The sequence below is a fragment of the Echeneis naucrates genome, chromosome 4 (assembly GCF_900963305.1).
Source record: "Echeneis naucrates chromosome 4, fEcheNa1.1, whole genome shotgun sequence".
Taxonomy (NCBI): Eukaryota; Metazoa; Chordata; class Actinopteri; order Carangiformes; family Echeneidae; genus Echeneis; species Echeneis naucrates.
The window spans coordinates 14,342,544-14,597,284 of record NC_042514.1 but is presented as its reverse complement, the minus strand read 5'-3'; the positions used below and the strand labels follow the sequence as shown (position 1 = coordinate 14,597,284).

At 41.1% G+C, this 254,741-nt stretch overlaps 10 protein-coding genes across 19 annotated transcripts in view; 2 read left to right on the top strand and 8 right to left on the bottom strand.

Moving 5' to 3' along the window:
• Nucleotides 1-10,313, top strand: part of LOC115042570 (sex comb on midleg-like protein 2) — a 10,940-nt gene extending 627 nt beyond the window's left edge. Inside the window, exons 2-15 of one of the 2 annotated variants that reach the window (XM_029500871.1) lie at nt 1,074-1,204; nt 1,634-1,708; nt 1,991-2,061; nt 2,461-2,695; nt 3,212-3,300; nt 3,410-3,653; nt 5,756-6,021; nt 6,136-6,226; nt 6,313-6,516; nt 6,602-6,763; nt 6,994-7,122; nt 8,094-8,315; nt 8,402-8,562; nt 8,663-10,313. In XM_029500871.1, coding sequence (XP_029356731.1) covers nt 1,183-1,204; nt 1,634-1,708; nt 1,991-2,061; nt 2,461-2,695; nt 3,212-3,300; nt 3,410-3,653; nt 5,756-6,021; nt 6,136-6,226; nt 6,313-6,516; nt 6,602-6,763; nt 6,994-7,122; nt 8,094-8,315; nt 8,402-8,562; nt 8,663-8,788 — 2,097 coding nt within the window. In that variant the 5' untranslated portion in view covers nt 1,074-1,182 and the 3' untranslated portion in view covers nt 8,789-10,313. Of the gene's footprint in view, nt 1-1,073; nt 1,205-1,633; nt 1,709-1,990; nt 2,062-2,460; nt 2,696-3,211; nt 3,301-3,409; nt 3,654-5,755; nt 6,022-6,135; nt 6,227-6,312; nt 6,517-6,601; nt 6,764-6,993; nt 7,123-8,093; nt 8,316-8,398; nt 8,563-8,662 lie in introns of both variants that reach the window. The other variant, XM_029500870.1, reaches the window with a different exon arrangement.
• Nucleotides 10,314-11,129: 816 nt separating this feature from the next.
• Nucleotides 11,130-14,469, bottom strand: rai2 (retinoic acid induced 2). Its single transcript, XM_029500644.1, has one exon. It carries the CDS (start codon nt 14,467-14,469, stop codon nt 12,802-12,804), a length of 1,668 nt encoding a protein of 555 aa, XP_029356504.1. The 3' UTR covers nt 11,130-12,801.
• A 9,035-nt stretch (nt 14,470-23,504) lies between these two features.
• On the bottom strand, nt 23,505-76,633 carry nhsa (Nance-Horan syndrome a (congenital cataracts and dental anomalies)). Of its 3 annotated transcripts, none has more exons than XM_029499862.1 (9): nt 76,161-76,633; nt 35,445-35,576; nt 34,501-34,634; nt 33,917-33,979; nt 32,017-32,209; nt 30,412-30,543; nt 27,102-29,888; nt 26,705-26,822; nt 23,505-26,619 (listed from the first exon to the last, which is right to left on the bottom strand). In XM_029499862.1, the coding sequence occupies exons 1-9, from the start codon at nt 76,438-76,440 to the stop codon at nt 25,974-25,976; spliced, it is 4,485 nt and encodes a 1,494-aa protein (XP_029355722.1). In that variant the 5' UTR covers nt 76,441-76,633; the 3' UTR covers nt 23,505-25,973. The 3 variants fall into 3 exon arrangements, with proteins under 3 accessions (XP_029355722.1, XP_029355724.1, XP_029355723.1); XM_029499864.1 differs by lacking the exon at nt 76,161-76,633 and adding an exon at nt 74,930-75,633; XM_029499863.1 differs by lacking the exon at nt 76,161-76,633 and adding an exon at nt 37,109-37,220.
• A 3,679-nt stretch (nt 76,634-80,312) lies between these two features.
• On the bottom strand, nt 80,313-96,426 carry reps2 (RALBP1 associated Eps domain containing 2). 4 transcript variants are annotated; one of them, XM_029500974.1, is made up of 19 exons: nt 96,124-96,426; nt 91,238-91,361; nt 90,605-90,780; nt 89,669-89,777; nt 89,141-89,247; nt 88,918-89,059; nt 88,742-88,805; nt 87,767-87,935; nt 87,615-87,668; nt 87,374-87,452; nt 86,818-86,892; nt 86,381-86,429; nt 86,131-86,267; nt 85,753-85,814; nt 85,547-85,636; nt 83,833-83,916; nt 83,599-83,732; nt 82,790-82,895; nt 80,313-81,109 (listed from the first exon to the last, which is right to left on the bottom strand). In XM_029500974.1, exons 1-19 carry the CDS (start codon nt 96,301-96,303, stop codon nt 81,041-81,043), a joined length of 2,010 nt encoding a protein of 669 aa, XP_029356834.1. In that variant the 5' UTR covers nt 96,304-96,426; the 3' UTR covers nt 80,313-81,040. The 4 variants fall into 4 exon arrangements, with proteins under 4 accessions (XP_029356834.1, XP_029356832.1, XP_029356836.1 ...); XM_029500972.1 differs by lacking the exon at nt 80,313-81,109 and having other exon boundaries at nt 82,660-82,895; XM_029500976.1 differs by lacking the exons at nt 80,313-81,109; nt 96,124-96,426 and adding an exon at nt 94,273-94,393 and having other exon boundaries at nt 82,660-82,895.
• Nucleotides 96,427-98,376: 1,950 nt separating this feature from the next.
• Nucleotides 98,377-100,897, top strand: cltrn (collectrin, amino acid transport regulator). The gene is made up of 6 exons (XM_029500771.1): nt 98,377-98,455; nt 98,908-98,966; nt 99,161-99,243; nt 99,384-99,500; nt 100,235-100,429; nt 100,518-100,897. The coding sequence occupies exons 1-6, from the start codon at nt 98,389-98,391 to the stop codon at nt 100,636-100,638; spliced, it is 642 nt and encodes a 213-aa protein (XP_029356631.1). The 5' UTR covers nt 98,377-98,388; the 3' UTR covers nt 100,639-100,897.
• A 2,873-nt stretch (nt 100,898-103,770) lies between these two features.
• Nucleotides 103,771-118,056, bottom strand: LOC115042107 (cadherin-11-like). The gene is made up of 16 exons (XM_029500144.1): nt 118,051-118,056; nt 117,107-117,186; nt 116,360-116,576; nt 113,331-113,625; nt 112,496-112,615; nt 112,014-112,181; nt 109,234-109,415; nt 108,336-108,592; nt 108,085-108,221; nt 107,821-107,942; nt 106,693-106,810; nt 106,389-106,571; nt 106,263-106,331; nt 105,939-106,128; nt 105,423-105,822; nt 103,771-104,640 (listed from the first exon to the last, which is right to left on the bottom strand). Exons 1-16 carry the CDS (start codon nt 118,054-118,056, stop codon nt 103,771-103,773), a joined length of 3,414 nt encoding a protein of 1,137 aa, XP_029356004.1.
• A 5,349-nt stretch (nt 118,057-123,405) lies between these two features.
• psmb11b (proteasome 20S subunit beta 11b) lies at nt 123,406-124,440 on the bottom strand. The gene has a single exon (XM_029500141.1). It carries the CDS (start codon nt 124,438-124,440, stop codon nt 123,406-123,408), a length of 1,035 nt encoding a protein of 344 aa, XP_029356001.1.
• A 21,923-nt stretch (nt 124,441-146,363) lies between these two features.
• LOC115041879 (sodium-dependent phosphate transport protein 2B-like) lies at nt 146,364-151,933 on the bottom strand. The gene is made up of 13 exons (XM_029499738.1): nt 151,846-151,933; nt 151,366-151,413; nt 151,152-151,274; nt 150,940-151,068; nt 150,647-150,790; nt 149,988-150,099; nt 149,674-149,869; nt 149,493-149,588; nt 149,085-149,196; nt 148,375-148,542; nt 147,964-148,080; nt 147,739-147,863; nt 146,364-147,340 (listed from the first exon to the last, which is right to left on the bottom strand). Exons 2-13 carry the CDS (start codon nt 151,409-151,411, stop codon nt 146,804-146,806), a joined length of 1,905 nt encoding a protein of 634 aa, XP_029355598.1. The 5' UTR covers nt 151,412-151,413; nt 151,846-151,933; the 3' UTR covers nt 146,364-146,803.
• Nucleotides 151,934-159,329: 7,396 nt separating this feature from the next.
• LOC115041802 (proproteinase E-like) lies at nt 159,330-162,662 on the bottom strand. The gene is made up of 8 exons (XM_029499581.1): nt 162,424-162,662; nt 162,207-162,295; nt 162,034-162,131; nt 161,724-161,852; nt 161,290-161,426; nt 160,648-160,790; nt 160,398-160,550; nt 159,330-160,247 (listed from the first exon to the last, which is right to left on the bottom strand). Exons 1-8 carry the CDS (start codon nt 162,512-162,514, stop codon nt 160,230-160,232), a joined length of 858 nt encoding a protein of 285 aa, XP_029355441.1. The 5' UTR covers nt 162,515-162,662; the 3' UTR covers nt 159,330-160,229.
• A 58,777-nt stretch (nt 162,663-221,439) lies between these two features.
• prdm5 (PR domain containing 5) lies at nt 221,440-253,983 on the bottom strand. 4 transcript variants are annotated; one of them, XM_029500968.1, is made up of 16 exons: nt 253,915-253,983; nt 250,796-250,879; nt 250,079-250,201; nt 248,766-248,934; nt 248,436-248,613; nt 248,030-248,122; nt 247,760-247,881; nt 247,207-247,286; nt 243,738-243,822; nt 243,483-243,640; nt 242,910-243,003; nt 240,568-240,728; nt 237,965-238,058; nt 229,754-229,839; nt 225,952-226,056; nt 221,440-223,279 (listed from the first exon to the last, which is right to left on the bottom strand). In XM_029500968.1, the coding sequence occupies exons 2-16, from the start codon at nt 250,802-250,804 to the stop codon at nt 223,115-223,117; spliced, it is 1,722 nt and encodes a 573-aa protein (XP_029356828.1). In that variant the 5' UTR covers nt 250,805-250,879; nt 253,915-253,983; the 3' UTR covers nt 221,440-223,114. The 4 variants fall into 4 exon arrangements, with proteins under 4 accessions (XP_029356828.1, XP_029356826.1, XP_029356827.1 ...); XM_029500966.1 differs by lacking the exon at nt 253,915-253,983 and adding an exon at nt 251,608-251,816; XM_029500967.1 differs by lacking the exon at nt 253,915-253,983 and adding an exon at nt 251,694-251,794.
• Between the last annotated feature and the right edge of the window lie 758 nt (nt 253,984-254,741).

Sequence of the window (254,741 nt, the reverse complement as noted above, 5' to 3'; positions counted from 1 at the left end):
AAACGGTACATATACCTAACAAACAAGTACTGAAGTCTTAACAGTATTGTTAATTTGCCTCGTAGAGTGGCAATGTTAGCTTCATCACAATAACGTAACACATCCAAAGTGGCTAATTTCACCTTTCAACTCTAATAAATTAGTCAGTGTTTGTTCTTAAAGTGTCATTTTGAGGAGACACCGCTCATTTTCGTTGTCTCCTTTTAGACTCTCAAAAAATGTATGGCTATTTTTTCCCCCCCTTTAAAAAAAAAAAAAAAAAATTACCTATATCCTCACTTGTGTCTCTCATCTGGAGTCCGGAGAGACACATTAGCATTTAGGTGAAATCTAGAAATGAGGATGGAATGCACGCTGAGTGAGAATATTTTGTCAGATGGGCAGTCCCACAACACCACTCTGTCTGCATTCATTAAATGATCTCCAGTCTACTGAGTAAGACACAGAGTCTGATAATCTTTTACGTGCCATAAAAGTGTATTTTCTCTTTGCAACACTATGTAACCTGCCTGCTGCTTATCTCAAGCGATCGTTGTTTGCTCCCCCCGACGGATACCAGACATAACTTGATTTAACATCACTCTGGAAAGTCCATCGACATAGTACAGTACTACTGTTTTGTTAATAGCATCAAATAAGTAGCATGGGTAATTACAAGTGATATCTATAATACTTAATAAAAGCGTATGTTAAATGTTTGTGATTTGATAGATACATAGATAGGTTATTTATCCTGAGGTAAATTGAGAAAATCTCTCATCTCAGTTGCTGTCCTAGTATATATTGCATATTCTCTGAATATACATTTCACTGTTTGTTCCCAACATACAAGGTAAAGGAGAAAGGGGAAATGGTATCCTGAATATTTCAGAAAGCAATAAGATTGCCTTTTACTACAGGTAGCTATTCTTCCATACTAACATCTCCCACGTGTTTTAAATTGAAGCGAATAAACAGCATTGTAATTTTGATTGTATCTCACATGAACGAACAAATGATTCCTTTGAACAATTTTGTGTGTATTTGTGTGTGCAACATTCCTAATCAAATTAATTTGACCTTTGATATTTTAGGACAAAACTCCAGAGGCACACTGGATGAACTTCCTGCACTTTCATTAACTTATAAAAGGGTCACCATTGCTCATCATTGTGAAAATATCACCATTGGTCAACAGGCACCATGGGTAAAACTCCGCTAAAAGGCAAGCGTCATTTGATTTTACTTTTATTTATGCCTTTGTGGTATAAAGATAAAATAGTAGAATAATGTATTAATTAATGAAATGACAATATCAGAGATTTTATACATTTGTTGTTGAATAATTTGGGAATTTTGGATCCTTTTAGTCATTCAATTTGCAACCAACAGATAGAGTTGTACAGGAAAAGTTTCTAATACCATTCAAATATATGTGAATTGATAAAGACATATATTTTAAAATGCCTGGTCAGGCACAGTAAGAGAAAATAGCTGTATAACTATAAAATGTGCATACGCTTAATATGGTACAACTCAGTTTCATTTGTGTCATTGTGTTTTTGAATGGTAACTGAAGATATTTTAGCCATTTTGTAATAGTGTTTTCAAACATGTATGGCAGAGTTTTTACTATCTGTTGTATCATTTTTAGATCAGAAAGATGGGAAAAAAGAGAAACCAGGCAGAACAGTTCAACCAACAGGTACAACCCCTGCAACAACTAAAGGTGAACTCTTTATTTTAGATTTTGTGATGGTATCTTTATTAGTGAGTCTAGGTCCCTGAGGTAACATGTACATTATCAAAAGTGCAGCATAGTGATTTCATGGAGTCATTGCATACTACACAAGCAATGAATCCACAACAGAGTTTCATATAGTTTTGTGTGTGTCATCTGGCCAACACTAGTGGACCGAAGAGGGTATTTGAAATGACAACTTATTGATGAAAGTAGGAAGTTAAAATTAAGGTTTTTAGAGTCTAAACATTAAACCTTTTCTTTATCTAGATGCATTCAGCTGGGAAGAATATCTAAAGGAAACATCATCCATACCGGCTCCACCAAACTGCTTTCGTCAGGTATATCCTTCTCTATTTAATTAATATTTGACTGTGTCCATTTGCATGAAAATAAGCACTCTCCAGAATGTCCATGTTGACGTTAAGTATCAAATAAAAGCTTTGTGTTGACATTGAAGTTAAAGCTCTGTTTTAAGCCTGTAATGTAAATGCAGTTGTTTAGCACCTGGACTTAACTTATCACACTAATTTATCTATCTATGACTCCATGTGCAACAAAAAAACTGTACAACCACTCAGGTGCATACTGTCTCTTGTTCTGTCTAGCTAACAGCTAATGCAGTAAGGTGGCATAATATTGACCTGGCCCGAACTATGAACTGATTTAAAAAAAAACAAAAAAACAAAAAAAAAACAAAACTAACAAAGATGTGTATGGACTTGTCCTGTTGTCTGCAGGCTAGAGTCCCACCCTCCAATGACTTCAAAGTAGGAATGAAGCTTGAAGCCCATGATCCACGCAATTCCACTTCAGTTTGTATTGCCACAGTGATGGGTTTAACTGGGGTTCGTCTGCGTCTCCGTTTGGATGGAAGTGACAACAGCAATGACTTCTGGAGACTGGTAGACTCATCTGACATCCAGCCTATTGGGACATGTGAGAAGAATGGAGACATGCTGCAGCCGCCACTGGGTAAGAATGTTGGAGGGTGGGATGGAAACATATTGTTGGTGTCACATATAACCAAGAAAGAACTTAGAATTTTAATGACTAATGTCCTTCTTCCAGTTAAAATATATAGTTGAAAACAAAACAATGAAGGGGTATCTTCATGTGTAATGTATAATGTGACTTAAAACAAGATTAAAGTCTATTTTGAACTTATGGTCGACATTCACAAGACTGACATGCATGCAGAGGATAGGATATCATTTACAGGCAACTAAATGAATCGACTGTTATGAAGATTAAAATCACAAATTTTCTTGGTTTGAGTATTGATGGAATGGAAATGTGTATGTAAATACACAGCTACATACATAAAAGAGGTATTTGTCTGAGGTTTGTCTTTCAGTGTTGAAGAGTTATCTACAGAAATACATACCATACAACATTAAAAATCACATTTCAGTGCAAAAAATTACCCGACTGCTCAGATGGTGTGTTCATAACGGTAAATGTTGTCTTCATTTTACTCTCTTCCCCCAGGATTTCGGATGAATGCGTCCTCATGGCCCATGTTTCTGTTGAGAACATTAAATGGAGCTGAGATGGCACCAGCCACGGCCTTTAAAAAGGTGTGTACTGCTTTAAAAAGCTGTGTTGTACCAACACAGTAGCACCATCTTATTAAAAGTTTGCACATTAAGAATTTGTTGCATTGAGGAAATGGCCTTTCCTTTTTAGGAGCCTCCCAGGCCTCCACAGAACAACTTTAAGGCAGGCATGAAGCTGGAAGCTGTGGACAAGAAGAACCCACACCTCATCTGCCCTGCCACCATTGGGGAGGTAAAGGGCGATGAGGTCTTTATCATGTTCGATGGATGGCGGGGTGCCTTTGATTACTGGTGCAAGTGTGACTCCCGGGACATCTTCCCTGTAGGCTGGTGCTCCCTGACCAAGCATAGCCTCCAGCCACCAGGCAACAGTGGTGAGTGTTATCCTGTAGGTGGCAGCAGAGCCCCGTACATATATGGAGGTTTGAGGAAATGCTGTTATTTATATTGAATGCTTGACACTAATTTAATTGAAGCACCCCTAAAGCCAGACCAGGAAATTGAAATCAAAGCTAAAAAAATATAAATAAAACAGGATTATCAATATTCATTTGATCTTGCTTATAAATCTACACAATCACGTAAAGATTAAAAATAGTGTAAAGTCGTCCTCTTTTCTTCCTAATCTTTGTGTCACTATCTGAATGGAAATGTTTTTGTGTTTGAAAGATTAGACTGACAATAATGATAACTGGAGCTAAATTTGTTTTGTTGATTTTGATGCAATAAATAGTGTGGAAGCCTTTAGAGTTTGACTTTAGAGACTGCAAATGTGTGGGTACTACAAATGTAAAGGTGGGGGTGAATTTGTAAATGGACAGCACATATTTACAAATTTGTTTATTTCTAAAGCCCCCATAGTTTTTGCAGTACTAAAGAAAGTTATTTTGGTTAGTTAAATTTTTACACCATGTTTTCAACATGGTTGTCTTGATAAAACTGCAGTCAGCCAATAACTGTAGGGAGTCACATTGCATATAGTGTGTAAAACAGCCGATCCTGTTGATACTCTTTAGAATCACTGTTTGGGTAAGATGGAGCAGAAAGAATAACCGGAATGTTGGGAGAGATAAAGGAAAGAGGATTTATATTCCTCATATCATACCTGTTTATAGGAAGAGACATAATTACATAAAAAATATTTATGAAGAGTTCAAGGTAATCAACTGCAAAAAACGTGACACACAGCTGCTGCTACACCCCCATTGTAATGTTATTTTTAAGTTTACTCCTCCAAAAGGTTGAGAGGGGATATGAAACCACACACATCCCCTTTTCCTTTGCACCTTTTTCTCTCCTCTCCTCCCGTCTGCATACTGCAGCTCCCTCCTCTGTCACTGTGGGCTTTGTTTTGAGGTTGCGTTGCTTTTTGGCAGAAGATTTATATGGCGTTCTACTTTATGCTTGGGGACTCTGAGTACATACAGAAACAAAATATTTACTAGCTGAGTAAATAAGCTTTTACAATGTATCTGTTTAGGTTCTCTTTATTTCTTTCAGCATGATGAGCGCCACTTTTTTTTTTTTTTTTTATGATTTGGATTTGTGTTCTGCAGTGGTAAGTTCTCTTGTTACTGAAAAGAGTTGTGACGACGTGTATGCTCACGCAAAACACAGGGGTGGGGTGGGGGCAGTAATGTTTTGACAGTCCGTTGGCAGCCAGTGCAGCCAGTAGCCCGGTCTGTTACAATAAACAGTCTGTGTGTGTGTATGTGTGTGTGAAATGTGTCTATACTAACTGGAGAGAAAAAAGAGCAGAGGGCACTGCTTGAAAGATACTTTTATTATTATTACTATTATTATTATGAAATGTCAAAACTCCACTTACATTAGACTGTGGCAGATCAAAGTGTGGATTGAGTGACCAGTGGGAGCATTTTCACTATGTTATATTATGGGATTGTGTGTGTCTTTTGTCACTTAACGGTTAAGCCATAAAAGGTATAAATCAACAGTCTTAAGTTCTGTTGAATTACAGTTTTCTGCAGATCTTTTTATGTAGTTAATAGGCTTTAGTTCTCTTATCTAGCATTGTTAATATGTGTTTTAACAAGAATATTACAAAGGGATTTTTGCAACGAATCTGTTGAATAAGATGCCTAATATGCCTCACTGCTAATATGTTACTGTTGGGCTAAAACTGTAACAATACTGATATTGTTTTCAACAGTGAAAGGCATCTTTAGACAGAATGTAAAATCAAGAACCATGTAATTGGAACTGTGTGATAGAAATTAGAGCACTCCCCTGACATTTGCTCTTATGTCCTGCCCCAGTGTAAACACAGAGATTATACAGTAAAGGAAACAAAACCCATCTTCTATTTTATTTATCCTTTCATTGGACAGATGTACTGCAATTGCTAATCTAAAGAGACTTAAACCTATGGAGCCAAACGCTCACTGCTAAGTCTTTGTTTCATGTCTTAACATGTCCTTATAGTCTTGACTGAAATATTGAAATGTAATTTACACAGTTAACCTCCCAAAGAATCTGCAGACTCTCCCAGCATCACCCTCCAAGCCCAGCAGGCGTTCCATGCAGTCCCCCTACAGACTCCCCAACCCTCTTCCCCCTTTGCCTGTCAGGAAGGGGGTACGGGGCCGTCGGTCCAAGAGTGAGACCATTGCTCTACTTAAAGCTGTGGCAGAAGCAGCAGCTGCCCAAAATGGAAATGTACCTGAAAACACACAGCTTGTACCCCGGCCCCACAAGAAGAGAGGACCTAAGCCTGGAAGCAAGGTAAGACCCCTGAAAAGATTTTTGGAAGTTAAAAAAACAACAACAACAAAAAAAAACCAACCCTTAATATTCAGTTTATGCTAAGATTAATCTTCAAATGGACTCATCTTTCAGAAAAAGTCCAAGATTCTCCAGAGTCCAACTCTGCCCAGCATTCAGGTCCCACAAGAAAGTCCTCCTAGTCACAACTCAGTAGTTTCAACAGGTAATGGTTGTCTCTTTCCATAATCAACTATCACATATTGTGATGTTTTTGTCCCTAATGTGGTCTGTCTTTATGTGTTGCTCTAGTGTGTGTCTATGTGAATAAGCATGGAAACTGTGGTCCCCACCTGGACAGGAAGCAAATGCAGCATCTTCCTGACCACTTTGGCCCGGGGCCAGTGAATACAGTGCTCCAGCAGGTGGTCCAGTCATGTATAGAATGTGCATACCAACCTAAAGTCCTGCTCATTGCTCTGCAGACTCATTCAGGAGGAGGAGAGGTTGTCAGAGGTAGACACACACACATTCACACAAAAGCTGATCAGATGGCTGTACCAGGACCTTCTTTGTGACGGATGAGCTTTGTCCATTTCAGTGAGAACAGATGGTGGAGTTCGTATGGTCAAACTACCTTCAGCCTCCAGTGCTTCGTTTGTGCTGCGGTTCCTGGAGACCATGTGTCGTCACTTGCAATGTGACAACCTGTTCAGCAGTCAGCCGTTCAGCCACTACACTGTTTATGACAGGAACAAGTCAGGTAATGACTGGATGCACTTTTACAATACATTCCATATGGTTCTTTTAATAAATTAAAAAAACTGACCAAATTTGTCAGTAAAAGATACTTTCATGGTCCTATTAAAATGTTCCAGCTTAACAACATATTTTCTTGACTGTGTCTAATCTGAATAGTTAAAGGACATATCTTCCTCTTTAAATTACTACACTGATCTGAAAATGGTGTCTCCCCTGTTTGTGTGTTCCTAGTGAAAGAGGAAGCGTTGGATTCTCCTTCCCTTGCTCGGAGTAGTAAGCGTAGTCTGTCTGGAGTCTCTCCGCCATACGCAGCCCCTCTTTCTCCTAAACATTTACGCACTGAGGCCCACCCTTCAGAAGGTACAGCACAGTAACTGTTTGGAGATGCTTTCAAACATGCAATGTTCTGAAACAAACAGAGCTTATTCAGTTCTTCTGCAAAAAAGTAAGCATGTTCTTTAGACCAGCTACACAGCAAGAAAAGCTTAACATTTTTACAGTGACACAATGTAATAGAAACATGAACATAAGAATCATTTAAAATGTGGAACAATCAGGTGAGGAGCAGAACATTTTTAACAGAGTAGATGTCATTTCCTGTATTCTGGTGTCTGGTGCCTCCTAATTGGTGTGTTGGCACTTTGATCTGATTAGAATGGGAGAAAAATGATGGGTACATTTTGTAATTGCAGAAATTGATTTGATGACTAATCTAATAATAGTAACACAGTTAGAGGAAGTTAACCGACTGCTACTAGTGATGAAAGGCTGTCCTTTTCTTTTAAAATAACTTCCTTAGTGGCGTATTCTCAACTGGTTTATCCCTTTCCAGCATATTTTAATGCTGTGGCTGCTTACATATGCCCATGCTTTCTTTATGCTGGCATGGGTGTTAAAACAATACATCCACCAAGAAGCAGCTCCTTCTCTACTGTTCAATTCCTGTTTCATTCCCATCAAATGTCCAAGCTGCCTTTGTGTAACAACAGTTTGAGCCTGTGATTGGACAAAGTAACATCAAATAGATATAAAAAAAAATCTTACTGAATCACATAACTATGTATTTGAACTGATATTTAAAGGGAATACTATTCACTTGGACAAGTCGATCGTTGTCAACACACTTGAACATGCTGCCAAAAATGAAGTTGTTGTGTGGCCTCTACGGGACAAATTACACGACGACAGCATTCAGAACTTGTTTTAATTGTCATGTAATTGCACATTATAAACGCTGACGCTGATTAATCAGCAAATAGCTTATATCAGCCGATAACATTGGTATGCTGATAAATCGGCTCCAGATGACATTTATGTCTTCCTCTCTCTAGCAGAGACTCTGCCACATGAGGAGAACGGGCTGATAAAGGAGCAGCGCTACATGGACTCAGCATCCAACTCCATGACTCCTCGTGCCCAAACAGTGCGGAGTTCATCAGAGTACCACCCTCAGGCCAGCAGCCTCTACCATCCAGGTAACAGCACACCCATGCGCCGCCTCTCCTCCAACCCTGCTGACATGGCCTCCACACAACCTCTCAGACGAGTGGAAGGTACAGTAATGACTTCTGTAAGAAGGTGTATATGTTTCCTCTCCTGTGGTCGCTGTGCTGAGTATGTCTCTCTTGTTTGGCAGCAGCCAGCTCCACCACAGATCCTGAGGCTCTTGTGTTTCATCGTGAAGGTCAGCAGCTTTCCAGCAGAAACCCCTCTTCCTGGTCCATTGAAGAAGTGATGCAGTTTGTTAGGGATGCTGACCCCACAGCGTTAGCGCCACATGCTGAACTATTCAGAAAACACGTGAGTGAACTCAGACCTCATTATGTTATTAGCAGTGGCCCCTGCTGGTCATTGGCTTTGCAGCATGTTTTTCTTAACACGACTCTCACTGTTTCCACAGGAGATAGATGGAAAAGCCTTGATGTTACTACGGAGCGATATGATCATGAAATACATGGGTCTGAAGCTGGGGCCTGCACTTAAGTTATGCCACCACATAGAGAGGCTGAAACAAGGCAAACTGTAACAGAAGCCAGGGCACTAATGTCCCTGCCATACCTGTGGGCAATAGGCCCCAAAAGAGCCAGCACTTGGACACTGACTCATGGGGCACACAGGGACTTCATGTCACTTCAGACTCACGTCCAGAGACTGAACACATTTTACGACTTTATCCAGACGTCCTGAGTGGAGAAAGTGCGCTGTGCAGTGCTGACACATTACCTCACTTCCTCTTCATTGAACAAATAGCTGTTCAAGTCTACCAGACACCACTGACTTAACGAAATCCCAAAGGAAAATAATCCCTGTAGTGTTTACATGGCATAGCGTATGTGCACGTGTGGACATTTTTTTATGAGATGAAATCTTTAGATCCTGGATTTGGATCCCCAAAGATGGAGAATGTTTCTTTTTATATAATGTTTTTACTATTGTTGGATTTCCAGTTCATAAAGAACTTGGTGTAATGAAACGAAATCCATCAGATGATCTTCCCTTGCTCTTTTAAGAGAATTCAGTGGTTTTCACTGTTCACATGTATGCCTAAAGTGTGGGAATATCTGCCTGCCCAAAAAATGTTAACAGTGCATTCCACTACTTTCTTGTAGTGCTAGACAGACGTTTTCAATTACCTTAACTATGTCGTCAGCATTGTCATGGAATCGTGCTGTTCTGATGTTTTTATTTAATTTTTTTTTTTTTTTTTTTTATTAAGCCTCCCCTTTTCCATGAACATCCTGCAGGACTATCACCTGCTGTGCTGCATCGTGTGTTATTGTATTTTAGTGAGCCTGATGTCACTTCCCATCGACCTCCATGCAGTTCGTTAAAAAGTTAATCCATTTGTTTCCAGAGCCCGAACAAGTTAAAGGTATTCAGATTTCAAAAGACAGATTGTTAAAGAACTGCAAACAGGACATTTCTAAGGGCTTACTGTGTTCATTTTTAAGTGACATTTCTATCAGTCATAAACCTTTTAAGCTCATTGGTCTGCCTGCGACCTAGGCGTTGTCACTTTTGACCGTCACAATCACTGTTAGCAATGAACAGATGTGTACAGTTTTATGGGTTTAACCATGAATATAAGCGACAGAATGTACATTTTGTAGAAACTTAATATTTTAAGGATATCATATACATAAGTTAGAAATGTGAAGATAAAGGGGATGGGGGTATTTCAGTTAATTCCATTCTGCTTTTTAATAATTATAGCAGTGCTTTTAGTTCGAATACTCAGTACTAGACTGCCTTGCTTTACCTATGACATTTCTCAGGTTTATGTGGTCTTTATTAGTACAAGCTTTTGTAGCACACTGTTTATAATATACATAACAGAATTTTCCTGTTACTCCCTTTCTCTGATTTTGAAGGACTTGTGCCATATGATATTCAAACACAGGATCTAAGTGCTGTTGATTTCCTTGTTTTGCATTTTCTTTAAAGTACTTGAAAATATGTTGCAAAAAGTCACTTGTCCATTATGTCAACCCAGATAAACAATATGTGTTTATTATCTGTATTTTCTCCTTTCTTTTTTAATAAACCTACCAAAAAAAAAGGCTGTGCACATTTTAGTCATGTTAGGGGAGCTTTTTAAAGAGTTGCTCAATTCTTGTATTTGTTCACCTGAAAGCCCGACATTACTATAGCTAAACAAATCAGGCCTCCTTGTGTTCATGAAAAATAAGACAGTAACTGTCAAGCTGTTTGAAAAAGCTTTTTTTCATTTTGAAAGAAATTATTTTGATTGATCACAAATGTGCTTTTATATTGTATATCATGAATAATGCAGTTTCAAACATCACCAGCAACTTGAAATGAAAGTGTTTGAAGTTTAATTACCCACCATCTATGCAGAAGCCAACATATGCTACATTTTAGACCAGACTTCATAAAAATGATAAAAAACAAAAACCACTGATAATAATGTAGAGAAATTTTAAATGATTACATTTCTCATTGCAAATCAATGAGAAGACAAATGGCTGATGTGTCAAGTGCACATCCTGAAAGATCCCATGTACATCACTGGCACTTCATGTGTGTTCTTTAGTTACTGCAATTGTCCTTTGTCATAACACGGCATTCACATGGTTTTACATCCTCACTCTGGAAGTCACTGACCAGGAGAAATTGAAAAAGGCTTTTCAGGCTGGACTGATTGAAATACAAACGTTGTAAACAACCTATAAAAAAAATACATTTCTTTTTCTTTAGAATGGGTTACCTTCACACCTCTTGGTGAATTCTAAAAAAAAAAAAAAAAAAAAACAAAAAAAAAACATTCTGACGTGAAACCTGCTAAAAAAAAAAAAAAAGTAATATGAAAACTGAGACAAGCAAATGAAGTGCTTGGACTCTTTAGTTCACTTCCATATAAAAAGCACACATACTGTACAGTAAGCAAACATTTACCTGCCAGCATTTCAACAGTTCAACATCTTAATAAAAACTTTTCATAAGAGAAAGGTGCTTCAAGAGACTGACAGGTACAAAGGAAGATGTTTTTATATGCAGTCACCTTTTGTCTCCTAACTGACCATCCAGTATATACACAGACTTTATAAATAAGGGTTGTGAAGAGAATAAATTACAGTGAAATCCTCTACAACATTTCAAACTACTTCATGTTTGGAAAAAGAGCTTTCTGTTGAATGGACTGTAGACATAAGTTAAAGAAAAATGGGAATCCATATAAATAAGATTCGGGTTTCATGTATTTTCCATCCGTCATTTGTTCATCCAGTCTGCATATTGCTGTTACTAGTTCTTGGCCTGTTCTCTGTAATCACAAAGGGGCAACAGTCTTAGTAGAATAGGTAGGACACTTTTTAAACTAAACTATGACAAAGTGCACTCAGTAGGAAAAAAATAAACTCACACAAACAATCCCCACATTCAGAACTCCGATAATAATAATAATAATGGAATAGAGTAAAATTCCATTGGTCCACAAACAGTACAGATGACACCAAACCACTTGGAACAAATGTTTTACACTGACATGTTTGATAAAGTGGGGGTGGAATCATACCAGCACTGGTTCTAATAACAGACTAACAAACACTTCAACAAACATATGAACAGTATTATCTCTCAGTCGAGTCAAGGAAATGGTCACTATTCAATCTTGGCTCTTCCCATCTCCTTTAAATTATCCCCTGCATTTTCAGTTGACGTAAATTTCCTAGATTCACTCAATAGGTCTGTTACTGGAAAGAGCAGAAGGATTGTACCGTTGTATATACTTATTGTGAGGCAAATTTGTCCAGAAACCAAGTGAGATCTTTCCAGAAGTGTCTTTAAATTTAGACAGGCCTGTAGAAAGTTGTTTACATATGAAAACAATTAAGACATCTGTTTTTTTCTCCCTGCTGTTTAACAAAGTAGCAATGTATAATGTGACAGGCTGCTGTTGCCAATAATGATTTTAATGAAATTGCAGATGCCAAGTTATCCTCTAATGTTAAAGCCCTGCCGATTAGAAAGGAGCGCATCGCTCAAATGAGCTGCTGATAAACTTGGGAATTTCCAGTGATGATGATGATGATGGGACATGGTTTAACAGTCTCCGTCACGTCCTGCCTATGGACGCTGCTCTGCTCAAAACAGAGAGCTATCAGCTCTTTAGGGATCTTCAGTGCACTTTTAGAAAAATCACACATGGAAACAAACAACAAACCCAAATGGAAAAATGGAACTCACGTGTCTTTCCTGTAATTATAAAGTCAGATCTCCAGCTGCCAGCTCCAGCTCAAGCTGCCATACAGATAAAAGCATTTATGTATAACACGGTATAACACTGCAGAGTAGTGCATTATATAACAACACAACAGTTCAGATTTCTGGAACCTCTGTGTCACACTGTCAGACATTCATGAGCCTCAATTTCAGAAACATTTGGAACTCTGAGATTTGATTGGACTTGTAAGTGTATGAGTTTGATTACAATATGTCTCCACTCGCGCTTTATGGTACTCGCTTTGGAGGGATTACGAGAGAACAGTTCAATGATTCATTCCCCTCGGCTGAGTGCCCTCACTTCCTGGGGAGTAGCGCTGCCAGTCTCTGCTTCTTAATGGGAAGGAAGTGGATCTCCTGTGAGCTGACCTTCTTCAGTTTGATGGCTCTGTTTTTAGGGACCTTTTTAAGTGGGTCACTGAGATCCTGCTGCTCCCCCTGGGACACTGATGGCACACTGTAGAGCTGCTGCAGTGATGCTGCCTGGCTGCCGTCACGTTTAATGGAGAAGTTCTTTGTGGAGACCCCAGAGAGACCTTTTATCTTCCCGCACAGGATAGCGGGGATCGCATCCTTCACAGAGACGATGACCTTTGCCGTCTGGGAAGAGCTGACTATTTCCAGATTCCCAGGCCCGCTGAGAGATGCCTCCTGACCAAGAGAGCTCGACCCGTCAGTGTTGCTGTCCACCACCCACTTGTGGTGCCGACTGAACTCCAGTGAAGCCAGACTTCCCAGGAATTTGGAATCTAAACTCTGAGTGCATTCAACACCCAGAGACAATGAAGTACCACTTGCATCCTGACTGGACTGGAAAGCTAATTCTCTGTCTTGTCCTGCTGAGCTGCTGGAGCTACATGATTGAACACACTTTTTCTTCACACCAGGCACTGACAAGTCAAGCACACTGTCCTGCTGTAGACTGGGGTATTCCTGTTTTGGTTCAACTGGACATGCCCTGACAGAGAGATCTAACACCTGTCCTTCATCTAGAGGAAGTGAGGATGGGGACATATTGTGTGACTGGAACAATGGCAGGCATCTACTTGAGGACAGTGAAGGAGAGGTAGTATCTTTTGAAGAAGTCTGAGTGCTTTTACTCACAGTGCAAACTGGATTTGGCATGCTCCCCTTTAAGTCATCAACTTGACGGACAGGGATGAGGATGGGGAGAGGGACGGGCAGAGGCACTGGCAAAGGGATGATGACAGGGTATGGGACTAAAAGTGTGGCAGGAGGAACTAATGGAGCCAGAGGGGAGTTGTAAGGTGGTGTGAGGGGAGGAAGGGGGAGGAAGGTAGAGCCTGGTGACTGACAATTTGATGAACCAGCCTGGGAAGGGAAGAGGTCCTGCAAGATGGCTGCAAAAGCGGGATTCTGGAGAAGTGAGAGCAAGTTAGCATCCTGTGTTTGTCCAATGGACTTCTGGTCGACAGGTGGAGGTAAACCAAATGTCAAAGGATTCTGACACAGGATGTTGTTCTGGAGCGGCAACTGAGGGCAGGTAGTGGCCTGAGGAATTACAGAAGGACTCATGTGCTGGATAACTTGCTGGTCCAAGACCAGGGGAAGTGAAACAGGGCTTTGGCTTGTTATCAAGTACGGTGCTGCCCCCATTTGGCCAAGCTGAGCACCGCCTGCTCCGGCCATCTGTAAGTGAATTGGCAGCATTAGTGGGCTCTCTCCCAGGCACACCGGGTGCAGCACAGTTGTGGCAACTTTAAGTGAGACACCCCCTGAGGACTCAGCAGTCGGAGGCACCACTGACGTCGCAGGAGGCTCCATTTGGTTCGAGAGCCCTCCTTTGCTCAGTCCTGTCATGATGCCATCACACGAGTCAGCAGGGATGAGCGGAGTAGCTTCATCTTCCACTTTGCTTGTGGGATCCCGTGATCCTACCTCAGCGCTGCACACATCAGTCTGCAGCTGCGTCATGGCTTCAGACATATCCTCAGCACCCTCCATAATTCAGCCTGAAGAGTCAATCAAAAAAAAAAAAAAAAAATCAAGTGCTAGTGGCAGGCCTCATCCATTATTCTTCTGGGCAGCCCTGCAACACAGAGAGGAGAATATTTGCTGTAGTGTCAACAATTTATTACACATACAAGGACTTTACACAGCACTGAAGAATTTGTCCTTGGAGCGATGCCAAGGGACACCTGCCTCATGTTGTGTCTGGGACAGTTCAGGAGGTGTAGTGAAAACCTAAATATAAAATACACTGCAAACAAAGAATGCTTGGATTGTGATATGTATAGAACTACAGTACAAAGGCCTCTGTAAATTGATTTAACCTACAGGTATTAATTAAATGGAACCCATTTCACTGCTAAATAAATAAGCTGCCATTTGTTTTTAATGGAGCAAACTAGCCCCTTAAATGTCCATCATCTAGGCTCAAACACTGGCATTTTGAAGCTTTTTGAAATTCTACAGCTAGAACACATTGGATTTCTAAAAGAGTTTCATAATGTTTGAAGTACTGAAAATATTTCGCTACATGAAAGGAAAGATGAACCAGATACAGCTTTACATTCATCACAAAAAGGTGTCTGATAGTCCTGAATGGGCTTTTTATTTGCAATACTAAACTGTGAGAGTTTTTCAATGGAGTCCTTTGTCAGTATTCCACAGCTGAGGACCCGTGTGCAATTAATTTGTGCATAGCACATTAAACACTTAATTTGTTGTTAATTCTTTTTTCTCTTTGTTTTATATCCTTCCATTCTAGTCACCTCAAGGAATCAGCAAATCCTTCTACACGTGTGTCTGCTTCCTGCTGTTAAGGAAGACCACAAGAGAAATTAGTTATTATTGTGCTATGCATAAGATAACCTACACTCTGAACAGGAAGTGAAACCCTTGAAATAGTTTTGGGCCCTTCGTGTAGCTAGTAAGAAATGCTTTTCTGCTGAATGTGATACATATTCAGTGATGATAATGACAAGAAATGATCAATTGACTCTTTGCACTCCCTCATGCGTATTCATGGTTCACCTAAGTACCTCTAACAGACATGACTTATTATCCCTATTCGGATATTGTTGCTGCTGACAAATGAGGAGGAGAGTCACATAAGAAATATGATTGCTTGATTAATCTACACCCATCGTTGTGCCTGCTTCCCTGTCTCTCTCTCTATCTGTCTATCTATCCATCAATCAATCCACCTATCCATCAATCCATGGACAGCATGACAGTCATTGTGTTTCGATAAGGCCACCGTGTGTTTGCTTTCCTCATCACAACATGACACCTTCACATGCTTCATCCACCTACTGTGGCAAAACATCCCTCGGGCGCCTACAGACAATGCATCCGACGTCACTGAGGTCAATTATTCATACTGTTGGGAAGACAACGGATAATGTTCAGGTCTTGGGAAGGGGTAAACTTTAAATAACCTGAAACATGAGAGTAGGTCCTTACTTTTGAGTGGAAAAACTCAATTAAATGAACGCATGCAGTTCCAATTTACAAGCAAATAAGTGTCAGTTTTGCTTCCATTTCAGCAACCTACATGCAGTGTTGGGTTGCCTCAGTGAGCAGCAAGAAGGAGCCCTGTATCTCCCCAGGCTGGTGTTATATTGTTGTTCAGTATAGATGAGATATTGTAATTGGGCTCTGATGTATTACACACAAGATTCAACAACCAGAAAGACAATCAATGACCTTATCGCCATTTGGCCCAGGGGAGAGGTATGGGAACACAAAAACAAGAATCCAATAAAATACTCAGTCAATTTCTGTGGCTAAATTTGAGTGTTGACTAACATTTAAGGTTTCAAAGAAGAAGTCAGTTCAAAGTCAGTTCTTCTAGTGATAGGCAGTCATGTTTGTCTATATGCACGACATGAACCGCACATTCTCCTTTGTCCTCATAAGGAAGACTGCATGTGTCTGCAACCTGTGTTAACTCATGACAGACAAAGGACCTAGACAAATTGTTGATACAAGCATCCAAGCGAAGACATGAACATGAATGAGTCTCACAAGCATGCATTGGCCGCCGAGCAGCAAAAGACTGGTGTCTTGCTGGGAGTGCGACGTCTCACTTTTTATTGTTATTCCATCTCTTAGAAAAGTAAAATTGGAGCTAAAGTCCTAAAATTTACACTCAATGTAGCAAATTCAGATGAATTTCACTTTTCCACCATTTTGATGTGATGGTCTCACTTGCATTCCAGGAAGTTTGAGGCAAGACATTTCCTGCTTGATAACATGGTCACGAGGTCTGTGACACGATCAAGCCTCACTGATGAAAATGAATGGAGTCTTTCTTGGCTAAGATTCCCTTACTGCCACAGACTGTAATAGTTTCTTGTTCACAAAGAGAGGAAAATAACCTCAGCGATGCAGACTGTCTAATAGTTCTTGTCAGGGTGAAATTAACTTTTGTACTCCAACTCAATGTTTTATGAGAGGAAATTAAAATAATTATAGTGGGCCTTACTCTGCGCCTTTGGATTAGTTGAACTGATGATAGACAGTGATCACCGCATGGGTGACATGCTTTTTGTGTAATCTGCCTCTAGCAAACACAGCAGTTCACAGCTGCCAGCTCCACCTACTCTGCACTTTAATCATGCAAGTACAATGTAAAACTCTGCAGACAAAGACAAAAGTTTCACCAGCAGATATGACAGAGACAAAGCACAGAGAGGCCATTTTTTCAGATATTTTTTTCCTGTTAAAATTATTCAACAAAGAAACAGTTTTGTCTTGTTGACAAAAGAAAGATGACATACGCATCTATAAATAACTGATTCTTGGTGCTGTCTCAGCGGTCAGCTAAACTATTGTCTTTGGTTGTTGCTTCTTTTTTTTTGTTTGTTTCATTTTTAGTCAACTTACACAGCCCATATCAGTGATGTATGCTGCCAGGTGCTCCAGTGACCTCCTGAACACACCAACCACACCAGTGCCGCACTCACACACACACACACACACACACATTTACAATATAGGAAATGAGAAGTCTCAATAAATCCAACCTTACCTCCTTGATTTAAATCTTCCTAATCTTCCCAGGTCTAACTTGTACTTGCACTTTTCACATGATGATCGAGGTTGTTAATTGGGTTGGCCAGCACCAGTGTAACTCAGGTTTCATTATATATGAGCTATTGTAAGAAAAATGCAACACAAACAAACCAGCAATTCTCTCAAGAATGACTCAGTCTGATATCACCAGCTACATATCTCAAGCCATACCTCACACATCATCTGTTCAAGGTTTATGTGGACTAACCAGCAACTGCTAATTGACTAAATGGCCAGGAAGACACTAAACCAAGAGCCCAATAAGAGCCCTCCTCTGTATCTGATCAGCATCAGATGAGCGTGACCTTTTAAAAGGAGGGGAAAAAACAACAACACTAAATAGTACTTCAGTCCAAATACATTAGAGGGAGTAGTCTCTGTCTTCTTTCCTTCTTGTGCTTTGCTAATGAGTTTACACCAGAAGGAACAAAGCACTAGGGGATGGATGAGGGATGGCTGATGATGTAAAGGTCATCATTCTCAACACTCCTCTGCCCTATGGAGGACCGACACGACCAAAATTAAAAATAAATGAAGGAATAAGTAAATTAAGCTGTCATTCAATTAAATACGAGTCAATAAGGATTCCCAACATGATATTAAGTCCTCTTCCTCCAAATGAGGGTCAATATATGCGTCTGTCTCTGATGCTAATGGAAACGCCATATCAGACAGAGCTTCCACACAAATAGATGAATATCGCTGAATGGAAAAAGAATTCAGGAAGAAATGTTAATGTGTAACACATACGGAGGAATACAAATGCACAAAGAATGAATTAAGTGAAAAGAAATGACAATTTATCAGTTAATTAATGCCTTTTCTTTTGTAAGCATTTTTGGCACAATTTGATGGAACATGAATTCATTTATTGACTCATTTCATTTAATTCCATTGGATTTTTTTTTTTTTGGACTCATTTATTTATGTATTTATTTTGTAGTTTTGGCAGGGTCAGCCCTCCATACTGCTCCAGCAGCCAATTACATCTCATTAGAGAGACTCCCAGAACGTCATCACGTCCTTGGATTTAGACATGCCGCTCTCACATCAAGGCAGATTATCTTTTATTCACTCAGCTATCCCTCCAGCTGATCTCCCACATGCCACAGGAATAGGCAAATTCGATGAATAATTTAACAGTTCTAATACAATTGCAATCAACATCACTGTCTGATCACTGTGTAACCACGTTGTAAAATTCAGCTGGCCATTAAGGATGATTACCATTTTATCATGTTAGAATGTTTCACTTAACATATTTAAAAAATATATTTAGACTGGGAGAGACTATAAAACATGGCAAAGTATTATTATATTGCAGTCACTCCAAATAAGTGGCTGCATCCAGGGAAAATGTTGGAAAGTAACAGGAAGAAATCAACAATCTCTCCCAATACAAAGAGGGGGTCCCACATGTGGAACTTAATTAGAACCATTTTAAAGAAGAAACCATACAATGTTTTGGGCTCTGCTCTGTGAATAAACCCAGCATTCAGACACAGATGTGGGTGTGTCCGCTTCAGCTTCAGGGTCTTTACAAAAAAAAAAAAAAAAAAAAATCTCACACACACAAAAACGATTTTTTTTTGTACCAGATCTGTCACCGCACATGTGACAGAACATCAAGGGGGGCACATTCCCGCGGCCGGTGCTGACACCAGGCCGAGGCCGAGGCCGAAGCACAGCCGGCTTCATCGGTGAGCGGTTTTCTCTCGTTCTTCGCGGATGACATGTTCGTTTGTGTCCAGACGCCGCCACAGCGCTCCCAGACAGATATGTGTCTGGTCCTCGGAGCGAGCCGACGGTACGCCATTAGGAGCAGAGCAGGGAGGGCTGCGCGCGAGCGCGTCCACGCATCACACGGCAATAACACGCGAGGCTGAGGGGCGCGTGCGGCACCGCTGCCGTTAAAAGTAATATAAGACGGAGAGGAACGTGCAGGCGCCAGATAAAACGCAGTCATTTCCGAAGTTCCCGTTATTTTGGCCCGCTAAAAAAAAAGAAAAAGAAAAAGAGAGGACTTTGCGCTGACAGACAGCTCACGTTATTGCCGTTCCAGGCTAGCTGCGCACATCGTTTCTGACACGGGAAAAAAAAAAAAAAACGCTTCGGTACGCTGTAAACCGAGGCCGTGCAACCGGACGGATAATCCTCATCTCATCCACGTGGAAATGATGAGGAACGAATTCACGTTTCCGAGCGTCAACGACGCGAAAAGCCAAGGAAACACCGTGCTCACCCTGCCTCATATCCTTCCCTTTTAATGCAATCCCCCCCCCATCATATTCCTGCTGTCCGACAAATACTCACACACACTCACCTCCGCCGCGGACGTGCGCGTGAGCGACTTTCCGAGCCGGCCGCCGTCCCTCAAGTTGTGAATGAATGGGAGCCGTAATTCCTGAAAAGAAATAGATTCAGCTGCTATTTATCTGCTCATTGCGGTTCCGTCGTAGCGACTCCAGCCTGAAGCTGCGCACGCAGCAGCGTCAGAGGGTCGTCCTCCTCTTCCCCCCCTCCCCCTCCCCTCCATCAGGGCCAGATGAAGAAAAGGTACAGGAATAAAGGCAATTGTTTAGTATTGCTGGGATAAATAGTTCTCCGCCTCTACTATCATACAAGAAACATAGATGAGACAGCATCTTGCATGACCAAGTTATAGGAAAAAGAAAAAGAAAAAGTAAGTTGTCTCCTGAAATATATAGTCCTATAGGGGGGAAATGAATTTGTCAGTTGGTAGCTTCCTTCAAGACTACACCTGACTGACTATCCAAATTATTACTCGGTTAGGAAAACAACAATTTCGTATGCCATAAAATTCATTAATTTTCTTTTTCATATTTCTTGGATGCCTTATTTGTTGGAAATTAATAATTCATTAATATTTGTGATATGTTGTGGCATAATAGTCATTTTTAAGGCTTTTCCAACCACGTTAGTGTCAAATTGCCGACTAGACTTCACTTTGGTGCTAAAAACCCCTCAGCTCTAACCAACTATCTCTCTATAACAACCAAAACCTGAACCAAATGAAAACTGAACCTCCGTGTTACTATTGTACCAGCTACTGTCCTGTACCTAGTCATGATAATTAGTTTGGGGGAATGCACACAGATAAAGTGCTGTGTGAGAAGTAGCATTATTTTTTCATTTAAACGCTAATCTATAATATCATCGTGGTCATGGGCTGATGACAGAAGCAGAGGAAAATGGGGTTTGGCAGCTGAGGATGGGAGTCTGGTAGTGACAGGCCTGGGTGAGCAGGATCCCCTGGGTCTCTATATCAGTCCCAACCAGCCTCAGGCTCTGCCTCGGGGGCCCCGGGGCCTCTCATTGTTCCACAGGGAGAATGTTTAATGCACTATAATGAGCCTCAGGATATGTCCTGATGGCATGGTGGTGATTTTGGTCTCGTTGCATCTTTGGTGTCCCTTCCCCCACCTTCCTACAGTCTGTATTACTCAAATGTGAAAATACAGCTTGCATAAGGACTAAATGTGCTGCTCTCATATTGTACAATACTCATGCACCAGCCATGATAAACCGTAATATTGCTGTCATCTCAATTTTCATTCTATGTGCAGTTCATCCTACGTGGATCAGTTTTTGTTTTTTCTTTTTTTTGTATATCCAGGAAAAATGTGTCACCAAAGGTTACAAACCTACTTATGATGACTGAATAGCCCTAAATTTTACCCACTTGTCTCTATGAATTGGAAGCAAGCCCCCACCCCCACCCCCAGTCCTTTAGCTACCTCTTATCTCTATGCATGAAGAGAGAAATTATGGAGGTGTAACATGGTGCTCAAGCTCCTATTACATTTTACAAAAAAGTAAAATTGTAGAAAAATAGTGCTGTGACAAAGGGTTAGGGTTAGCTTTTGATACTGAAACATTTGTTCAGCAAGATAATCTGCTATCTACATCTGAGTCACATTACTTCAATGTCATCAATAGTATACTTCTGATTTGAGGTTTGCTTTAGCTGTGTGTTGGTAGTTTGAGTGTCACCATCGCAGGGTTGTCTCATCTAGATACTTAAGGACAAGGAGAGGTAATAAACTCATCTTTACAAACTTCCACTCCTTTATGTATTGCTTGTTTCCCCTGGCACTTGTTTTTACTTCAAATTAACAGTATAGCTATCCCAGTATGTTCAACAAATGCACTGAGAGGAAAAGTTAAAAGAAAGTTTGAGATGACAGACACCTATCTGATAATTTTCGTACAGTCTCTCACAGCTATGAATGAATGACATCGGAGGGACTGGATGTTCTACTTGCCTTTGTGTATGCTCTTCATAATCAGTCAATGATAAAAAATCATGCCAGGCTGACATTTGCTTTTAAGACCTGTACAATATCTACTGTGCAGTCTTAAGGCCGCAGGGCACACAAAAACACAAAGCCTCCCATACAACTCAAAGACAAATACTGCAAGGAAGACATCTGTCTTGTCAACCACTATCAAAGGTTGTGGGACTTTTTCGCGTGGCTAATTACTATAAAGTGAAACATAAATCCCTGTATTTCAATTTTATTCCTTATTTGGGCACATTGCTATTGTGATCCATTCATGCCACATTTTCACCTAAAAATAAATTAAATAAAAGATACATACATATATATTTCACACTACCAGACACTCAGGTCATGCCAAGTCACCCTGTCTCCAATGTTAATTAAGGTCAAAGGTCATGGTCAGTGTGCCCTTTGGTAGGTACCCACTTGAGATGCCAAACAGTCCAAGGCTTTGTTTACCTCTTCACATAGAATCTGAGCTCTGTTGACACGTACTGACAGAGAACAAGGCGTTTTTGTCCTTCACAGGCTCGTTTGACATTAGCCAGAGCAACAAAGGGAATTCACAGTGACTGTGGTGTTGGAGCATGATCATGAAACTGACATAACACAGGCTGAAAGGACATATGTTTTACTACAGCTAAGAGTTGAGTCTGTCATGTTGGAGGAACGCTTTGAGATATTGGGGGAAAAAAAAAGATTAGATCTGTATAATTTCACTGTTCTGAACAGAAAGAGAGCTAATTCAAATTAACACAAAATTTGCATCAAATTACCCAGAGACATTCTTTTGTGTGTTCAGTTGAAGAACACCCTCTGCTGTTAGTACTGAATCAGAGCCACTGTGCTATTTAGTGTGGTGGGACCCCTCAGCACTGTGCCACAGGACTGATCTTGAGGATTAGCATTACAACAAGACTTGTGTAATCGGAAAATAAAATGTAACAGGAGACAGCGGAAACGGATGAATGAAGATAGTCATTCAGAACAGTGCTCAAATCTAGGTGGCTTGTGGTCATTATATCTATCGCTTATTAGAAAGAGCAAAAAATAGAAAGTGCATGCTTTAAATCCTGACTGTCACAAAAAGCTTACATTAATTTGGTTTGCAATGCACGAGAAAATTTTGATTTAGATGTGAATCTATGCTTTAGTGGCCACATGCTTTTCAAACATCAAATCTATCACTCATTTTTAATACACTTGTGACAAATGATGCCACCTAAAGGTTTGGACATAGTACTGTTTCTGTGACTGAATAATACATTTTCATAAGCGAAATTTAGAATCTGTGATGACGTTTCAATGGAAGTACTCCAGTGTTTATTTAAAAGTAATCCAAAAATGGCTCAGACAAGTGTATATCAATCACTATATATTACATTTTAGGTGTATTATTGTAAATCCAGAACGTCTCCTATTTGCTCAATCAATGATGTGTCATGGTGACACAGACGTGCAACAATTGGGAGAGCTGTGCACATTTATTTCAACTCATGAAAAAGGGTTGCATCTATATATTTTTTTTATGTACTAACTACAGATGTCAAGGGATAAAACAGGGAAATTAAGTAGAAATAGTTCAATTAAGTCCAAAAGGTAAAAACAAAAACAAAAATTGAGGACAATAACCAACTGACCAAAAAGTAATTTTAAAATCAATCACATTTATTTGTCCTTTTAAACACATTTGCTAAGCAGCCTGTTGTGGTAACAGTTGACTTTGATAGGATTTACTATGGGATTTCCACAATGCTTACTAAAAAATAAATACAAGACAATGTGTTCCAACGCTCAACAATATACAAAGGTTTGAACTTCATGTAAACTTTTTTTTACAAACATTCTTTCACATAGGAAACAACTAAACAATTCCAAGTTACTGTATTTACAAGTTTGTACAAGAAAAATACAAAGCAGATATCTACAGTACACTATATTGATCTGAAATGAAATGTATGTAGTACCATAAATTACCATAAGCTGTAATGGTTTTTAGTATTGGTTTGTGTTTTCAATGGCATTTAAGTCAAGTAAAATGAAAAGAGAAAAACAATTCAATATAGCAAACACGTACACCTTCCAGCCTTTGGCAGGAGCATCTACTCCGCTCCTACAGGGAAGTCAGTGTGACTGTTACTTTAAGAAGAGTCAAATTCATAATCTATAAATATGTCTATGTGAAGCAAGAGACTAAAGAAACTTCACAAACATCACTTTTTCAGTGCCAAAAAAAAAAAAAAAAATATATATATATATATATACACACGCACGCCCGCACGCACGCACACACACGCACACACACACACACACACATATATATAAATATATAAAATGCTGGAATGAAGGTTCACAGACATAACCCACTGTGTACCCTGTTAGAAATGCAGTTGCATCAGCATGGAGTATCATTAAGGCCAAAATTAAGTTAATATTTACAGTGTACTAATAGTGGAGCGCAGTCTTTCATATGGCTATATAGACTTGGTCAACGTTGCATAATGGTTGAGTTCCACCTTTGCAATAAACACACCTGTAAAATTATTGGCTATATGCCGGACCCATTAAAAAAAAAAAAAAAAAAAAAAGAAAAAGGTTCAGAGCACCAGGGTCACAACTGTAACCTCCCCTCTAGCTTATGACTGTTCATGCCATCTGTTAAAGGCATTTAATGAGTTGCTTTCCTTTTCGTCTCTGCAACCAGTGTGTCAAATAAGATTTAATATGTGTCTCTTATAAACAAAATAAGTATTTCAATAAAATATACTTTCATTAAAAGATTTCAACGTGTAAACCAAATCAAGGCGTTTATGGAGATTTTCTGTCAGTTATAAAAATAAATATTATTTATTAAAGTTCTATCTTCAATGGGCTATAAAACAGATGCATCACTGGGCACAAAATAACAGCAAATGCCACATACCCAAATCCAGAACTACTTCTTTTCATCACAGACGATAACCTGGCTCCAAATTTAACCCTACACCCTCTGCCAAAACAGGAAATCATAAAAACACTCAACTTGCTGAAGCCCCAGCTGCTTTGTTGCTCTCTGTCTCCTGCTGAGCTAAATAAAGTTTATTTGATCCTCCTAAACACTTTCCACTTACCTCTTTCAGCAATTCATAAATACACCAAGTCAGCAAACCAGAAATGACCATTGTTATATTTTCTTCTTGACTATATGACCTCCTTATGTGCTTCCACTTCTCCTATTTTGTCACTTTTCGATCACTTTTTCACCTTCCAAGTTAACACCTGCTTCCAACTTGTCTCTTGAGATTGTCAAGTTAGTGCTTGGCTCTGACATTTCCTGACTCACCCCTAATTACTCATATTATTGCATGAAAATGTTAAAAACATTGCAATAACACACCTACACTTTATATGATTCCCTTTTGCAAAAGACTGAGGGAAATGCACACAGAACATCACATCAGACGGCTTCTCCTAGCAACCTGAACAGCCGTACCGAGGCGTCACGTTGTCTTCTTCTGCTGTTTGCCACGCAGTATTTGTGCTGATGTTCAGTTAGTGGTATCAAAATAAAATTTGGTGCAAGTGGCTTGAAAAAAAAAAAAGAAAACTGCACAAACTGTATGTATGATTGCATAGATATTCACAGAATACGTACAGCTTGTACAAAGCATATAAATGCGTGTATTAAAAAATGTGATGTACGCTATAAGGGCTGGAGGAAGGGAATCCGCTGGATGCTACCCATGGCCCACTAGGTTTAAGCCTGTGTGCTTGCTGTGGTACTCAACCCTTCATTTTTGCTAAAAGTCTTACGTTTTTTTTACCCAACATGGATGCTTAGTAATTAATGGTTTCCTGACTCTTATTCTAACAATTCATTTTTTGAAGTGATGTTTCAGAAACACTATATATAAAATATCTTTCTACACAGGTTAACGTATCCACAGAAAAAACAACTAGAAAACAGCTAGAAACTCAATCACAATTCACTTAAGTTAGTTTTGTGTGTTCGACCTAGTGTTCTGTTAACCAAAGAAACATCCTCAATGCCCCACCTGTCACAACCTCTCATTTATATCAGAACCCGCTCTGGTCCTTTTGTTTTGTTTGTAAACTAACCAGGTAACTTCCCACCTGTGTTTTCTATGTGGAGCCCTGTGATGAGCGGTCATCATGAGGACTTCCATCGGAGTTCTCGGTCTCACCCTCAGAAATGGCTTGCATGGGGGCCGAGTACAGTCTGCTGCGCATGCTGTAGCGGCTGCTACTGGCAGGTGGGGGGATCCTGGAGCGGCCCTGCCTGGAAGCAGCAGATGTGGGGAAGGGTTTTACCAGGAAACCCTCAGTGTTGGCTTTGGGACTAGAGAGCTGATCTGATCCTGAATTCTGCTGTAGCTGCTGCAGGAGGGAGGTGAGCTCCTCGGGCTGTTTCTGTGATTCCGACAGAGAATCACACGGAGATTTAGGAGTGACGGGGCTCTTGAGGATCTCTGTAGCTGACATGCGGTAACTGGAATCAGAGCGGCTGCCCTTTTTCAGCAGCAGCTGTTTGAATTCCTCATTGGAGGTGCTGGACTTCTTTGCATTTCTGTAGATGGGCCCAGGCACTCTCTGCAAGCCTGGTGAGGTCTGAGCAGAGGAGGGAGACGCTGCTGAGATTGGGGAGCTTATTGGACTGCTGTTGGTGCTGACAGCGCTGCTGGGCGGTGTGTTCCCTGATGCAGCACAAAGGCGGCTCCTCACACCCAACTCAGTGGAATCCTTCCTGCCCAACACTTTCCTTTTAGACCTGAAGGAGAAAAAAATGGAGTTAAGAATTAATGTAAACATACAAGACACACACAGAGATGGACTTTCGCTCAGAAATATTATACCTGTGTATCATTGCAAACAGATCTTCTGTTGTGCGAATTTTGGTGGGTGAAAGAAAGACACTGTCATCCTCTGGCCTTGGCTCAGCACTCAGTGAAGAGGATGCACTGGATGTAGAGTCTGTGGACACATTCAATCAACATGTGAATATACTGTATGCACAGTATGCTCCACACACACCTTTATCAGCATGTAACAAGACTGCGTCTGCGTTCATAGGCATCTTAATGTTAATGTTTTTAACTTGATTACTTTTAAAAGGTACCATTATTTGCACTCTTTTTTTCCCTTCCGCAACACATTCTCATCTGCAGTAATCTCACAACCCCTGAAGAGGTCTCACTCGGCAGCAGGGAAAAATTCTTACACACTTACACACCTCCATCTGATAAAAAATACCTTTAGTGAATGACTCTTCGGCCTCTGTTGTGGACTCCTTGCTGTCCTGAGAGGCGCCGTCAGCCCAAACACCCGATGACTGATACTCCTCTTCTTTGCAGCTTTCATTACTGATTGGACTCACTTGCAACAACGCCGACTGACTGTCAGTAGCAGGAACTTTACCAAGTAAACTGGGTAAACTGTGCAGAAGAGAAGGAGTCGAGCATGATTGTTCTTCAGTAAGCTCAGTTCTTTGCTGCAGACCACAGTCCCCAGGGCAGGCAGGTATTTCTACTGACTCTCTGCATGTTTCTCCCTCTTGGCTAGCAGTCCCCTCATGGATGTCCTCTGACGGCTCTGACTGCAGTCTGTATGCCATCACACTCTCTGGAGTCTCACTGTTCTGCTTGTTCTCTGTCGGACATGCTGCTTCTTCACGTGCAAGGTCTTCTTCATTTGAGGTAAACACTGTTTCACACAGCTCCTTTGAGGGTGGTGATGTGTGGAGGTGCTGTGAGTTGTGTAACTGTGGACTCTGAAGCTCAAATGATTTACTACTTGAAATTTTACTTTTTAAAATCACTGTGGGAGATTTAAGTTTGGAAGTTCTGTTATCCTCAGTATTTCCTCCGGTTTCTTTGTTGATGGGTCGCAGATGTACTGAGTGCAACACTGTGGGTGTTATGGACATAGTGTGGGCATTTAACATCTCTGAGTTACTGGGTGCCGCAGCTTTAGCTGACACTGCAGCCTGCTGTTTGTTTTGAATCTGGGTCCTGCAAGGTGAGTCCGTATTGACACTGTGCAGGGCACTTAAATCAAGTTGGGAGGGAGGGATTACCGGCAGTTTATGTTCTTTGTTCAAACTGGCTTCATCCCTGCAGGGCAGTGATTGCAGTGACAGTGATGAAAGAGACGACTTCCTCTCGGGGACTTTGGGCTTCCTCTTGCCACTGGAAGGTGACAACGGCCCAGGAAAAAAGGCGGTGGGGAACGAGGAAGTGGGGGTTTCTGACTGACTTGAGTAGCCACTGGATGGGCTGGCAAGGCTTGCAAGCTTCTCGGGAGAGGTTAGTTTAAAATCACCCTCCACCGATGGAAGTGAAGGAGAGGTAGCTCTAGAGCCAGACTGGGATGTCTGGGACTCTGAACCCTCCTGTGACTTGATGCATTCAATAACGGTTGTACCTGTAGCTGTACTGGAGTTTGACAAAGATCGGTAAGGATCGCTTGATTTTAAATCGTTCAGTAACCACAGATCTGCGTAGTCTGACTGTACAACCCCCTCATCTTTAAACGAATGTGCATCAGTGGAGCTAAAAACACCTAGATCAGGTAAATCAGCTGAGCCCTCCACCCCCCAGACCTCAAGGGGTTCTCTGTTGTGTATATGACCTGGGGAGCCAGACAAAACCAGCTGCTTTTTCCTGTCCTTGGAAGATAGTGGAAGTTTCTGCCCACATGTAATCTTTGGTTCTTTCTTTTCAGGGATGTTTCCCTCACTGCATATTTTTCTCAGGGATGAACTCCTCTTCGGAGGACATGGCTTCACCTTTGGTTTTCTTAAAGACAGGCAGCGTCTCCCCAGAGTCATGTGCTCACTTAGGTCAGACAGACCAAAATCAGAGCCAGAGGCTGCATAGTTACAAGTGAAGCTTTTGCTACCTTTGAGACCACAGTCAAAGTGCATGGAGGTGTAGTACCCTTCAGTGTCTACAGAGTAGTGTGAGACGGTGTCTGCTTTCTCTGACGGTGGTTTGTCAGAGTAGCTGCTCTCACAGGTGGCCATACTGGTGAAGCTTGGGCAGCCCAAGCTGCTCTCAGCCTCTCTGCTTGGCTCGGGACTGAAGTCCTGTGAGTGCGGAGGCTCAGGCTGAGAAAAACTCCACTCCTGCTCAGTAAGAGTGCTGACCCCTACTTCCTCTAATATGTCCATAGCTGTGGAGGAGAAGGAGCCTGCCCGCTGCGTCCTGAGACCCTGATAGTGGTCCAGCATGAAGCCGGTCTGTTCATCGTGGCTGTGAGTAATGGCATTTAGGGAGAGCTCAGAGTCACAGTGTGAAGAGCCAGTCAGCGGTGGCGAGGCTGCGGGGGGGATAGTTTCTGAGGTCTGTGAGGGGCACGTGGAGCTGCTACCACTCCAGTTCCCACTAGAAGACTGGTGGTCATCCTTGTGATCCATCTGGCCTCCCAGCACCCCTGCAGCAGAGACGGAGTGGACAGGGCTGCTAAAGGTGTCTGAACTGGATGAGATCTCACAGCTGCCCATGTCAGCCTTTCTGGGAAGCTGAGATCTGGTCCTCTGCAACCAGCTCCGCTCTGGGCTCAGTGAGAGATGCTTATAATTCAGCCCGAGCTGGTGTTCAGACATGGGCTGGCCATCTGTGCTCTCCTCTTCATCCTTCAGAATCAATTCCCCAGGTCCTGGCAGGAAGTCCTCAGTGTCAAAGGGGGAAAGCTCCTCCTCGTCATCACTGTCTTGATGCCCGTTGCCCATTATGTGGCTCCCATCTCGTGGCAGACTCCTGGAGCGCAGGCGTGCACCCAGTGAGGCACTGAACATGGCGTCGGTGCTGTCTAACAAGGAGGAGATGTTGCCTGCGGAGTGAGAGAGGGAGACTCCCTGGATTCTCTGAGCCCTGATCCTTCTCCTTGATGGTGCCCCCAAGATCAGAAACTCCTCTGTCTGGCAACCTGAGTCTCTGGTACTCAGATGGCTGGCAAATTCCTCATTGGAGGGTGTAATGTCTGGACTGGCATGAATGATTACTGTCCTCTCTCTGGAACCTGGAGAATCATCAGAGTCTAGCAGAAGAAAAGGCACACAGATGAAAAGCATTAGAACTCAAGCTATAACTATAGATAAATACAGAGATGAGCATGCAGTATGATTTTTATTCTATTCTGAAAATCCTTATTCTTAACAGCACTGATGCATTGGGCATGAATCGAAACATTTTAGTGCATGACATTCCTGTTTAATAAGAGCATAAAATTTCCAGAAATATCTTAAAAACAATCCAAAGGAAAACTAAAAATATACCTCAAGTTCCCCACAGATGTCTTTCCTATTCATGCTGAAATATTCTACTATGACATTTCGTTTGAATTTTGTGATACATTGACTCATATTGCAAGTTAATTACTATTTTTGTCTTTGCAATGTATGAATGCCATACAAAGGAATCGAGAGCCCTCCGGATTTCAAGTGAAACAATGTCACAGTAAATTATGTAAACATAGACAAGCTGAATCCAATTTCAGATATTATGCGCATTTTTGGCCGATAAGTCACACAGGAAGTATGAAGTCACATAAAGTATCATACCTAAATCCTGATGCACTTGCCGGGGAACACCAGCAACGGTCCTCCGTCTCCTCAGCTTCCTCCTCCTCTGAAGCACAGACTGCGAGTGAACGAGCGAGCAGCGCACACTAGCATCTCTGTCGAAGCCAACTCCTGCAATGGAGACAAGACATCTGAGGAATCTTTGTTTAGCAGCAACTGCACGAAACCCCTTGTGTAACTCTTGTCCTATTTTGCATTTAAAAAAAAAAAGGGATTGCACTGTAAAAAGACCAGCCAGGGGTTGAGAACAGCTACCTGACAGGGCTCAGCCATAGTAACATAAAATGGGTGTCAGGAAAAGGAATTTGCACATATTTATGTCTGGGATCTCATGAATGTGTAGAAATAATAAGACATATCTGATCCTCACCCGAAAACATGAAAAAGTCATATTAGACAAAGGGTTTGCATGTTGATGGGCACACTAACCAAACGAAAGACACTGCTCTGAAAGTTTTTGTGTCTGCGGATTGTTTCCTTGGTTCTCTGCACCCCTCTGAGTACATTAAGAGTGTGATTGCAGGTTAGGCTTTTCAGCACCATAACAATTGCTGGACTTTGCTTACAATGTGCATTTTTTTTTATCCTTAACTGTCTCTAACAGCCAGTGCTGGTGTATAACTCTCCCTTTGAGTCAATGAGAGCACAAGTAAATAACTCGGGGCTGGCCTTTTCAACTGTTGGGACAGAACTAATTGGCATTCATGTCACAGCAGCTCGCCTCTTTGCAGTTGCAGGCACAGAGCGTAAAAGCACAAGAAAGAAAGTTAATGGGCCCAAAAGCATGACTTGCACATTGAGAGTGATTCTCTGTTGCAAAATTTAAATTCTAACTAGTTGAAAATATGATTTTTCAAAGTGGGAAAACTAAACTTGACATTACAGTTGTTACTGAGATGTGCTATTAGCACATTGCTAACAACGGGAGAGCGTGTGCAGGAATCTTAGATTTCCACATGCAATAACACTGACTGCACTGCATGTTGCGTACGAAACAAAAATGCTCTCTAATAAACATGTCATGTCGTGATTCTTTTGATAAAAACGTGTGTGGGATTTTGTGCGACCAGACATTTAGCTGTGCACTAAGCGTGAAATCAGTAACACTATTTCAATGGAAGAGTCACTGTCACGGCTGTCTCACTATTTAACTCGTCAGGAGAAGATCATTGTAACTCATCTTTGCATTAAGACGGGAAGCAGGCGCAAACATCTAGCCTGGTTCTGTATCTGGAAAGATTATCCACCCGTCAGCACCTTTAAAGCTCATCTGAGAGTTGAGTTTTTTGTATTTCTTTCTTGTAGTCTTGAGAACCACAATGTGCTGTTCATCCATCTGATTAATCTAGTGAACATCTTAGGGACAGGTGGTCAGGGGTATAAGTATTTATATTGACAAAAACCAAGGGTATCTGCTTCCTCTGTTATCATTCCTAATGCAGAGCTATCTGCTTCTGGCTGGATCTGTGTATGTAATGAAATAATGAAATAGAAAAGCATTGCAACATTAGTAGGCTACATTGAGGGAGTGCTGACAAATAGTCATCGCACAATAACATAAAACATGAAGTGCTTTGAATTTACCAGTCACATTAATTGGGATAACACATGAGGTGATGACTTGGGAATTGCTTTTCATTCTCTCCTCTGGGGTAGGCAGTGGCAGGGCTTTAGACCAGTTAGTCTGCTTGTCCAAGGTGGAGGGGATGTTAGGGATGGGAAACTTAGACCGGTGACCTAGGGCCACCCCGTCAGTGTCGGGGTCAGAGGGCGCAGCCTGCAACAGATGGATATTTGCATGGTTAAGGTGGTATGGTTAGGTGGTATTAACATGAGAAATGGTACAGCAGTTAAAAAATATGATAAAACTCAGCCTCAGAGAGGGAAAAGTGTGCTGTGGTGATTAAAATCAGGGGTTGCTCTGGTGCTGCCAAAGAAGTGTTTATCTGGGAAAGAGCTGAAGGCGGGATTTAGAGATTATTGTCATTAATCTGCAGCGAGGACTGGGGTAAATCAATAAACATGCTCTTCCAGCAGCCAAGTTTCATATGGGAGTTAGGAGAACTTTCAAAGTAACGGAAGTAGAAGACATGCTTTTAACAGAGAGAATGGAAAGCACAACGGCTATTCAGTTCAGCGGCTTTCATGCAGATTTACACAAAGGAGAAATTATTTTGAACCTAAAACATGTTAAAATCTGATGCTACATGTTAATTCTCCTTCACTCAAAAGCCAAAGCACAGAGTGTAAATTCCAAAGTCACCATAAACAGTCATTTCCAGGCACAATGCGCTGCTTTGAAAACTGTTAGTTTACACTCGGATTATCAGTGGCACCTATGTAAGTCTCCTGCATAATAATAAGTTTCCGGGAAACATTTGGGAGGAAATGCCTCACGGCAGCATTCCTCAAAGCTTCGGTGTCAGTCACTGCACAGTTCTCCTCCACTCCACAGAGCCTTCCACACATCCTTTTTTTCACGGCCCTCCTCAGACGCTCAAGCGTAAATACATAAAATTCCTTATAACTTCTTCCTCCACGCTAGATAAATGAAGTCTATTGAATCCTTACCTTGATATTCCTACGGAGAGCCACATGCGAAACTGGGAATGATTCTCAGGCTCAACTGGTTTCAACCTCCACAACCCGACAGCTTCCCACCCCCATTTAAAGCCAACTCTCAAGCCTTTGTGCTCTCAGTTCCCAGCAGACCAATGAGACCCTGACAAAACCCCAGCCACAAAAGAAACCTGTTTCCCTGGAAACTTCTTTCAACTAGTAGAAAAAAGGAAATCAAAGGCAGACCATTTACAACTGATTTGTTTTGAGAACAGAAGCGATTTTAGCAGATTTCAAGGATGAGCGAGATGAAAGAGTGAAAGAAGAGGATGGTTAGGGACGGGGAATGGACACTTAGAGGATGAGAGGGGAAGAAAAGGAGTGGCAGTGTTTGGTGTGTGTTCCTGTCTATGGGCTCATTTCTCACTCACGGTGGACATCAGATACGATATATTTGGTGAGCACGGAGAGAAAAAAAACACAAGGCTGTTAGCTCTTTCGGGGATTGGTGAACCAAGGGAAACCACAGCACAGAGGAATCATGGGTAATCACAGGCAGAAACTTGGAGAAGTCAGGCCTATCATTAGAGAAACCCAGGCTGCTGGGCGGCTATGACTGTGGCCCTCACGCACACATTCCTCACATACTGCAAGCCTAAAGCCCAGCCCCTCAGATGGACCCTAACAACTGTCTCAAATGCATCCACGTGATGTGACACCACGCATGAAAATGAAACTTTCAAGTGGTAACTATTAACACACCTCTCTAATCTCGGTGAAGCAGGTTGAAAAGCCGCATGCAGAACGCATGCATTGGAAAGAAAAAGAATTGTTATGTAAAATAACATAAAACACAGATCAGAAGTGGTGAAATACAGTGTTAGAAGGAGCAGAGAGGAGCGTGGAGGGAGGGAGGGTCTAGTACCTTTCTGCTCCAGGGGGAGAAGTGGCAACATTCGGTGGGAGAGGAGGAGCGGGTGGATTCAAACTGGACAAAACACAGGGTAAAAACGAAACGAACAAACAAAACAACAACAACAACAAAAAATAAAACAAGGACACATGAGAAATAAACATGAAGATAATCCACATGAACAAATATATTGACCAAACAGACAAACAAATGCAGATAATTTATGTGTAGAAGCATCTGGACTGAGAAATTATTGCGAGCAGGATTTTCAGGATTTTGTCGACTGAAGCCACATTTGAATTTAAATTCAGGTTTGGCATGACATAGAAACAACCACTCGCTCAGCAGATCACATAAAGACTTCAACAAAAGTGTAGATGCAACTCTAAAATATTTCACTGACTGCTTTTGAGGGAAAAAAAAAAATACATGTTTCCTTTAAAAAAAAAAAAAAACATCATCCAACATCAGTACGGTATAACAAGTGTGTAATTTATCTGAATTAAAAGAAGAGACTGAATGAAAGGAGAAACTGGAAAGCACTCAGGTAATGTATTGCTGTATTGACTGCAGTATTTCCCTCCTTCTCATCTCACCGTTGTCAGTCTGATGCCACTCTTCTCTTGCCTCTGGATGATGTGAGGGGAAGGGAGCATGGGCTTCGGGGGCACAGCGGAGATGGTGATGGTTACTTGGCGCTCCCTGCTGCCTGATTGTCTCCTCTGCTGATCTGCAACAAGGAATCAGACACAACACTGAAGACAGGCCGTCTTACTTTCTGATACACTCATGTGCATGCATAAAAAGAGCTTTTTTTCCTAAACAGACTATTTTTCGATATGTTCCCTTCAAGATTAGACCCAGGAAAAAAAAAAAAAAAAAAAAAATACTAATTTATTTATATTAATTCATTTAGCTTCTACAACTTGTCCGTTTCTGGGTCGTGAGGGGCGCTGGAGTCAATCCCAGCTCACATCGGGCTCGGGCAGGATACACCCAGGACAGGTCGCCAGTCCATCACAACATCACAGCATAAAGAGACAGACAGCACTAACCACTATACTGCATCTTTTATTACATCATTTAATAATTCAATATTTAAATAATTTAATAATAAGCAATGTACAAGCAGGCTTTGATGTTCAGTCATTAAGTTAGAGGACCAATTGTTAATGTTATCATGGTTTCCATAAAGTAAAGTACCAAAACCATTTGACTATTTACGATCAACAACAACAGCACAAACTGCATTAGAACAACTACAGCCCCCTGCAAAAACACCGACTGACTCATTACACTCCTCTCTCTTGCATCTAGCATGTGATTGCAAAGTATGCCCAACAGAGGGCAGAGCTGGAATATGCACGGCCTGACGGAGGGAACCAGGAGTGACTTTTAGGAAGTCAAGTGACAGAAAGAAACCTGAGAAAAAGTACAGGTGCATTTACTGGGAGTGGCAGAGAGTAAATGACAACAAAGGCATGCACTGCTGCTGCTCTGTGCCGCTGTCAGGGGGACAGAGGGGCAGAGGGGACCTCACCTTGGTTGGCCTGCCTGTGGAGCTCTTCCACACATGCTGGCCGTGTGGATGGGTGGAAAATGTTCCTCTGTTGATGCCAGGGGGCTTGGTAATGTTTCGTCAGCTTGCTCTCCAAATCCAGGTTGGACACCGCTGCCACAAAGAGACGGAACAGGTTGGATGACAAAGACATTCAGGTGACATAAGACAGAACAAAAGGCCCGTGTTAAGCAGAAGTCACCATCATGACCTCAGCTCATGTTACCGCTCCAAGAGCTCCTCAATATTTTCTTAATAGGTGAGGGATGGTGCATGTCATTGGATCAACTACAAACATTGTAAACTGACGCTTCTGATACGAAAGCGCCGCAGGCACTGGGGAGGAAAAAAAATCTTTAAAAATTCCATTATGGTATATTTGTGGTATTGCACTGGTTAACATAATTAAGTTGAACTCCACAGATACCACAGAAAAATGAAACCAATTAGCTTCCCGTTGTGGTAACAGCATGTAGCCATGATAGATTCAATGAGAATAATATTGGAAGATGAAATGATGATGTAAATATTTGAGATATCTGAGTGGAGCCCCGAGAAAGATAAACCAGATTATCAGATCCAGTGTTAGCAGATCAATAGTATGCTCTCTGTGTGGTGTTTGGATATTACCAGCAGCTTGACAATGGGTGTCAATGCAACCTGATACTGTGATGTTTTTTTTTTTTTTAGGCTTTCTATTCTTATATTTCAATAGCAAGTGGCAGAGAGGCTGACAGACAACAGGAAGAGAGCGAGAGGGGGGAATGGCTTGGAGCTTGGGCCTCAGAACCAGATATATATATGGAGCACCTAGCACACTGCCATAGACTTTCTCGGTGAGGCTCAGGAGTGTATAGTTGGAAAACACTCTCTGCTCCCCCTTGGGGGAGCCACCACCCTTATCTGACGCCCTGGTCTGCTATTTCGGAGGTACTGTCCCTGATGTTGACTCAATGTAAGACAGCCATACAACACCCAGAAGTTTGAGAAACTGAGGGAGGAGCTCATCCTCGACCCGGCTGCCCACTGCAGAGCTGTGACAGCCCAGGCAACCTCAGCCCCAATGATGAGTGCCCCCACCTCCAAGGCACCGCGCTCTGCTTCCTCAGAATATGTGCTGATGGAATTGAGGAATTACTCAAAGTTTTCTTCCCACCGCCTGACTACTTTCTCAGTCAACATCAGCAGCAGCTCCCCATCCGCCCCCATCTGGGTGCTGCTGTATTTATGTGGTGTGTTGTGGTGAAATACTGCTAATGTGTTAGGAGGTATGACCCCCCCTCCACAAACACACACACACACAGACACTGTTAATTAGCTATTCTCCTGCCTGCTTCCCTGCTGAGATATGAACTGTTGGCCCTTCAGTGACACCCTCCATATCTCCAACACAATCATCTGCCACAGCAAACACGACTATGGGGACAGAGACTGTGCTCTCAATGCCTGCTTGTTTCTGTTATCTCCCTCTGGCTAAAATGCATTTTATTATTTCCTTTTACCCTGCGCAGTGAAATCTCTGGGTCATTGTCAAGCGTGCCTTCTTACACAGTAAGAATTAGTGCATTAAGGCCATTTTCATGGAAACAGATGCCCATATGGGGAACCCTTTAACGGGAGAGTCAGCCCTCTGCCATCTCACTGACCTCTGCTTGTTTTGATGTCTCACAGCCGGGCTGTCACAATCCCGTTTGTGAATCTGATATCAATTGAAATGGCATCACAATTTTGATCTTCGAATTTTAAGCTGGAGTCGAGGATGTAGCCAGGCCCCCAACGTCACATCCTGCAAGTGTGAAAAACACACACGTGTTGAAGTGCGGCGAGTCTACATGACCTCCTCCAACTTTAACTGCAGCCACTTAAGACACCACAATGACTGCTGATACAGAAAACACATTAACCAAATTCTAACCCCCTCCTGGAGTCACTGATGTGGAAAAAATTGACTTTCACCTGAGTTGTAGACAATAGTTGACAATCATTGACAAGAAAACTACAGTTTGTATGCTTTGGTATGTGCGAGTAGCATACTACACAGGCAACACATCAAAGATGGCAGGACATCTACACAGGTAGACGTAACCTGAAAAAAAAAAAAAAAAAAAAAAGCAAGCACAACCACAGTTAACACAGTCAACTCCTCCTCTTCCTTAATTAGAGTTAAACTCACAAAAAAAAAAAAAAAAAAGATATTTCAAAATTGAAAATTAAATCGAATTGCAGTTTTGGAGAAAGGCGACAGCCCGGATCACAGAACGGCTGACAGATCTTCAGTGAATCATTCCATGAATTTTCCTGTTGAGGTGAAATCCCACTCGTCTACTGTCTGCACACAACCTATCAATCTGTCCTCTTCTTCCTCATCTGCAGCAGGATCATCCCCCGATAACTACACCGCCGTAAGCCCTGCCTGCAGGCCTGCAGAAGGTGGATGAAAGCCTCCATTCTCACACTGCTGTTGCCTTGTAATTTACTTCGTGCTGGCCCAGACAGGAGTCACGCCAAACCCCTCATCCCTTATACCCGCACGCTGACACACCTACAATTTGCCCACAGCCTGGGAAAACACAGCCACAGTTGTCAGTCATTAGGTCACACTTACATAATAAAATGTCTTGGCTTGGAAACTTAGTGCAGCAGGAAGACAGGTGAGCCGATATCATGTGGAACCATCAGATACGTAAACTTTGCGTTTGTGTGTTGGATTAGCAACATATAGAAAACTACATAAACTTGGCAGGAACTTTTGTACCAAAAAAAAAAAAAAAAAAAAAAGCAAAAAAGGAAAAAAGAATCTATTCATGTAGAGGGAACAAATGCTTTGCATTTTAGTGAGCACAGAACTTTCATACTAAACAACTGGGTGTTACAGCACAGTTGGGTGTCGTTCACACTTGGAAGTAACCAAATGTGTGCCCATCAGGGCAGCGCCTCCAACATCACAGAGCAGCACTTTCTCATCATCATCTCACGCATCTTGCAACAACCAACGTGGTGCCGTGTTTGTCTAACCACCAAAGAGGGAAAATGAGCATGCACAGCAAAATGAAACGCAGTTCAATGAAAGCCCCAGTAAATGATACAGTACCTTGGGAGGTGAATATGACACAGCATCCTAGAGCCATGCTGTCTCTTCCTCAGTCGCCCTGCTTGTCTGTCTGTCCCTCTGGTCTCTACTGTGACATCCCACGGCTCGACTGCCACTCAGCCGGGACATCTGTTCAACCCCCCCCCAACCTCCTTTCCTCTCACATTTTCCCCTTCTTCACCCAGTGTTGGGTACAGATGGCCCAGCCGGCCCCTGACTTAGGCTAAATTAATCTGTTTATGGCCTGCTACAGGAGAGTGTTAATCCAAATATCTGAAACAACACTGAATGCTAAACCCACAATGGAGGATCATGGAGAGTGTAGAGAGATGCCAAAGGATGGACAGGAAGGTGGTTATCTATTCAAGTATCGACATGAGTCGACGTCTATACTCCGAACAAGACAAATCCAATGTTGTGGTGTATGTTAACTAGGATGAGGAATAAAATCACAAGCCTCCAAATTCAAACCATTCAAATTTGAAGTTGAATCTGGAGTATAATCCTCAGACGAAGAGGTTGTGGGGTCAGATTTATGTGTAAAGTCCTGAGCACGACAAAACAAGCTCATGGGGAAGTTATATTATTTCACGTGCGCAGATGTTAACTGCAACTCACAAGATTTAAATGCATGCACACAAAGTCAGCAAGCACGAGAGCTGAACTACAAGTGAGAAACCAAACACGAGTTTCTGCTTGCTGAGGAGGGCAAACCTGGTTTCACAGGTGAGGTGAGGCGGGAGTCAACTCTTTCTTATATTGAAGACATTTTATGATCATTCAAAGTAAAAGCAGGGGAATTGCATGCTAACTGAAATGTGATCAGAACATTTCTTATACGTGTAGTTCTTCAGGTGTTTGTTCCATCCACTGTGTTTTTCAGCTCCCAGCGTCTTGTTTGAAATAACAAGCTGTCAACCAAGGTAAGCCGTGTGTGTGAGAGCGCATTGAAACGGCTGAAACAGCAACCCAAGTAATTCAAATAATTTGGTTACAAAAAAAAAAAAAAAAAAAAAAAAAAAGCAAGGCATTTTTTTCTTGAATTGAAGCTTTGTTCAATTAATTTCATTCTCATATAACACGCCCAGCTTGTGTTTCAGAGAGATGGTTTGTGACGCACAATGGTTCCTCATTCAGCAGACGGAGTAAAGCCAGGAAACGAGAGGAAAGAAAAAAAAGACAGAAAATGTCAAAGGTGTGGGACCAAAACCAGCCTGTGCAGTCCATCCACTGTCAAATGGAACTTGCCGGCCCGTATCAGCTCCTCAGTGATGCAGCTACAGAGTAGGGGAGTGGGGCTTAGGCAACATGACATAATGTAAACACGTTCAGCTCATTTTTTTTTTCCAATCTCTTTTACCATTGCTATTTAATGAAGTACAATAAAGAGTCTGATTATTTCATGAAATAACCGTTACAACACTTGACTACAAAAATTATCGATCGCAGGAGCACTGCATGTCAGTATGCATTACTGGGCGACAACAAATAAACGAATGAATGCTACTCACCTGACTCACGCAGGAGACAACATAAAAACAGAGATTTAGCCACCTCTTTCCTGTTGCCACTCAAAAGTGAAATCCACTGAGTTGCCCTAAAAAACAGCGATGCTGCTCCAGTTTGAGTGCGGGCTGCTGGAGAAAGTCCCTCTGAGGTTTGATGAGTAAAACACAAAGAGTCAAGCCGCAGTGCCAGTAGGCACACAATAATACCCATCTCCCTGGTAATCCGCTCTAAACCCTCAGCCTCAGCAACTGATCAACACAAGATTGTTTAGCATGGGTGAGGAGACGGGGCTGCAAAGGCGACTGACCGATGGAAGAACACGGAAAGCAGCCAATGCGATGAGCAGGAACCAGCAGCGTGGATGTCATACGTTTTGTGCACTGTGATTAAATAAAGACGACTGCATTCCCCTGCAGACGATTTGTGGAAATCTTTACGTTCGGCAGGACAACCTTCACTCTGCAGCTCACAAATATCGCCATACACATTAAAGAGGCAGTCGATGCTTCATTTATCCAACAGGAGGAGTCCTACGCAGGCTGTGAAAACTGTTTTACACATTTCTCATGGATAGCATACTGTATGAAGGTTTGTGTAGTGTGACCAGTATCTGGTCTATGATCTTTTTGCTGTTCTTTTTTGAAATTTACATTTGATTTTCTTTTTATACATCCCACTTTTTATAGTAATGTAGTATTAAATTACTGTCGTACTGTACTGACGGCCCCTTGATTAGCATCTGCTTTATTATGACTCCTGAAAGCTCGTTCAGTCACAAGCACCTAAAGCTTGGCCCATCTGAGTTTAGCCCATTCCAGCTGAGCATGGGTGGGTGCCAGCAGTCTGCATCATGATGCACCAACGAAGCCTGTTGTGTTTTGCTCTTTTTGCTTGGCTTGATTACAGTGACGTGACAGCAGCACCCAGATGAACGTCAGTCAGTGGCAGGCGCTGTAAATAATGTAAATTGAAATATCAGATATGTGGTTATCAAAACCTTTCAACCTTATTGAAACATTTTCTATCACAGTATATTTCAGCTGTATTCAGTTACTTTCCAGCTTTCACGCTGGGCTTTCCCACACCTCACCTGGAGCTTTGATGGGAGATGGTAGGTGGGCCCTGTGACCTCTGCTGGGAATGTGACACTGGGAAGCAGGAGGCTTCCTGAGAGGATGGGGGTGCTGCCTGCAGGTACCGCAGCTAAACTGTAATCACACCACTTGTTTCGCTTCCTGACATGCTTTAAGTGCCCTTCAGCACCACTCGGGTCATCAGCTGGCTGAAGAACGACAAACAGGCTCATCAGGACGGCTGGTTCTGTTTATAGCCTTGTGTTTTAATTCTTTGGTTCAAAACAGTCAGAAAATAAATCCCTGGCGATGTCTTCACATTCTGCACACTCCCTTCGTTCTCTGGGCTCCAATAAACCTCTAAAATAAAGAAGGTAATTGAATTTTAAACCCCCAATATTTTTTTTTTTGCCTTAAGAAACCACCTGTCATTCATCACACGTCTGGGATTTCCTTTTTCCACGGTGCAAAAAGACTGAATTTCTTCAGCGGATACTACTCGTTTTTATACAGCACCTCCTTGCGTTCGGGCCATTTTTGACCTTGAGGAAATCACAGGGTTCAACTTATGCAGAGTGAAGTTTTTCAACTAAACTGAACTAAAACCTGCCTGAATTCCCGACTTTAGGTTAGTATGTCAGCACACACTGGAAGTGCCACAAGTCCACACATGAAAATCTCGCCTGGTGGGGAAATGAAATCACAGTTGTGCTTCAGAAGATGTTGCTTTAGTCTACGCTCCAGTTTTGGGTCTGACTGCTTTTGTGCCAGGGGTTTGCGGTGAAGGTGGAAATAAAGACGGAGTTGGGGAAATCCCACAAGATATCACAGTTTCCATTGCAAAAGGTGCGTGATGACATAACAAACAGCACAACACAGCATTCTGAAGACAGCAAATACTGAGACAGAAGAGCTGTGTGTTACAGAACAGTCAGTCAGTGTGCGATCTAAACCTCAACCCTGGAGTCTTCCCAAGTACATTCGATCTGCAAGAAATATTTTTAACATGAGAAACACATCTGAAATCCAAACTTTCTCTTTTATCACACACACTCCCAAACAGAGCTATAACATTTTTTATATAATCATGCTTATTCAGTTCCCAAATAGACACACGCTGGATAATATCTGAAGCCAAAAGGACATTTCCTGTCACTGAAATCCTCCTAAAGATTACCCGGTGCTCAGAGCTGTAGTGGAGCAGTGTTGAATGACTGAGGCCTGTTTTCTCAGCTGCTTCATATTACCACTACAAAGTCCAACAGCAGGCTGCGGCAACTTTTAAATACTTTCCATTTTGAAACCTCCAGAGTGCTATATGTTGCAGGGCAGGCACGATGCCAATGAGAAAATCTCTCAATCTAAAGACAGAGCTGATTTTATTTTTGAATGTGTTACAATTCCTGATATCCTCAGAAACATTTCCTTTGAAAAGATTTCACAGCATAGAGTATGTTCACCAAAGTCCAAGTTTTGTTTTATTTCACAGTAATGGCCTGGCAATTACGTTACATTCACATTGAAGGAAAGGACAGTATTTTATGGTTTCCCATTACCTTTTCTTTAAGTATGTTTTTAATCAGAAGTTTTAAGTCTCCAGACATGTTTAATAGTCCAGTAAAAAAATTCACAGCTGTGATCACTATTTTATTTCACATGGTTTCCTCACATGAAACGTGCTATAAGAAAGTGTGTGGAAGCCCATCCACTCCACTTATTGGAAAATATGTATCAGGCCATGCTCTCCGCCCATCACCAGGTGACCTCAAGCAGGCGACTCTAAAGTCAGCCATAAAACGCACACAAGGTGCATCTGGGAAACATTTATGTTTCTTAGATAGCAGCTGGACGAAACTAACAGAAATGTCATATTTCCGTCACTATTTCCACCTCATTTGACTGGCGCTCTATCTATTTTCTCGATGGAGAATTTCCACCAAAAAACTGTTTATCTCGAGGTGCTTTACTTTTTAATATCCGATGGCCGCATTTCGATGAGCATCTTTTGACATTAGTATCATGGATTTGATAAAATGATCAAAATTTTTTATTAAATTGTTAATCACAATTATTTGTATGGCAATTAATCGTCAACTGAAACTTCCTGATTGTGAAGTTTTCTGATGTAAAGTATTGCCCAGGAAAGGCAGCAGTCTGTTCACTGTGTCAAACGGGGAGTTTCTTCAGTAGTTCCCAGTTAACTGGAATCATTTACACTTTATTATGAAATCATCTGTTCATTGATTTTACACAGATCTGTTCTACAGTCATCCTGCTGTCACTGTCACTGCACTTCATAAAACCTGCCCTTTTGTTTAGCAGCATACATTTTTTCACTAACAGTTGCTGAGCAATGGAAAAACTCTGTGTTAGTTTATTTTCCAGTTTTCCGTGCACGCCCGACGAGGCCAGTGGAGGTCACAGGATGAATACAGCAAACTTTTACCTCTTGACCCCTGGACAGCTCATTATTCGGTCTGCACACAGACTGGGAGGTCAGCTCGGATCAGTAAACACTCAAATAAATCATCAGCTCATTGGCTGCAATAGGCCTTTTCTTTTCAGCCAAAACACACACACACACACACAGCCAACATGTGAATGGCCAACAAAACACTTCATCCTCTAATTTTTTAAGTTCATTTATCTTAGTAGTATTTATAGTAAAGCGCTGTAGAATTTTACAATTATTTGTCAGAGAAAATGTCTTGAGACAACAAAGGAGCAGTTTTTAGGGTTGTTAATGCACCACGTGTCAGAATAACAGAGCAGGAATTTACAGCCCACTCTCCAAAATCCTTAAAAATTTCTTTACTCCGTAATTTTTCAGTTTTGGCCTCCTAATCCAGCGAGGCTGCAGCACACCCTCCCATATCATACCATTTTACGGTCTTTGAGGTCACAGCTGACTCCTATTGGGCTGTAATGGTTCTCCTGCTGAGCTTGGCCCAGGTCCCTGCTTTCACTAGACCTTTGAAGTGCTCAGCCACATTAACGCCTGACCTCTGCAGAGCTCCAGAGGAAGGGGTGTGTCTGGGCTGGTTCCTCCTTTAAAAAAAAAAACAAAAACTCTCTGGGTCTTTCATACCCTCCAGGTACACCTGGCCTATTAGTCTCACAAATGAAAATGTGTGTCCTTTGACCTTCTGCTTTTGTTCAGCCTGCGCTCCCGTCTCACTGGCACCTCGGGAAAGGCGGGAAGTCTTGGTAGGAGCATAAAAAGGGAGAACGAGTTCCTGGTTTTACTGGAAATAAGGGTAGTGTTAACCACAAGGTAGAGGATAATGAAAAACCTTGAAGTCAGAACAATGAGAGAAGTAATGTGAGCGGTCTCCGCGTGGTCAGCTCTGTCAACATGAGCCCAAGTGCTTACGGGAACACGACTGCGTTTGAAAAAAGGTGAAACATAAGTTGGGTTTTTTTTTTCTCAGTGGTTATACAAGAAGAGTGGTGCAGGGCTGAATTTACCTTTCCATTAGTGCAAAGCCAAGGTAAACAAGAGAATAAAAGCAACGGGGATGAATCTTTCATCAGACTGTTTCTCCATCAGACCAACACGCTTCACTGAGCTGTTTGTTCCTGCGTGCCAGTGGAACAAAAAAAGTTTGTGTCATGCTGTACACTTCAACATAATAATGTAATAATGATGTCATTTCACAACAACACCATGTCATGTGCACAGAGTACACTGCAACACGACACAGACATGAGTGGATTTCATTCATGTCTATTTTTTGAATTTCATCGCATTTGAATGCACTTTGTGTAGACTTAACACTGAAAAATCCATAACTTGGTTGTGATCACAAACGCTCTAAACATGTTATCAAATTAACATCATTCCATGTGCTCAGATCTAAAACAGCAGCCCGAGCAGTCAGTCTTACGACTAATCAATACCAGACCCAATGACACGCTGCTCTGTTAAATTACTGCAATTATGAGGTGCTTGCTCAATCAATCACCCGCTCTATTAGACAGACACACAAGACACTTCACATCCTCCGACAAACGACACTTCAAACCCTCATGTCACTAATTAAACACAGTCTCTACTATTTGATGTAGCATTACTGCTCATTGTTAAACTTAATGGAGTCATTTGACAGTTTGTCTCTGCCACTGTAGTCAATATCAAAGGTGGGAGCGAAGTCACAAACATGCAAGCTCCAAGTTACTGTGATCAGAATCGAGTTGAGACTTTGTTCAGATTTAGTAAATCACAAATCAAGTTATATGAGTGACCAGCTGCGATTTCCTAATTTAAATCAATTTAAGACAGAGGCCATTACTAGTTTTACTTTAAACATGAATGAAACCTGCTGCAGCTGTTACACCTTATAAATCTCACTGATATTGGATATCTTGGGCCAATGTAGTATCTGGCTGTGTGACATACCGCAGACTTCAATTACAAGTCTGGGTGTTGCCACATCCAGAAATACTTAGAGGATACCGCTATTGTGGTGTGTATCAGGGATGGACAGGAATCTAAATACATGTATCTGGGGAAAAAAAAAAAAAAAACCTTCAGTGACTGAATTCACAAAAACTGCCTCCTACGCAACACCTCAAAGACAAAGGAAATATAATATATTTCAAAGTCCCAAGCTCCCTCTTTAGCCAGTGAACATCGAGTTGGTGCCATCCTACAAATATCTGAAAGTACACCATAACAACAAGTTGGACTGGTCGCCTAACATAGATGCGCTCTGCAGAAGGGGGCAGAGCCACCTCCTTGTCTTAAGGAGGCTCAGATATTTTACCGTCTGCTGGAGAGGCAGCAGAAAACCAAAGGATGCAAAGTGTCTGGACAAACTGGTGGAAAGATCTGGCTTCGCGATTGGACTCACTGGGGTGTTGTAGTGGAGCGACACACACAAAGGAAGGCAGAAACCACCTTAAAAAACCCGGACCATCCACTTTAAAAGCTCTTATTGGATCAGAAAAACCCCAACAGTGGATGGTGGTCCATCTAAGATGCGGAAAATCATTTGTTCCCTCTGATGTCAGACTTAACAACTCCTTAACTATTTGAAGTTTAACTACCAGACAGCAGGATTTCCCTCCGGGGATTAATAAAGTATTTCTGCTTCTGATTTGTCCAAACATCATATGTTTATTTAAAAACATTTTTTTTTTACTTTAAGCGCAGAACAGAGGACATCGACAAAAGGTACGTCGTGCGTAAGCTTTGCGAGGCAGTATTGACGTGTTGCAACAACACAACAAACCGAAGCAACATTTCAGCAGACCCCACACAGAGGTAAAACTAAACCTGCAGATTGTCATCAGATGTGATTTAACTGTAGCACAGTTATGTCTATTACTTTTGTGGCACAAGTTAGGCTCAGGCACTTTACTGTTCATGTTTTATTCTCTGTCCATTAAACAAAGATTAAATGGTAAAATTGATTTTGGGCTCTTTCTGTTGCTGCAACATAAAAATAAACATGTTATCATTAACAAATATCAGAAGGTATTCCAATGAATTATTTGGGTTTTTTTGTTATCTACATGTATGAATGAATAGATAGCAAAACAATTTGGATCAATAATGAATCAAATCGAATCATGACCTAAAGAATCAAAATTTATTTGAACTGTGGTGAGAATACCCAGGCCTACACAATAAGTTGTTTTTATTTGCATAAAATGCAGCCCTATTTCCACGACTACATTAAGACAAACACACGAATAAAAGATGGCTGTTATTCAAAGCAGCGTTGACAGGCGGATCTGATGTGTGAAGTGTGACTGACGGCAAACAAGAATCTAAGCATTACAACAGTGTTGGCCTAACAACACTCCCTGCATGATGCTTGCCATCATCAATCATTTACACACCACACTCGACAACAGAAGCACATCCGGTGTATTGTGCGGCTGTTCGTTCGCTCGTTTGTTATTCACTGAATGACAGACTTCGGAGTCAGACAGTACACGACTGCACGCCACTCCTGTCTCGGGTCACTGACAGAGCTGCAGAGGTTATAGAAACTGTGGAGTGATTGATTTACAAGTAAACATACGTGCACACATACCCCGTGTGTAGACGGTGGCTTTGTAACCTGGCTCTTGGTACACCAGCATATGCAGACTGTTGTGTAAGTGTCTGAGCAGCTTAATCGCATGAGATTTTCTCCACAGCTTCCCATGTAAACACTGGGCTGTGTTAGCTCCAGAGTCTGGCTGCTCACATTTACTGGCATCATTCAGCACTCACATGGAGCACAATAAGCAGAGCAGACAGACTGTGAAGAGAGGGAAAAAACGAGAGGGAAAAGGAAACGCAGAGCACAGACACAGGGGAAGGTGTGGTTTGGAGAAGAGACAACAGAGGCAGACTTTTTGTCGGACGATTGTGATGGATACCTCGGTTTCACTGACACATATGGTCAGACGAGTGACCTGTGTGTGTCTGTGGGAAAGTCATTAGGGAGGAGTGGCAACAGGCTGAGCTGGCAGGAATGAGCTGAGGTGAGCTGAACCATGCCTCAAACATCTTTGCCTGGTGGGATTCTGCTTGGAGAGAGAATAAACTCTGGGCCTGGCTGGTTCAACACAAACCAGCTGCTGGCGGGAAGGATGGATATGCAGGGAGTGAACCCCGAAGCCCTTTCAGGGGAAACAATGGAGAGGATCAGGCCATACCGGTTTGTGTTGGATTCTAACTCCACGCCCAGATAGCCCCCAAGCACACAAGCTGGCTGTGAGGCGTACAGTTTGGCTTCATTTGGCTTTATTTGTGAGTGAAATCCAACAATATTACCCTTATTACTGGATGCACACCAAAGACGATATAATTGGAGTCACGTTTGACATCAAGGTCCAGAAGCAATTAAGTCACAGTGGGGATATGAACAACAACAACAAAAAACTTTTGAAAACCATTCCTCTTCTCTCCAAGGGGGACGTTCTACTTCTATAGTTAGCCTGTCTGCCTCAGCACATTGAAGATACACAAATATTCCAGTACGCACTGTTGGATATCATTCTGCCAAAGCGGTGACCTACTGTGTAACTGCCAGTTTGTGTCTACTCCTAATCACAACAGTGTAAGACACAACAATAACCTGGCGGGAATACCAGTAGGGCATTAGTGTATCGGCTGATTGCTCATATCAAATCAGGCCAGCAACAAAAAAAAAAAAAATAAATAAAATAATAAATAAAAATAAATAAATAAATAAATAAATAAAAAAAATATATAAATTATTTTGGACATCATTTAATCTGTCTCCATGGAAACTGGCACATATGCACTGATATACACAAGCGATTACGTGCTCTTTCGCAGCTAATTGCACCTCAGCTGTGAATGAAGAGCCTCAGGCTTGTCTCCGGTTATAACTTCTGAAGAGCACCTCTAAGATGCAGGTACGAACTACATTGAGATGGTTTTTGTTTCTTGTAGCCACAATTACATGTTTATGCATAACAACACTTCAAAGAAAACACTGAAAAAGCGCAAAATATGTGGTGCAAATACTTATAATTGACACTTACCTATTGAGCATGAGCAGAGGGGAGCAGGAAGTCATGGGGGACATGAAAAAGAATGACAGAAAACACAGTACACGTTATTATTGCAGCCGGAGCAGTAGTGCTTACAGCAGGTATAATAGTATAATATTAGAACAGGACTTCAGAAACTTCAATTCAGATAGAGTTCTGTGCTGCAGCTGGTTAGTAGCAGGGTTGCTTTTTATTATAGAGAAACAATTTTTTGCCCTTCTGAGAAAAAAAAAAAAAAATCCAGCTTATGTTGTGAGAGTGTCCCCAACAGGAAACAAACATGTTCACCTCATGATTATTTCTTTGTGCGTGTTCCAGCGCGTTTCGCTCTACCATGACTTCAAAGATCCCAGACTCAGACCTTTGATGGGGCACAGCGACGATGCTGACAGCCTTGCTCTGTGCTTCAGGGGGCTTTGCTACAATAAATAAAGAAGTGGTCCAAAAAGTAGGATTGACTCTTGACTGGCCTGCTGCGTCTGGAAGGCTCTCTCATGTAAGTGCTTCACGAATGGCTGGCCTTAGGAGCAAAAGCCAATAAGCACTGAAAGCTTGGTGTTCATTTGCTATTTGACTACAAAGAAAATGCTCCATTAAGCTGAAAGGGCAACTTTTCTTGTGGCTATGAAGCAGCAGATGAAGGTACCGGTATGGTATTTGGCACTTTTGACTATCTTTGTATTTTTTTGTCAAGTGTCATTCACTGAAACTGCTTATGTCTCTTCTGGGGAGCCAAGTCTCTTTTCCCTACCGTGTCCTGACACTCCACTCCTGCACCCACAACTAAATTGCAGTGGCAGCATTTTGGTAATGACAGGTCTGGTGGTTATGTCACAGAGTAAAATTGGCGGGTGCACCCAAAGACATGGCATCCGTGACACACTCTGTTGGCTATGTGGTGGCAGCTTTACGCAGGTCAGAGCCCACGAGAATGCAGGCCACTTTTCTCTTATTTTCCCGTGACACATAAAGACATCTCTTGTAAGAGCGGAGACGTGAGAGAGCAGCATAAAAAAAAGAAAAAAAAAACAGTGTGGACAGGAAGACTGACGGGACTGCTGATACAGGTACTTCTCAAACTCAGTGGTGATTAAGTCATAGTAGATTAAAGAGATAAGGAAAAATCTTCATTCGCCATCTGATCACCCACATCTTGACAGAGCTACCGTGCCTAGTTACAGTTAGTAAAAATTAGCACACAATTGTGTTTGGAGCCAGATGTACTATCTGTTGTCTATCCTCAGAGACCCACATGCACGTGCCAGAGATGTAAGTAGAAATAATTAAACAGAGGACAGACAAGGAAGCAAAATTTCAACTCAGTTTGTAATTTTAAAGCAGAGAAAAAAAAAAAATCAAAAAGACTAATGTGAATGAAAATGAGTACAGATCAAGGCAAAAGTAAAGTTGAGGGACACAAGAAAACGGCGTATACCACAGCAAACATCACCAAAGTGCTTTATAAAAAACGTACAAGTACCTGCACATGCGTCAACCATCTGGCCCTGAGGACAAATGGCAAGTTACTCAGAAGTATTTATTTACCACCGTGCTAACCACTTTAGTAGTGTGGAGAGTTTTTATTAGTATAACCACAGTCCACTATGTTTTAACCAGTCTTTAAAAGGCTGATCTACCCATGAATTCATCCCACTTTTCTGGTTACAAGATGTGGAATGTTGTCCTTTCCTGCACTCTTTTGGGTGTGTGCTGTCCAGACAGTTTGTGCAGTTATGTACATGAGAGGTGATGAAGTTGTTTCTAGTGGTGTCGAAATTTCACCAGATGGCTTTTGTCAAGAGACTGCAGGCAGAAGCAGAGCACAGCACAAGTCAGACTGAGGCTACACTCACCTTTACAAATCTAATAATCAAATTTAAAATTCAGAGTCAGAAAAACCTTATCGTCAACTGTCCAGCAGTGGACATTTTCTTTTGTTTATTTAGGATTTCTTTTAGCCAATGCACAAACAACAGGCTAGTCTTCCTCAGGTCAACATTAAGTGTCCAAGTTACAACTAACAACAATACACAGATCCAGCCACAGGAACATGAAAAGAACCAACAACAACAACAACAACAACATTATTGTACTGATAAACATCAGAACTATATTTCATTGGCAAAAGCTCTTAGGGTACTGGGTGTAGATAATATCTCATGAATAACAGTAAACTGATGGATGAGCTTTTGATAAACTCAGGCCATTAAGGCAAAAATGCAGAAAGGTCAAAAAGGTGAGAAAGGTCCAGAAGCCCAAATGACGGAACAATAATGAATGCTTGTACTACCTGTCTGCATACAGCAGGTGATAGAGAGGAGGCACGTCGTTTATTAGCTGTAATACTTCTATCCTAACACTTACTTCATTAACATGATTAGAAACTTTACAAACTTGAAAGAAAAGCACGCTTAGTTAGACTATACCATGGACCAAAACTATACTGTACTTTAGTTTTTGAAGTATTTAAAACCAGTCTGTATGGCACCCATTCAAACACAGTATCCATGTCCTTTGAGAGGACAGGACAGGAAGTTCACTAATTGTAGATGCAGAATAATATCATGTGGAATCTTTAGCATACAATATCAAATTGGATTTTTGACAAAAGGAAGATTGTTGTCCCAGTGGTCCCAGACAACTGCCTTGTGGCACTCCACAGGTTAAACTTCTGCTGTGAGACTGAGTACTGTTTAAATATACACTTTTGAGTTCTATCAGATAAATAACTCTCTAAGAGACAGCCAGGAAACAATCCATCAGATATATATATATATATAGTATATGGTACATAGTATATATTCCACTTTTAGGGAGCGCCCTCTGGTGGAGAAGATATTAACAATCTGACAACTTACCCATGAAGTTTAAAAATGTTTAGCTACAGGTGAAGTGCACATCATTCATTACAAAATAATATAGGTGAGCAAGCTTGGCCTTAAGCTTACTGAAATAAAATGAAGAAAGAAACAACCACTAACAGCAAACACCAACAAAAAAAAACTTATTTGTCATGATGGCCCTGAAACAAGTGCTACCTGTAAGATACAATAGAGAAAATTTTTTGTTTCCCGTCTTGGTTGTCTCCAACTGCAAACATATTTTGCAAATCAGCCTAGTCTGCTCCTCGTTGCTTGTTACATGACCAAACAAGCTCCACACAATTGAGGTTGTATGACCCTTTTAATCAACAATGCCTTCGCTTTCTGATGACGCCTGTTCGCTCCGATGGCCATCATCATTTTCATTAAATTCAATTCCGACTTGTTGATCATGTTGTTGGAAAATTCTACGAATGATTTCTGGAGGATGTTTGTCCTGACTGGAGGGATTTCCAGTCTTTTAAGAGAGCTCATGCCTACAACAGATCCATTCACAGATCTGCAAAGCCAGCATGAATCCTGAGCTGTACAATTACAGCAACTACACATAAACAAGAAACAAGCAGTGTGTTGTAAAGAGAATAAAGGACCCTGAGCCACTATCACTGATTCTGCACTCTCACTGGGGCCACGATGGAAAGCATATTTCCTGTAATATCCTGCACTTCAGCATCACCAACTAGATTTAGTTAGAGAAATACAAGCAAACTAACACTAACAAAACAAAAGGGAACAAAAGGAACAGGTTACTTTTCAGGACGATGGGGAACATAATCATAACAAGCCAGTTGGACTCTTTCCATTTAAAGCACCTGTGGGAGCTGCAGCCAAGTAATAAAAACACACAAGCCCTTAAATCTCTCTGAGGTCCAGACCCAGAGGAACAAATCAGGGCTGGAAAACATAACATCTGTTTGCTGGATGCCGTTGCCATCAATGCCCCAGACCCCAGAGAAACTTTTTGGGAAACTATGGAATTTAACTTCACTACTGCACTTAAAGAAGAGGAGGATCCTCTGGCCCAGCTGAACAAACAGCTCTTGCAGCATATAGTGGTTTAGGAGGGTGTGTCCACGAGAGAGACAATAGTCTGAATGCAAGTCCTCAACCTGACCTTCTGCACAAAATGTTGCGTGTTGCAGACAGAAAAGCTTTACACTTGAATGAAATACACACTTTCAGGTTGTCATATCAACCAGTATTAATCGAATACATTCAGGGCCAAGACACAGAGGTGATCTACAAAGACTTATGTGAGGCAGGGGCCTATATTTACACACTTATATTTATTTATAATGTATTCGCTTAGCCCTGATTTAGACTGACGACCTTTCAAAGGTGTGCCACACCCTCATCCAAGATGGGATTGGATCTAGCACTCCCAGTGACCCTGACATATAAGCGGCTTCAAGAAAAATATTTATGATTTAGTACACATGCTCCAAAATGCAACTCGGAGTAAATAAAAAGGTTGATCAAACCGTATATTATCTTATTCATATACATCGTTCTTTTTTTTTTGTTTAGATATTTTTTATAGCTGTATATACAGTTTATTTTGTGTGTTTCCTTGTGTATCAATTACCGTTAAATATCCTCTAGAAGTAAAGTGTGACTCAAGCCAACAATGCATTCTGGATACTGTCTGACTTTCCAAGCCTGTGCCACTCACTTTGCTACTTAACGTAAATCTTCTCACAAATCCCCACGATGTATACTTTCATTTTTCAAAAAGGTTGAATAACAGCCTAAAGCACCACAGGCACTGCTGACGATGATGCATTCGCTGACCCTCAAAGGACAGTGTAGAGCCATGAATGCTGCATATCTGAACCAAAGGCATTTCCATAAAGCTACCCTTCCATTAATGCTGCCCCCGCCATTTAAGAAGGCTCCTAGCATCATCACTGCCCAGCTTGCCTAAATACCAAAAGTCCCCCAGAAGCCTGAGATTCAGGTTGTCCTAAGGCAGTGAACTAAATCTGAGCAGCTGTATTGCACTTCACAGGAAGGGCATACGTTTCATTCTGACATTCTGACGTTCCTGTGCCTGTTTCTAACAAACTGAACGGTGCACCATCTATTCAAATGCATGTGTAATAGTCATGTTTACATTTCTCAGAGTTTCATACAGTGTGTGCTGATAAAACTATGGAGAATTTACTGGCAGCATTTATTTCTAAGCCCCTTTGCTGCACTGCTCTTTGTTGAAGGAGTCTGTCCACCATCTTTATGCTCCATTACCCTCAAATACACTCAGAGTGATTGTGGTTAAGGTGGTCTTTAAGAAAAGCCATTAGCAAATTTAAGGAACCATTAACTGGGGGAGCCTGATTAGGTTTGTCTGAGTAGTTTGAATAGAAAATCTAGTACTGACTGAATTTTTTGCTGTTTTAGAGGGTTTCCACTAACTCGCAAGAAAACAATTTGGTTCCTTAACTGTAACATGTTCATCTTTGCTCACCAGCTAGACGCTAACTCTGCCTGTTGTTGGTTTCTTGGCAGGTACTTGACATGACATTTTTTCCAGGGTTTTTCCGGGGCTTTCCCGCTCAGCTGGCTGCTGTACTTCGAGTCTGTGAACTCACTGTGGAGATGACTTATCTGATTCATGCAGCCAAATTTCATTGGGCGTGGAGACGTCAAATGGACACATAAAGGAGAGAAACTTTGTGAATTTTCTTTGTTTGTACATGCAATGTACTGGTTTCACAGTGATTCCTCCCCATGGGGTGGCCTATGCCTGACCCATACACAGAAGAGAGAGCTGGCAGCAGAGAATCTGTGGGTGTGCAGATCAAAGGTGGGCCTCAGTGCCTGGTGTTTATGTTTCATTTTCCGTTTATCTTATGATCAGTAGCTCTCCCTCTCGCTGACCAGAGGATTCTTTTACCTCATATACATAACACTGTGGCCCAATGAGAGCACGCCTTGACATGAACTGAGGTTTGGATGAAGCTCCCAAATATACTGCCTGTCCCTTCCCATAACACGGGCATTAGGATAAACTAGACACATGGGGCCAGTGAGAGGGGAAGGAGGGCATCCACAGAAGGCAGAGAGCTGGAAGGGGATCAGCAGGGCGAGTGGAATTTCTTCATTATTTTCACCACTTTCTTAAGCTCTGCTCAGCACTGTCTGTGTGCTCAAACAAAATCACCAAACTTGTCGGGCCTCTCTGTCTGTCACACTGTGTGCACATTAACCCAAAAGTATAAAGCATCATTTGTTGACAAGCACTGCTTTCCTAGGCTCTGGATTTTACACAGACTGGACAGTCTGAACCACTCAGTCTGCCCGCAGAGCCCTGATATAGAAGTGCAGCCGAGTCTGAAGCAGTGTCACAGTATTGAGCTGTTCTCACTCTCGACATGAAGATGATCAACGCTGAATGGCTTTGGAGACAGGCAAGGCAAATCGTCTCCTTCTAGGGCAGGGGTGAGCAAAGTTTACTCTCCAAGAGGGCTGTGGTTCAGGTTAAACCCTGTTAATGTAAGCAGTTTCTCAGATGGTCTCTGTTTTATCCGTGCTCACCCACATCCTGTGAGGGAAACGAAGTTCTGACCTCTCTCCATTCACTGACTTCTGTCTATGTATGTACAATATTCCAGTTGCTACTGGAACTGGGATACAACACTGCAGGAGTGTGGCAGCCTGGAATCAACACAGTCACACAAAACAGCGTCCTTTAAAGCAGTTCCACATGTCAACATAACTTCCTGCCCACACCCTGTCATTTTACTGGGACTGCTTCCTAGTGATTGAAGGGCAACACTTCATCTGTAGAGACTCACATTTATATACCATCCAACACAATGCTATTAGTAATTAACAATAAAAAATCCACAGTAACTAAATTCAAAAGTGATTTCCCACGGGAATCATTACATATGACATGTTTAACCAAAGCTGAAGATTAGGACACAATAAATGCCGAAGAGCCTATGAGAACCACATTGAAAAAAAAAAAAAAAATTCCCCTCATCGAAGTGTAGGCTGCTTCATGTTCATAAAGGATGAGGGTTGGTATCGGGCTTATAAAAGATACAGGAAGCATTTCAAAAATAGAAAATGGATGGATGGATGAATGTACAGTAAAGAAATGTAATATTTAAAATCTAAAATGTGTGCGCTTGTGTGGGTCTACTTGAGTGTGTGTGTGTGTGTGTGTGTCTATAACATCCATCTTTTTCAAACTACGTTATTGTTGTCAGACTTTTAAATGATATTTCAATCAATTCTTCAACTTTAGGCGTGTTCTCATTACTCATTGCAACCCAATAGCAATAAAGAAAACATACAGCTCAATGGCTGAAGAAGTCTTGCGCGATAAAATTACCTCAGAATGGGGTCGCGATGAAACGTGTGAGGGAAAGATAGCTTTTAAGTTGTACATACAATACATACTTACAATATGAAAGTGTTATGTGAGTACTTTGTCTGTATGAAAACCTTAAAGAAAACATTATGTTCCCAATATTTGGAAAAAAAAAAAATAAAAAAAAAATTATCTTTTTTGTTAATACATTGCATTCTAAAGTTTGTTCTGGTTTCTTCAGGCTTCAGACTGACAGCATCAGCAAAAACGGCATGTCGATAAAAAGAAAAATAAAGCATGATCCCAGTTTTTGCCATATCACCCAGCCTTATGCTGAAGTTTCAGTCTGCTCTGCCTTAAAGCATGCTTCTCTGTTTCTAGGTAATAAAGGATTACACTGAATTCTTCACTGCTATGAGGTTACTAAAGATACAGGTCAGGTTCATGTTCATCAATTACAGGTTATTTTCTTTAGCAGCTCTCATGTTTCAAAAGTACCTGACCCACAACTTCCCAGAAAATAACTCAGAAGTGGACACTGAGGTATGAAGTTAACATGGGGCCCAGTCGTACCTTACACACTCACATTATGTAACCAAAAGCTGATGTAAAACTTACATGACATCATCTCGGGTGTGCAACAGAGTTCAAACCAAATCTAAACAGCCTTCAACTCTTTTCCAGATCAATATATCAGAAGGTTATCAATAACAGCCTGACGGTTCATTATTGCTTGAGCTATCGCTTGCAAGGGACAAAGGGTCAAAGATTCAGTCTCCCACCGCTACGGAGGCCGTTTCACTGAGAAGGAGGTTTGATTGGTTAATTTAACAAGACCGCATTTGTTATATTTGAAACCTGCAGACCAAGAATACGTTACAGCTCCATATGTGTGCATTTTCAGTTGAGGCCACACGAGTGCTTTTTTACACATGTTCAAATAAAATGCACTCTGAATAGGTAATCATGCTCCCTGGGGTTTTAAAAGTTTCATCTAAGCATGCTGCTATTGGCCAGAAGTGCGTGGTCTGTTAGCCAATTGTGTTGCTCTGCATTGTTCCTGTGTGTGTGTGTGTTCAGTCCTCTGTGGGGTGAGCGCATGTGTGAGAGTGAGGGGTGGGTGGGTGGGTGGGTGGGGGGGGGGGGTGGGGGGGGGGCACAAAACAGGGCCGACCTCAATACTGAGGCCAACCAAGCAAGATGATTTCATTGTCTCCTCTCACTGCCCTTTCTCTTTCACGAACATAATTTGTTCAGTAAACAGCCCTTTTAGTAGCACATCACACGAGCACTTTCATTACCAACCTGACTGCTCTGTGTCATTCTAACAAGTCATGATTGTCTTACATTACAGCTTTTCACATCGCATGCTAGACCCAACAAATCTGCATAGACTCGCATTACAGTCCATATTTCAGCAATTACAAAAATGTATTATCCGCCTCCCGAAGCACAAACATGGTGCCAGTATAAATAAAAGCAGGCAGCTTTAAATCAACTTGCCCAGCAACACAGGTCTGAGGATTTACTTGTCCTCTCCTACCCGGTCCAGACAGCACAAGAATCCTGACCGGAGTTTCCCTCCCTCCACTCCCTCATGAAATCTCCTGTAACTTTCTAAAGGAGAGTAGCCTTAAAAACTAAACTACAGAAAGGTCCTGCAAAGTAGCAGCTAAGGCAATCTGGGTACAATTACACCCACCTTCACCTCCAATTTAGTGGGACAACTGTAATTTTGACTGACCTTCAGCTCTGTGTGATTGCTAATGTCTGCCTGGACTCCACTGGGTGTTTATCCAGTGTAAAAACTGAGGTTTAAACCCATCTAGATGTACCACATCACAGTCTTGTTTTTCATTTTCTGCAATGTGCCACATGCCCTTCAAGTCAAATCGGATTTTCTGAGATTTATTGGTCAAAATCTGAATCAAATGCATAAGACACACTGATGTAGATGTCTGAAAAACACATCAATCAAATATACACAGACTATATAGACAGATCGTCTAAAGACTGCTGGAAAGGATTTGCTGTTTTTCTGTGATTTCAAACTGAACATCTTCTAATGCAAATCAAACAAAATTGGTGATTAAGTGAGCTTAAAATTTTGAGATTTTACATAAAAAAAAAACTGCTAATTATTACATAAATTGCATAAGTCATTACATTATTCTGACACACCCATCAAAAGTCTGTGAATGCTAATACACTTAAACCTTCAAATTCTTTACCTGTGCCACAACATGGTTTAATGTAAGGGAAATGTGAGACAATCAAACTGTAACTCTAGTCTAGGTTTGTAGAAGAGGTAGTGTAACCGAATGCCCTCAGGCCATTTAAGAAAGGAGTGACCAAACTAAAAGATTAGGCATCTTTTAGAAGTGCTTCGAGAGATGTGTATGTGTGTGGGGGTGGGGGGAGTAAAATGATGTGCCTTCTCCATATGTGAAAGTCCCCAGACTCAGCGGCCGCCACTCAGTTATGCGTGACCACCATCCCCTCCCATTAAATCAGCTTTTATCTTCTGAAAAGACTCATTGGCTTGTGTGGTTAGTTTTGTCTTCACTGTCTCCTGGCTTCACTGATCAGTCAATGTAAATTCAACTCGTAATTCTTTGGCTTCCGAAAGCAAAGAGATTGTCAGACGTCGTATAATCTGTTTCCCGATGCCTCGGATCTCCGCAGTCTGCCATCACACAAACACAAGAATAACTGTGCAAACAGTAAATATTTGATAACTGGCAGACTCCATCTCTGCTCGGCTTCTGCTCTCTTCAGTCTTCTTGTGTGGTCAAGAGAGCTGCAGGAATGCAAGCGAAGAGGAAAGCCAACAATGCTTTTAGAGCCACCAGAATCTTGTACATAAGCCCCTTGTGCTCCCCTGTGTGTGCAGAATACTCTCCCTTCAAAGAAGAGGCATGACTAGATAAAGGATTTTAATTGGTGCAGTCACTTCGCAAGGATAGGCTGGTGTGAGGAGGTCAAATAGAAAAAGACAAGGTAGACTGCAGAGAGAAATTCTTTTGCGCACTTTGACATTCAGCAAGAAGTACAATAGCTCTTTTTCCCCTTGTTTTGACAAAGTAGGACAGACAGTCTCATGTCTCGGAAATGAATGGAATAAATGTGTGGGAATGATCCCGGGGAGTGACTGTGATTAGTCTGGCTCCACTAGGCATGGTATCACAGCAGGATAACCTGGCTCAACAGGAACACTCACAGAGAGTAAGAAAGAGAAAGAGAGCGGGAGAGGGAGGGAGTGAAAGGCTTGTTCATGAGAGAGAGAAGCCTAGGGAACAAGCATGGTAATTTGGTCTCCGCAGACTGACAGTGATTTCTAAGATGGTAATCACATCAACTTTGTAGCTGAGGCAGAATGACATCACAGCGAGCAGCAAGCTGATCCCACCCCGCTGGTCTCTGATGGAAGTCCAACAGGGCCCAGAGCCCCGCTGCTGCGGCAGAACCACTCTATGGACAAGAGGACTGAGAGATATCAAGTGCTGCACTGAAGCAGGATCACTGCTGACGCCATCCAGGTTATTAAGAATTTAAGTAACTCTTCAGTAAGTCTTCAGTAAGGAATAATCTTCTCAAATATTAAAAGGAATAGGACAACATTTTGGGAAATGTTTCTCGTCTTCCTTGGCAAGGGATTGATAAGAAGAGAGTATATTAAACTTGAAGGCAGGGACACATGATCTCATGAACAGTCCGGTCACCACCCTGTAAAATTGACGACTGCCATTGAAGATCTCTCAGATCTTTGGCCATCAGCACGGCATAGCTTGTTAGCTTAGCTTTGTAAAAAGAGAAAAAGCCAGACTTACTCTGTCTGAATGATATTCAGCCAACCAACACACTTATTAAGTAATTTGTATAAATAAAACTAATGGAAGGTGTCTGCAGAGAACATGTAAGCTTTACAGGTCCTATGAAGTCTGCTTTAGTACCTCTGGAGAGAGCCAGACTTTTCCTCTGTTTCCATTTTGAGTAATAAGCCAAGACGAAGGCTGCTGGATGTTGCTTTATGGGCACTCTACAGAGATACTCTTCATATCTGACCCATGGCATGAAGTGAAAAAGCACATTTCCAAAAATGTTGAACTACTCCCTCAAGCCTGCATATTTGGAAAATAGCTGAGAGCTACTGAACAGCCACTGCTTTTTTCATCTCAGTTAAAACTGGCTTTCTGGGAATTTGTGTATGATTGTCATACTTGAGCCCTAAATAGCCGTGGACTCAAATAAAATACCAAGAAGCCTATGTCAGTGTCAGCACACCTGACACTGACATAGGCTGAATGAAAACGCACACACAATTAAAGCGTCACTTGGGCCTGCAGCACGCCAGATATCACCACTGCGTGTGTGGGCGGAGTTTGTCTTTGGGAGTGAATACTAATGAGGAGAGAGATGGCTGATCCATACGCTTTGTATCTGCCCCAGTAAGGGTCACCATCCAAACTTTGCAGGGACAGAAATGTGTCACCTAGCACATGAGCCCCTCCTTAACCAGCAGATTAGGGGCAACAGATTAAAAAGATCTGTCTTGGCTAAGGGGCACAGCCCATGTGAGGGCACCATATTGCATGTGAAATGCTGCAGTTTAGTAATAATATCCAATTGCTAAAGATCGTGACAGAATGACACAAGCAAGGAGAGAGTCTACATCCTTCATGTTCATCTAAAATCATCCCATATTAAATTAATTCCACAAACATCAGTTTTATTAGACATAGCTGTTGTATATGTATACTAATACATTCATGTAAAATGATTTAGAGCAATGTTTGGAAAGAGCGAGCAAAGCTATTCTACAGATCCTCAATATAAACAGTGCTGAAGTAGGCACCTCCTGTAAACATAGATGCTTCTGGCCCTGAGCTTGAAATCCCTGTGAGGGATAGATGAAGGATCCCAGGCATCAGTAAGGGCTACAGATATTGCTGGGAAGTTGTGTTCCTCAATGCTGCATCCCGCATATATTTCACCAGTTTCCATTTAGAGCTTGCGAGTGAATGCACTTTTATTCAGCGTTGCTGCTGCATAATCACTCTCATCCCCAATAAATCTCAGTTTTAACAAATATTTAAAAGCTGAAGCTTTTGAGTGAATGTGTTCACCATTGAGCATTGGTTAACAAGTGGAGTGGACTGTTCTGAAGTCAGAAAACACGAGCATTTCACAATCTGATATTTATCTGTGCCCTGAAATTAAAGTGTATTTATAATCAGTAATCATGGTCTCCTCTGGAGGCAATCATTAGAGCTTTTTCATGGAGGTAAATGCACTGTTACGAAAATGTTTTCGTCAAATTAGACGTCAGAAAATGATGAAGCGAGATGAAAACTTTTAAAAAACAATGTAATAACGACTAAAACGAAATCAAATGTAACTGACCTTTTCATCAATGATTAAAAACGTGACAATGAGTCTGAAAGAATACAATAAAACAATTTATTTTCGTCAACCAATTAGAGGAAATCTCTTCATTGCAAATGCACTTAAACTAAACCTTTTAGATGTTAGTCAGCTCTCATATCTGTCATAGATTTTGTCTAACTTAGATCATTATGGTATTCATCAACTGAACTTCGCCAATAAATGAAGCATTTAAGACGACTACAATATGACCAAAAAGACAAAAAATAAAAAATATATGAAAATGAACACCGGGTAAACAAAGTCTCAGTGGTTTGGGCTTATTCCAGCAGTTCATTTGTGTTGTAAGAAACGTGGCCCAATCACACCTCTATTCGCCCCCTGTTGGATTGTTAGCTCTGTGGCCTTGGAGAAAGTGAAAAGTCCAGATTAAAAGGTCACATATGTGCCCAGAGGAATGCGTCCTCCATCAACCCTATATTCCTTCACCCTCAGGGCTTCGGGAATGTCACCACTGTGAGGCTAGTCTCCTATTTCCTTCTCATCCCCACGCCACTCTCTTGACATGCCCTGATGACCGTGACCAACAAGAGCCATGTGGTATGGCAATATAAGCCTATGAGATACAACAAAAACAAAAAGAGATTAGGAAAAAAAAGAGGTTGACACAAACTGGGAAAAAAGAAAAACAGGTCTCAAGCTACTTATTTGGACGGCCTTAACAGCCTCATGAAAGACAGATTAAATAAAACATCATAATCCCAGGGCTCAGGGGAATACGCACTTCATTGAGGCAAGTCATTTGTTCTGTACTATGTAAAAAAAAAAAAAAAAAAAAGTCAGTATTCACACCACACATTCATTGTAAAATGTTCACATTTTAATGGTAGAGTGGTTATTAGTGAAGTTGCTCCTTGTGAGCACTGTCCCTCATCTGACATTTTTTCTTTGACGTTCTGTCTCAGCTGATGGTCTAAATAAGGGGTCCTTAGTTTCGGTGATTAAAGCTCCATATCAACATAAAAAACAAAATTACAGTAATAATAAACAATATCACCACTTAAAACTTTAAATTAACTCGGCCTCCATGGAAAATATGAGTCAATAAATGGAAAAACATTACGTTGCAGATGACTCGCTGCATGAATCATATTACAGCTGCAACACAGCAATTTATTGGAGGAAATGAAGGAGTGGATATCATCCTGCTGTACTCCTGTTGCCATCACATATGGCCAAAAAGCTATCAATCTTCAGGGGCTTCACAACAAAACAGGATACCCTCAGAAAACATGCAGCCAATCAGGCTCCGAGTCTCAGAGTCTCCCTCGGATATCTACCTGCTGTTACTCCAGAGAGAAGCCTGAGAGAGGAAAAGTGAAACTACACTGAAATGGTTTGGTTTAAGACAGTGAAGATGTGTGCATCTGCATATGGGCATCAAGGCTTCAGAGGTAAAATATGGGTCCTTATTTCATTCATACCTGTTACTAATGACCTCAATGTTGTTTCCGCTGTCAAAAAGGAACCAACATGATCAAATGTTTTTTGCTCAACCAACTTTGTTTGCCCTGGTGATAAAAGGTCTGCAGGAGACAAAGGCAATTTTTTCCAAAGCAAATAGTTGTAATCTCTCTGGTCTGCACCAACAACTGAGAGGCTGATGTGTATGAGCCTTTACTTGATTACTAACAACACTCTTTTCCCCTTAAGGGGGAAATTTTACTTTCTCTAGTAAAAGACAATGAGCTGATATAAAAACATCTTACGTGACACATCTAACACACTTCTGCTCGCTTTCAACCTACACAGATGGCTTTGTTGATACTACGTCTTCTTTTGAACATTTTCACTTGCACCTCAACCTCAATTTCCCCTTGACTCACGTCTTTCATAGCACCTTATGTCCGGGAAACCATTGGACACCTGATCCAAATTAAATTACTTCAAAATAACATGAATGAATATAGACTTTCACAATGGGCGACCACAGTGGGATTCACACTTCTGACCCGGGGTCGGTGCTTTGCCACTCAGCAACAAAGGCCCGTTTTTAATGTATACATCTCACAGATGGAGAGTGAGCAACCAGCTGCCCAGAGTCTTTCAAAGATGAAGCCCAACATAGTTCTTAGTTATTACACGACTTGCAGCACATGAGGTCATTGGAAAAGCATGTATGACTGCTATCAGAAATGTATTGTTCTCTGTTTAGGAGTGTGATTCCTTAAGTCTGTAACATAATAGAAGCACTGAGATGGGTCAGTGAGAGTAAGAATGAATAAATGACCGAACCCTGAGTCAACTGTAAAACAATAATGGCTCAAAGGGTCTGAATAATATCAGAGCAAAGTTTTATTGTTACAACTGTTCTGCATGAAACCTGACTTGGCATTGCCTGTAGTGCAACATGATCTGATGAAGAGGCATTAAAAGCTTCAGTCAAGCATTTGAACAATTCCACATCTTAAAAAAAAAAAAAAAAAAAAAAAAAAAATATATATATATATATATATATATTATAGTTAAACCTTATAGTCTATTTCTGTAAACATCTTGATTTGCTGATATAAACATTGATCAGGAAATAAGTTAAAAGTGTGTATATATCTAAAATTGTATATCTCATTGAAGCTTTTTTTTTTTTTTTTTTTTTTTTAAATCATTCAGTAACCTCTTTGATTTGGATCCAAAAATCACCCCAAGGACATTCAGACGCTTTCCCTCTCTCGCATGAAGTCATAAATTTGAAGGTGTTTCACAGAGGAGGAGGAGGGCAGCAGAGATAAACCACTCCTTGATACCTTATTCCCAACATATCAGATTTCAAGTATTCTCGTGGCAAAGGTCACCAAAAATGTACTGTGGGAAGACGAACCAGTCTTGGGAGTTGTGCAAAAACAGCAACATTCAAAAAAGGGTGTCAAGCATTATATGATGTTATAGTCCTGCAGCTGAATATTGTATTATTTCAGTGCGTGTGTGTGTGTGACCATCACAGAGTGAAATGACCTTAGTGCGTCAGGGAGGGCAGTGCTACACCTCAGTGAACACAGGGGGGAATAAAGCACTGAGAAGGTGTGGAGGGATGGACAGGGGAAGGGAAGCAGGTGGTGAAGTGAAGGAACCTGTGCTTTTCCTGTCACCTCACTCAGGATTAAGAGAGTCCAGAGGGTTTCTGTGCAGCCCTCTGGAGAGATGGGAGTCCAGGTAGGTTGAAGGCGTCCCGGTACAGGAGCCGGGTCAAAGATGGGGTGCACAGTGATAGAATGAAAGAGCAGCTCAGCCCACTTTAGGCAGGATTCATCAATTCTTCATGATGTGACCCAACACGAGCTGGCAAGTGGCACCACACATGCATGGGGGCATTCCTTAAATATGAGTGAGGCCATCACCAGGGCCCAGAGTCGGGTCCCCATGCCCACCGCCGTGTGTGTGAGAGCGCATGAGACACCAAGCCCAGACAGCGTGTGCTGGAGCAGGGCAGGACGGTCCCATGACCCCCAACACCAAGCCGTCCACACCTGCCACCGGCATCTCACAGCCTCACAGAGATTCATTTCTCAGCCTGTTGTTTTAAACTCAACCTCACCAGCCAACACTTCCTTAACAAGATCTACATCAGTGTTAACTTGTTGACCCCCCCTTCTAACGAAGAGCAGCTGGTCAGGCTGAAACATCGGCTTTCATGTACGCGTGCACATACAATTTAAACAAATATTTGTTGTGAATTGGCAAAAACTGGTAACAAAGAAAATGAGATCCCTCCACTGTCATGAGGCATGTGTGAATTGTACAGCCTACACAGAGACACTGAGGTTGTGTTGTGTTGAGGCAGATGAGAACGTGTAACTAAAAACAGGATTCCACTTAAATAAAAGGTAATTAATTCCTCCTGAGCGTGGACTGTATATGAAGATTCTCCCATCTGCTGCAGTGAAGAGTCGTACTCTGGCAGCCCAGCAGGTTGAGCACACACATCATTCTTTGGCAGACAACCAACATCAACAATAATCAAGGAAACAAGGAACACCAAATAGGGTGTGGGAATGTGTGCTGAATACAGTATGGTGAACTCTTGATGCCATGGCAGAAGGAAAGAAGCAACAGGCCAACCGTCCTGTTCTAGACTGTCAATGATTACCACTGAACCGGATCTTCCTTGGCTTCAAACAAAAAGCCGCCACAAAAAGGCACAACACAACAAAAGGAAGCATGAGCACTGTTGAAAATCAACTCACTTACAAGCCTCCAGCACGACAGCTGAGATTTCACTCACTCACACAATTTATTCCTTATACGCATGTGAGACGACCATACATATGTATCCCTTTCAGCTACAGGGAAACTGAGTGTCCAGGTCCAAAAAGGATGAGTGTTTCATAATTCCTTCATGTGGATAAAATAACAGCAGCACAATTCTAGTGTGCCCCTCCCCACGTCCTGGAGCCCTGTGACTGTGTTTAAACCAAGAGATCAGACACCCATAATCTCCATTGTCCCATCCTGGGTAGACGACAGGGTCCTACCATGGCCCACTTTAACAAGCAGGGCCATCTGCAGCGTCACAGATGGCTCTGGCAGTGTTGCACAGGTTCCCATATTCAGATCGAGGGCTAACATGATAAAACGAACCCCCACCCCACACACACACACACGCACACACACACACACACACACACACACACACACACACACACACACACACAGAGTGAGGGCAAAAGAAAAACCTTGGAATTGTTGCTGCTTGTGTAAACTCATCATAATCTCTCCTGGTATGGATATGGCTATTTATTATGTTCTTAAGCCTAGAATAACACGGTGGCTATTTTTCAGACTGTATCCGTGGCTTTATCACAGGTCTCCGTCTGCAACCTGAATCTCCTCAAACACGCAGCATGTGGTTTTGATTGCAAGGTGTTATTCTCCTCCGTCAGACCTTAAAGATGTCTTTGATCCGGCAGGATTGCTCAATACGGCTTCCTCGCGTCAGAGTCCACACTGTTCAAACTAACAAGAAGGTTCACTGGCAACACAACAACACAACACAACAACGACAAAAAGGGTTAGGGTTAGAAGCAAACAAAAAAAGAAGCATTGTATAAATGTCAGAGATGAATAGGTGATAAGGGTGATAAATGAGGAATGTGTGTCATAAGCTGGTGCCACTGTGGCATGAGTGCACACACGGTCATGCAGTAAAACACGCTTCTAGGACACATGTAGAGAAAGAATTTAAATCAATAGCCACTCGTCTTTTCTGCCAAATGAGTCTGACTCCAACATGTCTTGCTGCCAAGGTAAGAGACGTTACATTAAGTGAATAGAGAGACTTCCCGCTGACAGCCTCATTCAAAAATGTCCCACGGCTGAGAGCTCGGTTTCTCATTGGCTGCTGAAGCTTCTGGGCATCATCCCAGTAAGGGGGCTTTGACCTTCACCTCGTGGCCAGGCAAGCTCCAAGCTCTGATGGGCGAGTGTGCCCCAGCTTTGTGTCCCTCAATGGAGAGGTAATGAGTCACACAAAACTTCCCAACAGCAAGCCAGCTGGCATGCAGCTTGCTCTTACAAAGAGATCTGTGAGGGTAAGCTTTAGCCAGAGCGCCGCTCTGTTTCAGCATGGCAGCCTTTCAAGCCGTGCTTTCCATTTCACATACACAGATGCTTTTATGTCTGTATCTCAGTCAGAGATGCTTCTGTTGTGTGTGTTTCCAGAGGGCTCGTGTAACTTTTGATCTCACTGCTCCTATTCATGCTTAGGCCTCTCTGATCAGATTAGAGGTAGACATTTCCACACACGGGTATGACTGTGCTGAATGGGCACCAGGATGAATAAGTGATACATTTTAGCTGATACGTAGCATTGCTTTGATGCAAATGCTGTTTCAAATGATCAAATACCGAGATTTGTTTTGCGTGAATAACAGATCAAACTTCCCAAAATAGAAGACTATATTTACCTATTCAAAAAGTATCCCAAAGGTCCCACTATACCCTGGAGCTTCCCACAGATAGACTGACAGACATCATGGCCATGGAATATTTGGTGATTTAACTCAAAGCGAGGGTGTAGTCAGCAAGAGTTTGAGTAATAGGTGAAAAGTGGTAAAAGCGGTCCTATTAAAAAAAAAAAAATCCAGGCCTCAGACTGTATTAAGTTATTTATGTGTGTTGTGTTGAGCAATAATGTTAGTCAGTTGGAACGAGAATGTATTTTGGAAAATCTTTCAGTTTCCCACACAGGGTTAAGTAGAGGATGAAGGAAAGAACTACGCACAAGCTGAAACACACAAACAAACAGTGATGTCTGGTTCCAGTTTAGCAGTATTCCTGTAGGAGGAGAAAGTCTCTGCCACTAACCAAAGACACCTTCCACGGTTCTATGAACTCCAATGTGTCAGCCAGCAGGTGGGACCTCGTGGCTCAACGTGGCACAGCAGCACCTTTAAGTGGCTTCCTATTCCGACAAACTCGATGTGAATAGTAGACAGCACGCTGACCTTGCAGTACTCCCCTGACGCAACAGTGAACAACAGCCCTCACATTTCCCATAAATGACTCGTCATAGAATTATATTTCCAGGAACTTCTCCAGGGAATGACAGTGAAAACAAAACCACAACTGTAGTGACTGAAACTACAAATTGTGTTATAACCAAATCTCTATCAGATATTTCCATTAAAATAATAATACGCATGTAAAACAAAACAAAACAAAACAAAACAAAAAAAAAACTGACCGCTGAAGAGAATTTAGCCAATGTCTAAACTTTCAAGGCCATTGCTCCAATGAAAGCAAACACTTTCCCAGCTGTTAATGACTTTATCATTATACACCTTGCCTAATAGCATCAATGAAATATTTTAATGCTGACTCCTGAAGCCATGGTGGTTGCATTTAAATTACCATCGATTCCTGGTTTTTACTGTTTCCCACAGAGTTCATAACTTCACCAAAACCACTGCAGAGACAAAACTTTCCAAGCCCGTCTTCCCATGCCATACTGTAGATCCCAATTACCACTTTGCTTTGAAGTGGAGTCCCTTCAGTAAAACCAAATTGTCCTCCACTTAATATGAAGCATTTTCTTTTAAATGGCAATAGTCTTTGTCTGATTATTTATGTTGGCAAGGGTGGAAAACCAGAAGAAAAAGCTCATTTGATTTATTCAACATTGTACAACCAAGAACGAAGCATAAACTGCAGTAAGTTGTTCTGTAATGGCTTGCTGCATGATGAAGAGCCAAACCAAGGCAGGCTGGGCAAATCATCACAAGAGCCCTACAGCGGCTATGATGGAGGATAGAAATGTTATGAATTGAAAGTAAGATATAGCAGTTCCATGTTTTCTCACAGTTAAATATCTAACGGTAAATGCTGTATAGAGACGCTGTAACATGAGGTCAGTAAGAATGGCTATAACAAAACTGAAAGCATTTACTTGGAAATAAAATAAACCCTGTTAGTCTTTCGGGCTGAGCCAAGGGACATTCAGTCGACTTGTGAACAGATACACAGAGCAGCCAGATCTGTGCCTGCTCTTACAAATCTCCATCATTTGTAATTTATATTAGTACTCATAAACTATATCAAATATGAAACCAAAACCCCACAGTACAAAGCCTGCATTCTGGGTTGATTAGTGGTCAGCAACTGTTTAATGTAGAGAGGCTGAAAAGCAGAACAAAATGGAGGGGAGGCCATCTATTTGCTATAGAAGGATGGCCTCTTCCCACTGGGGCTGCTGAGAGTGGGACTGGCTGCATCCCAAGATAAGAAACTAGGATATAGGGATGAGACCCAGAAGCTCAGAGAAAGCTTGCAGTCAGAAGAGAAGAACAAAGTATATCAAGTGCCTAGGGGAATGGGCAGGCACAGAAATTACTGGCAAGAATAAAAGATGAAACCGGATGGCAAGGAGAAGAAGGGAATAACAAAAGCCAGAACGGGACGATCAACTTGTGTGTGTGTGTGTGCGCGCAATGATCCTGGTGGAAAGGAGCTGTGCTTTTAAGCGGACCTCTCCAGAAAAGCTTCTTTGGAGGCCTCAGGTCATTCTCAGAGCCACAACTAAAGCTATCTGGAGCATTAAAATGATGCACATTTGAAATGAAATCTTCACAATTCAAAAATGAAATACTGGACTGGAGCAAATTTTGTACATCTGCTCACCAATTCTCATTTTAAAAAGCATGATTTAGCATTTCCCCTAATAAAGTCTAGCCTGTCAGGGAGTGCCATCCATTCACTGCCCTTTAAAGTGTAAACAATTGTGACATGTGAGGATCTACAGGACTGTCTCCACACAGCAGGAGGCAGATAAGACCACAAAGAGGGGGTCTGGCCTGGGGTTATAGAAGTCATATGGGGACAGCAGAGGACAGTTTACTAGATCAGAAGATACAGAATAGGTAGGTGAGGGCAATTATTCATTACGTCATTAATATAAGACAAAGGGGACGATAAAGTCATCCATAAAAACTGTAGTTTAGCAGATACATTAGATAGTAGATACAGCAAATGCCAGTCCATGAGGAATTAAATAAAACCCAACAAGGAGAAATCATGGTGGCCATATTGTCATATTGCCCCACCCTCACATCCAGCAGGTGCTTTCTTTCCTTCATTCATGCAATGGCGGAACTCTGTCTATATACAGAGGATAGGTGAGGGGAGTTTACATTCCACTCAAATCCCAGTCTAAACACCTGCATGGCAGACTACCACCACACATATTCCAGTCCTGAACCAAATCAGTGACTTACTTTTCCTACATTATCCAGTCTGTCTAGATATTGCTTTACTGGTGGCTTTTTTTAAATGCCAATTTTAACCGTTCAATTTGCAATGGTCACTTCAGCCTTTCAATAGATTGTGGGGATCAACTAACTATAAGAATATATTTCCGTAGTCACCCCCTCAGATCCTTTAGCCCTCATTTCCTTCTAATCTCACCCTGCAGGCAGCGAACTGACAACTCAGAGTTGAAAAAGTACAGGACAAAAGAATTTTACTTGACTTTTTATCTCATCTTCCTGTAAAGATCCTGAGATGTGTCTTATGTGTCTCTGAGGTGGTCGCGGCCTCTTAGGAGGGCGGGATTGGAGGGAAGCACAAAAGTGGGACAGGAGATGAAATCATTTAAAAATCAGCTTGAGCGAGGAGCCCTAACACAGGTGGCCTGAAATGCTTCTGGAAAGTGGGAGCAAGACAAAGGCCAGCTGACATCAGTTTTATAGTCCTATGGAGAAGAATGTGGTGAAGTGCTATACACTGCATGCTACAGAGAAGTTAGTTTAACTTAAAGGCAGAAGTATATTTACTTAGTCTTTGTGTGAAATAAAAGACGAAGAGAGGTGAACAGATGTTGAAGCCACATCGACAGAACGTCTTTCCTGAGCTGAAGCTCCACTCATCAGCGTTTTTTAAAATACTGTCCGCTATTGGCAGAAAAAGCAGTGCAAGGCAACACAAGCCATGTAAAGCATTACGATGTATGTGATTAAATGCTGTCTGTATCGTTTCGCTGCAGTTCAATGTGCAGCAAGTAAAGGAAAAGAAATATCTTGGAAAGCTCAGTTCAGTTATTGGCCAGTGGACCGGCCAAATGTTAAATCCACTGTAATTGGGCAGTTGAAGCTTCAGAGGCTGAGTGATAGGCAAGATGGAGTTGGGCATGTTTGGTCTTTTGTTTTTTGAAAGGCCTACGTAGTGGGGGTTGAGAAGTCAACAGGCTTTTGAGGTCAGCAGGGAGATGACATTGCCCCCCACCTCTTCAGACTGGAATTGTCCTCCCAGTGTCTCTGCCCCACACTCAGGACTCCATAAAGTGTAATTACTGCAGGGGAATGTTATTACATGGGCGAACGGTTGTGTATGAGAGACACATACACACCTCAGGGCATCGCTCACTGACAACAAACCAAAGCTTAGCTTCTCCTGGAGGAACCTGACATTAAAGAAAAAAAAAAAAAACAACCCATGAATTCAGACGCTAAACACAAATATTGGTCTATATATGTGAAAATATACAGACTAACAAAGAGATCTCAGACAGACGTATAAACCCCCACACTCAGAAGCACTTGCTCTCCTGGAGGGTCCTGCCACAGGAATGTAAAGTGTAATCATTCACACATTTCCCTACAGCACAGCAATCAAAAGCCCTGAACACCTGAACCTTCACTTTAACTAAATATCTCCTTTTCTAAAACAAACAGGCCCCCCATTTTCCCCCATATCTTCTAATCACACTAGCTACCAAGCCTCTTTGGGGAGCATGTGTGAGGTACAAGGTCCCAAAACTGCAAGCAAGCACTGCGGTTTCCTGGTCACTTGCTGTTTGGAATGCTTGACTTGACGGAATGGTTCAGTGCAAAACCACTGAGACAGCAGGCCAGGCAGTCCACCAAGGCCCGAGGTGCTGAGACCTACACATAGTTAATGGAAAAAACCTTCACCTTAACCTGGTGCAGTGACCACTTTGCTGATTCTAGTACCAAATTGCTCTGACAATAACAAACCAAAGAAAGCTGTTGGTTTTATATTTGATACTTGCTCCACACTGTGGGCCCAAAAATGCAAAGTCAGAGTTATGAGTCTATGAGTCTGGAGCTCAGCTGTGAATGTTGACATCGGCTGTAAGACAGATAGGTGATTGAAAAGAACAAGTCACAGCATCAAGGCTGTCTGGGCCTTCTCAGTGTCTGTCTGGGAGGAAATGTTGGGAGGTTGGTACTGGAATCAGTGAGCATGTCTTTGAAATGTGCTCTGTAATTAGAAGGGGTGGTATATCAATGGCAGGTTGTCTGGACCTGCCAAAATATGCTCACAGTTCTGATAATGAAAGCAATGGAGGCTCTTTATCCACTTTACCCAGTCCTTTCTTTGTAAGAACAATTGTAAAAAAAAAAAAAAAAAAAAAAAGAAAGGAACACAAATCGGAACTAAAGTCAAGAATATGTTGGTACATGCAATTCGGCCTCATATGTTGAACTCAAAAAGTAACGAAGACCACTGCTGATATGAATTCCAGCATTGACTGATATTGATCTAGTATGTATCGTGCATTGACTCACTGCCATAGCCTCACTTAGTTAAGTCCCAGTAATGGCTGGACCAGGTCAGTCAAACGCAGAGTGGACGCACTGTCAGTGGGCTAATGTGCCTTCCTGCCCTGGTCTGCTCCCGCAGCAGAGATGATGTGCTACTGTGACTGTCCACACAAACTTTTATCCAGGTCAGCAAAGCTCGCAGCGCTGCACGAATTTCACTTCACTGAAGGGGAAGGCCAGCTCTGGAGTCAAATCAAGAGACAGAGAGGATGGAAGCTGCAGTGCAGAGCGACAAGGAGCTCAGCCTTACTACAAATGTTATTAGAGCAAGTGGAAAAGCAGCACAGTGGAAAGCCTGAAGCATCTTCAACCAAAGTAGTGAGCGGCTATAATGTCCCGTCTTTGCTGAAATGTTATGTAACATTTTAAATTTCAGGCATGTCATTGTGTGCTTTGCACTGACTGCAGCTCGTGCCAAAGTTTGGGTGTTGCTGTAGCAAAGGCCCGATCGCCTCTGAGCTTTAGTCTCGTTCTGGGAACTGCCAAGCGCAGCTGATCAGCCAATCTTAGGGAACCGCCGTGGAAGCTAAGGCTGAAGTAGGTCAGAGAGGTAGGGTGGAGCCAGGTTGTACAATAATAAGTAAATGTACTCTAAATCTGTCTAGATACACTAAGAAAATATTTGCAGAAGCCCCTGGAGCTGCTGGAGAGGAGCCTACTAATGCCACATCCATACCACTCTGCAGCATGCAAAATAACTGTTTGTGGTCTCTGACAGGCTGCTGTGTTTTCATTTTTATTGTTATTGTTATTATGCTGTTATCATTGTTACTGAATGTTACAGTTACACCAACTAAGACCAACGTTAAATATTGGTCGTAGTCAAATATAACACAATTCATTTGCACAGTGCCTACTTTATATGAAGCAGAATGACACAACAGACTTTCAGAAATGTATGTTTGAATACAGCTACAGGTCAGACAACATCAAGCACGCCAACCACCTTCTGTGGAGCTTGGCTGGAAGCAGGTGAGTTCTGTAATCATATTAATTATTATATCTGTAATTATATATCCTGTTAATAATGCCTATATGGACTCTTAGAGAGACACAGTTTTGGTAATCAAATATTCACAATTTTTTTCACTAGAACATTCACATCAGATATGAACTTTATGACTTGTCCCAGTCCGTACATTTACAATTTGTCCATTTGTCCACACGTGGATGCTATGAAAATCTATTTTTGTACTTCGGCCAAACCTCTGAACATAGCATATTAATCTCAGCTAGGACACCAAAATGGCTACAACCAGCCCCGGTTATTAGGGTTAGGGTTAAGGAAAAGTGTGGTGAATTTATAGACTCCTAATCAGGGTGGGCAGGAATGCGGTTGCATTCCTACGTCACAATAATAGCAGCAGCAGTTTATGTTGTTTCTACTCAGCAAAGTTAACTGAGTTGTTACTGTAACCACGCCCTAACTTAGTAGTTCTTGCGTCTAAACTTAAACAAGTTAGCTGTTTTGGTGCTCACTACTGTAACCATGACAATCTGGGTCCGGGTGGGGTCCCCTAACCCCAACCGGACCCTGATGCCATATGACTGCTATTTCAAGAGACAAAAACAACCTGTTTTGCTGTTCATCTTAGAAGATTGGTTGGAAATCCCCGTAAAATTACTTGCAGCACTAAGGGCTTATGATGTAATACTACAATAGACATTGTTTCCTACTCAAAAGTCACAAGATTATTATTATGCAAAATGCACGCATTTTTCAAAACAATTGCACTATTGGCTTAACAAGATGCTGGTCTTGTATCCATAATGAGCAGAGAGAGACTGCTGCTTTGCTCCATTTGGTATTGTGAGGCAGTCACTGGTGCGGTCTGCACAAGGAATGTGGTAAATTTGCCAGCCATGTGCTCGTGGACCAGAAAAGCTAGCAGGCCACTTGCCGCCACAAGTATTACGGCTCACCCTCCGCATTGAGCCAGTGTAACTTGAAACCCATCTGAAAGCTCTGACATGGAAGTGTACTACAGAGCCCAGTCTGGCTGTGGAGCTCTGATGCTAGTCCAACACAGACATTGATGGGGTGTCACAGCAGAGCTGTCAAAATCATGGGCTAGGGGATAAATGCCAGGCGCCAAGCTGTGTTTGAGTGTGTGTGTGTGTGTGTGTGTGTGTGTGTGTGTGTGTGTGCTTGTGTGAGAGAGAGCGTGAGGATAAGAAAGCGAATGGGTGTTTGGCTTTTCATTTAAAACTGAAACATTTTTAGCTGGGATGTTTACTTCAATCCCACATAAATAGACACAAATGAATTTCTAACAGTTGGAGCATAACTTATGATGCGTCTACATATACACGTGAAAGGGCAATAAGTATAGTAAATGTTGTAAATAAAGATTGAAGTGAATATGAGATGGACAAAAAGTAAAAGAGAGCTTACGCTTCCAGAGAAAAACAAAACAAAACAAAACACGTGAGCTGACCTAAACATGCCAGCGTCTCATTGAGCATTACAAAACATTCCTGGATACACTGGTATCACCACCGCTTGTCTCATGCACAGGCAGTCATACACAGCTAAGGGGGTTGGTTCTGTTGGCCCAGCGCTTGTGAAAGCCTCACCTATGGGGCAGGGTCAGCCGATATGGTGAAAGGATCTGCAGCTGTGTCGTCCAGCAGTCATCTTACAGAAAAGATGCAGCCGGGTGATAAAAGCTCATCTGCGCCAACAAAACAATTGGTGCCTTGAACTGCTCCATTTACACGGATTGTTATTCAGATGAGGGAGGGTCCTGTTGTTTAAAGCTGCCCCTGACACCATTAACATGAAAGACACAATTAAGAGTAATTAGGCTTTTCCAGCCCAAAGCGGTTATCTGCTAACTTAGCATGCAACATTCTCTGAATAACATGGTGGAGGAAAGCAGCATTTCTGGAAAACAGCAAAACAATGTCACCAATGCCACTGTGCAGCATGGAATTAACTAAACAATGCCTGAGAGCAGACGCGTCCAAAATTTGCAACTTATTTATGACCACACCAAAGCAGCTGCAAAACTGCTGTGTCAGTCAGGTCTGAGAGGGGCAGGGTCCGTGTTTTAAAAACCTTTAGGCAGTATAATGCACTCACAGACCACAGAGAGCCGGATCTGTGGAACATGCGAGGACTTGCTAAATGTAACAGTAAATCCGCTGGCATATGTCCAAGATGGCGAAAGTGATCCAGAGATGGACACTTTTTTTGGGGGTGGGGAAGCAGCAAGGAGTATGCACGGCCTTCCCCTGTGCTTCTTTAAGAATGGGATGGGTTTACACACACACACTCACTATTATCACATTGAATGGTAGTGGGGGGGGGGGGGGGGGGGGTGTTGCTGACAGAGATTAAAAGGGCCATGGCCTCATGCTGGGTTATCTGGGTAATGAATTCTTCTTGGTGACCAGGCAGAGCTCCCCACATGCTGCAGGACAGCTGTGAGGAGCAGAGCTTCATGGACCTTCTGAGGAGAGTCCAGGCGCTCAGCCCCCTCCAGGCCCGAAGTGCGCCACTAACAGCCAAAACCACCTGTAACTTCACTGTCACACACCCCTCACCAGGAGCACCAGGGCCCCGAGACACCTTAAAAAGACGGATAAACGTGGTGGGACCACTGGAATAAAGCGGTCCACTTAAATAGTGGCTTCTTTTTTTAGTTTATTTTTTGATAACTTCTTTAGTTTTCTAGTTTTAGTTGGATAACTTATTTTTTTTTTATCTGCGTCACTGTAGTAGAAATAAGTTGTTTTTGGTTTTTTTTTTTTAAGAAAAAAGTTAAAGTGATGCCTCCTCGTGTCCTCCTCCAGTCGTACTTACGCACTGGCTCCTGTTTGGGCTCCAGGACGGAGCAGGTCTGCTGGAGCTGCTGGAGTCTGCCCTGCAGCCCCCTGGCCCGCAGGCCGGTGGAGGTGAGCTCGGTCTCCAGCTCCTGGAAGACGGAGCAGGCGTGCTTAGCCAGATCCGACAGCTGGCGCAAGGTCCGGGACAGAGCCACATTACTGATGGAGACCAGATCCTCGAAAAGGAGAGCCTCCTCGCTCGGGACGCGATACCTGCAGAGTAACTGGGGTTCCACGACTCGTTTGGCAAATGGCATGTTGCTGCGGATCGGGGAATAAATCCGACAAAAGTCACCCGAGGGTGAGCAGAAAGTAGTTCTTTCCCCCAGAGCCCTGATCCGGACTGTGTGAACTCAGCTGCTGTTTGTGCCCCCCATCCTTTCTTCTGTTAGACAGGACTGTGGATCTGCTGCCGCTGCGCCGGGTCATCTGCTGTCCCCTGACTGACTGTTTTTCACTGCTCCAAAGTAGAGGTGTTTTTTTGTGAGAAAAAAGTACGGGGGCGGGGGTAAGACCTGGGGTGGAGTCTCAGCTTTTCTCTGGATTCGGATTGGAATGAGTACAACCACCCAGCAACAGTAACTGGGACACCACCAGTCACACTGTGCATCATTGTGATTGTAAAAGTGGCTCTTAAAAAAAAAAAGCAAACTCTGGGTTATTGGCTTTGTGCTCTTCAAACATGCTCTCCTTTCTGCAAGTACAATCCTTCCTTAATACAAGTGCACGACAGATCCAGGGACAGTGGCTGAAAATAACACCCCCTGGGTTTTTGTGGCAAGAATAAGGAGTCTGTGATGTAAGAGGAAGCAAGGCCATTTAGTGCCATAAATCTAAAAGCAGAAATATGAAATCAGTACTCTGAGATCCAGAGAGCCAGCGTCCCACAGGAGGAATATGTTCTCTCCTGTTAGTTTTTGTTAAAATTCCTACTGCAGCATTCTGGATGATCTTTAAGTGTAAGGCTGAAAAAAAAAACAAAACTATTTTACATCCTCCTGGCTCATTAGATGTGTTTTCTTTTCAATATATTGCAAATGATAAAAATCAATTTTAGGGTAAAGAATTTAAATGCTAAATTGAGACACGAATATTAAATGACACGACTCATGACAAAAAGAAAAAGTTTCTTGCGTTGCTTGACAATTCCTTTTTACAGACACAAGAATGTCAAAGGAACATTAAAATCCAAACAACTCCACTTGGGCTCAGCTCCTGGTTCCAGCTTTCCTTCCTTCTGATAGAGAGGTTTCAACTTTTGAGTCGGTTCGCAGACAAAACAGGACATTACAACCTGCCACCTTAATCTCTGGGTAACTGTCTGTGAAGGCCGTCATTCTGACAATGGTTTTCAGAGAAGTTTTATTGTGATGAAAACAATGATCAGTTTCAGCCCCACTTTTAACTTTCACCTTATTTTCAGAGCAGACAACAAAAGAAACAAAAGACTTGCACACCACTACTGTAACATATCCATGACTCTGTCATTCACATTAGTTTGACTTTTGCCTGTTGCACTGTGAGGTGTATGAGGAGTATCTGTTAAAAACAAATGTGCAGAGAAAAAGAACAGATAAAAAAAATATTTGCTCGATGTATTTATGATGTCATGAAACTAGCTCAGAATTAGTCTTTCCAGATCTCTTATTCTTCTGTCTACGTTAGTGCTTGCGCCCATCTCTGTATGCTGACCTAACAGCCCGGGCTCAGCTTCATTCACATTTGCTGAATGAGTGTTTAGTTAAACCCCAGCAGCTGACGGGGCCAGAATCAACAGAGGTGATAGCCTATATGCTCTTCCTGCGGACTAACTAAAGTCCACAGCAGAAGTGCAACCTTTGCAAAGCCCGGTATGGGACAAAGGAGAGATGAGAGAAACGGCGCATGTCGTCACCTTTGAGTAATGGTGCTGCAACAAAAACCTAACTTGATCAGACAAAAGCTGATAATCTTTGTTGTTAGAGGAGACAGCTTTAGCTTTTACCCTCTGGAGAGATATGGCTATGGTTTATATATACTGGACCCGAAAGCAGTGTTCTCTGTCAAATATTGGTTGTTCCATTTGATCAGGGGAGAACGGGGAGAGTTGGAATATGTTTGTATTTTCATATATTCATTTTATTCGATATATTCGTATTTTTTTTAATTTTGAGTGTGTGTGTCTGACAGAAAGAGAGAGAGAGAGTAAACCAAGTATGTTTTGCTGTAAGTCATAAGAATTTAAATGCAATAAGAAAACTCCAAAAAATGTGCACCAGTTAAAAAAAGTGAACATCTGTCTCTACGTTAGAGAGCTACTCTCACACAGGTGGAAAAAGGTATGAAGTGAACATCTGTAGAAACATTCAGCCGATATCTAACGTGTATCTGATTGGGAAAACTTCGAGCGGTTTTCCAAGGAGCATTTGGCCTCTAAACTGTAGTTTATGTGGCATGAATTAAATTCTACCTGAAAGCACTAAACATCATTGTCTCAAGCTAGACGAATCATTAATAGCAATAACCATGTCGGTAATAATAACCCAGCATGAGATAGCTAGATAGCAATTATATCTAACAGGCATATACTTAGAGACAACACATGGCGGACACATATAGTTTCGTCATCTCATGCAGCTGTCATGTTGAAATGCAAAGCAAACACTTTTAAGTGGTATTTATAGTTCAGTGAGAATAGCTCCTTGTTAAGTTGTCTGGTTTAATCCACAAAGACACTCCTCTCCTGATGTATATGATGAACTACATCCTGCAGAATGAGAATAGATACTTTAAATTGAAGAGGCAGGTACCAACATGCAGGACAGTGCCAAATACTGGCTATGGCACTGAGGAGTTTTGAGCACCTTGTTGTCGTCTGTCATCCTGTGTCTGCCTCCTAGACTGAACTCCTTCACCTCAGCTTATTCATTTTCTCAGATGTGGAGCAACATATTATCCAACAGAGCTTGGAACACTCAAACACTGCTCAGGTGTTTCCTGTGAGAAAAAAAAAAAAAAGAAAGAAATCTGTCTCATTTTGCTTCCTTAAAAAAGGGCCTCCAATTTCAAGTCTGCTGAAGGTCTTATTCTGTCATTGAGCTCCCTGCCAAGGCAGAATTTAGTCTACTGGAATATGTCACATTTTCAAAAGCGGTTATGTATTTCCAGAAAAAAATTCGGCATCAACCATTCGAACTGTAAAAAGCATCTACAGCTGTATTCATGACTATATGAGGCTGAACAGCTAAAGTAAGGCTAGTGTATTTGTCTCTGCACCGGTGTGAACATGCTGAGGTTAAGCATATTGTCTTATGCGTGTTAGCTGGCATACATTTGCTAATTAGCATGAAACACAACCATGACTGTTTGCAATGCAATTAGCTTTGCTGGTATTTGTTCATCTAGTAATGTTGGAAAAAATCTCCCTGAGATAAGCCTCCAAAGAACTAATAAAAATCCAAATAGCTTGGAGTTTAGTTGTGAGCTTGAATGCATTTATGAGAAATGGGCCTGTCAGTGTGAGGCGAGCCAAGTGTGTCAGTGGATATTTTTGGATGGCAGCGGTGGAGGGTCTGGGAATTCAGCCATCAGGGGCGATCTGCTTGACCCACTGCCTGTCTGCGCAGGAGAAAGCAAAGCTGGGACAGAGAGATGTGACTGCTGTCATCGTGATGTTGTCTATTAGCAGTATCACAACTCCGACGTCGCAATCTTTCAGCGCGTTAAAAGTGCGAAGAGGTGCATGTTTTTAGGAAGAGGTTTGTTAGGATGATGTGCACGCTTCTCCATACACACTGCAACATCAAGGTTCTATCTGTACACACCAGGTAAAGGGTAAACATTTCTTTCAGTGAATGACAACAATAATGGACTTCTTTCGCAGAATAGTTGTAATGAAATCACAAGAGATAAAAATAGACAACTTTATTGATTTGTTTGATTATTGTTTACAGCCCAGAGCTCAAACGTGCACGATTACACATCCTTTCAGCAAACATGCAGTATCAATCATACCGTTCTGATTCCACCCCCTCATATACCGTCACTAACAATCTAAGTGTGGGCAAAAGTGGTCTAAAGCAAGCACCATTTCTCTGCATAGATAAAATAAAACCATACCAGACTTTAGTTAGTTTGACATTTATCTTGCAAAACACCACAGGGACATTGCAGTCATTTGTCTCTTTTTTTTTTTTTTTTTAAATTCTTACCACTGTTTTATTTTTGGAGATAATTTCACATGATAATCGACAGGTGGATATTTTAAAATTCAGAAGTGCACAACAATGGAGCTCATTTTCAATCAAAATGCTCAACCTTCAGTCAAAGCCTGCGTCCTGATGGTCACACAGGCGGCGCTACAGTCTGAAACAGCGTGGAATTTGCTCACATTTTGTGCAACCTTGTGCATTTTGGAAACATTTGAGTACAAAAATAAATCTCATTAACCAATCGGTACCACCATCATTTGCTTTCGACCATGCGCACATGCGTGAAATTAGCTGTGTGCAAAAAATTAAAACTACCAATACTTGAGTTTCCGTTAACAGACACAGAACATAGTCAAGAGTCATGGCAATATGTGCTTACATCTGTTAAGTTTATTGCATGAGATAGGGTTTATGGAAAAAAAAACAAAACTAGAAAATAAGAAGTTAGAATGTCACAATGAATAAAACGATGTTGTGCGTAAATGTGCACATAATACACGGTTAAATCCTCCAAAAGAGCATTAAAAGTAAAGGAAAATAATTACTGGACATTGGACAACATTCCTACATGTCTACAATCCACTTTTGTTTCCACTCTCAGATTTATTCTGTATTCACAAAACACAATAATTGTATGCAACTTGAGAGAGACACTGATGAGTCTAAGTCATGTTGAGGTCAGAGGTCGCAGGAGTTCCAGCTGGGACTCCAACGTGACCCTCTCTTGGTGAACCACCTGCAGCCAACCAAAAGACAACAGTGCTCTCAGCAGAACATATAGCTCATACAGTAAATGTATTATTTGTATTATTTGTAATAAGGGAATAGAACAAGAAAAATCCCTGCTAATTAAATGTTTTAATATTCATTTTACCTCCAAAAAAAAAAGCAAAAATGAGAGTGTTGGACAACAGCACACTAAAATTGCCCTCCTCTGAGAAATATCAACAGCAGAGCCAACAACGGGCAATCATCCTGAAGATGAAAATTTGTGTGGAATGGTTTGTGTGATTGTACAACATGTACAGATTTGATCTTTTGCCACTGAGATGCTGACATTGCTACTGCCCATAAGAAACACCCTGACCGGGGGGGCAAATGACTTAAAAATAAAATGTTATCAAATACACATTACATACATAGAGTGCTGATACCGGGAGTTTAACCTCTAACCTTGTCACTCCCTGCAATGAAACACCGAGCTCAGCATTTTAAGGAGCGGAGAAAAGCTATAGGAGAGCAGCAGCATAGCAAGCAGCTGTGGCAGAAGCACGCCTTTCGGATGGATGGTGAGCAGATTCCACAATCACAGTCCAGGGAGTGTATTCCAAATATGTCGCAGTGTGTCATCCAGTCGTGCATGTGCAGCGTGAGTGGAGCAGCAAGCTCAATTGACTGCTTATTTGGTTTGTTTGCCATTTTAACTGTGATCGGCAACTAAGCGAGTGACCTGAGGCAGCCCTTCACATTCATTACGCTCAGCAGCTTCATACTTATGATGTTTGATTCGAAATGATCAAGTCACTTTCTTTGATTCCCAGTCAACATACATTGGTGAGAACTGATTTGCATTGTTAATATGAAGACCAAAGGCTCTTCTTTTGGATTTGTCATACATAGAAAAAATGTTTTAAAGACGTACGCCAGCCTTTTTCTGTTCCACCAATATACAGAGAAAATGTGAATTTTTCGGTATTTAATTGTGATTAATCCACAGCTACTCTGTGATTAATCAGATAGTACATTTTAATCGTTTAATCGCTAATGAATATTTAATAACATTGTGTAAAAAGTTAGGCAAAATTAGCATCCCACAAAGATCCCTATGTTAATCTCAACCTTTTTGGCTAATGGCCCATCTGATGTTTTAGAGGCCCGAGGGTGTCAAGGTAATTTATCACTTTAATCATCTTGTGACCCTTTTATTTGGACCCTCGGGTAATCCCATGCATGAAAATATTCAGTTTTTCAGCAACGGTCAGGGAAATTTTGCCCCTGACCAGCCTACCTTCTTTTGTCCCACACTACGCTGTCGCTGGCTGCCTGACCAACCGAGGCTCTATTTAAAAGAGGACAGTTGTGCATGCCAGTGGCTGTTTGGTATTTCAAAAAGGCTCCGGTCTAAATAATGACACATATGCCTTTCTCTTTTGAATTCCACAGACGCTTTGAGGAACAAGCTGTATGGAGGGAATAAATATGACCCAGGGCTAATGGAAAAAGAATTAAAGCTTGGATGTCGACGTTTTGACCATATGTGATGTTTAAGAAATCAGTTGCGTGTTGCACAATTTTCAATCATTTATTTTTCATTCCTTTGCATTCAAGTTGTAACAAATCCTAAGTAGGTGAGTACACCGCTGTGTGTACACATTGCTATGGCTGCATACGCAAAACGCCTTGAAGATAATCTGACCTTGAGTTGTTGTTGGAGCTCGCTGTTGAGGCGTGTCAACACTGCATTGGTTTCCTTGTTTTTACGGATTGCCATCTGGATCTCCCTCCTCTGTCTCGACAGCAGCCTGAAAGAGAATATCATTACTCATTGTGCTAATTCATTTTCTATTTTGATAAAAATACACGTCTTCGCTGCCCTCAGAGAGAGACAAACCCATGGGTTCATTGAAAACACAGGCGCTTTATGTACCACTCAAACAGTCATCACTGTTATTGATGCTTGCCTTCTAGTGCAGCAACTGACAGTTTCAAGTAACCTTCACTGTGTTTATGTGTGTGCGTGTGCAGCATGAGTGCTTTGACCAGCGTTTATACGTCTAAGGGGAGATTTGTCTACGGTCAAAGGGGAGGGTGAATGTGGTGGCATCATTACTGTGTAAGATACAATCATGAAAATTACACATACAGTTAAGAAGAAGTAAAACAAAGACTGAGTTTTAAAAGTGGTAGCGACAGGCCACTGACCCCCCACCTGTTCCCCCTCCTGTAACCCAGTTCCAATCATTCCTGGCCACCCAAAGGCTCCACACTTATTCTGGATCTTTGTCCAGAATTTGTCCAGCATTATATCAGAAATAATATCCAGTCATTCTAACACCTTTGCTAACAAACCTGAAAACTACTACCATTAGTAGTAATTAAATATTTCTTACAATATTACTAGTGGTAACCCTAAACATATCCGAACTACTCATCAAGATATTAGGGGGGCAGAATTATCTAGCACAGTGATTCAGTCAGATGAAAAGAGTTAAAACTTTGACTGACTTTGGGGCAGGTTTGGCAGTGGGAGGGTGCGACACGGCAGGTGGAGGTATGGCATCCTGGTTCTGGCTCTCTGCATGGTATTTCTTGCGAATGGGCTTCTGTGGAGCCTGATTGTGATGAACGCTGATCACATCCTGAAGAGAAGCACCGCTGGTTAGCCACCTTACTGGAACAGAGACCCAGAGGCTCAGACAACAAAATGATCTTCACATATTTAGGTGAGGGGTTTCTCACCTGCTTTGATGTATTTGGCGAGTCTTCAGTGCTTGGACTAAATCGGTGCAGACCACGTTCCTCGGACTTTACATTATTCTCCTCCTTTAAAACAGACAGCGACAAAGACATGACAAATGGACTACACACATACATGGCACAAACAGAACATAAGAGAAACGCTAAAGGGGCAAAAGAGAACCATAGATAAATCAGCAGCTTCTCTACTGGGACCATAAGGTGCTCTCTGGCCGCAGCTTTTCTGAGAAAAATAATGTTGCATTAACTTAACCATGATGCATAATGCATTTATTGCAGAGGACGAAGACTGGGCTGATGCATGCATGCCTCTCTCTTAATTTTATCTCCTAACAAGACTGCAAGATTACAATAGCTGTTTTGAAAGTTGAAGGCATCTCTTCGGTACCTTTTCCCATCTGTTCATGTTGAATGAAGAGAATTTGATCCACTAAGTTTTCTATGGGCTGCTGTCGCCATTGCTGCGGCTGCTGAAGTCCCTGGACTTTCCCAATGGTTTCAACAGGCTAATGCTGGCGCTGTAAATTGCGCCAGAGAAATCTAAAAACACATTTCACTGAGTGATGCCAATGGTTCACAAGAGGGCATTAATAAACCACTAAATATTAAGTGCACCATGAAATGAGGGACACCAAAGTTTTTAGTAGTAGCTGCTACAGACGCAATAAACCGCAGGAGGTCCATTAACAGCACTTGTGGTCATCTCAGATGTAGGTCATGACCGTTTCTCTTCAGCAATGTGAGGGCTGAAAAAGTGCTGTCATTGTCATAGCGCAGCAGCTCTCATTTCAAATATCTAGTAAACATGGAGTTTTCTTCAAGACTGGGTAAAACATCTCGGGGGAAGGCAGAGACGTGGTAATGCTGCTCAAACAACTGCGGCAGGACAGTGCAGGAATTCAAAGTGGAGGGCATTGAGAGGGTACTTTAACAATGATAAAATACAACCAACAGTGGAGGAGAACGGTTACACCTATACAACATCTGAGAGGAGATGGGTAGGATTATGCCACTGAGAGCTATAGCTGCAGTTAGGAGAATTACAAACGTCTTTGCCCTTTGATCATAAAACTATGTCTGCTTAGTTAAATCAAGCCACAAAGGACAGAGGCCCTCAGTAAATTGTTAAATGTCAGTGTTCATTGTGGTATAAAAATTACAGTTGGAAATAAGGACATTTGCCCTCAATATATTAAGGTATATGACAGCATGATTTCAGCTTTGCCCTTACAGCTCATCATTATGTATTAAAACATGCACCGGATTGTTGTATAGCATAACAGGATACAATAAGTATATACTTGCATATAACAATAAAAAGTGTCAGGAATGATGAATGACAAATAGAATCAGACAGAAAATGGTTCACAACAAATGCCTGTAAGCCTGTAACTGGAACCCCAAATATTCTAACGCATTTGCTCACTTGCAGTCCAGATCAGACTTTGTCACAACCGCTGAGTTCATTTGACTCTTGAAATAGAGGCTCGTATACTTGATAAGTATGACCTTGTGGACACATTCATGGTATGACATCTGCGATGGAAACTCGAGGGGTGGAAAACGCTCAAGACCTGTGATGGAATTTTGAGTTTGCCTGCTGATTTTTCTCCCTCACTTTTGCAGAGACAACTTTGCTCTTTGCTTTGACGTTGGAAAAGCACCAATAAAAACCAAATTAAAATGTTATGCTCACCTCTTCCTTAAAGAGACTGAAGTCAGCGAAGTTTGGCTGCTGCACTTTATTCAGGGGGATTTTCTCTGGAGTGTTGATAAAATGAGGAACCTGAGATAGATTATAGGCACTGATTAACCAAAGCTTTCTTTTATCATTCACTTGTGGAATACTTTACCGTCGGAGCACATTCCCTTGGATTGCTTCCATAATCAAACAATACATACCTGTGAGGTTGACGGTCTTGGAGGGAGGGCTGGAGGAGGTGGCAACCACCCACTTTTTACCCCTGAAATCCAGAATATTTTTCTCAAATTAATAAATAACTGTGTTGTTTTTTTTTTTCTCACAACAGTCAGAGTTCACATGTACAGCTATCGTATTACCCTGACTTGAACTTACACTCTCAACTTTCATGGCGAACAAAGTAAACCCACCCATCTCTATTTCCATTTCTTGTTCTCGCATGAAAAGAGAACTGTCACAAACAAAACGCAGTAACTCAGCGGCAATATTCACCGGAGCTCCAGGCAGTTCATGCTATCCGTTTCTGTCATAGTGAGCTAATATAATGAGAAGGGAGAGTCGGCAGGTGTGAAATGTACCAGGAGCACCCTGCTGGAGGAGCTTGTTGAGGTCCAGTGAGGAGGCTCTGGAGTGGGTTTTCTGGGGTCGAGGCGGCGGGGTAGGTGGCTCTTCTGCCTTTTTCATTGCGTCTTCAACAGAAGTGCTAGAGTAGGACCTGTTGATGGGGTCACAAGAAAAAAAAAAGACATCCCATGAGATTTGTGAGAAGTTCAAGAAGTTGTACTGATTTCTGTGCTGTGACTGGGGGTGTGGGGGGGGGGGGTTCACCTCGGTCTTGTTCTTGTCCTCATCTGTGGCTCCAATTCCTGAGGCGGCTCTATGAGGAAGGGCACATTAAATAAACAAAGGCAGCAAGAAGCGTGTGAGCTGTTGGAAATGAGAAGCAGTTACTTCTCTTTGCGTTTATATAATTTACCCACTGCACATATTTACCGTTTCATTTATGTCAAATTGATTTGATTTAATTCGATTCAATTCTAACCCTAACCCTAATCTTTTTTTGGTTGTTTTAGCGCAGATAGGTATGCCATTTTTAGACTAGTATAGACAAATCTGTTGTGGAGTCACTGGTTTTATGCCATTGTGACCTGTTACATTGCTACAACACAGCAAAGCATAATATGGTTTATTTCGGGTATGTGGAAACGCCGAGGAACAAGGTATTCACTTAAATGCTACCATCCCATTAGGAGGGTAAGTATCACCTGGCCTCCGAGGAAAAGCATCAAGTTGTAGAGTCCGTTTCTCCTGAGATGTTGTCACCCTCTTTAAACTTGCATCTGTGGACACAATAATGATCATCGGCACAACACACTATATGACTTGAAGAACAAAATCACTTCAGCATGCACAGACATCTGAGGAAAAGATTCTACAGGATCAGGATCTGAAAATTCTATCAACATATAATATGTTTGCATTTCATTTTCTCAAAAGTATGAATGAACAGTGTCTTATCATTGCTTCCTTTCCTTGAAACGGTTGAGTAGAAAGCGATTCATCTTGTTTTGTACATAATGTGTTGCCGGGACGTAAAGAAGTTAAACACTGAATTTAACACCTTAATCTTTTCCCGATGTGAATGGTTTTGTTGTATTATAATGGAAAAAAAAGTGGTGAAGATTACTATGCTGCTTTCCCAATTACTGTTGTTGGGACTTTAGCAAAGCACGCAGAGAAAGTGAAAACATCTTAAGACTAATTTTGGAATATAATGTTTTTCATCATTATTTTTGGATTTACGACTAAAACAAATGTTACCTTGTCTACAAGATTCCTCTTTCAGATCTTGTTTTGTTGTTGAATAACTTGGCTGGATCCTCTTTATGATGCCTTGATCCTGAAAAAAGAAACTATTTATCTGCTACATAATTTGGAGACCGATAGGATTACTGTAAGGGCTGAATTCATGTGGAGTGTGGCGCACATATTCAGCTTGTTAGTGCCCCCTACAGACACCAAACAAGGACTCACACACATTATAAAAACTGCCCTTGCTTACCATCTGACTGGGCCTCACTTCAGCGTCTTCAAACACTATGAGATGCTCCACGCTCTGAAAAACAGCATGGGTTGAGTTTTACACAAAGCAAAGACATGAAAAAAAATGTATGCATGTTTTAGATTCATGTAAAATTCAGGCATGTTTCTCACCTCAGGAGTTTCTGGTACGCTCTCGTCCTGCTGCATGAACTCTGGCCGCAGGGTTCGAGGAAGGCTCTCTGGGAGAGGGTAACCATTTTTGCGTGCCACAATCAAATGAAAGGCTATGCAGAACTCAAAGAAAGTGAGAGCTCCATCTCTATCCACATCACTCAACTCCCTTAAAAAAATCAGTTGAAAAGATGAAGAATACCTGGAAAACCTGGAATTAGTGCTGCATATTTACAGCTTTTTACATGACAATTCTGATTATTACATTTGCAGTGGGGTAATGAAAATACAGTTTTCTTTCTAGGAAACACTAAAGAAAATTACAGAGAAATCTCATAAATAACTCCCAAAACATTACATATGATTGAAATTTCTTGACTTATAATGATAGCTAAGCGGTGTAATTGATGTTTGGCCTGTTCCATTTGTATATAATCCACTGTAGCCCAAACTGAAGGCTTCCAGACTTTGAACTCAAAGGCTTTTCATATTTCTTTTGATATGAAAAAGTCATGTGAGCGGTATTTTCACTCAGTTACAGAGTGCCTCAGCAGATTTCTCGAACTTTGTCTTCAGGATTGTGGGTTAACAGCTGAACAACCAAATGATATTTTAAAATAAAGGAGCAACATGTTATGTTTTACAATCAGGGTTTATTTTGCTGGTTAGCTCTCAGTGAAGCGTGTACACAGGGGGGGAAATCTCTATCCTGACCCTGATAAATCCGCCTAGCAGCACCTATTAAGCACAGGAAGTAACAAGTCATATCCCCGTCGTTAATTTGGACAAACACCTGAGTATTTAAAGATCATTTTTGTTTGAAAGAACAGACTGTGCTGGTCCACATTAAAAAAAAAAAAAAAAGAAGAAGGCCTCCTGGATGACTCAGTCAGCACAGCGAGGGGTTTGGCCGATAAACACCCAGCTGACCTGAGAACAGGACAAGGACAGACAACACAGTGAGTCAGCACTTACCATATGTGGGAGAGTTCTGGTATCGGGAGCTTTGATTTTGTGAAGAAATTCTTTGCAACACCACCTGAAAAAAAAAAAAAAAAAAAAAAAAGGAAAAATTGACACAGATGGATGATTCAAAAGTGAAAGTGGGTTAATTTTTTGTAAAAAAAAACAAACAAACTGGGGGTCCTGACCCAGGATGAGGGCACCCAGATCTGGCTGCAGGCTTTTAAACTGATTTGTATAATACTCCAGCTGTTCCTCTGTGATCCTCCAGGGGTCATCATCAGAATAGTCCACTACACCCTGCTGCTCGAGCTGCTCTGCTGAAGAAGCCTGGAAAGACAGTATCAAGTATCGTAATGTACACCTCAGGAAATTGTACATGTTTACAAACTATAAAAACCCTGGCTCTACCCCAGCTGCAGTCAGATGCTCCACAGTGGGTTTGGTCCTGTAGTTACTGGGTGAAGAATGCTGCTCCAGCTGAGACATCGGCTGTGAGGACGGTTTGCCTTCATAGGCTGAAGGACAAGAGAGACAACCAGAATTACAGCAATAGAAGAATGATAGTCATGCGCTGACATCTGACTGATTACACCCCTAAAAAGCGTGCTCTGGCAAAATGAGAGCTACAGAAGCAGCAAACAGCAAAGACGGGAGAAAAACTCGAGTCGCCCCATTTGAAGCAGGTGTCACATGGAGTAAAACCTCAGCTTTTCCCTTCCAATTCACCGCTGATTTATAATTCATGACTAGTGTAAGACATCTATTTCCTATACTGATTCTACGCTGAAAAAAAAAAAAAAGAGAAACTGAAATTAATTTATGAAGAAGCAATGCTGATGTCGATGGTTCTCACTTGAAGTCAACTTTTCTGGCCCGTACAGGAAAACTTCAAAGTACCGTAGCAGTGCTTACTGCTACTGTATCACAGGAACGTACTTATTTGTGAGTCTGCTCCATTTCTCTGCTTGCTGTACAAGTAGCTGCAGTAGGTCAGTGGAGAGGGGGGTGGTGAACTGGATGGTGATCGAAGAGGGCACCAAGATTCCTTCATGAAAAGGGGACAGAACGTTTGTCATTTCATACACACCAACACTGATACACATACACGCCAGCATGTGCAACATTCTGGCAGGCAGAGAAACACTTAACGGCAGCCAACGTCTCTCCACTAACTGAGATGAAAATGCGAAAATGCTTAGTAGCTGTTGTGCAGCTTTTCATGATGTTTAAGGAGACAAGAACAAGACACAGTCTGTTTCCATAACAACACTGAAACCATGATTCCTAAATGTCACAGCGTATTCATCTGGAAGGGCTGTTTCCATTTGTGCCAAAGTATGTCTGTGTCTACGTCAGCGCCCTTTGTCAAAGACAACGTTTGCAAAGACAAGCCAAGTTTGCACTGATGTAAACTGAACACAGTCCCTGTTGTCACCACTGGGGACAACACAGTGGGGACCACTGCCATAGGCCAGCGTCCCCCAGAGGAAGCATCAACTCTGCATTCTGTATTTACTCAGGTTATGTTTTACCAGATATTAAAATTGGCTTGATGATCAGGAACATTGACGTGTGACAATAATGCAAAAGAGTAGGAAACCAGGAAGGGGCCAAGCACCTTTTCACAACACTGTACACAGGAATGTTTGCACACTCCTGGCTGCTCCGGTTTGTCATTCACTTCTAATCTCGCATTGACGAGACATTTCTGTTCTGATGATTTTAGCTGACAGGAATGTCTTCGCTCAGTGCACTGAACATTTCCTCAGCATGGCCCCCAAAGAGAAAGTTAACTCTTCACTCTCTTCTGTTTAAATAATACATTTGAGAATAACTTGTAATGAAACACCAGGGGTTTTTTCCCACGCTCACCTTCTTCTCCAGGCTGACCTCCGGGTGTCTGAAGGTGCTCCTGTCAGATGGGGCCCATGAGACAGAACCAGGTGCGGTACCAGACTGACCCCCCTGACTTTCTGTGATGGGAGGGCCTGCCGAGTGCCACATCTCTGGTTCATTCTTCAGCTCAGCAAATCTGGGCAGAGGTAGATCTATAACCACAACATTACATGACTTTTTTTTTTTTTAAACCTTATTTACTATACAAACATTTTAACTAAACACAGTTTTTTTTTTATTAATTTATTTTTTGTTGCATCTGATCAGCAGGACAATGGCCTGTAGAATAACCTCTCCTAGCAGTGATGCCTCTACTACATCTGCTAATGTAAATTACCACTACACACTGTTGGTGTGTGGATTTGAAAATGCTATACTCTAACCCCAACCCTTATTAATCTGTCAAACCATCATGTACAGTGTAGAAAACCCATTTAGCCTTTGGCCTGGGTATAACTGATTTCCCTCTGTTGTAATTAGGACAAACCCACTTAGCCCTTTCCACGCGACTCCCTTTTCATCCAGATTAGACAAAATGCTGCCATGTTAAGATAATCTCTTGATCCCCTTTGCTCTCATAAGACGCCTCCACTCTGGGTGCAGACTTACTGGCCGTGACGCTCTCCAGGCGAATGGGCAGACCGGCCTGTGCGGCTGCGAGCAGCTTCAGGGCCACGTAGAACTGAGGGACACCGAAGTAACCCAGCCGCTTTGCTCCGCACACCTCAGTCACCTGTGAACGACGGACAGAATTAACTTCATACAGCTCATCTCAGTGCTCTTTGCTGCGCAGTAGCTCTTATCTAGTGAGGACCAGAGTAATATTGAATATGTGATTATTTTACACCCTGATCAAGCTCCACTAAGAAAACGTAGATAGAAGGAAGCAGTATGTTCGGGATCAGCAACACAGTACAATCTGTTTATCCAGAACTCTTTTGATTGGAAGTACAATGACTGCTTTGGGGGAGCAAAGGAGATTAGGATTATGTGGGTCAGTTGAGAAGAGATCCACAAGCATTTAGAGAAAAATAAAAATGTTTATAACAATGTTCAAAACCACATTGATGTGAACAGAAGCTTTTCTATAGCTAATCATAAATGTTCAACTGTGAAAGTAACAATAGTTTCTGATATGCCATGTTGAAACACATACTCCCCTCAGTCTACTTCACCCATACAGTAGGAGTCCCTGAAATAAACTGCCATTTATGATGGAATACTAATCTGCCATCAAATAAAACAATAAACTAGATGATTTTTTTTTTTTAGAACCACCAGGAAAAAGCAGGCTTGGGTTTAAACAGAGGTAACAAAGGTCCAAATTGCAGCAACTCTAAAGCTCACATCTTTATCTTTTATATGGATTAAACCAACTACTTCAACATGCTGAATCACTAACCAAGATGTGACATTCATGCTGGTAAAGCTAAGTGTCAGCTTCCAGGTATCTTATCTTAGTTAAAGTACAGATTAATACTTACACATTTTGCATTGCTTTAATTCTCACCAGAAGCAAACTCTCTAATTTCTTGTTTAAGCCTTTGAATGACACTGTGAACAGAACTGAGGGAAAGAAATCTGTCTTACATAGCCAGTGAAATCGCAGTCCTATAAAATTTGAATTCGAGTTCACCCAGCAAATTACGACTCCGATCACTACAAAATCTCAGTGCAAGATGCAAGACATCACCACTCCGCCACACCTGGAGAACAACACATAATGGGATAGTTTTTCATTTTTCATGTCACTTCAACAACACCCTGACCTTCACCGTGACAGCCCATCTTCTTGGGGCAACATTGGAATAGGATTTAAGATTATCTAACACTAACTAGTGTTTTCATAAACATCCAAGATCCAAGAGTCAGGGTTTGATGGAATCAGTGCAGAAAGCCACACGGATAAAACATTTTACTTGACAGATTTTCTCTGACAAAGGAGAATGAGCCCATTTGCTGTTTTGTGTTTCTGACACTCGACCGACCGGGGTGCTCTTACTGTGTGTGTGGAGCACATGTGGCTCACGTTGCCTTATGGCACATTACCTGTGCTTGACCTACACTCTGTGAGTTTTGCATGTCTGTGAACGGCTTTCACAGACATGCAAAACTGAAAACAAGGAGAAGCCAGAGAGTGGCAAGCTGGCGAGCGTGCTTGAAGTCAGAAGAGAAAGTCTGATGTTAAGATTATTTTGGGCACATCAGCGATGGCCTTGAGGAACGAGACGAGCTGGTTCGAGCTCTGCCCTGAAGGACAACTTTGTTAAAGGATGATGGGAAAAATGCCAAAACATGTCAGCGTGTGAAATGTTTAAACTGATGTGGCTCTCCAGCTATTTAATAATGAATCTTATGCCTCAGTGAGTGAGCTCAACGCACACGCCAATGGAGAAAACACAAACAAATTTAAATCTTCATTCATTTGATAATGCTGTGCTGCAAATTCTCATTACACATCCAAGTGCGGTGATGCACCAAAAATCCTCAAAGCACAACCAAACACACACACACACAGCAGAAGTGTTTCCAGGAAAACCAAAAAAATGAATGAAATGCACTTTTTGTTCAACTCTTCTTTTGTGTTGCACTTGTGTTTTCAGTTGTGTTGTGATGAATATTTCGGAAAGTATTCAATGAAACTGGCTAATGTGTCTGTTGTGCCTTTGAACAACAGCTGTGAAGAAAAGAAAAACATTGCCATCAATCCCTAGACTGTAACGCTGTAATAATACTGCAGAATCAAGAGCTCAGGTCAAACGGACAGGTTCCACAGCCACGTCTGTCAACACATGATTACACATACCTGAGCATGCCACTGTGCACAAACACATACCACAGCCTTTAACTACAACCTGCCAAAGTCAGACACAGGAGAATATGGGTTATTCTGTCAGCTACATTATAACAAAGAAATCATCCAAATAAAAACACGGCACGCTGTGCCCGTTATCATGCTCACGGGACAAAACCATATGGGAAACTCGACTTCCTGTCAGAGAAAATAATCTCAGCCAATGACAGCCGGATCAAAAGCCTTTACTCTGAGCCCATGTGATCAGTGTAAGAATTGATTTCACTGCAGTGTGATGTATGGGAGTTTTTGCCTAAATGACCACTGGCTTCACAACCGGCAAACCAGCAAAAGAAGGGCCATGCCTCTACTATTTATCTTCAGTACATACTGAGGAGACATAAAGATGCTTCCTTTGCAAATCTGGCCAGTCTAGGTGTGGGATGAGTCAGCGATCACGCCTCTACTGAGAGTACTTTATGCATGGAAAATTCCCTAGCAGCAGAGTGTAACTACAGTAAAACCAGGGCAAATCACATGACTTCTAGTGATAGTCACAGGTTACTTCTCTCTAAAAGTCTCTAAAACTGTCCCTGGAGTAACACGTTGCCAGGGAAAGTAACTATTACGTTCCAATTTCTTTTCTTTTTTTTTTTTTTGTCCTTGAATGGAAGTTTAAACTCAACAGTTCATTAAATTATTTATAATGAATGGCAATCATCATACACACACACACACACACTAACAAAACAAAATAAAATAAAACAAACAAGCAAAAAAGAAAAAACACCTTGCAGCTCCTCTTAGACTGAGACGTTACAACGTTTCAAACGGTGATTAGTTAGATTACCTGTAAAATGTTATTCCCATCACTGTTTATAATTCTCTGATACTATGTGACATCACGACCTAGAAGCCAAGACCGAGTCCAAGAGTGATCCTGCAGGCATCCTGCAGCAGGGCCAAACCCGTTTTAGAAGGCTGTGTGTCAATCAACTCTATGTAATGGCAGCTCTCCAGCCTGGACAGGAAGGAAGCTTGCTGCCAAACTTCCTGACACCCACACAGACACACAATAGGCTGCAATGGCCTGAAAGCGACCCTTTGGGACAGAGAGCAGCGTGAACGGAGGCGATGACCTGCTGTGCTCATCTGAGCCAGAAAAATATGTTTATGTTACTGTGATGCGTCAGCAAAATCGCTCTGACTTGGTAGTTCCATGTTGCAGGCAGTGGAAAAAAAGCTCCATTACTGATACAATCAATGTCAACAATATATTAAGAGATGGAAATATTTAAGTTACAGTAATAACCAAAATAATGTAATTGTTTACTTTGCATACTTTGCGTGTCTTTCAAATTTGAACAAGATTGGGATCTTTAAAAGATGAGGTTTAGAAAGTGTCACGGACCAAACTACAAGTTTTAAGTTTTGAACTCCTTAACTGCAGATAATGTATACTTTCAAGGAATGTGTCCTTTGGACAATACCAAACATCATGCTCATCTATGCACCTAATGAAAAAAGATATGTCCAGATTATGACTTAATGTGCTGTTGTTGTTATATGCTGAAATGCTTTGTAAAAGCAGCAAAAGGCAAACAGCTGACTCAGTACTACGCTTCATACCCATCTCAGTTCGCCAGTATTAGTTCCCATGAGTTCCTTGTCATATCATACCAAATGAGGATATTGCAGCAAATATCTGAATGCTGTCATGTGAGAAAAGAAGAAGAATTTATTATTCTTCTCACAAAAGTCTGGCTTTCAGGGTGTGCCAGTCGGTTTTTGCACTAAAGACAAATTAATGATGGACAATTACTGCAGCACTGCTTGGAACAGCAAGACAAATACTTTCAGACAGGACTGTTCACTAAATTGTTAATTGTAAACCATAAATGGCTGCATTTAGTAGTTGATTGAGGCAGCAGAACATTTACTAAGAAACTTTGTTGTTGATTGATAAAAGTACAGTTTGTGCCATGTTTTAGCCAAAAAGACCAAACACTTGGCAAGCAAATAGATTTGTTACTGCTTTATGTTTTTAAATCATTGTTCATGAGATTCTGGAAACTGTCGATCAACTTCTCCTCTATTTTTCATTTCTATGGACTAAACAATGAATTGAAACTGTATGAAAAACTGAACTGAATTTAACCAAAAGATTCAGAAAACAATAACTTGTACCTTATCGGTTGTACAAGTTGGGCCTTAAAGAGAGATGCAAACGTAACTTTGCTAACTGGCAGGTGAGCAGTACTCCAAATGTGTGGATTGCAAAATTGAAGAGACAGGAAATACTTGTGTTTACAGTAGAAAACAAAAGAATATTCCCTGATGAGACGCCCTTGAACAAACCCTAAATGGCTATATTACTGAGTGAAAGGACATTTGCTCCTTTTAATCTAAAAATGCTATTATAACAGGCTATATATCAGCATCCCATGATGTCACACAGAGGACACCCTCTACACACACACACACACATTCAAATAATGCAGCATGAAGAGCGTTTGCCTTTCTGCCTGACAGCGCAGCGTGTGTCTGCACTGGAGAATATCCCCTCTCCTTATGATCTGTCTGGGACCTAAACGCATCTTCCTGCAGGCCCCGGTCCTGCAGATGGATCTCTCTGCTGAGGGCAGCAGCCGCAGCTCTCGGTAACACGTGACGACCAAGCGGATTCGGACTACACACTCACTTTGTGCAGGGATCCAGGAGGTAGCTGGGAAGCCTTGAACAGCTCTGCCACTCTGCCGGACGACAGATTCCCTGAAGTGTCAGCCTGACACAGACTGTGAAGACCTGAGTAATACCTCTGCTCATGTTCATTCAAGGAGATGAAACTCCCTCCGGACGCCACACCGGAATCCTGATCCATTCCCGGGACTGGCGCATGGGTGATCCGCTACAAGCGAACAGATCGATACATGGCGCTCCACATCGGCTCCTGTTTCAGGTCGGAGGGCTGCTCCCAGTCAGGACAGACCGCCTGTGAGGCTCGGACTGTCTGTTGTGGCTGGTTGTGGCAGTACCGGCCCGCGCCTTGGGGGGGCGCTGCAGCACAGGAAGGGGGGAGGGAGGGCATGGGTTTATGTTTCCCAACCACACAATGAAAACATCATCACAAAAACTTTATTCAGCAGATCAATAACAGCTTTATGGTGGATCAGGGAAACGCCACCAGGCTGCAGTATCACATACCTGCAGTGGCTCTCTGGTTCGCTGATGTGCATAACTTCTTATAAATTAAGTGGATTTCATAGAATATTGGAAGACAAAAACTACAAGAGTAAATGTGCAAAGACCTGCTTTTATCTGATTGAGAAACTTAGCTGAGCCCTAAGTTGTAAAAAAAAAAAAAATGCAGATTTTGAAGTTGCCAAAACCACCATGTCAATTTGCAAACAATACCAAATCTAAAATTGATAAAAGACTTGTAAACCAAATGCAAACAACTAATTCATGGAATTAAAATCAAAATGAAAACATAAACCATTAGATAATGTCATGAGGCATAAGACACCTGTATCTGTAAAGTGCACTAAAGGTAAAGAGACACTTTAAGACTAAACTTGTTATGTTATGTTGGGTTTTTTTTTTTTTTTGTGTGTGTGTTTTTTTTTATGTTGTTCGCTGTTGCTGTTTTGTTATGCCTGTGTTGTGTAGTTTGAATGGAAATAATAGAATGCCACAATCTGCTGTACAATAAAGTGGAAAAAAGGCTTTCATGGACACGTCCTTGTGCGCTCGCAGGACCTCTACTGCCATCGTCTGTTCAGCAGAAAAATCTGCAGTCAGAAGGATCACAGAAGTGACTACATGCAAGAGAAGTGGCTGGAAGAAATCTCAACACTCCCACTAATACTGTCAGAATAATAACGACACCTATTCCTCCTTCGATGATTTATCCCGTAATAACTGGAGATTTCCTGCTCTCCTAAATAAAAACACTTGCAAACTGGATACTGTTACTGTAACTGATCATAAAGAGTGATGAGCAAGACTTTATAAGGTGGTTTCCTGTATTGTCAACTACAATGTGACGTTGTCATATCGTTTGTCCCTATTTTAGAATACAATTCATGGGATTTTATAGGAGCAAAGCATGTTTTCTCATGAGCCATGCATTTTTTAATTGAATGTGTTGAATGTGATTGCTGCTATAAAGAGTTACATTTACAGTCTGCTATAAAGAGAGGGAGACTGAAAATACAAACTTGGCAACAGACTTTGCCTTGAGTACTGTATACCTAGTACCTAGTTTCTCATTAATGTCTGTGTCAGGCATCACTCACTAGGCATGGTTTAACAATTAACCAAATTGCATGCATCACTGTCAGGCCAGAAAAAATGAATTTGTCTCTTTTGTCCCATTTCTCTTGTCTGTTAAAGTTTTTATTGATTGATTTTATCTTTACCTTTTACCGTTGCTGAGTGAATGTTTGTCCGGTGACGGCTGGTGAAAGTTTTAGAAATAGCTTTTGGCCTTCCAAAGAATGCAGCGAGTGCTGTTTGTGTCAGATATTCTTCTGGTTTCAGGGGGTCATAATTTGATATAACGTGTGTGTTTTTGTTTTCCTACCACATGCTACTGATGTGCCTGGCACCCTCAGTGACTTAGTAATAGGCTGTACTGTGCTGAGTAAACAGACGCATGCTAAGCCATTGTGTTTTTCTCCGTCTGGTCTACTTCCCCTCACATTAGCTACTTGGAGGGTTGAACAAACAGCAGGACTTTCGCTCCAGCAGCACCTACATCACAGTCTCCATTTTCTGAGGTGAGGGCAAGCTGCCCTTCTGACAGCCATTTTTTTTTTTTTCAAGGAGACATGTAATTTTAGGTGTGTCCTGGTTTAACCATTAATCTCATAACTTATCCAGTGAACTCCCTCTGCTGATCTCTTCAAATCACTGGTAGCGTCACTTGCAACATTTTGTCATTTTGTCTTGTTTTTCTGGCAAAATGCTCCAAAAGATAATTGTCTTGCTCTGCTTATCATCCGTTTTGTCAGAACAGCTCTGTACACCAGGTAAGTCACCAGATAGGGGAAACCCTCTCATATTTTTTTTTGTTTCATGTTTTTAACTTTTGCTGGAAGGAATATTGTGGCTTTCCATTTCACCTGACATTGTGTGTTTTCATAGAGCTCATTATCAAACAGCCACTGTAGCTGTGATTTGCTGCTGGTCGTATTTCCTTGTTTCAGTGTGGAATGCAGCATGAAAGCTCTTAACTGGAGCAAAGCTGGATTAGACACATAACACAGAAGTTCAACAGGCTGTCATTCACCCGCAGATAGATGACAGACCAATGCAAAAACTAAAAGGAAATCACTGGTGTAGCTTATTCCAATCCATTTCTCAGTGTAGGCTTCACACAGGTCAGCCTTATCAGCAAAACATATTGCAGCTTTACTTTTCAAAACCTCTGACATAAATTCATAGGATATAGAAGGCATTTAAATATATTTTATCCTTATAGATGCTTCAGATGGGTACAAAGTCAGACTGAGCATCAAGACAGCTCTGGGAGATCAAGCTGTGAGTACATTTGAAAGATTACTGGATTAAATGCCACATAAACAGACCATATCCATTTAAAAAGCGATTATATTCTAAATACTGTACAGAGTTCACTTCAACTGTGTGGAAGTTTTACAGTGAAGAAAACGCATCTGATGATAGATGATCCTAAATGGCATTTATTAAAAGGTGTGCATGGTTCATTGTTGCAGTATGCCTGGAATGAAAATGAACTGTTCCTCTTTCGTGCCACCCTGGCCTTTGCAATGAGGAATCACATGGAGCAGGACTTTGAGTAAGAATACCTCTGTGTGTTTTTGAAACAAACTCCATAGCTATAAAACTATAATGTAATGTGTTTTTACCACAATAAAAGCATTGATTCATGCTTTATGGCTGAGAAATGACAGGCTTTATCTTATGGAACCTCTCCAGGGTATCAAACATCGTTGTTTGCGATGAGACCGTCCGAGTGTCCTTCTGGTTTGTGGTGACGTCACCGCAAAACTCTTCGACTCTTATTGGCAAAACAAACGTGGAGGAGGCTGTCAGGTGAGATGAGACATGAGACACATGAGACCACGACGCTGCCACTGTCTTTTAAATCATCTGAGAAAACGAACTTTTCCGGTCAGTCCCCCAACATAATCAATCCTAAATGATGTTTTTATCTCTACTCCCCTTGGATGAAATAGTGGCTCCACAGATGTATCCAACTTAGGTTATAATAAGTACAATCATAAACAGGCAGGCAGTGCAAGAAGCAGGATTAATTTTATAAACCCAGCTGCGGTTAGGTTTGCCCAATAAATTATATAATAATGATAAAAATCATAAGAGCATGGCTATCTTTGTCTACTTTGATTATAATTATGTCATAATTTTCTGTTTGGTGTAAACGCTATAGTGTCTTAACAGGTGAGGATGTTTTTTTTTTTTTTTTTTTTTTTTTTTTTCCAAAATGGTTCTGTCTCCTAAATATCCAATCAACATAAAAATAAAAAAAAAAAGATGCAGCAAACAACTACCTGACCAGCGAGGATACAAAAAGAGGAAACAATTACCTAGAAAAAGTTCCACCCAGCTGAGTCAGACAGCAAAAAGAACCAGGAGCTGCAATCAATTACAATTAGCCAACACATGAAAAAAAAAAAACACAACAACAAACAAAGGTCAATCAGTGTAGAAACTGAACTCTTCTTATTTGCGAAGCATATTTTGTCAGTTTCTGTCCAAATGTGAGTCGATGGGTCACTTTACTCGACCCCCAACCTGCCGCCCCTCAGAAAGTCCCGGGGCCGCATCAACAGCGCCTTCCTGCTGACGGACAAAACTCTGGAGTTCGTCGGCATCGCTCCGACTCTGGCGGCGCCGCTCAGCCCGGACACCCCGCCGTGGCTCATCGTGTTCGGGGTGGTCATCGGCTTGGTGGCGGCCGGCATCGTCTTCCTGCTGGTGTCCTCCCTGCTCCAGAGGAGGCGGTAGGGCCTTCCTTTCAGTGCCTGCTGTTGTAGCACGTCCTCCGGAGCGTGTGGACGGTGATTCACGCTGTCCTTCTCCACGTTTCAGCTCCAAGGAGGGGAAAAGCGACGACAGCGAGGAGGAGACGCGGGTGAAAACGGCGGAAAATGGCGGTGAAGGCGTTTACAACATGTCCTTCTCAGATGACGAGAGGTTAACACAGATGTGAGAGGCCTCCGCTGAATTCCTCCATCAGACAGATTTGGGCAGATGTTTTGGTTAATATTTGAAAAAGTTAAAAAACAAACACTTGTGTCTTCATTTTCGAGATGAATGTGAACACCGTATCTGTTAACGGGCGATAAATCAGACAGGATCTGCGATCTGCTGAGATTAATTTTATACTAATCACATAGTGCCAGCACCATACATCTTATGCTGCGCTATCCATTTCGTCTTTTTAATGTTGAGATGAAAACAAATTGTAAGACTGGTCCAATTTATGAATGGTTATGTTATTATAAATTGGCAAGCTCAAAATGTCTCACCTGTGCTGAGTGATGGTACAAAGTTTTGAGTAAAGCCAAGGAAACTGCTGTCAGTTTAAAACTTTCCTCTCCAATGAGTTCATTATGTTAAAGTGGTTCATGATGTAATTTTTTTTTATCTCCTGTAAATTCCTTGCATCCACTGTACTTCTGGATGTGTCAGCATAAAAAACAAACAAACTCACAGTGCTTTTGTCAATTTCCTGTACGATCCATTTGACTTGTGACAAGGACCATCTGTCTTGGATGAGAAATGGTCAAGCAAAAAGTATTTTGTGAACAATTCCTCAAGAACATTCATGTAATCTGATCCAGAAATTCATAAAACAGAAGTCCTTCTTGTAGCTGGTGTAGGTTTTTTTTTTTTTTTTTTTTTTTTTTTTGCTCGTGATATATTTTACATCCCCAGGTATTCCCTGGGTATTGTGATCTAAACCACTTCTGTGATAAGAAACCATTTGCAAGTGTATTAAACTATTAAATATAATGTATGAATAGAAAATTCTGTTGTGGTGAGTTTGCTTTTCCTTATTCTCATGCCTTCAGTGAAGAGACTCAGTCAAAACCTTGTTGACTGCTAACAGTCAATTTGGGAAATTGAAGCTGTATTTGAAAAAAATTGTGATAGAATTGTAAACTTTCAATTCAAAGTATTTGCTGGAAATCTAAAAAGTTGCTTGTTTCCGCTGGTTTCTACCTCGGCTGTTTGCTCTCCTCCTCCTCTCTGTACTCACCTACTGTACAGTTAATGCAGGTGAATTCTCAATAAAGTCGCCATTGAAATATTTTTCAGTTTCTTTTATCAGAAAAAAGAACAAGTAGGAAAATACTGCAGTGACTTATTTATGGGGTAAATTTACCCCATATTTGGGCCACATGCTTGATTTCTCTTTGCTCAGTTTGCACTTGGTTCCTTGGCCTGAAGCGGGACCATGACTGTCAAATCCATTTCCACATCCAGGATCGTTCTTCCCTGTTAACCTGAGGTGTAAGCTGTGTGCTTTACTCGTTGTTTCTTTGAATATATATTATAGTATATCACTTTTTCCTTCTGGTGCTTTAATGGCAGCACAGGTGCAATTTGTATATCTGTCTTTAGGGGGCACCAATGGACTGCCGCTTGCTGTGTTTACAAACTTGCCCAGACAGATTCTGATGTCCAGTTCTTGTGTCCTCTTCTTGGCACTCTTTTAAGTGTGTGTGTGTGTGTGCTAACATTTGAATTTCAATCATATTTTGAATTTTCATTTTGAGCTGACTGTTTTTGAAGTGATAACACACAGGGAGTCCTTCGCAGCAATTCAGTGTATATTTAGTTCATTGTTAAATCAAATCTGCTCCTGATCTCTTGGTTCGGATATGTGTTCTGTAACATTTGAACAATACTACAGCAGTTAGTATCATGCTGGAGAATATCCGCCTTATCCTGACAACATTCAGCACAGTGATGACTGGTTACCTTTGAGCTCTTGATCTAATACCCTGTTCCTCTACATTGCATTGTCTTTCCTGAAGAGTCTAGTCTTTTTTTTAGCACTTGATTTTCTTGTCAGAAAATCAAAGTTGCCCATGTAAAATTAATTTGTAAGCATCAAACAACAGCAGTTGATTAAAACCTAAAACACCCATTATGGAGGAAACTAGTGTGAATGCAAAAAGTCAGATACATTTTATCTTATAATTGAAAGCTCATGTCAATATTTTCATAACTCATCCTGATACCTTCTGAAAAATAAATGAGTCATTGCTATGACAGATTAATAAAAAAAGCACACAACTTTACAGCTAATGACGACTTTCCTGTTGCCTCTGTTTTCCGGGATTGTCACCAGAATAGTGTGTGCTTGCGCTTGCGTCACATAACAGATTTTTCCTAATTTTATCTTTTTCAAAGGCTGAGCAATAAATAGGCTTCAGGAGATAATTGTTTACATGCAAAGACAACGGTGACTAATGAATAATTTTGCATATATGAAATTATAGGGAGCATCGCCTTACATTCTATTCTGCAGCAGTCTAACGACTGCAAATTTGATGCTTGATTTTACATATTGAAATATGTGTTTGTGTGAAATATCCCTCTTCCAAAAAGAAAGAAAGACATAAATTCCACTCTTAAGCAATAACCTCTAAAATCAATGTTGATATATCTACAGATGGACATTATTCACAGTATTTTCACCACAGAACACAAGTCCTCCACAGTGACACTCTAATCGCTTCTAGCTGTGATGAAATTGCATAGTGAGCAGATACTGCTATTGTAACTGTGACTACTTAGTGGAGTTGTACTCACTAGAGGGCTACAGTATAGAAATGTATGCACAATACACTCTGTGAATGTGTTTCAGTGTAATTAAAACTCTCTTATTCTGATCCGATTGCATTCAAATCCCAAGGATTCGTAGTAAGCGTGCCCTTATTAAACTATCAACATTAAATATCACAATTCCACTCAATATTTAACGAGGCCTATTCTCGAACAATTCAACTTCCAGAGCTCAGAATCAATATTTAAAAAAAAAAAAAGGTTAATTTTTCATAAGTTTAGCTTTGAAAGCCCAAGTACATTATTAATATCAGTTACTAGTGTGAAAAGGGACAGGTTCCATATGCATTTTCTAAACACAGTGGCAGTAAAAGCTATACGCAGTGCACTGATTCCACTACAAATCTTTACTTTATTGTCAGCCTCATGGATTTTACCTGGCAGAGGTTGCGGGATAAGACGATTCCTGACAGAGGTTGTGCATTTTGCCACCTCTGCTGTGTTTAAAATCCATCAGTGAATGTTTTTTGTGTTGTTATGCAGTCTAAAAATCCCATCTCTCCTCTTCTTTTTCTTCATCTTCCGTTTGTTTATGAGTGTCAATGAGAGTAGCCCCTGCAGTCTCACATCCCTTAGCTGCTTGCATCTCTCCCCCCTCTCTACCTTTCTCTTTCTCCCTCTCCTGGATGATCTCCACCAGCCTCTGAAACTTTTGGTTCAACTCCTCCATCCCTTCCACCACTTTCCCATTGTCCTTCTCTCCGTCGCTCTCCAGTGAGCTCAGTGACTCAGCCTTTGAATCCCGGCCTTCAAACTCATAAGTCTGTAATGAGTCATAGGGCGGCTGCGACAGGTCAAAGGTGACCTGATCCAGACGGAAATTCAGGAGGTCTTCTATCTGGAGGGTCTGCGGGTTGGTCATATCTATTCTTGCAGGTTCCAGCCCCACAGACTCACATCTGTTGTTGTCCAACATCCCCCTAGGTAAGGCAAAAGGCTGTGGAGTCAAATCCTCTTTCTGAAGTCTGCAAATGTTCAGTAGCTGCAGTCCCGATGGGTAAAACACAGCGCCACTGGTCCCGTTCACACACGCCCCTCTGCTGTTTGGATTCAGCGAGCCCACAATGCTGTATGTGTCTCTTTTCAGGTGAACAGGAGAGTTTACGGCGTTGACCTGACTAACATTTGAATAATTTTGCTCTGAACCGAAGGGAATGGAGGAATCAGTATCAATGTCATCTGCTGTGCTGTTGGTGGCTCCCGTGCTGATCTGAGTCGGCGATGACCCTGGTCGCCCCTCTTGCTGGTTTGATGAGGAGCTGGTGTGACTTTGGCAAGAAGACTCATTTGGGTCATAGTAGGTCAAATTTGTAGTGTTGCTTGCTGGTGCTGGCTCTGCTTCATTTGAGTGTGTCTGTGAAGGGATAAGAGAGAGGGAAGTGTATATAAATATATATATATTTGTCTGTGTCTATACGAAAAATTTTTTTTTCAATGTTTCAGATATCGAGGAAAGAAAACATAAATCATGCAATTTTTTTTACATTTGAATAATTAATGTTGAAATTTAAACACCACCGAATTGACTCTTGACTGATGTTGTTTATTATTATTATTATTATTATTATTTATGTAGTTTGAATGAAAGATTTGCCATTGAACAGATCCAGATTAGATTTCTTGGCTTTGGTGGTCTATACTATAGATTACTATAGATTCTATAGGCTATAGATTGGAGTTTGAATCTTTCATCTTGAATTTTTAATGTTTTAATGCTAATCTGTTAATAAAATCTATATATTACAAAAACAAAACAAAACAAAAACACATCATGTCAACCATCTACAATAATACACAGCCCGTGCTTGATCAAATATGTTGACTCCCAGAGCCGGTGTGATTGAAATTATTTGAGATCTGAAGGTAGTGAACATTTATTTTATATTCTGCTGAATCCCATGGTGCAAAAAATTGCAACATGGACATTTTGCAGTTTGTTTGCACTGTTAATTATACATATTTTGGTAGGTAGATACTGTGTAGATCCCTGGACTCCATGCATAAAATCAATAAAAATGAGAAAAAGCTAAAAATAACATTTCCACTTGCTTTCTTATGAAGGATACTTATGAAATCCTCACAGCTTTTGCCTCCGTATAATTTTTTTATGTTTAAGTTTCATCACAATTTTCTGACCTTGGCCTGATCCTGATTCTCTTTCATAGCCGCTGTGTTCGCTTGGCGCCTTTCATTTCTGTCTTTAATTTTGCTCTTCGCCAGTCCAAGCTCTGCTTCATAACTACCAGGGCTTATTTCAGGAGAGTGCAGCAGAGGCTCAAAGGTGTTCTGGTTCTGGATGATGAGGGAATTGCCAATATGACCGCCGCTGAGCCCACGGGTCAACTGTGTCAACTGCAGACCTGCCTCCAGTGGCCCAGGTTGATAATCTCTTAGAACAGGGAATGTGGGGATGCCGTAGCAGAGGCGTCCGTAGAGAGGAGCAGAGCCTGGCCGCTGCTGAGGGTCAAGGCTGGGGTGGGGGTTACGGCTCCAACTGTATGTCCTACCCCTTGGCGGATTTGGCTGGGTGTACCATCTATGTCAAGAGATAAATGTCAGAGAAGCACACAGTCATAGACAAATGTGCACAAGCCCCCGTATATCACCACACTACGGAACGTCATTTCTTTTCTGTCTTCGGACATAGCTCACATGTTTCTGTTGTGCATGTGATGTATTCTGTGCATGCTCTGCAGCGCTGTAATGTCAAAAGCTGCGGTGTCTGCTTCCCCTCCCCCCTCGTCATCATAGGATATGATGTTTTCCCTGACATCATCCTCCTCGAAGGGTGAGTGGGAGTCTTGCTTCTGATGGCGCAATGACAGTGAGAGTGCACACACCACTAAAGGGCAAAAAGGAGACACATGATCACATACTCTTTAGACAGAAGCAACCTGACATAACCAGTCAGAGTCTTTCAGTTGGAAACAACACATTTTATTACTTCAGAGACTTCGGGGAAGTGACCAAACCTACCCAGCAGCGTGGTGACACAAGCCAGCATGGCCAGTAAGGTGACCAAACTGAATATGAGAGTTGGAGAGGCTGACGGCATGGGCAGACAAACCATGTGTCTCTCCCATCTCCTGTCTCTCTGTTTACCCCTGTCCTCTGTCTGCATGCCTCCTTGCAGACAGGGACAAATGGTCACAGTGACCGTGCCAGTGTTGGTCAGACCTGAGGCCCCATCTCGTAACACAACTGGCACGTACAGAGTGAGTAAGGATGAGCCGAAGCCAGGACGGGGCTCCAAGGCTGACTGCAGCACCAGGCTGGCTGTCAAACCTAACAATGAGGCAAAAATAAATAAATAAATAAAAACCACATCAAACACAGCACCACAGCAAGCGAACACTGTCATGTGTAAAACTGGAAAAAAAGAGTCAACAAAATGAAGGGATGCTACCTCCAGTCTCCCTAACAGAGAGGTTGAGCGCAGAACTGGATTCTGGGGGGATGCTGAAGTGGACTGGAGTCACCTGCCCTCCCTGGTCCCTGTCAATGGCTCGCAGAACCTGAACTACCTGCAGAACACAGGACAGGAAGCTCCATTTTAATGGCATTTAAGATAGATAAACAAATAAATGAATAATGAATGTTGCATATGTGTATATAGATATAGATATAGATAATCCTCATGATATATGTGATATGTTTATGGTTGGCATTTTGTTGGCATTTTGTTGCCATTTTGTCAGTGAGAACCATTTATTTTATAATTCCCTCTGCATAGCAGCTTTAGTTGTTAGTGATGGCGTCTACTTCATTGGATTCACAGGAAACAATAAATGGTGTCATCCAGCAAAACTCTTTTTTATTACACTGTTTGCGGTGCACTCTCCAAATACTGAATCACAGCTGTAGTTAATGATTTTGTACTGCTGCTTCACGATAAAAGCATTAATGTGGGTAAATAAACACACACAGCACGGCTTTTATTGTGAGGGGAGCGAGGGAACATGCATTTTATTTGTCAATTAGCACTGGTTATTCTTTTTTTTTTAGCATTTAAAATACAAGAAATTATCATTCTGCCTTTGGATCAGTCCCTCATTGGGCTGAGAGTAAATCAGTAAAAAGATTACTATAAAATATATACTGGTTTGTTATTATTTCAGAAGGCTTTGTGATAACAGCTTCAACTGGCTGCAGCGTATCATTATATGATGTTTGATGGGATGCTAAATCACATGTGCTGTTGCCAAGGCAACCAGATAACCCAGGACCGAAATCTTAACGATAAGTGTTAGTTAGTAAGTTAATTTCAATTGAGTTATATATTTAAGAGAAATGACCCTCACAATAAATTGTTTATATCCATCATGGCTTCACATTAAGAAACGTAAAGCTGAGTAAAAACGTCTTATATGTTGTTTAGTTATAACAAGGGAGGGATTTCTTTTGCTTAAAATTTGAGAGGAAAAAGAATCATAAAATCATCTTAAACATGTCACAAGTGGCTGAAACAGAAAGAACAAAAAACAAGAACAGAATCTAAAGTTTAATTGGATAGCAGGCAAAAACAACAACGGACCTGGCCCGGGGCAGTGGAGTCACACACAGACGTTGTGTACTGCCTGTCCAACTCCGGCGCATTGTCATTCTGGTCTAGTGTCTCTATGGCAACCACAACCCTTGACACAAGATTTGGATTGTCTGAAAGAGAAGGGGAACCGACATTAATGTTGAAATTATCACAGAATTTCTATCATTCACACACGACACGCGCTTTTGGTGAAATATGACTCCAGCAAGCTCTGCTGCTTATAGGCCCTCGAGGGCAGAGGAGTTGACGTACCCCTCTGTGTGGCGATGGCAGTTATGTTATGCCATTGCTCCTGCTCACGGTCCAACTCCAGCACTGTGCTGATAAAGCCTGTGTCAGAGCCGATGCGGAACAGAGCCTCTGGGTCTGACTGGGGATCGATGGAGTACCTGAGAAACAGAAATAGGATGCAAGCAAAAGTAGGAAAGGAAGAAAGCGAGTGAGTGGCTGGGTGGGTGAGTGAGTGAGTGACAAAATGAGTATGTGACGGGGTAATGACAAACCTGATGTTGGTGCTCTGTCCTGTGTCTGGGTCCACAGCGTAGACCCGGCCGACAGAACAGACAGGGGGGCAATTCTCAGACACATCCAGATGGTACCAAGCCTGGGAGAAACGCGGGGGCTCATCAGCGTTAAGGACCATGACCCGGACTGTTGCCTGATCCTTAAAGGGACCTTTCTTTAAGTAGCGGGCATCCACCAAGGGGTTGGCCACTTCCACAGAGAAGGTGTATGAATTGCAGGTCTCATAATCCAGCAGCTGTGGGATAAAGAATAACACAGCAGTCTGTAGGCCATGTATTGAAAGCCCTTAGTGCATGATTCATAAATATGGACTGTATATTTCTTCTTGCACATAGCTGTCTGCTTCATAATTAATATACAGGGAGATTCTTTTCTAAGTTAAAAAACTTACTCTATAACTCCCATGTTCCAATTGGATCACTCCAATAAATCTTTCAGCAATTACTCATTCCTCGTCCTTTTAATTTCAGATTTCAATATGGGATAATTAGCTTCGCCCAGCGGTATTCAAATCAGCAAGAGCAAAAAGATACTTTTTATTCATTGGCTACCTTCGACATAGACTACTCAGTTGAAATTAACTACGGTTTTTCAACCAGCTGTTTATTGGTCCATTGTTATCCTTTAATTGTCCATGGGGATCCTTGGGAGTCTGAAACTGTCAGCAACAGAGGGTGTTTGAGTGGAGTTCTGAAGCGTTCAGCTAATTAAATAAAATTAATTTGCACTTTGCAGACTAGAGTTGATTGTTAGCTTTTGTTCTCATTGTGGTGGTGCTGAAGCTACATAAAGCTTTAGAGCTGCTGCAATTAGGAAAACTTTTGCTGAAGTAAAGTTGCATTGCACACCATTGCGCCTTGTATACCCACATCGCACCTTGTTCAGCACAATGACAGCCTCCCGATCTCTTTCACTTATATTGAATATTTTGGCCTCCTCAGCATCCAGGATGATAAACTCCAGCTGTGCATTTTCTCCCAAGTCAGGATCAGTGGCAGTTAGACGGCCCACCTCCACACCTGGTGCTGCCAGCTCAGACACAGAAAATGACCATGCACCTGCAAAGAGGGAAATACTGAATATAATGGCTTGGACTGGCACTGCATGATGATTAATCTTCAATTCAAAAAACCAAGCCATGATTCGGTTTGGAGCCAAACAGTTATTATTCCTACAAAGATCACATATAGGAATGTTTTCTGCATACGTCCAGCGACATGTAACGTGAACTCATGTTATGAGAGTTACTAGACAAGGAATCATTGCTCCTGTTCATATAAGGAAAATGATGGGGTGAGAAAATCCGCAATGCTTGCTCTGTGCAATCATACTTATGCTTCAGATTTCAAATTAAGAAGGTAATTCCATATTTAATTCAGGAGGGTTTTTTCTCTAAAAGGACTAATTTCTCGTCTTAGCAAGGACATTTGCAGAGCCAGTGCCATTCGCAATGTACATACAGGCAAGACCATCTTTAAAATAGTCAAACTATCTTTAAAGACTTTTCTATATCTGCAATAATTTGTTCACATATTGTGCAATTAGATATTTCTATCTTGTTTTTGTAGTTGTAGTCTGTGGAGTCTTGCAATCACTCATTATAATGACTGTTTTTACAGCTCAAACTCTTTATGATCAACAGTGGTAAGCTGCAGTCAGCCAGCATCATGGCTGTCAGGATGACAATACTGTACTGCTGGTCCAATAATTTGGCCCAGAGTGGAACATCCCAAAGCACAGTTTAAGTTTGGTTCAGACTTTTTTAGTCTAGTGTTAATAGAATGAAAAACGCAGTACTTTGTGATTAATAGTAATTATGACACTGTATTATGCTAACATCCTAAACATGACATCCTGATCATAGTAAACATAGTAATCTGCTAAACATCAGCATGGTAACAGGTACGGTTGAGCTGGATACTCAGCTGACAGTATCTGGTACGGATATCGCAATTTTGACGAGTACGAGCACCATACGAGTAATACGAGTCAATATCTGTGCGGGCCTGAAGGAAAATCCTCCTCAGGGCGTCCTGTGATAGGACAGACAGCAACGCCTCATACTCCGAAAGCCACGCCCACCAGAGGGGAAAACAATCGGCTGCACAATCTAAAAAACACTGTCCAGTAGTTCACTTAAAACATTCTGCCAACATGTCAAATGAATTTGAACACGCTAGCTGTACGGTACAATGAAAAACTCACATATGTGGGTCTCTCTCATTGTCCCTTCTAATTGCCTTCATTTTCATCGAGGCCGGAGGTGACCTACAACCATATTTACAACCACCCGATGGAGTCACCCAGTAAGATCATCATTTAACCTGATAGTGATAAAAAGTTAGGCTGCATCCACACTACTACATCGTCATTTTAAAATAGCTTTTTATAATCCAAATGTTTCAAATCTGCCCCTCTTTATGGGGTTATGGGGTAAAAACTTGATTCATGACAGAAGCGGTGCTGCTCGCTCTTCTTACCTTGGTGTAATACAAATTAAGCTGTAATAAAAATATATTGAGTCTTACAATAAATATAGCCACTTCTGATCAACCCATATCAATTTCAGGCTTAAAAATACAACTTTTGTATAAACCACGCCCACTTCTGGCCTAAGTCCCGCCCCTTACAAGTACGAATACAGATACAGATAATGCAGATAGTTGAACAGATTCGGATAGTGGTGTACTCGCTCATCTCTAGTAACAAGTGAGTTATTGTATTGCAAGGTCTACAATGTTGCACAACAACAAACAAGAAATTCACAATGCTGATCTTTAAATCAAAATGACTCTACCTCCACTCTCATTCATACAGCATGTTAAATGAGCTTTTTGCTTATTTGCTTAAATGGTGGCATTATTGCGAGAAGAGAGGGAAGATTTAGTCAGATATGAGCTAATAAATAATGCACTGCTGGTATTTGAAATATTAAAAAGCAATTTTACATTGCTTCTATAAAATATTGCAAAACAATATAGCAACAAAAGAAAAGGGGGCTTTAAACATTAAGATGGACAGCAGAAAAAGACAGATTTTTGAAAAAGTAGGAAAGAGGAGGCAAGGCGAGCATACAGTAGGAGTAGTGGTATAAAGAGAAATGCAGTATATGTCTCAAAGTGTTAGAGACATTCTGCAGTGATTTTACTGTCTATTGAAGCAGAAAGCACTGAACTTTAAGATGAAATATTAATAGCATGGAACAGGGAAAAGCCCGGATATGAAAAAGTGGACACAATCTTTCACTCTTCATCTTCAGGGCACAGTCCATTTGAACCACAGTGACCAAGCTGCAGTGTGCATATGAAAGCTAATAGCAGTCATCTCTACAAAGGCTGTGTAACTGATGCTCAAAATAATATTTACGAAGAGTGTGTAAAATAAAATAAGATACTGGACTGACAGGCTGTTTAACTGCTTTAAGAGCTCCTATGTTATGGTGAATTTATCAAGGGAACGGCTAGGATCCAAAGGAAGCAAAATAAAAAATATCAGATTGCTGTCACAAATGCCACTACAAAATATTTCATCATTTCAATCTATACTCTCGATCTGTCTCTCCCTCACACACACACACCCCCACCATGCACGCAACCTAAACCTATAGAGCTTGAAAGCGACCATTTCAGTGGTGATCTGATTACAGCCGTGCTTACTCCGTCTGAAGTGGGGTGGGTTGTCATTGACATCGCTCAGCTTCACAGTGATGGTTGTGGTCCCTGATAATCCACCCAAATGCCCCCCCATGTCTTTGGCCTGGAGGACGACCAGATATTCGTCCTGCTTCTCTCTGTCCATATCAGGTACAGCCGTCCGCAGGATGCCTGGCGAAGTGAGGGGAAGCAGGAGGCGGGACGTGGAACAAAAATCACAACAGCAAAAGATTTCACAGTGACACAGTGTCTCTGGAAATTAGCATCAAGGCAAGTCAGATGCATACATTTTAGAATCGGAACGTTGGAAAACAAGTGACATCTGGCTGCTTCTGTTTCTAAAAAGATCATATGAAATGTTGGTTGAAAGCCATGTATGGTGGAAAAAGAAAAACATATGACATCTAACTGTGCCCCTGGGATTTAATGTGTTCAAGTAAACAGCTTTAAGGGGATGAGTGGTACATGTGAAGCTGCGACCAGACCTGTCTGAGGATCCACAGAGAAATAGTCCTGCCCGTGAGTGATGGCATACACCAGCCGCGCACTGTTTCCATATGTTGGATCGTCGGCATCTCTGGCTGTGACTTGGATTATGGACGTGCCTGCGAAAAAGAGCAGGCAGCATTAGTAGGCACCAGGTTAAAGTATAAAGCTGGTGGATGATTCATAAACCATCTGAAAGTGATGCTCCACTCAAAATCTATATTTTGAATATCAAATACTTACACTTCTAGGATTATAAGGATTATCCACTTCTCTTCTGCCTATCTGTACCGAGTGCATGTTGAAAACATTTATCTATAAGACAGATATGTTACCCTGCTTGACACTCACACATAATGTATTTAGCCATGTTCTGACTGCAACATGATTGTGAGCCCAGGAAGCTACATCTTTTTGGGACAGAAGTGGAATCTATTATGCTGAAGATCAGGTTTGTTGAAAGACAAATAATCTGTATGTCAAACAGAGATTTTATGCTTTTCTGTCACTGTCTTTGAACACTGAGCAGTTTGAGTTGAGACACTGGCTTTTCATTTTCAGTATTTCTTGATATTTTACAGACATAATAATTCTTCTCAATATTAGAATTTGATTTAGAAATAACTATTGGTTGCTTGGGTTGGTTGACATTTCTCTATAAGGTTTTATGACTTAGTTATCATATCTAGAGATTAATAAAATATCTCAACAATTTTGATTTGCAGTGAAAACTTTGTGACAGCATGACAGAAGTGCTCTCCATGAGGGACATCACGAAAAACTAATTTCAGATTCTGGGTGGAGAATCCCTTTGACGTTGTTTTTCCACTCTACCAATGTTGGCCATTTCTGGCACCATGGCGATGTAGGCTTCGTTGGGGAAGATGGGTGGATTGTCATTGATGTCCTGCACTCTAATAATGAACTCAGAGGAGGGCTCCAGGGCTTGGCCGGTCTGACGGTCTGTGGCTGTAGCAATCAGACGGTACTGGTCCTTCTCCTCGCGATCCAGGGACTTGGTGACATGTATGTTTCCCGTGTTGCTGTCTATCACAAACACGGAGCCCACTCCCTCCCCCTCCAGCGTGTACTTAGTGCGGCCGTCTCCTTTGTCCATATCTGTGTGTAGCTGGAAAACAAAAAGCAAAACATCAAGCTACATCACAGGATGCTCATTCGGGTTACTGACACTACTGCAAATGCTGCAAACACGAGTGTGTAAAATGGGTGATTTATGTTGAGACAGGATGTGTTGGGTGAATGGCACCAGGTGTGGAAGATACATATGGGACCAGGATGAGTACTGATGCGTACAGCTAATCAGCCCATTCGACCGAACATGCCAGTGGGAGCTTGTTGAGGGCAAAGCCACATCAACGAGGCTGTGGAAATGTCTTGCATGTATGTTCACAGATGCATTCTGCTAACACAGGCACTATCCATCTGTAAATCTCTCTCTACTACCCATCTGTCCCTTTCTTGTAAATCCAACTGCCTCACTTCCCTGCACCTAGTTAACCGCCTCTTTTTCCAGTCCTTGTGTCTTTCTCATTTCATCAAGTTACTGCATTTACACAGGATGCCCATCTGCTTGCATGACTTATTCCTTTCTCTCTCTCTCTCTCTGTCTTTCCCTCCCCCATGGATTTTTACTCTCCCGTGAAGAAAGCTAGGTAAAAGTTAACAATCCAAACACAGAAATAGAAAAGCAAAGAGATTATTCAGCCCTCATGACATTGGAAATTCTGACCAAAAGCCTTCACATCTCTCTACCCTTAAGGCACATAATCCATGAGGCTTCTACACAACTCCTGCTGTGGACCTCAGATACCTATGAGACTTAAAGCCTAGTTTTAGCTGCAACAATGGCTCATTATGAATTCACAGAGTGATTTCAAATGATCTTTGCAAGGAAAAGTTTGTCTGTGCCACTGCGAAACTGAGAAATTTAATTGCCCATATAATTACACATGCAGAATTAGTCAGTGCCCTTGTGTCATTAAAAGAGCTGCTCACTTGAAAATATCTTTGAATTGCAATTTAATGCGAGTTAACAACATATGCTCATGCAGTAGAGTTCTCACATGCTACACAGCATGCAGGCAGAGTCCAGGGGAGAATAAAAGATTAGTGTACATTCTGCTTGTGTGTGCTGGAAGGATAAAGTTGGGGATTATAGAAATTCATGATAGCATACCCTACAAATTGCTAGATAAGCAGGTTTTTGTATTCATCCCTACACACCCACATCTTACTCACTCTATTCTTCCTTAGGGCTTTCTTTGATTTTGATCTCACACTTCATTGTGAAAGACATTTTTGTCAGGGTCTGTGCCTGTCTTGCTCCCCTGCTCTTTATGTCCCCCTATATAGTCACCACTCCATTATCTCCCGTCTCCTACCAGGATGTTCTTTCCAAACTGTTTGACTTTGGGTGCAGGCCCACAATACTCTAGTCAGTCATAAAAAAAAAAAAAAAAAAAAAAAAACCTTTCTCACAGAGGGGAAGAAATCTATCCACCCTCCTACGAACAAACCTGCAGAAAGGGAAAAATCCTCTTCCAATTCCTTTATCATTTTCTGTCCCACTTGTATTCACGTATTCACCTCCAGGTTTATATCTGCTTCACATTGTTTTTCTTGGCAGCCAAAATCTTCATTTTGCATACTTGCAGTCACCTGTGATTTGAGCTGCTGATAGCTCACCTCAAACCTTGCTCCAATCACGACTTTGACACAATTGTCTCTTTATTTTTGATGAACAAAATGAGCTGCATCTGACAGAAAACACTGATGATACAGGTTTGCTTGATATCAACATAAAGACCAGGCTTGCAGAAGAATGGGCCATTTTGTGCGTCTACTGATTGCTTTAACACCCCTCCCTGACTGTATCAATAACAGCCGGGGAGAGGAAGATTAAACATTTATGAGGCATATACAGCACTGGTAAGAATCCAATCTAGACTGTCACTATAAAGTATACTTCTAGCTGCAGAATCACTGGCGAAACATTCCCTGTTAGTGTTACATCTGATATAATCCCACACTGAGTAAACTGTGGCTGCCAGCAGCTGCATTAGTGAGGAGCACCTGACTGTGAAATGCTACAAGTATACCCCTGGGATCGGAATGGTTCAGGTGTGCTGTGGATTAAATCATCTCAGACACTTTTCATGTTGTGACACCAACAGCAGTTGAAGGGTGCTGGTGTAGCCACTGTGAGGGTACAAAGATGTGACAAGACAAGTGCTGCACAATTATGCAGCATTATATCTGTGCCGTATGCCTGAGTGGAAGCATGAGATGGAGCGTTCTAAGGTATTTTAAGCACAGACAAAAAGATAAATTAGAAACTGTTGAGAAATGATTACACAAAGAAAATTTTAGAGAACCAAAAATAATTTTCCTCCATAAATGTTTTTGTGTGATTTGCCCTCTCTCTCTGTTTGCCTGACCCTTGGAAGCTGGCCCACAGTGCCGCTCTTGCTCTTTACATATCTACTCTGCACGGTCTAAGGGTTGCTTAAAGGCTCACTCAGCATGAAACACTCCTACACTGTGCTTAACTGGTGCATGCCATTGGTAAATGGCTGTTTTTATTTAATCAGACATAGTGCTAACGTTTCTTCTGGACAGAGGAGAGTGGAAGCAGCTGTTGGATCGAGCACAGAATAGATTTTGTTTTGCTCAAGCTATACTATTCTTGATTTCTCTATAAAATCTAGTTAAAAAGTAATAGTAAAATAGTAAAATAGTAAAACAATCTCTCATTGAACTCTCAGAAATCGAGCTCAGATGTAACTCTACACTCCTTGATGCCTGTGATTTAAATGTGCATGTTGAATGTAAAAGCAGCTTACCCGTCCTATGAGCACAGGCTCCGGCCCTCTATACTCCTCGATCACAAAAAACTGGTTCCAGAGCCAACTCCTCCGGAGGCGGGAACGTGGCATTGGTGGGCCATCCTCAGACTCCGTGACCCACTTAGAAATACGACCTTGTGTCTTCTTGGGCAGAATGTCACCAGCACCTGTCACCAAATGGACCTCAGGCTGGAGAAAGTACTCCTCCTCTAAACTCGACACCGGAACACGATCATTCATTACACCATCAACCTCTCCATTAGTCACATAGCTCCTTTTTGGGTGGTTTGCAGTGAGGTCAGGACTATCTTTAGGTATTGGGGATGTGGCCGCAAATTCTGGGTGGTTAAGTGTGATTCTTACCCCTGTTGTGTTATTGCTAAAGTCAAAGTCACTGGATTCTCTGCCATAATCTTTAAAAGCCACACGTAGCCGGGTTCGTATACTGCCCTTTGTACTCTCAAACTGGCTTTTCAGATCTTTGATTCTAAAAGATGAGCCATCCATGGACTCTGGATTTCCTAAAAAATCTCTTTTGCTTGGTGTTACTTGCAAATCCTGCTCTTCTTCTGATAGGCCAACAACAACTGAAATGCAATTTCTTCCTCCTTTGAAGAATAAAAGCAGAAGAAGGACAGTATGCAATGCCATGGCTGAGATTCTTAAATCAGTCCGCTTCAAAGAGTAGCTGATGGGTGGCTGACCGGAAGCAGGTTGTCATTACTTCTCATGTTGTGTCTTTACCATCGTCTTAGCAGGGTAAGTGTTCGTTTCACCCTCTTCTTGGCCAGTTCCCATGCCAACCATATGCCGTACACGATCACCTGAGAAGACACAGGATTATTGTGATCTTCACTAAGCTCCACAAGATACAGACATAAAAAGGAAAAGAGTTTTCATCTTAATCATTATCTCATAAAAATATATGAAAAGAACATCATGGGTTAATGTTTGCCTGTAGCTAGTTTAGAACCTCTGCTAATCTGAGCTCTCTGGCAGCTGCTGTAAAAATAGCTGCAAGTTTCGCACAGACACTCAGAGCTTTACGGTCTGATAAGAAATTATAAAAAAAAAAGAAAAAAAAAAGGAGAATTCACTTTGCACCAGATGCTGGTGTTCATGTCCCCCTCATTGCTGTTGTGCTTGAATTGTGTTATTGATCACTCACACATTCTCAAAGAGTCAAGTGTAGTCTTAAAAATGTTCAATTAATTTGGAGCCTGCAGTCCTGGCCATGAAGTGGAGCTCAGCAACTTTACCGTTTCTTGTCACATTGAATTGCCCGGACACTTGATGATTTATATCATCCCTAAAGATGGTCACCCCATGCCTCAATGCCCAGTGGAGAAAGAGGTTTCTCTCAAGAGATTAATTAGACCCATAAATAATTTAATCAATGTCCTCATTTTCCAAAAGTTTAACGAGCTGAGTTTCGTTAGTATTTGAGTCAGATCAGGCCATTGATCTTTTGAAACTTGATGTATTGAAAAGTGTCAACAGCTTAACGGTTGAAAGTGTGCAATTACAATTTTTTTCATTCACAGTCACCACCCACCTGCATCCATCACTCTGCTTCACTATTTTCTGCAATAAATGGATATTTTCAGTTGTCTGTTTCAGACAATTATTATAAACTTTATTCACGAGTAGATCGCAGTGTCGCACACACACACACGCACTAATCTCACCCGCATATTGAAGTGTGTGTAATGAGTGCACAGGGATGGGTGGTTTTCATGCGCCTGTCTTGAGCATATTTACACTGAAATACTTATAAAGGCTAAAGAGATTTCAGATGGCAAACGATCAATATTAAGGCCAGAGAACATAAATGACATTGTGCACACTGAGAAACCTAAACCCTCACTGAAATGAACAAATGTACAGTCAAATACAGGATTTGATTCATTTAGATGCAAATGAGGAGGGGGGCTATAGTAATGCACAGTCCTTTGATGGTAGTGTATATGACTCATAACATGTTGTCATATGCCACATATGAAAAAAAGGACATGAAAACTTTCCTGTTCACTCCAGAGAGTGACCCACTTTCTAAAAACAGGATGGAGCAAGCAATCAATTTGAGAATTTGATCATAGAAACTATTAAGTCACTTCTCAACCCTTAATCTTTTTTCCCCCAGAAATTCACACTGGATTTCTGTTTTGTTTTGTTTTTTTTTTGCACAATAACGGCAAGCCATCTATCTATAATTCTTGGTGTTCAACATCTGCATCTGCTTACTATCATCATAAATCTAGCCAAAAAAAATCCAAAACAAAACATAGAAGAGGTTCCTCCAAAAACACTTTTGTCTTCCTCAGCTATTGTGTTAGCATAGACTGAGCTCTTGGCTTACATTTCCCTCTGCCAGCTTTGCTCCAAAAAAACATGTTGCCAGCAGTACATGCCATTCACCGTTGTTTGAAGTCTTTAGAGTATAAGTGCATATGAGATATGTAAGGCAGGGATAGAGGATGAAAGCGTGAGGACGATTTGCTGTTGCTGGCTCAGAATGGAATGATGAGTGGTGACATAGCTCTAAATTGCAAATCGCTGTTTCAGTCTCACTTCACTTTGCATCGAGTCGCTTCACTGCAAAAAGGCTATTTCATTTTTATTAAAAATAGCCTATTCATGTCAAGGCTTTTACATGAGGAAAGATGGAACCAGAGAGGGAGGTGGGAGCAGTGGAAGTGGTGGTGGGGTGGTTGTGTTGGGTGGCATCCTGGCTGGCTTAAACGTCCAGGACATGGACCGACTGTTCCATTTGAACATCTCTGGCGTTCCCTGCTTCCTGCCATCTGCCTTAATGCTCGTATACAGATCTCTCTTAATTCTTACTGCTTCAATCCTGCTCTGTGCACACACAAACACACACACACACACACACAAATCTCTTAAGTCTTCCCCAACCAGCCTGGTGAGAAGACACCCACTGTACTCAGCACATCAGTCAACCCATCATTGTCCAGCTTAACCTGAAGTAACAGTCCATCGCTGCAAAAGCGCCGGGCTGCTGAGCAAGTGTTCAGACATGGACTGATCTGCCATAATGAAATGTCTCTCATCTGGTCTTCAACTGTAAAAAGTGCTCTGCCTGTCTGTGGGCTGTGATGTCAACAGACATCACAACGGAAAACACAGAAAGACTTAACATTTCTGCAACGATGGCTGAATGCTTCTGCTTACTCCCTGGTCTCTCTCTCTCTCTCACACACACACACACAAACACACACATCTGGAGCGCTCATTAGCATATCTAGCTGAGATACTCCAAACAGCCCGGAGCGTGACCTTGTCTTGTTAGAGGAAAGCCAGAAATATGACCTAGTTGATGCATGTTAATGTGATTTACACACATGGCCTAACTATTATAATGAACTCAAAAACAACAACAACAAACACAACACAAAGCTCACTGCTGTTGGCAGCGGACCGAGGTCCAGCTACGCGACACCGGCTCTGAAGTGCGCGCGCAAGGCAATTGAGTAGGACGCCCGCAAACACACACACAAGCGCGCGCACGCGAAAATGAGAAAGGGTGCTCCATCATCATCATCATCAGCAGCAGCAGCAGCAGCTGTCACTCACCTGCTTCCCCTCTCATCGACAGGACGGAAGGTCTGTCTCAGCCTTTTTTTTTTTTTTTTTTTTTTACGGCCGAACAGCGCCGATCGAGTCAAAGACGCAAACTGAACAGGAAAGTGGAAGATGATCGAAAACTTGTCAAGGCTCCGATCAAAGAGTCCACGGAGGAGGATGAGCAGAGAGCGTGAGGCTCTCCGGTTTAACGGAGCTGAAGTGATCCAACGTGGGAAACGATGCTGAGGTTCATCTGAGCTCAGCGTGAGGTCAGTCCATTTAACCCAGCCTCTCTCTCTCTCTCTCTCTCTCTCTCCGCCCCCCACCAACCTGCTCAACAGCCCATTATTTTAACCAGTATGGGGAACCTGTACACCAACATTAGTGCATGTTCTCAGTGACGTTTGATTCTTTTAAGCTCCTTCATTATTTTCCAGTGAGGCATCATCGGTTGCTTGAAGTCAGGCAGTGTTTTATAATCTGCTTAAATGTATCCGGGCTACACAGTCATCCTCAAGTTTTTGCTTTTTTTTTCCTTCCAGAAGCTAGACCAGAAAATCCGCCCCGCAATGCTGCCGTGTTAAAAGATGAAGTTTTTCATTTCCACCTTGGTGTCAAAGCGGAAATTTGTCTCTCAGTTTTTACTGGTTTTGGTGTGATTCCGTCTCCCATCAAATTTTTCGATTTGAATGCTTTGTCTTCGGAAAAAAATAAACGATATCAAAACATTTTCAAGAGACAAAATTAAAATTTGCATTCAAATCTAAAGGATTTCAAAATTACGTTTTTTTTTAGAGTCTGTAGAAAGTCTAAAATGTGCAAGACGAAAACCTAACACTGCTCCAGCATGTAATGTCCCTCCAGAATGTCACAGCTAAGATAATATTTTTGCACTTTGACTTGTTTCATCTCGATATTTCATGGGAGAGAATATGATTGCAGCCCAGATGTGTGAGGCAGTTTTAGTATGAAAGGCAGTGAGAATGAGGGACTAGGACTGAAAGAATCATCTGTTTTTAGTCTTTCATTACTGCCTGAGAGAACACAAGGACATATTTTCAAGTGCAAAACTTCTTTTGAGCTCAGACTGCGCAGGAGGAATGCCAAAGAATCTTTCAAAAGGTTCTGGTTGTTGTGGTCAGATGTTTGTTAGTTAGTTTGTTTTTTAAAGCCTTTTAAAATAAATAGGAAAAAAAGAGAAAACAGATACAGAACGGCGCAGAAGCTAAGGTCTATGACATGTCACTTCTCGGCAAAATCCTGTGGAGTCTTCTCTGTTCTCAGCTGCAGTTTACATTTGAAGAGTGGAAACAGCCAACACAGAACAAATCTCTGAAAACATCCATGCTTGCCCAAATCTTGAGTTTGTCTTGTGGGCTCAAAACTTTTTTTTTTTTTTTTTAATTCTTTCCTTCTTTCCCTCAGAACTGGCTCCTTGCTTCCAGGTTTGGCCCCCTGGACCACAAAATTGGTTTCCACTTTTTATTCTGCACTTGCTCAGTAAATCTGTCATTAATGAACTTCCAAAGATGGGAATTATGGATGAGGTTGGGGAGCAAGGGACGCTTTCCCATTTTACTCACCCAGCCCAGCTACAGTACACTGAAAAAAGTACATTGCTAAAAAAAAAAAAAAGATATCCAGATATCACATCTAATTTTTTTTACTTCACAGAATCTAAATTGAGTCACTTGTTACAACCTGATTATTTTATGCTGATGCAAACAATAATACTGCACTTGACCTTAATTTTTTGCCTTGATCCAAATGATTTTCTTAACATTTCAGTTATTGAACCAAACTAATATATGGAAATTGAACCAACCTACTGTATTTACCTTTGACTAAATTATTATAATTATTATTATTGTTATTGTATTTATTCATATTTAACATATGAACCATATGGAACATATTTAACATGAAAACAAATGAAAGAAATTCCTCTGACAATTATGTAATTGGACCGGAGACATCTTCAACCAACTCAAACATCAGCTATCTAACATTATCTAGTTAGCTTGCCAGCAACAATCATGCAAAGATAACTACTGGTAGCTAGCTAATTAGCCAGCCAGCTTAAATTGGGCTATAATTTTTTTCCAACTGCTTTGCTACTTAACGTTTATCTTTGGACGAAATCCACCCAGGATGTAAATGATATTCACAATGTCAAATGGTGTGTCAGCATGCCAAAGAGAGCTATTGGACTTGTACATGTGCTCCGATTGTGCAGCGTGGAACGTGCATGCAAGTTGACTCAAAATAAAATTTTACCTACAAGTCATTAAAAACACATATATTTTGAGAGAAATCAAAAACTTTGTTTTGGGTCTTTGGGACATATATTTAGTTCAGTGCCAGTCAAAGCAAGCAAATAGAAAGGGTTCCACAATCAAATGAACAAATTTAACCTCTTTTCAATGGCAGTTATTAGTTTGAATGAACAACTGCATGTTACACTTTTTAGAGTGTAGTCGTAGTTTAAGAAGACGTTGCTCTGATGAACTGGAGATGTCTGCTGAGATGTCATGCAATCTTGCCTGCAATTTATTTTATGCTGTTATTAACACATTCCCAAGCTCACTGCACACATTAATCATTTAAACATCAGTCATTTAAAGAATATTGCAATAATAAACTAACCATATTAGGTTTTAAAAACACATTAGGCACCGCTCCAATGTGTGGACATAATCCATACACTATGAAAGCATTCCTACAGTACGGGTTGGACTGAGCTTGAAATATTGAACCACCATATTTTGGCTTTCTTTACAATAAAATTTAGGGATGAACAGCGTGGATGAGGGTGAACGGCTCCAGACCTTTATCCTGATCATCCTTTGCAGCATCATTGTCACTTGAATAATTACTAGTATACTTAATTTATGAGCACGCCGCTTGCAAAGAATGAACAAGCAAGTTCAGCAAAAATTTCATGTGTTCATTAATTTATTGACGTGCCAAAGAAGTTCAGGAGTGTCCCGACAGCAGACACAAATCAATTTCCCACAGCTAAATGTGTTTCCTTATATACAGTAATACATTCTGACCTTCAGCCTCCAGGCAGTTTGTTGTTTTTTTTAAATATCAAACCGTTGTCTTTTCTTCTGTTCCCTTCTGTTTATATGGTTCAAACACAAACAGTATGTAGTTACTATCTAACGTACTTGAAATGATTTACAACATTTTACCATCTAAATCAAAATGCCAGCCAGTGGTGCACTGTTAGAATACATTTTATCATCCCCACAAACAAAACATCAGCTGTTTATTAGAGGCAACAATATGCATCCGCAATTCATTTGAGAAATAGCCTGGAGGGTGCAACTGCCCGTCCCGTTCGTTAATTTAGTATCTGCTGCAAAGACGCCATCACATCTCTCCAAAATAATCCCTCATGTTCGCTTTTCTTTTCCCATGCCATTTTTGTTTATTTTATGTCTTTACACAGCCTAAGCCATGTCTAGTCTCATCTTTCTCTCCTTTCTTTCTTTCTCTCTGTAATATTCCTCTTTCAAATCCTCTCTGTTCCTCCGAGTCCATCCAGTTGAAGTGATGTGATAGATGTCTACATTGTTTCCTGAATATGCATCCCTGTGCGTGGCTCTGTACACGGCCTCTCTGGCTATGGACGTGGCCTCATCCACTGTCAGCCCCCATTTAACTCCTTGGTCCAAAATGGAGTAAGCATAAGGGGATCCCGAGCCCACAGAGAAGAGTGTTCCCTGCAGGCGAGTACCATCACTGCAAACATAAAACAGACGGGGTCCACAGGTTTTCATGCAACCACCAAGATCAGCCTGAGCACCTCCAGTGCCATGGCCTCCATCAACCTCTCCTCCATCCCACCCACACAATGTAGCAGCCACACACAGCTTGGTTCCCTTAAACGGGTGAAGCATGTGTGAAAGTAGTTTGGCTGCTCCACCTGTGGACAGCTGCCGACGGTGGCGGAGTTGGTAAAGCCGCAGTTCTCGAGACAGAATTCGTTTCCAAAGGGCACAATCCGCCGAGGTACCAGAGGTTGTGCTCACCAGGTGACTGTGGATGGGCAGGATCTTCTGAGAGGCTGGGCACGCCACAAGTCCAGAGCAACTTGAACGAGTGTCTGCTGCAGCCAGCACGCCCCCCTGAAATGCGAAAGCCAGGGTGGTTGTTCCATGAGACATGGGGAAAGGCAAAGGAACAGCCTGAGAAGAAGCAGCAGGAGGAGGACTCAAAGGCAGAGGGAAGCATGAAATGGTGGATTCCTGAAGTAAAGCAGTGCTGTGGTCCTGGCTGGTGCTGATTTGCCCAAACTGTGTTGGACTTTCATCAAGATACTCAGCGAGTGGTATACGAAAATTAAAGAGACTTGTGCTATTTTGAAAGGGCAAAGCGCTCACATAGTTACATCCAGTTTTCTTTCCTAAAAGAGCTGAAGGACATTCAGTGGTTGAACTATCCACAAAGATGTCTTGGAAATTGCAAATGTCCTGCAGAGCCATTGAAAATTCCTGCTTTTCCTCTCCAACAGAAATGTACTGTAACCACATCCCATCAAAAAATATTCAACTGTCATACAAAGGTTTTGTGTGTCATAGTTGTATGTTGCGTCTTTTTTAACAGCAGGAACCTTTATATAGACACGATCACGCTCATCTACATTCAGTCATGTAAAATAGCCTATCAGATACAGTTACTGATGCCTCATTCCCATGACTTTGAAGCATAAATCTTCAGTAGTTCATGGGTAATTAATTCTGGCTGCACTATCAGGTTGTTTTTGAGATCAGATTTCTTAAAGGTCTTGTGTGAGCACTTGAGCCAAAGAAGATGTGGGTAACGGCAAGCTGGGAAGCTGGGAAGCTCAAGTCAAATGAACTGAGACTCTGAGCTTTGATGCGTCTCTCCCGTGGAAAGTTCACATACAGAATCGAAATGAGTGAACATTTTGGTCGAACAGAAGAGTACCAAGCTTATGAGGTGTTGAACTGGAAGTGGCCCTTCCACGCATGAATTTATTTAACCTGCAACAGCAGTAAATTAGTTAATGCTCTATAACACAGGGCATATGATCACACAACTGCCACCTGTTTTAAAACTATACTGACAGATTCAGTATTATTCCACACAGAACTTACTTTATTTCTCAGCAGGATTAGAAGTGAAGGGGCTATATATTTGTTCCCAGTAAAAGAAACTCACACTGATTATGATGTGCATCATAATTTTTGGATACATATCGACGACTGCTTTTAAAATCGGAAGAGAACCATTACTTAGTCTATTCGTTTCTCTATTATACTTTATTATATCAATTATTGAAGGATAAACTTATCCTTTCATGTATATGAAGATATCCATTGTTTAACAGAGCTATACTATAATCAATATATTTATAATATCAATAAATGAAAACGCATAAACAATGTGAAAAGGGGCTCACATATGCCTGTCAGAAGAACAGTTTCAGACTAATTTAGTGTAAAAAAAAAAAAGAAAAGCTCTATAAACTGATTATATACTGTGCACAGCACTAACTAACAAACAGTCAGAGTTAGCAGGTAGCGCTGTAGCATAGGGATTTGTTTAGCAGCTAAGGAATCAGTTTTCCTTCCTGTGTCTGCAACACACACAAAAAAAGGCCAACCATTGATTAAATGTCTGTTTGCACAGCACATCAAAACACAAAAGGTGTGTGGAGGTGGGGAGAGAAATATTGATGGATTGCTGTGTTTACCGGGGTCATTACTCGAGTCATTATAAGACTCCATAATTTTATGAGGTTTATGAAGTCTTAATGGACATACCACTTCCTCCATCTTTCCAGTCCAAAATGTCATGTCACTACCGGGGCAGATAAGAAAAATTATTCTGTTGAGTGTATTGCCAGTCCAGAGGCAATATGAGGCAGCGCACATCAGGTACACGTTTCTGTCCACCGGCCAACAAGCATTTGAACTTTTACACAGTCTTCCTTAGCACAGAGAGCTCATGAATTTATAACACAGGGATTTTCATGTGTTTAAAACAGGAGTCCAACCAAATTTACCCAAGAGTCCATACCGCATGACTGTCCCTAGTCTCAGTCTCTCTGAGCCAAACGTTGTTTTCTTCTGCTAATGAAGATTTTTACATTTCCACAAGCATGTAATATTCACTGGAATATGCCTGTTTTGCAATTGTATTTTTTTTTTGTCATTACTCTTTCTTTGTACAAGAAGCACTATATATATATATATATATATATATATATATAAAAAAAAATTGAAGCACTTTTGCATTTAATTTTCTCTATATCTTTTAGAAAGAGTATGTATTCCAAGCCGTTTCCTCTCACAGTGATGAAAGCTTGGCTGACAATTTCATAGGGGTTGACTCAGCTCCTGACAAAGTTGTAGATGGCTCAGTCGTTCATGTGCGGTATCTGTGCTCCAGGCCATGTCAGCTTGCAATGGAGGTGGTCTCCACATTTGGCAGGATTGATTTCTTGGTCTTGACGAGAAAATGGAGCTGTGCGCTCCAAGTCTTCAAGATCCCACCAGGTGCTTTTCCAAATGCCTTTATCCAATTTATATTCACACAAGTTTTTCAAAAATAATTATTTACATGAGTTTGTATTTTTCTGTGCCATCCTCAGATGGCAGTAAATCCAGGAAATGCTATAGTTCTCTGATGAGGATTTATAAAGTGATGCAGCTTGCACTACTCTCAGAATACCCTGGTCTGCTCACCGGATATGGCAGATAAACAGAAACAGAATTTGTGTCCACATGAGTCAGGTCAGATGCTTAATCCCATTGTTATTTCATTAATTTCTGTGAGTTCCAGTTTTAAAAGAAAAAAGGAAATGTTTGTGAATGCCGTCTTTTGCTGAATTGCTTGACCTTAGACATGATAGATGTTTTGAAGCTCCCCTAGGCAAGCACTGCTGAGCAATTTGGAGAGGTATGAAAGTTCCTGCCTTTTATCGACAGAGACCTGGAGAGAGTTGGCCTTCATATTGTGACAGAGCCCAGCTTGGATTTTCATTTTTACAATATAGCAAAGAAAACTTTATGAAATGTGGAAATATTTCCTCAAACTTACAGTATATAATGACAGTAGTTTGTGTTTCAGCAGCAGTCAGCTATGGAAAGGAATCAAACCAAAAGGGTTGTTATCGCCGTATTGGAATACGTTCCACTTTTAATTCCACTTTCATTATGAATTTTGCTCGATAGGCTTCATGAAGCGTCTTCACTTGGGCATATAACCTTTTTATTTATGGTCAAGGAAAGACAAGGGCATCTGTCATTTTTAGCAGACGGAGCAGTGTTTCAAATTCAACCTTATGTCTCAGTGGCCAAAGAAATGATTTGTCAAATCATGTTTTATGGCTTGGTTTTTAGCGTCGTCTTAACTGTGTGGATCTACGTACTGAAGTGCTGTCACAAGAAGCTGTATGGGATCATCCATCAGGTTGACAGCAAAAATTTATATGACGCTGTTTTGATGCAGCTCACAGACCCAGGTTGGTCACAGCAGCTTTGTTGTACATCTGATACCAGTTCAGGGGATGGGACTGAGGCATCATGGGGTGATTGTTAGTGATGGCGTGTGCTTTTATGAGGCCCTGGAACATACTCTGTAATGTATTAATAAAAAGCTTGGGGTCTCCTGTGGTGAAATAGATGAATGTCATATCTCCTGTGTAGGAGATGTCATAATTCAGGTACGTTTGATTACAGGGGGAGGTGCAGCTCTCTCAGCCTGTGTAGCATTGCCTCTGAGGAAATGGATTACACTGGGCTGTTACATATTAGACTGAAAGGTATGGGACTTTAGTGTGTGCTTGAGGATAGTGGGATAAGGAGAAAAATTTAAATGCAGCTCACTCCAACATCACACAGTCGTCCTCTTTATCTTCTATGTTTTGTTCGGCGTTGTGAATTTCAAGTGTTTGATTTCCTCTTGGAACAGCTGTAAGATCTTGAACTATGTTTCCTCTCCAGCTGGAAAACTCCAGGCGATATCAGGGTTGCACTGCAATTTGGAGCTGGTCACAGCTGAGTGGGCTTTTTTCTGAGTGTTGAGAGCTCATGCATTATTATATCTGGCTTTCAGGTGCTACTGTATGCATCTTGGGAAGATGAAACCCAAAGATATGCACAAGTATTTTATCGTTTATGCCATTTTGTGAAATAACTAAGTAGTTATCGATACAAAGCACCAGTTCAGGCAGTTACTGCAATAGAACAGGGTTGGCTCATTATATGCACAGTGATCATGATAAACGATCTGAGTGCTATTCAATATTTTATAGAAAACATTACATTATGTGCTCTATATAGAATATATGAGAGTGTGTATTATGGTTGGAGGGAGCAAATACATGAAAGGTATTTTGGTCCAAAGGTACTTTGGTACTGTCGCTTTGGAACTAAAGAATGCTGGCTCTTTTGCAATTTCATATCATGCCTTGTTGTTTGTTTAATTGCTGTTAATCCCAGCATGAAATACAATACTAATCATGTCATCGGTAAAAAAAATAAAATAAAATAAATGTAATCAAACCAAAATTATAGGAACTGGCTAAAATGCATTGTTGGTGAGTTAACCAAAGCTTTACTGAAAGAAGTTACTTGCAGTCACCTCTTGTTAACAACCAGCAAAGGTGAAAGAGTAGAGCAACCTGATAAAGATAATGTCAAAGTATTAAGTTTGTGTGAGCAGCCCTGACAGATAACCTTTTGTGTTTTATTCAAGCTGTTTGTACACTTCAAAAGACTGTGGGGTGTCTTTGGTGAAAAACACTGACAGCAACACAAAGCTGAACAAATGCATTCACCCAGACACATATTGGTTCCGAGGACATGACAAGAGTAATACAAACAGAGCTGTCGTCAAAGCATGATTAATAGTGTGTTTGTTAGCCAGTTGGACCAGAGTTATACATGGAGTCATAGTTGGGTCTTACATCTCAATATAGAAATTGGGGAAAATAGCGGGCGAGCACTCTAAAGATAAGCAGCCTGCTGTGAAAAAAGTCGACTTCAGGATCTTCATATTTATTGTGGGAATATTCAAATAAGCTACAACTAATGAACGGCGGGCTACGAAGACAACAGAAAGCCCTCACCGTGTGCTCCTTGAATAGAAAGCCTGAAATTGATCAAAGTGTTGTGGCCAAGTTTATCACTACTAATTCTGACTATGGCATCTTGAGCAACTTGGAAACCTGCTGTCCAGATGACAGTACAATAATCCCACAGTCCAACAACCTGGGGCCAGTGAAAGCAGAGCTGTAAATTTGAAACATCTTCGTTAATGTGACAACAAATGCACTGCAAAGTCACACAACACGACCACATACTAGGGGTGGGCATCTCTGGCATGAGGCCCATACGATAGGCATCTGGATACGCTGTCAACGATGCGACGCATATGCTGCACCCACCGATGCAATACGATACACAACTCAACCATGATGCACGACAATTCAACAACATATACGATACGATGCGGTGCGATGCAATACGATTCACCATTTTATAATGATGCACTGCAAATGATCACAGTCCGATTTAACAAGCGCTATTTCATATGTGATTGTAATGTGCTGTTTTAGAAGGATACCAAGCAATTCAATGAGTTTGATTGTTTATTAATCATATCAGATTAAATTGACTTTTTTCCTTCACAAAGATTTCAATACAAACAATGTGCTTGGTTTGCACTTTTTTTTTTTTTTTTTTTTTTTGCTGTGGGTCAGCAAGCTCACAAGTGAGCAACATTACCAATTTTGTATTAGAAAACTAAAACATTAATCATCCTCTCACAAGGAGTTCTTCCATAACTGCTTACAAAAACAAAACAGACTACAGTTTGGTATTTTGTAACGGGGGTCCAAGGCATGGAGAAATAAAGAAGGCGATAGTGTCACTTGTTTTCACAGGTGGAGTTGTTAGCTAGCGGAGCATAGAAAAAACTTACGATTGACGTACTTGGGGCAGCAGAGTCCGTAGCGGGGGATGCTGGCGGTGAGTTACGAGTGCAAGCTGATGCCTCCACTATCACACTGCGGCGTCGCCTCAGGTGACTTATCAGATCTGTGATATTTCCAGTGTACCGGACTGAAGCATGGTACATGTTGCAAATTGCTTTGTTTTTACGAGTTTGCCATTTTTCTCATAGAGCCCAAACGTTTGACTTACTATTCGGTGAATAAATCCTCTCCTCTTTTGCCTTTGCCATGCTTGGTCTGAACAATGCACCTCTCCAGGTGCACACATGCCATTTTGATATACATCCACGGTGAACGTAAGTCTTATTTACATGGAATAAAAATATATAAATATTTTGTCGGTTAAATGTACAAATGAATATAAAAAAAACACTAACTGTTAAAAAAATATCAACATTTACCGGCGCAAACTTCCAGCCGATGTATTAAGATATTTTGTATCGATACGTTGTACCGATGCACTCTCATCCTGCCTGCGCATTACTGCGTATCTGCACATATCGGTTTATCTTCCCATCCCTACCACGTACACAAACACACTGAAAACACACACTCAAAAATTAATCAACTTGACTAGGACACAGTCATGGTTCTATGTATATGGTTTTTGAAGGGCAAATATGTACATGGATGAATTGTGAGACATCCATGCAAGTGTGTTTTGCCCATTTTTCCAGTACTGTTTTGGGAATTGAATATTTGTATCACATGTGCTATCCATTTTTTGTTTTGCCTGTTTGAATTGATGGTCTTAATTGCAGTACATTGAGCCATCCAGGCCTCCAAAGCTTGTTTTTCTAAGCATCAGAATCCAAAAAATGTTCTGGCAAAGTGAAAGCTTATTTCACATGAAAGATTTCTGCCTCTGATGTGAACAGGTTTGAAGTAGACTGGTTTGCTGAGTGCAAACCTTGAGGATATTACTCTTGAGTGCATAACAGAATGTAATGATGAAGGTTAAAGTGCTTTACTTTTTAAATAATTTGTCCTATAATAATTTTCAATCAATTGTCAGCATGCCACATTCACACACTCCTGCTGAATCAGATTTGTTTAGATTTTGAAAAGTGAATCCTACATAGATAATATCTAAATCAAATTTTGATGGTTGCATATAAATGTTATAGAGAGAGCTGACAGCTGGAAAGGCTCAAAGGCATTTTTTGTTCTGTCTTTAGTTTGAATTTCCAGTGAGAGATTCAGCCCCTGTAGAAAGATGGAGCTTTGTTGTCATGGCCCTAGAAATAGCAGTAGCACTCATATTAGTTGAGCAGTAGAAGGAATAGCAGTGTTAATGGCACCATTAGAAACAATTAGATACAGGTTTCTGCTTGCCTTTTCTAAATTAATACACACCTGAAATAATCTAGCTAAACAACAAAGATGATTTAAACAGCCTGACATGAGAGCATCTGTGAATAATTCCTTCTTTTTTATGTTCAATTCAGAATACACAATCATGAAATAAAATAATAAAAAAAACACTACATAAATTATAACCCAAGTTATTTTGTTATTTCATGATGAATCTAATGGATGCTGATGTCTGTGACCATCAGCGGCCCTCCCTGGGAACTTGTTTATCAGCCTTCAGCCTTCAACAACTTCCGGGTCACACAAATTAAATATCAAAGTCAAGTTTGGCCCCTGGCCTCAATTTTTTCAACAACAATTCATTTTTATTTTCCAATTTTGGATTCTCTATTGGATATGAAAAGAAAAAATGATGCATGGAATCATTAGACCCATGATGACTTCCAAGCAGAGAGACGACACAATAAACCTCAGGTATGTGGGTATGTGAATTTTTCATAAGATGAACCGCACCAATGAGGAGTGTATGAGTACATGTCTATGTTCGGAACATGCTGACAAACTTAGGAAGAGTTAATTCCATCTTTTATTTCTCCCTTGTGGCCTGCAAATCAGAGTAACAAAAACATCAGATTAACCAAAAAAGAAAACACTCCTATCTTGTGCAGTGCAAATGAGGGATCCCTCAACAACGTACAGTTCTGATGTTCTGATTAAAAGTGCTATCACATAAATCACTGCTATTTTATGGTTAGACTGAAGACTGAATGTGTTTCTGCGATTCAGTTATTGATTTGTTGTTGATTCCTTCAGGGAAAGAGAGGAAAAAGAAACTTCAAAAGAGGTTTTGAACTCAAAGAAAGCTGCAGAGATTGCATAAAGTTATCAATGAGTGTGCCTTCAGCATGAATTCCAGTGTCTGTTTCCTTGCTTTAGGGCTCAATTAATGCCTTGAACGGTTTTGGCTGGTACAATGGGAATGCACTGAATGACCACCCAAAAAAAAAAAAAAAAGGAGCAAAACATTTTGAACAAGCTGTGCTAAATGGGAATGCTGATGCCATGTTTAACCTTGGCGTTTATCATCTCAGTGGAAAAATCCCACACAGCCCCTGGAAAAATTAGGTCTTAGCTGGACACCTTGTCAAAATGGCGCCTTTTATGACCAATATCTGGCAGTTTATCAGCTGATTATTTTTTCTATCTCATCCACAGATGGCTGCATTCCAGCAGTTTCTTAATGCATCTAGCTTTGGTCCTGCTGCTGCGTCAGTTGAGGCAGCTCGGTACCTTACGACAGGAAGCCCGGAAGGGGTGTCTCAGGATGTGGAGAGGGCTCCTGATGTAAGAGGCTTTCATTAGCTTGGTGAAGAAAGCCTTGTTATGGGCTGTTGCACTATAGCCTGCAGCTCAGTGGCAACTAATTCCAATGACAGTGGCTAATTCAAGGTCAACACATTGAATTTGCATATCTAAAAATAAGAGCAACTGTGACTGTGTTATTGTCTGGCACAGAGTGGTTCTGCTTACCGCTGTAAGCTGGTATCACTCCGTATCTTATGTACCTTATGAATTTAAACAAGCTTCTGCTGCAGCTAGGGATGCTTTTTTTAGAATGACCTCAACAAATGAGAAACTATTTTTAGACCATATTGACATATTTTCTTTTTATATTGTGTAAATTAGATTCCATAATTCATTAGCAATCCTTTACCCTGCATGCAGAGTGGGGAAAGAATGTCTGTGTTGAGAACAGACACCTTGGATTTATGGTCAGAGAGGCCCTCCAGGCCGACCTCCTGTGCTCTTGGTAGGGGGCGCTCATTTCAATTTATTTTAAATTGTCCACATTTGATCATTTTCTCTGGTCATTACTATTTGTCTCAGGTTCCTCACATTTTTCACTGTCACCAACAGGCCAGACGCATTTGTTATGTATATTTCAGCAGCTGAATCTGGGCGGAATTTGGCCTAGAGCAAAGCTGCACACCAGTGTGAAGGTGTTTTTTCCTGTTTTGACTCTTTGTGTCTTCCCTTCAGCAAATAACACACAATTCTAATATCGCTGTCATATAGCTGAAGGTCCGAAGTGGATAAATCCAGCCACATACTGAAAGAGGACAGGAATACTGGAGTAAATTTTGTAGCAACAGACAACATAACGCTACTCTGCTCCCTTACCCTGCAATCATTACCAATGTCGGACTTGGATCTTGGTTATGATTGTCAGTGTGCAGATATCACAACTATTCTATATTAAACTATGATCCCCATCCATCAGGTGAGTTCATCATTTAATTTCTCTGTAACCTCTCCCTCTCCCTGTCAATCTGGTCACTGAACAGCAGGTATTTATCTTCTTTTATGGCTTTGCTGAAAATGCGCGAGTGCTACTACGCTTCCTTCCAGCATGCGAGCAGACTCATTATCCTTGGTTGGCCAGGCCGTATCGATGTATAGCAGAGCAGCTCTGGTGGGCAAGCCCCAGGTGACAGATTTAGTTGGGCTGTAATCTTATCATCCAATGATAAACTTAATTAAACTTCCAGATGCTGAGGCCCTGCGCAATAAAAACAACAAACAGAATAATAGAGAGTTATTATTTCTCAGACTTTCTCTGTGAATAACCTATCAGACTCCTGTTATGATCTTATTTTCACACTGATCCACAGGGAACCTACTACTTGGTCATTTTGGCACAACAAGGCAACGTTCTTCCACTGAGCATCTGTGACATGTTTAATGTGGGTCACTGTGATGAGGAAGATACTAAGGTGGAGATGAGGTTAAGGAGGTGGTTTTTTTTTTTTTTTTTTTAATTCAGAAACTGCCATAATATTATGTGGGCAATCAATATGGGAGTGATCAATCACATGGTGGTCCATGAAGCACGAATGCACAATCAGCAGACTCTTAGACAGCTTAGCACAAGGAATAAAAACAGAAAGGAAAACCTAGCCAGGCATCATGGTTCCTGTAAAGAGTAAACAAATAATATATATCCAGTTACTGGAGAGTTTTAGGGATGATTGCTGGATTTTATTACCTCATTAACAGAGCAGGGCTAACTGTTTGTGCTGAGCCGAATTTCATATTCACTACATGGAATAAATTGTGGACGAAGTCTCTTCTAATTCCTGGTAACGAAACCAATGCAGGACACCAAGCATGCTCATTTGACGTCATTCTTTGATTAATGTGGCTCTACTGTTATTTCAGCAAAAACATGAAAGGTCGATATTTCTGTTAACATAAAACAGTTTCCATATCTCTTAGATGTGTGGAGACTAACTAGGAAGAAACAGTAACACCCTGTTCTTTAGCTCTGCTTGGAGTCCAGATGGGAAAAGCCTTGAGGAAAATGACTCAGATTGGCGCACAGCTTCTCTTGGTAAGCACAAGACAATCAGCTCTTGCTGTTCAAGGAACAAAAATCAACACACAGCAATCTGCACTATGTTGCTCTCCTTTGATAATTGGATTCACCTTTAATTATTGAAATATCTGAAAATGCAAACAGGATTTTCATCATAAATAAGACATTAAAAGTACTATAAGCTATTTTTTTGAGAGAGAACTTGAGATTAAATATTTATATTTTTTCACATTTCTCTTGGCATACACAACTGTTAGTTTTTTTCTTTTGTCTGTGCCCTTGCTGTCATTGTGCCACTTCAAAGGTGTCTTGGTAAGTACCGAGTGCTGACTACTGCACCCATGTTCACATGATCGCCACAAGATGGGGTCATTTCCCCACATATCGGTTTGTTGCCTAAACTTGTGTATCGGATGATGCAATCATGTTTGTTTACCATGAAAAGTACTCCGGCCAACCTTTCATCTTCCTTATTCTCCTGCAGATTAACACATAACAGACAACTCCAATACGGCATGCCTCAGATCTGGGTGATAGAACATCATCTGCCGGCCAAGATGGTGTTAACCTGAACAGAGCGCAAAATGGCATCATGGAAAGAATTTACACAGGAACAGGGAATCTGTGGCTTGCAATGCTGAATCACCATTCAGCATTGGCTACAGGCAGCCAGCAACATAGCCATGACTCTCTCAGGTGTGTTCTTTATGGACCGCATTCCTCTATCATGTCCTATGACATACAATACCCAGTACAGTGACCCAATAGCCACAGGAAAAGCCTCAGACACTACATATTGTAAGAGCATACATTTAGTGGATGAGTTAGAGCTGTATTCATGTGACAAATTTGTGCTTCACAGGCATATGACTCATTTTAAGACAGGACCGAGAGAAGTGCTCATCAGAACATGAGTGATCTCCTTTGTCAGAGTTTTGGTCAGAATTCTTCACTTTTAACAATTTCCTGTTATTTTGTTTGTGCAAAATAAGATACTTATTATATATATATATATAATTAATATATATTAATTAATCATTAATCCAAACTGCAGCTTCCATTAACTTGACTATATGGTGCAGGAGAAGGAGAGTGAAGCTTCATTTATGCAATATGCAATTCAAATAAAAAACATTTCCACAATATTCCACACTTACTAAAAAGTGTGTGATTTTCTTTTTTGTCTTCTGTCCAGTAATTTTTGATCATAGAGTAGGATTGTTAAAATAGATTACTGCCCAATAATCCAGAACACGGACAGTGTTGGAAAAGGTGTGGCAATATATCCGCTGGCCACTTGCACATAATCTGGGAATGTCCAAATATCTCTTCATACTGGGTAAATGTAATAACAGCAATCAGTTCAATTATCAATTTGCAGCCAGAGCTTACTCTCAGCATTATGTAGCTTGGAGGGTTAGGGTACCAGCTAGAATGAACAAACAAGACAAATACCTATTACAAGTATTTTTAGAAGGTATTAAAAAAGCAATATGCAAGGAATGGCTGAGCAGGGAGTGTCTGATAACCATGGACTGGATAGAAATAGTTAAAGAAATCAACAACGTGGAAAGATTAACATTTTCCATGTGACATGACGCAGAGGACAGTATTAGATATTGGAAGAAATGGAGATGTTACTTGGACTTTGGCTGATTGCGATACTATAACAACTTTTCTCTGGATGGGTGTTCCCCCTGGGACTTTTAAAAAAGACATGAAGCAAAAAAGAAACACTCCCTCAGAATGAGGGCATCTCAAAGGACAGCTATGGACACTTTGGATATGCTGGACCCCCTCCAATCTAAACTCACCTGCTAATTTCCTACATATTTTTACTCAAATGATATTGAGCATTTCTCTTATAATAGATGACCCTGTCTGTTTGGTTTGTATGCATTTGTGTTTGAATAAGTAATTGAAAATGCAACGCTGATGGGCAAATACTCTGATGCTTGGACATTTAAAAGCACAAAGATTCAAAGACAGAGATGTGTGTGCTGCGAGATGTTATGCAGGAAGCTGTGTTCTAATAGGTCAACTATTAATGATTGTTCCCAACCCTATCAGTAATGTATCAATGATAAGTCCCTAACCAGAGAGTGGACATGCAACAACAGCATGCAGGGCACTTAAACATATTGTCCAAGGCCAAGGCGATGGAATTTAAGAAGTTATTGATTTAGTCTGGCCATGGAGCTGCTCCTGGTCAATAAATAAAATAAGACACCATTTCCTAGCCATGTTGGACCATGTTGGACTTTTGGCTTGGAAGGGTGTGTTAATATAACACCCTTAGAGCAGTAGTTGGGGCATCAGTCAAAGGCTAATGTCCTTCTGTGGTGCTGTTGGTACCGTGTTCATAAAGATAACTTAATGTCCAATATCCGTTGAAAGGTTTTGTTCTGTGACTGCCAGCAAATATGAGGAATATGTAGTATTACTCAGTTCTTAACAGTTATTTACAGTGCTGGGTAACTTGTGTTGATGTGCAGTTTATAGCATTGAGTGTTGTTTCCTAGAATTCATGAAGCTGTGATTAGTTAAATAAGGAGTTTGAAAGCGCAAACAACATCAAGTGGAGCTCCTTCAAGTTTAAATTGAAGACTGTGTATAATTTGGGGATAGACTAATGATCTCCTTGTTCATTCTCCTAGCCCTGTCCTTTATGCTGTCTGTCTCTGCCTTTTGTAAAAGGCCACCATAACAAAAACACTCATACTGCTACACATGAATGATGGGAATTTTACTTTTGTGTTAACCATGATAGTCGACCGAAAAACATCTTAGAAATCAAACGAAAGTGACTTCACAGGGAACTTTAGATATTATAATGTGGGAAACATTTGTACAAAGATACCCCTTCAGTTTGAGAACTATCTGTGGCCTAAAATAAGATATGGTGAATTTTGAACCAGCACCATTTGGCTGTTCAAAAACGCACATTTGAGTTCACAGTAGTGCAGTTCTGTGAGGCTTTCCTTTGGCACAGCAATACCTTGAGTGTCAATATGCTAATGTGGTCATTATGAAGTTATGAACATGCTAATCCTAAAATGGAATTATCTGTGCCATTTATTTAGCACACAGATGGCCGCCATTGCGTCTTGTCTTTTTTTTTTTTATTATTATTTTTATAAATCAAAACACTCAGTCCACAGAAAGCTACATACAGCCTGGATAAAGAAACAGAAAAAATTAAAATATGATACCTTTAATGTTTTAGCATCCTAGCATTTACTAAGTAGCATTAATGCTGCATATGTAAAGTTTGCAGAATAGGAACATCTAGAAAAACATTCCCTTTCATGCTTGTTCATGCATCATTCCTATTGTTAATCATCACTAGAAAGACATTTGTTGTGTTAAGTGAAATCACCAGCAAACGATGTGAATTTCTGCACCAACTGTAGATCAAACACCAAATAACTATCACATGATAAAAAAAAATAATAATAATAAAAATCAGCTGGCATGTGGCACTTATCAACATTAGTGTGTGTTAATCCATTGGGTTTGTTTCATGAAACTTTTTTTGAGGCCATTTCGGCTGCTAATATACACTGTGTGACATTAACTGTGGATGTGATTTCTAAACAGACTTGGGCTCGCTCTTCAAATCTACTCTTCTACCTACAGAATTACTGTTACTAATCTTTACTGTTATGGGTTAATTATCATCCCACTAATAAATTCAATTGTTCGTCAATCACAAACATTGTATTGGAATTTTGGCCACATAACTTTTTGGGCATCAAGTTGAATCCAATATCCTAAAAAACTAATTCAGATGGGTGCCAAAATCTGCACATAAGCAACTAAGTCTGTTTGATTCTACTATAGACTCTACTTATCACCTTTTTGATTTTCATTGATTCAGGCTGTACAGAAAATCAGCTGACTTTGGAAAAGAATAATGGTTTGGCGTTTCCATTTAATTTTTTAATTAATTGCTAGCACTCAGATTTTATTCACTCCAATTGAATTACAATGTCTTTGAACTCTCTGGATTATTTAATTAATATGAAGAGACCAAAAAAAAAAAACTTTGACCAATAGGCATTCTTCTTAAGAAAAAAAAAAAGAGCGCAATCGTAGGTTCAGTTTAGTACATGTTTCAAAGCCCAGTGGCTTCAAACTGACTGAGCTGATGTGTTTGACATATTGACAAATAACACAAAAACACACGTGCATGAAAAATTGATGATCCACAAGTATATGAAGGAACTTCAGTCACTGTGATTGTTGATTGATAATCCTAAACCCAAAAAAAGAGCGCTTCATGATATATCAGTAACAAAAGAACATTCTTGTCCACTGTCAACTACATGGGGGCACCAAGACCTTCTGAACCAAAAAAAAAAAACAAAAACAAAAACAAAAAACTCAACATCAAATTTAATAAAACATCTCAAAGGGCCTGCCCTTTGAGCACCTTAAAACGTATGAAAAATAGTGGGTGCATCGAGCAATGCTGCGAGTTGTATTGGTGCAAGTGAAGACTGGTTGAACAAGGAAAAGGTTTAAGAGTTTGTGTTAAAATGTCAGTAGAGACTGGCTTTGTTTCATTTGTTATGAGATGGAATATCCACTTCAGTCAAAATATGTCAACTTTACGGAATCAAAAAGTCATGAGACTGGCTTTATTTTTATTTTGTACGATGGAAAATGTTACAGGGTTAAAGAGTGAGGAGGCACTGGCATTGTTAGTTTTTTAGGTCACTTTTTTTATTCAGGAAATACAAGCAATATGGTTAAAAATCTTGTGTTAAAAAGTTAGTCTATTATCTGATGGAATATGTATTTTCCAATTAAGTGTATTTAGGAGTCAGCTAAAAGGGTAGTCCCCTTTTTGCAGCAGTGGGGAGGAGCTGTAAGTAAAAAAAGAAATAGGAGGAAGAAGAGGCCTTTATTTAATGAATTCTCTGCTGCATACAGCGGCACTTTCTCTTTGAACTCCACAGTTAACTTGGGCTGTCTGAGGGCTGCGTGCTGGTGTTTTGGAGAAAGATGCCTGCTGGTACATGTGGTGGGGTCAGGTATTGTAGTAAAGGGTAGCTGCAGTTATGCAGCGGCACATCTGTTGCATCCATAGTATTGGAGATTTTAATTGATTCGCTTTTGATTAACTTCATCTTAATCCTAAGGTCAACAATTTTGTTTGTTTTTCTTGTTTCATAGTTAATATGCAGATAACTGGCGAAATTTAGCATAAACCCGGAGCAGACAAACCCCAGCTTTCATGGCCAATTAATTTAAAATGTCTTTCTGAATATTTTTGATGTATATTATAAAGTATAAACAGGAGATTGGCAAAGCTACATGAGTAGCAAGCTTTTCAAAACAGTTGGTTCACCCAAGCCCAAAACATCAAACTCACACATTCAAAATGTTTGAATTTATGCAGTTCAATTAGTCTTCAAAAATATTGCAACCCTTTCCTCACTAGTGATCTCTGTGGGTACTCTCTCATAGTTATATTTTAAAAATTTGAAGAACACCAGCTGTCTCTTACAGCTGTCACTTCTCTTAGAGAAAGGCTACTATGGAAGTGTCAATTATTCATTCTGTTTCAAAAAGCTTTGTTTGTCACATTTCAAAGAGTTCCCTTTAATGTGGGATTCATATGGAATTAGGTATGTAACTTCTACACTTACCTGTCCATGCAGCACAATGAGATGCAGAGCTTATCCCTCACCAACCACAGGAGGTGGTACTTCTTTATGTATCATCATGCACAACAAACCGCAGTAGAAGAGAGCCACATAGAAGAGAAAAGATTATTATATTGCCGTTTAACAAGACACAAAAGACAGCATTGCTTGGCTTTTAAAAGGCTCATGCAGAGAAAAATCTGTAAGAAAAAGGAAAACCTGAAAGAATTTTAAAAACTGTTGCGTTTCTGCAAGGCAAGCAATGCCTGGTTAAAGCTAAAAATAGAAATCAATTGGAAAGAGGTTGAAGTGATATCTACCCATAAATCTGATCCCAGAACAGTGTATTATGCTACCTACTTCCAGCTGATGCGCCTGTGGTGAGGAAGAACCTTTAGGGTGAATTTAGAAACAATTGTGGTGAATGCAGCCCTAGGCTGCCGAACAGAGCCCCTTCATATCAGACCCCTGTTCCCAGGGCTCCCTGCCTTCTTCCTCTGTGTGAGCTCCAGGTATGTAAATATTGATTGAATTTGCACAGTAGTGACTGGTGATACCACACTTTTATGATTCGATACGATACCGATTGCTTTTCCATCATATTTAACTGATACCGACACAGTCTCTGATTTTTTAAAAATCTAAATATTGCACTTAAATACAAGTCACATGGCAACAAACTACACCTTGGGGGAACCTTTTTTCTTTCCCACAGGTGAAATATACGACCCGACCACACACCTTTTTCTTTCAGCTATTGCTCCACCTTCTCCACTTGTTTTGGTTATTAAGGCACATGCTAAGTTATTGCTAGCAAGCTAAAAACATTCGCGAACTGGAGTCGCACCTCTCTTCTAGTCACGTGACTTGGACTAGTCCAAGTTTATGCCACCGGGGGGGGGGGGGGTGTTTCGGCAGAAAACCCTGGAGTAAGTTACCCTAAACGATTCGGAAGTGAGACGTGCGCTTTTATTTCGTATTTAATAATTAATATCGATACTTTATTAGAGTAATCTATACTCATATATACATGTTACGCAGCCCGTTGAATCATACAAAACAATGCATACAAGCACGCACACACATATTTACACTGCCCTTCAACCCCTTCAACATATAATTTGAAAATAAACCACTAGTTCCTGCTTGTCTCTGTTTTGTCTTTTGTTTTTGTTTGTCCTGTCTTCACTGTATTAACTGGATGCCGTTGTTATGTCTCTCACCTGTTCTGTACTGCATTGCATCACTTAATTAAAAAAAAAAGAAAAAAGATAAAGAGTTGGAGCCAGAGACGGAGCAGGGAAGTTGTCATGCTCTGTGGGCCAGGATTAACTTGTATGTTATATTTTGTTTCAGGCTAATGTATTCAATCCCATTATCATGTAATATTAAATAAATATTGTTAATATTGTAGTAGTTAAAAAAAAGAGCAATTTATACTCAAATTAGAAACATGAGAATATCAATATATCTATGCCACGGAATCGATATGCCAATAACTAATGAAACTAATGGGCCGCACCTGTGGGCTGCGAGGGCCGCGGACCTGCAATGCAGCTTCCTGCCATGTGGTAGCAGTGAGGCGTCAGCCAGTGGAGCAGTTGTGGAAGAAGCCAGCTGCAAACCTTTGGCTGAAGTTGTAGAGAAGTTAAAAAGAAAAAACTGAAGATGAAAGTATCGCCAACCCCCCTCAAAGATTAAATCTGTGCGCAAGTATGAGTGTGTTGAGCGTGAGTTAACGCTATCCAGCACAGCACTGAAGCCTACAAAACTAAGGCGGCATCTAGAAACCAAACATCCAAAGCTAGTTGGAAAGCTGGTGGATTTTTCTTGTAGAAACTTGATTTGCTATAATTGCTAGCCTGTTCAGTGTTGTTGTATGTGCAGGTTTACATACACAATATAAATAAATGTCTTCGAGGTGACCACAGTGTTTTAGCTTGTAAGGAGTTAAAATACAAATCAAACCAAGACTCGGACCAATTACAATGAAAGTGTTAATATTTGAATGGGCACCGGGCCACCCTGTACTGGGAAAATTGGGCCCAGAGGTCTAAAAGGTCAAGAACCCCTGCTTCATGGTTTTGAACTTATTTCCTGTGTTGTAGACCTGAAATCCAGATGGCACAGCTGTGCACTTACACGGCCTTGGTCCAGTCCCTCCACATCATTTAGTGGTTTAGTATCCCAGCAGTGATGGTGACTATGTTGACTTTTAACAGATGCAATCATAAGCAGCATGGTGATCCCAATAAACAGTGCTATATGTTCACCTGCTGCTGTTTTGCACTGCTTTGCCTCTAGTTGCCCTGTTTTTGCCTTGCAGTTTTCCTATTTGCTTGTAGGTAATTTTGTTTATTTACCTCAGCTGTTTCTGTATTTCCACTTCTGTTAGAGCCAACTGGGAGGTTTATGTGTTTAGTTCAGTTTTCTCCTTTTAGTGAAGCTGAGAACTGTATTGCAAAGGGGCTAGGCATGGATGGTGAGGTCTCCACAGGCCTCAGCTCACTATCTCCCAGTTTTCTTTAGTTGGACTGCTTTGACGTGATTTTAGTATCCATACTGGGACTTTTAACCTTTGTGCTAAGCTCTTTTAATTAGCATGGTAATAAAGATACCTTCCTTTTTTCACTCACAATTGTAGTTTATTTGTTTAATAGTTTGCTAGCTTTCCTTCAGTCCAGCTCAGCAGATTAGAGTTTTTGATTATTTCCTAAATAAAGGGATATCTGTGTCAGTTCAGCCCGTGCCTGTGTGCCCTATGTACATTCAGGTTTAAGGTCCATTTTAGGGTGTATGTAGTACTTCCTGTGTGTTGTGGTCCCGTAGTGTGTTACCCCTTAGTCTACTTTGCTGCAAGCTTTTTACCATAGCTCTGGGCATATTCAAATACCAGAGTCTCACACAGTACCATCTGCCTATCAAGATGGCAGCAGGCGGAGAAGGCAAAGAGAACCCTGGTCGCAGGTGCCTGATATCAGCTGCTTCTGATAATGGGAGGCAGCCTAGGGCCGTGTTCTCTGACAAATGTTTCTAAATTCACCCTAAAGGTTCTTCCCCACCACACACACCAATAATTTCTGTCATTTTCTTGGGTGTTGACCATATCCCATTGGCAAAGCCTGGTGCTTGTCAAGCAGAGAGGAAGGCAGGTTAATTTGGATGTAGATGTTTGAGCATGGGCAGCACAATGGCGGCATAATGGTTAGCGCTTCCATGCAATAAGTAGGTTGTGGGTTCGGTTCCCGGCCTGGGTGCTTTCTGTGCAGAGTTTGCATGTTCTCTATGTGCCTGTGTTGGTTTCCTCCCACTGTCCAAATACGTCATGTTATAAAATGGAGGCAAACAGCCTGCAGATTTGTTTGTTTTTTATTGATTTAAATCGATTCTGAATCGTAGTAAATGAGAATCGCGATTCTTATATGAATTGATTTTTTGGCACCCCCCTAATCACCTCTAAATGTGAAGCCTAGGTAAATTTGAAAAGAATATTGTTAGAACAGTAGGATGGCATCTCTGTTCATAAAAAGCTCAGTACATAACCAGCTGACCATGAGTTAGCCTGCTGTGTACTGATTGTATTCTGATATTGATTTGAGCTTTAAATCAGCTGTAGTTGCTCCTAGTATGAATATGTATGTTATATATTTGCATGTTTAACCTTTTCTTTTAAATTTGGCTCAATACACTGCTTCTTAATGTAGTTATGAGGTTTAAAACCATAGATAAACAATTGATGATTGGGATGATTGTCTTCAGTATTGTTTATCTTTATTGTTTTTTGGGTTTTTTTTCTCAGATGACATTTTGTGCTGGGCAGCATGGCAGCTTAATGGTTTGTGCTGTTGCCCCACAACAAGAAGGTTTCTATGTGGAGTTTGCACGTTCTCCCAGTGCCCGCACGCGTTTTTTCCAGGTGCTCTGATTTCCTCCCAAGACATGTCCAAAGACATGCATGTTTGGATTAATTGGTGACTAAATTGTCCATAAGTCTGAGTGTGAGTGTGAGTGTTTGCTGATCTCTGTCTGTCTCTGTATGTGGGTGCTGCGATGGGCTGGTTACCTGTCCAGGGTGTACCCTGCCCTCCCCGAATGCGAGCTGAGATTGGCTCCAGCACCTCCTGCGACATGGAAATGGATAAGCAGTAAAAGAACGACAGTTTGCGTCAGAGATATAATTAACATTGGAGCCATTGTTTCATTTTATTAAACTATGCTAGTGTTAATGTCTGCCTTTGGCAGTGCTTGTAAGCGCTTAACACACACACACACACACACACAGCATTCAGAGCTGTTGCTAAAGCTTAGATAGGCACTTTATACTGTAGCTGAAAACGAAAATGATTGTGCCCACAGAGACTGTGTGTCCTCACTTGTCATTTTGCTGCAGTGGACCTTCACCTGTCAGCATTTTATAATTACATAGCAGCCTTCCCACAGCTGTAAAGCTATCTGTAGTACCTTTAATAATCAGATCAGCGTGGCTTTGGAGCAGACAGGTGGAAATGTGGACATGAGCTGAGGAAATGTTGGTCTGCGCTTACCTGTGTGTTTATATGAAACCATAGCAGCGGACATGTAACCAGACCATTTATCATTTAGACATGTCTGCTGAGCCCCAATAATGAAAAGCAACCAGACTTGATGACATTGAAAGAGGAGTATGTATGAAGCAGGTGAAGTACAAGCAGAGGAAACAAAGAATGTTTTTCATGTTAATGTTATACCTTTGACTTTTAGGCTTTGATGTATTTTGTTTGTACTATAGGCTTCCCCACAGTACACACTCATCTACAGGTCTTTTGACTTATTTTCCCTAACTTAACTATGTGCACATGCTTGATTGGACTGTGCCATCAATCTGACTGCATTTTTTGGTTTATTTCAACCATTTGGAAGAACATTCACTTTGATTATTTTTCTTTGCTTGGGGAAGTTTGGTGGCCTTACTTAATCCTAGCATAGCTCTACTCCATTAGTCCCTGAGCAGAGGTCTAATTACACACAGTAAGTGATAACGTGGGTGGGTGAAAAGGACCTTGAATGCCCCCCTGACAGAGAAAGCGGAGAACTGATAATGTAGCTGTAAATATAGGTAGCTCTAACATGTATACCACTGCTACCAATGGTATATTAAGAATGTAATTGATAAATATTTCCGGTCTCAGTGAGGACAAAGTTATCACTTTACACATCTCTATGAAATTCAACAAGAGTGTTCGGTATTATTGGTGTTCATTGTTCATTCAGCTCATTGTTTGGATGTTAACTTGACTTATAATCCACTCTCATTAAGTTCAGCTCTGTTAAAGATAGAGAGGTTTTTATGTCCCTGCGTGACAGCATGGTGACTGATGTGACCTTAGAAGCAGGCAATTAAGTTTACTACATTGCCTGAATATGGTTTGAATACTGAATATTTTTTACATATTATAATTGTGTAATTATTTCAAATGTTACAAGTTTTTGTTTCCTTGTTGTGTACATCCAGTTATATATATCAGAATCAGAATCATCTACTATATGAGACACCTTGTAACTTTTAGAAATTATTAATTCATCAATAAAACTATAAAGATAGAGTTGTGTGTTAGGTGTCCTGGGCATGAAGTTCACTTGAACACCTGCACCATAAACGCAGGAAGGGCAGTGTCCCAACACAGCAATGTAAGTTCAGCTCTTTCCTTTGAAGAAGCGGTTGCTTTGGTGAGACTCAAAGTCTGATGGCAAATATGGGGCAGTCTTTGGCACTACACGATCAGACAGCTACGTCAAATCTGGCATTCTCTACCAATGTAAATCAGATTACGAGTTTGTGTTGTCATAAACTTGCTATTCAGACACATAAGATGTGAAAGCAGTAATCTGTTCGCTGCAGGAAGCCTTTTCCTTCAGCACACTTCTAAGAAACAAAATGTACAATGCAGATGATGCACAAACTGCAATATCTGAGCTAGATATCAAACGACTTGATGAAAATATATACATTTCTATAAATAACACTTTGAACTTAACATGATTCTGTGCAATCTACATGATCGTGATGGAAGGAGATCAAGTAAATGTATAAAACTGCACTTAGAAATAACAATTTTTTATTTACAGATATTTTACCATCTTAAATACACAAATATTTATAATGCTACATTATACATTTGAAGTTTAAGTATGCAAATACATCCAAATTCTTCTTCTCATGCATATCATAAAAAATACAAAAATAAAATTCTGGACCACCCATAGTTATGGCAAAGCAGTCAGTCTGAACAATAAATTGAAAACATCATTAAATAAACATCACATGCCCAGAAGGAGCAGGTTCATAACAATACGTCCAAGACTTCTTGTCATTGCCTCCTACATGAAAGTCATTGACAGTGTTAGTATTGTTCTTAATATATCGTCCACTAGAAAGGAATCATCCGTACACCACAACCTGAGAAGTGATAAAGTGATAAATAATTAACATTACATTATTGCATAAAGATACAAAGTTATGTATAAAATACATATTGATATTAAAGCTGTGTTGCTTTCACAGCCTGCTTTGTATCCTCATCTCTTGTCAAAGCTGGGTTATCATACATCTCCAGACTCTTCATGCTTCCCTTCCGGATCTTTTCATCCTCATCATTTTTGCAGCACTTGCAGCAGCAGCAGCAGTATTTGCCGCAGAAACCCAGGGCTGAGGTCACCACAACATCCCATGGCGCCATGGAGTGCAAGGGCCGGGGCAAAAACTCCCAGTTGCGAAGGAACTTGGGCAGATACTGGGGGCATCGAGACTGCATCACGTTGACAATGATGACAACGATGACCAACACAACAATGGGCACACCGACGCCAACCAGAGCTTGCCAGCCAGCCAGGGACAGTCCAAAAACAGTCAGGGGGAAAACCAAGAAGCACAGGAAGAGGTAGAGGGCAGCAAACCAGCGGTATTTTGCAGTATGGTTCCCCAAACCCCTGGCTAACCTGATGGGCACTCGCGTGAAGGGGATTGGATACCATAGTATAATACCCATGATGTTGAAGAAAAAGTGGCACAGCGCAATCTAGAAAGAATGACAAAAAAGGTCAAAAATGACCCTGAAATAAGGCTACACCTTGATCATGTCCTGTTCATGCCAGCGTGTTGACTGGCGTGCAGTTGTTCTGAATCTCAGGATTAATGTTTGTTACAATGGGATGAAAGTTATTACAGTTCATCTTCTGGTATTCGGATATTTCACAAAAAACTAAAATGTCACATTGCAGGCTACATTTAAGAAAAAGTGATGGGATAACCGACACAATCATGTTACTCACCAAAATGAATCTGTTTGATGGGCAACATGATTGTCTGCGTTGCTGCAGTCCAGTAGTGAACTGACCAATACTGTTATCCCAACAGTGAAACCTTTCTTGCATGGTTACAAAAAGCACACAATGAAAGCTTTTTACTGCAGCTTACCTGCAGAGAGTTGGGTAGTGTTTCACTGGGGCTAGCCATGGCAGCAAGTATAGCAGTGGTTGTTGTACCAATATTTGAACCCAGGGTCAGAGGGTATGCCCGTTCAAGGCTAATGACACCAATACCTGTGGAAATAAGATCAATAAGATATAAGTCCTGAAAATAATGATAACAAAAAAATAAAGAAATAGAAGCTAATTATCATGTATACAAATGACAACTTACCAACAAGAGGAGTTATAGCTGAGGTGAAAACAGAGCTGCTCTGAACAATGAAAGTCATCCCTGCTCCTACCAGAATTGCAATATAGCCAGTAACCCAGGTGAAGGGGAAAGGGAAGTCTGCAGTCAAACAGAAATGCAGGAGGTGAGCAAGAAACCTGATGAAGTGAATACATTGTGACTGCATGCATAATGACCACATGGCAAGAGCAAACAAGGAATAGTTTTTCAAATCGATACAGTATTTGTGCCTGAGCTTTCTCTCTCACACAGCAGGACTAGTGGGCCTGGAGGTGAGCCAGAAGCACCAGGGAAACTCTGCCTGCACTGCTCATCAAGCATCACCATTAAAGCAGATGTGCCGACTATCAAACAGGCAGTCCGTGCTGAAGAGCATGTCTTTTCTTTCCGTACCTGTGTTGAGCACTTTTTTGATGACCAGGGCCACCTGGCCCTTCAGCATGGAGTTGAGCAGCTTGACAATCAGGATGAGACAAGTGCAAAGGACAAACAAAGACAGTGCGAGGAGGATGAGGCCCACCGCCAGGTCTGGCAGATTAGCATTGACGAAGATATGTTTGCCTGCAATGAGTGGTCAAAGAGATGACAGGCATTTCAGTGTTCACGTTTAATGCATTTATTATGTGTCAGCTAAAAATAGCCATGACTCATTTTACAGCAAACCTCTTATCATATATGTAGCTGATAGAGATTGGTGTTTGCGGTAAGGTAATAAACTGATGACGTCTCACCACTTGTTTTTTCATTATGTTCTTTGTATTTTCTTAATTCTGCTACTTTAACAACTGAGAACAAATGGATGGACTTAAGTTGGGGGCTGAATACTTTGAAGACCTTTTAATGTGGACTTGTGGAAGTATTAAGACAGCATGAATAGAGCCATTGAGCAAGAAGACGGGTCAAGGAGGGCATTAGCTGAGTCACTATAACTTTTCAAAGGGAGTATTGTCAGAACATCAGAGTATCTGCATGAAGGACAATGTTACGGTTGAATGGTTCTCTCGTGTTTCACTGAGCTTTAGCAGATCAGGTAATCCTAATTGCTTTGCAATCGTTCTCTTCCCCCTCCAACCGTGAGTGCTCGCTGAGGGAGGAATGCTTACATTTCTCCAGGTAAATAGTTGAAGAAGCATTCAGCTGGGTCCAGGTGAGGTTTCCTTCTTCCCAGCAGACAGCACCGGCTGCACAGTTGTCCACTGTCGCATTCCAGAAAGTCTGAAAAAAACAAACAAAACAACTTAACACCCAATAAAGATGTCAATGCAGCTATTGTATGACAATCTCTAAATAATCATACTGCAGCATTTCATAATTTATAAAATGGCACACCTCCAAAGTATGAGCTAACAAAATCACTGTGGTTACAATACAAAAAGGAAAATATCAATCACTAACACAAAAAACCAGAGGTAACCATCGCTTTATTGTTTGTTTTACTGTTACTGTGTTATGTTCAGTCTGGCAAAGTAATCATTTCATGCATGTGATGCAGTTTGTTTTTGACTTCTTACCGTGTTGGTCTTTTTTTTGCACCATATTTTGATCAGACTCTTGTTTCTGGCGTCTGGGTCACCAGTAGCGATGCCCGTGATGACAGATTTGTCCAACTAAAACAAATGTTTGTTTATTTATTTATTTTAAAGACCATTCATTCATAATGTAAATGTTGCATCTTATTGTCATTGTCTGTACCTCGACAATGGAGTTTGTGAGAGGGTCTGTGATGACGTTGAGCAGGTCAGGGGCGTCCTCTCCAGTTTGAATATTGAAGGATTTGATTATGAGGTCAGTGAGTTTGTACAGGACACCTGTGGCTACTTCCAGGGGCAGAAGAATCAGCACAGACAACCAGTTGAAGAAGTCGTGAACAGTAGCCCCAGCAAATGCTCTGAAAGAGAAAAAACACACTTTTGAGCTTGTGGTAGACACTATTTATACTGCCATTGTTACTTATTTTCTTCTATAAATGAATCAGCACATGTAAAACATTGCAAGCTTTGATTTACCTGCGGAACTCATTTCGATCTCCAGCCTGCATCATGGCCACGATTGTGTTGGTGACAGATGTTCCAATGTTGGCTCCCATGATGATCGGCACTGCAGACTGGACATCCAGCACTGAAAATAATAAGCAGCACTGTACTATATGAATGCGTAAGACTAGCAGGTACATAGTGGCTCTGATTTGAAAAACAAACAAACAAAAAAATCTGAAAAAAAAAAAACACTTGACTGCCACACAGAACTGGAATAAATCTAAAAGTAAGATGCAAATTTTTGGTTAAAAACACAGTTAGAAATTGTTAGATTGTTAGAAGGTCAAGTTAACCAGAAATCTAGAATAATGAAACGTGTCCAGCTACTGCCAGTCGAAAACATATGAGCGTGAAGCCTTGATGAGTGAAAATCGTCACTCTTCTTAACACAAATTGTTGTGTTCAAAAAAAAAAAAAAGATTTACGCACTTTTGCTTCATTAATTGGTAAATAATAAGCTAATATTCCAAATATTACGAGAAATGCTTGAGTTCATCTCGACTTGGACAAAGAAGATTTTGGAAACCACTGCACTAAAGAGTGCACCAGTCAGTACATTTAAGCACGTCTGTATGGACACATGTTCCATTTAAATCCTTATACATGTGAGTGTTTGTGCGTCTGCTTACATCCAGAGGACACCATGCTGACCACAATAGAGGAGGAGGTGCTGGAGCTCTGCACCAGCACTGTGACTAACACCCCGATCACCAGCCCAGCCACAGGGTTGGACAACACAACATTGTCCTGGAAGATGTCACCAGCAGCTTTGCCTGCACGCACGGACAAACAGCCTTTGGTTAAAAACACTATTCACATTACATAAGAAGCACCTCATTGGAGCTAACCTTGCCAATTAAACAGCCAGCAATGTGCAGCAGAGAGTGGTGGTGGTAAACAAAATGATGTGAATTTATTTTACCTCCGACAAGCTGGAAAGCAGAACTGAGGACGTCCAGAGAGCAGATAAACACATAGAGAAATCCAAGGAGCAGGACCAGCTTCGCTACAGCTATCAGCACTCTCATAATCTTCCCCTTTGTGTCCAGCTCTGTAGGAAAGAAAGGTACTGAATCAGGCTCAGATTGTGTAAAACTATCCATAGTGTGCTATAAGAATGACAAGCTGCCTCACCTGACCACTTTACTCCAGTGTCTTTGAGCTCAGGGAGATCCCAGGGATCTTCCTCTGGATCCCCATTCACCAGGTCCACGGTAGAGTAAGATGGCAGGATATCCTTACATGAGCTTTTTTCACCTAATGGAGGGCAGCGAGGACAGATTGTTAAGAAAAGGTGGGACTAACACAGGTTAAAGAGAGCTGCAGTATCTAAGGGAACAGGACATACCGAGAGCATGGGAGGAATCACTCCCCACTTGTGGTCTTGGAGACATGTCTACAAAAAAATAAAAAAATAAAAATAAATAAAATAAAACAAAGTAAAGAAAAAAAAAAGCGTTAATAAAAATAAGAAATGAAAGCAACAGGTAATTGAGGAATTCCCGTAAAGTAATCACGTGCAGTTAATCTATCTAATAATTTAAAGGTTTATCAAGTGTTAGCTTTGCAACCCAGCTTTTCAAAAATTTCACAGTTATGAAGAAATGCAATACATAAACTGGTGTCCAGTACACTGTCTCTAAAGTCTCTAGTCAACGCAACACTCCAAAATCATCATCAAGTGAGTAACTTCACTTTCTGAATTAAAAAAAAAAAAAAAAAAACTTTCTCAATGCAACTGCATCTCAAACACAATCCTGATTCAATGAAATGAAACACGACAGTCTGGCCGTGGCCGGCGGCTGTGATGCCCGTGAATGCACCTCACCTGCTGCGGTGTTGGTCTGGAGCTGGGAGCGGGAGAAGGGGACGCTTCCTGCAGGTTACCTGTTGCTCCCTCGGAGGCGGAGAGCCGCTTTTATAGCGCCGCTCCGAGCACACGCACTGCGATCTCAGCTCAAAGGTCGTGCACACATGGGCAAAGGTGCAAGTGATGGGAGGTGCGTCTGTATGTGGGACACGCTGCTTTATTTAAAAAACAAAAAAACAAAAACAACAACAACAACAACAACAACAACAACACGGTTTCCTTGATTTATCAGAGGTGGGCTGCGCTGCAGAGCTAAACGGGAGGAGAGGACACTTACAGAAACTTAGATGTAAAGCTGGATACTTCAGGTGCGTCTCAGAGGGCAGGTGATGGGCCACTCAATCAGACATCACAAATCAAATAAACCTCCCTCTGGTGGCTGCGGAGGGAACACAAATTCAGGTTTGCCGATGTGTTACACAACTTTGCCAGGTCTACTATTATTCTGATTTCTTTGGTTATTTTTCATGGATTGTTTCACCTCATTTGGTATCTAGAAACCCTTCGAAATGAACAGCATGAGTGTGACCCACCACTTATGACACTCCCTGTTTTTAATAGTTGCAAACAGCTCTTCTGCTGGTATGGCTCTCCCTGGTTATTGTTCTGTTACATGTCAAATCAAATTGCACGATGTTTTGGTGATGTGCCACACTGGACCACAGCCACTTTGTGTTATGCACCGCCCGATTTGTGTATTTGCACAAGCAAAGAAAGGAGTGTAATGTATAGGGCAGATTGCACACATTATCTTTAGCCACTATCGTCACATGTTCATATACAAACTCCCACCCTCTCTCCTTGCTCTCTCACTCACTCTCTCTCTCTCTCTCTCACACACACAGTTTTATAGCTCTTTAGAGAACCCTCACATCTACACACAGTTGTCCATGCACACAGTTATTGCTTATTAGTCCAGGTTTATAGCAAGAGATATGGCTTAGATATGGTCGTAACAATCATGCATATTACATCTGTAATCAATGGTGTGAATATGAGTCAATGATCAAACCAGAATCATGTTTCTGTTACTCCCACACGACAGTAAAATAATCAAAACAGATTTAATGCAGCACTTAAAACAGGTTCACTGAGTTGATAGTAAAGAATCAAAACTCTGAACTCTTACGGGAGATCTCAGTTCAGTGAACTATATGAAATCTATAATGTTGGGTGATGATTTATTTTTTTTGTAATTAATACGTGGATATTTGGTGTTTATCGCATGCTTCATTTGGCTGTTTGACTGCTGGAAGCTGTGACTTTTTGGTAAATGTGGGCTGCCATGAGGGTTTCAGGAGGATGCACCTCGCTGAGGATGTTCAGTGCCAAAATGAAACTCTAATGACTGACTTTGGTCTCTGAAAACTCCTGAGACAGCCTCACTGTCTCACTCATGATAAATTATTCGTTTTTTTTTTTTTTTTTTGGACACCAGAGTTTTTGTGTTCATTATTAGAGTTGGATTTCTTTCTATGTTCTTCTTCTTCATATTATTATTATTATTTTAAAGATTTTTTTAGGCTTATGACTGCACATGTCTAAAAAGCCTGCTATACTTTGACAACTTCTATCATTTTAAACCCTAAGCTCAAAAAGCACTACAGGCTACCATAAATAAAAATAGAAAAAGTGGGAGAACTTCTTCTTGCATCATGGGTTGGCTGATATTCTAAACTAACCCTATATATTGTCCAGCCTCAAAACAATGACCCATAACCAGCAATTGTTATACTGTAATAACACTGCTATATCTCTGGTAATATACTTGCATTGTTCAGCAAAGCACCAGCATATAAAACCCTATCATAAAAGAAAACAACACAAAATAAAATTTTTTGACTGCAACACATGCTGCAACATTTTTGTCCTCATTTAGACAAAGGCTTACACCATAAATAAAAGTAGTGCAGTTTAAATAAACCAAATAATTAACTGTACTTTTTGCTTTGTTGAAGAAGTTAAATTAAAATTACATTTTTACATTTCAAATTTTCAACCAACTTTACTCCAACTGGAACGAGTGGCCCAGAAAAAATTAAAATGCCATGAAAAATGTATTCCTAAATTCTTATTCCATCAGGTGTTTTTGCTTTGAATCTTCCATATCAACAGCTTTCCTGTATTTTTAAAAATGTATATAATTTCTACATTATATATATATGTTAATATTATATGAGAGAATATAATGCCTGTGTTGTAATATTAGTATTTTAATGGAAACAACTCAGTACAAAACTGAAAAATAATGTCTGCAAATATTAACTGGCTGCATTATTTAATCATTAGGTGCAGTAGATAATTTATATAAATTGTGAATTTTACTTTTTATCTATTTAATCACAGATAAACAAATGTTGGTGATTGGGTCCACAGGCGTAGCTCCTGTGCAGTCATGATCAATAATATCTGACTTTGATTGGTTCAAGCAACTTATACAGTCCTGACCTTGACCTCTCCACAGTGTGCACGGTAATATGACAATTAAAGACTCAAAGTGTAGTGCACTGGCAAGTATAGAGAACCATCTTAAGGGGTCTAAATTTTACAATTCACCTAGTTATTTATTTACTAACCCATTAGGTCTTACGCAATGGTTTTCCCCATGTGACTTCAGGAGACCCATATACGATGGAAAAATCAGCTGAGACTTACCTTTAACCTTTGGAATGCTACTGTCATCGTCTCTCCACCCACACGTTAATCAAAACACTCTGTAATTATGCCTGTAACCATGAAGTGTTTTTTTTTTTTTTCACAGTGATCATTTTTTTTTAGATCTGCAAAACAGCTTCACAATCCGATCACATTTCCTCTCATTAATTAAAGCAGCACATAGCATCTGCTGAATCATGTCCATCTTAGATGTACACATATTTTTGTCTTGTGATGGTATCCCAGTCAGTCTTTGCCTTTAGGGCCACAGGGTTAATGCTGCCTAACTGCCATGCTGGCACAGTCCACACAGGGTCAAACAGTTTGCCTTAGTTCTCCTGCCAGGGACCACCCAGTAGTACTACACAGGTGAGTAGGCTGTGCTGCAATCCATAAAACAATAAAACTCAGCTGGTAAACATGTAACACTGTGCAACACTTGCTATCGTCACAGCTGCCTCTGTGGCTCTGAGGCGCCCAGTTCTAATCACCTTCTCGGCTTTGAGTCCAATCTTTCCTCTGGCTGTCTCACATACCTGTTATTGCCCTCCCGAGCCACCTCCCCATCTCTCCGACAGTCTCACACACTGGAAACCCTATGATAGAGATGATGGTTTCCCTCTTTTGATCCTAAATATGTAGTTTAAATGACTATTTGCTCGTAATTTGAATATATCATAATGATGTCATAAATGGCATTCGTAACATCATTATCCACATTAACCATTACCTAATGCATTTTATTGTTGTCTCAGAAATATTCCTGTTCATTGTATTGCATTGTATTGTATTTCATTGTATTGCATTGTATTATATTTTATTTTAAAATGATAATAATAATAAAAAAATAAAATAAAATAAAATCAATCCCATACACATTGAATGTGTTCTGAAAGAGCAGCAACCTCTCACTCCATAATACCATCGACTACAAATTTTATTGTGCACTAAAGCCCAAAGGTGGTGGTATGTGCTGAGGGTTATCTATTGACTTTCCTAAGAAATGAGCCATTGACTAAATAACCATTAACCTTTTCTTCTGTGTTCTGTGGTTTCTGTGTCATAGCCTCCCTCTTTTTGAGGTGTAGGTGCAGTCCCACCATCAGCTCACATGGTTCCTCTGCAAACCTGCACCTCTTTGGCTCACCAGTTATACTGTGGGTGTGTATGATGTGGAGAACACATCCTACACGGATCATTTAATGTAGACCATGTTTGCAATATAGGGCTGGCTTCCTGTGTCCAGCAGGCGGATCTCTGAGTTTAACTCAGTATTGAGACAGAACCATGTTTAGGTCGGGAGGCTTAACGTGTGCAAAGTTTTGGGTAGACTGAAAAATGTATGCAGGAGTTGGTGGTACTTGCTCCTCATTGAAATGAGCAACACGGCAATGCCCAGCAGGTATAACTAACTAACTAAAATATTTTAGTAACTTTACATCTTCCAGGTCATGAGATGATACTGAGTGAATGTGAAGTAATTTGGATTTGAATTTAGAAGTTAGAGCAAGTTTTTCCTGAAAGATTTTTGGACTCCTCTGCTCTCCAGCAATGAAACTCTGTCCCGTATACGCCCATTATACAGTCAGAAAACCCAAAAATTTTTTCAAAAACTGTACAACATTTTAAAAGTTGAACAGCTCAGAGTTTTGGGAACAAGATCTGGCAAACAATAATGGGAATTCTGGTTATTCAGCTTTCCTACTACCTAGTAAAATTGCAATTTCAGTGGGAAATGCAGACTGCTAGATGTAGTATTAGTAATGGTAATAAAATAAAAATAAAATTAGTCGTAGTAATATAAATGTAAAAATGGAGCTAGAGTGAGTTAAAGTCATAGCCATCATGTGCTGAACTTTTTGATATAAGTGAGCCTTAATTAATTAGAATGGTCCAAAAAACATACAAAATTCGGGCTTGTCAGTCAGACCGAGGCGTTAGGAATTGACGAAGCCCTTTGGATAAGAGGGTGTGTCTGTGTGTGTTTGTATATTTGTCTTCTGTGTGTGTGTGTGTGTGTGTGTGTGTGTGTGTGTGTCTGTTTGTGTCTGTATACATGCTTCGGTATGTGTGTGTGTGTTTGTGTCTGTGCATGTCTGTATGTGTGTGTCTGTGTGTGTGTATACGTGCTTCTGTATGTATGTGTGTGTGTTTGTGTCTGTGCATGTCTGTATATGTGTGTCTGTGTGTGTGTATACGTGCTTCTGTATGTATGTGTGTGTGTTTGTGTCTGTGCATGTCTGTATATGTGTGTCTGTGTGTGTGTGTGTGTCTGTTTGTGTCTGTATACGTGCTTCTGTATGTATGTGTGTGTGTGTTTGTGTCTGTGCATGTCTGTATGTGTATGTCTGTGTGTGTGTATACGTGCTTTTGTATGTATGTGTGTGTGTTTGTGTCTGTGTATGTCTGTATATGTGTGTCTGTGTGTGTGTGTGTGTCTGTGTATGTCTGTATATGTGTTTCTGCCTGTCTGTATGTTTGTGTCTCTTTGTGTGTGTCTGTGTGTGTCCTGCAGTGTAACACATATGTCAGTAGTAACAGCTGATCAGCAGTCTGATGACATCACTGACTGCAGCTGTGTGTCTGAGTTTGGATTGCATCATCCTTCTCAGAGAGCCCGTTAGAAAACAGGTTCATTTCTGTCGGCGAGCCTCTCACTCTGAGGCAATTTGTGACAAAACTATAACTCCTATAAGAAAACTGAGCAAACGCCTAGCACCACAACAAGTGTCTGAAGCTATTTGTGCATTTTGGTGTTTCTAGGATGTAAAATGTGGACACGGGAACGATTTAAAAACATATGAAAATGTGAACTCCTCTCCTTCCCGCCAGAGAAAAATACATGGGGATTAATAGCAGAGAGGAGGGGCTAGCATGTCCTTTAGAGGGGCACAGTTCAAATTTGGTTTGTCTGACTGTTAAACTAAACACATTTTTCAAGAGAGGACAGTAATCTCTACTACTTTGGAGAAAATGATGTGTGTACCTCAAATTATGTGCCCGTGAGGGCGATTTACAATTTTTTTTTCTGATAATGATCAGCTCACCGACGCACTCTAACTGAAGAGTCCTCCACTCTAAGCCACCAACATTCCGTCCAATACACACACATGGGAAACTGACATTTTCAGCAGAAATGAGGTGAGACGAGCGTCACACGTGAACAGTCGCTGATCGACAAGTATAAAAGATATCAGAAAGATGAAAACAAATTTCCCTCTGTTTTAAAGGTTAAATGGACAGTGTACCCGTCTTTTCAGTTTATGATTTTAGCTTGCCACTGTTAATTTTTATGTGCATTTTAAAATAGATTTAAGCAAAATTTAGGCAAATTAAAAAATGTATATTTTTAATAACATAAAATCTGCACAATGGAAAAATCATATTAAAAGTGTACATTTGTTTCCCCAGCAGTCTGAGCCTTTTGTTCAGAAGTAACACAATAAGAAAACAAATTTCCCCTTTATTTGCACTTCTTTACATATTTTTAAAGAGTAAAGTGCTCAAAAACTATCACTATTTTTTAAAAGGATTCTTCCTTCCAAGCTAGAGGTTCTGTTGAAAATCAAAAATATGACATTGCACTTCTGCTCTTGCTTCTTGAAGAACAAAGTAAGGTATTAAAGTCAAATTATTACTGGACAATATGTTGGAAATGTTCAATTCCTCTTTTTCTCTTTCAGCTTTTGTTCAGGTACAATATCATGACAAACTCTAAACAGAGCTCGGTGCTGTTGAGTCACACGACAGCAAACCAGCAGAGCGGGGAGAGGAGGGGAGCACGGGCAGATGTCAGATTGGTCCACTTCTGCCTGCTTTGTGAACGTAGCCTTCGTTTTCCCTGGTAACTGATGCAGAGGCACCTGAGAGAGAGAGAACATGATATTTCAGACACCTTCCATTGCTCCGTGGTCCTGTCCTAAAAGGTTAAAGGTGAAGGTCAGCGACAAACCGTATAGCAGTGTGTTTTCCGGCACCTTTCCTTCCGAACAAACATGAACTTTTTTCAGCATCTAGAGCTACAGTCACACTTCTGTTGGATTTGGACCTCTCTTGCATCAGTTTTGGTAGAGTCTGTCTAGTTCTGAAGATTCTCTAATCTAGTCATTTGTCCATCACAGTTTGGCCCACTGACAGCTGGTGATCTCTCCCGCTGACAGGTGCCGATATAAATAGATAATCTGCATTGTTCCCTACTCCTGTCAGCGGTCATAATGCTATTGCCGATCAGTGTAAATGAATAGTAAGATAAAAGCCAAGGCTGTGAAACACCCCTGGTGCCAGGCGTTGCTGCTTGTGAAGCTGATTGCTTTGGTAATGATTAAAGGCAAACACATATAAACATTAGCTTCCTTCTAATGGGATCAACATGGCAGGAAAAGAAGAAGGACATTCAAAAAGATTTTAGTGAGAGAGAAAATGGAAATTCTAAAAGTGAATTGCGCAAACGCAGGAATTCAAAAAGTGAACCGCTTTGAACTGAGGCAATTTAAACAGGGACAAATATACTGTTCAGTTATATTTCAAATGGTTTGAGGAGTTGATATTTTGTCTCTTGTCTTGTGCCTTCATTGGGCATTGAGTGGAGCTGCGATGTGATCAGGTCTCTGCAGGTCCACACATCCACCAGCAGGTGGAGACAGACAAACGTCCAGAGGTTTGGGCTCATGTCACACAAGCAGCAACTAACTATGAGATAGATACATTTCTTTGGCTTGAACACATTGAAGAAACCTTTTACAGAAACCAGAGCCTTTATTCAATGATTTATTTATAGCCACAGGAAGCCATTAAATCTTAGTTTTTACTTTTATAAATAATACATGTAGAAATCCCTGGCTAGAATAAGATACATTTTTACTGTACTTTTCATTTTACAATTTATTTATTAAGTTACAGATTCACATTTCTGGTCCAAAATCTGACACAAAAGTAACCATTCAGCAGTAAATATATTAACTTTGGTTTCACTAAGAGAAACTTTGAATAAATCAGCCAAACTGAGACTTAATATATTTCTCCACAGGACTGTTTTTACCGAATATGTCTCTCATGTGGCTGCTGCAGCTAAAATTTTAACACCCTTTAATTTGACACTTTTGCACGCGACAGATCCCAACCAAGCTTTGAGCTTGTTACTATCTGCACTTTATGTGTTATCGTGAGTGATCTATACTTAGGGCAGCCTGTGCTCATAAACTGGAGGCATATTTGTCAAAAGTTCAAAATGCTCCTGTTATCTCATGCAGCATGCGGCCCAGGCTGTGCATCACGATAAACTACAGCCACCATTTATCTGCTTTCTGCCTTCTAGGTTGGCCTGCACCAGGGTGCATCAAACAGGAGGTTGTCCAGCACGGGGAGCTGGCTGACCTTGGTGATGATTTATAGGAGATGCTGATTCATGAGTCCTCTACAAGCACAGAATGGACAGAAATTCCTGTGTCTTATCACACAGTCGGAGGGATGAAACTTGCTTTGACTGAGAAGAGGAATCCTTCACTTTTTGACGTGAAAGACGTGGAATTTGCTAATTTGGGTGGCAGCATTTTAAAATACAGGTCCAAAAAACGTACATCCAGGGGAGTGCTGATAAAAGACGTAGTACATTAACATTTTTTTTTGTACATTTATTCTTCTTGGTATTGTTTCTTTCTGGGAATGGGGACGTCGTGTCTGGTCGATCCTCAGTATCGCAGCATGACCTGAGGAGACAACATTACTTGCTGGTAGATAAAATTTCTAATTTTTAATTTGCGCTAGCTGCTGTACATTTCAGTGCCTCTGTGGAGACACCTGCTTGTAACTGGGCAGTAAATATGTGCCAAATATAGCATATTCACTGATGAACTTACGTCACTGAGCCAGTCGGTGAAGGCAGAGGTGCGGGTGAAGACGGTGGGCTTCTTGACTTCATTGCAGACGCGGGAGGAAACAAAACTGGTCACACCCTGGACGTACCACCTGCCATCCTTACCCATACAGTTCAGAGGGCCACCAGAGTCTCCCTGAGAGAGAGGGAGGAAGTAGTTGACTTTTTTTGTTTTCAGAAATTTGTCAGGCTCTGACAGATAAAAGCTGCTTTCGTCTTGGTGCCTTACGCACATTGCATCCAGCTATGACGTCTCCTCCTGCACAGATCATGGTGCTCTTGACATTGATACCCCACCAGTCACTCTGGCTGCACACACTGTGCTCCACCACGGGCAGTAAGGCCTGCTGCAGCTTGTCCGGCATAGGGCCATGAGCTGAGAAACAGAGAGGACAAGTACAGACATTTATGATGTATACATACATTTTATATCATATGCAGTCAGCAGAGAGAAATACATTTCAAAAGTGGCAAAAATCACTCATCATTTATTCCTCATTGAAAAAAATATCATTTGACTAATTACTCATTAGCAAAAGGTACCTGTCTCATCCACCTCAGGCTAGGATATTCTCTCAGTCTGTTCACCAAATTCCCAAACTCAAACTGCGAAAAAATTTTAAAAAATTTGCCAGCGTCACTGGGAGACTACAATGAAGGTGCAGAATTTCAAACACACTACTTGAAAAATTTGCATCACTATGACACATTCCCAGTAATGTGCTCCTCTGCAGTGGCACTGAATGAAAGTGCGAATCATCAGTGCGCGTTACACTATGCAACTTTAATTAAATTAATAAATTCATTTCCTATGGCACAGAAACACACCGGACCATGCAGAGACCGGATGGCAGATGCGGATAGAATGACATTACTGTAAAGGTTGCCCCAGCCCGAGATATAGCACGGTGTCCCATGGGCGAGGATCTCTCCAGCCTCTGGAAGACAAGCAACTGCAACGCTGTCGTTCATAACAGGGCTCTTATCCAGTTTCAGCAAGGCCAGATCATTTCTGGGACAAAATAATTGTAGTCATGTTTTCAGTCATGAAATCGTCACAAAATACTTGAAGCTGTTTGTTTTAGTGGGTTTGAAACCTTTTAAAATTAGCTCTGAATGCTTAGAAAGAAATGTTATAGTAAGAATATTATAATAGATTATATATACTATTTTTAGACCTATTATTTTTCTTTGCTTTTATACAAAGGGGATTACAAAGCATTAATTACTGGCCAGCAAAAGAAAAATGATTTTAGTTTTCTTTTATCTTTTTATTTAGCTTTTTCCTAAGGAATGAGAATTTACTTACCCATCAGCCACATGGTCAATGTCCCACTTTGGATGAACAATAATACGCAGCACATCTCTGATTTGTTCGGTGCCCTCTTGCTGGCTCATGTCATGCTCTCCCAGAACTACACGGTACACGTCTCCTGGCCTGTCGGGACAGTTTCTGTCATCAAACCGAACATAGTTTTTCTGCTCCCCCTAATAGCCTTTTATATCATATCAAAAGTCACTAGTTCTTCTCTGTGCATGCTGCAAGAAGCTTTTGACGCCGGCCCTCAGTTGTTATCCCCTAAATCACACTGTGGCCATCTTATCTTATTGCTAGTTACCAGATGCAGTGTCCAGCAGTCAACACCCAGCGAGGTCCAATCAGAGTTCCTCCACAGGTGTGATGGTAACGGCTGCCATGTTTCACCTGCAGGGAGATCTGAGGGAAAGAGATAAACCGATGACACATAATTCTCAATAAGCGCATTTGTAAGTCGATTTAAAACACGGTTACCTGCCAAGGCCAGCTGTGGGGGCGAGCATCCTCTCCGTTTACCACCCTGCTGGTGTCAGGCTTGAAAGCAGGTGTGCCACATCCCAAAACTGCCAACATATACAGTGTCTCCTGTAACTATTCATTCATTTAGCATTTAATTTCAATGCCCTGTATCCACGTTTGGTGAAAGTGGTCTATCTTTAGTCTGTTTAGTCTCTAGCCAATTCAGACTCACCATACACTGCCTGAAGCAGCAGGAGCACCAGTGTCTGCAGCATGCTGCCAATCTGTGAAGGACACACGCGAACACACACAAACACAAACATACCCGCTTTGTTTAACTGAGCTCTCTTATACCCCCTCAGTCTGTCTGTCAAGTGGCTGTTATCAGCACCCACAGCTGAGTGTGCCGGGAAAAAACTTCCCGTTCCACAGATGTGTCAAATGCTCTGCCAGGATCCAGGAACAATCTGTCTGGCCACGGAAAAAAACTGAGGTTTGTCAAATATGAACCTGACGAACTTGCCATTCAGACTAAGAAGCCGTACACGTATTTACATACTGTGTACATGTGATGTTGTCTGTTCAAATACAGACATTAACATTACATACGCGAGAATATTTAACTAAAAGCTTTAACAAACAATCAGGAAATGTAATGAAATGTTTAGAATTAAGGAGCTAAAATATACCAAAAACTAATGTTAATGTCACAATATTGCTTTTAAAGTTATTGATTCCAAAATTAATTATCCTAATTAATGGTGGAAGAAGTATATTAGGGATCTTAGATTATAAAGAGTAAATGCTGTAATACCACAGTGCAAAAACACACTGCCACAATTCAAAACATATAACTATAAAGCAAAGGTAGTAAGTAAAGTTAGTAAAAATTAAATTTGAATGTCTAATGTTTGTATGGGTGCCAAAAAAAAGAGATCATACTGTTCAATGGTCACTGATTGTAGATGTTTTTTCCAAATTTTTCACTTTTCATGTCAGTGTTTTCTTAACATTGTAGCTTATAGATTTCATTTGAATATCTGAAATTTCTACACTGCTGTGCAAAGATCACCACTTTAAATGAGATTCTTTAGGGAACAAATGCTCCCAATTTTAAAAATGTCTATCTCGAGCCGGAGAAGTATTTTAGTCCAGGTTTGTCCACTGAGAATGAACGTTGAGCACACCATAGGAAGGACAATAGCTTGCCCTCAGCCTTACCAAAGGCAGGTTGGTATCATTTAATAGCAGTAGTTTCCAGTATTTTTCATTTTTCTGCAGGCAGCGTTGATAAGATATCGTGAGAGAAGAGTCATTAATATCTGATATTATTGACAGCTGCCGTAGCACAGATACTGCATAGGACCAAAACACAATCAAATAATCTTTGCATGGCTGGATGAAAGCATGCCTGGAACATCTAAAAACCAGCTTGTACAAACACCCACTGTTCCCGAGTGAATATGCTGGGTGTGTTAATGTAAGAGTAGCTATGGCTGCAAGTTCAGAGAGGATGAAGAAAAGTGGGGAGAAAGAGGAGGGTAGAAACTGAGACACGGGTTTAATGTTGTCAGCTGTCTTCCCAAATTCATTTTCTTCCTGCCACCGCAGAACTGGATAGCTTTGGGTTAACTTCAAGAGAAACAGTCCTGAAACAACTTTCTCTGCTTTAATAACATGTCGTACATTCATGGAGGGGCCCCACGGTCCCGCCAAATCTGGACCCAATTCTTCACGCCTGGCTCAGACACTATCCTTTCTTTCCGAGGGAAAGTAATATCACTCTCTGGAGAGGACGACGCGCATCTATAAATTTCCCCTTTTTAGGGAGCAAATCAAATCAATATTGCTTCAACGGCTACAAGGCTTTGCTTGTTTTCTCGCTGTGTTAAGATAATTCACGGCACCTCTGCATGAAGATTTATGGAGCCGACATGTGCTGTGTGTTTGCATAACATAGCAGTGACAGAACTGTGAATAATTCTGATAAGGCGCTGCAAAAGTTACAGCTCACACTGAACTAACCACTGATAATGTTCACAGGAGGTCACTTAGGTGAATATTGCCATTTATTATGAGCGAGCAAGCGTCAGACAATAATCCTATGAATTTAAATAGTGTGAAAAACAATCAATGGCACTTTAAACTGTTTTAATATTGATGGAAGTGCTGTTAATATTTTTGCAGAGAGTTTTACATATTGCGGCACCCATGATTCCAGGATCATATTCAAGTAACTAATATTTTATAGAGAAAATATTTGGATTTTATGATGAAACGGATAAAGCAAATTTAGTTTGTCATAAAATTATATGAGGTGCTCCCAAACAACCCTTTTCCTCTTACCCAACCACCATCAAGACATCGTTCTGCTGAGCTATGTAAATCAATATTTCCAAAGAGAAATTGAGTCAGGCACAGAAGCAAGTCTGCTCCTTATTCGGTGGTACCTCAAGACAGAGATAAATTATTTGAGACCAGCCAGCGCAGTTTAAGGCCAAGTATATATCTCCTAAGGTTTTCAGACACGTTAAAAATCTGACTAGTGCCGCCTGGAGATGGAGGAAATGCTGCCAATTAGAGCTTTAAATCATAAATCACATTTTACTGCTCTGTCATATCAAGTGACCAATAATCAGTTTCCAGGCACAAAGAATACCAGCCATTAACAGAACGCCCAAAACAGGCTAAAGAAAAGGCTCTCAGGATTCAGGAATGAGATAACCAGCAGAGACGAAAAATGTGAAACATGAATATGATATTATTTGGTTTGAAGCACACCTTACACCGTTTATTTTCCAGTGATTAATAATATTTTCCAAAAGAGAAAAACATTTGGGAGGTAAGTGAGGTAACATTATATGCTCAGTTTTGAGCCCGTATTTTTGCAGCAGGTGATGAGCTTACTGTAGCTTCGCTCTAGATGTGTTGTTAACAAAGTTTGTGTTTTGACCTGAACAAGGAGATCAGAGCACATTAGTCTGGTTCTAAAGTCTTCACACTGTCTCCCATTCAGGAATAGAATAGGTTTTAAAGTTGTGTTATTGGGCTGCAAATCACTGAATGGTTCTGGTCCAGAATTCATGATTGACATGTGAATAGAATATGAGCCCAGTAAAGCTCTGCGACGTACCGACTCAGGTCAGATAGTGCAGCCCAGAGTTCGAAGTAGACAGGGTGAGGCAGCATTTAGCTGTCATGCTGCACACAACTGGAACAAACTACCAAAGGTACTTAAAGCAGCCCCAGATGTGAACATCTTTAAATGCAGGTTAGAAATGCTTCTTTGTCCGTGAGCTGAAAGCAGCTTAAATTTCAACCTTTTCGTTTACATTGTGTCTTCTTTTAATGATCTTAATGCTCATCATTATTTTATGCCTCACTCACATGTTTTATGCTCTTAGTTGATCTTTTTATTTATTTATTTTTTCTAAATGTTAAATGTTTTTTTTTATGTAGAGCACATGTTCCCTCTGGTTATGAAATGGCCCGAATAAAGGTGCCTTGCCTTGCCTATCACAAACATTACAAATTGGTGAGTTGTAGAGATGCTAGTGGGTGTTTTTGTTGTTGTTTTGGATTCACGTCACGTAACCTTCCTATTTTTTTTTCCGGTCTAACAGTAAGTTACACTATGCTGGCTCTAACTTCAAACAGTGAATAACAGAAAGACCAAGCACGGGACAAGTCAGAGCAGTGGATGTACCACAGGAGCCAAGGGAGCTAAATCGAGTTAGATGAAGTTGTTTGGGTGTAGTTGCCTTCAAATTTCAATCAATTAATCAATTTCATGCAGTTCTTTGGCTCTCTTTGGCCATTTTGGTGCCATCCAGTTGTCAGGCTGGTTGCTTGTGATGCAGAAACTGAGTGAAGTAGAGTGAAGTCTGTCTCAAGGCTCCATTTAAAGATGATTATATCTGTTTGTAGCTCTGTGCTAACTGCTGCCTTTATTTGTTTTTTTGACTTGCAATCTTTTCTAATGACTAAATTGTCTGCTCTGTTGATCTAATTACTCCAGGATATGTTCATTCTGTGCTTTCTTTCAAAGACTTGGTGCTTTGTGTGTGTGCTTTGGGATCTCACCAAATGTCTTATTTAAAATGAATTTCTTACCCTATAAAGGAAGAATTAGAAGAATGTTAAACAGTACTGCTGTTATCTCTGTGCTATTATTGAGATTTCAATTTACATTTGGATCAACTTGGCTACAGTTGTCAAGTTGGGGTCACTTTGGTCTCACTGGTGGATGTTTGCAAATGAAAAGTGATGTTTATGCTTGTTGTAAGGCTGAAGTCATGGCTATAAAATCGAAGCCAAATTGTTTTTCCCTTGAATGTCTTGTTCTGATCGAGGTTAGTGTCATCTGGAGGAAAACAACTGAAGTAAATGTCTTTGTTTTCTTTTGTGGACCCTCAAGTCAAACAAACAAAAAAGTTTCCCAAAGGGCAGAGTACCATGGAGCTCAACAGATTCTTTGCAGAGGAAGTTTTTTTTTTTTTCTTTCTCTTTTTAACAATCATAAAATTTTATTTCACACTTTGATGACCCAACCTAAACACCTCGGACTCCTGCTGGCTGGTTCAGAAAACACTGAGTTTTTACTGATAATCAACTCCATTTGGGCACCTTGTACATTCTGCGGTGACACTTTTCTGTTTGATTCATTGCCTTCTCTTCCTCCACTCTACTTGCCTACTGCTTGTAAGTAAAACCTTGTGGTTAAATTAAAAACAGTTTAGCCTGCTGCACTGGCTTGCATCACAAGCCCATAAACACAAAATGCTTTGGTCATGCAAGACAGACGCACTATGATTATCTATGCTCCTTTAACTCGCAAATCAGCTGCAGGCCCAGGTCGTGATTGAAATATTTTATTAAGGAGAGTGAAAATGAGACGCATATTACTTTGTTGTGGAAACCCTTTCTTTTCCATTTTAAGGAAAGATGATGTCTCCATTGTTGTTGCAGAGGAGGAAAAATGAAACACAATTTGACACTGTCACAACTCAAAATGTCGTGACAGATGGAAATGATTCCATAAGTGTGTGAGATTTAAGACTGAGGATTTTTGGCGCTGACCTCTCAGCGGTTTCTCGAAGTGTCACCTGGTTATTGTGAGATTAAATTGAACTGAACTGATCCACAATTCAGGGTCCAAAACATCAAAAGGAAATTGACATAATAAGGTTTAATTGCCAACTTTCTAATGGCAAATGATGCCTAAATTGACTGTCAGGTTAGATTAGACAGCTCGATGCCCAACACTAACCTAATAGAGCTGAAATGATATGTGTTACTGACTTGTATTTTCAAAGGAAGATTTCAGAGAACTTCTGAAATGCCAGCAGAGAAGCAGAAGGGTGACATAAAAACACCAGACAGGGAAAACTGAGCAATGGTCTCTCGTCTCCCACGGAGGCTTAAGTTTCTTGGCCATGACAGATGGACAATAACAAGGAAACCCACCCTTCTCACAAAACCCCTTCATACTTCATATTTATGTGTTATGGTGGTCTTTTTTATTCTTGTAAAATGTGTAATGTTGTTATTTAACTCCAAATGACATGAAAAAAAACCAAAACAAAACACTTGGACCCACAATTACTTTAGAAAGCTCTTGATTCTAATTGTACATATTTAGATTTATAAAAATATGTTTTATAACAGCTATGTTTTCTATAAAGAAAGTGACTGCATTGTGATCAATGGCCAGTTAAATGCAAATTATGCAGCCTTTTTCTCAGATCATGTGCATCAAAGTATGTTGAAGATTTAAACAATATATTTGAACATTTAAATGGTTGTACTTTTTATTAATAGTGTCACTTAATTTCAGATTTTTTTTTGTACTTTTCTAAACTTCTTTTAAACACCCTCTTCTGACTTCTTCTGACTTCTATACTGGCTTCATAAAGGGGCCACTGACCAGCCTGAGCTCACCTCACACTCTCCCTGACACCTGCGACACCCTCTGCAAATTGGCAGGCTAACAGCGTTTTAATATACTGAGCCGGGAAGTGAGTTCATAAATCTGACTGAACCTGACTAATGGCAGCTTCGGTGCCCCTGAAGAGAAGGCCGCTCCAGACATACAGTTGTTTTCTATTTGCAAAAATAACACTTTTACCGATCCATATTCTGCTTTTTAAAATGAAGGAAAAGGAAGTTAAAATTCGATTTCCTGTATGAACATGCAGATAGAGATGTATAGGTGCTTGCCTATAAAATTAAAGCTGGACATGTGTAACTCTAGATGACCTTGTGGTCACATGACCGGCTGCACAAATGTGCTAATGAAAATGACACGAACTTAGCTCAACTTGAAACCTGAGGCTTAAACAAACACGTACAAATCATCGCTCTGATGTGTTCAACACCACCTCCACAGTTCCACGTCTGAAAGACTACATGGGAGAGAGACTTTCCCCCCGATCCTTACAGGTAAATACACCTGCATATTTATAATTTTATACAAACATTATGTAAATATTGTCACAAAGTTGTTGACATAAAGTTGGAGCCTGCTGAATGCGCGCGCCTCTAAAAATTTAGAGCAGCACACAAAGAGCTCTCTGTGTAACATATAAGCATTCACACATGCTCTCACACCTGAACACTATGGAACACACACGTACATTGTGTTGAAATCTTGCTGCTGTTAACCGATCTTTTGTGCAGCAGATCTGACGACAAACTTTTTCCGAAAATATGTAACAGTAATTTATGTAAGGGACTTCTGATTACTCCTCTGAATGTTTAAAATCTCTGGTTTTATATCATATTTCCATAGTCAGCGTGAGTCAGGGATCACGAGAGTGGCACGCAGCATGCCATTTTTTCCAAACATGAGCTGAGCGTGCGTTGAGGCCCATGTGCCTCAACGCGCCTCAAAATACGCCTCGATTTGAAGATCAATGCAACTCTTGGGACTGTCTGTTATGTACAAGTCTATGGCAAACCTGGCATGAGGCCACAGCCACGGTAATTGAAAGTACATGTATGATGCTCAGCGCATTATTTCTCTCATTTCCCTTCAACAAACAACTGGAACCACTGTAATATGATAAAATAGTGCACCGTCTAGTTACACTTACGCGCAGACCAGTGGCTGAGACGATGATCCTTTTAAAGTATTGCTTTGTTGGCGGCATAAAGCACTGAGAAAATTGAAAATACAGTATACTTTGAAATGGATATTGGATTGTTTTGGTGGGTGTCTAAAAAATTTTTTTTCCGCTGGCTTTCAGCAGATCATCCCTCAGTAAGTGTCCCGCTGGTTCTTGCTCCTTCTCCTGCCTGATCGTAAACCCCACAAAAACCCTACATCATTTTCAGAAATATTAGAGAAGAAGGTCATCAATCTTTTTATCAGTCTCTCACCAAGACAGTATATCCCAGAGCGTCATGCTCTTAGTCTGATTTGTATTTCATATTATTATGAGATGCACCAGTGCAGGTGTAGACTCTCTATTAGACCTCTTGAGTCCAGGATGTTGCTGTCTGCCTAAAGGTTTCTCTGGTGTTTGTCTGGTCTGGTTCCTCCAGACAGAATTCACTTAAGACCTGTTGTGGCCCATTTGTCTCCTCAGACAGATTCTTCAGGGGTTATGTAAGTCCCTGGGTGTGGAGAAAGGTTTCTGTAAATCCCAGTGGATGTGAATGGGGTCATCTGATTAGGGAATGACACGCTGTTGGTCTAAGGAATGTTATAACAGGATCCATATCCCTTTTAGCGCCGACCAGATGTTTCAAATTATAGTATGAGTGGCATTAATCTTTTCTATAACCAGGGAGGGAGAAGGTGTGAACAGCAACTTCCACCAAATCACTGAATTACTATGATATCTATAGCTATTTGCTTTGGATAGCTTCTCACATTTAGAGAATTCACATTTACCATCCACAGCTGTTATAGAGCTTAAATACAGAATGGTGAATGGCATTACACACTGTATCCCTGTAGGTAAATGAGACAAGACTGCAAACACGCACACATATTGTGTGTTTATTAAAATATCACTTAAGTCACTGTGTGCACATCGCTCCACAATCAAAGTGACGATTTCTAAATGAAATACATTTTTCAAAAGGCACTAGCTACACCACCTTCTAAAGTATAGTATTTCCATGAGATGAAGAGACTTCCAAAATATTTTTTACAGTGTCTTATTGAGACGTTGCCTCACAGCACATCTGGCCTAATGCTCTCACAGGGCAATCGCTGGCTTTGCAACTCCTTATTTTTGACTCTTCTGAAGAAATCCGATCTCTGAATCAAATAGTACTTATTCACGAGGCTCAAGCAAAGACTTTCATTTTGTTTAGTTTTACTTTTTACTGACACTTGGCAATGTTGGTCCCCAGGGAGCTCTGACTTCAGCTCCTGTGATGGAGCAGATCAGATTTGCTCTCTTTACTGTGCGTCTGTTCTTGGTTTTTGGCTAAACCTATTCTGAGATCATATTTGGATGTCACAGAAACAGTCCTCTTAAGCAGCAAGTTGAGAACGGTCTTGGGAGTTTGCTCAGAGCAACCAGATTTACTCTGTTTTTGTTGTGTTTCTAAAGGTTTCTCTTTCTAGTTCAGAGCAGATTGTGGTCCCAGCACGCAAAACCCAGGAGGGTCTTTGGGCCTTGATGCAGTCTTCAGTGCAGGTGGTTGTGTCATCAACAGTTTCCAGTAGATGGTAGTAGTGGGTAAGACAACTTTCTTCTTGGCAGATTATATTTTAATTTGTTTATGCATAAAGTATTGAAAGTAATGTCTTTAAACAGATGTTTAAAAGACACACTGCCACACATTAAAGATCTTACTAAATGAAACAATTTTAGCATCTAAAGGACCAAGCAGAAAACAAAAAAGAAAAAAAAATGCACTTGTTAAAATATAACACTGGTATCACACTCAAGATCATTTCAGAGGTCTTTGTCTTTGAAAAACCAGGTTTAAAATTGTAGCAGTTCAGGTGCATTTTTGACAAAATAGATTCTTAAATGTGTATGAATTTTTCTTTTCTTTTATTGGATTTGATTTTTATTTTGGCGGTTGGTGTCACAACTAAATGCAGAGTTATGACATTTTAACAGGTATGGCTCTTTGCAAACAGACACTCATTTACACATCAGCACAAAGCAATATGGTCATATCAGCGACGACCTGGAGAATGACAACAATACTCAACAGACAGCAAACAGCTTTTGCAACTGTATGTATTTTATGTATTGCATATATATATTTCACTGCACTCTATCACATTTACTGTTGCTACCATCAATGTAATACTATTTCTAAAAAATATTCTCTACTTATTTAGTCAGTTATTTATGCCTATTTATGAAAATTTATTTAAATTCTTTTGTTGGATCTTATAAAACTGATGCTGATGCTGATGCTCACAGAGACTCCAGAGCCAAATAATAAATGTCTTCAAGTTTATCACTGATGGCCCCTTCAATCTTAAATATGCCCATTTGAACCATTTAATATGAATTTATCACAAGAGCAGTTTAAATTTTATGAGGAATGAGGTTTAAAATGAGAACGTTATTATAAAGTGAAGGAACAGTACCCAAAATATAAATGTTTTCTTGCATTGGAATCCACCAAATACACCTACTTGTGTCTGAACCTACATAATACTTCAATGTATTTGGAAGATCATGGTCTGGTTCATAACAAAAGAAAGCGCTCAGACTTTATAGTTCACCTGTAAATGTTCAGATAAAAACTCGCCAAAGAGCTGAGAGCCTTCATGAGTTAATGATTTCCTTCATGAATGAAAACACATGCACAGGAAAGTGAATTCTTTATACCTGTTACCATGTCGATGCCACTTAAAGCTTCACTCTGTTTCAGGCTCATGTTCTTCCAATTTACTTTAAAGGCATCATATCCAATAGATACTGTTCCTAACTAAGATGAAAGAGTCAGTTGTTTTGGCATGAAGTCATTTCTAACAGTAATGAAATTGTCCCAGTGGGGGGGGGGGGGGGGGCTGGTGAAAATTTAACACAGATGAAATTTACTTAGTGTATGTTGGGATACGAAGAAATGTTTCTCGAGCAGATGGTTTGCAATGAAAAAACTGTCTCAGGTAATACAATCGAACATCCTCATACCAGAATGGTTTTTCACTCTCTTTTAATGTTTCCTTTTTATGCTATGTCAGAAAAGACAAGGAAATGTTCAATAAAATCTTTAATATCATGCCATTCTTCCTTCCATTTTTATCCACTTAAATAATCTTTCCATTACACATGTTTGTGTGTGTGTGTGTGCGTGTCTATGTTTGCCCTTGGGTGTGCTGCCCGTGTCTAAATTGTCAACAGGATTATTTCCAGGAGGTCATAATGAAACACAGATCATTTCATCACGGGGTAAACTAATAAAGGAAGACAAACAACCACTCACCAACATAATCAAACCTGACGACATATGACAGGCAAGCATTAGTTGCATGTCACAGAATTAACATTTAACTCTCTAATTGGCCTGAAAGTCACTTTTGAAAGGACTATGAGTAGTTGATGGAAGTGATTATGTGGCTGGCCTCTGGCCCTGTGAAGACCCTAACAGAGACACAAGGTCAGAGATCACATGGACCATTAGTAGCCTCAATATTGGGTTTCACTTCACATTTACATGCAGCGACAGAAGAGATCCAGAGCGCCGACCGAAACAAATTTTGAAAGTTGCCGAGAACACTCTGCAGTGACAAGCACTTGTATGTATGCACGTGTGTATTTCTTTAAGATCATTAGCCAATTGTTTTCCCCTGCTTCGTTAGAGATCATGCTCTGCAGAGAGTGAGCTTTACGTGGCAGCTGAATACACCCCAGACAGAAATTCATCTTAATCCATTCGATCTCAAAGATATTTGCTCAAGCTTTAGTGAGCTTGATTTCACTGATAACCCAATTTATGGAGGCTTAGCTGTGCAATAGAAGTGTTGCAGAGTAATCTTAATGAAGGACTATTATATGCTCGGTTTAAATAGTTCAGGGTTGAGTTACTTTTATCAGCTAACAATAGTGCCATCTGATCGGATGGTCCCCTGGATCTTCTGATAATTTAACCACAATAATAAACTGTTTGTGGTGTCCAGTGTCTGTGGTGGCGTAGATTAGGACTCTAAAGACTGTTCTTCATATTCACGGACCGAGGGGGGATGGTGTGGTGAGAGGAATTTCTCCTGCCTCACTTGTCCACTATTCCTTGTGTACTGTCACAGTGTGGATGATACACAAACCCATGCACATTCTCACACACACACACACACACACACACACACACACACAAAGCCTATAGTTGGTGACTATGATGGCCTTTCCTTTGGGGGAACTTTTAATTGTTTGGTCATCATATCCGTGCTCAGTGTGTAACAGTCAATAAAGCCACATTAGAGCAGACAGGAGGTGAGGGGTGAGGGGGCCGACACAGGGGGTTAGGACCTTGGCGTGGAGAGAATATAAAGCGTCCAAACCCTCCCAGAGTGGCATTCTCCTGCTATCAGAGCTTTCCAGAGGATGGGCTGTCACTGTGGCCCATTGTGAACCCGATGACTCCTTCTTACTCAGGGAAGAACTTTTATAAAAGTCCCATGGGTTTCAAAAAGTGGGGACAAACCTCCTGGATCTGCTTCAGCTGACGTGTATGGCTGCATTTGCATGTGTGTACACAGATCTTTAATTGGAATAGGCTAAGCCGGAACCCAAAACCATACCCTTCATTTAGGCACTCAAATCCAAACACCACATAATTCTTCATCAGATATCATTTACCTCTCGTAAACCATATAATTATTTTGGTAATGTTAGCTAATGCAAACAAAAATAATAATGTGGATCCTCTCAGGCAGAAAATAAACCAAGCAGAGCTTTAATTTGTCTCATATGCTGCAGCAATCGCCATTTTACATGCATGGCTGCAAAACTTCATTTGATGGAAGCTGCTTTTAAGCAGCTGTCAGTGATAGCCATAACATGTCGCTAGAACGTGGGAAGAGTGCGATGGCGACTGTGATAACCCCACGCTATAGCTCCGCCCCAGAGATCCACAGTCTCAACTGTCACTCTGCATCTGCAGACCACCAAGCTAGTCCTTCTGACCTCCTTGTGACCTACTCCACCTCACTGTCGTGGACTCTGCTCACCACACACTTACCTACCTCCTCAGTGTAGGGTCTGTGGTAGCCAGCCTTGCTAATGCTACCATTATGAGTTTTATGTTAATTCTGATTTCTGCTTATGCTTAAAAAATAGTCATAACTGTTTCAGTGTGACAGCAGTCATGTCATTGGATAGTGAACGGCTCGCTGATCTAAAAAACCTTAAAGGTGATTAAACATTGAGGTGCAATCAGTGCATATGGCTGAATGTTGGGCATGAAGAAAAAAGAAAAGCAACTGGTCACTCCTAAAGTTCTGACCCGAATGTGTTGCAACTGAGTAAGAGGGAAACATTTCATATTTATATTTGAACAATGCTTTCACGCCTCTGCTCTCTGTGTGTTTCTGTTGATGTTTTCCTTCAGGGCAGGGCCTGCTCTGCGCACTCTGCTCTGCTCTGCTTCAACCTGATTTCCCTCCAGTCTCACCTGCACCAGATATAAGCCGTTCTCATCCTCCACTGCTCACCTGTTTGGTTGTTTCATCCTCATCTTTGTATACTGAAACTAGACTTTTAAGCAAAGCAGGAAGCAGCACGTGTGAAACAAAACATTTGGACTGTTGGGATTCTGCACAAGGAGTAAATAGAATTTTGAGAATTTTTTAAGAGAAAACTTCAACCTACTTTGACAATATCAGAAGCTAATTAAATATTGTTTTAAAGTTCTTCATTCAGTCATTTATCCTGTGCCACTTATCCATTTCCAGGCTGCAAGGGGTGTCGGAGGGCGGAGTACACCCTGGACAGGCCATCAGTCCATCACAGGGCCAACGCATCACTAACCCTAACCCAAACATGATGTCTTTGGATGGTGGGAGGAGACCCACGCAGGAACAGGGAGAACATGGAAACTCCGCACAGACAGGCCCCAGGCCGGGAACCGAACCCAAAACATTCTTTTTGTGGGGCAGAAGTGCCAACCACTATGCCGCATTATCAATTATGAACATGTATTTTCAGTGCTGGTATGCAAATCTATCTTTTCTGTTCTCCGACTGGGACCTGAATAAACTCAATACACAGAACAGATTCTCTCAAGTCTGTTAGACACATAACTCAGAAATGGTTCTTGGACACACTGTTCACTCCATATAAATCCTGCTTGTTTTATGAGCCCCTGGTTTACTAAAACTGTCCCCTTCTCCCTCTCTCTCTCTCTCACACACACACACACACAATGCACACTGCAATGGGAATGCCACATATTTCGTTATTATTTGAGACATCAAATATATAGTTTCTTTAAGATAAAAAAAAACAACCCACAAAACTGGTTCATTACTCAGACATTTAACTGAATATGTTTGCACCTATATGGTAAGTATATTAGTGCTGCACCATGCAGCTGGAAGACACAGTCTCAGGTTGGTCCTTGTCTTGTGTGGCCTGCAGTTTAAAACCCGCCTGCCAAAATAATTTATGATCCTTTTAAGAGAAACACTGCCCAGGATCTTGAAGGCTGAATTTCTGGCCCCAGCGCTGCTACAGTATTTCATGATTATCAGGCTATCCCTGATGGCATCATAAAACACCTCATATTACCACATTTCACTGTCTGTCTTTGCCACAGTCTTTTTTACACCCTCTTTGTGGTGGGTCACAATTTAAGGCATCTCAGGAGGTTCTATTTTCTTCCAAACCCAGAATTACCACATACTAGAAGGTCCTTGGATCAGAGGGGAAAAAAGGAAAAGCCCTCCGACAATTGTTTGTATGAAATATACTCCTGTTATTTGTTATAACAGCAGTGAAGCAGATACTGAAAGGAGGAAGTTATTAGACGCAAAGGAGCTGCCCACAACAGCGTTTCTCAGAAAAGTGTTTTATTGGCAGGCCTTTCACTAAAACGTATAAAACTGGTGTTGATTTTAGCTCGCTGTAGATGGGCCGCAGTTAGCCGAGTCAATAGCACTGTTCAAGGCCCCTCCATCATTCTTTGTGTGCAGACCTGCAACTAGCTCATAAATCTGCTCATAAACTGACACTAACGGAACCAAATCTGCCCAAATAAAGTAAAGTATCAAAAGCAACACACAACACATTGGAGAGTATCAACAACAACACAAGCTACCAGTGGTTCTTTTCACCTGAATGGGGCTATCTGGGTTCATTTATAATTAGGGGCTTCAAACCAAATGTTTAAGCTGGACTGTATTAAAACTTTATATTAAACTATCTTTTTAAAGTTTTCCACTTATAATGTCATTGCTATAAGAGGTGACCCATGAATCACCATAAAGAGAGAGCTCAAAACCAACAAAAAAGAGTGGCAGGGGCTGAATTAAAATATAAAACCTCCTTTGTAAGGTGAAATATTATAATCTTCCCGGGTATGGGGAGATTGACCTGCCAAGCCTGCACTGTATTGTGCAAGGCTTCAATATTAACTCAAATAATAGCCCATTCTGCATTAATTAATCCTGCTATTATCCGAAGTAAGATTTCCTGCCAAGCAGTCACCAGTTATGGCCCTATTGTTCTGTTTTCTTACGGTTTTGATTTTAACAAGCAGCGGGTGGAAAGCAGAATGATGGAAATCTATTATGTCACGACAATGTCACTGGGACCAGTATTCCCATCAGAACATCACAGCAAAAAGAGGTTTTTAGGTGCAGATTCCCACCAGAATGGCACAGAGAGCGAGCCAGGAGAGCCAAAGGCAGGTCTAAAGAGAACCAACCTCATTTTACCAGAAAATTGTTAAACTGAGAAATCTATGAAGCACAAAGATTGCAATCAAATGAAGCAACAAATGAAGCAAACAAAAGGGGTCAAAGGTTTTTGTTTTTTGCTATGAATGGAGGCATAGTAACTGAGGAATGAAGACAGAACAGCATTTAAGGGCCCACAAAGCTGCGCATTTAAATAAACAGGGTTACGTCTTACTCCTTTGGACCCAATGAAGTCCATCAAAGAGCATGGTAATGCCCCAGTGAATGGACACAAGGACTCCCAAACTGCCACATTTTCACTTCGTGTGAAAGAATGTGACATAATAAATGCAACCTCCCCCCACATGAAAAACAGGCATAAAACTGAGCTTTAAACGCTGCCCTGGTTACAACTTCAAATCATTATTGAGGTTGCCATGTGGGCCTTTTTTTTTTTTTTTTGCAGTGTGCAGATCTCATTATGTGTGGGAAGTTAATAAGTGATGCACCCTGAAGTAGTAAAAGCAATAATTCAGGAATCAATAATTATTGCTATGGGGCAGAAACACTCTCATAAGCAGTGAAAAATGTGTCAGCTCTATTGTAGTCCATAAAGTTGTGTCTACTCAGCTTCCGGGATTATCAATGAGCAGGTTTTGTAAAATAACAAAAATGTTCAGATCCTTTACTATTCCCCTGTTCTCTGTTGCTGTTGTTCATATTTTTAACAGCAGCTAATTAGTAGAGTTTCCTCCTTTCCATGGCAAATGGACCAGTGAATTATAACAAATTTGCTATGATAATTTAAGATCCAGATGTCCGATCACTTAAATCCTTCAGCCAGTTTAAATATATAGTCAAAAAGGCCAAGGTGTAAAATGGATCTTAGCATGTGGCTTAAGAAAGGATAAAGGTCAATTTGTTATTCTGGCAGGTAGCCACAACATTTCTGTTTGCACGAAATAAAATGAAGCCTTCAAAGGAAAGGCATAGTGGAGGTTCACAGATGTTTTGAGGTTGATTTCCTTCTTCTGGCACTGGATGCCTTGACTGTGCGAATGGTATCATGAAATCTGACGACTATCAAAGAATTTTGGAGTGTAGAGTTAGGCCCAGTGTCAGAAAGCTGGGTTAGAGGTATTAGAGGTCACGAGTCTTCCAGGAGGACAATGACCCAAAGCATACTTCAAAAAGCACTCAGAAACGGTTTAAGACAAAACACTGGGGAGTCCTGAGATGGCCAGCAAGAGTGGTGTGAGAAACTCATTCAAGGTTACAGGCAGTGATTCATTTCAGCTATCCAATAATTTTGTCCAGTCCCCTTCTGGAGTTCTGTGTGGAATAAGATCCAATTTGGCTTGTTCTGTTTTTTTTTTTTGTTTTTTTTTTGAGACTTGGACGTTTTAATGTCATTCAAATCATTTCTAAATTCAACACTGACTTCCACAGAAGTGGAACGGTGTCAATATCTCCGCCAAGACTGCAGTGACATGTGAATCTTCACACATTTTTATTTATAACAAAAAGAAAGACAGTTTGATGGACAGAAAGAAAAAAAAATTGAAATCTTATTTGTCCTGCACCACTGCTGAAAGGCACAAAAATGAAAATATATCTCACTAACTTAATCCTGCACTCCATAAGGAGCCAAATATTTCCAATCTAATGCTCCAGTCTATTTCTGTTGACGCGAGTAAGCACACACACAAGTGTATGCAGAAAATTTTGTTTACGATCTAAGCTCAGAGGTTGTGGGTCAGTCCAGTCTGCAGACAGGTGTTCCCTGCCTGCTCCGTCCCACTGAACTGCTGCATTGATGTAACTTTTTTCACGCTGCAAAGCATTTACATTCCAACAACTTTTAATTTTACAAGTGCCTGGGGGCCACTAGGCCTGCTCTGGCTCTGAATCTATGGCCTGTGGTCCTGGATGTACTCCATGGACCCGAGCCTTACACACATAATCTTATTCAAATACCTCAGGCAAGGCCCAGCTCGAACAAAATTGGGTAGCAGCGTGGCTCCTCTGCTCCGACATCTGTTCATTTAAGTCTTATCTATTGGTCTGAACAACCCTCAGCATTTAGCACGATGCTTTGTCCAAGCAAAGGAGACAGAGGGAACTGTAAGTAATGATCCAGTTTAAAAGTTAGCCGAGGGTTCAGCTTAAAGCAAAGAAAAAAAACTTCTTGGAAATGTTGCTTCCTTTATAGGTTACGTCGCCCATAAAGCACAGTGCAGCTATAAATCTAGTTTGTAGTCAAAAAGTTGATGTTTTTAAATTCAAATGTATTTGTTTGACTGCTAAAAAAAAACTATGGAACTCACCTTTCCAAATAAAGCTGAGTGCACCTGAAAAATGGTTGTGATGACAGATAGTGTGTAAGCGTGTGTACATGCTCAAGCACGGTTAACCTTCTTAAAGGCACATAATAGCACAGTGCAAACGTAAACACAGCCTCTACAGTTTATCTCTTTAATTAGGTAACTGGTAATTACTTACAGGTAAGGTAAGTTCAGCTCCATGAGCAGGACCTTGGCTTCAGCCAGCGCCCGCTATCTTTGGCTCTGATAATCTATCTATCTACCTCTGGACAGAAACAGCTACGCTCAAGAAACATGGCTCTAAGTCCTGAGAGAGATAAGATTAAAAGGTAAATAAGGCCAAACAGGAACGCCAAGACTTGAGATACTTGATGTTGAGACCCCAAATATGCAGATTTCATGTGTTTCATTTCATTGTGATCTTTCCTGTGCAACCTCTCTCCCCATGCTTTTCCCCTGCAAAGAGAGCCCCTTGTCTTTATTTTGATATATCCTTTATAATATCAATGCTGTGTGTAACTGTGTCGTCTGTGTTCTTTAAAAGATGAATCAGTTTCAGTGTGGGGCTCAAGAGATGTCCATTATTCAGTATAATCCTTGGGTGAATTTCAGAGTTTCTCTGAAAACACAGCTGTTTCACGCGTATGTTTTTCCTGCTGTCTTTAATTTTTCTACGAGCTTTCCAGCTTATAAATGCTCAGTTTGTTTACATGGAGGTGAACACGGTTGAAAAACAAACACCAAATGAAAAGTTGTAGGGTTTCTTTTTTATTTTTTAGATAAGAGATGATATCTTTCAAGATAACGCAGCTAACGAGAGCTTTGAGAAGATATGACTCAGTTATGACAGATATAAACACCGATGACAGCATTAACCCCGGAGCTGTCATTAGGTAAGACTGGAGACACTACAATTCAGTATGCCACAGGTAACGTTCCTCCAAACGAATGTGCATCCACACTTGGTAAAGTGCCTAATCTCTGCTTACCAGCGATGGCAATAATGGCATTTCAGGAGTATCTAGTAGTGTCTATAACTACCTACTATTCAAAAGAAACGTGCCCAGCACTGCTGCTAACCGTCAACTCTCAGCTTTCCAACTCCACAACAGGTCCTGCATGCGCTCTTGTTTGTGGTATACCACATTATTAACGCTTGTTAATGCTTGTTAATGGTTTCTCATTGACTCCACATCACATGTATCTGGAAGTCCTCACATTTTTGTTATTTCAGTATGATAATGTAGGGCATTTGCAGGGAACCAGATGTGCGAATAAAGGGCAAAACGCGATGATGTCTAAAATGTGCAGCGTGAGCAATTTCCTGTCTCTTTATTTTTGACAAAGAAAAGCAATTAACAAGCACTGAGGAAGCTAATACTTCTCATTACAGACCTTTGACAGCCTCAGCAAGGCACCACACAAGAGGAGAAATTACACTGAGGCGAGGAGAGGCAGAGTATGTGAAATTCCGCAATAGGATTATTTAAGATCTGTCTATGGAACTACAAATGTTTCAACAAACTGCTCTGTGAACCGGGCAGCATGGCGGCATAGTGGTTAGTGCTGTTGCCTCACAACAAGAAGGTTGCGTGTTTGGTTCCTGGCCTGGGGCCTTTCTGTGTGGAGTTTGCATGTTCTCCCTGTGCCTGCGTGGGTTTCCTCCCACCGTCCAAAGACATCAGGTTTGGGTTAACTGGTGACTCTAAATTGTGCGTCGGTCTGAGTGTGAGTGTGAGTGGTTGTTGGTCTCTGTGTGTTGACCCTGCGATTGACAGGCAACCTGTCCAAGGTGTACCCCACCCTCACCCAGAGTGAGCTGGGATTTGGCTCCAGCACCCCCCGTGACCTGGAAACGGATAAGTGGTAGAAGATGAGTGAGTTTTCTGTGAACCCTAAACTACCTGCAGGGGACACACAATAAAAGGAACAGCTGAATCATATAATGCAATAGCATAACATACATAAGGTGTTTATTTGCAGCCATTTGTGGGACTGTAGTATTAGGTTGAATTACAGATGGGTTTCCCATTTACAAACAACACGGGATGCTTGCACAGCAGGGTTGGAGAAACCATGTTCCCACAATGTCCGAACCGCTTATGCTGGCAATGAAGAAGGTAAAAACATGACTGTCAGCATTAGCAACTGTAATGAAATATCTCTGTGGGTAACAAGTAGCAGGCTTTGTTTGCTGTTTCACTACTGCCAAAGTCTGAACAGCTGCACACAGTATTGTCCCTCTGTTGTCCATATAGCACTAAACAGCACCAATAATGGGTCTGAGCAGAGGAATGCACACACAAACACGTACACACACACACATTGTGCACCGAGGGAAGAAGAGAAGTCTTGGGAGAAGAAATGTCTCACCTCAGTAACAGGATAGTAAAGTTAAGTTTAGGACTTTTCTTTTTTTTTTTTTTTTTTTTTTTTTAATGGAGCTGTGTTCTGAAAAGAACCTGTGCCATTTCATTGAATTTAAATGTTTCCTACTGAGACACACCCAGCTGTTGTGTGTGCCAGTTAAATGAGAAAAACACTGCCAAAAATCTCTTTTTAACATTTGCGGTGAAGACCTACTCACATCCAGAGTAAAGATCTTGGAGAGCGAAATATAGCCTTTAATCCCTCAATTTTAAGAGAAAGAGAATTAACATTTAGCTCTCCTCTGATTACAACCCATCAGTCTGAGACTTTTACCTTTCATGCTGTCCTCCAGGACGTTTTGTACTTGTGTCATACTTGATCTGCAGGATCCAAAGTTCTTTCCAGAGGTCTCTCTAAACTCCAGCTCATCCATCACTACAATGTCTACAATGGAGTGAGCTCCCCGCCGTGGTCAAAGAGCATGATAATAAGACAGCGTAGAAACAGATGTGTGTAAAAGAGAGCCGACTGAATGCTGCGAATGGAAAAGGTGAACGAGCACCTTTATCTATCATGGTTGAGGGACGGGGTTCATTAAGAAAAGGATGTTTCACATTTGGGGTTCAACAAAAAGCACTGGTTAACTTGAGATCCACACCACAAATGTTCTATACATTTCAATTCACCCACCCCCATCCCCTCCAGATTTGACTTTTAACACATACAGTATTTAATCACGCTGTAATGACCCTCAGGTTGTCGTCTTTGGTTTGGCATGGTCATGCTTTTCAGGCCAATTCGCTGCTGGATATTCCTGGCTCACCTCTTTATCCTCTGCTTAATTTATTTATTTCCACTGAGAATGATGAACTCTGTGTAATGAAGACAACTTCAGTTACTCAACTTGTTTTATGATTTTTTTTTTTTACTGATAGGTCTACTTCACAGGGATCCACCGTCTCTGGGACCTTGCTGCAAGTATTCCGAATTTGTTTGACTTTTTTTGTCTCCGTTATGTTTTCACTGCCATCAGGAGGGAAGTGTGATAAAGCTGCCTTTTCTTTGTCTGTTTCTATGTTTGACTTCACCACAGTCAGCCGGTTGATCTCTCCCTGCTGCGGGGGGTGGGGGGTGCGGGGGACTTTGGGCACATAGGCGATTGTTTTACGAGAGGTTACAGGAAGGTCAGATCCAAAATCAATGAGGAAACAGCTCTGCTGCTCTAAACTCTATTTCTGCCGAGCAGGATCCTCTGAGACAAGCTGGGATATCAGGAACCCCGAAGAGGAGGATCATTAACATGACAGATAGCGGGAGAGAGGAGGGATGAGAGGAAGAGAGTAGAGGACAATGCTGTTACTTGAGTGAAATGCGAAACTTGCAGCTGTAATGGTAGCACGGTGCTTTCTTCAAAACATGCTTGGTGCTAAGCAGAATTTTATCCCCCATATTCATTTCTGACATCAAAGTAAACTCCACTGACAGAACGAAGAGCTGCACATTCAAGTTTCATACAGCGCAGCAAAAAAAGCTACGCTCAGGAAATTACTCTAAACCACAAAATATTTAAGCTGTTTCGTTTCTGTTTGTGGCTGGAACTGTAACGTAATTGATGGAGTGAATAGATTAAATGACAGCATGCAAATATTAAAAATATGTTTATATGAATTGTTAAGACAGGAATTTAAAAGGGTGGGACATCTTTTAGAAAATAGTGGCTCTACAAAGCACCACACAATGCAATAATAACCATAGTCTGCCTCAGGGGGCTGCTTTGACTCCCCCAGGGTGGGCCGGATATTACAGATTGGAAGCATATAGTTGGGGAAAATTTCACACGTTTTGAACAGCATGGCCCCTCAGTCTTCAGTGAGGCCAAACCGGTGCTCGATGAGTTTGGGGTAAAGCAATGAACTCTGTTTTGTTCCACTGTTTTCCTGCTGCCACTTCCTCCAAAGAAAAGGAGCAGCTTCTGCCACTGACTGCAGAAAGTCAAAAACAACTTGCACACAGAGTGTGTACATAGCTGCAACTTTGGGGTGAAAAATTCTGAAAAAAAAAAAAAAAACAAACAAAACAAAACAAAAAGAAACAATGATGGTTAGTCAAATGTCAAAGTGAGTCAATCCAGACTCACATCTTAAAATGTCTAATTTAGCAGCATAAATAATCCTAAATTCCAAGTTATGTAAAAATTAAAGGGCAGGTTGATTTGTTAAGGCAACTTTTCAGCGGATGAAATTAGCCATTCTCTAATTTCATCGGCTGGGTGATGAGCCCTCACCCCATGTCCAGAACATGCATGTCTTTGGACGCAGGGAGGAAACTGGAGTACCAGGAAACCCACACAAGCACAGGGAGAACATACAAACTCCACACTGGCCCCGGGCCCGAGAAACAAACACACAACCTTTTTGCTGTGGGGCAACGGCACTAAATCAAAAATCAAAATCCAACCAACAGAAATCCATGAAATGGGCAAACTGACAGATGCTTAGTGAGGCAGGCAGCAAGGCTGCAGGTGTTTGGACCTGAAACACAGGGAGAACATGCAAAGTCCACACAGAAAGGCCTTAGCCCTGGGAACCAAACCCAGAGCCTTCTTCCTTCCAGGCAATGACACCAACCACCAAACCCGCAGGCCATTCAACGGATTCAAAGGATTTAACACCTCAAAGTCTGTTACACATCAGTTTCTCAACTCCAGTCTAACATTATCTAACATTATTAAACCAGAGAAAGATAAACACTTAGGACTTAAACTGAACTCATAAACAGTTCAGTTTATCATGAAGGTGTAGCTACTGTGTGGTGCCTGCCCCATCTGCCTGCCAGTCGTGGTATAGCCATGTCCTGGTTAACAATTAGCAATTCGCAGTGCCCGTCACTGCGGGCACTGCAGTCGGGAGTTGGACGTTTTGGGGTGAACACAGGACATTACTTCAGTTCTCAAACTGTGAGTCAGTTCAAATCTTCACCGCAGCCAAACAGGGATTTCTGTGAAGTTGGGGAATCGTTGGGCAAAGTTTTTAATCCTAACTGTATGTGAAGCTGGAACAGCCTCTTCAGGAGGTACAGTGTCATACAATAAGTCAGTGCCTTAACTTCAATGATAAAAACTTGGTGTCTGGTCACAAACTACAATTATGCTTGGACATAATCTGTTACACCATTTTGGAAATGAAACCTATTCATCCGCACAGCAGCTGAGAACAATTGGACTGTCTCAAAGTTAAACATGATGTGTATTCCTCAAAATATTTGGGCGAAATGTTGTGAAAAAAAAAAAAAAAGGAAGTTATCACTCATAAGTGGTCCTTGACTTGGCTTCCCAAGATCATGCAATAAAATCTGTGTGCCAACTCGAAGGAAATACAAAGTCAGCGTTATCATTAAATTTAACAATAACAATAGTAACATACTCACAGTTTTGAGTGCCCCATTTTTGTTGGTTCAAACCTATTACTGTGTGAAATCTTGCTGTCACAATGCAGACCAGATTCACATTCCATTTTGGGAATAACGCCATCTCAGTGTTTGATGTCCCTTTGTGGTGCTCCGGACTGCCTGCAGACAATTCGTTAAATTTGTTTAGCAGTGTTGAGACTACTCTCGAGAAAACATCAATTACACTTGATTGTCCTGGTGGCGTTTCAGTTTGGTGCAAGTGGTTTGGCTGCACTAGCAAAGCAAAGGCTGAGTGATGCGTGTTTAGTGAGTTCTGACACGGTCCATGGCTCGGTTGATCCTTCTTTATTGAATAAGCACATGTCTTAAGGGACAAGAAGATTGATGCTGCTCCCATTGAACTCTGGGATATCCCTGTCCTTGGCTGGGCAAGATTTCGGGGTTTGTGGGTAATGAAGGGAAACCACTTCCCTTGCTTGTTAAACAAGATCATTAAAAGGCATTATGAGCTGGCCTCTGGAAAGGCTTTTGCGTGTCATTGCTTGCATCTGTTGGAGGGTGTTTCTGGGGGCTCTTGTTTCCCTAAAATTATTGCAAAATACAGTAAATCTGCTCCCAAGTGTTAGAAAGGTCAGTGGAAACCTTGAAGCACGCAGTGAAGAGCAGAGGTGGATTTGGGTAAAAACATGGTCCAGGACTTTGCTGTGGCGCCTGGGACCGCAGAAAATTTTACAAACTTGAAAATCTGATAGAAATATTAATTTTATATGTGATACCTGCCTTAATGTGTAATCATTCTACTGTAGAGAAAACTTTTGAGATGTAACCACTTAGATAAATGGGGAAAATAAATAAGAGAATGTTTGTGTTGGTCTTTAAATCACTAAGCTGTATCTGGTATCTGGAGATAGCAACAGTCACTCTCATAATAAGTTCATCTTTATTACTTGCTGCAGCACATAGAGAAATATAGGCCCACATTTAATGTGAAAATTTTCGTGGAAGTAAACCTGAAAAACAAAACAAAACGTTGTGTTTTATCCATCCAAACAAATAGACCACCAAGACACCATATTTGGGGCTCATTAGCTAGTGACGTTGGCTAAGTTGGCTAAAAAGCAAAATCAGCCTCACCTTGTCTCTGGTGCTTTGCCTTGGCTCGAAGGGCTGTGCTGGATCTGACTCTGCCCTAATATCTGCCGTCTGTGTCATTGTGCTGACACGTCTAACTATGCCAGCGCTTGTACCGTGGAAGGCCTCGCTATCACTCTCACTGCTGCCTCAGTTGGTGGCGATACATCCATAAGCAGTACCAAAGGAAAGGTCAGTAACATCCAGCACTTTGCTGCACTTGCTTATAGTGATTTCTTTTTTATTTCTCTCAATCCTTTATTACTACTTTTGTTTTGCAGCATGTTTTGATCAAGACAGGGGTTCCATGTTTCGCCCATTTCATCACGCTTTTAGCTGAGAGTCTAATTGATTGACAGCAGAAGAGGGAATGAGAAACGACCGACCCGGAGGGCTTAATGGGCTATGAAGGAGGGGTACGTGAAACTATTTGGTAGAACATAGGCAATCATATTAAAAGGTCCCGGCCCACCCACATCTGGTTCAGCAACCACACAACACTGGCCAGTCAATCACGCCACAACCAATTTTCAGCTACAGTTTTTTTGCCTCTGCTTTGATGCGTCTCTGCCCAGTTGTCCAGTGGCTGACTGGGGAAAGTTTCTGAAGCGTCACCGAGGGCTGATGACATGTCAGATCATCAAAGCAATATGAGGAATTATCAAGTTTTGTAATGCTTTACAGGCAAAACTACACAGAAGAGTCATAGGAAAGTCTATATAACGTCAACTCATCAAATCTGGAAGCTTTGGAAGCTGGAAATTATAACGGACAGATGACTTCAAAGCTTAAACCTCTTAAAATGCTGCACATCCCATGATCTGAGCCGCCCAGAGCAGTGCCAGAGCCTCATACTATAATCACATGTTCTCCAGGTTACATTGGTGGTATTCAGTGTTGGGGAGGGGTTTGTTCCCATATGGGTCTGAACAGTTTTATCAGTTTGTTGTAACTGTGAATCAGTCTTTCAATTACTGTTGTTGAGTCCACAAGGTTTGGAGAAACACTAAGTAAAGCAGAGTAAGTTTAATCAATGTTTCATCATGTTTTCATCAAAGCATGAACTCTAAGATGAATGAAGGATTTCAATCCGGCCTGATGCAGCCCATAAAACTAATGTAGAACATTTAGCAACATTCATTAAAAATCTACATATTCAGGGTCCTGTCCAGATTAATGATAACTATCTCTGGGCTCACTTTGTGCGCTATGAAGAGGCTTAGTTTCATCCAAAAAAAGATTAAAGACAAAATAAAAATAAAAAAGCACATGGTCTACAACATTAAGAAGTCTGGTTGGATTCTGTGACATTGAAGTGTTCGTGTGAATGTGAATTTGAAAAAAAAAAAAAAAACTAAATAAAAATTGCTCCTCCCCATTTTAGTTTCTTGGATAGAATGATAGTGAATGATTGAATGTAAAATAATAGCGGGCCTTTGATTGTAAATGCACTTGGCGGTGGATTGGGTACATAGTGACTAAAAACAGACTAAATTTTTACTATATGGCTGTTAATTTAATTTGAAACAGTCAAACACACTATTATTACTTATTTGATACTGTATGTCCAGCAGACAAAAGCCTCTTTTTTTTCTGACACCCTATGGCCTACAGAGCTGGTGTGCAGCATGACTCGAATTCTTGGATGACCTCTGCTTCTCTGTAATGAAGCCCTGGGAGTACGTTCAAGTTGCAGGTCTGGCACACAATAGAAAGAGGGGGTTGAATAGAGACTTCACCGCTCCACCTCAGAGGGAGGAGGATTAGATTTGTCATATGCACAGAGGAGCCCTGACTGGTTGTGCACACTCCACTGCTCCGGAGGAATCCGTGAAGCAAGTGTCCATGCTGTTTGGGATGCTCAATAGACAAAGTAATATGAGGGCAGCGTCAGCTGGAGAGGTACTGGGCTCAATTCCCAGAAATAACCCACTTGTGTTCACGGGTATTAGCAGACTGCCTGTATAAGATAAAGGCAGAAGTTAGATCACAGTATGTGAGGGTCAATAAGTATGAGCGTTAACAAAGAATGAGAATGGCATGGCTTTCTCCCTCTCTCTCTTCCACTGTACCAGCATTTCAGTGGCAGTGGATGGCCCTCTTATTAGGTCAGCTGAAAGTGGAAAATTAGCACAATTCCCCCAGGCTGGGATTTATCCCACATCTCTTCCAATTATCTCTTCCTGAGCTTCTGGAGATAATTGCAGTGTATAGTGAAGCGACAGGGGCTCCTGCAACCTCACTGCTACTGCTGCCGCTGTTTCTCCATTCCACATCCAGTCATACGCTTCCTCACAAATGAAAGGGAAAAAGTGAAAAGAAAAAGAAAAAAAGAAAAAGAAAAAGAGAAAAGAAATAAACTCACAGAACTGACAGAATAACTATATGATCCACATCCCGTCTCTCCTGGTTAATCCAGCTTGGAGGCGGCCCCATCCCCTGAGCCTGGTTCCGTTAAGTACTTACATACACAACCAAGACTTTGGAGTTGGGAGAAGTTTTACATGTGTTGTCATTTATAGCGCAATCATCTTTAATAACGGGGAGGGATTAGCACCATTGCCTTTTGATCCTATAATCCACACTCCTCAAAATCCCAAACTTTATCGGCTTCCCTCTGTGCTGGGCTCATGATGTGCTGGGAAAGACAGAAAATGACCTCAAATGAGGCACTGTCCTGTGAAATCTCCGACAGGTGACAGCCATAATTCAAGGCAGGGAGAACAGTTGGCCTAATGTGGCCATGGGAGATGAGCCTATTGGCTCATATGGGGCTGTTGCCAAGGGAGATTAAGGGACTTCATAAATATGCCCTTCCTTTTTTCGGTGCAGTATATCCCCAGGCTGCATTCATCAACACTGCCCATCCATTGCGCAGTAATTGCATCTGAGGATGAAAGCTGAGGGACTTCATCTTTCCACCTGTACCATTCATTACCTCCAAGGTTTGAAAGAGATGATTCATGTCAAATATGATAACACAACATATTTCCTCCTCCCGGCACACATATGCGCAGAAACATTTTACATCGTAACTTAGTCAGTGGTGATGGTAGAGTCATCAGTGGAGGAACACAAGTCTAGATGTAATCCCTACGTTGTAGTTTGGAAACACTTTCAATAAATTAGACCATGCGACGTACATTATTTGTGGAGAGGACACTGACATTTTTGCTGACAGTGCCGGAAAACAACGCATTAATTTGATGCAGTTTGATAAAACTTTGAAAGAACAGGTTACAAGTAATGAAGAAACTCACTACATCCATTGTCAGGAGCAGTATTACAACCGGCTTGGCCCTGGTTTTTCTTCATTAACATGACATGGACTCCCTCTCATCATCTCCTCAGAATCGATGTTCTACTTTCATTTATGGCCCTCCTTTCCTCCGCCAGCACGCTTTGCAGAGAGAGGGAATGTGTCCGTCTCAGCGTCTGAGAGCAGCGGCTCGCGATCGCACACTGGAACTAATTAACGAGCTAGGCCTCCATTTATGTTAAGCAATGTTTGAGAGCAGAGAACGACAGGAACTTAATTACATGGTGCTGGAGTCAAGAATAGCAGCTCAAGGTTTCAGTGGAAAAAAGTGTGTGGGGCTGCAGAGGCTTGCAGCTTTGTGAAGCTCTCGGCTCACACTCTCATGTGCTGTCACTTGGAGGATAATAAAGTTGCGTGTCACATTGTTACTCTCAAAGATTTGCAAGTATCCTTGTGGGACATGTGCATCAAGTAGACTCCCCCCCCCCCCCTTTTTTTTTTATCTGCATTCACTGGAAATATGGCCAAAGTGGTTCTCCATTACAAGACTGTCAAATCTTGGTTTACTAGAAAAGAAGACAGCAAGCCTTTGCTGAATTATAGTTACACAATATGAGAAACAGTTGTTTGAGCACTGCCACTGTCCACCAATTTCATGCTGTTGCATCTTTTCTTAGTGTTCTGTGCAACACTGATAAAACTATACCATGTTGATGCATCCTTTCTCAGGTGCATTATTCCATTATTTTAGCCTCTGCTCAGATAATAGCTCCATATGCAGAAAGGACAATGTAGCAGCACAAACATCTTAGAATTCTTTAAATTCTTTATACTGTATATTCTTCACGATTTCAAGGCACCTGGATGACATCATCCCTCTGTCCATCTTCTGCTATTTCAGCCAGGACCAGGGGCAGCAGGCTAAGTAGTCTAAGCAGAGAGGTCCAGACTTCCCTCTCCCTGAACACTTCCTCTAGCTCTTCTGGGGGATCCCAAGGTGCGCCCAGGCCACGCCACAGACACAGTGCCTCCAGTGTGTCCCGGGTATCCTCCGGGGCTTCCTCCCGGTAGCACGTGGCCGGAACACCTTCCCAGGGAGGCTTCCAGGAGGCCTCCGAAGCAGATGCCCAGCCACCCCAGCTGTCCGCATCATCTTTTCCAGTGGTCCCAGTTTTAGTCACCCTGTAACTCCATAATGATGCAGATGCCAGAACATAAACAACACAAACATAGCAAAAGTGATGGATTTGGTGTTGCTGCGGTCTGAGTTCTTGACCAGTAAATATTTTGGTGAAGCGTGAAACCTGCTGCTTGTTAAAGCATAATGTTTCTGTTTGTCATCTGTGATGGTGGCATACTGAGGTCTAAGAGCTGGTTAAAAATCAAAACAAGATAAAGTTACATGAGCAACACACACTGTTTTTGTGTAAAATGTGTATTTGAGTATGCGTGTGTGTATGCTAACTGCACACAGCGGGACCCCTCTGGGTTATGAGGAATGTCTATTAACCTGAGAAAGGACAAGAGGACAGGAAGTGAGGCTTCTAGAAACCTAGCTGCTGTAAAATAAATTGGGCTGATACTGATACTGACAGATTTACAAACTTCGGCTGACGACACAAACGTTTGGTTTATCTGAGTGTGGACACAATTGCAAAACAAAGTAAACTGACCATTTAAAAAACAACTCATCATAAAAGTGATGAGGCTGCGAGAGAGTCTTCAGACATGCAAAATAAAGCTGTGAGCTTGGCTTTTTTTCTCTTCCTCTTTTTCAATTTTTCTTACACCTCAGCCACAAACCCCTGATCCTCCACCTAGAGCTGCACATTAAAAATGTATGGGACACTGTGAAACTGAAACTTTGACCCTTTTGAAGTAATAATCTGCAACTATTTTTAGAAATTCATGGTGATTCATTAGAGCTTCCAGATTTGCTGCCGAGCACCTATAGTACGATGTGGTTTCCATCTTCTGGGATGTGAACTTCAGCAACAACAACTGCCATTTCAGCTGATGCATACATAATATACAAAAGTCATAGTAAATATTTTGATCCAAGATCAATTTTCAATCGTCATTTTGGAAACATCTTCATAAATTTAATAAACACATGCCCTACAAATACAATCCAAGGAAGTACAGAAATGTAATGCACACACTCACAACTTAATGCACAAACACACTGGAGATACATGGAGCGTTTGTATCCAGGGGACAGAAAAAAGCGATGCACTTGCATGGATGTGAAAATTTCTGGATGATGTTTCTTTAACCACTCTGTGTGTTTTCATAGGATACAGTGCGCTGAATTCCCACAGGCCCTGTTGAAAAGCAAAGAAAGTACGAGCTTTACTTTGAGTATAAAACTAAGCACAGTGGAGTCCGAGAGTGAATGCTGACAGTTTAATCTACTCGTGGAAACCTTTTTATAACTTGAACTTTGGGAATTCAACCAAAAACACATGGTTTATTTTGAAGATGTTCATGCGGTTGATATATTTGTACAGTAAAATCGTACGCCGTTACTCTGGTTTATGTTTGACTATAAAAGCTAAATCTTTTCATGGTGAATATGGAATCAGTATACGCAGAGGAATGTTGAAAGCTCCATGTGGTCACATGGTCTTGTTAGGCCAACACATTTAAACTGCGGGTTATTTATGATGGTAGATTCCAGTTTTTTCTGCGCTCAGTGGGCCCTCACCTGCCGTCTGGGTTCAGCAGGAACCGTCGTGCTGGATTGGCTGGAAAGAAGGAAAGGAAAGAAAGCCCTCGCTGGTGATGACATCTTGGTTTTTGCAAATGCAGGGAGTATTAAGTAAGGCTGGGGGGGGCGGGGGGGGCTGAAGATGTAAGAAAAGAGGGCTATCTTTTAGTTATGGGAAGGGTGGTCAGCCTTTCCTCTAACTTGCCCCTCACAAAACAGTTCTGGAGAAGCGGCTGCCAAAGCCACAGCTCTTATAGAGGAAACCATGACCAGCTGTGATGCAACTGCAGCCCTACACTTCATACTCAGCATCACTGGATCAGTGTAATCATTGTGGTGTCCTGACCTGAACACTCACGGCTTGATGCTGCATCCGTCCCTGGCAGGTTATCAGTCCTTATCTTCCATCTGCCCCCCCCCGGTGCTGCATCACCACTGAGAAACACTGAGCAGCACTGTGATCCAAGTTCGCTTACAGCTTTCAACAAAAAAACCACATAACTTTAACACACATCGCGCCCGAAAGAGGAAAATTTTGAGGCCTGACTTTTACATCTCTGCAGGCGACTCTGTGGATTTTGTTATTGTGACCCTGTTTTTTCCGCACTTCCCAGGATGTGATGTATATTTTTGTCAACCAGTGATCAGTGACCAACTTAATTACACAGTAATCTATCAAGTGTAATGAGCCTGTGCCTTAGTCGGGTGTGGCCTGCTCCGCCCCTAATCTGCTGTCTGTTTCAGGGTAATTCCACAGCACAATTGTTTCATTTTACAGACCAAACTTTCTCTTGGTCTATTTTCACCTTTTTAACATAAAATCCACTGTTTTTGCAGGGATGAAATCAGGTTTTTTAATCAGCGTCTGATGTAAGAACAATGTTGAAGTAACAAAGGAACATAATAATTTCCAACAGCACTTCATACATTATCCTAATGGGTTGATGTCTAGAGCATGATGCATTAAATCATTCAAGAAAAACTATAAGATGTCTTTGTTATTAAGCCGTAGGTGAAGTGGAGGAATGCTCTTAGGAACAATGAATGCAGTAACTTCTTAAAATACAAAGAAAAAATACAAGAACAGAATGGAAGTTTCTGCCGTTTCTGCTCATATATTCCCAATCTTTTCCCAATCTATGTTCTGCAAACCTCCATTAGACCAGCTCTTTTATTCTCACATTTCTCTCCGCTCCACTGCTGGTGGGGTTCTTTCATGACATTTTTGTAATTAAAGCCAAATGGCATATCCCTCGATCAGCCCCACAGCTGCTTGCATTTAATTCCATACAATCAAAGTGTCCTGTTCAGCTGCTCCTTGTCACAGCTACCAAAGCTATTTGTCACAACAGAGATAAAAGAAACATTTACAAGCAGTAAAGAGACTACTCATGTTGTTTTACAGGGCTAAAACAAAAAAAAAAAAAAACATATATCATTAAAAAACTAGAGGCTGTTACAGATAATTCTCTCCCACCTGCAGAAACCAACTCTCAGATGAATTTCTCTTCTGTGATGCTGATGAAGCCTCACAACTGTTCCCAGTGGGAAACTTTAGAAATGAAACCCTTACAAACACATGCGCACGTACGAGAGTTTAACATTTCCAAAGTTTACACTTGTGGAAAAAATGCAGCCCAAGTGTTACCTGATATTCTGCACCCCTGTGTCATAGGTTCCTCCAGATGGGCCTTTTTTTTTCCAGAACCTTGTGACCTTTAGAAAAGCAGCAGTGGTGTGTGATCTTGTGAACACCCCCAAAAGTCGGCGCACAGGCTTATTTTTGTTTTTGGGCCTATTTCCTTGTGCTTTGACTAACCCAGTGAAATTGCATGTGCGCCAACTCTGGAGTGAGATCATGCTCTTACATAAATGAACTCATCAGTGAAGTTTATTAGGGCATGGACTGTGGAGTAACAAGGCCGTACAAGAAGAAATACCTCACTGCTAACCACAAAGGTCCTTTCTCTGTTGTTTTACATCTGCAGAATCCCATCTGGTGGTGTGAACACCGTGTTCAGCATGAAGAGGCTTGTGCAATATCACCAGAAACCCTCTTTTTGTCAGCTGATTTCTTTCCTCTGAGTCCTCCTGCCTTGTTACGTCTGAGAAATGCTAACATAGATGGGGTTGTGGGGCAGAAAAGGCACATCACAGCAGGCCTGTCTGTCAGAAAGAAATACACTTGTTTTCATAAAAAGAACTGTAATATCAAATTTTCCAGTCTCTTAAAACTGTCTTGTAATTTGAAGGCTGTGGGCTGTTCTATTCCACTGGGCAAAATAATTTCACGTTTTTGGACCCAGGTTTTATTTCTAATGAAAGAAATTAAGCCAAGCTGAGCCCATTTCTGAAGAAACCTTTCTTTATTTCTTGTTGGCCTTTAAAAAGTCGGCATTGAAATGAACGCAATTTTTCACTTTTCTGTTTTCATTGAGTTTGAATTTGAAAGAGTGAAAAGCTTCACAGGTTGAATTGTAGTGTATTGTATTGTGCTGGGTTGTACCCGACACAGTCGGGGGAATGCTTCTACTTCACCGCCCGGACTGCCCTGTATTCTGGAGACATGAGGCCTAAACACTTCAGCTTGAATTTAGCACAATAGTTACACTATTCTGAAGTAATTATGGGCCATTAAATAAAGAGTGTGATTGCTCTGTCGCCAGTGGAGCAAAAAGTCAGTCCACATGAAGGTGATTTCAGGAGACACAAGTGCACCCTGGCTGCGGGCTGACAGGATTTCCAAATGGGTGGACCTCACACATACAAACATTTGAACTGTGAGGGATAATGACATGAATGCTCACCAATGCTGCTTAACATTCAAGCATGGATACATGTACAAGTGGGTAAGTATACACACATTGACATGATCGCACACACACACACACACATCAATGGGACCATCTCTAGGAAGACCACTGTATTAACTCATCAGAATTTGCGAGGCATGATGATTTAGTTCAGTGTCACATTAAGAGAACTTGCTCATCCTTCAGTCTGAACGAGGGCATTAGGCAGCGGCCCAAACACACAATACACGCCAATACTCACATGGTCTGAGATCACAAAGTACGTGGTTTATAATTACTGATGACAGTAGTTAAGAATGACAAAATACCGTTTGCAATTCAGTCAACATGCACACATAGAAAAAGTTGTTTATTGTATTCTTTCCATTTTGAATATGATGGTGTGATGTATCTGTCACAATCCCTCCCAGGTTCTACCTCCTGCTTCCCCTGCCCTTCAGTACCTGTGCCCGATTATCATAAATACATTCATATTTGATGGAGCTTATTTTTTTGCTCCTGCAACTGTCACGCAAGATGTGCTGTCCATTTGAAAAATGATTTTGTTTCAGCAGTGGTGCTGTTTCTGCACGTTTCTGTTCATTGGAAAAACTCTCTCTCAGCAGCGTTGGTGGTTGAGTGGTTAGAGTGCATGCCATGTAATTGTAGTGTCCTGGATTTGGATCTGGCTCTGGACCTATGTGGCAGGTTGTTCCCCTTCTCTCTCTGCCTGTTTCCTGTTGGTCTCACTGCCAATTACAGATAGAAATAAAGGCATAACCCCCCCCCCACCTCGTTCTCTGTCCACAGAACTATGATAACTAGCAGACTGGACAAAAGTCTGATAATATGAATTCAGCGTTATGACAAAGTGAGTCATTCATCTTCTACCTGTTATCCAGTAGAATCCTGTTATCCCCGGTTCAGGCTGATGCTGGAGTCGATCCCAGCTCACACTTGGTGCGTGTGGGGTCACCCTAGACAGGTCACCAGTCCATCAAAGGGGTGACACACAGAGACAGACAGAGACCAACAACCACTCAGACTCACTTTCAGACCTACAGACAATTTAGTCACCAGTTAAACCAAACGTGATGCCTTTGGATGGTGGGAGGAAACCGGAGTACCTGGAGGAGGGGGGGGGGTGTTATGTGTGTTGGCCCTGTGATGGACTGGCGACCTGTCCAGGGTGTACCCCGCCCTCACCCACCATAACCCGGGAACAGATAAGCAGTAGAAGATAAATGAATGAATGTGTTTAGTGATTGTGTTTTCTTTAATGTGTCGTTCCCTGCAGGAAATGACCACATCCTTGTTCTACAACATTATTCTTTTCATATCACCAGTGGATCAAATGACTAAATTCTGCTGTGCCCAAATGACCAAAAATGAGTTCTGCAGAACCTCGAATGAAGGTACTATTCCTAAAGGCATTATCCGACAGAGACACGTCACACACATTCACACAACACTGAATGACTGACTGCTTCTTCACATTTTTCTCATTCATCTGAAATACCGACACAGAAAACAAAAACCAAAATATTGAGCCCGTTGCCTGGTTTATGAAGTCAGAGTCAACCTCTGTGACATCTTATCTGATTCCCCCATTTCCCCATATTAGACACTCAGACGGCTAAGCTCTTCATTCAAAAATGTCTGCTTCTCTCTGTGAAAATAGGGGGTTTGCAGTTGGAGCTGCGAGTGCGATGGACATGTCCTTGTGCTGACAAGATGAAGACTGGACAGAATCCTTGGTTCAGACTGCTGGACAGAAGTGTTTTATTTGGCCTTTACCTGTTGACACATGCTGTCTGCATTGCAAAGCCAGAGATACTGAAACTTGAGCCGAGTGCTGAAGGTTTTGCTCTACACTGCAGCTCGCTAACATAACTCCACTCAGTCCACATGCAGATGCAGAACACTTAAAAAGGGAAAGTAGCTGTCTCGATTCGACCACCAGGTTTGTTTTCTACTGACAGAGGCGAAAAGATGTTGATGTGGCCTCAACATTGAACTAAAAACTGCATTTAAGATAACATTAGTGTCATAAATTACGACCTGTCCAGGGTGTATCCCGCCTCTGTTGGCTGGGATTGGCTCCAGCACCCCACGACCCGGAAACGGAAAAGCGGTAGAAGATGGATAGTTTCATAAATTAACATATGAAACACATGAAAATGTTATCCTAACATTTGTATACAGATGCATGGGAAAGAAAAGGTTTCATATAAATTTTTCCTCAAAATTTGTTCCACCTTCAGATGGAAACGCAGTTATTGTGAGTCTGTTAATATGATCATATTTGTTTTTGGCTCCAGCTATCAGCTGAGTGACCTTCCTTCCATCCAGGAAACAGGAAACAGGAAACCATCCAGGAAACAGACAGGAAACATTACAGCCTGCTTCCCCTTCCCATTCCAGACGCAAACTGCTTTAAACTCTTCCCCTCCAATAGGCGTTACAGAGCTCTTTGCGCCAAAACATCCCGTCACAAGGCCGGGTTTCTTCCTGCAGACTCTTACTCTCAAAGCGTATCAAACCACACCTGTGCAATAAAGACCCCCCACCCCCCCATCTTTTTGTTACATGTTACATTTTTAGTATTTAAATACCTAAACATACCTGTTTACATTTCTTTATTTAAAGTTTAAATGCTGTACTTAGTTGTTACATTTATATATAAAAAAAAAAATCAATGTAATTTACTAGTTAAGTGACGTTTATTTATTTTTTTTTTTATTATAGTTTTGGCACTATTATGTTTACTTTGATCATTCATCACTTATTGAATAGAGTTAGCTCTGATTTGGATTCTAATTACTGCTCTGCCTTACAGTGCAGATAAATACACAAATAAATACACAAATTATATAAACAACACGTACAGTGTAGTAGCTTAGGAGGAAATATCAAACAACAGTAACAGAGCCTTCCCTGCAGGAAAGGTTGTTATTAAAACTGCACAAAAATGACCATTTCCGTGTACTTTAATTTACTTTCTAATTCTACTTATTCTATATGTTCACAAATTGTTTCTTTGAGGACATTTAAGTTTGTATGTTAAAGATTCAGTATAAATTCTTTAGCGTTCATTCTTTTCTGCAGAGAACATGGAGATCTTGGCAGAACACGAGCTGAGCCACAGTGCTCTAATGTGATGTATGGAAGTGACGTACTATTCCACACATACACACACACACACACAACTCCCCTGCTGGTCACCAATGAATATGGCTCTAATTGAATTCACTGGAGACAAACAAGTGTTAATTGGGAGGATAACAATGACCGCAGCTAGCTACTCAGAGGCCGGCCTTCAAAATGACGAGAGGCCTCCTGCTCACCACAGGACTGTTCTTCCCAGCAGGAGGGGGTCTGTGGGGGCTAAAGGAAGGTCGAGGAGGAGGGGGGGGGGGGCAGCTACTGTCCTTTGTGCTCCTTTTCTTGTGGAGGAAGCAATAAAGCAATAAAAAGTCTTGGTTAAGGAACATTCGAAGCCGTGTCCTCTGTGCGCTCTCCCCCCTACACTCTGGTGTGAAAGAGGCCCTGTGACGGATCATCCCCACTGACAACAGCTAGTCCTGTGTGAGAGTGTGCATGTGTGGCAGTCGGGCTGTTTCATTCACTTCTGATTGTTTTGAGCTTCTAAACATCCCCTCCCCAGAGCAATGCTCAAATATTAAGACTTTTTTTAGAATGCAAATGCCAAGCAGATATGTTATAAACATATCCATTATTAAACAGCCTTACCACACACATGCATGACTAAAGATGTTGCCTTTCATTTTATACTGTATAAAATGAAAGGATTAGCATTGGCCAGCAAGACCCTTGGCATCTACTTTAGATATTACTGCCACTGGTTTTTATTGGGGTCATACAGTAGTCTGTCAATATTTAAAAGTGTGAAGTCAAATGTGTTTACACTTGCGTGGCCTTTTCTTATTTCTTATTGCCTTGTTATGAATTCTTCATGAGGTAATATGATCAGAATGCTAATGGACACGTGGAAATAAACAAGAGCTGGCAGCCGTACTTTGTTCATTTCTTTGTTGATGACTTTGGAAAAGGAGACACTTTCAGGCACCAAATCTGAAGGGGTCAAATAAAAAAACATTAAAAAAAATAAATAAAAATTCACCATCAGATTTCATCAAATTACAAAACACTGACGCTCACTAACATTTTAGACACCTCTACATGACACTGCTGTGTGTTCTTTACACACTTGTTTCTCATAAGTTGTGGGCACTATAATGCCTTTTCCCAAGAAAGCTTTGTTTGATTCAGTGTTCCATTCATAACATGGCACTAATATGGCTTAGACAGGAAGTGTGGGACTAAAAGTATGCAGATTCAAGCAATGACAAAACAGGAATTTTTAATCTAAGGCAGAAATCAGCAACTGAACTGGATATGACCAGTGCTGCTGTGGCTTAATGCGCTCTGAATAATTATGTTGGTTCAGATGAATGGCCAAGGAAGCATATCTTGGATTTTCATTCTGAAAACTACAAAACATTTCACAATCAAGCGGGCTATGGATTGGAAAAGCGTGAAGTACCTCTGCATGAGTGTTGTAAACCAATGAGTATTATTTACATGACATATTAGTACGGCATTTCGTACTAATTTGTGGTTCCCATACAATGAAGTGTTACTTCTAACGAGCTGAATGCTCCCCTGATGTTTCCTTTGGTCTGACTTTGGACTGAGTTTTGTCGTTTTCATTTACTATTGAATCAGTTGCCCCAGGGCCACTTTTAATTATATTCGTTCATTCATCTTCTACTGCTTATCTGTTCCCGGATTGCGGGGGGGGGGTGCTGGAGCCAATCCCAGCTCACTCCGGACGAGGGCAGGGTGCAGCCTGGAAAGCTCTCCAGTCCATCACAGGGCCAACACACAGAGACAGACAGAGACCAACAACCACTCACACTTTAGAGTCACCAGTTAACCTAAACATGATATCTTTGGACGGACACAGACACAGGGAGAACACGCAGACTCCACACTGAAGGGTCCAGGCCAGGAATCGAGCCTGCAACCTTCATGCTCAGGAAACAGCGCTAACCACTATGCCGCCGTGCTGCCCTTTTAATTGTAATTTAATCAATTTAAGTATTGCAATACCTCATGGTGAACCCTGCGGACTGAAACCAAGAGGTTAGCATCTTAGCATTTTTGTATTTAGCTCAGAGGACAACAGCCACAAACATTGCAACCAGATGATTTTAAGGTTTTTTTTAATGCTCCCTCTGTTTAAGCTTCTGGTAGAAAAACAACAGTCACTGGATTAGAAGCAAAAATGCTGAATATTTTAAACTTAGCCAGTGAACTGGTACTGTCTCTGGTTTCCTTTTCTGAAAGTAGGGCCTCGATTGTAGTTTGCATTGTGGATTTTAGCATCTTTATCTTTGTGAAGGAATTTTGATTTGTTGTACATATTGTTTAAAATTTAGTCTGTCTAAAATGATCTCCCTTAAAGCCCTGGCCATAAGACTTGATACATCTTATACTGTTATTGTGCTTTGGCTGTTTTCTGTGATTCGTGCCAGTAGCATTTATTTTAGCCAAGGCCAATGTCCATGGGGGCTCAGCTTTGAGGTATAACCATTAAGATCATTTTCTTTCAGTTGGCTCACCAAAAATAAGTTCTCATCCTTTTGCTCTCATGAGGGAACACAGCGGTACTCAATCACCCACAGCATGACCCTGGGCTGTGGCACGAGTTCAAAGCTACACTCGGACTCCGCATCACTCAAAAGAATCTGTCCAATCACCTCTGTGTCCTACTACCTCCCTCACTGGCATCTGTCTTCTTTCCATATATCACAAGTGAACGTCGATCTTAAAGAGGATTACTTTGCCGGGATGCTATGCATCCATTTTCACCGTTAAACCAGATTTGGGTGCTGCCTCGTCTCTGCTCCATAGGCATCCAGTGAGTAATGGATACTCTGAGCCGCTCGTTGCCCTTTTTCATCCGCTGCACAGCCTGTCAGTGGCTTACAGAGACAGAGAGACACAAGCACAAACCTACTCACTCAAACAGGAACAAAAAGAAAGCCACATCTGGAGACTTGACTTTTAAGCCAGAGAACAATTCTCAAAAGAGGAATCCTTGGTCATGAATTTATATGATAGATTGGCTTCTGCACTATAAAATGTCCCCCTGACTCACAATACACAATGCACTCTCCAGAAATTTTCTAAGCTTTGTGTTTTATCACTGTTTTTATTTTATTGATCTCAGCTCACTGGAGTGCAGTTTCCTTTTGAACAAGAACTGTGGCCTAGCTTCTCCACTGGTGTTGAGTGCGTGTGAATTCTTAGCCCGCGTTGGTTGAACCAACCCCACAGTGCTAAAAGCCCGTGTCACAGGGATGTGTCCAAACATGGGAAAGATTTTTATGGCTCAGAGGATGACGTACCCTCCAGGGTTGCGATGAGGAATGAAGTACTGTATATTTCACAGCGAGCAGAGACACTTGGAAAGGACACAGCAACAAGCATATTCAACAGTTTTCTGCCAAAGGATTGTGACTCTAAAGAAAGACTAGTGAAAAAAGAGCGATGATTCAAGTGTTTGTCATATATGCAGTGAAGTAATTAAACAAATTAGCCTTAATCACAATTTTATTTAAAATAAAGCGTGGAATATTAATTACACCCATCAAAATGTAATCCTAGTAGTCCTTATTTCTGTCTCCTTAATTTCTTTCCCTCCCAACCTTTCAATCTGTTTTTCTTTCTTTGAAATGACTTTCAAATGAGGCTACTGGCTATTGCCAGCAGTGTTCCACATGGTCATTTTCCCCAAATTTACATAAATCTATAAATTTGAAGTTTATTTCCCAAACAAGACATTAATCATTTCAAAAGTAGCACTTAATCCTGAGTTTAAAAGTCTTGATGTTTTTGGTTTTAGCCATGCTAAGCTCCAGGGACAGTGAGTCCACCACTTTGGTCTAGACGATCTCCGAAACTATTCAATGCTTCCAAATTTTTCACAGATATTTATGTTCTGTATGGACTTTATGGACTGTTTGGACTTTTGTGAACCTCTTAAGTTTCCTCTGACCTTAACTCCAGATCACATTCAATCAACTATTGTGTATGTGTGTTCTGATGGCAAATGGACTGCAGTTATACAGCACTTCTCTGCTCTTAGTGACCACTCAAAGCACTTTACTATGAAAGGCACATTCACCCATTTTCACACACATTCATGCAGCGCTGCTCTGGCATATACTCACTCTCACTAAAAATACAGAATCAGAGCCAGAAATTCATTATTAATCAAACCAATTTGGTTTGTAGCAGATTTTTTCCAAATAGAACTATTACAAGAAATATTTACATACCTGGGGGTTATAATTTTGTTTGGCTGTACTAATAAAATAAATAATAAGTTACAAAAGTCTACGCAGCACCAAGAGTTAATGAGATATATAGTTATATATGTGAAAAAGTGTAAAAAAAATAAAATAGAAGTGTCCTGTCATGCCTACCTTCATAAAGAAGAAGTTTTGAAATCCATCAAATCAAAGAATGAAACACTTTTTAGCTCACTGCCATGCTGCCAATGCTCCTCTCTCTCTCTCTGTAAATGCCCTGCCCTGTTTAAGTGCAGCTGTAAAGAACATTATTGTTAAAGAAACATATGTCTGAATGGGAAAATGGCCTGCACTTTCACACATAGATGGGGTTCAACTTTCAATGTCTGCAAAGGGTTTTAGTTTCTCTGAAGGTGAGAATGTGATTAATGACATGCTTAGATGTTGCAAATTGATAGTGTTTGCATGGAGAAACGTTGCTGACAATGACACAGCGGTTTAATCCTTTGTAGAGGCTATAGCGGGGATCAGATGTGATCTATGATGACCTGCTTGTTATCACTCCATCCAAACTGTCTGAAACACTTTAAACACAACCCCCAACAGTGCTGAGAGCTCAATTTCAAGCAATTGAGTTCAAGTAATCCAAAACTCAGGTAATGTGAAAGACATGATGGCTGAGACGAAATGCGGTCACCAAGGGTTGCCTGTTACATGCATCTGTCTGTCGCATTATGTCATGTCTGCGAGGTTCAACGTGGCTTCAGCCTCATTATGGAAAAAGCATGTTACCTAACGGAGCACTCCGCCAGCCCCTAATCAAGTGTATTAAAACTAAATGTATTCCCACAGAGCTCAATCAGTGGGATTTTGAGGTGCTCAAAGGTGAAGCGTACTTGCTGTGTGTGTCTGGTAACGTTGCCAATAGTAAGGAAAGTGTGATGGCAGAGCTCTGAGCTCAGGCACGGGGAGGGAAATAAAACTCTCCCACAGCGGAGTTTTGCACAGACTCTGTGTTTGACATGAAACCTTCCAGAAGTGTTAAACTATTCCTGCACCAAACTGGGATTCTGTTTACCCTGTCGTCACTCTGGCTTTCTTATGTTTGATCCTACCACCTCAGAGCTGTGCTCTTTCAGAGGCTGCTGCGCTCGTCCCAAACATGTGAATGGTCATTATTATTTTACATCTGCTGGTTTTGGACAATGAAATTACTGATGACTGAAGTAAATCTTTCCAAAGATTGCCTCTCCAGGGCTCTGATTATTCATCAAAGACCTCCAACATAACCGTAACCTTGCATGAACAATTTGTAGCACATTTGGACCAAAAAGGGACTTCCAGGTGTGCATGGGTTTTCAGGGATTTCTATACTCTCCAAGTATAACACAAAAATAAAGCCCGTCAGTTGACCGTTGCTACATTTCACTGGCGCTGTAAACACTATATAAACTATAGAATTGATAAAAGTACACATTTATTCTAACTCAAACTCATAACTAACTAATTCGAACTCATTTACATCAACACCATTACGCTCACACATTCACTCAACCTGGTCCGCCTGCGTGAGCTTTACTTCACTGAACACTGACTAAACCCACTTCAATTCAGTTGTTCTTCTTGATGAATATGTATGAATGAATGAGTTGATAAATACAAATACCACATCCAAGTGAGCTGAGGTCCTACTGTCCAGAGTGGAGCGTCTCGGAGGCTGTCCAATAAGAAGCACCAGATTACTGCGGTCCCACAAAAAGAACAGTTGAGGCCAAGGCCTGTATGGGGTATTCCATATTACAGCTTGTCTGAACACCTGAAATAGCAGGCAGCACACAGAAATGGGAAATTCCCATTTGGTCAGAAAGGAATGGCGATGCATCCTGAGGGTTGCTGGGAGCACTTCCTAGTCTGTAATTATTGGATATAAATGTATGTTTCATTACACTGCTCAGACCCCACACACAGTATCTCTGTCACCACAGACAGGAGAAAATTAGACATTAATTGGGAATGACGAATGAAGGAAGAATTTATAAAAATAGCTGCAGTATTATAGTATACATATACAGACAGAGTATTTAGAGTCTGTGCCAGAAACAGAATACATCTGTGGAACACAGAAGAAGAAGCCATCTGTTTTCTTCTTATGTGCTTCTCTACCTGTCTTTACCAAGAGCATATGCTAATGGCCTGATGTGAAGCAGAGAGCCAAGCAGAGAAAGATTAGAGATAGAGAAAGATTCTATGTGCGTAGTGTTAGTGACTTTGGCTTAAAGTGCATGTGGTACTTTAGTTTGCCACAGCAAAAGTTGTGTTTGTGTATCTCACCCTGACTCGGGGCTAAACAGCAGGAATGCAGGGCACCTCATGACATGAATGAGAAATGACTGCATGGCAGATGCTGACGGCGGCACCTTGTGTCAACATACCCATTGAAGACGCTGTCAATTAACACCCCGAATTAGCGCTCAGGCTATTAGTCAAGTGAGAGATCCTTCATCTCTCCTTCAACAAAACTTCAGCAGACTAACTGAGGCGCTGGTGGACTGAAGTGACCCTCAGACAACAAAGTGATAACTCTGAACTATGACAGATTATTAGAGGATGCAAAGTTGGTGCAACTTTGACATAAAGGTAAAGAGAACATCAGCATCCGTCATTAGTTATTGGCAGAGTTAAGAAAATATTTTTTTATATACTTTTATTTATTATTTATATTTTATTATATGTTAATATTAAATAATAATTCTGAAAATTATTAATTATTATTATTATTATTATTATTAATTAAATTATTATTCTCAAAATTATCGATAACCAATATTGATTCAGTCTCACATTTGTAACTGCTGATTTGGAGCTGTGTTGACAGTTAAATTAAATCCAAATCATCATCACCAAAATGACCACATTAACAACTGAGTTCAAGCATGGAAACTGTCCTCTGAGAAGAGGCTGGCAATAATTGTCTTTCTGCAACGTTAAACACCCCAGTGGATATTTCAGAGACATGTCTAACCTACTGTACTTTGTGTATACAATGTGTGAATGTGAACGTGGATGTGGGTGTGTCTGTTGAGACAAATCAAGGGCAAGATTCAAAATGTTTGCTTGGACCACACAGCCTGACCCGTCAAGGCAGTGGTGAAGAAAGAAAGGACACAGGCTAGCAGACCCGAAGATGGGTGCTGAATGTGTTGTGACGCTGAATTAAACTTGTTTACTTTTGATTCCTCAAAGCAGGCGGTCATGTAACTGCTGTGAGAGGAGTGAAGTGAGGCCTGCCTGCTGAGAACAGGCCTGCGGGAAGCCGATGTTTCAGGTAGCAGTGCTAAGTTTGTGCTGGGAGTCTTGTGAAGAATCTTGTTTTCCCCCTTGCAGCGCTGGGGGTGGCGGCCTTGTTGCTCCTTCTTGGTGAAGCGGGGAAAAAAGAGAAAGCTGTTCTGCCTATCTTGGAGAGCAGGGGAATAAGTGAGAGAACAAAGGGTAACAACCAGTTTTCTTATCTGTCCGAGCCTTGTGCGTTGCATCACATGTTACAGTGACCAACAATCACCGGTCAATAAGGCTTCTGGGGCACCTCATGCTGAGGGAATCATGGGAGATGATGTCCTCTGCTGAACAAAGGAACATGTAGTCTTTGCCATCTGGAACGAGCTAGTCTCAATGCTGGTAATGGTAGAAAGATTTCATCTTGGTTGTGTCAGATATGACGTTATCCTCTGTGATTGTCAGCAGGTTAGGTTTGTTTGTCAGGAAACATTCATGTTGGGCCACTGTTGGGATGATGTCATCACATTAACTGCAACCATAAGAACCCAGTCTGTTCCCCTTTTACAGGAAAGTAAGTTAAATGAATCAAGTAATCACACTGGATCAATCTGATTTTGCTTGATTGGTAAGATTTTTATTGTAAATATACCAAGAACACACACAAATAGTGAAAAGACTGTGGAGCTAAAACTACTCATGTGTCCCTTTTTCGCTGTCACACTTTCTTCTGGTAGGAAATGCGTGTTCTGATTTGGTAGAGGAGACGGGTTTGAGATCTTTTGTGTCATCAGACAAATGAAACATATTTATTCATATCACCCAATTTAATGTATACCACGTTTCTATAAATGATATGTAAGTACAAAGAGCAACCGTAAAATAATATATGAAACCCATTTAAAATTGAAACTAATGAATATACCGCCTATATGTCTAACTTTTGGTTGTGGGCATACGCTGCTCAATCATGACATTCTGATCACAGAAAGTTGAACAGGAATAACATTGATTATCTCATTACAATGGCCCCAGTCAGTGTTTAGGAAATATTATATCCACTGTGGCCCCATTTTGCAACTTTCACAATTCAGAAGTTGAAAGAGAGAGAAGATGGCAGACCAGAATGGAACCCATCCAACCACCAAGCATTTGGCTGGTGTTCTTTCAGATGGTAAGCTATAATAGACACTGTTTTATGTTCTCTTAAACTAAAGCCATTCAATCTAATAATACACCCAACCATCCACCATGCATTGACAATAAATAATCCCAAAAAGCTCAATTAATACGTAGCAAAATAAGTCTAGCAGATCTAGAGATCAAATCACATGTATAACTAAAACCAGGCTCTTATCCTTGGAGTCAAGTCACTCAGTGGGAGCAGAATGGGCTGGTAACCAAAGCATAGCCAACTGAATAGTAATGAGGTGAAATGATGGAGAAGTAACTTCCCATTATCTCCGTTCTGTACATGGCCAGACCATATAAGAAATCTTAATTAGTACACAATTACAATAGTGCCACAGGGCTATTGTCCCACTGTGCGGGTTTCTTATTCTCGTTCCTCTTCCAGCCAAATTTCAATTCGCTACTTGTCCCACAGTTTTGAGAAAACCCAGGCAAATTATATGTCAAAACAAGAGGCTTGGTCGGGATTGGTGTGCTATGTCTTTTCTCTACAGAAAATGATTTTTTAGCAGCATAAATGACAAAAATATTGCCAAAAAAACCTGAGTCTTAGCAGACAGGATGAGGTGAATAACTGAGGTTTTTTCAAATGTCAATACTTCTGCATACTTTCAGCTACAGACTCAATTTGCACTTTAAAACACTGACAAAAGTCCATCCATTCAAATATCTATGTATTTATCACTGTCTTGTCCCCTTTTTAGGCTCTAGGGTTAGGGTTAGGGTTAGGCACCGACACATCTGCTGCTTCAGGAGCTTGTTGTGGTCGCGACTGTCTGGTCATTTTTCTGATAGGGGGTTACTGTTTTGTTTAAAATAACCTGGTGCTGAGCCAAAAATCTTCACATTTTCCACTCTCTGCCTCTGTTCTTGGCCCGCTATCATAGTAATCTCAGAGGTCACCAAAGCAACCCCAGAACATCATGGGAGAGCCATAGCTGGAGCACTGACTTAATGAGAGACTCCTCTGATATGAGAGTAGTTTATCAACAGACACACAAAGACAGGGTTTAAGTCCATGTAGTTCACTATGTTCATATATGACCGTGGGGCAGAGTTCACACACACACACACACACACACACAGAAACAGACAGGGTTAGAGTCCATGGAGTTCATAATATGTTCGTAAATGACTATGAGACAAGTCAGAGGTGACACACACAGACGCTCAGACATCCAAATCACCAGCAACAGACCCCTGTGGCACTCAACATGTCTAGTGAGGAAATTTTCTAGTTGTTTAAATGCTCTTTATATATGGTTGGTCATTTTATGGCGCATAAATCTACAGCCCATATTATGTGCAGCATGCTGCTTCTCAGACTTAAAGTGTGCTTGGTGCATAATGTTGAGCATGTTTATCTGAACACTGTCGCAGTATCTCATATCGCATCTCTTGCAACGTAGGCCCAACCAACAAGAGCATAATTATTTGCTTTAAAAAAAAAAATAAAATGCAATACCCTTGGCCAGTCAAAGATTAAGTGTCTAGTTTAAGAGCACTTCATCAATAGTAAGTGAAGGAGGGGAGAGCAAGTTACTCATTGACTTTCCACAGCCAAGTCAAAACAGTTCCTCTGTACAACACTGCTGGCATGCGACTGTATGCATTCATATACAAACACTGACATTCCTGAGCTTCTAAAGCCTCCTCTATTCTCTGTGGATATATGATCCAGTGCTTATTAAACAGAGCTTACTTGTAATTAAGCCTCCCAGATGGGTTTGCTGAGGTTCATGTTAAGCCTCTTTCTCCATCTGTCTCCCTAAAAGTGAAGAGTGAAGAGCAATAGGTTTTATAATGTGATATAAAAAAAATGACAGGCTGTTAAAAAACAAGAGGAGACTGTGACAGTGTGCACTCAACAAGCTCAAGTGAGTCAAGATAAACATAGCTTGTTAAGTCCTCAGTATCTTAGAACATGCCATCTGACCTTAACCTGCACAGGCGCTGGCAAGATACTGCGACGTGCAGCCATATACTGCAGAGACACAAACCAGACTGAAAAGACAGAGAGGAATATCAGAAGCGCAGTGTGTTTATCTATTTATCCATTTCAATGTGGAGGCAGGATCTCCAAGGGGAAAGTCTTTCTATAATAAAACTTCAAATGAACTGAAAGTTTTCTTCTGACTGGTTGTCTTTTGTTTGACCTAGCCACAAAAGCCAGTATCTTTGTCTGCAAGTAAACAACATCTGACAATATGCACCATAAAGTAGGAGATGAAACAGCCTGAACATGATGTAGCAGACAGCTGTGCACAATTGTGCAGGAGAAACAATCCAGGTGTTCTGCAGGAGAGTGGATCAGGATCCTGACGCAAGTGCAGGCCTCACACACCTCACTGCGGACCTGCACTGCGCTTTTACAGAAACATCTGGCAGGCGACGAACCTTATTCTCCATTTTTTGCCAATTAGTGCTTCACTGCAGTCTCTGTGTTCCCACACACGCACACACACACACACTCCAGCAGTCTTCTCTACCTGCTGGCTGCTGAGTTGGATACACAGAACACAAAACATGAAAAGAAACCAATTTAAAAAGGGCTAATCTGCCCATTTTTAAACATCTAGTTTATTTTTACAGTCTCCAGCTGGAGTGGCTTCAAGTGTGTGGAAGCAATCAGGACCACTTCCAGAGAGCCGGAGAGAAATTATGTTCATGGACTCGAATGTCACTAAGCCTGGAGGATGAACTATAGAAATTTATAAAGGCCTCATTGAAATGATCAAACTGTTTGTGCAATTGTCTCCAAATAGATGTTGCATTTTGTTTTCTTTCAACAAAGGAGGAGTTCACTTAGCAAAAATAGAAGCATTTGTTTTGTAAGTCTGGACAACATGCCGATCATTAGCTCTCAAAAGCCACTTCAAAGCCTGCTGGTGTGTTAGTCTCCGGGCAGAGGAATACAAGAAAACGCTCCCATTATTTTCATGTCTTTATGTCTGTTTGCTTTCATTTATCATTAAAGGATGTCTAAGCACCTTATGCCAGGAATTATGTGGCTTTACACTTCATATATATTTTAACACTGCCGTTGCTTGTGTCAGTATTTTATCGTACTGCATGTGTTGTGCTGCAAGGATTCAATGGACAGCTTTGCAGAAACGAGACGCTCATCATAAGTGACCTTCTGATCTCTGCTCCATTCTGGGGGGGTGGGGGGCAACCTAACAGAGAAAAAGCATCATTTTCTTCTCCTGAAGACTTATCCTTCCCTTCAGCCAACGCCTCCTCTCCTCAACATCCGTCACTGCAAGTGATCTTGTTTAACTGGCCTCCTCGCAGTTATTAAATAGATGTTGCTTTTGTATTTAAGCCAAGGTTTGCTTCTTGATGTCTGCTAATGTTTTTTCTTTCTGAATGTGACTCTGAGCCCTCTGCTCTCGCATTGCCCAGACTTTACAGCAGATGTTGCAGATGCATGTTTTATCAGTTTAACATCTTACCAGCTGGTCATCCACCATAAAGCACTCATCTGACCTGCAGCAACCTTTTTAAGTGATGAAGCTGAGAGCTAAAGCTGTGAGCTCGTAGTATGGGGGCAGAGTGTCTCTGGGGCTGCTTTGAAGATTTTTAAAGGGTGAAACTTCTGTTAAAGTTGATACTGTAAAACGGGACCAGGATCAATGGATAGCATTTCAATTAAAAAAAAAAAAGGATGGAAAAAATGGATTCACTGGTAAGATACACCCCTTCCCCCTGATAACTCAAAAACTCTGTCTGACTTTATAGGCAGGAAGGTTGTAACAACTGGACATTTTCTTTTTTTTATTTTGGTGGAATGGTGTGCTGGGGCACTTGTATTTACAGCATGATGCATCTGCATGCCAACAGATAATCTCAACATCCTCAGCCTGATCGCTGCTGGTGTTCAGGCTCATACCCTTCCTCTGCCCTGAGGCTAAGTCTGCTTCGCCCTCTCTGTTTGACATGGTGCTCCTCTGATGGATGTTTGCTGTCTGGACAAGGTGGCCAAATGCTTTCATCAGCCCCTCCGCAGGCACACAGATAGGCTGAGGAAGCGGGGCGAACATACCACACCTCTGTGCAAGAGATAAAACAACTGTCCCATGTCACCACGCAGGAGATAAAATAAGGCTCCTCTTTACAGATCATATATCAACATTATACCGACTGACGCCAGGAAGCAGCAAAGCATCCTGGGTAAATGACACACCTACAAAGATCTTTTTAATCTGAGGAGTAAACACATAAATTATCCGGGGATATATTTAGACGTGTGTACTGGAAATTGGTTTCAATTCAACAGAGGCAAAACCTGGGAGATGTTTATGCTGCATTTATTTCAACTCTATTTCATTTCGCAAGCATGTAGATCCTTTAGGACAGTTTATTGACATTATAACCTTGGAGCGCATTGTTGCGTCTGTGTGCGTGTGAGAGTGAGTGAGTGAGTGAGTGTCTGTCAGTGACATGTGGTGACCTCGCTATCTCACTTCGACTGCAGACACTGACAAGTTCACATATAGCAGCTTGTCCTTGTCACACTCTCCATCTTGGAATCAGAGCACATCATCATCTTGTGTTTCCTGACTGCTGCTCAGCACTGCAGGGCCGTACTGCTTTAAAATGGACCGCGTGGAGATTTTTCAGGAGACCTTGATGATCTGTGGAGAATGACTGTTAAGGTTTTCATCTTTCACCTCAGCTTAAGGCAGCACTTTTCTTTATCTAAATAGATTCTGCAAATCTCTCCCTCCCTCACACACACACACAAACACAGTCCTTCACTGAAGGATCAAGCTTAAAAAGAAGCAGTCTTCAGTTGTGGTTCCTCTTTGAGTTCTCAACCTTTCAAACCTGATTATACCTGATTGTTCTGTTATCATCCTCCTTGCTACTCAACTGAATGTAGTTTTCAAGAGCTGAGCCACCTTTTCCTCTTTGCACGAATGTGAGCCGGTGTTCAAATGTCCAATGAATTGCACAGGGGACTGTTTATTTGGAGAACTGGAGCTCACAATGTCTCACCAACCTCCCAGTGAAGTGTACCACAAACTTTAATTACCAGACTTTCAAATGGGGCTCCATTAAAATGAATGACCTTCATTAAAGCGGTATTAAGGGACAGATGCCTCGGCTGATGGGGTGAACATGCAGCGACAGGAGGGAGTGGGAGCACTTGACCAGACACACAAGTGCCTAAATAAACAGCTCAGCAGGTTTTTTTCTTCTTTTTGCCCTCTTTGAGAGAAGCCCCACTGTGACCGCCATCGAGATTACAACCACCTGGCCGTGTGTCCCGCTCACCCCCTACCCCAAACAGTTTAATCATGGACGAAATTCATTTATATATTGCGATAATTGTGCCTAATTGTTTCTTTGAAGGGGAGTGAGGCCAGCAGCATCTGGCTGACATATGGCTCAATGTTTGTGAGAGTAACTTTGTGCCCAGCCGGGAAACAGCGGCCCTGATCAACCATATCGCCCATTTAGGAGAAGTGGCGCTGGTCCCAACTGTGTTTCTGAGGTAATGGAGCCAACCTGGTTCCTGAATAGGCACTCCTGAGTCCCACTAATCCCCCCCACCCCCCCCAACTTTGAGCCATACTGAAGGTGTGTCACAGATGGGATTGGCTGGACAAGTTTTTCACTTTAGGAATTCAATAACATCAACTTCTCCAGCTGGGCTTGCCCTTTTTGGTTGAACTGTAGCATATGGCCCACAGTTACTGTGACGGTATGCATTTTCTGAGCAGAAATGAACATGCAAAGATTCAGAGAAACATTCATTAGTCAAATGCTCAGGTGGTCCACTGTCATACTGTAGGAGTTACATTTAGTACACATGAGTTTTTATTTCTACAAAAAAAAAACAAAAAAATCAATGTGTTTCTGTTTCGCAATTGAAGGCAAGGTGCAGTTTGCCAGTTGATTTATTCAAATTTGGAATAGAAACAGTATGAAAACACTTTTGCAGTAACTCGATCCATTTCTAAAATCTGAGGAAAAGACAATAAAACTGCGACTACTACAGATGCAACTACTTGCTATCCAGTTTAGCTGGGCAGCGACTAGTCAGTAATCAGACCTCTATGCAGTTTTCTCTCTATATTTCTGTTGAACTCTGCTTCAATTTCACATTTGATCAGACAGGATTTTGCCTGTTTGAGTTGATCCTCTGATTGTAGCAAAGAGAATTGGTTTTAAAACCTGGTGTGACTGGACGTTGAGAATATGAACCACTTTATAGATAACATGTTTAAGTATTGAAATAATGTGAATCAACTGAATAACTACTGCTGATAAAACACTGAAAACAAACCATATAACTGTATACATATATGGTTTTCAGAAAATCACACTGACATAACTTTTAACTTTAACGCTTGCATTTTTAATTTACAATTATCACATCTTTTCCCAAACATAAACCAAATGTTATTTGTTGCCCATCCCTTACCATATAATGTTAATTTTTATAATCTTGCAGGGGCCATATTTCAGTTCATGCAACTTAACTGGTTAGCAGACTGACTTCAACAGAAGATGCTTTACATAGCTGGAGACAGCTCCTCGTGAGTCGGTATGTGAACAGCTGTGAATACCAAAGTTAGAGCTGTTAATGCCAGCTATGCAAAGCCCTTTAACCATACACAAACACACGGGACACTGACACTGAACACAATCCAGTGTTGATGTTCTTCTCTGATATATAAATGCAAAAATTAGCAATTTCTCTGTGATTACTGTGTGTGTGTGTGTGTGTGTGTGTGTGTGTGTGGGCTTTTTCTCTCACACACAACAAAGCCCATGTTGCCACTGAAACATGCACATGATCCGAAGTGGAGTCGTTCATGTGTAAACAAATCCTTCTCCAAAGGCGTGTGGACACACAAACACAGGTTAGCCATTGAAAAGAGGATTATTTTTCTCCCTCATTCCCTGAGTGATACTGTCATTCACGCTGAGTGCTTGTCAGTCAGTGAACCCCCCCACCTCCCCCCAATATCCCCACCCTGTCACTCAGTGTCGTTGATGCTGACATGTCACATCTGGAACCTCTTCCCTGCATGTGCTGCATAGATGTTTCCCTGCTCAATTTCCATTTCCCAGGAGGCCTGATTGAGAATCTCCTGTAATGACGTGAAAAAGGAGACTGAGATTTCTACACAACAACTCTGGGCAAATGAATGCATGCTGGACACATTCCTCCCCCTGATGTAAGGGGATCCGTTTCATTATGAGGAAGAGAATAAAGCGAGTGAGCCATTTGCTTGGGAGTCCTGGGCTCTTTGGCACCTCGTGTTTCTGTGGGGTTCTTTGTGGAAGGTCGTATCATTGAAACCTATTTAAGGTTGACATGGATGAGATGATTTGTGACACGTGTCATAGCATCTTTAAGCGAAATGTGGCGTCAGAAAAATATTTGTTGGCTTAACAGAGCTGCTTCAAGACGGTTTCCTGTGGAAAATCTATACTAAGTATGCTGCTGAGCTCTGTTACAGCCAAGAGCGTTTCTGTGGCAGGATGAGGGAATGAAATAATCATCAATAAATCTGAGGGGTAAATTGTCATACACACTGAATAAATGTTGAGGCCAGTCTCTGCAAGACATTTGCAGGGAGGCTGACACTTTAGGCTATAATGTTTCACAAGCTCAGCTACGTAGCACGATGTAACATACACGGCACAAAACGTAGGTGCGCACCAGTGCACCATACAAAGTCGTACAAGTGTAGCACAGTCCACGGATGAGGGGTTGGATGATCTGCTTCCAGTTAGGTCGTGCACTGTTCCTGTTCGACGGGTGTACAAGGAGATAGATCCAATTTCAGGACATGCTCTTAATGAAACTCAAACGGAGACATGTTTGTGATTGGAGAACAAAGGCGCAGAATCAAAAGCTGTTGCAGAGGTGACCTGAGCAAAAGCGTGCTCTGAGCTCTAAACACCAGCACTCACAAAAAAACCCAAGTCCAAACAAGGCCCCTCTGAGACATCTTGATCTCGTAACGCCAGCTGACCAGTGCAGCCAGGCCTCATACCTTTGCTATCTAGAATTACAATTTGTTTTGAAACAATAACATATGGATAAACTACACATTAAGTTGCTTATTACTTCCAGAGATGTAAAGGCCAAAGACAGAGGCTACTGAAACAAAGGTAAGCTTTTAAGATTATAAATATTTTTTTAATAAGTTGAATGAATGGCAGTTTCAAAAGCAAGTTGCCTTATATGGAACAAAATTGAAAAAGGCTTGCTCTGATTAAAATAATCCCACTTTTAGAATTTTTCTTAACCATTCCATTTTTTCTGCTTATGCTATGATTACAGGTTGAGGTTTGGTGGTTTGGAAAATACATTTTTGCATAGCAAGGGAGATGAGAAAATGAAAATACTGATACTGCTGGGTAGCTTAGCTTAAAAGTGAAAACAACACTCAAAGTTCTTCATCTTTGTACATCAACTGAACTTACAAGACCACACTGAGAGCACAAATCCAAATGGTCTCTATCCAGAAACACCACGAGGGAAGCACATTACTTTCCCCACTGTTACTGCTGCGTTTGGAGGGCCGCTCCCCGCCCTCGAGGTCTCTGAACTCGGCCTGCACCTGTGGCTGGCTGCGTGCAGCACTGAAGAAAAGCAAACAAATACAGTAAATGATTGTCCCTCTGCTTAATGGAGCTGAAAAATCGCTTTGCTCATTTGCCATAAAGACAAGCAGGCTTATGAAGTGACTTTGAGCACAAAGGGCCCCAAATTGGGCTCCGTAGTGTGAGCACCCTGTTGTGGTGAGTACGAGTAAGCTGGTGATGGTATCAGTTTGAACTGTATGCCACAAAATAAGAAGAAAGGGGAGATGTTAGAGTGAAACTATAAAGGGAAGGTGCAGAAGTTAAATATACGGGTTGCCCACATTGGCCAGGAGAAACAAGCGGAAAGTCCTACACAAACATCATTGTCTGCTCCTGAGGCACAAAGATTGAGGGCTCGCACTTCAAAGACTTATTCAAGGACAGAGAGGTAAACTGTCTCAGACCAATGCAAGCTGAAACCTGAGAATGGAAATGAGGTCTTTCTATGTTCACTTTCTGGTTACCTTCATTGTGATTGACAAAAAGCAGTTGTTGTCGCCCCTCTTTGTGCAGATATGCTCTTAAAATGTCAATACTACTGCACTCCATCTGAAGCCAAAAAAAAAAAAAAAAAATCTGTGTATTACATTCTGCCTACATTTTCATTGTGGTGTACAGAAGCCAGATTCCACCACCTCCTCCCAACCATTTGGCTCTGTGAACAGGATTTTATTTATAACAAGGGGGTAATTTATTAGAATCTGAAGGCCCTGACTACTCCATAACCCAGGTCAGACTCACTCATTCTTCAGCATGACAGGGCTGGGCTCCTGGAGTTATGGGATCAAGGCTGATGTCTCACAGAACACCGCTCAGGGGAACAGGTATCTGCACTTACTTATTTTATCAGCTCCCCAACAAGTGAACATGAACACGCTCCTCTATAAATCATTTGCTTCTGATGACAGCCCGGAGGCAGGAAGGCACAGCATTGTCTGATGTTGCGCATATGTGCAGTCTTCTGCTTTTCTTTTCTTTCTTTTTTTTTTAAGAAATGCATGATGGTCTGCGCTCTTCTTCTATATGAGCATGTACTACACCTGCACCTGAGTGTCAGGACTGATATAGAGCAGTGTTGTGGTATGATTAGCTACTACTGATTAGCAGCTGAAGTAAAACATGGAGGCTGGAACACAGATCCGCCCAGAGAAGGTTGGGTGCAGAGGGTTTGTGGCAACATCTACCACCAAATTACTGAGAGACCTGGGAGTCAGGGGCCAGAGTCAGTGCACTGCCATCAAAACTGCATTAGAGGCAACAGAGAGAAGCAGTCAGCGGCACTGGATGAAGCGGAAGGACCCCTACTGGGCCCCAAAGTGGCAGTCCAAAAAGTATGAGGTCAGGCTTGACTCAGGGAACAGGACGCCAATGCCATGCATAGCCCCATGAGATGTCCGCAGCATAACAAGGCAACTCTCATTGACAATTGAACATGGGATGCAGGCTCAGGCCCGATCACCCTGCAGCCAGCCGCCTCTGATGGGGGCAAACACTGTGAAAGGCCGAAACACCCCGTGATTCAGAGGAGCGCTGCTGATGATGCATCCCAAAGTTCAAGCTTCTTCACCTACTCACCAGCAAACATCTAATCCTGTGTTTTGGAATCTAGCCTTCTTTTATGCAACAGGCCCACGACCTTGTTTTTTATCCAACCTATTGTTTCTCTTGAAGGGAGTGAACATCCAAACATGCCCAACTATTTTTGCTGCATGTATATATCCTTTGTGCCGTGTGTGACGAGGAGGCAGGCCAACAAGACAAGAACACATTCATTGTAATTTGTTTGATCAATAACTTCCTGTGGAAGATGAAAGTTTTTTGACCCGGGCAGCTGTTTGCTTTGACAACACTCAGTTCCCTTCCATGATGCTGTATAGTAGAGATAAATTATCATTCAGTGCACATTTGTATGTGTATGTATGTGTGTGTTTGTGTGTGGTCTGAGCGGCCAAGTTCAACACAGCCAATTCACACGACCCAGACAGAAATACTGGTCCCACCTTACACTTTTCAGAAGGGCCACAGTTAGCTCATGTTCAACTCTCTGTTTACATGTATGTGTGTGTGTGTTGGACTGTCCATCAGACCAAAACCTAAAGCAGCACATGAAAGGTGTGTATCTCAGTGTTGCTTTTCCGGCTGCTCTGACAGGAAACAGGCCCTCGCTGCAGTATTTGGTTTCTCCAAATTCACATAGGACTTGATTTCAAACATGCTGCAAAATTCAAAACAGAAATGTAGCACGAAGGAGGATAACAAGTCCAATGTTATGTCACTAGTTAATGTAATCCCACAGTTTGCTCACTGCTTCTTCCTAATATATCAATTTTGCGCAAATAAAACAAGTTAGAAAGAAAGATGTATAGAAATATTTAGCAAATGCAAAAATGTGCTTCCTCTTTCATCCAGTTTTTATTTTTAATATAATTTCTGTGACTTTGTATGTGTGTACTAAAAATGAAACATTTGCCTTACTTAATCCTGGCACTCCAGCCCAGCAGGTGTTTGGTGTTATTTGTGTTGGGCCATGTGCTTAACAGAGGTCTCCTAAAACACAAAGATTATGGCGGCTGAGACAATGAGAACACAGGGAGGGGGAGGAGGAACAACAGCACGATAAAAGGCAGAGGAGGTAAATTATGGTGTATCTCTCATCACATTCGCACAAATGTTTTGGCTAGACAAGTCAAGTCTTCCCTGTCATTGCTAATCACCTAATAAATCCGAGCACAGCTGAATTTGGACTCTGCCAGCTCATCACAGACATTTTTTCCCTTTTAATTCATACTGGACCATTAAAAACGGTCAAAATTACACATATTAAATCTCATGTTTTGTTAAATGTTGTTAGACAGTTGATGGAGTTTGAAGCGTTGGAACTGAAGTTCAGCTCTACATTACCTTTGATGTTTGTTTGGTTTTTGTTTTCACCCTAAAGACGTTGTAAATGGCCCACATATCTACAGCGTCTCTTTTCTCTCTGCTCTGTTGCTCCGGTAGATAGTGATGTCGAGGGACATCCAACCCCGGGGATGAAGTGAAGACAGCGCTGTAGTTTGTAATGAGGCTGAGGAGTGATGGCACGCAGCCACATCGTGCTGACAAAATAGACCAAAAACGAAGCTCCAAGGACTGACTGATGTCTTTAATCCTCCAGCCAGAATCAGGCTCGATGTCTAACTCGCTACAGGACTTTTCATCTCCTTCTGCATCTACAGAATGTCGGTTCTTGTTTATCTGAATCAGCAGCCATACCTGGCATAGGCCGGACCATTCTTACAGAGATATTGCCTGCCAAGGTGGACCAAACTGGGAAAAGGAGAAGATTTTCCATAGTTCTTGTGTAGCATTTCCTAGCCAGCTCTAAGCCTCTGGATATTGTTGAGTTTTCATCTTTCTCGAGTCCAATGTACCATTGTGTTCCAGTCCTTCAAATGTGGTCCCATTTCCTGCAAGCGCTTTGTATGTAAACAATCAGTGTATGCTGCCCCCCCCCTCATTATATTTCTTATCTGGTTTCACAGGGTCACATGAGAAACGCCGTTTGACAGACAACGTTGCCTCAGAGGCGAAACTGTTTTAATTTTAAGTTGTGAAAATCATTCTGATCTGTATTAAGAGATTTTTTTGGCAATTGAATTTTAGTGAAAATAGCTTTAAACCTACAATTATTAAAATCTAAAGCAGCTAAATACAGACTGCGATCAATAGCTACCTGTGTCTGTCTGCTGTTTGGAGCTGGGAAGGTTTTTAAAGGCTGCTTTGGTTCAAAGAGCTACCTACATCTGGAAACAACACCAATGAAAATTTCATGGGGCAGCATGATGGCGTCGTATATCTAAAAGTTCATCATAACAAGAAACGTTCTAGTTGATGATAAACAATACTAACAAAAAGCCAATCAAATAGTTTTCAGAAAAGTCAGGTCTACAGTTTTATATTTTCATGGTTAAATGATTGTATGGAGTAAAGCAGACAGGTAAAACTGTGAAAATGGAAATTATAGCATTGTTATCAGATTGATGGAGAATCCTGAGTTCTTTGAGATGCCTGATTTTTCTGTTGTCTTCGCTTAGTTAGTGATTGCACGAAGATCGGGGCTGTGCAGAGGTTGGGATTTGCTGTGTGCACTCCTTTCCAAATTTCCTCCTAATGAAAGAATCCTTGTCTGCCTGATCTGATATACCGCTGTCTTGCCTGAAGCTGTGTCTGAAGATAAATGAGAACCATCTTGTAGCCTACAAGCAAGACATAAATATGGTGAGAATGGTGGGCATGTGTGTTTTTTGTTTTTGGCCAAAGCCCTATGGCTGGAGCATTTGACTGTGCTGGTTTTCAGTGTCAAGCATTTTTAGCTTACTCAAGTTCCACAGTCTGTTTCCATGGTAATGTAGTTTTGAGGTAATGTCCATCACCGCTGAAAGGGTGACCCAGAATACCAAAGCACACCCTGCCCAGTCGTATAAAAATTCCTCCGTATGGCACTTCTCTCTGCGCATGCACATTCCTTGTTACTTTGGTCAAAGGACGTGGAAAGGCTATCTGTTTCTATGGGAACGATGGCCAATCACAGAGGTCCGGCAAGTGTGTGTGTGTGTGCAATTCCTAACGTGACAGCGGTTTGCCATAAACTCAGGCCTTGGTGGTAATGATACTCCTGCTCCGTGGGCGGGGCCGGCATTTGGTTCTGCGGACGCTGGTTGGGGCTCAGTCTGGCCAAACTCACAAATGTGGAAGCAACACAGGAAACTGGGGTTTACAGTAAAAACATGTCATTAGAAACACATTGAGTTGGGACTTTGGTGTGATACACCCAGTAGGAGGGGGAGAGACACATTCAGGCAGAGATGCATGTAAAAAAAATAAAAAAAATAAATAAATAAATAAATACTTTGAGTACAAGATCACTGGGTTACTGGGAAAGTCCCACGAGAATATCGAATGTTGAGATAAAAATGGAACACCAGAGACGCAAACCGTGATGGGCAAGACAGATAGTTATGGATTTGAGTAAGAGAAGCAAAAATCAATTAAGCAAAAGCTCACACTGGCTGTGGAATGGACTTGTTATATCACAGATGAAGTCATGGCCCGCTTTTGTGACATAATAACAGCCTGAAGTGAGTTATTGCTTTTATAAAACAGTAAGAAAAAAGTTAAAATAATAAGACATACGACTTTGATTTATTTTCATCAACATACTTTTTTTTAACATGGCTTCCTGCTCATACTGCAGTTACTATGTAAGAGAAAAACGAGCTACATTTCACTGCTTCAGTTTTTTCCCGTTCCTCTACTGGCTCTTTTGTTAGCTCAATATGTCACCGCGTCGTCTTTCTAGCTAGGGTTATTCTGTTGTTGTTAAATAACCACAAGCCCATTTGGCTTTTTTTACGTCACTTTTCAGCTGCAGAGTGATATGGGTCTAATTTGACCCGTATCTGAAGTATCCAGGGTCGTCGGAGCAACACCCCTTATCTGTGATATAATGAGGCTGATCCCCTGGCCTGGCCTTGGCTATTGCTCAAGTATATGATAGCACCCAGTCTGACCTTTCTGTTGGTTCAGGACTGGACATGTGGGAGACACTCATTTTCCATTGTGGGAAATCCCTACTACTACTGTTGACCAGATTCAGTATAGATGCCCCTGTATTTAAGAGTGCGTCACTATGGCCTCAAGGCCGCACCACTACAGAGCAGACGGCGGGCAACATGAGCTCTGTGTGGGCCTCAGTGGGGCTGGTGGCTCAAGCCACACCCTGCACAACCGTGCACTGAACCCAGCAGCACCAGAGGGTGAAGGGGTTAACTGGGCTGCATGCGAAAGAAGAGCAACCAGGGCCATGCTGACAGCAGCTGATAAGAGCACAGTGGCATCATGTAGTTTTCTCAGAAGTAAAAACAAAACCCATAATTAGTTAATTGTTCAGCAAATAGCACACACACAAGACGTGACAATAGACATACTGCAGTAGTTGTGTTTTCAGGAAGCCCAAGCCACACATGCCAAGATTTATTGAGTTTGAACAGCAGCCCGTTGGAGAAACTTCAGAGATGATGACAACTTGCAGCACAAAAATTTCATACTAACTAAAATCAAGATGTTGAGATGCGAGACAGTCTCTGAGGATGAACATGAGAAAATGAGAGTCCGATCCACAGAGAGAAACCAGCAATATGTGGCTTTACAGATCAGGGCAGTGGTGACTGACTGTGGCTTCAGGAAAGAAAGAAAGAAAGTAAGAAAAAAAAAAAAACAACAACAACAAAAAACCACAATTAGCCTTCACTCTTAGTTCACTGCCAGACCAAGAATAGGGGTTCGACTCAACTCTCAAGTGTTTCCTTGTACCCCCCCACCCCAGTCATCAACAGTTCAAAAACAAAAACACATGGTTAGATCTAGCAGAGGAAATGGGCGTTTGGCAGGTGACAAAGTTTTGGACATTTCAAAATACTAAAGTGTGAAGTGACAATTCACAGTGTGCAGATGCAGGTTAAACAGCTGGAAAAAGGCATCAATCAAAGGCACAGTAAATGAGCAAGTAAATGTATGTGATATAAAACAGGACACAACTGCACCTCCACTGAAATACATGAAATACTGTATTGAACTATCATTAATAATGAACAATGTAAACACATATGTAAGGCCCAATGTCCTCGGGCCATTCATATTAAAACACTTAACAATTTGTCACTAAAGTCAACAAACAGTACTACAGATTTTCTTTTTGTCCCTACTGCAGGACATGGAAACAGTAACACTGAGTCCCACTGCTCCTCATACAACAGGTCATGGGAAGGTTGCTGCCCCCACCCCTCCACAACTCGCTCCCCAAATCACCTAAAGTCTTTTTAAATCTGCTTTATCAAGTTTAATTGTCACCGTGCCTTCTTCATTTCCTTTTTTTGGGACCACCTAACCTTTTATGCCATTGTTCATATTGCAATTTTAAGGAAAAGGATGGTGGAAGACTGATGATAGTATATTTCTGCTTTCAAGAGCTCATGTAAACAAAAACCTGCGTGTGAGCTGTCTCAGATTTTGTTATACTATCCACTCCTGCCTAACCACATGCTGTCCTTTTATAAGAAATCATAAATGGGCGAAAAGGTTTTAAAGTTTGTCTTTCTTTTTCGGTGGGGGTTTTGGGGGGGCAGCAGAACCGTAAAAGAGCATCAGCTGTTAAAATGTGTACCAATAAAACTGAAAAAGATCTTTGGTCGCGTTTTAACTTGGCAACTGGCCACCGATTTACAGTAGGGTATTGAATAAATACCACAGTGAGAGAGGTCAGGTTGTGACAGAATGAACAGTAACACTGGTTAAACATCAGAGGGACTGGAGTGAAATGCCCGACATTTCATTTGCCCTGTGAGCAGACACTGAGGCTCTGGAGGCAGATCAAACATATCTGGACTTTTGTTTGTTCAAATTTTTCAAAGCTGTTCTTAAACAGTATGACAAAACGAATTACAAATGTGCAGTCAATGTTTCAATTTCCAAATACTCCTGAATGAATTCCATATTCTGTACATATGTATCTTTAATGACAACATATCTGCTATCTGTCCATCTCTGTGTACAGTATGTAGAGGCCATACTGGCTGCATGAAGCATGAGACTGAACTTTATCTGAGGAATCAGATATCAGATATTTTCGGCTGGTGCTTCCATAGCTGCTTCTAGCTCTCTGTCTCCCCGTGGACATTTTCCATGTGTACTTTGAGGTAGTCGTTCCTGGTGAACTTCTTATGGCACAGCTGGCACTCTGCCATTGGTCGGTTAGGGTTGTGTGTAAGCTTGTGCCTGCTAAGCATCTTCTTCAAGCTGAATGACAGGTCACACACCTAGAAAACACAGAAAACACAGAAATTTGAAGGTCCTGTCTTGCATAAAATAAGACCAATGTCTTTATTATTATTATGATTATTATTATTAATATATACCATATCTTGGTTGTATATTTAACACACAGAAATGCACTTCTGTGTCATCTGCTGTCATTCACCCTAACCTTAATCCATAAATCCAGTGCACCTGAACCCACCATACAACAATTCATTCAGCGTTCACCTGTGTTTTCAGCGCCCCTGGGGGTGCTGGAGCCAATCCTAGCTCCCAAGTTTTAAACATTTATCCTTGCTGAGATGGAATGCAAAAAAGCAATATCAGATTTCTCTTGTGTTCATTTACTTTGCATTTTGTTAATTGATAAATATGAACTATTACTACTTCTAATTTTGAAAACATTCTCACACTTTTGCACAATACTGCATATGCCCTAAATACACAAATATATCTTCTTTCTTTTAGCAGCACTTAAAATGAAACACAAGAAAAAGCTAAATATGGGACTTTAAATATACACAATTCAAGCGAATGAAAATGTCCTTTTTTTCAACCTTTAATCTTATTTACCAAATTTCTCAACTCACCACAGCATTTAATTCAATCACATGCACAGATGGACACACGGCGAATGATGTGTAAGTCATACACAAGTACTTGGTGACAGATATCCCCTTTTTCCACCAGCAGAGAGCAGGAATGCATGTAACTTAACATCCACGATAAATTCGCCGTTTTGCACTGTACAAACGACTCCACCGTCCTCTATCAATCATGATAATCCACCACTGGCTGGCGTTCAGCTGCAGTTCAACATTCAGCTTCAAGAATCCCAGTGTGTCTCCTCACTCTATCTGCGGAGAGTTTCAGCGCTAAGAATTACATAAGGAAACCGACACATACGTTCCATCACCATATCGGTCTCAATATTTAGCCAGGTATCTTGGACACTAGCTATGTGCTAACATGTTCTCATTTTACTACTTGAATAAAATGAAACACAGCTCTGGCAATCTACAAAGCTGTTCCAGTGTAAAATACTTTGAATTTTATTAAGTGAATTGGCAACAGAGGCTGATGGAAGCGGGGGCTCCATGTCTCATGGTATCCCAGATGTTACTGTATGCTTCTACATCATTTTTAATATGATTATAGCAGACGCTGCTTGTAAAGCCCCTCTAGCTGGTCTGAGAAACATTCCTGGAACTGTGTAATCCTTTCATACAAAACCCACCAAAATTACAATCCACATGTTATTTCTATTATATTCAATAGTTTAAGTACCATTATTTACATAAAAAAACTGTCTCAGACAAAGATATGGAAAAAGAAGCCAGATGAATGTTGGAAGTTGCTGGGAGACACTTTTTGATGACGCTTTACTGACTGAATGAATAAAACACAGGGTCTCTGGTATAAGAACAGCTATACATGATCCTCCGGGGATATGTCTTTACTGATTTAAATGTCTTAGGCTGAGAATTATTAGGGTGTTAAAGCTCAAAGAAAACTTGAAGAACTCAGAGTGGGGTGATGAATTTATGGAATTAAAAAATACTTATATTCTGGGGTTACATTCATGAGTCATGACGGGCGGTTTCAAAGCCTGACGGTCGGCTTCCACTACCACTGAAATACTCACTCATATCTTACACTATTCCGTGGGATTCAAGTCTACATTGTGCGCTGGACTTTGGTAAACAAGAACATCAATACTGCTGTCTATACCACTTTTCCATGATGGGTTGCAGTGGAGCTGGGGCCAGCTGGAGCTCACAGTCACTAGTCTATCATAGCGACAAAATACAGACACATATAGAGCCAACCATTCATGCTCTCACTTTTTACAGGCAAGTTGGGGATCAGCAATTAGCCTAACACGGACACATACTGTTGGAGGAAGCCGAAATCCCAAAGGAACCCTGCCAGGCGCAGGGAAAACATACAGCCTCCAGAGCTGAGAGCGTTCTTGCTCGGAGGTGACAGTGTGAACCACTGTACCACGATTCCACCATGGATTATAAAAACATCAATATTGCTTATTTGCCTACACTCTTCCAATGTCTTATTTAATTATTGATTTATTTATTTCAAGCAGAAGATATATGTGGGAACCAAAAGCTGTCTTGATGTGTTTTAAATATGCTCACTCAGGTATCTCTCTGGAGCTCTTCTAACAGGAAGGAGAAAAACGGCTGTAAATCTAACTATTTACAGTGTAAAATCTTCTAAAGAAGATGATTCAGTTTGTCGTAGCTTGTGGTAACTGATCGTTGGGTTTTACGTTTATATGTAACATTAAAAATAATTCCACTGAATGCAAAATATTTATAAGAAAATTGGTCTTTGTTTCAAATTCTCGCAAATGGCGATAACGTCTTCTGTTGCGTCTTCCCTTTCCAGACTCCGAGAATAATTATTATTCCTCCAGTCTTATAAACATAGGGTAATTTCTCCCTCTGATCCTCTCAATGTGTTTATGTGAGATCAGCCCACTCAGTCTCTCCAGAAAACCAAGATCCCTATCTGCCCATCACTGAGCAGCTCCCCGACTTTTCCCCACATCTGGTCTCGTGCCAGAGCGCCATCCCATACACACAGACAAATAGAAGCAAGAATCAAGGGAGCAAAGGCTGGTTTTAAAACATAGCAGAGGCAGATAGATACTTACATCACATTGGAAAGGTTTCTCTCCCGTGTGGGTCCTCATGTGCTCATCAAGCCCTCTTTTCTGGCTAAATGCTTTATTGCACTCACTGCATTTATACGGCTTCTCCTGCAGTGACACACAGATGTACACACTAAATTCAAAAAAGTTGTACTTTATCTGTGTGTAGCTGGACAATAGACAAAATAATACTTACCCAGTACAAGCACACATGGACAAAACCTGGAGGAAAAAATGATCCACGTGTGCATGCACACACACACAAAATAAACAGACATGCACAGCACAGTGAAAAACACAAGCAAACATGGAATTACGCGTGTAACACATTGACAATACTTTTCACAGACAGATACTCCCTGACTTCACATCACAGTGTTATCTCCCTGTGAGTTTATAAAGATAGGAAATTAAAGATTATAAAGCTCCTGCGATAGGGAGGAAATGGCTGGCGTAGGGGCCATCAAAAACACATGGATTCATCAAGAGCAAAGAAAACACAGCAGAGAAAATCCCTTTGAACATGTATCAGTGCACTGGCACTCTGGGGCTGTAGAATATCAGTCCTCTGTCTCCACACCTCATCAGTTTACTGAAGAACATTTCCTCTGTGCCTTCTCAGGCTTGTCTCACTGTCAGTCAAAGTACATATCCCACTGTGGGTGTGTTTTCACCAAAAGCCCAAGAAAGTGTGTGTGTCAGTACAGTTTTGAGGAGGGTGGACAGTGGGTGTGTCCAGCAGTCAAATGGGGAAAAAGTGTTGACTTGAGTAGAAATAAGAGGTGTGTAGAGAGAAGGGAGCTGGTTCCCAGTGTCACTCTGCAAAGCTGTTTTTGACAAGTCTGGCTGATAGCAAAAGCTCTATCCATTTAAAGCTAAGTTGTCATGGGAACAGGGTGAATGCAGGAAGTAGGGGTCCTGGGAAAGGCACTATCATGTGGGCGGGGCAAGGAGTGCCCAGTGACACAGGATACAAAAGGAGGTAAAGATCAGGTTCACTGCATGTGTGCATGTGAGAGGGTATATGAGGGTAAGCAGCTTTAATTACGCAACTTATTGTGTGCATGTGGCAGACTAAACAGGGAACAATGGAAAAAGTAGTGTGTCTGTATGTGTGCAGGCGTGAATGTGTGTGAGAATTCTGACTGAAGGAAACAGTTTGGGGGCAATGCAAATTTCCTCTTTAATCTTCTGCCTCAATGAGGGACACTTCTTTTTCCAGAGGGTTACAATGATTGTAATAGGACAACAAAAAAACAAAAACTATGAGGCCGCGTGACAGTCAGAGATTAAAGGGTGGGGAATACATGGCCCAACTAAGGTCATGTGGTGAACCCAGAATGGATCACTGTGACCTCAGTAACATTGAACATCTGTACCTGGTGACCTTCACTCTTCAGCAGCTGTTCCAACCCTGACCTTTGACCTTAACCACCCTCTGAATCTGACCACTCTCTGCAAAGATAACGCTTTAGGGTACCATAGAGTACCATATGTATGGCATATTTTTGTATCCATGCTGCATATGAGATGCTCCCCGGTTCCCTTGAGAAAAGCCAGTAGAATTTTTACATTGGCGTTTTGAGTGAACTGAGCATCCTTCTGCATGCAAATCTGTCCAAAATATATAATGCCTTAAATAATTTGACAACAAAATTAAAAAAGTGTCTGTGGCATGTACAGTACTGTAACAATTCAGAAATAACTATTATACACAAAATGCGTATGAATGTATAGAGTAGATTAGCCTTTTTGTAGAGCTGACTGAATCTCGTGTCATTGTTTTCCAATGACACAATAAATTCCACAAAGACACAGTTTTATTTTTATGGTTTTATTATTTATTTTAATTATTTATTTATTTTGTATTTATTTTCTGTCTAACAGTCAGATTAACCTGACCCACACAACAAAACAAATCAAGTGCATACAAAGTTATTGGTAACCATGTTTGTTAGTTGGTTTGTTTGTTTTAAACTGTAGTATCAGCCAATATTGATTTGGGGAAGGGAAGCAAAAAATTTAATAGAAATGTCTTGATAATATATGCATGGAACAACACAAAGTGGTTGACGGCCTGTGATTGAACTGATTCCCACAAAGCACATCTCTTCGAAAACCTTTTCACTTTCCCTATTCCCTCATCCAAAAACATCTTCTTGCTAAAGAAGAGAAGATGGAACCTTTGATATCAAGTGTAAACGATACAGTATACATACACCCACATCCTTTGAGTGAGATCAAAACAGCATTATAAAATAACCCTGTTGTTTCCAATGTATTGGCCGTTCACATCAACAAATGTGTTCCATTTTATTTGTTGGTGATGTGGTTTGTGGTAGACACAAACTCCAAACGCATTCATCTCAAATCGTCTGTGCATTAACAGTGAGCTGAAGCCAAATGACATTTGTTTTCCTTGACAGGGACTTCATCTGGCTCTGCTGTTTGTAACTATTAAGGCTATATTTCAGAGCCCTGTGAGCAAAGACAGATCTGGGAACACGAGGAACAAAACATCAGTCAGTTTAATCAGCAGCTCACTAGAAAATTATACCTGCCTGTTTCTACTGAGGGACGTCAACCTGAGCAGAGACCTCCATTATTATAGTATATAACACGCTGTAAAAGCAGCATGCTGTGTTCTGGAAAGCATTAAGAGAGGACAAATCTTTGAAATTAACAGCGCTGACAGGCCGTGACTGTCACAGTTATAGCTGAAGAAATTGATGATGGAAATTTATGATGAAACACATATTAAATCTCATTTATCAAAAGTGATATCCCACACGTCCAGAGTGCTCATGGAAAGTAGCGCTTTGGTGGAGAGCTTCCATCGGTCGAGAAATGACGCAGTGAAACAAGCAATTATTCAACACAGGAAATGACCTCAAGAGGGTTTATTAAAACCTACCTTCTCCTTACTGCACCCTGAGATATTACTCCCTTTACATTTGCATGAATGGTCATTAAATCTGTTTTCTTTGTTTGCCTCTGCATGGCCATGCTGTACAGTCACCAGTTCACTGTGGAGTCAAGGCTTCTCAGTGTATAGAGAAATAAAAGTGGAAATGTGAGTCAGCCAGCACAGTCTTAAGTGTATCTTATTTTCTTTTCTGCCTGTATCTGCACATTCACTGTGTTAATGTCAGTAGGTATTGCTAGATAATTAATGAAACCTGCGGAAGGGTGAGAATTAAATCATAATTAAATGGGCGGAGAGTATTACAAGTTGAGAAGACGTTTTTCATTTGGTGTGTGAGAATTTCTTTCTATATACTCTGTGAGTGTTCATGATGTCTAGAGAGGAAGCGTCGTATATCCTGTCACAACATTTGATTGTTGCAAACAAAGAAAAATCGCACAATAACCATTCATCAAAGGAGACATTTTATAATTGTTATAGTGCTAAAAGCACAGTTTTCACTGATAAATTTCAGCTCAAAAGTGTATCCCCAGTGTGAGCCAGTCACCAGAGCTTTAAAGTGAGGCAGCGCCATGAGGTTAAGCTATCGCCCATTTTAGTTCAGTGGGATCTAAATAACAACGGTGCATTTGGCGATGCTTTGCCATTGCTTTCATTAGTTATTATCTATACATAGAACAGTTACTGCTCAAGGTTACTGCACTGTAAAAATACACGTAACTACAGCTGACTACAGTCACAACCACTGACCAGAGTGCTACCAGATCCATGATTGCAACATGTCAACATCCACACAATCGTTTGTGTTTATCTCATAAATTGTGCGCATGAAAAAATTGAGTTCTTCCTAATAAGAGTAGAGAAATAATTGAAACTTACACGAGTGTGTGTGCGTATGTGCATCTTGAGGCCATCATTCTTGCTGAATGCTTTGTCACAGTAAGGGCACTGGTATGGGCGCTCTCCTGGGGAACAAAAAAACATTCACACATGTAGTCGACACATGGAAACGCAGAGGCTTAAAGGCAAAGAATGTAACTTCTCAGTCAAAAGAATAACAAAAGATAACATTGTGTGATATTGTAAAAGAGCATATCTTGGGAGTTGTTGCCTTCACCAGCACTGCTTCTCCCAGTTTGAGTGTCAATTGTGTGACAAGGTTTTTTACCAAAACCCAACTTATCTGTGTTATAACCAATGGGAACAATGAATGAAACAGTTTCACTGTAAAATCTGTTCTTATTTATGCCTCGCAGTGGCTGGGAAGTGAGCAGTCGAACATTTGGCAGGTTTTTCCTCTAATATCTTAACTTGATAACTCTGCTTATTTGACATGGCGCTGGGTTAGGTTGTTATCTTTTCACAGTGTATTACCTGCACAATATTAAGATCGGCGTGCTGCCTGTTTGGAAAACTGCCATAGAGACTGTTAATCTGACACTGTGGACATGGCCATCTGCAAGAAGTTTAAGTCCAGAGAAAAATATTGTGAACCACTGAAACACCGTTGACCTGACCTACAGGAGACACTGTATGACAGTCAGACAGAACTAAGTGTAGGCTCACTTGTGCATAGCAATATTGTAGTGTGAAGGGTTGTATTTCTGAAGGAAATGGCTATTCAGCAGCAAAATAAAGAGGAGAAACACTAAATATAAAGTGTATGCTTCAGCCGGTTAGCTTTTTTACATGGGCATTTTCTTTGATCGTTTCTGTGCCACTACTTTTTTAAACTGGGAGCACACTGATCTTAATCTACTGTAAGTAATACAACAACTACAGATAAATGGATATACCTCACACAACATAATGTCAAACAACACAAACCTTATGGTCTAGAACTCTGATGTCTAGAATTATAAAATGTAAAACAAAATATAGAGTTGGAAATCACCAAGATATAACAAGTGTCCATTTGAATTCATTGTGAGGTTCTGGTATGCACCCAAATGCAGATGAAATTTGCAAAGAGAATATCAGTGTCTAGACTTTTTAGCCAATCTTTTTGGAACATCTTTGAAACATTTTAATTTGGAAATGTTATGTATACAACCTTAGACAAGTTTAACCAACAACTTTCTGTGAGAAGTATAGGAAGATATGTGTCCCACACAAAACACGCGCACATTAACACATTGAGAGGATTTTAAGGACAACCTTCACTATAAGGGAGAATACAAAAGAAATACATTTACAATGTCCCCTGCTCCACAAATGTATTAGGTACTGGTTCTGCTGCAGTACCTCTGTACTGCCCCTGCTCTTCCTAACCCACTCAAAATGTGAAAATTTGACCAAGCTACTGGTAAACCTGATATCATTCCCTCTGAGCCAGTCATTTCTGATGCACACTGACTTTCCACTGCAGAGAAAAGCTTGTGTTGGCTTCAATTCATGGCCCGATATCTGAGCTACAACTGGCCAACAGTTTAGGAACACATCAGAGGCAATACAGCTTATCCCAGTTGGATCAAAAACAGTCCAGCCAAACTCTTCAAGATCCTATCTGAGTGCAGACTGCTGATGACAAAGAGAAAGTGACAGGCTGTCAATCAACTGGTCCACTGACACATGGATCCGTTTACAGGGCCAGATCCATGGGCCGGATAGGATCACCACAGTTGATTACTAATCTATAGGAGAGATATGAGGTAAGCTATATAAAAGCACTGAAATTAAAGATTCAGACAGAAAAAGAAAACAATTCTGGGTTCAGTAATTGCATCATTTATTTCATAGTAACCATTAATCATGAGCAAACTAAATAGATTTCCTATCCTCCAGAAAGCTAAAATTAGCACAAGCTAAATATATAAATATGTACACGGTATGCCTGCAAGTACATGCAGTACAATTTAATGAAATTGCCAAAAATGGATACCTGCTGGTAGACATTTGTGTCTACTACTTCGGTACAATTATTTCATTGGCTTGATAGTCACATAATTTCTCTTTGGAGACTAATTGTTGAACAGGCAAGCAAGTAATTTTATTGATGGGGGAGATGTTTTGCCCCTTTAAGTAATAAGGTTAATTAGCTATGTTTCCTTGGGATTCAAATGCAAAGATGCTTATTAAATCAGGAAAGCCATCTCGGGACTATATGAGAAGAGTAATATTATCAGTGTCTCAGTAAATACAAGTATGGCCATACAGCCAAGAAGCTCAACTGAGGTGTTAATGGCCAATTTTTTGATACTTGATTAAAAGCTTCACTGCAATAAAATAGAAAAAAACAAAAAAAACAACAACAACAAACAAACAAACGAGAGAATCAAGAGTAAACATGAAAGAGTTTCCAGGCAGAAACACATGCTTTTTGTGTGAATGTTGGGATACTTTGCATTTGAGTGAATTCATTTCATTGTTGTCAAGAAACTAACAACTTTATCTACCTTTGATATTTGATCTCAATAAACCCTGTACTCCAAATTTCAATTGTCTATCATGGTTATTCATATCACAAAAGGCTGTGACAACAACAGCTGTTATGTGGCAGTTGTACAAGTTATAGTATATATCCACAATGTACTCCCCACAAGAGGGCTTCAGAGGAGCACTGGGACACAATGTAATAAAATCTATAATCTTGCATCAGTGTCAAAAGGGTTAACATGACATATGTGCGCTGATTACACATGTGCATACAACATGTGCATGAATCCACTTGGTATTTTGCCCCAAAATTCCCTTCTGTGCATTTTCAGCCTCTAGGAGGCATTTTGTTGACAAACAGGAAAAGCTGAGTCCCAGATGTGTTTTGAGACCGTTGAGTCTTGTGTCTTATGTAGCATGTGTGGTATCGGGTTAAGGCCCGTTGCATGCCTTGGGGAGCCCTGGAGAAGGCATTAGTGTGCTAATAGTACCTGAGCACAGTGTACCCGTACTTCCGGGGCATGGATCACATCCCTCCAAGGAGCTGGCTATTGTCAGTGAATACACAACGCAGATAACCACACCCTGTGAACAGACACGCTCACAATAAGTGCACATCAATTCACCTACTTAACCCATACACTCTGGCCATGTGTGCCTCATCTGGACATAGTAACATAGTAAATGAGGGTATTCAGTATTTTCAAGGAGGTAAAGCATAAATATAATGATTTATAGTTCCCACTCAAGATGCCAGTTTAATGTCCATTGCCTTTCCACTGGTTCAACCTGCTTGTAATAAAACAAGAGCAACTCAATCGCTCAGCAAAGCAGGAAATAAACAAATGCTACTTAGAAACCGAAGTAGGAACAGTGTTGCAACATTGGTTTCTGTTATTTGTGCGAGACATAGTGTCTGTTCTGCTGAGTGTTACTGTAACTAGAAACCCTCCGCTTATTCTCCAGATTGAGCCAGATTGTTTGGGGATTATGAGGGGTGGCCGTAGCACTGAGCCAGGGCTTTATGTGTGTGGAGATGGTAACTGATTTACCATGTGTTGAAACAGTGCACCATCTCTTTGACCCCTGGTGTCTCCCCCCACCCCCTGCTGTGGCCCTCACACTCCTTGTCTGCTAATCGATCCGTTTGGCACCCCTTGTGTGTTGTATATATGTGCGCTGTGTGTCTGGTTAGCAGATGGCCGGCTCTGTCGTTTAGCCTGCTGCACAGCATTCGTGTTATGGAGAACGCTTTGTAGCTTCGGGGGCTCGGGTCTGAAAGACATTAGTTGGGTCCGTCAGAAATTAATCCCTGGCTTCCTCTAGTTCAGCCAAACAGTGGTCCTCCACTCTTTGCCCTGTGCCACATGCCAACTGCAGAAGAAAAGTGATGGCAGTGTGTTGGAGAAGATAAGACACTGCCTTTGATGAGCCATAGGAACGCCCGACAACTTTTACACTTGACCTTTCCATTATGACCGTGGTCTCTTTGGATTTCTCCACTTCCTCAAACAGTTCTTTTAAACTCAGCCACATGAACGTGCCTTTATCAGACATGTTCATGCCCGACCCTTACCACACATGCGGCAGATCTCAACCTAACCCATCACAATACACAATCCTCAGTCTAAATGAAGCATGTGCACCACACCCCAAAAACAGTTCAAGCCGCCACAGGAAGGATTCATCATCACAATGACAGCCAATAATTCGGTATGTAGTGATTTTATTCTACAAGATTGTAACCATGACCACAGTTGGGACAAACAACGTCATCTGTAAACAGCAATTCAAGTTTCACCAGATGTCCATTTGACGACAGTTTTGCGAGATGACTTGTCGTAAGTACAACCACTGAGAACCACTGTTTGAGAAGTCTAAGATCATGTTCTCTGTTATCTCTTTTCCTTTGCTTAAAATAAAACTGAAATTGTCCAACATTGTGGATTATTGTGACCCACATATCAATTGTGTTCTAAATGAAAAACATATATTGACCAAAATCTTTGCTTGGGGGCAGCATCAATAACTGTAATTGTAGTTACTGTAATTGTAATAATGCTGAATAATATAAAAATATAATCAAGTTATTGTCATTTTGGCATATCACAACAAGTGTCAATTTCAACCATAACAATCTGTTTTGTATTTGATTTTGACTGAAAAGGTTTGGGAAACATGAGTCCAGGGCATCTCTTTGATATGTTGCATATTCAATCAATCATATTTTATCAAAAACATTGCAGCTCCTGCAGCTATTAGCTTGGCTTTAACTATGTAGCGCTATCTGATAATAATGGTGGACTGAGAGCTGAACACACGGCAGCTGAAGAAAACAACACAGCCAAAATCACATACACGCCTGCAAAAATGTTTTCTGAATTAGTCCATGTTTTGTCTGTTTGTGTGCGTTTTCACAGTTGGAGCACGGTGAAATCTCAGGGCCACCGTGTCATTTGGGTTAACTCACTTAAGCCAGCTATATTTAGCAGAAAGCCTGCACGTGTGTTTGATTGGGAAAGGGGCTTTTGGTTTGGATCTTGAAAACGTTTTATGCAGATGTCCAGTTTGTTTGGAAAATAGAACTTATGCAATGTGTTGATAAAAGAATAATGACAAAGTTTAATTTAAACAAACTCAGTGATAATATCAAAGTCCACTGAAACTTCCTCTCCAACTGAGTATGATGGCAGTTATATTTCTATATATTCTATATTTCATTTTTATATAGTTTTCAATTATTTGTGTGACTCTTCTGTAACAATTTAGTGACAAGTCCTTTTATCTCCTATTTGCATAATTTCAGTGGGTGGAAACTCATTATTTTTTACATTTCTTTTTGCTGAATTTCTGGAAATTTGTTGAAATTTAGATAAAAACGAACACAAGCATTTTGTGATCCATCTTTAAGACAAAAATTTGGGATATCTGAGACTGCTTCAATTTTGACTTTTCTTTTCACCAGTCCACTACCTTTATGAAAGTGCTACACCACAATTGTGGATGTCACAAAGTGTACCTTTTTATGCCACCTTCAAATTATTCAGATTCTTTAAACGCAACGATCCCAGTGCAAATCGTTACTGTCTGTGTGATGCTTTCACACAACGACTTGGATATTTTCTGTCTGGGCAGCTGTTTCTTCTCTTTTTCGTTTTATTGTGTCGCATGTTTCTGCTTGTTAAATTTGAAGTTTTACTGCGAGGATTATGAACAATTTAAAAGAAATCCATGTTTTTATTTATGAGAGTTCCTTTATTTCCTACTGAATATGTGCAACGACGCACTGCCCAATCCACGTGTAGAAAGGGGTGTTGAGGCCAAATGATGAAGCTTGAATCTTTATGTAACGCACACACTACACAAGATTTAAGGGTTACAATCCCACAACAATTAGCTGTAATGTAGCTCATGGCCTTACACTTATCATCGTGCCCAAACATGACATGTGCTATGATGTCAGTGTGTCAGAGAGGCACTGGGTTCTGTCAACATTTCCCTTGGCACAAATAATTTTCATGACCACACTACAATTATTTACCACATCATGGCACACGTGGTGGGAAAGTCTGCTCTTACTGAGCTCTGATGTGGAGAGAGACACATTTGCCAAAAGAACGATTTAGAAAATGATAGAAACATCCATCATAACTTCTGAGCTCCAAAATAATCTTCAACATGCCTATCCAAGTTTTCGACAGCTCACATTTTATGGGTCATTGGAGAACTCATGGAGGCTGCTCTTTGAGGAGACGACTGCCTCTGTGGCACTGCAACTAATTTGTTTGAGCTTTAACATAATGTTCTAACCAAATGTAACTGAAAGAAAATATAAACCAAAGATACTTTGTCTGTGTCTTACTACTTTAGGTTAGATATTTTTAACATATTCTTGCATTTTTTCACACTTAACTGATTTCTGTCATAATGCACCACAGTGTTTTACGGTAAAATGATAGGGGAAGGAAATCTCAGAGGAATCCTTACAAAGTCCTCTGTGTTTAGGAGGTAAATAATCAATGCTGGCTTGTTCCTGTGAAGCAGGAAGACAAACAAGATCAAGCTTTCCTGTCTACCTTGTAGAGAGGCTGTTGATTTAAAGGTCTTTACCTCAGTTGGTGGCCTTTTTTAAGAGCTCACAGACAGAGAAACTACCCATCTTTACTTATCTTCTCAATAATGTGATATGATTTCCTTTTTCTGACAATTCCTGACAATTTGAAACAGCCAAAAAAGAGTTACATATGCTTTGTGAGGCCAAAAAACGACTTTACTGTTTGAGTATAAGATGAGACTTGTAGGGAGTGTTGATCAGAAAATGATCCACACTGTTCACCAAAGCTCATTTTTTCCCCTCACACAAAAAGACAATAAACAAACAAGCCCCAGTCTATAGAACGAGGGGACAGATTTACAGCCAGTCAGGGTCAAGGGTCATCCGGCTGGATGCTTTCTTGGAGTGGTCTTTTCTCTCCATGCTCCTTTATTTCTTTAGGTGTCCCCTTGGCTCCCACCCCTCCCCCGGCATTCCTTTCTTTTGTTTATTCTATATAAATACAATCAGACTGGGCCACAGAACGCACTGGAATACATTCTCTCTTTCATTAGTTTGTCCCTCACACATGCATGTATGAAAACGCACACCTCGTGTACACATGGACAAACAGGCTGCTGTTAACAAAGTGTGTGGGGGTTATCAATGGACCACCACCACTCAAATTCACGCACACATTCTGACAACCTATCTACATCTGCAGGGAGAGTTTCAGAAGCTACAAGTATGGTTAAGGTTAAACTGCTCTCCATTTGGATCAGAGCGTAAACTGTGGGGTGGTGATGAACACAACGAAGGCATGGCAAATTAAAGCTGCTCATGAAGGGAATTTTGATGCTCCCACTCCACCTGGATCTAATAAGATCAGAAAACCTTCGTCTCATCACCTGGTGTGCGTGTCCTGAGAATGTCAGAAGAGAAAACCGATCCATTCAAGGACAAAGACAGAAAACAATGTGAGGAAGGAGAGATAAAGAGAGATTAAAGAGAGATGAAGTAGTAGTGAAGAAACAAGTACGTGAGAGCCAGGAGTGGGCAAGAGAAAGAGAAAAAGACAGAGTGAACAAGTTTAGAGACCAAGAAGTGTGTGTGCGGCTGTGCCAAGATACTACACTAGTCTGTTGGTAAGGAGACACACAGGAATGTGTGGCTTTCTAGTTTAAGGCAGTTTAATGAACATTCAGGGCTCTTTTTTGTGGTCATGCAAAATAGTGCAAGCAGAGCTACAACATGCTGGAGTTTGCAACATTAAAATCAGCTTCATCCATTCATTTTGCATAAGATGTAAATCTGGCAGAAGAGTGGCTTTAAAGATTGGCTTTAAGGATTGGAGTTGTTGTATTTCCCCCTTTTCCAGTATTTATGATATGTAAAACTAATTAGCTGCTGGCTTCATATTTGAGAGTGGACATGAAAGATTGTTTCGTCTTGTTAAGAAAGCAAATACGCATATGTGCCAAAACATTTAGTTACTATTTCAAGAAGCAAATGGACAATGATAACAACTGTATGATAACCTCCAATAAGTTATCAGTCTGATTATTGAATGTGCATTGTGCAGTTGCAGTGCTGATAGAGCACTAAGAGAGTTAAATCTCATCGTAATTGGCTCTGAAGGAAGATCTATCTAAGAAAACACAGAGGGTAGGACGACCACTGACCTGTGTGGCTGCGAATGTGGACCCTTAGTGTGCCATTGCTTGCAAACTTTTGCCCGCAGTATGGGCAGATCTTCTCTTTCTCCCCTGTGTGCGTCTGTGGAAAAGAAATTACAAAGTGCACACGTGGACAATGTTAAGAAGAACATTTGTAACATTATCCTTGTATCGTCCCTGCATTGCAAGGTAAAACCCGATCTTCACTGGTGATAGCTGGGATTCTATGTCAGGACATATACTCATCATAAGCTCATGAGAAAACTTATCGGCTTTCATCACAATGTTTCTTCAAACTACAAATCATACAATCAAGATCTAAACCTTTTTTCATTAAAATACCCCGAGAACATATACACATTTCACTTTAAATTCCCTCTTAAATAGATTTTCTGAACTGCACTGAATAAAGTGCATTTCATCCCGCTATAATGCACCACAAACTAGTGGTACACTCAGCAAATGGACAGGCACATGTTCACATGACAATGGATCCACTGAGCTTCACTGAAGGGAGAATCAAAGAGCACAGGGTCCAAGGTAACAGGGATCATGAAGGCCAGGCTGCACATATGCATACATCTCATCTTCCTTCTAACTCTCCTTGCCCCATCTCTCAGAATAGAGCTCTGGGGCACACATGCAAACACGGAAAAACAGCGTGTGGAAAGAGTGTTATCTCCTCTACCTTCCCCCTCCTTTCCATCCGTGCTGCTTTCGCTTCCCTCTCTCCTTGTTGAAAAATACAAAGTCTGAAAATCACCTTTTGGCCTGCTGTAAATTCTCAAAAATGATTGTGAGTATGAAAGGCTCAAAGTCAGTGCAACCCCTTTAACAGCAGCACAACAATACAGGAACAGCTCCGAACCAGGCCCCATCTTTCCCTCTATCGCCCTGCTGTGTTACTCTGACACCTCAAGTGTTTAGTTACAATGGCTCCATTCACACGCAGACACGCACATACACACATGCACACACATGAACAAACACATAAACATACACACACATTCACAGACAATCATGCACAACAAATCCACTTACATGAACACGTGTTTCCCAGATGGAGCAGTTTTATCAGTTTGTATGAAAGAGAAAACCTTGCATGCTTTCTACAAAGAGGCAGTCAGAGAGACACAATAAAATTCACATGGTAACATCATGTCCCAAACCGTACGAGTAGAATTTATTGGGAGATGTATGCAATGATCAAAAGTTTTATATATAAATTAATACAAACAGTGTAAGTCTGTATCTAGTTAAAACCAACCTTGTAAATTTAATTTATTGTGAATTCTTCTAGTCTAGCACTGACAGAGGTGAGACTAGCTTGTACAATGTGCAAAACAGACAATGCATGCACATACATGCTAAACACAGACAGAAATATCCATATCCCCTAAAATAATACAAATCCACATTGACTGAGGAGAAAAGCATTTGGTGTAACACAAGTGCACTACATAAATATGTCAGGCCTGTTCTGCCAAATGCATGCAGTGTCAATACTACGTGAGCAACACCTGCAGTGATGCATATCCACCGTCAGTCTCCAGAGGAAGGCACGCAGCGTGTTTTCAAAAACTTCAAAGCCTTAAAACGAACCGTAAAGACTTCTATAACTTTGCTGTCACAACATGACCATCAGCAACCAAAACAACCGTGATGCATTCAAATGCATCACGGTCAGTGAGAATAACAATTTGGAGTTTGTGAATCAGTGTGTTCTCATGATTCCCATCATATGTGAAGTCAAACATTGTGCGCACAGCCACAATTGTATTTTGATACCAAATAGGTGTTGTAACTATTTGGAGGGAGGAATGTGCACAGAAAATGAGACTTGAGCAACATTATGGCCAAAAGCAAGGTTACTGTCCACATGTAAACACAGCCACTGAGTTGTCGTCTCCTCAGCAACCTGACTTTGATCAAGGCCAGATCTCTCAGCAGCCTCCAGACCCCATAAGCAGGGAGACAGTTCAACATGCCTGTCTTCAGCCCTACTGTTGTGAAGCAACCTCTGAGACATTTTCTTTAGCCCTGTGCCAAGAAGCTGTTTGGTTTCAATCTTGATCTATAACCACACCGGACATTGTCAGATTTAGGGCACATAATCTACAGCAAGATCTGTTTGGGGCTCTGAAACCCTGCGGAGCTAATGGACTAACTGCCATTTCTAATCAACATAGGAATTGATTTCCAAGCCTTCAAGTGAAAGAAAACCTTGAGAAGGATGTCGCTGCCAAGTTCGACTGTCCAAGATATTAGCTGCATCGCTTTATAAGACTGGATATGAATGTAACAATGGCAATATTTTAGGAAAGTAAATAGTTCGGTTGTCACATGTTTAATTCTAAATTTAGTTTAGGATTAATGATGGAAAACACTGCAATTTAATTGTGCCTCTAACTCAAAATGCACAGGAGGTACATTGCTGGGAAATATCTGAAGTTGCACGTAAAAGTCAACATAATTTTGTCAGCAATTTATTTAATTATATGCAAATTATTTTTCACAGTTTCATTAGTTATTTTTTATGTCTGCACCTCAATAGAACACAACAGCAGTTTAACTTTACTCCAGCGTGTTTTCAGGATATTCTCATTCACCTTCTTGTGGCTCTTGAGGACAGACGGTGTGACAAAGGCCTTCTCACACAGGTCACACTTGTACTTCTTATGGCCGTCGTGCACCACCTGGATGTGGACATTTAGTGTGTCCTTCCTCTTGAAAGTAGCGTCACACTGGTCGCACTTGAATGTCCTCTCGCCTGCAGCAAAGATAGAGGTCTGTTTGTGAGGGAGCCATTTCCAGTCATCCATTGTTGAACCTGAACATACAGTCATCACGCACAGCAAGAGAGGACCCAATTTCACTGGGTGATTGTGTGGGCTGAGTGTGTTTCATCACACAAACACCAGACAGCTCCGAACAACTATCATTACAAAGTTCTGGTAAAGAAATGTAATCTTTTAGTACCTGTTGCTGAATACAGGACATCCAAAGAGAATGAATAGAACCCCCAAAAATGTCCTGTTCTATTAACTCTACTAAAGAGCACTGAAACACCAGACAGTAAGTCTCAGCTGTTCAGACAGTGAAGTCGGATGTTTTCCTTCATGCCTCTGCTCCATACAGCAGCCTCCATTGTTGAAGAATGGTAGTTTCCACATTATGGAGATCATTCCCTTTCCACAGAGTAATTTGGAGAGAGACTGCATGTGTGTTTGGCTGGGGCTAGTGGTTATAAGCTCGTTCTCTTGTTATAAAATATAACATCTAAAGTAGCTAAAGGTCCACTGTGTTTTTAACCAAACTGAAACATTTGCTTGAGGGTAGTTACTGTTATTTGGAGCATTGTGTTTTTCTGCTAGTAAAATATGCATGAGCTAACAGAGACTCTAATTTATAGATTCACATGCAGGGTCGATCCTGAGGTCATAAATTAACTTGACATTCTCACCTGACATTTGGCCTTGCATAAAGGTCCTGTTCATATTTAAATGAAACACAAAAGAAAAAGAATAAAAATTATAGTAACTGCAGAGCATGTGTAGAATTTGCAGGTGTGTGTATAATGTCTAAATAACAACAGAGTTACAATGGGGTGTCCTGGAACCAGATGTGGCCCAAGTCCAGAGAACAAGTGGCTGAGTGGGTAAGAGGGAAGTTGGCTGTAATTGAGCAGCTGAATTATTTTTTTTCCCCTTTTCTCTTGCTTTTGCTTCAATGAGTCTCCCCACTTGGATCCTTAGGAACAGGTTGGTTCAATTGTTTGTGGTGGGCATTGAAATTTTTGATGGACAACCCATATATCCTGGAGAAGCGAGCCAGGCCATGATAACATCTGCCCAACCCCCTGGATCAAACTGGATCAGGGTCCACACCACTACTGTTGTCACATGCAAGGACCAATTTTAGTGTGCCTAACGCAAAGACCATGAACATTAACAGACATGTTCTTATCAGCGTCTTTCAAATGAGTATCAAAGAATTTTGAGGCGCAATTTCGGGCACAGTGACAGAAAGCCAGGCCTCCATCAGAGATCTGAGTTCTTCCAGCAGAATAATCACCCAAAACAAAAAGAACTCAGACATGGTTTAAGACAAATCACTAGAGTGTGTTGGAATGAAGTAGTCCACGGTAACAGCAACTGATTAATTTTAGTTCAGCTCTCTGTATGTGTACATAAAAATACCTGCTGTTTGTGTAGTTTGGGGAATTTGACTTTGAACATGTGCAAACAAATTACAAGTAAAAAGTAAGAAAGGTGTAGGATAAGAATTGAACGGTGCTTAGATGAGCCCGTTTGAGTTTGGATGTGATTTCACCTTAACCTTTCACAACAGCTGTGCTTTATCGTCTCACTGTGAGCCATTGCTACAGAGCTGAAGTGCTGCCACAACACTAACTCACTGAGACAGACATACTTATTCTTGTGCATGTGGCTATTTTTTCACCTGCAGTACAATGAAAGCAAATACTCAATCCTCCCACCCTACTGTCTGGAATTTGATACTTTATACAAGTCCTGGTATTATATAGCTTGCCTCCAGAGACAGCGGCAGGAAATGCCTTCAGCTGACAATCTCTTTGTTATCTGGCTCAATTTGAGGACAAGCGCTGCATCCTGCTGAGGTTTGACTGCAGCTCAACTGTCTAAGGAGAACATTTCTGTCAGACTCGAGCACCCAGGACAAACTGTCCCCATTTTTAATGTCCCCTTAGTGATATGTTTGGCTGAGTTATGGGGTCTATTGTTACAGAAATATCCACAGGGTAAGGATGAGTTGAAGACCATAAACGACTATCACCTAAAGAACAACATGTTCTGAAAAGTGAAATGATGGTGACAAATATAGATGTAAATAAAGTAAATGTTTGATCATTGCAGCTTAAATTTGTGGGTATATGTATCTTTATGTGTACAACGCTCACACCCATACTTACTGTTGTGGATGAGAAGGTGACGCTGTAGAGAAAAGGGGGTACGAAACAGGGCTTTGCACTCCTCACACTGGAAGGGTCTTTCCTCAGAGTGTGTCTGCAAAGACAGCAAATCAGCATCAGTGATTCTGTGATGTGTGAGGGCTTCCTGCCTCACAGTGGATGCTAATGTCAGAAGATCATGGGTAAGGCTCCATGGCCTATTTGGTTTGTTGACTTGATGAGAACAAGCACCTCAAGGGACTTAAGGTTCAAAGTGCTTCTGTTTTTCTGCTCCCCCTCTGTCCCTCCCAAACCTATCTATCTGGGTGACACCTCAATCCCAAAGTAAACATGGGGAACCTCAGGGGTGGAGAAGGCCAAAGACCCTAAAGATAAGCACCACCAACGAGCCCCAGATTGATTTCAGCCAAACTAATAATTCTACCTTTGAAGTGTCTCTGCTTTTGAATAAATATCTCTCCTCAGCACCTAGTAATCAGAGGGATATAACGGTATAAAGAAAATAATCACAACACTTGTAAAATCCGAATTACAGTAACATTACAGCTCACTTATTGATGATTATGTGATCACCTTCTTATGATTCTTGTAGACGTTGCGGTGAGCAAACTCCTTGCCACACAGCTTACATTTGTATGGTTTGTCCTCGCTGTGGATGATCTTATGAGCCGTCACCTGATCCAGGCGCTTGAACGAACGACTGCAGATTTCACAGGTGTATGGTCGCTTCTCTAACCAACAGAAGATTAAGAAAGATGCATTCAGGTAAACAAAGATGATGCATAAAGCAAAGAGCTGATTTTTTTTCTCCCTGATGCATTTTCCAACCTGAGTGTGTGATCATGTGACGTTTCAGCTGATTTGTGGAAATGAACTTCTTATTACATGCATGGCAGTCAAATATTTCATGTACCTACAACAAAAGAGGAACAAAGAATGTATTAAATTTTTGGTTGAAAATGTACAGTGGCCCCAAGGGTCAACACACTGCAACAAGATGAACCTGGCACTTGTCAATAATTTCTGACTTTTAAAGTTAGAGGCTTCGAACAGTATAACAAAAGTGTAAATGGTACATATACTGTGACGTGCATATCCATGTGTTCCACACAAGGTAATTTTTAGAGTCTCCAAGAAATATATCCGATGTGTTGGTACTTGTAGCATGTGGCTAAACTAAGAAACCCAAGCCACACATTCCAGGTTGACATAGACAAATGAAACACTTATGTAACATGCCTCGATGCACAAAAAACTCATTATCCAAGCATTTACATGATGTTTACAGGAAGTATTCTCCCCATCATACACTAACACATAATGTGTTCTCAAAGAAATGGGCAGAGACATTGCATGCACTCCACCCAGGGGAAACACTAAGTTCTAACACGGTTGGGTGGGAGTGAGTCCATCGGGCTCCGAATTACTCAAGGGTCCAAGGTCCATTCATTTCTGCTTGTGGCTTTAATTAGGCCCCTAGCACTCAATGATTGTGCTGTGCCAAACCATACACCCCTGCGCCCCTATTCTGAACAGGTCTAGTCTCTATTCTCTGCAGTGGTCCGGTCTCTGGTCTGGTCTAGTCTCTGCGGATGTTCCGTTTCTGGTCTCTGGTCTGGTCTGGTCTAGTCTCTGGGAGGTCCGGTCTCCGGAGGGGAGGCACCAGTCTCTGGCGGAGGGGGTCCGGTGTTGCATCTGGTATGGTCTGGCCTGGTCTGGCCTGGTCTAGTCTCTAGTCTCTGGAGGGGTCCAGGCTCTGGTCTGGTCTGGAGGGTTCTGATCTGGTCTCTGGAGGGGTCCCGTCCATCGTCCAGGCTGGTCTGGTCCGGTCTAGGACAGGAGGTCGCCATTCCTTGTTGTAGCCCAGTCCATTACTCATCACCAATTAACCAATTAACCTAGACATGTTCAGGTGCCCCCACTGGGAATCGAAGTGCGCCCACTACGCCCAAGTCACCACATTCATTCATTCACTCATTTATTTATTTATTTATTTATTCATTTATTCATTCATTGGAAGGGGGTCGTGAATTATTAGTGACCCCCATAGACCATTTTCCTGACAGATACGTTCCTTTTTATTCCGGGGGAAAAAAAAACTAAAACTTTTATATAAAATGTCAGCCAGTTCTGTTATTCCGTGTTTATAATTCCTATTTCTATTTCTTTTTACAGACTGCCCGGGAAGACCAAGCTTGACATTCTCTAATGCCACAAAGTGGACACTCATAAGGGAAGTCCAACGGGCATCGTCCAGTCTGCCCCAAATTCACCATGCATGAGCAGACTGCCCCACTGAACACTTTTATGTGTTATTACTGAGTCTGACTCAAAGCTTCACCGACTGGACATTGAAAGTCTGCTTCACTACGCAAACATCAACTGATTTATGTGATATGGTGGTGTTCTCTAGTGCCACATAGTTGACACTTACAAAACATTGCATGCATGCTAGCCTTGCAAAATGTAAGATGCAAGATTCAACATGATTGGGTGTGCGCAAGCCCAGGGGGGCGCCAAGTTTCATGGGGGTGCGAGGTCCCATCCATCGATGCTTGCAACGTTAATTGCATATATTTTCTTTGTTGCATTGTATTGAGCTCTCAAGGCCACCATAGAACTGACTAGAAAAGGATCACTGTCAGTTTTCATTAGACTGATGACCACAGACAGAAAAAGCGACTGAAGTGAGAAAAAGTTTCAATCGTTTTTTTTTCTGCTTTGGAATTAAACTCTAATCATGGCAAGTTCAATCACTCTCTGGCATGCAGATACAACAGCATATGCTAATGCGAAGCAGCTCTTCTTGTCACAGTCGCTGCTGCAAAAGCTTGTTCAGCTAAATGGTGATAATGGCAGTTTTAAGCCGCTTTGGAACTAATGTGTCATTATGGAAAGTTTGATTGCTCTGGCGAGAATAATGGTTAATATCCCCGAGTCTTTGAGTGAAGCTCCATTAATACACCAGAATATTTTTTTTGACAGAAATGTGCCATGTTTATAATAACACTTTGCCAAAGCAGGACTCAGTCATTCACTGAGTCCTGGCACTGGCCTAAATTTCTGCAAAACCGCATAACTAAAACATAGACAGATAAAAAGGTTAGATGGGAATTTGGCATATTTCTATTTTAAAAGACTCTGGAGATGTGAAATCGAAGAATTGAAGAACTATAGCCTCTTAATTAATCTGAATGATAGATGTTGACAGGAGAAAATTAAATGCCACAATTACCATCTGGTATAATGGATGAAGAATCTGACAACCATTAAGACAAAAATTGAGACAAACCGTGCCATAATCCTGTGTTGAGCATCATCTAAAGGGCAAATGGTTACACTGTGCATGACCAAAACATGCAGCCAAAGTGAATTATCAATTCAATCAATGTAATATATAAATAAAGGTGAGACTAGAGCGTGACAGCGTTTTGTTTTTAATCTAATTCTCTTTCACTTCATAACTTTCCAAAGTTGTAAAATGTTGCCTGTGAGTGTTGACCTCTGATTTAAACCCGTAGTTACACCACAAGGACCTCCTCATTGGGTTTCATTGGCTCAATGGTGCCTTAAACAACATCCCAACATTTCGTTTTGTGTCCAAATCTCCACTCAAGCATAGTCACTTTAATATTATTATTATTAGTATTATATAAATATTATTATTTATAATAATAATAATAATAATAATAATAATACAATAGCGTCTAACCTCAATGAAATTTCATCTTTTAACGTACATTAACCTACTTAGCATCCAACAAAGTGTAACTTGAAAAGACCCAACAAGAGCTAATGTGAGAGCTTTTATGAAATGAACACGACACTGAAAATTCAAAGTACCAAAATAAGAAATAATTGTGGTAAAATAATTTTCAAAATAGTATTTAAACAGCCTCATTCGAATCTGCAATCCATCAGCAAGAGGGAGAATCCTGACGCCATGGCTAAAACCTTATTCTTTGCCAACACAGCTTCTTAAATTTCACAAGACTTGTGGGATGAGCCAGTGAAAAAGAAACCATCTCTCTGTTACCCTGGATGAATTAGTAATAACTTTGTAATAAAGACAGCCTCACATGGAGAGGCTGAACAAAGTGAACTCAAGAGAGATTAAGAGGTGAGTCTAGGTTATAAAAACAGTGCAGAGCAATGGATTCCACTGTCGAGCAATAAAGACATGAAGCTGTAAAGATGGATCATGCAAACTAGTTAAGCTGATCCTCTCAGCTCCAGTGCACAATATCTGTGTGTAATAATTTGAGCTAGAAGATAGACGCTCATGGTTGATACTCACCTTTCTGTGTTCCTGTAGATTCAGAGAGGAGGAACATTTTCTGCTGCATATAGTGCATACGAGTTTCTGCCGTGCACTCCCTATAAAAGAAAAAGAACTAGAAGAAAATTACAGAGCCTAAAATACAATGTAATGTGAAAAGTGGGAAATCACAATGAAAATTTCATGACAATCACCATCCAGCAATAGAACATCATCATCATAGGCCAAGTGACCTTACGCTCAGCTCCATCTGTATCACATGACCCACATCTGTTCTAGCTAAGTCACTGTAACCTTCGCCCGCAGACACCACTTGGTCTGACTACATTGGAATAACATAGAGGCTCAGATCTCGACCCTGAGATGAATGTCTTACTCTGAGTTTGATGCTTGATTCATGTGTAAGGCTGCACCGAACCCCACTGCCCTACATCCCATCCCATCCCAGCTGTTAATGGACAATTAGCTGTTAATGGTCTTGCAATAAGTGAAAGGAAACATACGCTGACATGTGGGCAGAAAGAGGGATAGAACATTGCAGAAAGATATACAGAGAGGTGCAGATGCCAACCTGTGTGAACATTTCCTTTGTGTTTCTTCAGTGCATCCTTGCTCTTGAATCTTTTACCACAGCTCTCTGCTTTACAGATAAACCTGGCATCTCCTTTACAAGCTTCCTTATGTTGCTCAAAGCTATACATGCAGGAGGCAGAAGAATACTGAATAAGCAGAAGAGCTTCATGACTTACAGCAGAAGATTGTAAAAATAATAATTTTATACAAGGCTGTGTACATTATACTGTATGCACATTATAAATTCACTTTCAATCATTTGCGTTACCTGGATTCTGAGCTGAATGTGTTGTGGCACAAAGAGCACTGGTGAGCTTTCGAGTCAGCTGATGGATCCAGTGATTCAGAACAATGCAAAACACTGAGGAAGGATTCAAAATGAAAACAAATTAGGCACCAAGTTGAAAATCAAGCACACTGGGAAGTTGGCTTGTCCATTCAGCCCACTTCAGTTAGCAGTTAAAAAAAAAAAAAAAATTCAAGAGCACATACATAAGACACTTGAATTCAAGATTCCAAGAGCAATACCACTCCTCCAGTAAAAACTATATCTAGCAATTAGCTTATCATCAAGACTGGAAACAGGGGCAAACACATCTATGCCTACAAGTAACAAATAAGTAAGTTAGTAGAAAAGTTCTACAGCTATTCAGAGAATAAATCAGTAAACCCACTGGCGCTGCAGAGCCTGTTTGATGGGGAACTTCTTGCCACAGTTTCTGCATTTAAACTCCTTCTCCTCAGTGCTAGGCCTCTGGTGCAGACTCTGCAGGTGGGCAGCCAGGATCTCTTCGCTGGGAAAACTACTCTCACACAGCAAGCAGGGATGGTCCTCTTTCTTTGTTACCATTTCTGTAGATGTGGTTCACACACAATGAACATCTTGAGTCACACAGCAGAGCACATTTCAAAGGTAAGAATATGATTTCTGTATTTTTAAGTTTTAGCTATAATTGTAATTGAATACCATCAATTCCATCAGAGAGACCAAAACTTCACTGTACCCATTTCAACAAGATGCTTGGTATCTTTATTGTTGTCGTCTTCATCTTTGATGATCTCCTCCTCTTCTTCCTCCTCTTCTTCCTCCATGTCACTGTCCAGGTAGCCTATGAGGAGCTCTGTGTCTGTATCTATGTCATCCACAGCCAGGTAGAAGATGTTTTCACCATCCTAAGAGACAACAACAATACAAATGATACTATGCTACAATGGCAGAACTGAACCAAACCTGAAAAGAATTCTTGCTAAAATACAGCTATAACTATTTTGTGGTAATAAAATAATAGCTTAACTACTAAATAGTGCTTAACATTAAGACCGGCTGAAGTTTGAACATATTACACCCAGACAACAGCCTGTTATGGCCTGATTAAGGCCACAGGTCAAAAGCTTAAACTCTTCAAAACGCTGTAATCAACTCCTCTGTCCTTAAAGGTCACGCTAATAAAATCAAACCGTCATTTTGTTTTAGCTGTGGGATTCCAAATATACATAAATAATGATTAACAAGAGGAAAGCTAGACAATAAATGTCACCGCTGATGGAACACAGAGCTTTAACCCACATGGATGACCTTTAAACGACCAATTACTTTGGGCATCTGTGTATTAATGGAAGTAACTTGGACCTGCAACATGAAATGTTCATCTTCTCTTCATTCCACCTTTATTTTTCTTCCACCGTGACAAAGCAGAGCCAAGCAGTGAAATGGTCCAGATTGTATGCAGTATGGCTGTTTTCACATGGGTCTTTGTTGGTGTGTATTTGTGTGTACAATCACAATGAAATTCCCTTTGTGTCTCCTGAATGCACAGATCAAGATCCAATCCACATTATAATTTGCAAAACTGTCAAGACCTCAAACAACCTGAAACCAAAGTGATTTTTTGCTGTGAAACAGTCAACTGTTTGTACGCAAGTTCATCAGATTGAAAAATTTCCCTTTTCACCTTTAGCCTTTTATAGAGGAATGTCTTCAGTTCAGTATGTATGTGTACACATTTGCCTTGAGTTGAAATGAACTATATTTTTGGTATTTAATGTCTTTATTTGATGGTATCTTTTAGAGGAAGACACGAAATGGGGAGTCAAAGAAGGCGGGTGACATGCATTAAAGCGTTGCATCAACTAGAATTCAAACTGGGGGTGCCTGCTCAGAACGTATGCACCCAGATGGTATGTTCCCTGACATTCAGCTGAAAGTCTTTACTGAACTCAAAATATATTTTTCTTAGCACGATCTTTGCTGGTTTTGACATATCTGCATTCCCTGTAAAAGTGTGAGACATTCACTGTCCACTGAAGTAAAATATACCTGTATGGCTGCCAAGTTCTTCTGATCTTGTGAAGGCGCCTGATGGACAAATCGCAGCCAGTTGGCATGGCGTGGGTTACTTGCATCCAGAATATACAGCACATCTCCTTTACTACCCCGGACCTGGAGGAAAAAAAAAGACAACAAAAAATCATTCAAAGGGAATGATTCATTTGTCTTTTCTTATTGCTTTTATCATTTGTCCTCAGTACATCAAATTATGTTTGGCCCTACATATGAATAACTTAGCATGTGTACAGGTCTGAATCTCACAATGTGGAAGCTACAGATAACTGCATCATTGCATTTGTTTGTTTGAGCGGTCCATCAGTGACTTCCCACCAACATACGAGCCAGTAAAAAAACTAGCAAGTGTGGTTGATTGATTTTCTACATAATTAATTGTGCTTGCTATCATAGAAAAATGGAGAACTCATTTGGTCCACAGCCGTGTCTCTCTTTCACAGCTCTCCAATGTGATTTGTGCTGAAAATCAAGTTTTAAACAGACTACTTATTTGGTTAATTGGCATGATATACAACTTATACAGTATTATGTGTGCAAGCTTTGGATGTGATGAGGAGAATGATTTGTGCACTTATTATGACCAAAAAACAAAAAATAAAATCAGAAGAAATTTTATAATAATCTCAATTTAGCCACTTGGTCCTTTGAAATCATTGTTATAGAAACAAGGCAAGACGTGTGTGCATTCACCTCCCACATCAGCCTGGTGTCCGAGCTTTCATCCAGCTCACTAGGAAGCTTTTTTTCACCTGCAAAGGGGCCAAACTTTTCTCCCTTTGAAACAAACAAACAATTATATGAAAAAGTGATATAACCCAGGGAACATCCTTTTGTTGAGCACTGTTGAGTGTGTGGTGGGCAGACCTTCTCTTTAACCTGAGATGTGAGCACATCCCTCACAACAGGACATTTTCCTTTTTGTCTTGAAATGGCAACAATAAAATAAATTTGAATAATCAGGGGGCGTGGTCAAAATGTTGTGTTCATGTTCAGCTTCAGCATGTTTAACTTCAGGGCCACAGATTAAATGATAAATGACCCCCCCCCAACCCCACACTGATACTCAAAACCAATTCACCCCCCCCCTCACAGAATATTTACAGCTGTGGCTTAACTTAACCGTGTGTCTGACAGCCAGTGTGCGCTGCTTTTGAAAAGAAAAAAGAAAAAAAGCGCTTTAAGGTGGATGTAAACGTCACATAAAGCGTGTGTTCACGAGAACCCGGCGCGCGCGACCTTTCTCCCAATACATTGTTTCTGCGGCGGAGAGAACAGCGAGCAGAGCGACTGCAGCTACGTGGCACTTCACGTCAGAGCAGCCTCGGGTCGACACTGAGACTTTGACAGCAACTACAAGGAACAAGGCCAACAAAAAATGTCTCCATAACCTCTGATATGTTTAACAACGACACCCCCCGACAAAAAAAAAAAAGAGGAGAAAAAAGCCGCCTCCTACGCTTAATGTCGCTTTACAGAAGTTGCCCAGCCAGAAGCAAACAAACCTTTTTCACTCGCCTCGCCGTGTAAAGACCGATTCCATCCTGGACCTTTGACGATTTCAGGGAAAATCTGTCTGGCACATACATACCCAACATTGTCATTTACTCGGAAACGTCTCCTTCAATGACTATTAGTGGGCTATCGGACGGAAAGAGCCATTGTCAGTTTTGGGGTAGTTTCTCGGCGCAGAGCGGTCCAGGTTGAACTTCTGTGGCTCCAGCTGCAGGAAGGAAAAGCGGCGCCCTGATTGGTCCAAAGTGTGTAACCAGAAGCTGCGTCCTGTCTGCAGCCGGCATGGCTGCACCTCAGCAGGTACTGCCAATCACAGCCTCCGAATGATTTCTTAAACTGGTCAGAAATAAATAAAACCCAGAAAACACTGAAAATAATATTGAACTCTTTGGACCCTTAGAGATAATGCACTGTTCAAACATGTTTTGGCTATATTCGACTTGTTGTCACTGGGGCTTGAATAGTTGCGGAGATTATTTGAACACCTTTACCGGTGTTACTTCACTACTTCACTACTTGACGGGGGGTATGAACAATTTCGGGCTTAGGTGTAAATACTCAATCACAACTCAGCAGCCATCATGTGGCTCAGTCAAACTTCGGCTGAAAGATCAATTTCTATTAAATAGCTGTAATCTGACTAGGCTAAAATATTGAATTAGAAATTTTCATTGTCTTTTTATCTTATGAGCCTCTACCTTCTTCCCTCAGTATCCTAGAATCAGTTGCCAGGTGGCTTTAAATGAGTGAAAATAACAGTGAGCTACAAAGGGGATGAACAGACAATGTTTTTGGAAAGTATTTTTTGTAACCTATGTTGCAGTGTAGTCTCGTTGAGAGGCAAGTTTTTCATTCCAAAAACGCCCTGATTCCATTTATACAGTTGCACACGATCGCAGTTGGAAACTGCCTGGTACAATTACAGTCTGACCCACTAAGCAGCTCTTCTGGAGCAGTTGTGGTGATGATGGTTTGGAGAGGTGTTGTTGTTTCACTTTTCCCACCAAGGGTTAGTCTTGCCAGTCTGGGATCAAGTAACAATTTTCCAGTCGCAAGCTTATTCCCCTAATCTGAAGGCCACCACTCCCATTTTCCATTAGCATGCATCATGAGAAAAGTGTCTGTTTGAAAGCTGAAATGCACTTTTTATGTGATTGTTTATGTTTGAAAACCAGCAAGTCATTGCAAAAACAGATTAATTATTACTTAAAATTCCACAGTTCCCTACAGAAGCGGCTTTACCTACACTATACAGATAGCACATGCATTTCTCATTCACTATTCAAAATCAGTATGACTATACAATAATCAAACAAAGCATGTCTCTACTGAGGCAGTGAGAGATTTAACCACCATGGATGCATACATACGTGATAATAATCAACAGCTGTTAATCTAGTCAGCATGAAAAAAATTGCATAAAAAGACCAGTGCAAAAAAACAAACAAAAAAAAAACAACTTGGTCACAATGGTAACAAACAGCATAAATAAATATCGCCGATTGCACAACGCCTCAGTGTGAGCCATCCTGCTCTTTCTTCTCTTAAACCTTAGCTTTACTGATCAGTAGTTTCATTGATAAAGGAACAAAGATAAATGTGTCCCTGTTCATTTTACAGTTGGGTAGCCTGTACCGTCTGTCAGAAGGCATTAACTCACATTCCTTGTGCAGGTAGAGAAGGTAGAGAAGCTTCCTGCATACACACACCAAACACAATAATAATTGTGATGGCCCAATATTAGTATATTTGATCTATGCCCCAACAATAACCATGCAGCATTTCTCCTTACATAATTTTTATCATGCCACAGTTGTTCCTTATTATTAACCGCATTGTGCTGTCACACTGTAGTACCTTCCTTCTTCACTGAGAGCTGTCATGACTGAAGTAACTGTGGGGAAAGCCTGATCACTCCCTTGAAAGGGCCTTTTGTGTGTATCTGCCCCACCCATGTCCTCCTTGGTCCATTTCTTTCTCTCCTGATCTCTCTGTCAGAGCCTTGGCCTGTCGGGGCAGGATGATTAGATGTCATGACCCCTTTTTTCTTCAGTGCCCTCTGAGGACCCGCCAACCCATTAACTTTCACTCAGCTTTCACTAAAATCCCTGGGTTATCCAGACCAGCTCTGATCTCCAACACCTGCACAAAAGAATCACAGGAACACACACGGGACTCCTCTCCTAAACCAGGGAACTAGATAACATGCAAGACTCCACGTTGGTTTCCTGGTCTGCCTGGTCACGGTCCGGTCACAGTCTTTTCTGGTCTTTGGAGATTTAGGACATTTCACTTACGTTTCAACTCAGACTGAGGGAAATTCCTTTTACGCTACCAGACAAGTTGCCTTTTTGTTTGAAGAGAACACCAACAGCGGTGGAGAGTAGTGTCATTGCATGCAGTTACAGAGCACGGTATCTTTGTGCATGTATAGCACAGACACAGAAAAGTTCCCCTTCATTGTGTTAAATCAGCAATTGTGTTTTTTAGAAAATTATTTTAAGGCTAGATTGCACACTTGCAACCTCAAACAGTGCAGCTGCAGCATTTCTGGTTTAATAGTATTCAATGTCAGTTGTGACTTGAAACTATGGAAAAGGAGCAAATAGCATTTTGAACGGAGGTGTTGTGCCTACATCACTGCTGATCATATCTGAAGCTGATATATACACATCCATTGCAGGAGTCAATGCCAATTATATCCTTTCCTTCATCCCAGAGGTCTGCTGAAAGTGTTTTCTCATTTAAAAAAATGACTTATCATAATATTAATATATGCTGCAGCTTATAAACAAACTACGTCCGCTACCTATTTTTAATCTTATACGTGATGTCGATGAATGCCACAGATAGATTGCCCATTTAGGGAAAATGTTGTGGAGTAGGTGAAAGAGGCCCACACCACAAGGCATGTGGTGCATTTGTGTCTGTTCGCAGTTTTTACTTTATATGTTTATTATCATTTTGTTTTTTAATCATATTCATCAGAATTCACATTCAAATCCAAAGTCATCTTCTTGTTTGCGTTTCCATGCATCATTCTTAGCACTTGGATAGCCGAGTGTCTTGATGGCGCTGTATAGATAACATAGCTTTGTCTTATATTTCTTTTCCTAACTAGCAT

What these genes read in the sequence shown, in the direction of transcription:
- rai2 (XM_029500644.1), bottom strand. Translation starts at nt 14,469, where the DNA reads ATGGAGGGTGCTGAGGATATGTCTGAAGCCATGACGCAGCTGCAGACT.
- nhsa (XM_029499862.1), bottom strand. Translation starts at nt 76,440, where the DNA reads ATGCCATTTGCCAAACGAGTCGTGGAACCCCAGTTACTCTGCAGGTAT. An exon ending in GCCCAAACAGGAGCCAGTGC is followed by an intron (nt 35,577 to 76,160) that starts GTAAGTACGACT and finishes TCTTTGTGGCAG; the next exon opens with CGGTGTCCAACCTGGATTTG. An exon ending in TCTCCCCCTGGAGCAGAAAG is followed by an intron (nt 32,210 to 33,916) that starts GTACTAGACCCT and finishes CATCTGTTGCAG; the next exon opens with GCTGCGCCCTCTGACCCCGA.
- reps2 (XM_029500972.1), bottom strand. Translation starts at nt 96,303, where the DNA reads ATGGATCAGGATTCCGGTGTGGCGTCCGGAGGGAGTTTCATCTCCTTG. An exon ending in TGGAGCAGACTCACAAATAA is followed by an intron (nt 89,248 to 89,668) that starts GTACGTTCCTGT and finishes CTTGTCCTTCAG; the next exon opens with CCTATGAAGGCAAACCGTCC. An exon ending in AAGTGAGGCCCAGTCAGATG is followed by an intron (nt 87,453 to 87,614) that starts GTAAGCAAGGGC and finishes TTCTTTTTTCAG; the next exon opens with GATCAAGGCATCATAAAGAG.
- cltrn (XM_029500771.1), top strand. Translation starts at nt 98,389, where the DNA reads ATGCTCCAAAAGATAATTGTCTTGCTCTGCTTATCATCCGTTTTGTCA. An exon ending in AGAACAGCTCTGTACACCAG is followed by an intron (nt 98,456 to 98,907) that starts GTAAGTCACCAG and finishes TTATCCTTATAG; the next exon opens with ATGCTTCAGATGGGTACAAA. An exon ending in CAGCTCTGGGAGATCAAGCT is followed by an intron (nt 98,967 to 99,160) that starts GTGAGTACATTT and finishes TCATTGTTGCAG; the next exon opens with TATGCCTGGAATGAAAATGA.
- LOC115042107 (XM_029500144.1), bottom strand. An exon ending in CTCTGTGGATCCTCAGACAG is followed by an intron (nt 112,182 to 112,495) that starts GTCTGGTCGCAG and finishes TCACTTCGCCAG; the next exon opens with GCATCCTGCGGACGGCTGTA. An exon ending in CTCTGTTAGGGAGACTGGAG is followed by an intron (nt 106,572 to 106,692) that starts GTAGCATCCCTT and finishes CCTCATTGTTAG; the next exon opens with GTTTGACAGCCAGCCTGGTG.
- psmb11b (XM_029500141.1), bottom strand. Translation starts at nt 124,440, where the DNA reads ATGGCTCTGCAGGACATTTGCAATTTCCAAGACATCTTTGTGGATAGT.
- LOC115041879 (XM_029499738.1), bottom strand. Translation starts at nt 151,411, where the DNA reads ATGTCTCCAAGACCACAAGTGGGGAGTGATTCCTCCCATGCTCTCG. An exon ending in TGATTCCTCCCATGCTCTCG is followed by an intron (nt 151,275 to 151,365) that starts GTATGTCCTGTT and finishes GCCCTCCATTAG; the next exon opens with GTGAAAAAAGCTCATGTAAG. An exon ending in CAGCATGGTGTCCTCTGGAT is followed by an intron (nt 150,100 to 150,646) that starts GTAAGCAGACGC and finishes TATTATTTTCAG; the next exon opens with TGCTGGATGTCCAGTCTGCA.
- LOC115041802 (XM_029499581.1), bottom strand. Translation starts at nt 162,514, where the DNA reads ATGTTTGTGTTTGTGTGTGTTCGCGTGTGTCCTTCACAGATTGGCAGC. An exon ending in CCCACAGCTGGCCTTGGCAG is followed by an intron (nt 162,132 to 162,206) that starts GTAACCGTGTTT and finishes TCTTTCCCTCAG; the next exon opens with ATCTCCCTGCAGGTGAAACA. An exon ending in ACTGCTGGACACTGCATCTG is followed by an intron (nt 161,853 to 162,033) that starts GTAACTAGCAAT and finishes CTGTCCCGACAG; the next exon opens with GCCAGGAGACGTGTACCGTG.
- prdm5 (XM_029500966.1), bottom strand. Translation starts at nt 251,706, where the DNA reads ATGACAATGTTGGGTATGTATGTGCCAGACAGATTTTCCCTGAAATCG. An exon ending in ATCTACAGGAACACAGAAAG is followed by an intron (nt 243,823 to 247,206) that starts GTGAGTATCAAC and finishes CTTTTGTTGTAG; the next exon opens with GTACATGAAATATTTGACTG. An exon ending in TCACATGATCACACACTCAG is followed by an intron (nt 243,641 to 243,737) that starts GTTGGAAAATGC and finishes TCTGTTGGTTAG; the next exon opens with AGAAGCGACCATACACCTGT.